At 37.1% G+C, this 288,358-nt stretch overlaps 1 protein-coding gene across 1 annotated transcript; it reads right to left on the reverse strand.

Annotated features, from left to right (window-relative positions):
• Nucleotides 1–37,802: 37,802 nt before the first annotated feature.
• adgrb2 (adhesion G protein-coupled receptor B2) lies at nt 37,803–170,944 on the reverse strand (the record flags this gene model as incomplete). Its single annotated transcript, XM_079442574.1, has 31 exons — nt 37,803–40,487; nt 43,330–43,383; nt 53,635–53,748; nt 56,669–56,704; nt 60,157–60,902; nt 62,068–62,082; nt 62,263–62,302; nt 65,022–65,114; nt 68,653–68,824; nt 71,863–71,961; nt 76,411–76,496; nt 79,334–79,400; nt 80,899–80,968; nt 84,549–84,699; nt 86,944–87,046; nt 88,597–88,700; nt 103,909–104,038; nt 125,193–125,236; nt 127,832–127,934; nt 130,303–130,378; nt 136,368–136,514; nt 136,657–136,765; nt 143,311–143,379; nt 144,241–144,435; nt 146,464–146,570; nt 148,999–149,100; nt 150,604–150,768; nt 151,405–151,569; nt 157,323–157,487; nt 165,626–165,811; nt 170,785–170,944. Coding segments are annotated over 31 exons (4,050 nt in total), but the record flags the coding sequence as incomplete, so codon positions are not given.
• Between the last annotated feature and the right edge of the window lie 117,414 nt (nt 170,945–288,358).

The raw sequence follows: 288,358 nt of genomic DNA on the forward strand, positions 1-288,358 counted from the left end.
AATGAATGGATAAACAAACAAGCATTTGATAATTAGGTTACATGATTATTTTTGGTATAAAATGAATAGTGCCCAAAAGTTGTTGTCATTTAGTGAATTTAAGCCAAAATATATCACTCAGATGAATATTTTGTGCACAGGTGGTTGGTGGAATCAGTCTAAAAATTTACAAGCATTTGATTTAGCATTTTGTAAAAGTGACTTTTGCAGATCGAACCAAAATCAATGCATGCTATGTCAGGTGCAGTACATTTCTTTGAAGGACTACAAAGAACAGCCTGTATTCGCAAACTTTGCACAAGATTTATTCTTGTGATGTCCAGTGCTTCTATTTTAAATTCATATAAGCTAAGAATATGTGGAAGACTCAGTTGATGCAGGACTTATATGTAGGTAGTTCAGTCGCTGCTAAAGCATCAGGGTCGTGATACTGTTTACTGCATTCGGACATGTATGACTAACTGCATTTTTGACGTTCTTTACAAAATTCTACAGTGGCATAGCATTTTCAGAAACCATTTATTAGTTAAATAAAACCTTTATAGAAAATAAACAAATAACACAAAATATTCTCTCCTTCCAGCACTAGTAGCTCTAGTCTGGACTGGTAATGAGTCCATTCTATTTGATGTTATTAGCTAGGAGACATCTGGCACTGAAAGATTAAGTCTCAACAAAGAAAATGCACCTGCCTTCCATGCTTCTAAAAATGTTGCCCACCTTTTCTTAAGGTCAGATACAGATGCAGATGATACATCTGCTTTGGTTCACACTGAATTAAAAAAAAACCTCTGTGCTGGACAGTGTTATATATCTTCCATCTGAGCTGCATGTGAGGTGTCTCTTACCACACACCAACTACGCTTCCAAGCTAAACATTAAAACTTGGCTGAAGTGGGCTTCTGATGTGGCTCTTTAATTAGCTTGAGGCAGCTTGAGCTCTAAATCATCTTAAAAAGCAAAACTGCACTTGAAAGGATTGCTTTGATGCACCTGAAATACATACTGATGCTTTTGGCTGCCCATGTAATTGAGTTTGTAGGGCTGAAGTTATTTGAATGCAATATATACAGTACAAACATGCCAAGGGCTATGCGATATGTAGGCAGCTCATAAACAAATACCTGCATACACACAGAGACATGCTGACAACACAAATTTGATCAAAAGAAAAACAGTACAACTGAACAATTAAAAAAATACATATATATGAAATCAAAAAGACAGCGTTTTCTTCTCACTAGAGTCATACATCCCTGTCCACTGGTCTATAAAACATGCACTTAGTGTCAAGCCAAATCAATAAGAGCATGCCTCAGTGAGTCCAGTATAAATATCCCTTGCCTATGTCCTCTGCCCTGTTCATTCTGCTCTTATCCCATTACAGTGGCCTGGGCCTGGCGGAGGTGAGCCTTGTGAGAGGATGGTTTTGATTAACACTCAGAATGGAAGACCTGATGAAAGGTGACTTTTGCCAGACCGGTGAGCCTTGGGCCCTGAGGGATGTAATTTTTGATAAATATTTAAATCTAAACGGACGGAAGAAATGTACCCTTTGCTTTTATCATTTTGTCAGGCAGAGCTTCTTGTGTTCTGTTTTAGCTCTGGTTTCGGGGTCTCTCTGGAATAACAGTGGTTGACCTGAAGTGCTTTAGCTCAGTTCACCAATAAATCAAGTAAAGTGAAAGCACTGAAGCGCTCAAGGCTCCTTGTTTTTATGGTATACGTGCCAAAGAATGGACCCAGGCAAGCTCATGCTTGACAAAGGAATGGTTCAGCCTAAAATTTTAATTATGTCATTAAATGTCCTTATGTAGTTTCAGAAAGTTACGAATGAAATGGTCACTTTACCCAAGCAATTACAATGAATGGGAAAGGGAAATAACTGAGGCTTTTATTAAGCTTCAAAAAGCACTCAATCATACCATAAGAGTAAAAAAGTGGTCCATATGACTCATCTGGTTTTTGAAGAATTGCAAGCTTTGGATGACAAACAGGCAGAAATTCAAATGGTCATTCAAAGAAAACGTAGCTTTTTAGTCAATCATTGATCCAGTTCACAAAATGAATGATTCGCTCACAATTTAGACTTATCTGACTGCCAAGTTCAACTCAATAATCCATAACAGTAAATGACCCCCCCCCCCCCCCCCCCCCCGCACCCACCCACCCACATTAAGCTATTGACATCAAAAGACTTTAAATACAGTAAATGGGTCATATTGACCCTTTTTATGACACTTTTATAGTGCTTTTGTGTCTTTTTTGAAGCCTGAAACCTCCATTCACCATTCATTGTATGAAATTGACAAGACAAAAGCAATTTTTCAACGCTTTCACTATTTCTTACATCCTTCCCTGTTCTTTCTTGCATTCTACTATTGTGAAAAATGTTTGGAACTTTCTTATTGCCAGCACTTCTCGTGTTATAGCTGCCAAGATGAATCGCTGGCTGTATTTGGATAAAATAAAAGTGTCTGCTAAATGAATACATGTAAATATACAAAACTAGACATTTCTCTTTTGGATTCCACAAAAGAAAAGAAGAACTTTTGAATGACACACGGGTAAAAATAATAATAACAATAAATAACCCTTTTTGGGTTAACTTTAAAATCAAATTGGAACTGCTCACAATAAATTGCGAATGATTAGATTAGAAGTTTATAGACTAAACAATGATTTTATCTGTCTCAAATAGGGATGGTTTGACAAAAAAACAAAAAAAGTATTAGAGCCTAGAAATCATACTTGTGTATAAAGGAAGTAAAACTTTGCAGCTGGAGGGAAAGCGACAGAGAGACAGCGAGAGCAAGAGACAGTCAATGAGAGAAAGAAAGAGGAGCCTTGGGTGATGAGGGCTGATGGGGCAACATGAATGCTCACATCCTCTCCGCATTAGTGTCTGCAGTGGGACTGTGCCAAGCGGCAGATGTGGAAAGATCAGTGTGCTGGGAAATTATGCAAATGAAAAGGTGAAGGCTATAACTCACTAATTGATTTAATGCTAAATTATGAGCGGGAATACATGATTGGACTTTGATAAAGCACAACGCATTCAAAGGTTTTAGTTGAGCGTGTCTTTCTCTGAATTCTTAAAACCCATTGCGCTTACATCACCCCTCACGTCACTGACACCCACTCTCTTTCCTTTGTTTTACTGTGTGCATTAGTTGACACCTAAATGATTGCTGCAGTGTTAGGGACAATGTAATACTTAACATTAAATGAGATGTTGCAGACTAGATTAATGCTAGTCATTTTCCTTTATTGCATAAACAATAGTACATCTGAAGGAAATCTGATTGCAGGTGGATCTGGGACCTGTATAAGATGCAATGATGCCCTAGTTCCAAAGCAGACACACCCCACACACCTGTCAGCTATTGATCAAAGCTCAATATAATCACTCTGACTAATATGCATACGCTATTGCTGCATTTCCAAAGAATAGGCTGTTGAGTCCCACCCTGAAGAAAAAAACAATAGCTAGCCCCTGCTGGTTAATATACATAACCACACTATTCTGCTGCCAAACAGCCTTCTTCTTTTTTTTTTTTGGCAATTTAAAAGCAGCTTTGTAGTTTGTGTATGTTTTATTTATTTATTCTTTTATTAGTATTATTGAAAAAAAAGATTATGCAGGAAATGTATGTGATATATGGCATCCAGTAAAAATAAATAAATAAATTACTAAAAATAAAAACTAACTCATAATTATGAGATATTAAGTTGTAATTGTGAGTTGAATTATGAGAAATAAAGCCACATTTGTGATATAAGTAGTTGTAATTGCAAGATATAGTCACAATTGTGCAATATAATGTCAATTGTAAGATATAAAGTTTAATTTATGAGACGTTATAATTGTCATAATTATAAGATAGGGATATATGAAGTCATAATTATGAGATATTGGCCCGGTTTCACAGACAGGGTTTAGACTAAGCCAGGCTTAGGCCATTGTTCAATTAGGAAATTTAAGTAATTTTTATTAACATGCCTTAAACATTACTGGTGTGCATCTCGAGACAAAACAAAAGCACTGATATATTTTAAGATCAGTCAGTGCAAGTTTCTTTCATTTAAAACAGCTCAGACTTACACTTTAGTCCAGGACTATAGGTTTTAGCCTTGTCTGTGCAAGCGGGGGCTATAAGTCACAATGTGAGATATAAAGTCACAGTTATGACATATAAAGTTGCAATTATTAGATATTAAGTCAAACTGTGAGACAGTCAGCTGTGAAATATGGTTGTGATTATGAGATACAATGTTGCTGTCATAATTATGACATAAAGTCACTTAATGACAAAGTTGCAATTGTGAGATATGAAATCATAATTTTGAGATATTGTTACATTGTGAGACATAACATTTGCTATTGCCATCAATAAAAGTGACAATCATGAGATATAGTCACTAATGTGAAAATAGTTTTTTATATATAAAATGTATAATTTTATATATTTATGACATGATATATAGTGTTGCAATTGTGAGATAAATAGTCATAATTATGAGACATTAAGTCAAAATTGCAATTATAATAAATAATGCTGCATTTGTGAGATAAATAATAAGGTATAGTCACAATTGTGATATTTTTTTATAGATTTGCAATAGCGAGATATAGTCATGATTATGAGAAGTCACACTGTGAGATGTAGTCATAGTTATGACAAAGTTGCAATTATGAGATATAAAGTTGCAACTGACATAAATAGTCATAATTATGAGACACATTGTGACATATAAAGTTGAAATTATGATATATGATGTTGTAACAGTTGTACACAGTCATAATTATTATGAGATATGAAATAATAAAAAATTGTAATTGTGAAGATTCATATTGATTTTTATTTATTTAATTTTTTTACTCTGAGGAAGAAACAGGCTTCCATATTAATATGAATAATATCATAGTAGTTTTGAGACATGAATCACAATGCTAATGGTAACAGTTTTTACAGACCTTCTTGGAACAGCACATATTAAGAGAAAGAATCAAAAACAGGAAGAGAGAGCATATGTGTTCCAGATGCTGTTAGTTTGACTGATCATTCTTATCACAAGAAGAATTTAAACACAAGACACTGTCCTCCGCCGAGCTGCTTCACACCACGCTGCCCGCCTCAGACACTCATGAAAATATGCTCCGTCCGTCTGTGAGATTCAACCCCTGATTTATGAGGCTGTTGTTCTGTTCATTTTTACGGTGCACCATCAGTTCCAGCGCGAGCGGATTTGTGCACTTTATCTCTAGATCGAATCTGGCTGCGCACAGGATCAAGGTATTATTGATTGTCTCCCAGCCATTGATCCTATTGAGTGGATAGTTAAGCAGTCGTCCCCTGTGTTGCTTTCGAGATGAACATGAATACTAGCTTTATTGGGGAGAGTGGGTGGTCCGCTGTCAAGGGCACCGGCTGAGACTTGCACATTGTAGGAGGTTTAGAAACAACTGTCTTCCCTGAATAAGAAGGAGTTTCTTTAGCTTCACAACATCCACTCACCAAAAATACAGGGAAATATTATATAAGGCAGCTTCCAATGCATTTTCATACACAAACACCCATGTATTCCATCCTTGACCGCACATATGTAGTAGTCAGTGGTTTTTCTGCAGCTGCTCTCATTTGTAGCCTCGCCGCTCTGTGGAGGCTTGATCACATTTGACTTTGTGCTGTTGTATGTGCTCAGCAGGGGGACCTTATTATCTCTGTAACACATTGCTCTATTTTCGTGATCGTGCCTTAAGATCCTCTCTCTTTCTTTATCCCTCTCTCACTCTCCCTGTCTCTCTTGTATCGGAGGGGGTGTGGGTACAGGAATAGGATTGCAAGCGCTCAGAGGGCCTCTGAAGACTTTATGTCCTCTGATCTCAGCATGTATTCCAAGCAAGCTAAAGAAGCATAGAGAAAGCAAGTGTGTGGGTTTAGACGAGGGGAGGGAGGATACGGCAAGCATGAGTGTGTAAACAAACATACGCTTTAACCCTCAGCCAAATGCGCGGGGAGACTTAGCTAGAAATGAGAGATCCACACGGCGACAAGGCCATTCTCAAGAGGTTGCATGCAGATGTGGTTGTCCATAGACACTGGAGATTATCTAAGTGATGTGGATTTCAGTGTTAAAAGTGAAAGAGTTTCTTTGCCAGTTGTGACAAAAGAAAAATAATGACTGTTTAAAAAAAGTTTGTAACTGTAAATGTCTGATATTGCTCAACTAGCATCTAGTCGTGTCTCAAACTCACACACTTAAGGCTGCCCAAACAAAAAAGTTTTCAGACTGTTTACGATAAGCATTTTTAGCATTTTTTTAATAACTACCAAATTACCGATATTGAATGCAAATGATGTCTTTTATGGTTAAAATTAAAGAAAGTAACACACAAATAAATATATACACTGATTGGAAGAGATTATATAACAGAATGATTTGTCTCACCACATTTAAGAGCTCCAAAATTACATTAATTATTTATATATATATATATATATATATATATAATTTATATATATATATATATAATTTATATAATTTTATATAAAATCTAACATAAGCAAAAACAACTTGAATTTTATTTTGTGTTTATCGGACCACAAAACCAGTCGCTGGGGTATATTTGTAGCAATAGCCAAAAATACATTGTATGGGCAAAAATTATAAATTTTTATTTTATTCCAAAAATGATTAGGATATTAAGTAAAGATCATGTTCCATGAAGGTATTTTGTAAATTTCGTACCGCAAATATATCACAATTTAATTTTTGATTAGTAATATGCATTGCTAAGAACTTCATTTGCACAACTTTAAAGGCGATTTTCTCAATATTTCGATTTTTTTGCACCCTCAGATTCCAGATTTTCAAATAGTTGTATCTCGGCCAAATATTGTCATATCCTAACAAACCATACATCAATGGAAAGCTTATTTATTCAACTTTCAGATGATGTATAAATCTAAATTTCGAAAAATTGACACTTAAGACTGGTTTTGTGGTCCAGGGTCACATTTATGCATCCCTCCAGTTCTTGGATTACAATATTCAGCATTTAAATCTAAATATAAAGCTTTAATCACAAAGCTACAAAATAAATTTATAAAGAGCCTTTGTCATTAGGTACTACACTCAATATGAAAAAAAAAACACTTTTTTTAGAATTGTTTTCGTCTTAATGAGCCCTCAAGAGCAGGGAAAAAAACACTTGCACTTAAATAAATTTAGACAACAGACTTTCTAGTCTAAAACTTTGTAATCAAATCGCCAGACCCATTGAACCATGTTAACCTTCATAAATAGCTAATGTGACTATTTTTTTTAATTTATTCATAGAAAGCAAAGGCTTTATTGTTACTGTTTGTCAGCAGGGAATTTTAAAATTATATATTCTTTAGTCCTAGTCAATTTTCCTGGGTTCCTGGGATTTCTTGATGGCTCCAATGGCCAAGTGGCCAATTAATAATGATCATTTTAACAGCTTTTAGCTTTTTAATAGGTTTGAAATGTGTTGTTTATTAAAGACCAAATTTGGCTAATCCTAACTCCTTTCTCACTGTTCATTTTCAAGGAGCCATTGGGGATGTGCACATTTTGTGCTGTGTGCGCTATGCAATTAATTTATGATTCTAACTTCATATATGTAGTTAACACTGCTTTTAAAATGAGCCAATTATCTGAGTTTCATGAAGATTCAATTCAAAGCAGGTTAAAGTCACATCTTCTGCATACAGTGTCTTGGCTACTGTAGCACTGTAACATGTGCCACGCACAGTGAAGGATCAGAGATATGGGAACTTCTGAAACTGCAGCCTTGAATCTCAGTGCAGCTGTTTGCAGCCTAGATCTGCCTCTCTGGATTAGTGAGGCAACTGAGATGCCTCCTTTCAATTTTTCATGATGTTTACACAGCTCAGTGTTCTTCAGGGAAAGATCAAGGCAATGTTTCCTGTCGTAGGATAGAAATATTTAGCACCTCATTTTTTGTCTTCCGAAGGATCGAAAAAGAGGACAACTCCAAGAAATACATTATTTTTAAAAGCTCTACTTAGATATAGCTGATTCAGCTGTTAAGTTAACCGTAGCCAGTTACCTACTGTAAGTTACCATCTGCCTTGTTAGTGCACTTCTATAAAGTGAATATCACTTTATTCATTGCTCTGCATAATTTAGAGAAAATATGCATAGCTTTAAAGCTGAAGTGTGATTTTTTTTTTTTCCATACTAAAATACTTTTCCTCTTATCCCAGCTGGATGTCCAATGCGTAGGGAGAGACTAGAGCTGGTTGTAACATATCAGTTTAACCACTTAGAAATTAGCTACAAGAATGAAATCACGTCATACTGTACATTAGCACAAATTTAAAGGGATAGTTCACCCCCCCCCCCCACAAAAAAATCTGTCATTAATTACTCACCCCCATGTCGTTCCTAACCTGTAAGATTTTTGTTCATCTTCGAAACACAAATTAAGATATTTCTGATGAAATCTGAGAGCTTTCTGACCCTGCATAGACAGCAATGCAACTGACATGTTCAAGGCCCACAAAGGTAATAACGACATCCTTAAAATAGTTTGGAATGACATGAGGGTGAGTCATTAATGAGATAATTTTCATTTTTGGGTGAACTATCCCTTTAAAGGATTTACAAGTCAAAAACTATTTTGAAGTAAAATCAACATTTCACTTCTAAGATACAATTTGATTTGAATATTTCAGTAGATGTTAAATACAGATGTCATATCATAAAATAAGCAGATACTCTTGTTTAACTTAAAACTTTCACTAAAATGTAAAAAAGACATTTGACACAATTGTCAGAGTAACTAACATGCCCACACTTTTAATTGATTGCCAATGTTTTGAATATTTGTTCGTTTCTTGCTTGTTCAGAACAAAATAAAATGAATAAAAAAAACGCATGCACAAAATGCCATCCATTCAGCATGCTAACAACAGCTCTATGTGCTTAATTTTAATGTAGCAAATAAATGTGGGAAAATTAAATAAAAGTTTGAGTTAAATAGTGTAAAATGCATGTATTTACTGACTGCAAAACACAAAATGTTACAAACATTCAAGCCTGCCCTTTAAGTTAGCAAAAAGTTAAGGGCTAAGTAGGGCTAGCTGCAGTCCACAACATCCAGGGGGCGTGGTTGGATCCACATCTAGGGGGTGGAGATTGGTAGGTTTAGGGGTGGAGACGGGTAGGTTTAGGTATATGTAAAGTGGGAGGAGTTGGAACTGGATCCAACCACGCCCTCTGGATCTTGTAGGCTGCAGCGAGACACTTCTCAAAAGTTTCCCCTAAAAGTACTGACCAGTCAAAACCAATGACACCATCTCAACCAAACATGTGCTTTTAGGGCGGGGCTACCAGTTTGTCTGACCAATGGACAAGAGGGGAAGTCATTATATTCTGTTTGGTTCTGCTGCTGTTACACACTTCATCTTTAACTTCCAAAGTTAACAAAAGTCCAATCCTCTAAGGTCTTTTCAAGTTCAAGTTCAAGTTTATTTGTATAGCGCTTACAGGAAAGCGTATCAGAGCGTACAGGAAATTAAGTTTCCACAATACATTTATATATTGCAGAACCTTAATATATATAACTTATGGCAAATTTGGTAATTCTGTATGTTGTCTGAGCGTTGGCACCCTCTGAGGTCCTCTGAGGGGTTGGCATCATCTTTTCTCAGGTGTTCGGTCATCTCAGTTTCATTACAACTTCTGATACAATACCAAAAATCTCCTTAGCATCTGGTTCATGTCTCACTAAAATCCCAACATAAAAGGCTGAGCTGCTGTACTATGTCTGGACTTTGGATGGCCTCTCTTCTCAGTTCTGTAGTGAATAATGATCTATCTATTGCAAATGGTGTTAAAATGCCCCACCATTAGCAGACTTGTCTTTTGTAGAATAATGTTAAACTGCGGGAGGTGACCCATTGCATTATCATTCACCCGACTGACTACTTTCCCCTATAGCATATACTTTTTGGCTGTCTCTTTCTTTCTGTTGCCATTTTTTTCCTTCCTCTACACTTCTTCCTTATCAGCCAGTGTTTAAGATGATAATTGACATTCTCAGACAAGATCAGCAGCGGAAGAAGGAAATAGGGCCATTTAGACCGCATTCTATTCAAAAAACGCCTGTTGTTCCTCCAGTAATTACACTGCGGTTGAAAAGATCACCATTGCTCATTGAATTCATATCAGATTAAATTGAAGTGGCAGCTGAACTGTCCATGCTATTCATCTTCAGTGAAACTCTCCTAATTTAGTTATTCTCTCGGTCAAGCTTGCTTTCGTTCTCTGTATGCCCTAATCTTTGACCTTTTACGCATTCCCTCTGCTTTTATCGTTTTCCCCTCTCTATACCCCATTCTCTGTCTTTTTGTTTTCAGATGGTCCACTTTGGTGCATAATTTTCATCATCTAATCATGTCTTCCTTTCCTTTCATCTTTTTAGTGGCGTACATAGTGCTTTATGTGCTCAGACTGCATGATTGTGATGTTTCATAGCAAACCATCCAACAAAGAGAGATCTGTAATGAGTGTTTTCTCAGGTCGCAGTTCTCCCATACACCACTTGGAGGCAACATTTACATGGTGGAGTACGTGCGTTTACCCAATGAACGACTGGAGCAGTGCCACACTACACATCCAGCCACCCCTAAATCAGGCCAGATGAAAACAGATGCTGGATGGAAATGTCACAAGTGTATCTCAAACTGCCAGAGCATTAAACTCCTTACCCAGAGTGCCCTGCTCCCCTGAGGCCTATACTGAACTCCATTGATTAAAAACAGTAGCAGGTTATGAGACATAAGAGAGAGAGAGAGAGAGAGAACAAGTCAAAGTAAGCAAACAAGATCTCTTTAACTCACCTTGCTGTCAGAGGAATGAGACAGAAAGGAGGGGGAGGACATACTTCTGGAAAAAAAGAAGAAAAGAAAATACTAAGAAGAAAATACATTATTTAGTCTGTTACCAGGCCCTGGTGCTAAAATTGAATGACATGAGCAAAAAAAAAATCCATATATATATATATATATATATATATATATATATATATATATATTATGTATATATATGTATGTATGTATATATATTTATATATATTAGGTAGGTTTGATAATTCTAAATAAAAACGAGAAGTGTGGTTTGCACAGGGAAAGAAACCGAGAAAAAGAGGACTGAAATAACCTGATTTTCATTATCCTACGCTGAGATTTGTGATGGAACATTTGAGAACGCACATGATTTAACAGGAAGCCTGGTGTCTGAAACCATCATAAATCTTGATGTGTTTTCCTCTGCCATCAAATTCTTCCTTACACCCACTCGCACAAAGCAGCGGCTCTGATCTTCAGACCTCTGGCTCCTCTTAGTAATTGAAGCTTCTCCTAAGCAAAAAGCATCGAAAGATGTTTTGATATGCACTCCTTTATAATAACTCTCTTGAAACTGTAATTCAGCGTAAATGCTTCTGCAAGGCAGTGGCGTAGGTTTCATTTGAACATCAAACACCCTAAAGAGCATATATAGATCTTAGTCAAGGCAGACATATTGCATTTTATACTAATGAAATCTATGCTGTGAGGAATTGGCTACAGGTTTTAAGATGGTATGTACTGTATAAGAGTAATATATCACATCATTTTCAATCCCTTTTTAATATTCAAATGCTGTACAAATATTTATGCCAACTTTAAACACCTATTAATTCTCATTAAACAACGTTTTAGAATATTTAATCAAGGCAATCAAATATTTAAGAAAATATCACACATATATATTCGAACAAACAGCACAATTTTATACTACAGTTCAATAATCATTAGATTAACATTTGGTAACTTTAGACATAATATTGACAATTACCTGATCTTGCTATTTTAACAGTGTAAATATAATCCATAGCTATTTGCACTTAGTGTAAATAGTATCTATCGCTAAGAAAATATGCTATTTGCACTTAGTGTAAATAGAATCTAATTATTATTTACACTTAGTACAAATAGCCGCTGCCTTTTTAAAATAATGTATAAGTTAATTGTTCAAAGCAATCACTTTAGCAAAGTTTGTACTATTTTCTGCTTACTTTGAAAAATAAAATTTCAGAGGTTGAATGTGATCAACCCTGAATGTTGTAACCTGTAGGAAGTGTCACAATATTTCCTTATTAATGTGCAAATTGAGACTGAAATTTAGCATAGTAGGTTTTACTATTCCTGCAACATTTTTATAGGTGAATAATTAGATATCATATAAGCTGTATTGTTGGTTTTCAGTGTGAGTATCATGTTATAAAAGTGCACTGATAAACATTTAACCCTGTTCTGGAGGTAAAGTGATGACCAGAGCTGTCAGTGTTCTGTCTTGTCATTCTGTGGCTCTGTGACAGGGTGTCATGCAGAGCAGATGTGGGTGAGCTGCTGCAGGTAGAGCTGACTTTAGCACAAGCACAGCAGGGCCCCGTGGGCAAGGCTAGCGGTGAATGGACAGGAAAGAATACAGCCTCAGGGAGGGTGTCTGCTGATGGGCGTTCTTCATTGTCTGAGTATAGCTCTGTCACCGCGCTATGGTCTGAGTGTGTGGCATTATAGAGTTACCTGAATGCTGGTACTGCAGTGCAGCAATAGTGCCTATTTATCTGTACTGTTTGCTTACTAAGTTTTTTAACAACTGTAAAAAATATTTTTATTTGATAAACTCCCTCAAGAGAATGCTGACTAATAATAGTAGACGGAATATAAAGAGGATTACAGAAATTACTGTACTGTGGCACAATAATGGTACTGTAGTATACTTTATTAAACGGGTAGTTTATATTTAATAAGGTGACATGCTATACTCCATCTAAAACTACTTGAATTAATATACATGGCATTTTTATGGCATCCTATTAATTCAGTCTACTGCCTATGAACTTGTTCTGTATCTGTATACTGTACTTGTTTATGAAACAAAAATATAAAAATACAGACGCGGATATGAGTCAAGTCAATATTATTTGCATAGCGCTTTTAACAATGCAAATTGTGTCAAAAAGCAGCTTTACATCAGCTTCATATAAAGCTGGGTGGCTTTAGATCAGCTTTACAGTATTTAGACGGGGAAATAGTGTCACTTTCCTCTGGCCAGACAGAGTGTCACGCTGCTCTGGAAACACGGAGCATGGAACGAGGAGATGAGGAAACACGGCGAGTTCACAATTAACGTCTTTAATATCCAACAAGATTACAAGGAGTACAGGCAGGCAAGACATTCAAGGACTGACAAAACACTGACTGAAAGGACTGGGGCTTTTAAAGACAGGATAACGAGGGAACTAAGGAGACACACCTGGGATCAAATTAAGCAATCAACATGAGGGAGAAACTGGGTCACAGAACACACGGGGAGCATAACACACACAAAACAGTCTACAATCCTGACACAGAGAGGGTTTATTATTACTATTATTATTATTATTATTGAAAGATGTCTCTTATGCTCACCAAGCCTGCATTTGATATAAGCATTTCTTGTTAATATCAATGTTTTTTAAACCTAGAATTCAGGAGAATAACATTTATTTGAATGAGAAAACTTTTGTAACATCATAACTTTTAAATTAAATATTATTTTTCTTTGAACAGTATATATAGGGTATATGGTAAAAATGTTATTTACAACGAAATACACGTTATTGTCAGATTATCATAATACAAAACAAACAAAATCAGGACACCGAATGCTTGAAACTCACAAAAACAAATGTGAAATAATTCACAATTGGGCACAAATAATCGGAGATGACAGCTCTTGGCATTGCTTTGTCTTTTTCTTGGTCCTTTTCTTTATTTTCTCCCGTTCTTTCTCAGAACTAATGCCTCATCTTCGTCAGCTGTCATACATTGTCATACTCACATTTCTCTCTGTTTCCATGTCTTTCTCTCTTTTCCCCATCAACATTATTGGATCACTGGCTCTCAGCCACAGTATTAAGTCATAGAGCCCTCCAGCATTGGAATACACTGTTTGTCTGCTTGACACTCTATACCAGGCTTTTGCAGCTGTTGAAGTACTCAGTGTTGAGGGTCTTATTACCCGGGATGTACATTACCCATGCAGACTGTTAAAAGTTTACAATCTACACAATGAACAGATAATAACCCGTTGAACAAATACGTAGAGATACAATTCCATATAAAGATAAGACCCAAAATCCAGGTCACCCACTAATCCCCTCTCACCTCTGTGACCGGTGAGCTTAAAGCGATGACATACTAATAAATCACCCGGCAGCAAGCGTTGTTAATGTTGGGAGCAATTATCCCAGGCATATGTAAACCATCAGCACCGTGATAAATTAGATGCTGTGAATAGGTGTCCAAGAATGGCACCGTCACCACGAGCTTCACCGCCCTTCAGCGCAAAACACCAGCACCGATACAGAGTACAACAAGCTTCTGTCACTCGCCGTCAACTGGCTACTTATGGGCGAGGAGGGAATGGGGTAATTGGGTAAGAGATAGAGAGAAAGGGACTGGTGGGATAATGAGCACAGGGTGTGGGATATAAATAAGCCTAATTTTATTTCAGTTTATTTTTGACTGTTTTACGTCGTGCGACTTGATTCCTGGCTCTGCCGAGATGTCTGCATAGTGACTTATATCCCATCTGGAGGAGGAAAACAGAGTCGGATCCAGGGTTCTGGAGAAATAGAAGAATGACAGATAGAGAAAGAGTTGGCAGTCGGGACACAACACCCCATCCACCACAGCTATCAAGGTTTATTCTCTGGCCATTCCAAATCGGACGGATTGTTCCAAATGTGGATTAAGCCACGGACACAATGTGCCCGCTGTGTCCCGCTCAGAAGAAAGTAGATGGTAATAAAAGTTTGTTTAAACGTAGCAGCCAATCTCACACCACTAGTACAGCTGGTGAAGGACACGCTCTAGTGCTCCTTAATGTTGTACGGCAGCCGTGGCTGCAAGTATAGCTGTGGCACATTGATGCAAGAGAGCATCACTTACTCCAATAGGAAAATCCAGCCAGTGTCACTAGAAGTAAAGAATGCAATAGATCTCAGCAAAACAAATCTAGAAAATTTATCAGAGGGATGGGAGTGAGCTACTTGTGATTCTGTTGTTGCACTCGTGAAGTAATATCAATAGTCAGCCATGAAGAAAATGAATAAAGTAGGAAGGGACGTTAAAACTATGACTATCCTAGGAATTGTCCATCACCACCCATTAGCTTCAGGAGATGGATGTCACCAAAGTAAGAAGCAGATATGACGGAGAGGCTGATTTCATTTGGTCTACTGCTAACCATGAGTGATGACAACTGCAAGCACATTGGCATTCCTGGTGAAGAGGTCTGACTGATGACCCACACAGAGACACAGAGAGATTTGTTAACACCAAACAGTATTCTACTAAAGGTAATTATAAGACCCAGTGTTCCTAGAAAGAATTACTGCTTTCAAAATGCTATGAAAAAAATATGTATTATCACTTAAAGATGCACAAAAAGTCATAGTGCCACGTGTTATGCACCATTTATACTTTTGAGTCTAGTTGAACTATGTGGTTCATATCAGTGATTGCCAACATGCATGTTTCAGAGGATTAAATTAAATTGACATTACATTACTGACTTAAAAACATGCGTTTAATCTTGTATAACTCCTTTTAAAAAGTTGAAAACTGCTTAACTATTTGAACTATTTTGGTGAGTTAAAGTAATTTAAAAACATAGTTTTCATGACTTAATGATCATAACATTTATTTAGCTCAGAGGTTGAAAATCTTGTCCACCTGGACTTTTTACACATTATCTCTCTAAGAAGACGTTTATCAATGACATTGTAATATTTATTTGCTTGCTTTTTTTGTAATTTTTCTGATTGTTAGAGAAATGGTGTGCCTCCTAAATAGGGTCTAGCAATTCCAATGAAAATTCCAACGGCATTCAAATTCCATCGAAAACTCCAGAACTTTCTGGAGCTCTTGAGCCTTGCACAGTATACTGTAGTTTTATGATTGATGCCAAGTGATTAAAACGTAAGATACAGCCCAGTACCTGCTTAACATCTCCTGAGCTTTAATCAGTTTTTAATCAGGCACTTGTTTTAGCGAGATGCAAAAAGTTATTCACACAGCAGGATTAAAGACAGCAATTCATTTTCCATAATTGTGATAATAACTCTCTTTCACAGCAGCTTACACACCAGTATCACTGAAGTAGATGATTCAGCCCTCGAAATAGACCAAGTGCTTTTCATTTAAAGCTGAAAAGGATCAGAAATGGACCACCCGATTGACATGATACCCCTGTCTGTTTGTGTATGGAGTGTGTGTATGTGTTCTGTATCCTTGTGACTGCTGAAGTGGAACGGTAGTGAATAAGAAAAGAGAAAGGTCACTCCCAGCCTCTCTGTAGAGAGCCTCTAACTCTCACTCTCTGAACGACTGTGAGTGATGTCTTCGCCCCGGCCCAGTGACCATGCTCAAAAAACAGGAACATACTCACACATTCAAAGGCACACTCATGTGAAATTTATATTCTTAGTCTGTGGTGATTACAGACTGGATATAAAAGTTGGTCCATGTCAATGTTTATATTAGGGATTGGCGTGAGTATTTAAGTACTCAAACATGACAGGAACGATTGATCATGAAAACGATGATTGTGTGATCTGATAGTACAGTTAGAAAGATTGTATGATCTGATAGTACAGACAAAAATTATAATGTTGCCATTATGATCATAGCCCAACCCCCTCAGTTATTCAATTAATCGATTTACTGAGCTTTCCAGTACTCGAAAGGAAAAATGGCAAAAATACCCATCCCTAGTTTATGATTGACAGATTAGGAGCAGACACCAGCCATTATCCCATACTGTCCCTCACAAACAAAACAGCAAAATACATCTGCAGACAATAGAGGAAATATGTAGTATCAAACATTCAGACATAAATTGCAATCTTCTTCACCATTATTGTCATTATCTAGATGTAGTAGACAGTCTTAAGTGATTCACAGGCTGTAATTATGTTTAACATGATTATGTTGGTCACAATCATAAGCAAGAGTAAGAATTTAAGATTGTGTGTGTTTTGGTATTTGACTCAAATTATTATGAAGGGCAGTTAATTGATTTCAGTTAAACAATTCAACTATGCTGATTAATTATTAAAATAAAGTAATATCAGTATTTCCTCATCTATCCAGCCGTGTGAGTCAACGTGAGACAACATAAGGCATTTTATTAATTCATATATATATACATGGATGAGTAAAATGCCTCATGTTGGCTTGCGAGTCTTGTGAAACTCCACGGAGAGATATGATGATTTATATGAGCAGCGGAAAATTTTCCAGTTTTCCGTTTCTCTTTCCGCACTGACAAGCTTCTGTCAGTTTTTGTATGAGAATTCTCTTGACATTGTGCTGATGCTTACATCACCACTATAGCAACACATACACTGGATACTGACTACACTGTCAACACAAACTGATCCAACTTCAGTTGTAAAATGACATTATGGACAATCAGTCCTAAAAATCAATCTGATTGAAAGATTGATATTATATTATTAAAAGACAAGTAAAAAATTTAGTTGTTAACTAAAATAACAAAGTAAAACTATAAATGTACACTACCATACAAACATAAACTATACTGAATTAGAAAAATATTTTCAGTCAGTGCAGAATGGTCCAATGTAATATAGCCTGATGACCTCACTTCATTCTCTTAAGACAAAAACAGTCATTTAGACAGGAAGGGGGCATTTGATTGACATGTAAAACAATCAAACACAGTTTGAATTGTATATTCATACATCTGAATTTGTAAAGAGCATCATAATAACTAAAAAGTAGTTACAGCAAAAAGAAAAAATGCTGTAACCTGCTGTGTGAATTATTTTAAGTATAGTACAAATGAAAATGAGTGTCATTTAGTTGATTCAAGTAGCCTCAAACCAAACTCTTGAATATATTTCAAAGATTCAATGCCAAACAGATGATTTTTGGCAAATCTAGCAGACCATCTTAGTGGATTCCCTTGAGATGGCAGGGTGATCCTACAATTTAATGCAAAAATAGCTTTATTGTTTTATAAGTTAAAACAGTTCTCTGCATTCTACATGAATTTTACACAAGTTTGAATATGAATTTGAACTGATGGTAATCTTTTGATTATGGTGGCATGTCTTGTCACAATATGTGGTGGTATTAAGGAATGAAAAACGAAATAAAATAAATCATCATTTAAAAAATACGAATAGAATAAGAGCTATTTATGCACCATTAAACTAGTACAATTTTGGTCTGCTAAAGCAAATGGTGCATTGTAATTTCCCATTGGTTCAGTGCAAGCAAGAAATGAGCATCCCAATAAAATGTAGCACAAGGTGATCATCTGTTTGTAGATCCTTATATCCACAGAACTCATAATAATGTGCAGATCTCATCAAGCATGTCCAGACAATCATATATGATAAAGCATAAAGGCGTCTCATTTCGTAATTAAAAGGGCATTTTCTTTATCTCCACGACTTCTAGGATGAAAAGAAGCACTCTAGTCTCAATCAGGGGAATGGCACTTGATGAGCAGAGATACTTGGTCTACGGATGAAACCGTGAAGCCGCATTAGATAGGCCATGTTCATTATCATTAGAGTCTTGCACCGCTGTGGTCTGTTTTGCTCCAGTTCCCCCTGTCCGCAAAAGCAATTCGCTCCCCATATCTGAGCCATATTAGAACAAAAGAGGCAATCAGGATAGAGGAGAAGAAAAGCCCAATGTTCTCCTGGCTAATTAAAGTAAAGGAAGACAAGATGAAGGGCAGTGCCCCCGGCATCCCTGTGCAAACTGAAGGACCCTTAAAGGCTGCTCTTTTATGTGTCTGGAAATTGGGCGCCACTTTTTTTCAATGACAAATCTCCAAAGAGAAAGAAAGAGAGTGGATTAGAGAGACAGAGGAGGTTTCCATGTCTTTTGATAGCGATACAGGATACCTTCTACATCTATACATTATAGAAGCATGAAAACAATTACAAGAGTGATATTACCTTCTGAAAGGAACCTGACTTCAAACCAACTGACTGTGTAAATGTTTTGAATGGAAATTGTATGCAATATAATTATAAGGGGGCTTTAATGGCAGAACTTTTGGTGCAAAACCAAGTCTGTTCATTTGATCGGTGTGAAAGAGATTTTCTGAATTAAGTAGTGCACCAGTGAATTGCTTAATACGGTCTAGGGCATGGTTCATGTGAATAATTGTTATTGGAATCTGCGTTTCTCAGAAATTCACAATGTGACTCATGTTGATGAGAATATACTGCAAAAAAAAGTCATGTTTCAAGTAAAAATATTTAAATATCCTTGAATTATTATTATTTATACATTTATTTTGTACAACCCGAATTCCGGAAATGTTGGAACATTTTTTAAATTGGAATAAAATGAAAACTAAAAGACTTTCTAATCACATGAGCCAATATTTGGTTACACTTTATTTCGATAGTCCACTTTAGACATGCTACTAACTATAAGTAACTTTGTAACTACATGTCAACTACATATCAACTAATTCTCATTAATTTGCAACTACATGTCTACTAACTCTCAGAGTAGACTGTTAGGGTAGGTTTAGGGTTAGTAGAAGAAGTTGACATATACTTGCAGAGTTTCTGATAGTTAGTATATTGTATGTTGTGGACCCATAAAAATAAAGTGTTAGAAGATATTAAACAGACAGTCTACTAATACTCTAATGACTGCTAGTTGACATGTAGGTGCAAAGTTACTTACTGTTAGTAGAATGTCTAAAGTGGACTATCGAAATAAAGTGTTACCCAATATTTTATTCACAGTCGAATATGGATAACCTAACAAATGTTTAAACTGAAAATTTTTAAAATTTTATGCACAAAATAAATTTGATGCCTACTACAGGTCTCAAATAAGTTGGGACGGCGGCATGTTTACCATGGTGTAGCATCTCCTCTTCTTTTCAAAACCGTTTGAAGACATCTGGGCATCGAGGTTGAGTTTTGGTGTTGGAATTTGGTCCCATTCTTGCCTGATATAGGTTTCCAGCTGCTGAAGAGTTTGTGGTCATCTTTGACATATTTTTCATTTAATGATGTGATTTCCAACAAGAATGTCAAATTTGGACTCGTCTGACCATAGAACACTTTTGCACTTTGAAACAGTCCATTTTAAATGAGCCTTGGCCCACAGGACACGACGGGGCTTCTGGACCATGTTCACATATGGCTTCCTTTTTGCATGATAGAGTTTTAGTTGGCATCTGCAGATGGCACTGCAGATTGTGTTTACCGACAGTGGTTTCTGGAAGTATTCCTGGGCCCATTTAGTAATGTCAATGACAGAATCATCCCGATGAGTGATGCAGTGTCATCTGAGGGCCTGAAGACCACGGGCATCCAACAAAGGTCTTCGGCCTTGTCCCTTACGCACAGAGATTTCTCCAGTTCCTCTGAATCTTTTGATTAGGTTATGCACTGTAGATGATGGGATTTGCAAAGCCTTTGCAATTTGACATTGAGGAATGTTGTTTTTAAAGTATTCCACAATCTTTTTACGCACTCTTTCACAGATTGGAGAGACTCTGCCCATCTTTAATTCTGAGAGACTTTGACTCTCTAAGACATCCCTTTTATAGCTAATCATGTTACAGACCTGATGTCAATTAACTTAATTAGTTGCTAAATGTTCTCCCAGCTGAATCTTTTCAAAATGTCTTGTTTTTTCAACCCATTGTTGTCCCTGTGCCAACTTTTTTGAGACTTGTAGCAGGCATCAAATTTGAAAGGAGCTCATTTAGTAGATACAAGTCTAAAATTTCTCCATTTAAACATTTATGTTCTCTATATTCTATTGTGAATAAAATATTGGCTCATGTGATTTGAAAGTCTTTTAGTTTTCATTTTATTCAAATAATAATAATAATAAAAAAAAAACTTCTGGAATTTCCGGAATTCAGGTTGTAGTTATAAGAATAAATTTATCTAAAATGTATTTTTGTTTATGACAAGCAATAGGGTAATAAGTATAATTATTTTATATGATTTAACCATAAATAAAACAAATTTAGTGAGGTTTTATTCTTAATATAACAACAAAAATGGACAATTAAGTAACAAATATGATCCCATATGGATACTGTCTTGTCAAAACATTACATATGATTAATATACATAATTTAAATTAAGATTGAAAATGTACTTGCTATATAAAGAGAAAATATAATAAGATATACAAAATATAATGTACAAATCATGAAAGAACTTCTATGGTTTTGTCTACATGTTTGCATAACAATGCACGTTCATGTTCAATCCTGCAACTGTAAGCATGCATGCAGATATTTCTGAAGATGTTCTGACATTTCCATGTATTCAATTGTTTATTTATGGAAATGCTGAATTACTACATTTTATGTTACTGTAGGGAGCCAGTTCTGTTTTCCATGGCAACTGGCAGAGCCCACGATATCACTGATATTATCTGCTCTTACACAGTCACAGAGATGCAGCTAAAGAGATTTGGATGTGTCGCCTTGTTCCCCTGGTAAAGGAGCCTATAATGCTAGGCTGCAGAACTGTACTTGGCACACCATCTTAAAAAGAATCACCACATTTCATCAGATTTAAATTATTTATTTACTACAGAAGGCACATTTTCATAGAGAAGCACAAAGGGCATACTGTAATTGATGCATATAGGAATAAAAAAAAATGGAGAGAATAATAAAGTGAGGGAATTATAGGCATTAAATGCAAACAGAACCATGATGATTTAGCGACTGCCATTAAGGTGTCTTCAAAATTTGACCATCATTCACTCACCCTCTTGTCGTTTCAAACCTGTAAGATTTCCATCCTTCTTTTTACACTTTAAAAGAATGTCTGATGGGCTGTCAATTCAAAAGACAAGAGGGTAAGTAAATGAGATTTCATTTTCAGGTAAACTATTTCATTCCCTTTAAGAAGAAGGTTTGGATTTCAGGATTGAGTCTAATGGAGGGGTGGGGAATATTGATCCTGGAGGGCCGGTGTCCCTGCAGAGTTTAGCTCCAACCCTTATCAAACACACCTGAACCAGCTAATCAAGGTCTTCAGGATGGAGTTAGGTATTTTTTTGCCAGGCTTTTTCAGGGTTCGAGCTAAACTCTGCAGGAGAGTGGCCCTCCAGGATCAACATTCCCCACCCCTGGTCTAATGTAACAAAAACAGTGCAGTTGCTAGTTATGAACAGTAGATGACACAGAGTTATGACTTTTTGACATTCCTCAATAGATATGAAAGGCTCTCATCTCTAAAAGTGGAATAATTCATAAGTATTAATGCTGGCGTGTGTGGGGAAGAAGTCTGACCCTATGGAATAAGTGGTGGCAGATAATAAGTGATAGAATAAAAGTGCAGCAGAATAATGAAGACATAACAAACAGAAAGAAAAAGGAACTAAAATAGAATGAGCAGTGTTCAAATTATAGTGTAAAAATATATGAGGCCAAGGAAAAGTTTACAAAGCAAAAGGTCAAGTTTTTAGTTTTCCAATAAACATATCAAAACATAAATTTACCTGAGGCAAAATAAAACCTTTTTCCGAGAATAAATCTTGAATTAAGTTAATTTTTCTTACCACACTGGCAAATATTAGAAAACTCACTAAATACTCACTAAATTATGTTTCAGGATTTATTTATTTATTGACTTTATTTTCAAAATATTTTGACCTCATAATTTCGAATTTATTCTCAAAACATTTTGACTTTATTCTTGTAATTTTGACATTATTCTCATAAATTTGCCCTTATTCTAGAACTATTTTGGCTTTATTCTCGTAATTTAGATGTTATTCTTTAAATATTTTGACTTTGTTATTTAGATTTTTCTCTCAAATGATTACAACTTTAATCCCATAATCTTAGATTTTTTTATTTTTATTTTTTTACGTGGCACTAAAACACTGTCATACACATTTGCTTTCTTGTTGTCCTTTTTTAACATTCATAGTGTGTGCATCTTTTTTTCAACTTTTTTTTACTAATTTGGAGTTCCTATCACAACCTAGTTGCATGAACGTATCATCAGACTGTACTGTATATATGGTACTGGTACTGTATACATTTTGTATTTAATGCCAGTTATGATTAATGCATTTTACAAGCTGAAGAGTTAAAAAAAATAAAAACAGGGAGGTTCTTGAGATAAAGTGAGTAGTATTCAGAGGGTCTTGTGATCACAACATGGCAGCCCCCATGAGTCAACTCACTCCATGTAAAATAAATCAGCATTTATTTGACAGCTGATATGACTGCTCTGTTGAAAAAACAAAACAACAAAAAAACAGCATATGCTGGTTAGGTATGTTTTGAAACATGACAGCTGGTTTGAGCAGGTTTAAGCTGGTCGTAAGCAACTAGCTCCTGCTCAGGACTAGCTGAGCTCATAACCAGCTCATGGCCAACTATGGACCAGCCTAAACCTGCTCAAACCAGCTGCCATGCTTAAAACATACCTAACCAGCATATGCTGTTTTTTTCAACAGCGTGGACAAAAACACAAGACAAAATAACAGATTTTTTTATGGAAAAAGAAGAGTATAATGCGAAGTAAGGACAACTGTGCAGCCTGAACCAGTCAGAGAAATTAACAGTATGGAAAGAGATGTGGTGACAAAGATGGAGGGAAGAGCGAAGAGGAAAGCAGAGGGCATAACCAGCAGGAGAGAGCAGGAGAAAAGGGCAAAAGCAAAGGATAGATGGGGGTGGATTGTGTGCAAAAGTGTGATGCTGAGTTTGGCTGTCTTACAGACCCTCTCCATAATTCATCTGAGTTCTCTTCCTGGCTGAGCCTACAGGCTGTCTGCCACTCAACCCAGAGCCTCTTTTAATTAATGCGAGGTGGGGACTCAGAAATCCTAAAAACCCTCAGTTTCTCCTGGATAAGCCTTTAAGGGCTCTGTCTTTTGTCAGCTATTTTCCTAAGACAGACTGTTTTAATGTGTGTATGAGTAATAATGATGATCTGTGTGTGCCACATGCAATTCCCAGAGTGTGCATTCTGTGTTCATGCAAGCATACTTTATAAATGTCCATTCTTTTCTTATGAGCAATTAAGTACAATTAAATGTCCATTTAAAGGCTCTATTAAATTCAAATTTGAGTTTTGTGGCTTTTAGTTCATGTCTATTAACTTTGAGGTCATCTACAGTACCATTCAAAAGTTCAGTGTTAGTAAGATTTTTGTTCAGCAAGGATGCATTAAATTGATGGACAGTGGCAGTAAAGACATTTATAATGTTACGAAAGATATGCATCATGGTTTTTACCAAAATGTTACTGTTTTCATCATGGATAATCATAAGAAATGTTTGTTGAGCACCAAATCAACATATTAAAATGATTTGTACAGGGTCATGTGACACTGAAGACTGGAGTACTAATGGCTACTGAAAATTCAGCTTTGCCATCACGGGAATATATTATATTTCAAAACAGATTAAAATTGAAAACAGTAATATTAAACTGCAATAATATTTCAAAAAGTACTGTTTTACTGAAATTTTGCTCAGATAAATGCATTTAAAATGTATTCAAATTAAAATATTGATGACTCATCCTGCGCTACACAGATCTTTCTCCAATCGAATGCTCTCCAGAACAAGAATGCCCTGTCCCCAGATACCACCTGCAGCTGACTAACATCATGGTATCTTCATCAGGGTCAACTCAAGATTGAATCACACTGAATCATAAATCACTTTAAAATCAAATCATGCACACAAGACTCAAAATCGATTCATGAGATCGGTTGAGCCTCCTGCTTCTAATAGGTGGGTGGTTATTCTCCTGGGTAGCTTGCTGAAATATAACGATGGATTCAGAGCTCTGGTCCATTTGACTTGATTGTGTCCAATCAAAGAATCTGGCTGCGGGGATGTGTGATTGGAGCGAATCAGTCAGTCATTAGCCAGGCAGTCAGCTCAAATGCCTCCTTTCCCATGGGATCCCCACATCGGCCGTTCTGAGAGGGAGAAAGCATGGGAAAGAAGGAGAGCAGAAAACAACAGCCCTGTTCAATCACAGCGTTTATCAGATATCTATTTACCTTCTATGTCTCTTCTTTTTTACTCTTTCACACTGAAACATGTATCCATATCTGGGTGCTTTTGCATATTTCTTCTCTTCTCTTCTCTTCTCTTCTCTTCTCTTCTCTTCTCTTCTCTTCTCTTCTCTTCTCTTCTCTTCTCTTCTCTTCATGATGTATGGCCACTGTCAGAGACAGAATCAATGGGATGGTGGTTGTTTTAATTTAGCAGAGCGCTGAGAGGATACTGATACTGGCAGTCAGAGAAGAGGAATGGCAGTGGCCTTTCACCATCTGTTTTTACTTTCCCTCCCTGTTTCACACATTGATCAACATCCAGCACTCACAGCGCCTGCTTAACCCGCTTGGTGTAGGTGGCTATGCACAAACTACCGCCATCTTTGGCACTGGTGCTAATTGACACTGTTAATCTGTATATTTAAATATAAGGCTTCAAGGTAAGGCTTGATACAGACACACTTTTAGCTTGACACTGTCTCGCATCGAACGTATCATCATCATTTTCATCATCTTGATTAATGTTATTAATTTCTCTCTATACTGTTTGACTGCGGGACGCCTGTCTGGAAATTCATCCACTGGAAATAGTAATGAGAGACAACAGCAGGAATAAAGAGGGACAGAGTCATCAGCAGTAACAGATTTTACAGCTATAAATTTAGACTGCAGTCATAAATTATCATTCTGACCATCAAAGCTATTGAGCTCCCTCAATAGGCAGCATTTTAATGCATCATAGCAGTGCTCCTGACAATGATGTAGCCAACTTAATTATGCTGCCTACTTTTAGGCTAATTCTAAGGCAGCACTGCATTCTTCATGAAGAAGGCTATTCCACAATGAATTATGACAAGTGCCTTGAAAAAATTAATTAATGATGGTAAACAGCGCAAGAGGAATGTGGACTATAAATGCAATTATTATTATTATAACAATACAGTATATATATATAAATAATGTATTAACAAAAGAATAATTAATAACTGAATAAAATCGTGTTTATAAAACATGACTTATTTATAAAATCCTATTAAGTATTTTATATAAAATGTAAAACCTATCAAATTAAATAATAAAATATAATAAAATAATTACTAATAATTAAGAAATGTACCCAAAATTTTACTATATAAATATATGTAAATATATAATACTGGCCAAATTCTCTCTTATTAAATATATAACAGATTAAATAATAATAATTTTAAAAAAGTAGTAATTAGAATGTTTTACCCAAAATCTGTTAAGTGTATGTGCATGTTTATGAGAGTATTACATTGTTTATTTCCTGTGGCCTGTATTGAAATTAACAGATTTTGAAATTGTCTAGATTCGTCTGCATAGATTTGCTGCCTAGAGTTTTTCAAATCAATCACTTAGGCAGTATCCTAGATGACATGGATCTTTATATGTAGACAGTAGAGAAGCAGCTCACTAGCTCTTGAAACAGTGTTTAAATGCTGTTCAAATAGTTGACAGGGGGCCTTGTGATGTAAATCTGTTGACGGCACACCGTGCAAGGAAGAGAGCCACGAGGAAACAGGAATGGTTAATGGAAGCACACATGGAGACTCCCTGTGGTCCTGGAGAGCATTTGCTATATAGCCCACAAGCAAGAGACAAATAAAAAGTGTTAAGCATTCTCCCAGCACATGGTTCCTAAAAATGACATGAACCAAAAAGCAGAAAAGAGGAACAAAGAACCTGAGATGGAGAGTGATAAAAGGAAAGGTGAGGTGCGTATGGGAGTTTTAAGCATGTTTTATACAGCGTGCGACTGCCGAGAGTGTAGGAAAGGGATCTCTCCTGGGCTCTTTAATGATAATAGGACCATCTTCAACCTGCCACATTTCCTCTTCTCACATACTTTTTCATTGACTCATACATTCAGCCTCTCTCTCTCACTCTTTTCTCTTTCTCTCTAATAGGCCAATCTGTCCTTCTCCTGCTCGGCCGCCCGGACTGCTCTTTAAGTCGCAAGTAGTTTTGATGAGACAGGCCACTGACCCTGAACAGATCTGAGATGCACTCTAGTTCATTGGTCATTTCCCAGCCCATTCTGGGAAAAGGTGACAGGGGCCAGTCTGTCTGCTTCATGACCAATGCGGGACAATACACAACCCTCACCTTATAACTATGGACTTCAATCTGTAGCTAATGGTGAGGCAAAGGTTAATTGATCCACAGCTGGGATTACAGCTCCGTCAGCAGAGGAGAACTGTGCCAATAAATGATCCTAAGCAAGCCATTTGTCATCATTTATAAAAGGTCAAAATGTTCCTCCTTCCTCTCAGGGTGGATAACTAAATAAAATAGCTTTTTCTTTTTCAAATAAGTTATGTGTTTTAAGTTAAAATCCTTTCAGTAGACCTTGACCTCTTGGCTCATTGATCAGTATGCAGGTGTGATTGTGCCGCAATCAACATTTCTTGAGAAATGTATTAAAGGCAATGGCTCATAGGGGGAGCTGTGTGATATGATACTGACCGTATGTTGATTTATTCTGTCACAGAGAAAGCATTGAAGACGGACAGGGAGGGGAGCGGAGAGGGATAGTCTGACATTTCAAGTTCAATGGCCGCTACAGGCAAAAAATGTCATAATACTCAGCCTACGGTATCTGTCAAAGTCAAGAAGAGTTTTCCGAAAGGTGGAGAAAGTTACGCTATAATCTGTTCATTAGCTCAACACCCTCTTTCCATATTGTTCCTAACACTATTTTGTGATCTCACATATAACCACCAATGGGTTCAATTGGCCATCTTACATAAATATACACAAACACATTTCAATACAATATCAAAATCTTTGCTGCCAGTTGCGAAAGTAACGCCCAAGACACACTGCAGATGATGACACCTATTGACTCCTATGCTACGATGCACGTTAAAGAATAAAACGTCATCAGCATGCGCTAGTGGTAAACAAAAATAATCACACTTTAGCAGTTGTGGTTTTTATGTGTGCTGAAAAAAAGTGGAAGCGGTGAAAGAGGAAGTGACAAGAGCTTGAGGTAAGCAGTTTTATGTTTTAGCGCCATGTCTCGTTGATTTCATGTTGCATTTTTATTGGCTGTTCAGTAAATATGGGTTGTAGCAGCAAACACACTGTGCAATAATAATGCAGAATTTCTGACACTCTCAGAAAATTATCGTAGGTTATCTTTGGTTGCAAGACTGTGACGACAGCCGTCTTTGAACTTTTCTCACTGTACGACATAGGATCACCGATTAGGAGCCACGTTCACAGAAAATTGTTCCATGATGCCAATATTTTGTCTGGGACAGCCGAAAATCTGTCTTGGGCTTTACAGAGAAACATGTTTCATTCACTACTACATACTACACATTTCAATTGATTCCTGACTAATAAATGCTTTGGAGGCTAAGCCAAACATTTTGAAAAAAAAACAAAACAAAACAAAAAGCAAGCAGATATTGAGTTTTGGGTTATATCATATATGGCAGTGGTTCCCAAAACTGTCCTGGAGGACCCCCTGCCCTACACATTTTGTATGTCTCCCTAATCAGACACACCCAATTTAGTTCATGCAGTCTCTACTAACGAGTGGAATCAGGCGTATTAGATAAGGGAGACATACAAAAGTTGCAGGGCAGGGGGGCCTCAAGGACAGGTTTGAGAACCACTGATGTATGGTATATAACTCTGCTGCTGTTAAAGGGTTACTCCACCCCAAAATGAAAATTTTGACCTAATCACTTACCCCCATGTCGTTCCAAACCCGTAAAAGCTTTGTTCGTCTTTGGAACACAATTTAAGATATTTTAAAGTAAAAACAGAAAATCTCATTCAAAAGAAAAGTGTCCATCAACAGTCATGGGCGGGGCCTGTAAAGTGTGACATCCCATTTTACGGATTGTTCACTGCTTTATGGGGATTAAAAAAACATATTTATGTTCAAAGAACATATTTTAGAGCAATTTTGCACAATTGTTGCCCTTTGCACAATATTTACAATATTTAAAAATGAGGAGAATGAATGACTGAATGGATAAACAAACAAATAAATAAATAAGGTATACAACGTGTATGATGTTATTCCTGAATGCAGTATTTACAATATTCAAAAATACAGGAGAGGACTTCAGAGTGGTGTAAATTTCAGAGTGTTGTTACAGCAGACGTTAGTGTTCCATCTTAGAGACAAAGCCAGTTGGGAGATAGTGAGAGAGAGAGAGGAGACGGGGTGTTAAAGATGGAAAGGACAGCCAAAGGGTTTATCACACCATCCTTACCCGTGTCTGCGCCAAGAGGCATATGAAAAGAGAAAGAACGACTAAAGGAGGAAGAAAAGCTAAAGGGGAAGGTTAAGACAGCCCAGGCAACGACACCTTCTATTCTTAGATGATAGTTTCACATTAATACTGAATTTAATTAAATTCAAAACACTTGTAATATACTAAAGGGGAGATGTGCAGGTTGCAGCTATTTTTTTTCTAACCTGCATTCTCCTTTCTGGTATCTTTAGCTTTTTTATTTGTGCAATGGTTACTTTGAGCAACGTTAATATCACAGTCTTCTGAAGCATGAAAAATTTGAAGCTGCACTCAAAGGACCCTTTGAAATGGCATCATTTTAGGTGAAGGAAATGGTTATAGCCTGAGGCATGCACTTTACAAGAGTATTCATTGTTAGCCTCCTGTGAATGGGAATCCACTACAGCTTTACAGTGCACTTGATCACTACATTGCTGGCTTCTAAGAACGATTTTATGAAAGTACACATATGAAAAAGCCTGGTGATCATAATAATTACTCACAACCAAATGTCAATAACTGTCATCCTGCCATTTTCAAGACTGAGTTACAGAGTGAAATTATGTGCAAGAAGAGGATCTCTAATGGATTTCTTGAAGGAGCATACATAGTTTAAAGAACTGCACTTTTCCTGGTAAAAAGGGAAGTAAAAAAACTCAGGTTTAAAAATGAAGTACATGAGAGTGGTGTTCACATATAATCACTTATGACTTGTTCTCAAACCCTAACCTGACACTACATGCATGAAATAAACACTTTCTAAATCTAGCTGATTCATGGTGATCATTAGCTTACTGTTCTGGTTCAAATTTAATATGCAAATAAATAATCCAAAAAAGGAAAATATAAAGAGTACTTGTTGCTGTTCTTCACACAGTGGTGACATACCTTTATTGCAGGCTATATGCTTCACACAAGGTTAAAAAGTACAGTATATGGGCTATATGTCTTTAAGCACATGCCTGTTGTTTGTTTTTACAAATCTGATTTATGGGATAACCTGTGATGCTCATGTCTAAGCTAAAGCTTTTTGTTAACCATAAATCTTGTTAGCCTTTGTTCTCATCATGTCGTCATCATCATCATCATCACAGTGCCAGGCAGAGAGGCTCTTATAGTACTAATTTAAATGACACCATCCACATTGAATCCATTGAACTGAGCATTGAAAACACACTGCTTAAGAAACTTTTTCCCACCCTCAAATATTACTTAAAATATTTGTCTTTGTCTCCTTTTTAAAAATGTGAATGATTGGAGCTTGTCTAATCGCAACTGATAAAAGTGACACATAATGGCTGAAAACGGCTACATTTCTCTGGTTTGCAGTACAAACAAACAGACAAACAAATACAAGCCCCCCACACACAAAAAAATACTCTTATCACTTACTTACCCTTGTGCGTCCCAAATGTATATGACTTTCTTTCTTTACTTTAGCAAAACAATCCATCTCTGTGAGTCCATATACAGTAAAGCAGGTGGATGGGTCTCTCAAAGTTGACACTTCAAAAACGACGGTAGCCTAAATCCGGGCTCACACTACAGGAGATTTAAAATCTGGTTGCAGCACACACATAAGGAGAATCTTTGCAGATTATCTTCCCCAAATCTAGTAGCTAACTAGATTTTTACACTCTAGCAGCTTTTTTTTTTTGTACATTCAAAACTGAGGCGATTTCACCCCAGCGCTTCTCTTTCTCCTTACGGTTGTGATACGTTTTTGACACATTATACAGACAGTGTTATACGAAACTTCAAGAAGCAGTTTCCTCTGCCTCCACTATCCAACGGAGCCGTACAGAAGCTTTGTGGTCGCGCATTAGCTATTGTGAAAGTACTGACTTAATAATATAGCTGTCATCATCCCGATTGAAATCCTAAAGATATGATCGTGACGGCCCCGATTTGTGTGCGAGCAAAACGGGAGGTGTAAGATTTGATCTGTAAATGACTCATATTACCAGATAATCTGCGCCGAACAGCAGAACCGATCGAGGTGCTCGAAAAGATTTTCGCTCCAATTCTCGGGAGGGGAAAATCGGGGCTAAATCGGGCTAAAAATCCTGTAGTGTGAGCCAGGCTTAAATGAACATGATGGTACTCCGTATTACTTCAATTGATGAATCATTGTCTTCTGAAGCGAAACAACAGTCGTGTAAAAGAAATTTTTTTATATTTTCGCTTTTAACTATGAACTAGGCCTATCGCTTCCAGACAACTGTCAGCATGTTGTGAACCTTGATAAAAGCGTGTGAGAAATGTGTAAAGCAGCTTAGGTTGCAGTATTGACAATTGGGCTACTTTTATACTGCTATCGCAGGTTGTTTTGTCAGTCAAGTGAAACACGATTTTGATAGCCATTTTCCCCCGCAATGTGAATGGGCTAATTTTGAGTAGCAATTGGGCAGGTTTTGTGCAGACCTGGCAACCCAGTTGAGTGGAAGCACAGAGAACTGTCACTTTTCACGTGGGTTTCAAAACTTGATCACGCTTATCATTCCTAATTTTTCATTTGTTTTCGAGCATCTGCTAAACTGTTATGACTTACAATTCATACAAGGCCAGCTGTTCATTGTAACAATAATTCCTCGAAAATAGAGATTCCATCTTGTGAATGCGCTTTCGAATTCCATTATATGGCTTTGGAAACCATTTCAGAATTTCAGGACTCGTTATGTCCACATTAGTTTTCATTTTCAGCATGGGTAAAGGGGGAAAAGTCACACCAACAACTGCTGCCGTGAGACAGCACAAATGCAGAAAAGCAAAGCTACAGAGGTTTTATTAGGATCTCACACTCCGCAGCTTAACCTTGACTTTCGGCAGGAAGCAAGCCAGCCGCCGTGTTTCAATAAATCAAAACCACAGGGCTTGAATTTGTGCTTATAAATTAGGTTTAATAAAGCAAAGCTTCACTGCTGTTTTTTTTCAGCTGATGAGAGAATCAGCTGTGCCATCAACCACGGCTGCCCTTCTGAATAACATTAACGTTCCACAGGAATGGTTTTGTGAGGAAGATGACACTAGAGCAGCGAGACCACCGATGTGACACTGTGATAAAAGGGCCGAGAGAACAGACACCGTGCCGTTATGAGTCTGAAATACCATGACATTCTACAGCGGGACACAATTGAAGAAGCCGCAAGAGAGTAATTGATCCAATTACTGAGGTAATCCTTGGGTAGCTATATATCTGCATAGGAGATACAAAAGGTTACAACAGTGGAAATGATAGCGTGATTATGACAAAGATGCACATCATGTGTCTCTCACGAGTAGCCAAGCCTAAAAACAGTTCTTTGCGTTCAACCATAAGCCATGTTTGCGCATTTTCTGTGTGCTTAGGTTCCATCGCTAGATATCTGTGGATGCCCTGTTGGTTCTTCTGCCACCACTAGCTCCTGTCAGGGGAGTTGCTTGCTTGGCATCCAAAGATAGCTCTGAATGGGCCAAGCCCTCGGGCTCTCAGTCCCTGTCTGACTGCCTGAAAGTCACTGTGAATTATGTATCATATTTCTGAGATTTGCCCTTCTCCTCTATGCAAAAATAACAGTGGAGAGTGCTTAGAGGCAGACCTACACAATGTTCAGTGAAAATTAGAGACAGAAAGAAAGAGCGTTTGAAGACAAGAAAAAATGATGAGCAGAAGCAAAGTAGCCGAAGTCTGTGCATGTGCATATATATGGTCACAAGGACACAAGATCATGTTTTCCAAAGATAATGTGGTGGATTTTTAAAACGAGGATGCCAATGGCCCTATAATAATAATTTTGTGAAAGACTCTTATGCTCACCAAGGCTGCTTTTATTTGATTAAAAAAAAATGTGAAAACATTATTACAATTTAAATGAACAGTTGTTTGTTTTAATTAGTTTTAAAATATAATTTATTCCTGCAATGGCAAAGCTACATTTTCAGCAATCATTACTCCAGTCTTCAGTGTCACAATGTCTTTCAGAGATCACTCTAATGGGCTAATTCTAATGAGGTCAAATATTTATTATCTTGCTGCATAATATTTTTGCTGAAACGCAATACATATTTTTCAGTATTCTTTGATGTATAGGAAGTTGAAAAGAACAGCATTTATTTTAAATATATACGTTTTTTTGTAACAATTTTAAGGTCTGAACTATTACTTATGATCAATTGAATACATCCTTGCAGAATAAAGGTATTCATTTCTTTAAATAAATATAGATCTCAGCGACGCCAGTCATTTAAATGGTAATGTATTTTTCGCCTTTGCGACCACTAGTCAACAAATGCTCAGCAAACATGACAGAGCACATAAGGGTAACAGACACGGTGGTACTGTTTAATTTAAGAGATCTGAGTTGTTGCAAAAAGCATTTGTTTGTTCCAAAATTGTTCGCTGAGGCACTGCCTCCCTTGCCTCCTCAGACAAAACACTCCTGAGTACTGAGTCTATTGTACTTTTATTTTGGGCAAATCAATTTTCTTACATTTTTTCCTCACGGTAATTTACTTTTACAAATGTAGCACACAAAATAGAGGGGCATTTTTTTTAGAAAAAGCTGAAAGCTTTTACTTTGTCTCTCTTGTATTAAAGCTGAGCTGTAAAAAAAGAAAGAAAAAAATTCTGTAAGAAGAGTAGGAGATAAAAACCTGGACTTATTTAAGAAGACAGCTAATTTGTTTTGGGTTCTTAAAGTCATGGTTGGGTCACTTAGGCAAGCATGGAATCCAGACAGCATCATTAAAAAAATCATGTTTTTTGTTGCAGAAAAGAAATGCACATTCATTGTCTAACTCAAAAACATTCCTCTAAAATGGACTACTAGAACAATGAGTACCACAGGCTTTGAATATCTTTACCACAAAACAACTGCCATGATTATGCTTCGAAAACATTGTTAATTGCAAAGCAGTGTGTGAAGGGATTCAATGAGAGCTCCCTTGAATACTTAAATCCATTAAAATTCCTGCTCAAAGGGAAATGTATGGATCCAGCAGAGCATACATACCATTACTATCCTCTGATGAGTATACACACATTCATGCCTGCATAATAAAAAGCTATTTCCCTGCCGACAGCATGTGAGCATACTAGTATGGATGTGTTTTTGTCTTGCCGTCGGGATGGGTGAAGTATGTGCCATTCCCTGAGGCCGAACGGTCCTGAAAGCATATTCTTTCATCCAGGGCCATCCTTCAGGCATACAGAAGAGGAAAATCATCTAGTTAATGCCAGGATGAAGTCCTTCCGCACATGAAACATGCATTTTCTACATGTTTGGGGGATGCCTTGCATCCCAGCTACTTCAAAATACAGAGGAGAGATTCTGCTTCTGAGGGTTGAAAGAAAATTTAGCAATCCTGTAGGGAGCACATTATGTTATTTATACATACTGTATAGAAGATCGGGTTAGTTGTCACATTTTTACTCCAGTTTTTATTTATTTATTTAAAAAAAAAAGCACAGCACTTAAATTGTGGCTTCAAACAAGTAAAAATTTCACCATTGCCAAAAGAAAATCAAATAAAAAAAAAAGTCCCAATAGTGAGACTTGTTGTCACAATAGAAACTGCCATTAGTAAGGTTCATCATCCCACTTATTTACACACACACACACTCACACACTCAAAGTCAGACCAGTCAGAATCAAGTATTGATGGGATGTAATAAATTTGTAATAAACATGTAACAAAACAGATAATTATAGACTTTTAAACAAATAACGAATGAAACAGAAAAAAGGCAACATACAAAAATACCAAACATTTTTTCGGGGCAACAAATATTGTAACTTGTGCCAATTTATCCTAAGAACATAATACAAACTTTAATTTATATTCTACCTTCATTATTCACTATCTGACTCAAAACCTTATATGAGCATCAATAATTCCCTTTGTTGTTTTCTTCAGTTATAAGTTGCTTTGGATAAAAGCGTCTACTAAATAAATAAATGTAGTGTATATGTAAAATTCATTTTGATGAAAAGGGATAAAAACATGCAACTCAACTCTGGATACAGCTAAATGAAGAAAAAAATAAAATAAAAAATCAATGCTGTCTATGAAGGTACTCACAAATAAATGGTGGCCATGGAGAAAAGTTTGCTGTCTGACTTTAAAATTAACTCTGACTCAAAAACCATACTGAATACATAACATGATCCTTCCAGTGTCATGTTGTCTAAAGAAAATAGTGCCAGGTGAGGTAATGCCTCAATTTGCCTCATTTGATAGAGGTCAAACCACTAAATAACAAAAAAGAGCAAAATGGCTCTCGAGGTCTGATTTCGGTTAAATTAGATGTGAAAAACTGACACTGAGCGAAAAACTACACCTTAAGGAATAACAAGCTAACAGGAGATTGCTCTCGAAGCTTCATTTGGAGAGGCCATGGCTGCTATTAGCAGGCAGCTGTGCGGGAGGCCGGATAGAACATCTCATTACATGAACACGAATCTTCCGCTGCTGAAGAGAGCAACCTTTCCACTTGTCCCACTCCCACATAGTCGTGGAGAGGCCCCGAAGGCCACGTTCAAAGCCATCGCATTAGATCACTCGCAGGCATAGCACATCGGATTGATAGCACAGAGGCTTGATATGCTTCAAGTGGCTGCCCATTGGACAGTAAGCCAATTGCATCTACGGTGAGGCAATCAGCCAAAGCAGCCCTCAGCGCAGAAATGATGCACAAGCTCTTGCAGTTCAGCTGTAGAGACAAGGGGATCAAGCCAGCAATCTTTGTGCTTTCCAAAGGGCCTCTGAATATTTACATGTGTGCACAACAGAGAATTTGCAGTCATTCTCTTCTTCCAGAAACAATCAGGGACAAATATGGTCTGATGACAAGCATCAAAATGGTCTGATGAGCACTTATCAGAAGACAGACCGTTTGAAATGGACCACTGGCTAACTGCCATTGTTCTGGAACAGAGCTCTGATCACTGGGCTAAATCGTGGCGACCCCAAGGAAGATTTATTCTGTCGGTATCGCCAAAGCTTAGATTGTTTCTTTTCTCTAAGTTATTTTCAGTCTAATAAATTGATTGCAAAACCACAGCATCAAGCTTTATGATTACAGCCTCCTTTCACAATAACTTGTGATTAAAACCAGTATGAATTTTAATAATGAGACAAGTCTGTTTGGTGTCGTACCCATGGGTATACAGAGCACACAGTAGACACCTGCATATTTAGTTTCAAAGAAAGAACCTTCTAATTATACAGACCTTCATTAACACAGAAATCTTGGTACAACCAATCATACCTGAACAACATCGTCCTGAGGTGACAATAGACGTTTCAAAACTTTGTAAAAATAATACAAAAAAAAAATATTTAGAGGATGAAAAAAACTAAATTTTTCAGACACACTCTAAATAAAATAAAGGTTCCTACCCTAGTAAAAGTAACATTTTAAAAATACATTTATTTCATACTAAGTATAGTTCAAATCTATTACTGACATATTGCTCAAGACGTATCAAAATTTTAATCAAACTATATTTGGCATACCACTTATGCACAATGCACATTTCTTAATATTAAGCCTAAAATGTGTTTTAATGTCTCTGTTGATGAGGATTTTATAATCTTTGAATAATATCAGTCTTTAAATGCAGGATATTTAAAGTTTCCTGGAAGTACTGTATACTTGCAATAGTTCCACATTAGCACAGTCAAATCTTTAGTTGGACTTCAGCAGTACTTCTGAATAATTAAAGTGTTTAGCAGACTTTTAAGTATACCAGTTTAATACCCAGAAATACCCAGAATTTCAGGGTATTTAAGTACATAAATATGTAAATGTATTTGTAGTATTCTATGTGCATTTCAAATACATTGTTTTTCACTAGGGTAGAGTGACTTATTGCAGTGATTTGGTTCTCCAAATAATCTTTCAGTGAACAGTTCCTAACAGAACCATTATTTTCTTAGTGAGAAAAATATTCAATTAATTAGAAGAACCTTTGTCCACTGTAAAGAAGCTTTTGTGCAATGGAAAGGTTCTAGGAATGTTAAAGGTTCTTCGTAGAATCACAGATGCAAATGAAGAACTTTTATTTTTATGAGTGAAGAGAAATCAACGTTAAGATGGCATAATATGAATTCTGAAGAAAACCAAATGTCACAATCCACGCCATGTTTGATAGCAACGTGCAGTTTAGGGATAAGCTGTAGATTTCAAAACAACTTTAATTTGCAGCAGATAAATATGGATAATGTATAACAAAGTTAAAGATTAATAGTGCAAACAACAGTGGATTACAAAGTAAAAAAAAAAAAAATGTGATCATCCCCATTCTCCCCTAATTGAGTTTTACCAGTGGGATTGGGAAACCTATACCAGGAAAAACCCTACGAGGGCATTTATCAGTTTGAAAATTTATTTTCATATAAAAAGACACTCTATGAAAACAGTAAAGGACTACTTTGTACAATCTTATGTATAAAAAACTTGAACGGTGCAAGGAGGATTCTCTGTGATAGCCATCTTCTTTAGCCAATGGGATTGTGTGTGCTGGCAGGGGGGAGGATCCAAAAGTTTCAAACATGTCAAGCCATGAAGAAAACATCCTGCAGATCAGGAAGTCCAAGCAAACATATTCAATCTTCAATACATCCACACTCAGCTGTTCATTTTCCTACGTGACGATCATCCTCCTCACAATGCACATATTCAAAATACATATCTCATAAATTTTATGTGACTGTAAGGCCATTCTCAACATTTTTTTTTTCCTTTTTTAAAGAGCAATACATAAATCTGTTCAAAACATAGTTAGTTTAGTGGGATTCTGGAGTGTAATTCTCCAGCTTCAATAAGTAGGACTCTGTAAACATCTATGAAAAACCCAACACTCATATACAGAGACGGAAACAGAGAGGAATGACAAAATGTTGAAACGGTCGATGACTGCATCAGACAAAAGAGCAACAAAAACAAAACAGGCACTGTAAACGAAGCAGGGTTTGCATACAGCTGCATGGTTGCGAACTCTACAACTAAAATAGTCGAATCACCTTTGTGGTTTATCATACTGATCATTTAAGATAAGGATAGAATTCCCTCATTTCCTTTTACCAAATCCTTTATCTAAAGTCCAAACATTCCAAATTTTTAAACTTCATATCATAAACATTTAGTTCCAGTCCTCAAATTTGATTGGACGGTGTTCCAAGAGTGCTATACAGTCCAGCTGGCTTTGCACTTTTCCAGTTTTCGTATCTTGGCCTTCTTTAGGAATTAATTTCATTAGTGGAACAAAAAAGGGAATATTTAGTCAGAAAGAAAACTCCTTGTTTAGCGAACCGTTAAAAGCAACATCACAAACACGCTACAGTACTGAATATCAGCCGAACAGCACTCTTGATTATGCAATATTGCTTTTCCCAAATATGAGAGTATTCAGTTTTTCTTGACTGCGGATGAGAAGGGAGACGAAAAATTTGTTTTAATTGCTATGGTGGTTTGGAGATATTTCATGGGGACGAGGCAGTCCATGTTCCCCATTAGTGCAGATTACTTGCAAGGGTTGAAATGGCATGCTCTAGTCTTGCCATCTGTGCCTATATGATATGCTGACTTCAGGGATCTTTGAGCAGATGAAATTTGCGCCAAGTAAGAAAATGTCAGGACAAATCGTTATTCCCCCAAGATAATTACCACACCTCTCTCTTCCTCGTTCGCCCTCTCGTTCTCGAATTCCGTGTCTCCATGTGGAGTTACATCAGCCAACACAACTAATGAATGGGTTATGAAGAGAAGCGGGTTAGCAAAGATGACCTCTGCAGTCTGCTTAGAATTAAGCCAACTGTCAAATTCCACAGACTAAGAGCAGAAATAAATCTGAATCAATTCAGGATGACTGGTGGAGTCACTGGTTTTCAAATGAAAACATCGCAAAGAACTACTTTTTGCAAGAGCAGAAATGTAGCACTATATTAAGATGGAGAATAAATGTGGAAACTTAGCACCACCTTTGTGTTGGTTCAAAATGGAAACGTTCTCAGCTGGAAGTGCGTCTCTTACTGGATAAGCCCATTCTGGAACACCAAAGCTTCTTATGACTGGAATGTTGATTCTTTTGGTTGTTTTGTGTAAGATGGAGCAAAGATACTTCACTGGTGTGAACGAATGCAAATTTGACAATAAATCGCACATACTGTATTGCACAATTTTTTTTCTGTCAAGCATTTTGAAAAACTTAAAACAACCACACAGCGGTATCACCTACTTCCGCCCATAAAATGATACCTGAAGTTTAGGTAGATAAAAAACATTTCGAAAATAAAATAAAAAGAAGGACAAGCATTCTAAATAAAATCATAGAAAAAAATCATGTAAGTACAGTACACCTGATGCAGAGGAAAAAAAGTAGAGGATGGCACATATTAATGAATACTTTCGAAACTTCCCCTCCCTCTTCCCCGAAAAACAAAGCAAGGAAAAGGGAAACGGAACTTGAATCATCCAAGGAATGAAAAGACAGAAAGGAGGAAAAAAACCCTAAGGGGTTATTAAACTGTGTGCGAATCATCAGTACTGACTTTTTTCGTTCCTCTATAAAAAGAAGGGTGCAGAAATATTATTTTTTTTAATTCCCAAATCATCAAACAAGAGAAAGAGAATCCTTTCTGGAGTAAAATCAAGACATTTCAGAAACAGTTTGTTAAAATGTTTTACCATACTCTCCAGGCCCCACTCTTTCATTTAATGTCTCTGTGTGAAAATATAGAATAGAGCTCTCTTCATCTCTAGTCTGTCCTCACACCTGTAAACAAGTACAGAATCCTTTAGAACACGTCTTGCTGAAGATCACTGACAGCGTGAGTACGTAAGAGGGTTTAGTTGTCTCTCAGTTTGTTGTAGGTGTGTGTTCTCTTCACACTTCAGTCTGGAAGTCTCCTTCGGATGTGTCAGGTGTGTTGGCGGAGGATGTGTCCCAGGGTTTACTGCGTAACTCCAGTCTGTCCTTATGTTCGCTGGAGCCACACATCTGCTCAGGGGTCATGGTCTTAAAGCTGTCCCAGGATCGTTGGTCATCTGTGGTGGACTTGTCCTGAATATGCACATACACAGAAGAAAATTCAAATTCTAATTAAAATCGGAGCACAAACACTGATTACCTCCTTTAACCTCTCTGACAAAAAGTGTCCCTGCTGAAAAAACAGGTTAAGCTGGTCATCCAGCCTGGTCTTAGCAAGCTGGTTTTAGAGTTTTTAGCTGGTCAGGCTAGTCTTAGCTGGATCAAACAGATAAAAACCAGCTTGGCCAGGCTGGGAGACCACACTGTAAAAAATCAAAAGTTGAGAAAACTTAAAAGTTTAAGGCAACCAGCTTCAGGAGATTTTTGAGTTTTCTCAACCTTTTGTTGCATAAACAAACAAAAGGGGAAGTCGTGGCCTAATGGTTAGAGAGTCGGACTCGTAATCGAAAGGTTGCGGGTTCGAGTCCCCGGCCGGCAGGGATTGTAGGTGGGGGGAGTGAATGTACAGCGCTCTCTCCACCCTCAATACCACGACTGAGGTGCCCTTGAGCAAGGCACCGAACCCCCAATTGCTCCCCGGGCGCCGCAGCATGGCTGCCCACTGCTCCGGGTGTGTGTTCACGGTGTGTGTGTGTGTGCATTTGTTCACTACTCACTGCTGTGTGTGTGCACTTGGATGGGTTAAACGCAGAGCACCAATTTCGAGTATGGGTCACCATACTTGACAATACGTCACGACTTTCACTTTCACTTTCACTTTCACTTTCATAAACTGAATACAAACCGTTGAGATAACTCAAAAATCTCCTGAAGCTGGTTGCCATAAACTTTTAAGTTTTCTTTCTCAACTTTTTTTTTTTTTTTTTTACAGTGCAGCTAAAACCAGCTACTTCCAGCTTAAACCAGCCAACCAGCTTAGCTTGTTTGTTTGTTTGTTTTTTCCCAGTAGGGATAGTAAGTCTGATTTCTAAAACTTTGTTCCAAGGACCCAAATATGTATTATCTTATTACATTTTTAAAAATGTATTAATTTTTTATTACAGTGGTGGTGGTAAGTTATATAGACTATAATATACACTCAAATTAATGTTATATTTTTATTAATGTTATATTTAATATGAATAATATTAAGTATTTAATATAAACTAATACTTGTATTCAGCAAGGATGCATTAAATTAATTAACAGTTACAGTAAAGACTTACAATGCTATATAATTTTTCTATTTCAAATAAATGATGTTCCTTTGAACTTTCTATTTATCAAATAATCCTTAAATAAATAAATTAATTAAGCAGCACAATTGTTTTCAACATTGGTAATATTAATAAATATTTCTTGAGCAGAATTTTAGAATGATTATAAGGATCATGTGACACTGAAGATACATCTTTACCATCAAAGGAATATATTAAAATGCTAAATATTTCACAATATTACTGTTTTACTCTATTTTTGATAAAATATTATGGATATAAAACATGAACAATTAAAAAAAAAACTATTTATAATAAAATATACTATACACTTATTCACACTACATACATATTTGGGGTTAGCCACCACTATAATAACAAAAACAATACGTTTATTTGAATTTTACAGTGGTATAACAACATCACTCTTATCTACAGTATTCTGGCAGAAACCATCACTACCATGGTCATTTTTAGACATGCGAAGAGCATCATAAGACTGAAAAACAACTTTTTATCTCATCTGGAACGGAACTAATGGAAATGTGCTCGGGCATTTGTAATTCACATTTAATGTGCCTGAATGCACGTTTCAACAGCAGCATAAAGACTAAATGGCCTTCTAGTCTTGCTACATTATGACTTGTCTATACAACATATGGAGCGACTCGCTCGTATGCATTAGTGGTGGTCTGTGCTGCGTTTTATGCCCGGCTATTCCAGGTGTTCATTACTTCAGATGGCCAGAACACATACACTCTCCATCCCATTGAGGCTAATGGTGTATCCTACAGCTATACGGCCTCTTAATGGTAGGTAAATTACACTATACAGTAGGGACAGATTAATCTAACCACACAGAGACTGGGCAAAATGAGGTTGGGATTGTAGGAATATCAAAAATTTGGTCAGCCAGGCCACTCGAAGGGGACACTGTTGAGACCAGTTCCCCTCCTCTCAAATCTATTCCCAGCTTCCCCGAAAATGAAATGTATGAACCTGCATATTCCAAAACGTTTGAGGCAATCAATTACAGGGTTGCTGTCGGCTCCCCCTCAGCTCAAACGGCCGTTGATTGCATGTGTGACGGATCGGAGAGATTGGAAAACACCACGTAAATGACTCGTCTGAGAATAAGTTTTCCTGCCATCCTATTGTTCGTGAGAGTTTGTAAAGAGGAAGGCTTAAACTTGAGCTTTGTGGGTGGGTTTGCCGGCTACCATGGAAATGGAAATATGAACACACACACACAAACACACATATACACACTAAACACATGCACATTACGACAATATTTCGAGTAGAGAGAAAACTGGACATCTTTTCTTTTGGCTCTCATTCACAACTTAAAAAAAAAAAAATCTTTAGTTTGTCGGCTCATGTAAGCAAGTTTACTTCCACAAGGGGGCGATAGCAGCCTGATTATAATTCCCCCAATGTAACAGGCTGACAGTTGGCAAAATGGATACAAAAAGCATAATCTGGCAGCCAATTTGCATGCTAAACGCTGAAGAAGGAACATTTTGTCGAGCAGAAGTGTTGTTAATGCCGAAGAGGAGCCCAACTTTATTCCTCAGAGAATGCTAACGCGATTGTGCTGCTCTTGCGTATTTCCTTTCCCCTCCATCTCTCTTCCTCCCGATCGCTTCGCTCCCAACAACCCTCCTTCACTTCCTCTAGCTTTCTCCATCTCTCCTTGTCAGGCCTTTTCTACTTACACTCGAAGAATTCTTTTCACCTCCGGCAGACGAAATGCTCCATCGCTTTTCCCTCTGTTGCAATAAAAATGAGGATGGGAGGAAAGAAAAATAAAGGAAGAGAGACACAGAGAGAGAGAGAGAGACAGGCAGAGCGAGAGAGAGAGAGAGAAAGAGACAAAAGGAGGGGGATCACAGTCAATGAATATGTCTGGGGGGAAGCGATGTTTGTTTGAATTTTTGTTACCTTGATGGAGGAGTCTATGGATTCAATTTTGGAGGCAAGGGCACTCCCTTCCTCCATATTTCTTTCGCACAAAGACAGACAGAGACAACTTAAACGGCTACAGCATTATGTTCAAGAGAGGCGACTGCTAACTTCAGCATATATGAACCACATCGTGCATGTCTCTATTGAAACACTTTAGTAGAGGAAGAGGAAACTTAGCACTGCATACTAAAGAGAAGGCAATTATGTGATGATTTGAAGGAAAAATGAACATGGAGACATAAACTCTGTTTTAAAACCTGCTGTCTGCCATCTAAGGCAGCATGCTAACTGAAACAGAACCTTGTGGTGAGTGGGGCGGGCCGAGAGCCGTGGGAACGGAGTGAGGCCGGTGGAGTTAATGATAATGAGCGACACCTGCGACACTCACCGGTCTCGAGTCCCACGGAGGAGCTCCGGAAGGATAAAAGGAGGAGTGACGACAGTGGAAGACGAGAGAGGACCAGGCCTGGATATTATTTTATGTTTTGTGTGCGGCAGTCGTCCGTGAGGGGCTGCCGCTGTACGTCTACATTTGTTTATTTTTGTTATTAAATCGTTAAATGTTTGCCGGTTCCCGCCTCCTTCTTCCCGACCTACGAACTACGTTACATTGGTGCCGAAACCCGGGAGGAAGGAGGGACACGCTGTCAGAGAGCCCGATCGCTGCTGAGGGGGATCGCGGTGCTGAGGAGATCGGGCAGCAGGGAGTAGCGGGGACGGCCGCTGGCTGCCCGAGGCGACGGTGGTGCTGGAGCGATGGAACATCAGGTGGGACGGAAGGCTCGCTGCCGTTCTCCTGGGTCGAGGAGGGGGGCTGTCGTCCGAGAGGAAGCGGAGGAGTCGGCGCCATTCGCCGAGTGGCCGTAGCCTGCTGCCATCCGCCATGATGGGGAGGAGCAGGGAATGGGGGACTCGCTGCCGGCTGCCCTCGACCGGAGGAGCCATCACCGTCCGCCAGGAGGTGGAGCGTCGAGCCGTCCACCAAAGAGGTCCAGTACCATCGCATGGCACCGCGAGTGAGAGCCTCTCAGCTGGTTGAGGACCAACCAGCAGTGTGTCCAGGAACCGGACCGAATTTTTTTTTTTTCCTCTCTCCCCTCTCTCGTCTCTGTCACTCCTCATCCTTCCGTCTCCTTTTCTCTCGCCTCGTCTGTCCGTACCCCCAGGTACGCCGCGGCCGCCCTGACGGGTCCCCCCAGGAAGGAGAGGGGGGGGGGGGGGAGTAGAGCGCAGTCTCGAGGGTACCCCCCGGCCTGCGAGGGGCGATGGGGGTATGTGGTGAGTGGGGCGGGGCCGAGAGCCGTGGGAACGGAGCGAGGCCGGTGGAGTTAATGATAATGAGCGACACCTGCGACACTCACCGGTCTCGAGTCCCACGGAGGAGCTCCGGAAGGATAAAAGGAGGAGTGACGACAGTGGAAGACGAGAGAGGACCAGGCCTGGATATTATTTTATGTTTTGTGTGCGGCAGTCGTCCGTGAGGGGCTGCCGCTGTACGTCTACATTTGTTTATTTTTGTTATTAAATCGTTAAATGTTTGCCGGTTCCCGCCTCCTTCTTTCCGACCTACGAACTACGTTACAAACCTTATTAGTGATCTTTGAACTGCTGTATACAGTAGGCCTATAACTCTATATGCGGTTACTTAGCATGTTGCTAATAAATAGCTAATCTGAAATAGATTGAACATTTCAATATCAAATTAAGTATATTTTATTTTATTTTTTTCTATTAACTCCATCCCCAACTTTACATTAATTTTTTCTTTAGCATTTTAGCATGTTGCTAAGCTAACACCGCAATAAAATAGCTAATTTAAACCAGATTGGACTACTTTTTGGTTAATAGTTTTCAGTATTGGATTTATTCTGTATTTTTCTTGACTCATCTGCAATTTTGGATACATTTTGGTATTTTAACATGTTGCTAAGCTAACAATTGAATAATAGCTAATTTGAAGATCCAACTATTTTTAGTCAATGCCCTTCAGTACTGAAAGTAGTTATAAACTACCCTGATAACACACGTACATCTCAGAGACGTATATTTGACGTCAGCATTTACATATTTTTTTAGAGTGTTTGCTCATCTGCAATATATCTATAGGATGTTTCCAATCAGATGTCAAATAGACATCTATTAGATGTCTTTAAGATGTTTATAATTTAGAATGTATGCAAAACTGACACCTTACAGACATCTTTCAGATGCTTGTACACAACAGATGCTTTCCTGATCGAGTGATCTTTAACAGACATTTTGCAAACGAGTGCTATCTATATTTCTTAATCTCATCCATTATTTTTAATTTTTTTAACATGTTGCTATGATAACAACAAAATAGCTAAATAAATAAATGAAACTTTTTTTGGGGGGGGGGGGGGGGGCAATAGTTTTTAGGGTCACACTTTATATTAGGTGGCCTTAACTACTATGTACTTAAATGAAAAAATATGTACAATGTACTTACTGTGGTCATATAGTATTGCAACACACTTTTGCTGCCATTGAGGTGAGATATGGGTAAGGTTAGGGACAGGTTTGGTGGTATGGGTAGGTTTAAGGGTGGGTTAAGTTGTAAGGGATGGATCAACAGTGTAATTATAAATGTAATTACAGAAGTTAATTACAGATGTAAATACATATAGGTATTTTTTTAATATAAGTACAATGTAAGAACATATACGTACTCAATAAGTGCATTGTATCAAATGATTAATTTATATGTAAGTACATAGTAGATAAGGCCACCTAATTTAAAGTGGGACCGTTTTTAGTAATGAATAAAAATTTTCTTGATTATACTTGCTATTTTGGATACATTTTACCACGTTGCTAAACTAACACAGTAAATAACAAATTTGAACTAGACTGAATGATTTCTGATCAAGATCGTTTAGTACTGAATAAAGTATTTGGCTAATCTGTATTCTCTCATCTTTGTCCATCTTGAGGCTGGAATATACTACACGACTTTTGCCAAAATATTTGCTTCAAATTTCAGTATGGAGTCAGAACCAGTCTGCAGATTTGGGTAGAGCACATTTAAAAAAAAAATCTCGTCCCATATGATGGGCATATACTCCAGATTTTACTTCATGAACTGGAGGTCATTTAATTGACCTCCATTAAGTGAAGTGAAGTGACATTCAGCCAAGTATGGTGACCCATACTCGGAATTCGTGCTCTGCATTTAACCCATCCAACGTGCACACACACAGCAGTGAACACACACAGACACCGTGAACACACACCCGGAGCAGTGGGCAGCCATTTATGCTGCGGCGCCCGGGGAGCAGTTGGGGGTTCGGTGCCTTGCTCAAGGGCACCTCAGTCGTGGTATTGAGGGTGGAGAGAGCGCTGGACATTCACTCCCCCCACCTACAATTCCTGCTGGCCGGAGACTTGAACCCGCAACCTTTGGATTACAAGTCCGACTCTCTAACCATTAGGCCACGACTTCCCAATTCCCTAATTGGAGGTCATTTAGTGTATGATGCCCTGTCTTTTTCAAACTTTTTGCAAAGTTTAAGATGACTGCTGTTTTAAAATCTGTCATTCATTTCAGCCATAAGATAAAGTTCACCACGCTTACAATTATGAGATTGATTCCTTGCTTTGCAAAATATATGTATCATGCTACCTCCGAAATTATCCAAAATGAGAAATATTGGGAGGCAGGATAATGTAGCTGCCTACCATTTGATTTAGCTTTCACATCAGGAGTGCACCTATAAGCCCTTGGAATGCTGTCTTAGTAGGCAACTCACTACATTTTTGAAAAGAGCTATTCTGTCTTTATTCATTTTGTAGCTAGTCCCTATAGAGGATTCTTATAGATTTAACAATCGATGTTACTCCCTCACCCTCCTTTCCCTTCCCTTCCTCTCTTTTCTGAAAGTAGTGTAGGGCAGGAATGACATCAGCAAGAACACATACAGTCTGCATGACCCTAGACCACTGATGTATAGGAATGATGTGAAAGGTATAGGAAAGTGAAAGTATTATTCAAATCACTCCTTTTTTTTTACCCAAGAAAGATACACCAATTTATGTTTTTACAGAGTTAAACAACTGTATAAACCTCTTCTACACAAAGACACTCTTTGGATTCAAGAAGTAGTAATAGGTGTGCGCAGAAGGCAAGGAAGTTACAGCAACACAGCAGTGACCACAACCTACAGCCTGTGTCCACTACACAAATGAGAACGCACAGGTCAGAGAAGTCGTCAGCTGTTGCACAATGAAAATAAAGGAAAGATGTGAAAGGAGCAGTGTCAGCAGCAGGGGAGAGCAAGTTTAGTTACTGTGGGAGTTCTGTACTGGTCAAGAAGTTTCTATGGAGACTATAGGGTGGAAAGGCCAAAAAGAAACACTCTCTGTGACTTTATGGCTCAAACACACTGCTCTCTGGATGAGATTTTTTTTTTTCGGTTACCTTTTCTCTGTTTGTTGCCCTTGGGTCTGCTGACTGCCTGGCTACAGTCAAACTATGACAGAAAACATGTAGTTTCAAACCAAGGAAAGACAAAGACAGGCAGCAGTGCATTATGAAAAAAGCAACAATACACAAAATAAGCAATACATGAAAATCCATAACAAAAAGATAAAAATGTATAGTGGATCGAGTAAAACAATGTGGGTATGCAACAGAACGAGAAGCAGGATAGAACGACAAGGCCTTTGTCAGAGATGAGTGTCTGGGGCGAATTCACTAAACAATTTTTGGTTTGCCATTTTGGAAGTGGTAATTCATCAAAAGATAATCAAACGATAGAGAAGAGCATTTTAACTGGCTATATATCTAATTTTACCATTTTAAAGCCAGTTCAGGCATCTGGATCGGAGCAATGTATGTATAGTCTAGTTAAAGTATGCCAGATTGCAGTAGTCTACCGCACCTTTCAAAATATACAATAGTTTCTCTCTGCGTTGAACACCACATTTTTTTATACCTGATTTGCATAATTCCTTTAGTGAACGTGCTGAAACAACACAGGCAGCATTGTGCAATGTTAGTGAATTCTCCCCTCTACATTGATACACAAAAAATATATTTAGTGAGCTTTGGGGTCTCCAACCCAGAATAAAAGGCCAGAATTATGGGATAATGCCAGATTAGGCTGTTTGTTTTAGTGGAATGTGTATCTTAATTCCTGGAGCATTAAATATAATCGGATAACCACAATAAATGTTGATATATACGGTCACCTTCCTTGCATACATGATCTCTGAGTTCCCTCCATTATAAAGTCATACATTATGTATAAAGGATAATGTGCTAAAAGCCTTATCTGGTCTCTCTGCTATGACAGCCATTGCTGAGTTATACTGCATTATGTCAGCTCTGCTAATAGTCTGTAATCTATTCTACTCAGTTCAATGTTAGAAAAAACACAAAAGGGCAAAATAGACACAAAACTGTCACAAAAATGAATATTATCCCTTCTATGCCATGATCCAGATATGAGCTGCGCTACAATACAGCGGGAAGAGAGTCCTACATGGCGAAATCTGCAGACATGACATATCTCACTAATTACGTCTTAATTGGCACACACTGCAAATTAGCATTTTGCTGTGTGTGTATGAGTGTGTAAGAGTCCCATCCCAGCTTTAAGCCCCTTCATTAAGCTGTTTGATGGTGCATCTGCTTCAAGTTCGGTCAACACAATACTCCGTAAAGAAAATATCATTTCGGGGCTAATTTTGTGTGGACAAAAGGCAAATACAAGATGGCAAAAAAATCAATTATTCAATTAATACCCGAGAGGGATAAAGCACTGCTCCGGGTGTGTGTTCACGGTGTGTGTGTGTGTGCATTTGTTCACTTCTCACTGCTGTGTGTGTGCACTTGGATGGGTTAAACGCAGAGCACCAATTTCGAGTATGGGTCACCATACTTGACAATACGTCATGACTTTTACTTAAATGAGGAAATTATAACGAGAAAATCGACAACGGTGAAAACATACTCGTCCTCACTGTAGCAAACTGTTTCAAACACCTGAACTTAACATTTGGGCTCAGATACCAATAATTAAAGACAACTGCAGGGAAACCGTTTCAACGAGGCATAACCAAACACGCTAAGAATAGGTAAACACTCACAGATGCACACTAATGCGTGCTTATAATCACACACACTGTGTGAGTACTGATAAATGTTCAGAGCGTAACCTTTAAAGCATGACAATTACAATTTTAGATTCATGAGACCACTCTATGACTGATACTATATATTATCAGTGCTATAGGGTTTTGAAAATCTTAATGAGCCATTTATACTAGAAAGCAGTTTGAATAGTACTAGTTGATAGGGGTCACAGAATGTAATCATGCTTTGGATTATACTTTCTAATTGCAGATGATGGCCTTTAACACCTAGATGTAATTTAAGAAGGTGACTCGTCACATATTTTAGATGCAATCATATTTTTTAATAAATAAGCCAGCAACGTTGTCCAGATTACAGACAAGTTAGCCATAATGTATTTTACCAGAAGACTTTAGTATATTCTTGTCTCTGCACTCTGCAAAAATATTTCCTTTTAAAAACCTGTGGTTGTAATTCTTTCCGGGAGTGTAACATAATAAAAAGCACCCTAATGTACAGATCTGAAAAAATAAATAAATAAATAAATCAAATGTGGTGGCTAATAGTTTTACATACAAAATCACACTCTCACACACACACACACACATATATTTTTCATTTTAATATTTTTTTTGTGAAATTAAATGCATTTGTAATTAAACTGTGATTTATATGGCAATTTATATTTTTACCTTTAAAAATTCCATAAATTTTTACCCTTAATCCTCCTCCTTTCATAGAAGTTCACAACTGTATCACCCATCATAAGAAAAAAAAAATGCATAGAAATGTAGTGCATGATTTAAAGCATCAGCCATGTCCATAGCATACATTATGTGGGTTATGTGCCATAGTTTAATACTTTAGGTTAGGGGATTGTTCAAATCTTACATTATTGCTGTGCATGTATTTATTATGTTTACTCTTTCGTGAAACAGTCAGTGGGTGTAAGAGCAGAAGTTTTCAGCTAATACATATTTCAAGAGCCAGACTGTTGCCTTCCTCTGCTCTCAAGTTCCCCGTTGTGTTCATTTGTAGGATCCTCATTAGCATGAATAGATTGAACACAGGGTACCAGTCCTTCATCCATTTGAGACCATATGGGGTGCCTCCGCTACAGCTATCAGCCCAGCCAGCATCGTCACTTGGAGGTTAACTGCCTTTCAAACTGCATCAAGCTCCATTCGCGCTAACACAAGCAATTTAACGGACTGCAAGTGACTAAGGCGCCTCCACTGTCCCCATAGAAAAAAAGATGAAGAAGCGAACCCGTGGTACAAACGAGAGATCGAAGTCAGTGTATGTAGGAGGGAAATAGAGAGAGAAAGACGATTAGAAGAAATGGACAGTGTCTGGAAAGGGGCATTTGGATGTGTTAGAGACCCCACTAAGCTCACTTTCCTCACCAGCTGTTAGAATGATCCAATGGGATAGAAGGAAAGTCTAGAATAAGACAGGAGGGGAAAAATGGCTTAGATTTTTCCCGAATGTGCACTCATCTCTTTAACAGCCCACACACACACCAAACACGCTTCTCATATCATCAGTATCACCTTGGTGCTGGAGGAGTATGTGCTTACTTACCGTACACCAATCGCGTTATTCGCTCTTTAATGCAGATTTGTGGCCAAATTAAATTGTATTTATGGTCCTTTAAAACACATTTTGATGAATTTAACTGAAAGTTTTTGTGGTTTATAAGGGTTTATATGTACGGTTTGGTTCTAAATAAAAACTTAAAGGGTTTAAAACAGCACTAGCACAAGGTCAACGCAAGGCTGTGTGATTTACAACAGTACACAGTACATCACAACACTGCAGGGAATATTCCACACTGACTTAACACAATCTAATGTGAAAAAAAACACCCAACATTTAGTCCTCTACACCTCTTAGCCTTCACAAAGTGAGGGTTTACACTGCACCAATGATAGCCTTCATAAATCAGGGCCATACCACACGGGGTTGGGAATACTGGGTCTGGTTGACATGCTTACGTTGGCTCTCTTTGTAAACGAAGCTCATTCTCCGTGTTAAAGGCTCAGATTGTCGTGGTGGAGGTGGAGGAGGAACCTGTGAAGTCAGCCGGATTGTTAAAGGGGTTTAAAGACCAGTAGCAGTGCACTTTTTTAGCACAGATTTGCTGTTATGACGTTATAGTTTTTGAGGTAGATGTGGTTTCATGAGGTAGACTAGTTTTAGGGAAAGATATGTAATGTGTAAAGTGCATTTATGTTTTTTTAGATTAAATTTATCATCATGCATTTGAAAACCTTGATAATCTTTATGAATGAATTATGAAAAATAAGTGGAAAATCACTGTCACGTTGGTCCTGACCTAAAGACGAAATCCAAATAATTGATTGTCTTAGGCACTGAGAGTTATTATAATAATTACAAATGTGCAATTTCAATTTTTTTTCAAACTCTCCTGCACACCATTATTGCTGTAATTACAGCATTGCCAACATAATCAAACCCGTGGAATGAAATCAAAAGAATTTTATGCTGCAGTTGCTTTCCCATTGGTAATCGAAAAGCAAATGCTAAAAGCATCATGACTCATCAATACCAGAAGAACTCTGTAGTGTCAAAACATTTGAAAAGCATTTAGAAAGCATTTGATCCTCTGTAATGTGAGAACATGAACCTCTAATCTAATGCTTGTCTGAAGTTATCAGTAGTGGTGTGTCCAGACTTTTTTGACTGGTGTAGTCCATGTAGGGTACAGACTCATTGTCAAGAAGAATGCTACATATATCTTCACTGATAATTTAAGAGATTGCTAGAATTTTGGGTGACCAATCAAATCACTCCAGTGGCCACCCCAGGACACGCCTCTGGTGAAAAATAATGCAGCGCAAGGATCTAATGGGCTGAAATAGGCTGTAAGTGAGGCTGCAGACAGCATGATCCAAATGAAAAATGAGTGAGCATGTGGCAAATGCCACCAAAGTATACACTTGTCGCAAATTACGGCCAGGTAATTTTCCACCGGGCATTTGTTTTTAAATCTTAATGACAAAAGCCTCTGGAAACTGGTGCGTGGATATTTGCAATGCTCCTTCCGCTAATAGAACATTAAAGATTCAGCAGTCAGCTAATGCAAAGATGAACAGTCAGCTCTTTCCAGGGGAAGCAGATAGGAGACAGCGCTGCAGAGGGCAGGTGTACTTTGAGAAGCTTAATGGCAGGAGACTAAATATGATCCAACTATTAATACTGTATTAATTAGCTTACAAAACACAAGGCTTGGAGAAATGGAAAGTAGTGCATATGCTGATAAAGATGAGCTTTTCAAACACCAGGTGCATTTCAAACTTTTTTTTTTTCTTTTTTTAAATTCAAGTATCACAATACAAACTGTTCACTCCCCATTCTTTCTGTTTTTTTTTACTTTTAAAGGGATAGTTCACCCAAAAATGAAAGTTCTGTTATAATTTATTCACCCTCATATCGCTCCAAACATATATGCTTTTCTGTCTTCTGTGAAACATAAAATATATTTCTAAAAAAAAATGTTCTTGTCCATACATTAAAGTCCTACAGGTTTAAAACAACATGAGAGTAAAGAAATGATGACAGAATTTAATTTTTCATTTATCAGATAGCATATCCATTTGAATCACATTTAATATCAAAACATTTATGAATATTAATCCCTGTAATTTTAAAGCAGGTTAAAAGGAATTAAAGACATTAATACACCATTAAAACAAGTTATTTAATTAATAACAAACTATTTACGTAACTATCATTAGTAATTCATGTATACGAAAACAATTTAGAGCTCCAGTTACTATTGCTTTAAAACTCCTGCAGCTTTGCACGTGTGGTAATACATCAGCGAGTTTGTGATGCAAATACGCAGGATTTTTAGAAAACACATGGCGAGATTATTTCATGACCGTGTCAGGGATGGGTATCAGTGTGCGGTCGCAGGTTAGAGGGGTCTTACCTTGAAAGAGGACATGGCAGGGTCCCTGTTATACCTGTCTATGGTGTGGAACTTGGTGGAGTGGTTGAGTTCATGGTAGAGCTCTGAGTGTCTTTTGCGAGTGTGCATCACTTTCTGTAAGGAAGGGGAAAAACAAACAAACAAAAAACAAAAAGAAACAAAAGCAAAAATAAGAAAGGACAGGCCAGGGAGGAGCTGGGTCAACGGCTACTGGTGTTAAACCGCAAAACTAGGGTCGATATGAACACGCATCCTTTTGAAGGGTGGTGTTCTGATTGAGTAGTAAAATGGATCGGTTCTGATGGGTATTAAACAATGTTAAAGCTCTCTGGTCAGTATCATTTCTTACTGACAGACACTTCCACCAATTCCCTGACTTAACTGGAGGTGGTTGGAAGCTGGCTGGGCTGCTTTGTGGTCACAGCTGGTGTTCACGCAGAGCTGACATAGAGCTCCATCCTGCGAATGTAAGCTTCCATGTACTAGGATTTATTTCTGAGAAATAATGGAAATTTGGGTTTATTTTGCTTTCTATTTGTGGTTACTGCATAAAACAATTCTCATTTATTTTAGGGCTACCAAAGTTAAATATATTGATTTAGAAAATGTTTACATTTTATGGCATTTAAGGTAGCACAATTACCCGTTTAACTTCATTCTGCTCAGAGTGAATTCTACTGAAATATGAGTGCCAGAACACATAAACACACAAGAATCCAGCCAGAAAACAAGTGCTACAAATGCCAAACCAGCAAACAGATCAGTTTAACCAGGCTGGGAGACTGACTAACTGCTTTTTTCTCACCAGAGCAAGACCTATTTTAGTCGAATATTGTTTTGTTTTTGTATTTAATGAATTAAAACGAAATGCACTACATTATTATGTATTTACAGGGATATTTCAGCTAATTAACTTTTCGAAATGAATCCTTGTAAAAACACAAATGGTTATCTAAATCATTTAAAATTATTTTAGTCTACTGTCAAGCTCAATTTTTTATCAGGTCAGGAGTGAGAAGATCTCATGCAGCACTGACTAGGATGGAAAAGTTATGAAGCTCTAAAAGCATCTGAATGCGTTAGTAACAAGACATACCTCTGTTTGTGAAGAAGCCTCCATACTGGAGAGCAAATATCCAGTCATAACTTAACTTAAGCTTTCAAATATAATTGAAGAACAGCTGTTTAAAAGCACACAAGTGTGTTCAGGAGAAAATGGATTGGGATGTTTTAGACTGGAGATTTGCTGGATCCTGCCAGTTGATCATTCCATGGAGGTGCCCTCCAGGCTGCCTCAGTCATACACGTGCAGTCTCTACTTGTCTCAATATGCCGTCTATCTCTTTCACACACAATAATGCCACTCACTCAACACTTACAGAGCTCTACACTGGTTCAGTGTTTCTGCAGCCTTGATCCTTCTGTATTCAAAAACATATCCTGCTTGTATATGATGTCATTACACAGCACACTTTGTGAAGACATATCAAAGATGTCATCTTGAAATAGGGTGACCAGATTTCTGAAATGCTAAATGCAGAACAGTTTCTGAATTTAATGAGCATAGCTATTGCTACGCAATGTTTAAACTGTATTTGAACTGAAGGAATGCTGTAAATTAAAGTTATTCATCAACTTTGCACCTACACTCTTAAAAATAAAGGTGCCTAAAAGGTTCTTCATAAAAATGCCATAGACGAACCATTTTTGGTTCCACAAAGAACCATTCAGTCAAAGGATCTTTAAAGAACCATCCCTTTCTTACCTTTTTCATGATCTGAAGAACCTTTTTTCACCACAAAGAATATTTTGTGAAACGGAAAGGTTCTTCAGATGTTAAAGGTTCCTTATGGAAACATTTAGACAAAAAAAGGTTCTTCTATGGCATCGTGAAGCACCTTTCATTTGTATGTGTTGAGTGTGTTAACTGCCAAGACTGTTTAAATTAACTTTAAATCCACTGTCAAACTAATGATGTCCACACTAAACATCATGTAAATGTTAATACTTTTGACAAAATCAGAGAAATTTACAAATAATCATCCTGTTCAAAAGTTTACATCCCCAACACTTAATGCATTGTGTTGCCTTCTTGAGAATCGGTGAATGTTTTCATCTTTTATAATACAGTAGTTGTGTATTAGTCCATCAGTTGTTCTTGGTGTGAAAAGATCTCAAAATAATACATTCACTGTTGGAAAGGGTTCAGATATTCAGAAAATTCTACAAAACCAAAGAATGTACAGAAGTTGGGGGACTTTTCTACAGAACAGTGGCCGGTTTAACTGTTTAGAACAGGAGTGTCCAATCCTGCTCCTGGAGGACCAAGGTCCTGCAGAGTTTAGCTGCAAACCAATTAAACACACCTGAACCAGCTATTTCAGGTCTTACTAGACAGACATACTCAAAACTTCCAGGCAGATGTTTTGAGACAAGCTGTAGCTAAACTCTGCAAGACATTGGACCTCCTGAATTAAGTGGACACCCATGGTTAAGGACAAACCGCTGACTCGGCTATTGATATTCTAGGTAGGTTGATCTTCTACAGCTCATTCAGGACAGTACAAAATATATAACATAGCATTGTTTTAGCCCCTTCTATTTTGTTAAAATCATTAACCTCTTTAAAATTCCACCAGGGGAATGTAAACTTATGAGCAGAACTGTATGTACACACACACACACACACACTTACACACACACTTATACACACTCAATTAAGTTAATGTATAATTTATATTAAACATTATATTAAACAAGCATAGTTTATTTTATTATATATACTTCAAAGTGCAATATGTGGTCACCCTATTTTGAAGCGATGCTGAAAAAGCCTAAGAAATCAAGGCATGTGAAACACTAAGCAGTTCTGCCATGGATAGGACTGTTGCTAATACTAAATGCATGATGGGGAAACAAGCACCAGAGCAGCAACTATCATTGGCTCCTGTAAGAGTCCATTGAAAAAAATACTAGATAATGTTGGACAGAAGCACAAACACCAGTCTGAGGACAGATGGGGACGGGGTCTTACCTCAAAGTCCAGCTCAGAGTACCGTACTCTTTTCCTCTGGGGGAAGGGGGAGGGGGAGAGAAGACACCATCAATCACAACTGCACATCTTTCAGCACCTGAGTAAACTGGCGCCCATGACGCAATTGCCTCATGCAGGTGCAGTGAGCATATAACACCCCTCAGCTGACTGAACTGCTTTTCCAGTGGGTGTTTTATGTTGGATTGAAACCAAACTTCACCGTGAAAACAGGAAAGCTGTATTTGCCTTCAACAACAAGTGGGTGTTTGGCAGGTGTCTTACAGCATAAGAGAAGCGCACGACAATGTCCATGTTAAATTACAATGTAACGTGTACTTCTCAAAACATACCTGAAACTGGTTTCATCTAATACAGTATATTTAATGACATAATTTTAGGATATTTAACTGGCATCTTCATGTGGGTCACTGAAAATGTCAAACAGGTCAGATTGGACCACTGGTTGGATAGGCCTCGGATAGGATTTTCCTCCATAAAACAGCATAAGTGCTTTTGATTAAAACAAATACTCTGTCTGCATTATAATGTAAACAGCAGAAGCTGTGGTATGTTTAGAAAATGGCATAATATTTTATAAATGTCTCAGTCTCTAAACATCTCTAATCTTCTGTAAACCAAAACCTCTTGCTCAGTAAGAACTTGCTTAGTTCTAACAAAATATGTTTGTACTTCTGCACTTTGCATAGTAATGTACAGGGTCTCAAATTAACTTAATGCTCCACTTGGTGAGTCAGCTGAGAAGACCAAACGGCAATAAAATTATAATTGTTATAGGCCCATGAATCTGTATTTTCATAACTTTTTATTAAAGAACAACTTCACAGATTTTCAACCAGCTTTGTATTGTTACAGTGTTGGTAGTATATGTAAATAACCAATGTGTACTCTTTCTCCATGTTACCTGCACCTAGTTTCTTTGCCCCATTAAAAGGTAACAAAATAAACCTGATTGAAAATCCTTTATGAACATACAGTATATTTTTTTATTGGAAAATGGGATTACTTAGCTACCTTTTCTGAGCACATTAATGACATAACATTGCAGGTCATTATGTCATTCATAGCAACACAGAGGATGAGCCAATCTGTGTCTCTCAGTGACATGACAACTGTCACAAAAATGTGAAGAGCTATTGGCTAATACGAATAATAGGACACACATAATGTTGCCACATGGAGTTCTGTAGAACATATATAAACTTCAAAAGTCTGAGGACATTTAAATCATAACAAAAGTTTTCATTAGTAGAGTATTTGCATGTATGACTAAATGTCCCAGCAAGGATAAGACTAATGTTCTGAAACTAAGTTTCCTGGCAATGACATTTGACACTTATGAGTATTAATTTTGGACTCTAGCACTGTAGTTTTGTATTGTAGTTAGTGTCCATTAAGTGTTATATATGCACCTCCGAAGGGTTTCCTATGCTGTAAATCAACAGAATATGTTCATTTCCTGTTGTAATTGAATCCTAAAATTCCATGTAAGAGAGAGTCTATAATAAAAAGAGTTTGAGTTCTTTGGAACACTCTCACAAATACAGTTAACCAATAATGTCAGTACACATTGTGGCAATTTGTCACAAGCTCAGACTCACAGAACACAAACCAGTCAAGACCTGAGCCTATGCTACTATGCCACTCACAAAGGGAGGATGAGTCACAATGTGTACTTTGTTTAAAGTGTGAGAAGTTATTTCAGGTGTCACTGGGTGAGTGAGGTGAAAGGAAGCCAAAACACTACAGACCCCACCAGTGTTCAAGCCCAATGATATATTTGTACTTAGGTACCTTTCCTTGAGTGGTCCAACCTTATGACATCAAACTTGAGTCAGTGAGTTCTTTAGAAGAAAGTGAAGATAAAAAACTGGTAAAATGCTGCCTTTTCTGCTTGATGACTGATATGAAAGTAATACACAAAATGGGGTATACTCTTAACAACTTGCGGCTGCATTTATAGGCACTTATGAGTAAGTTTGTGAGACACAGAGAGATGGAGAATGAATGAGAAACATTTAGTGTATTTTATAATCAGGCGGTTAGCTGTCAAAGCATTAATTAGATTTTTTAAAGTCAACATGAAATTAATATTTTGCTTCCATAATATGATTCATTTCAGAGTGAATGAGGTATTCAAGGATGAAAAAACATGACCAAACAAATATTTTTCTTGAATTAAGGGAAATACAAGATGATCAATTAGCATTTGGTCCTAAACTAACTAGGCCTTATATACAAAAGATTCATGTATGGAAGATTTTAACCTGCTTTACTTATACCCCTTTTGCTGTATTATTATTATTAGTATATTATTGCTACAATTATTATAGTAAAATAATTGCTAAAAAACATTAAATCACAAACCACTGTTTGAAACAGAAGAAAAGAGGTTTTATATTAGTTTGACCTCCTGAGGCCATGCTTAAGCACCTCTATTCATTTGCAGTTTCATACCCTATTTTGGTTGGTAAGAAGAGGTGAAAAAATAAAAATAAAAACTACACATTTTATGTTGACTTTAAATTTGACAACTGACTTTAGTTAGAAATTCATGCCCCAGCCCCAAGAACTATGTGTAGGAGACAGAGTGGGAAGGTTTTGTGTCCGTTAATGAAGGAGTGCAGGCTCTCTCAGCCACTTCCTCTGGCTGTTTCTCTCTCACCATCTGCTGTTTCTCCTTGTGGGGCTGTAGTGTAATTTTAGAGAGCGACTGCACACACATATACACATAACGATGCAGTCACTAAGTTGTGTAACATCATGTTGACAGGGGACTCTGGGTATAGAAGGCACACCTGAATGCATTCCTGTGATAGACTGATGAGAGAGTTGAGTCAGTATTTATGGTGTCTCAGGGACCACAGATGATGTAGCGTCATCCAGCCCCAAAACGAAAGGAGACATGACTAATAAGATAATTCAGCCTCTGTATTTCTTTCTTGTAACAACACCTTTACAGTATTCACCCTTATGTTATTCCAAACCAGTTCTTCTGCTGAACACAAAAGATGTTATTTTGGAAAGCAAATGTGACTTTCAAAAAACCCTCAAAATATCCTCTTTTGTGTTTCACAGAGGAAAGTCATACATGTTGGGATGTCATGTGAATGAAGACAATTTTCATTTTGAGAGAACTAGTGAGAAATTGTCTGTTGCTAGGTTAGGAATGTACTGTTTGTGTATTTGGGTTGGTGTGTTGCGCAATCACTGCATTCATGCTTGGTTTTGTCTTGGTGATGTTTTTGTGCAGATCTAACTGACATTTTCCTGCCATAATGATTCTCTGTGCTATGTGGTCTCCCGTTCCCTTTTTCCTGGAAAGAAAGCTAGGACATTACAGCACTATTGTGCTCCTAGATTTACGCCAAAACTGCAAACTGCAGGTGGGTTCCAAAATACCGAGGGACATTCAGCAGTGATGCTTCTAGATTGTGAAAGAATGAACCCCTTCTTTAACCCTTACTTACTTCCAAAGATCCAGCCGAGAGGCTGGTGTTGGTGCTGCCCAGGTTGCGGGGAAGGGTTCTGGTGCGCTCCACTGTTCCCGAGGTGAGGATCTGCCGGACAGAAGGACGATTCTGCTTGACCTGCAGGGTGTGGGTGTTGGTGTGGGAATGCGTGTGTCCGGTGTGGGCCGGCAACTGTTTTAGCGTGCCGTAGGAGCGGTTTAGATTCATGCTGATGTGGTCCACAGCTGCAAAGTCTGCAGGGTATGCCTCACTTTCTGCTGGATGCAGAGTCATGGGTGAAGGGGGTGGAGGAAAGGGAGGGTCGTCTACTGTAATGTTCAGGGGCTTCCCCTCATCCTGGGTTGGAGGAGGGGGCTTGAGACTGACTGTCCGACGTGGCAACACCATGTAGTCCCCTTCCCCACCTCCACCACCAGCTGAATCCTGGGTGGAAGAAGGGTTTGGTCGCGCCCAACCCAGCCCGCTCTCGGTGCACAGGTAGATGGGTCCAGATCGTTGATGCTGACCTTGTTGCTCCACATTAACCTCCTTCTTTAGTGGCTGCTCGCTTAGCTCATTCAGTGGACCCAAAGGAGGTACCTGCACCAGGAGATTAGGGGGTGGGATGTTCCCAGGGAGGCTGCTGAAATTAACGCCTTCCTGATGAGCTGCCAACTTGGGGTCGTCCTCATCGTCCAGGGAGATGCGGGATAGAGTGCCAGTTATGGTAGCAGGGTTACAGGTGTTTACTTCCTTAAAAATGACTGAGGTAGAAAGGGGAAAGGAAGAGAGAAAGAGAACAGATAGACAGAAGTTGGAAGGAAGAAAGAGACAGAAACAGAGGTCGAGTGCACATGATCACACAGATGGACAGAGCGGCAAAGAACAGAGAGATAAATTGATCATAACAAAGTTGTATGCCAAAACAATACATGCCACAAAAGGAAAAAGGTGGGATGGAAGATGGTTACAAAGCAGTTCCCAAAGATACAGAGCCCAGATGTTTTGGAGAGAGGTTGAAGCAGTGACAGAGTAAAAATATTGATTTTGAGTGGGTGCAGAGAGAATGGGATCAGTGGAGGGAATGATGGGAAAAGAGACAAAAGAAAATGAGCTCAGTTACAGCGCGTGGAAATGGAGTGTGTCAGTGCAGAGGTCAAAAGAGCAGGTAAAGGTAAAGCAGTGAGGGCAGGAAAGGACAAATATTTTCAGGCAGGTGAATAATTATCCAGGAGTCTCAGCATGCAGAAGTTGGATGGTTGCAAAGGTGCTGCCCCAGAGGTGTTACAGTAGGAGTTCACTTGAATTAGGTAGGGTTAGGAAGGAAAGCCATGCACAATTCAGCTCCTCTAAGAGAAAAACCATCAGCCGCAATTGCCTACCGATTTTATACATTATTAATAAGGTCACATTTAACAGCCAACATAACTCAGTCCAAAAGGTGAAAGAAAAGAAATGAATACAAAACAAGTGCATATATTAATTTTTTTTTGTGTCTATTCTTATAATGTTCAGCTTACAGACCAAGATAAGTTTGGACTTTAATAAATGTTTATGAGGTGAAACTAGTAACATGATCAAGATAGTTTAGTGTTAAAACTAAACCTGACAATTATGGTTCTTGGAACTTAACATTCCAAGATAAAATTAAATGGATAATGTAGGGTCAGAAAGCTCTCGGCTTTCACCAAAATACCTTTATTTGTGTTCCAAAGATGAACAAAGGTCTTATGGGTTTGGAACGATATGAGGGTGAGTAATTAATGACAGAATTTAAATTTTTGGGTGAACTATCCTAGATAAGGATGACAATCAAAAATCAGGCATGCACATTTATATGGCAGTCTATGCAAAACAACAAAATACTATAGTCTAACTAACACAAATGACATACAAACAGGAATGTTCTAACTTAAGAGTGAGACTTACATGGGTGTCCTCTTTCTGCAAGTGAGGGGGAGACAATGATGTGCAGGGTTAACTTTACATGGACAATTTTTACCAAACAAACTGCATTAGAATCAGGGCAAAGTGAAAAAATGGTGAAGAAAGTGCAAGAATGAGAAAGCAAAGAGGTAGGACAGCAGTAGTGAAAGGAAAAATGGAGGTCCAAGAAGTACTTACCTGTTTGACACGCCAAGTCCACATCTTTCTCAAAGTCCGTCTGTGTAAGTGAATGAAGGACAGAGAAGAGATTACTTCAGTTTGTTACAAATGGCATGCTGTCCACAAGTGAACTAAACATATAGAGGCCAATTCTTCATCATTTACATTTGGGTCATACAATTTATGTATGATGAAGGGTGGAGCTAATCTGTTACAGGCAGTATGTGGTGGTTAAAAAGTCCATCAAAAATAAACAAATTGTTCATTTTAGCAATCAAAACGCTGTGTTTCGACAAAGTACTAGTCTAATGCAACACATCTGCAACACCTTAACAGTAAATAGCAGATCCCTTAGCACCAGCACTAATTAAAATGAACCAAAGTGAACATAAATTAGCATACCGCAGTCTGACACAGCTGGGCTTGACTTTCCAAACAAACAAAGCTGATATTATTTTCATGAAAAAAGGGGAGGACTCTTAAAAAAAGATACAGTACAATGGACACAAACTGACTGAGTCCCTCAGGGTAAACCGGAAATGTCCGTCCCAGAGCAGCTCTTTTTAACTCCAGGCCCTCATTGGAATGCAGCATTGGCTATTGCTGCCAAAAGAATTGACTCCCGAAAGAAGTTCAAAACAAAGCTCTAGTCATTGCATTACTCTATGGAACAATTTTAGCATGCCCTAGCGAGAACAACCTGTATGTATGTGTATACCTGCGTGTTGAAGTTAAAAGGAAAAGGCATGAGACAAGAAAATAGATCTGTGACTATGCAAAACTTTTACTGCACAGCCATGGATTCTAAGCAGTTACTTTGCACTAAATAACTTGCTGACAGCTAACAACTTGTCTAATTAGCTGGCTAAAATGCTCACGCTAGGCTGTCAGCTACACTCTAAAATTGACAGCACTAACTCTAAAGCAAACACGTGCAATCAAGCACATTTCAGAGACGTACGGTCATGTGATTGGGCTCCAAGACAAGGCTCTGACTCTGGTGAAGAACATGGGCATGGTTGTGGTTAAGCGTATGCAAGTGGTTGTGGTTCAGGGTGTGGGTGTGGTTCTTGTCGAGTGTGTGGTTGAGAGTATGGACATGGTTGTGGTTGAGGCTGTGGGCATGGTTGTGATTGAGAAGGCAGGTGTGGTTTAGAGTCTGAGTGTGGTTCTGTTGGAGAATGTGGGTGTGGTTATGGCTATGCCTATGACTGTGATTGGTCAAGGCTAGAGGAGGGTGGGTAGGGCAGGTTTGGTGGCAGCCTTGGCAGCACCCAGGTGAATATCGGAGTGAACCGCACTGCTCCTGACTGTAAAGGCTCGGCCGGTGCGGGCCCCTCTGCCGGCAAAGAGGCAGAATGGAGAGAAAGGTAGGGAGAGAGAAAAAATGAGGGGTGAGTTGACGAGAGGAAGCTGAAAGGTGGAGCAGACCTGCAGGGGCGGTGATCCCTCTCATTTAAACCGATCCACACACACACACACACTTGGAGAGTTCCTGCTGTAGTTACCATGGTTACAAGCAAGTCTAGTCTTTGACATGAGCAAATCACTGCAAGGCACTGGCTACAGGGCTTAAAAACTATCTGGAAATACCCCATAAGGTTATAAGTGCTAAGTATGTTACTGACATTCTTGATTGCTTTCTTGTATTTGATATAATTACTGGTAATTTTATTCTAAACTAGTTGACCATTCAAAAAGCTGGGACACACCAAGCCGACTTCAAAGAACTAGCAGTGACGAAAGTCAGCATTGTTGGGCCAAAAAGCTGCGCTCAAACACACCGCACAGACTACAGCCGACGGGAAACTAACACGTGCGTTCTGCACATGCGTGAGCGGAATTAACTGTCTATATCAGCAGCTATCAATAATATACAGTGCAACCGATGGCCAACCGTCGACTTGGAGAGTCCCGGCCAAAAACATTTCAGTATGTGCAATGCTTTTCAAAAAGCTTAAAAAAGCACCAATTATGCCCCTTTTTACAACATGTAATACAAGTTTCAGGTGTCCCCAGAATGTGTCTGTGAAGTTTTAGCTCAAAATACCCCACAAATCATTAATTACATCATTTCTGAAAATGCCTATTTTGAGTTGAAGCAGAAACACGCTGCTTTCATGCTTGTATTTTTAAATGCAAATGAGCTGCTGCTCCCTGCTCCCTTTTCCAGAATAAGGCTGTGCCTTTACACCTCGTTTCTCAGATATTCTGCTAAAAACATCTGTTTGGTTGTTATTATCATGTCTTTTGCGCTGAAATCATGTGTTTTAAAGCCATATCAGTTTAAACTTCTGATATAGTTTTTTTTTCTGAGCGCACACATCCGAAAGCGACTGTCACACGGCATATGAGTACTAAACTAAGTTCTCTTTCATGTCTTATTGCGCTTAAACTGTCAAATACACACAAGTTTATGTTAAAAAAAAACACATAAGTTACAAAAACACAGTAGGTTATGTCATTGAAGAAAAACAGCTGGGAAAGAAATCACATGTTTATATTAGATCTGTATATTGAGTGACAGTAGCATAATATACAGTATTTATACTGCTGTCTACGCTGTTAATATGACCAAAACAATAAAATCACTCACTGCTCTGAACTCAACAGTTGTGGGCGTCAACAGTTGTGGGTGGGGCTTGTAAAATGTTTTTTAAAATTTACAAACCAAATTCGATTTGAAACACAGTCACCCAGTAGCCCATGATGTTTGAAAGAGAAGTCGACCCTCTGAGAGTCCCATGTGAGATGAGATGGAATGGAATGCTATTCACCATGATCTGCACCTGGCCGTTCTTGCAGGAGTCCGGAGAGTTTTCACTGTCATCTTTGCAACCACCCATCCTGCAGCGCACTGCGTCCTGTACCTGCGGGTTGGAAGACATAGGATACAACCAGGGTGACCCACAGAGATCTTAAATTAAATCTAAAACCATGGAATAGTAATATAAAACAAGAAAGCAACCAAACAAATACGAAAACATCAATATTTCAAACTTTTCTAGGGCTGTTAATACAGCAGCAGAATATGGTTGTCAGTCCTGTTTGTGTTCAAACACAATTCCAGCATGAAAGACAGCATCAACCATATTCTATAATAAAAGTGACCCTTTAAAATTTCAGGAGGCACAACTGAATTTTAAAAGTAAATCCGGTTAGTATGCGCTACATGAATGGAACCAGAGTTGACAGTTGTCCGTCAAGTTTGTGCTTTGCTGGTGTCAATCACTAATGTCAGGGTTGTAAGCCTCTCTCGGTTTCTGAAAAAGGGCAGAAAATTAAGTATTGTGTGGTCGAAGAGCAAGACAAAAGAGGGTTCCGGCAGAGGGAATACAATGAAAAGAAAACAGGAATGGTGTCAACACAGATCCAGAACAGAATGTTTGCAGACTAAAACATTTTAAAATAAGTATTAAATCCTTAAAATATTTTTACTATCTGTCATTTTGGTTCTAGGCATTCAGTAAGTTAGAAGAATATTTTTGATCATTATACTCAATTACTGTATAATATGTAGACTGTTAGTAATTCTTAAGATTGTTACATCATTATTAGGAAAGAAAATAATAATAGGAGGGGTGAATATCTTCTTACCATCCTTTGTTGATACTAACATGAATCTAATGATCATAGCAAATATCCTAAAGACATTAGCAGCTTCTATATACTCAGGAGAATCTATCGGTTTTATCTAGTTATTTTAGTAATCTACAGAGGGCGTCTGTATGTGATTTCTCATAAAAATGTGATATTAGTTTATATTCCTGAGTGAAAAAACATTGAAGTGAGCCTGTTTGCATCTCTGCAGGAGGAGTTTACATAACTGCAGATGCACAGGCTCTACAACAATAGGGAGGAAGACACTCCCTTTAATAAAAAAAAAAAAGACAACGTGATAGGCTGTTTCCCCTGACGACAGTGTAGCCTTAGCAACGGGATGCCACTTATTTGCATACAGATTTATGACCAAAACGCCTACGGAATGACCAATTGAAAGCACAGTGTTTCTTAACTATGAAGATCAGAGCTTTTATTGCCAACAAAGAACATAACAGTTAGACTGTCTGGATGAACAGCAAAGGCCCCTCTCAGGTGATTCAATCACTTGAGGACACAGCTAAATACAGGTGTAAAAAGACATCTTAGAAATTGCTCAAACTCTGTATTGACAGAATGAAAATGGTAAATTTAGGGGTACAACAGCTTGTCGCTGGGGAAGTCTGTGATACGCAAAGACATTTATCATATAATGAGATTTCTATTTCAAATAAATGCTGTTTGAACGTTCTATTTATCAAACCTGAAAAAAAAGATCTGCAGTCTCCACAAAAAAAAAAAAAACTACTTTCAACACTTAAATTAATAAGAAATATTTCTTTATTGCACCAAATTAGAATATTAGAATGATTTCTGAAGGATCACTGAAGACTGGAGTAATGGCTGCTGGAAATTTAGCCTAAATTAAATTAAATAGAATTTTAAAATATATTAAATTAGAAAACTATAGTTATTTAAAATATTAGCAATATTTCACAGTATCCCTGTTTTTAATGTATTTTGCTTGATCTCAGACATGATCTAGAAAAAATCCCATCACAAGTGTTCACTGGAGGCACATTTGAGACACGTTAATTCTACAACATGTTGTACATATCCCAAGTGCTTGATCTGCCGCGACCTTTATGGTTTGCAAAGGTTACACACTGAACAAATGACACTTTAATCTACTTGCGTCCTCCGAATAGCATCAATCATATTCTGTTGAAACACTTTATTTATTGACTGCACATTCTCTGCACTGTTTAGTAAATCTCTTCTCTTTCTATTCAACTGAGCATGAGTTATCATGATGCAACATTATTCACTGGCCTAGACCAGAATCTGCAATCAGTCTGCTCCCCTCCCCTCCCCTCAACTAAAATTACGATGTGCAGAAATGCTGGGCTGTTTCGCAAGACAGAGCAGTAGACGCTCTCATTCTCAGAGCTTGTTTATGAATGACTGTCTGCCGAGTCAAAGCTGTAGACGTATAAAAATGACACCCGACGGCATGCCTTCTAGACTCTCTCTGTCTTCATAAATGCATAAGAACAAACTATTCCCACAAACATCCTCCACTCGTTTGCCTGTGCTAATCATGAATGCTGCCTTTCTATTGTTGGCTCTTCCATTTCAAAGCGTACTTTGCACATCAAACTGCATATAGCGCAATGTTCCAGCGCACAAAATACACTCCACTCTCTTGTTTTGCTAAAGCTATTAGGGATTACATCAAAGCCTTGCCAGGGATTTTTATATATTTACTAAAATAATACCAGGATTTATTTTACTCTAATCCTTCGGTTTTGCGATATTGATTTAACATATATGGCTTAGCGATTTAGAACAGATTTTTTCTCTCCCTCCTTAAACTCCAGAAGCATATTGAAAGTCAGCCAAGATTCAGTACATGCTGGAGAGTTGAAACTGTCACATTTTGGCTACAGACCCACTACAATGTGACTATAGCTTGTTCCATCAGTTGATTTATTTATGGCCCGTCAGACCAACCCATTATTACGTGAAAGCAATGCATGCTATTTCAAAAAAATGATTGCGTCAGCGGTCTAAGCCAAGTTTTATTCCTAAGTGGGCCTTAAACTAATGGACTCAAATAAAATTCCTCGTCCAATCTCCATTTAAATACACCTCTGACTGTCCTCTAAGACTGGCAATATAACAGTGAAACTTTTATTTCTTATATTGTTATGGCCAATCACAAGCATATAACATTGTGATGACGACTGAGGTTATCTACGCCAAGGTTTTCAAACTCTTTGATTTCAGAAGCCAGGGATCTCTAAATATGTAAGCATAAAAGTAGTATACGTAACTTTTTAATGACTATGTTTATATGTTTAAATACACATCATATATACAGAAAAAAAAAATGTACGTACTATTATTTTTGTTAAAATAATAATAAAAATATATGATTTGCATCGTTGAAAAGCAGAATATCAAAATCAGTTAATATCAGAAAATTAGAATAATAGTATATTAAATTAATATTCTAAGGTAAAGTTAACATTTTGAAAACCTCCCAAAACAAATATTTATATATATAAATATTTGATGCTATTATATATAATTAGTAATATTTGAGACAATATTTCCTGCCAATATGTTACAAGGTTATTCATTCAAAATTAAACAAAACATAAGAAAAATAAATAAATAAATACAATTCCACACCTGTATTGATCTGTAGAAGCTGGTAGCGGACTACTTTTTCCTTGACTTTGACTAATTAATAAAATAAATATTTTGACTAATTAATAACTTTATCCTTTATAATTGTGACTTAGAATTTCTACACAGATAACTGGATCATTGCCGGATGCATCATAGATGTTGCCCACTGACCTCTCGGCGCATGGCACAGTGCACGGTGATGATGACGAATCCCTGGACTGAGTCAAAGACAGCGAAGAGCACCTGGAAGAGGGTTGATCGGCGGTCTGTGATGGCTAGCACAGCTGACATCCACGTGAGTGCCAACAGGGGGAGAACCACACAAGAGCTCCATAACGACGCCCTGTGCAGAGAGAACACGGAGCAAAATGCAGTTCATCCTCCATGCAGCAAGGTGGCAAAATCACTGCACCTGGAATCATTAGCCATCAGATATTATCAAGATTAGAGTTGAGCTATGGGGTGTTGATGAGGTTTAGAGACCAGCTCTGCATCACAGGCATTTAACTGAGTGTCAATACAGCGCAAATGTATACTTTAATGAGTCATTAAAGTCGCAATAATTAGAAACCTGATATCACAGACCTAGTGATTGCTACATTTTATATATGCAACATACAGGGTATTGTATAATTGTATAATTTAGAATCCCTTGCAAAAAAAAAAAAAAAAAAAAAAAAAAAATGCAGCTACCAAAGTTTTCTGTCATATACAGCAGATTTCCTATTTACAGATAAAAAAAAAAAAAAAAAAAAAAAATTATATATATATATATATATATATATATATATTAGATAGAAATTTCAAAAGAACTTTTGAAAAATTAAATGCATCCCATAAATTTATAAAATCATAATAATATTATGATTATGATATCAATAATATAAAATTCAGCAATTTATGTATTTTGTCCCTTTATTGTTGTTTTATATTTTATTCATAGTATGTTAAATTAATATACAAAGTTAAAATTTCAACACTTATAAACAAAACATTTACAAAATATTTAGCATTCATATTTCGCCATCATATGTAGCAGATTTTCAAATTTGAATATTTTGTGTTTATTTTTATTTCAGATAGAAAGTTCAAAATAACTTGATGAACTAAATGCATCTTAAAAATGAATAAGATCATGATATCAATAAAATCAAATTCAGTAATTCATGTATTTTTTCAATTTGCTGTTGTATGAAATTCTATTCATAGTATATTAAATTACATATAATATTAAAGTTAACAGGTTAACACTTTTTGAAAACATTTTTAAAATTTTTTGCATTTAAATTTCCTCCATATGTATCAGATTTCCAAGTTTCATTTTCTGTTTATTTAATTTTTATAATTAGTTGATTTTATTTAGCAGGAAACAATTTTTACAATGGATAATTTTATAAATAATATAATATAATACTTTAAAAATATAATAATAATATTTTTTTTTTTTCAGTGAACATATACATAGTCAATCCAGTTAGGACACACTCTCAGATTGTTTGCAAAACAGGCAAATAATTGTTGTTCATAATGCTGAGCGCTCATGCTAACATGCCCTGATGAATTTCCAACATGTTGCTAATCCTACCGGAGTGTTTTGGTTCTGCATCATGCAGAGCCTATTTAGATAAATATCAGGTGTCAGTAAGGACAGTAAGGTCACCACAGCTGGCCATCAATTTAACATCTTCACGCTGCACTGACTCAGTCTCCTGCATATGACTGCGATGGGACGGACATTAGCAATGAGACAGAGAAAGAGAACTCAGTATGAGTTCTCATGCTCATATAAGAACAATGCAGAAAAAGGAAGACAAGATTGAGTTGGTAAATGTGAAACAGCATGACTCAAATTCAGTGTCCTCCCCTAACTAACTGTGTAGAAAGAGTGTGGGGTTGATATGGAGAAGGAACGCCGACATCGAAGAAAATGAGGTAATTGGTGGAATCATGTGAACATGGCCCTCCAAACTTCCTTTAGGAAGTCCTCTTCATTAATTTCTATGAATGGAAGTTGTATTATGGCACCACACACACATGCCCCATATTTATACTCGGATAGCGGAGACAGAAAAAGCAGACAGCAAGGACAAATGAGGAACAAAAAAATGACAAAGAGAAAGAGGAACAGAGAAGCGATATCATTCATTTCATTATCATTTCAATAACATGACTACCTCCAGCAAACAGCAGAGATGAGTCCAATTTATCTAAAGCCAAAAGAATCAGAGGTGGCCCTTGATCCACACTCTGGTTCTTTACCTCTTCAAAGAGCACAATCCTCCATGTTTGTGTGTACGTGTATGTATTTGTGTTTTTGAAATGACTGTCAATTTAATGAATTTGTATTAATGATATATAAAAATACAATTAATATTTAAGAACTTGACATGTTTTTCCATTTTTCATGGTTTTTCCAATCCTTACCTCTATGTTTTTGCAAAAAGCAAAAAACAAAAATCCTGTCATGTTTTTGTCTAATAAGTATTTTAAAATCCTTGAAATAAGATAAACAACAAGATATTAAGACTTTTAGCAAGTGTATTTTGTCTTACTGCAGTGGCAGGTTTTAACATTTAACAGAAGAATTGTAAAATAATTTTGGCAAATTGTAAAATAATTAAAGAATTGTAAAATAATTTTGTGTCAAAAAAACAAAGAAAAAACACTTGTACCAAAGACACATTTTCTAGAAACAAGTCTTAATATCTTATATAATTATACAAAAATACTTTAAGAATTTTATAAGTGCAAAGATGTACACTGGCATATGAGCACAAAAAAATAAAAAGGCACCGAATAAATGCCTCCTAAGGGCTGGTTCACACAGAGCAGGTTTTTCCATTCCACTGGGAAACTTCTTCATTTTATTTTTTTCTATGTAAACACATGCTAGACAGCCATCTTTGATCACTGCGTTTGTGTATGACACAGTGTCCTAAAAATGCTCAAATTTTAAAAAATGCATCTCGAGACGTCTCTGTTTTCCCCCCTTCCACCGCCCACGTCTTGCATTTTTCAAAGCAAAACCTTGTTCTGTGTGAATGGCCCCTAAGTCTGTCTTGGACACTTTTATAACTCGACTACAAACCATATTGCACTGAATTGTGGTTTCCGTATGCTTATATTTGACAAATAAACGATATATCGATTTCCATTTTTGCAATGTCTGTTCAATGATTTGCAATACTGTAATGCCTTAAACGATCTTCTGTGAGGGCATTTTTCAGCAAAGATTTAATAAAATGTAGTGCGCAGACAGGCTCTTTGAAGAGTTTCTGTTTCTTACTGTCAGTGTTGGGCTCTAGAGATAGAAAGAGAGAGAAAAGAAAGAAATGGAGAGAGAAAGAAAGAGACAAAGAGAGAATATGGAATGAGACTAACATGGCACTGCTGGCGGTAGAGCTGGACAGGGCGGTACTGGAGATCACGCCGCACTTGGAGCATTTCAGGAGCAGCCTGCTACGCGCTTCCAACGGCGGACTTCAGGACACACACACACACACACACACACACACACACACATATTCATACGGGAAAGAAATGGACGTGACACAGAAGCAGGGAGGTAGGAGGAATATATTTTAAAAAACAAACTCATAAATATCCATACACAAACACACATTCATGCCAATACACACAAACAGCACAAATGTAAAAGGTTTGAATGTAGAATGTAGGGGAATTGCAAATGGAATAATGACGACAAAACACATACATAAGGAAAGGGAACACAAAACAGAGAGGAAAAAGAAAGAGAAAGAGAAAATTAAAGTAATGCCAAGAAATCAGCATCAAGCAATGAACAACAGCAACGGCAGAGTGAGATCTGTAATGAATGTCACAGCGTGAAAGTAGCTTGCGTGTGTGTGAGCGAGAGAAAGAGAGAGACGATGATGGCAGGAAAATGAGAAAATTGAGAGAAACACTGTAAAATGCGATCACAGATCATTAACAATCAGCAGATGAGGCAGATGGGAGCTGCAAAGACTAACCTACTTCAGCTGCTCACTGAAGTGTGTGTGTGTGTGTGTGTATTAGAGGAGTATTTGTGTGTGAAAACAGGAGAAAGGCTGCTGTGGAGAGAAGAATAGTCTATCGCTGTTGACACACACACACACACACCTGATACCACTCATAACCCCCTGATTTGTGTCAGCATTGTTAGAAAGCTGATCAGCATGTCCAGGATGGTCTCCCTCAGTTCATTAACCAGGAAGTTCAGTTTTTAATGAACCCTGTTACAATCCCCCTCAGCTTTATAAATAAGGGTCTGCTATGTAAAAGTGGCACTAAAAATGTAAAGGACATTGAATACTTTTCCAATCAGGAAAAATGGATTATGTATGTGTGAATATGTGAATACAAATGTATTTTGTCTTGTGCCATTGGGAGATTTTTCCACTTGGTTTTAGTGAAAAAATAAAGTGAGATCTATGCTTAATCCAACTAAAATGGAAAAAGACAAATTATACCTATATTCATTATACATTCTTAGAAAATCTTGATGTATCAGGAAATTATTATGCAGTTTTACATCCTGGGTAAACTATTCTTGTTTTAAGGACAAGACTAATACTTCACATTGACTACAAAATAGGGGGGGGGGGGGGCATTATGGTTTCCACAATTTTTTTTAGCAGCTATCTATAGTTACCTGCATAATCTATAATAATAGACACAGCCAATTTTATTAATTGAGAAATTAATTTTGTAAGGAATAATTCTCAATGTTGTTGTAGTTGTCAGTCGTGTGTGTCATGTGTTCCTGCCTCTTGTGTCCATATTTGGTTTGTTTCCTGTCCTCTTCTAGTGTGATCATTAGTTAATCCTTGTCCAGCTGTGTTTGTCTCGTTATCTATGATTTACCTGTGTATTTATAGTCCTGTCTGTTCAGTTTCATTTCGTCTGGTCTACTCGTTACTCGCCGGTGTTCCAGTCTGTGTCAGCCTTGCCATGCCTTGTCCTGCCTTGCCATGCCTTGATGTCATCATAAAGCCTATATTTTGAAGTTACATCCTCGTCTGCGTGTTCCTGTGTCCCCCTCGTGTGTGCACGTGACAGTAGTCATATGCACGTTCCATACAGTTTGTCTGAGTTGTGCATTGATTTGTGCGGTGAGCTTTAATGCGGGTGGTTCTGATATATCACAGCCACTTCTCAAACCTCAGATGACTTTTATGATGCACAATTAATTTAAACACAGTCAGTTATGTCTTAAGATTGATTTTATGGATTAAGACATTTTACTTAATGCTGTCGAGTGTAACAAATCTGCTTTAAAATTAAATGAATTGATAATTAAATACTCTTGACATTTTCACATAATTGTGAAAAAACAAACAAAATGGTTACCCATTTTATTTATCTTTTAGATCTTTTGTCATTTTGTTCATAGGCAGTTTCCTTGATTTTAATTATAGGACATCATTACATTGCTGTCTTGCTGCCAGCCAATATTTCAATGAACATGACAACAGAAAGTAATTTGAGACAACTTAATCCAGATATTTTAATCTAATTCTCTAACTTGTTTGAAGAACCAAATTATCCTGAGATCAATTATCAGGATTAAAAGATATGACATCTGTCAAATCATCTCAGATGTATTAAGCAAGGTACAAAGAACAGACCCCAGCACAACTGTTTTCAAAATTAATAAGAAATAAGAAATTAAGACATAAGTCTATTTTGGCTAAATGGAATTCATTTGTTTAGTGTTTTATTGGTTTACTGAACAGACATCCTACACTTGACTCAAACTCGGCAGTTAATTCAACTCTTTTGACTGTATAGAGCTCCAAAATCATAAAAAAATACACAAAACTACTGTACATACAGCTACTTTAACCCATTTGGTTTGAATTTAGTGTGTGTTCTGAGATGCTGATTGAAAGTGTAAAGGAAACAAAAGACAGCCTCATGTCACAGACTTGGAGAAAGTGCTCTGAACATCAGAAATATGGAAATGAGGGGCACTCAGGATCAGCATTGAAGAGCAGCAGCTTGTTGCAACAGTGGACTTGTGTTTCATTTACACACACAGCCTTACAACACAGAAAGCATGATGCTAAATTTAGTTTAGTATTTAATTTACTAAAAATGACTGTTTAGGAATATGTCCACCACAATACTACTACTACTACTAATAATAAAGGATTGTGAAGAAAATATGACTAAGGTTTCTTAAAATATGATTAAGGTTTCTTGCTAAGGTTTATGAGAGGTTTTAATGCATTGCAATGCAGTTGCTTACTGGAACACTTCCAATTATCCGATACTGCGGTCTCTAGATATGACTCGGGTCCCTCCTTGAGGTCTATTTTATTGCCTCCAGGTGTAGTCAGGTTGCTTAAAAAAGTAAAAGCACCCCTTCTCAAATAATCAGATATTTTGAGGTAACATTCATGCACAAAGCATAAAGAGTTAAGCTGTAAAATGTAATATTTGGGATTGCACTCTTAAAAATAAAGATGCTTCAATAAAGATGCCATAGAAGAACCTTTCTGTCTAAATGGTTCCATAAAGAACCTTTCTGTTTCACGAAAGATTCTTTGTGGTGACAGAAGGCTCTTCAGATTATTAAAAAGGTAAGAAAGAGATGGTTCTTTAAAGAACCTTTGACTGAATGGTTCTTTGTGGAACCTAAAATGGTGTGAAGAACCTTTAAAGCACCTTTATTTTTAAGAGTGTAAGGACTGACAGCAAACCCCTAAAACCTAAATATGAGCAATGAACAGTGATGTTGGCTGAACTAAAAAAAAAAAATGATTGCAACAGCATATGCACTGTATGTGAAAGACAGCATGAGAGAGTGTGTGAATATGAAAATAAGTCCAATTGAATTTAAACTCTAGGACATTTTTATATCAAAGACGTTGAAAAATCCATAGTTAACCATTGCAGCTCCCAATATGCATTGATCTCCCTTGTACATAAACATTACATGAAAAGAAAAGTGGAGAAACGACAAATCAATTAGGGCAAAATTGCAGAACGTACTCTTGGCTGGAGGGATTACAAATATCCAGTCATTGGATTAGCTCAGATCTCTGATTAGCTCCTCATTCAATTAGTAAGACATACAGTTTCCTGCCAAGACGTCGGTATGGTGGTCCACCAAAGCAATGCCACATATCTAAATGACATTTACACAGCATACACTCAATGCGGAGAGGCTATTGGTAGCTATTAGATGCACTAATTCAGTTGCACTGCGAGCATTAAGGCTGTTCTCATGCCTTCATTACAGAACTAGTGAAAACATGTTCATGCATGACAATGAGCTTGACAGCAGTTGAACCGTGAGCTCATTTTAAACAATGTAGTGCACTTATCTTCGCTTAAAAATGGGGGTTTCTGATGCAGCGTTAGTTTAATTAAAGACGAAGGGCTGTGAGAATGCTCTTGAAGTTTCTAGGTAGTGGATTCATGGAGCGGAATGGGAATATTCAATCTCTCAGTGCGATTTAGCCTCTCGTTTGAGGTGAGGGATGTGGCGGTCCACTCATTAACACAAGTGTTTAATGGATCACTCTGCTTTGTGTCCAATCAAACAAAGGCAAAACAGAACAAGCGTTTTAAAAGCACAAGGGCTCCTTGATCCTGTCAGTATATGCAGTTGCATGAACAATGAATATACACTTAGCTAATGACAGAGCTATCAGAGGACTAGCCTGAGGTTAGCAGGCCAGCAAATCAATACAAGTCCATTAATGAAGCTGCCATATCTTGGCTTTCAGTCTGATGTTTTTTCAACTTTTAGTGTGTGTGTGTGTGCGTGTGTGAGAGAGAGAGCATGGGCAATTTATTTTGCCCATACAAATACTTGACAGGATATTTTAAAACCTTCAACAGGCCAGTTGTAAATGAATGACTTTCTGACCAGAAATAGATGGGTATCAAATAGCCATCACTTTGACCTTCACTTACCCTGCTCTCTGCTTTTTGGACTTGTCTGAGATGCCATCTCTAGACATGAGCTTGTTGAAGACCACTATCCCAATCAGCATGTTCACCTGCGGGAAAGAGATAGAGGGTGTGTTATTTGTTTTGTTAGAAGGGTTTTTTATGTTAGATTATGCTGGTTATTTCAAGTCAAGATCTTATTTAGACTGTAACATGGAACCATCATAATTCTTGTGGTGAGAGCAGTGTTGTTTGTTAGTAACAGGGTTATTCTCCAATTAAGAACTGAATCAAGGATGCCTTACAATTCAACTCTCTAATTCAATTTGAATTTAAGTAGCAACCAAATGCAGAATTGCAATTCCAATCTGAATGTCATGAAATATAATTGAAATTCATATAGCTGTACTTTTATCTAGAAAATAAAAGTTTGTCAAGTTTGAAAGTCTGGGAAAAAAAAGTTTAAAAAGCCTCAAATTTTAAAGGTTTATAGACTCATAGATGATATATAGACAGATACAACAGATCAACAGAACGGTGGCTAGATATAATAAATAAAATGATAGACAAAATGCTAGAATGAGAGAGAATGATAGAAAGATAGAATGATAGATAGAACGGTAGAACAATAGATAGATAGATAGATAGATAGATAGATAGATAGATAGATAGACAGACAGACAGACAGACAGACAGACAGACAGACAGACAGACAGACAGATAGATAGATAGATAGATAGATAGATAGATAGATAGATAGATAGATAGATAGATAGATAGATAGATAGATAGATAGATAGATAGATAGATAGATAGGCAAATAGAATGATAGAACAAGGGATAGAATGATAGAGAGCTAGAACACTACAATGATAAAACAGAGAATGACAGAACAATAGACAGACAGACAGACAGACAGATAGATGATAGATAGATAGATAGATAGATAGATAGATAGATAGATAGATAGATAGATAGATAGATAGATAGATAGATGTAAGACAGAATGTAATGTAATTACACTCAGGGTAGCGTGACAAAGCAGTGTTGCATGGTGACGTTTAACCCTGGAGCATTTACAGCAGTGGCTCTCTAACAACCTGTGACAGGTGTTGTAGATTTAAGCCTGGAACCAAATAAGCAGGTGGGATCATGAAGGAACAGTAATGCCCTCATGTCTCTCACCCACTCTCTCTCAGCAGATTGTTGTCCAGTCCGCTTCAGCCAGCTGCCCACTGGACACACAGAGCACTGAAGAGGAGCTTAGACAAAGGCCATGGAAAGACACCCCCCCCCCCCCCACACACACGTTACTGAATTTTTGGTACACAAAGGATTTGAGCCAAGCCTATACTGTACCTCTTGTATTACAACAGCAGGGCATATGGTTGTAGGTCACAAGACAGTCTCTTCCTGTTAAGGGACATCTGACTGCTCTGCACCAACGCATGGACTGTGACTATGGCAGCTGCATTCAACTTTGTTAAAGTAGGGGTCAGCAGTCTATATATATATATATATATATATAGATGGATGGTGTTGAATTTAATAATAATGTGTTTAGTACCATGTTGTTATGATGCTTACATTGCTAAGCTTTAAATGTTTCTTAAGCTAATATTACATTAATATTGTAATTTAACATTTTATTTTACTCTAAAATAAAGTTTAGTTCATTAACATTATTACATGCATGTATCATGGACATGTTAATTTACAAATATTTATATCCTAAATCTAAAATAATATATCCATACTCTATCCTACTCAAATGTATAGGGTCAGTAAGATTTTATTTTTGTTTTTGAAAGAAGTCTCTTATGCTCAGCAAGGCTGCATTTATTTGATCAAAAATACAATAAACAGTACTATGATTAAATAGTATTACAATTTAAAATATCTGTTTTCTATTTGTATATTTTAAAATGTAATTTTTAATTTTAGCAGCCATTACTTCATTATTCAGTGTCATATTATCATTCAGATATCATTCTAATATTTCGTGCTCAAGAAACATTTCCAATTATTACCCATCTATATCTTACTGACCCCAAACTTTTGAATGATAGTGTATTTTGTCCATAATACATTCATTTTAATTTGTGTCAATGATTAAAGATGTTAAATATGTATTAATATATGTTGAATAAAATTAATAGACACTGTAAAAGTATTATTCATTATTTGTTCATGTTAGATATTGCATCAACTAATGTTTTACCCAAGCGTTACACACACACACACACACACACACACAAAAAAATAGTTTGAGATGAAACAATAATTGGCTGGACCCACAACAGATCCCCTGTTGACAAGTCCTGCACTAAATTAACACTAAGCCTGTTCAGTCTACTCCGAGAGCATATCCAACCTATCAAGTCTAACGCGTTTACGAGTGCCGTTCGTATTCTCATCATGCGAGGTGCTTGCTTAGACAATAGGTCTACATTTTACTATTTGCTCGAGGCAAGATTAATTATTTTTCCATTAATTAGATTAGCCTCTCCAAGGAGGGAGCCAGCATCTCCAGATGCCCAAATCTCATTTGCAGTTGTTTGTTTGAGTGGGCCGCTTCACGACACCACCAAGAAACAAACAACGCAAATCACATCTGACCATGAAAAAAAATGCAAACACCTAACAGAAAACACACAGCACCTGAGACCGGGGCTGTGGACGATATACACACACACACACACACACACACACACACACAATTTGGTTGCTTTGGGTTAATAAGCTCATCAGGTTCACTCATGCATTTTAACATGATATACACTGATGAAAAATACACACATTTGAAATGAGGCAGGCCTCAACTCTAATCTCATTAGTGATTTTCTCTTCGCCTGCTGGCTTGATATATTTAAAATGCATATTAAAGTGGGTGGAGCTCATGTTGGTTAAATCTAGCCAATGAAAATGCAGAAAGTCTGAAACCTACCAGTACAATGACAGCAGCGGGACCGACAAAAGCATAGAGCAGCCCTCCTTCCAGAGACAACCAACAACTGGAATTGAGAGAAAGAAAGAGATGCAAATTACAAGAGAGAGTTGAGACATTGTTGGCTTCAGAAAAAAAGGTATTTTTGCAGTATTCATTAACCTTTAATCATTTTTTTCCCACACAAATAAATATTAAGTAAAAAAAAAAAAAATAATAATTCTGCTTGGACTCTAACCAAATTTATTCCCTAAATTAAGAGACTGAAGCAGATATCTCAACCGCAACCTCTGCATCTTACTACTTGGTTACTGGAAATATCATATTGTTAAAGTGCTTTCATTGCAGAGACCAAATAAAGGTATTGCCTGTTAAAGTTCTACACCAACATGCAGCTTTACAAAAGCTGGAAGGTCATACTTTATAGATGAGCATTATTAATCATGATTTTAATGGAGCTAATGTTCTGGTCAAGTGCAATCAAACATATTTCAATTTAGTTTGTATTCTGAAGTCCGCTGAAATGTCCGCTGTGAAAAGATCATAGACGTATGCACTCAATCATGCATTCGCATGTGGAAGACTGTAGAGAAGAGTGCCTGTGAAGTAAGCAGGCTGTTACTGAGCCCGGCGGTGAGGTTATCTGAGGCTGCTGACTTCTTGGCAGTCTTTCCAAAATGTGTCCTTTGTTTGAGGTGAATCCATGTGTCAGACGTATCCAATTAAAGCGCTCAAAGGCCACCATTGTTTTCAACTTTTGTCTCAGATTAGTCAGGGAGCTCCCTGGTTGAAATCAATAGCTTAGCAGTGCAGTAAAGACAGAAACCATTATAATCAGAGCAGCAGAAAATGGTCACCACTTTGTGGGAATCCATAGGAATAGAGGAAGGACAGGACTCTCTGACTCAAGATTCATTCTGAAAAATGTATTTCAAAGTAAAAGGTCAATCTCAATTTTAAAGAAAAACAGAGTTCACACCACAGCTATAACAATAAAGGCACAGAGAAACGATATCGTTGGAATCACTTCCAGAACGATTTTTTCCAGCTGATGAAGGATAAAATCATTGACACCCAATCAGAATCAATCCTACTGTCATGAGCTCGAGAATTTAAAGTGGCAGACGAGTGTGCGCATAGAATACACAGACTATATCGTTCCCTGGTGTGGTCGCTAATATTGTTGTCTTTATAGTTATTGTTCTTGGTGTGAACGGGGCTTTAGAATTGTAAAACTCTATATACCGGAATGAAATGTGCCATATAGAGTGCAATAAATGTCAAATGTGTATTTTCCAAATTCACGTCAAATATTTTTTAGGTTGGTAGTTTGTACTAAATGTTTATGTTTTGAATGCCACTATTATTTACGTTTGTTTTATACTGATATATATAAAATTGTATGTGTTTGTATTAGATGTACTGTAGGTACTTCTGTATTAATTTTAATATCCAAAGATCACTGAGACTTGATTTACTGTAACCATTGAAATAGCACCAGAACAATGTTTTAATGTAAGGTAAATGCTTTTCTTGTGAGACTGTGCTGCATCAGTGATACTTACTAACTTGGCGTGCCGTAACCTCTGGCCCGAGTAAAACCCACAGATACAGCGACCACAAGGGCTGGAAGACCTGCAAGATAAAGCATTAAATAAAAATAAAACTCAGCCCACTGAAATCCAAAAGTTTGTTTAATTGCTTAACTCATTATTTTAAATGCAAAATGTGGTGGCAAAATTAATTATTTACTGATAAAGAAATTGAGTTGAAAAACTTTTTTTTTGACAATTTAAATATTGACATGCAGTGAAAGCCAAGAGATGTTATACATCTAGTCTGCATGAGAAAACTGCCTAACCACATATAATAACAGAGGACAAGCACTGCTAGAAGGAAAATTATGAACAGAAAAAGCGACCTAGAATTTTTCATTTTTTCAGAACCATTAATGGCAAATGGCCAGAGGCTGGAGGGGAAGTTAGCTGAAGTAATCTCCTCTCACATTGGTGACTTTCTGTAGCTTGTGCCCTTTTCATGGACAAATGCACATGGCATACAGGTACACCATTCCCCCCTGTGCGCAGTGCCCTCCCAGACCCCAGACACGCTACTTTAGCAGAGAGCAATCCCCATGGGTCTCTGTGTATGTATCTTTTTTCATGAGGCCGAAGTGTAGCAGTGTAAGCATTCCCGTCTGTGTTCTGTAAAAGTGCTCCACAGGGCAAGTACACAGAGCACGCACTGTGACTCTCTTATAGAAATACTGTGAATGCTAGCTGGAACCAAAAAGCTTTTATGACGTACAGTATAATGTCATTAAATGCACATTACTGTGTTTTGCTTCAGGTGTTAACTTTCAAATGCATATATTTAAAATGTTTCAGTTCAGAAATCCAAGGGCACAACGTTTGAAATAACATGTTCAGTATAGAAATTTAATTTTAATTTTCATAAATTTAATTAATTTTCATTTAATCAGTTCATAAAATGGCATAATGTGTAAAATTAGCACGTTCACTATAAAAATGTATATGCATACATTTATTTGAAACTGCCCAATAATTATAATTAATAATTTATTTATTTGAAGAAATTAATACACTTTTTCAGCCAGAAAAAATACAAATAAAAAAAAAAATCAGGTCTGAAACAAACAAACAAACAAAACAGGGGGTTGGGGGGTTCAGAAAAAAGTCAGAGCTTCCCATTTTATAAATAAGATGTACAAAAATATCATAAAATTAACTTAAAAAAAGCATGCAATTGCAAATATTAACTTGTCTTGGAATAGTAAATATGTATATTTGTTATTTTTATTTAAAAATAAAAATTAATTAATTAATAAAATCCCAAAAGCTTCAAAAACAACAACAAGAATGAATGAATGAAAGAAAGAAAGAAAGAAAGAAAGAAAGAAAGAAAATGCAATATTTATATTTATAATAATATAATAATTAGATATAATATTATATAATTATATAACATTTTTTATTCATTTTTTTATATTTGTGGTTTCATTGTGAAGAAACTATATCATATAAATGTTCATGCATTTATCAGGTTATGAAAATGCAATATGAATGAATGATGCATTTATATAGTGCTTTATTATGTATTGCTGTACACCCAAAGCGCTTTACAATCATGGGGGGGTATCTCCTCAACCACCACCAGTGTGTAGCATCCACCTGGATGATGCGACGGCAGCCACAGGACAACGGCGCCAGTGCATTCAACACACAATATTTATATTTATAATTTATTTAGTTATTTTTATAATTGTATAATTGTATATAATTGCATTTTACTATTTAGTATATAGTAGTAAACATTATCATAGCTAAAGTTTCCCATCTCGAGACTGAAGAAAGTTTACTTATTGTTCCTTGATTACACTGACGTGTACAGTGACCTTTATTTTGTAGAATCCCATCCTCTCTCTCCTCCCGGTGTGTGTGAGGGCTTCCTAGCCTCTCCTGCTGGTGTCATCCCTATTGTGTTTGCCATCACAGTCAGGGAGGCCAGCTTTACTCATGTGCTAATTAGACCTATCCATTCTTCTCACTCTATGTCTGTGTGCCACGTCCACACATAATGAGCTCTCCTCTGAAATATTCATGTAATTAACAATGCTCTGATTAACTCTGGAAATTAAAGGCAATTAGAAAAACTCCGGTTTATAGAACAGGACTGAAAGACATGGGAAGGGAGGAGATGAGCGGGATCCAAATGCAGCTCTGAAGGAAGCAGCACACAATGAAGAAACATAAGTTTGCTCTGGATTCAAGCTGTGATTGTTTAATACTGTAACCTGTGGGGGGTCAAAGGTTGGATAGCTTGAATAGTCAGCTGGCTTCTCCTGGTCGATTCCATAACCATACTACACTATCTGGGCAAAATAATGTTTCTTCACGGATGGCTGTTCAAAACTAGCTGTATATTGTACTCATTTCTTTTTCAAGCAGCATAAAAGAACAACACTGAGAAACAAACAGATATCTTATTAATATAACATCTTTATACACATATAATACTATCTTGCAGTAGACAGGGTATAATGTAGGCCAAAAAAAAAATAAAATAAAAAATCTGTCACTGGTGAAACACATGCGCACACACACGCACACACACACACACGTTCCACTGATTTGATTGATTGATTGATTCATTCATTTTGCTGTAAATTCTAACAAAGAGTCCACTCACATGAAATTTTGGGATTTGGGTTAGGTAAATAAATAAATAAATAAATTGGGCAGGCAGAGGTAATATGCAGTGCTTGATGAAAACAGGAATATTTATATATATTAAAGATTAAAAATGAAAATGCAATAATTCTATTTTATTTGTTAGGAAACTGTAATATTCAATGTTCATGAATATTATATAATCCATTTTTCTCAATCAATCAATCAATCAATCAATCAATCAATCAATCAATCAATCAATCAATCAATCAATCAATCAATCTTGAAATTTATAAAATAAAAAATGTTTTACATTTTAATTAATTAATTAATTTATTGCATATTCATATTTTACTTTCTTTCCTTATTATTTATGTATTTATTTCCATATATTAGGCTTTTAGCTTCATGGATAAGACAGCCAGACTCAAAACAATAGGCAGAAGAAATAACACAAGCTGGATTCAAATTTAGGTTGCCCATGCAATCACTTCCATCTGACCTTGTACACAACCAGCCAGAGCACATCTATGCCAATATCCGCATTCCACATATTGAGCAACATGATTAATACTTTTAGGACATCCTAGTTAGAAATCCATCTACTCTCACTTCCCTGTGGGCGGCAATGCTATTCAACAATATCTGCAAAGGGCATCTATGAATTAATGGAAGTGATAGTGGATCAATAAGTTACAAAACAAGTACGTGTGTGCTACAGCGAGTGCTTGAATATCCTTTCAGGTCCCACCTGTGTTAAGATGATGACACACAATGCATTTCTTATCAACGATCAGACATCTACGTCTTATAATACAGAAGTAACATTGAGCTCCTGTGGCATGCTTATGGTGTTTTATTGGGCTCCACTGAAGCAAACTGACATTGCAGACAATCTGATGTGACTGAACTGATAAGAGCTGGCATGTTATACTCCTATGGATGAAAAACTGAAGCTGAAGCACTACAATAACATCGCTTTTGACCTTCAGTGTTAGTTTCTGGTGTGTGTGCGGGTGTCCTACCCCAGCCCAGGCACAGGAAACGCTTGCGAATGAGGCGGGACCTCATCTTGCCAATCACAGCCAGGTAGGACTGCCATGCCTCTGTCAGTACCCAGCAGAAAGAGGCCAGAAAGAAGAAGTGCAAAAAGGCAGCAGTCACAGTGCACAGTCCCTGCAGACAAAAGAAGGAATAAAGAAATAGGGAGTAAGAAAGGATGAAAAAGAGAGAAGGGTCTGGCTGCAGAGTTGCACTTGCGCTCTCAGACACTTGCACGCTCAGACACTTGCACTTGTCACTTGCAGTCTTTTTAATTTTTTTATTTGTTCTATTTATTGATTTTTTGTTTTTGTTTGAATCTCTCAACATTTTACAACAGTATCCAGGTGGTGAAGACAAGAAAAAAGAAACTAAATTACAATGTCACTTGCAATCGCCTCTATCTGTGACGTCACTGTGACGTCTACGGGAGGAAAACGCTTAGCGAGAAACTTTGCGCATTGCGTTCATATTCTGCTGTTCTGAAGCCACGGATGTGCGGGTCTTTTCTTTTTCTCCTACAGATGACTTGCAGGAACCTGTTCGTTATTGTATTCAATTAGTTTTAATCGTTTAAGCACCACAGCGTCTTTGTCTCCATTGGCAACGCAAGTGACGTCACAGATAGAGGTGATTGCAATTGACATTGTAATTTAGTTTCTTTTTTCTTGTCGTCCCCACCTGGATACTGTTGTAAAATGTTGAGAGATTCAAACAAAAAATAATCAATAAATAGAAGTAAAGTGACATACGGCCAAGTATGGTGATCCATACTCAGAATTCGTGCTCTGCATTTAACCCATCCAACGTGCACACACACAGCAGTGAACATACACACACCGTGAACACACACCCGGAGCAGTGGGCAGCCATTTATGCTGCGGCGCCCGGGGAGCAGTTGGGGGTTTGTTGCCTTGCTCAAGGGCACCTCAGTCATAGTATTGAGGGAGGAGAGAGCGCTGGACATTTACTCCCCCCACCTACAATCCCTGCCGGCCCGAGACTCGAACCCGCAACCTTTGGATTACGAGTCCGACTCTCTAACCATTAGGCCACAACTTCCTGAATAAAAAAATAAAAAAGACTGCAAGTGACGTCACCCGTGGAAGTGCAAGTGCAAGTCTGCAGCCAGACCCTATTGGAAAAAAGATGCAAGAGAAGAAAGCACAGGAAACAAGAAGAGGTGCAAATGGTTCTTAGCTGTTTGTGATCGAAGCCCAGAGGGGGAGAGAGATTAAGTGATTGAGAAGGAGAAGTGGGAACGAGCCGCGGACAATAATGAAAGTCCATTTTGAGAGAAACTGACTCGGTTCCACTGTGGTGTGAAAATGAGCTCTAATGACGCATCCTGTCTAGGCCTTTTTCCGTAGACACTACTTAAAAAGTGAAAATGGGTTGGTTACAGGTTGAATAGTTTCTAAGGAAATATGGCAGGCTGGAATTAAAGAAAAGTATGATTTAAGTAAGCGGCAAACGCAAATGAGAAACAGTAAGAGAGAAATGAGGTGCATATTCTAATGCTAAACACTGGCCCGCTCAGCAAATGACCCAGGAAATGAGAAGGATTTCACACCATTCATAGTTTCCAAAATTAGGCTTATCTGTACTTTCTTAAACTAATGCCGAATATGAGAATTTAGTGAAATATTAAGTCTGGTTCGAGGGTAAAGGGTCCTCCGAGCAGTTTTCTTTGTAGCTCTGAGCGACAGGCTGAGTTTGAATGGCAGCTCTTATTTCTCAGGTGCCTCTGTAGTCTATCGTGCGCTCTCTCAGTGTGACTGTCACGGCTGACACAAAGCTGACCCTCCAGCGCCTTCCATGCGTCTGTCTGCTACACAAATCTCAAATTCTATCGTGGCCACTTACATAATGTCATGACAGGCTGGAGAGAGAACAAACACCGGTTACCTGTACCACAGACAGACTACTATCTTTAGGGAGTTTGGGATCCAAGGTTAAGTGCCATTCAGAACTCAATTTTAAATTGAATGTATTTTCCAAACTCCCTGTTTCCCACTTATGAAGTCGTGATTACGAGCACGTTGGATCCTTTTCTGTTAAAAATAACAGTGAACACTGGTTTGCGAATGTTGACGCTCAGCCTAAATAATTTTATCCGGAGCGCGCCCTCCCCAAATGCTCTCATTGGTTGAGACGTGTGATGACGCCCATTCCAAGCCAGTACTGATCCCATCCAACATCCCACCCTTCCTGTGACCCATGGTTTGTCTGTATGTGAATACAGAGCCAGTGAGCATTGGGCTTTCATAATAATAATGGTTTTGTGGTCCAGGGTCAAACATGAAGGCGGCAAGATGGGAACCTAAAGGTTGTACTTTCTCAGCTCTTTCTCTCATACACATGTGCACGCATACTCACCTTACTGAGAGTTTGGGACTGTCCCACCAGTATCAGCACATTGGAGGCCAGTATGGATAGGCAGAAGTTCACCAATATGATGGACCTCTCTGAACGAATATACCTAAGAACCAAAGAAAAACAGGAAAATCACATGCTGACAACTTTAACAGCAACTTTGTGTTGCTATTATGCCAGGTTTATGACATAAAATGTGTGGAATCCATTTATCAAAATCCATTTATCATTTTTTTTCACTTCACTGAACACTGACAACTAGAGCAGCATCCCAGATGACCTACAGATGAACTCCAAAACAGCTTCTTACACACAATCACCGGTGAGCAAAATGTCCTCATCCGCTATTTGAGCTCTGGCCAGATTTGCTCAAGAGGACAATGACAGTGTCCCCTGGATCAATGGTCTGAGTGATAGGGGAGGCCTGTGATAAGCTCTCTGATGGGATGGCAGATGCACTAATCTTGGACAGAGGAAATACTTTCCCACCTGCTACTCTGGAATTATGGGATGGGGTAAATATAGTTTGGATCCAAAGTATCATTTAAACCAAATCTAACAACGTTAAAAATGAATGAATAATGAATGAATTTCATTGCATTATGCAGCAGAATATAATATAATATAATTATTTATTTAACTGTCCCATAATTAGCTACAAAGCTAAATATAATATAATATAATATAATATAATATAATATAATATAATATAATATAATATAATATAATATAATTTACAAACAAACTCTTTAACCAAAACATTTCACACAGAAACATTTTTTTGGCTTCCTCTTTTTTCTTTTTCTTTGGAAATATATTATTTTATTCAGCAAAGACGCATTACATTGATCAATGGTGACAGTAAAGACTGTAGTACTGTCATAAAATAATAATAATAATAATAATAATAATAATAATAATGTTCTTTTCATAAAAATATCCTGTAAAAAAATATCCATGTTTCCACAAATCTATTAAGCACCACAACTGTTTTCAACTGATAATAACAAATAATGTTTCTTGAGCACTAAATCAGCATTTTAAAATGATTTCTGAAAGATCATGTGACACATATTTTATATTATTTATATAATATATAGACAGTGTAGTGAAAAAATGTCTAGCATCATTTGGGAAAATTCAGAGTCACACTTCTGAGGAGATAAATACTTGACTAAGCACTTGACTTTGTGTCGTCTTTTTTCTGGACACGGTGTTAGCTGATCATGTGACTGTCCTGAGCCATCTGCCACACTGAGCTGTTAGCAACCATGCTAGCCTTCACTAGCACTCTCCACATAATCCTGTCCTGCCACAGGCGGCTCCCGACATCCCTCATTTGTTCCCAATTATTGCTAATTGCAGTTTTGGCCCACTCTAGATCTATTCCATGCCAGCTGCTCTATCCCAGCCCGGGCAACCTCACGTGGGAAGCTACAGTCTGAATAATTAATCTTTTAGGGTGTAAGTGTACCTGTGAGTGTACCAGAGCACTGGGAAGGGGAATAGAGCAAAAGGGGAATAGAGCAAAAATAGCACAGCAATTTCCTATTATCAGCAGAGGACAGAAGAACCTGGAAGCTACATTCAAAAATGCTCTTTGGTCTGTTTTGTGTTGCTGGCTGTGGGTCAGTGAAGGGTTTTTGTTGAACTCACCTCCAAAAGGCAGCGTAGATGAGCAGCAGAATTAGTAGAGCCGTACAGGATATGCCACAGCCCACCATGAGGGGCACAGACGGCATACTGGAGGGCCCCATACCCTGGAAATAGATCAATGGAGAGAAGGAAGATTGAGAGATGTTTATGGTAAATGTATGAGATAAGATACAGTTAGTCGGTCATTAATGCAAAATAAACCTGGAGGGTAACAGTAGGGTCTTGATTTAGCCTCAAGGAGTTTATTTTGTGATAATGACCATGTATCAATATGTTAACCTGCTATTTACATGACCAACTACCAAATGAATAAATACATAAAAATAAAATATTGGAACTGGTACAGTTTCACAACAAATAGTTTGCTTAGAAACAACATTCAACTATACATAATATACAATGTGGAAATGTTATGCTCCACTTCACTTGATTAAAGATGCTAAACGAGACGAGCTTTACACGTGATTTTATATTTACACATGATACAGCATGAGTTTCAGTACTATTATTTTGGATATAAGTGTGACATTGCAAAAGAGTAAATATTATAACATACACTACTATTAATATATACACTATTGTTTGAAAGTTCAAAAGCAAGACAATTAATGCTTTTATTCAGCAAGGATGCACTTAATTGTTCAACAGTGTCAGCAGACACAAAAGATTTAGATGCTGATAGCAGAGTTCAGATATTAGATGCTGAGCATTGTTAATTAAATAATCTTAATTTAAAAAAAAAAAAAAAGTTTCCAAAAACATTAAGCAGCACAATAGTTTTCAACACTGATGATAAGAAGAAATGTTTTTTGAGCACCAAATAAGCATATTACAAAGATTTCTAAAGGACCATATGACACTGAAGACTGAAAATTAAGCTTTGCTATCACAAAACAAAACAAAATTATTTAAAATAGCAATATTTCACATTATTACTGTTTTTTTTCCTTATTAAAAAACAGCCTGTGTAATCAGAAGACGTTTTTCAAAAAAATAAAAAGATAAAAATTACAGCAAAAAGCTACTGACCCAAAACTTTTAAATACTAGTGTGTATGTGTGTGTATGTAGAAATGTGTGTCAAACCTGCTGAGAGAGAAATAAGACACTGTAAACACTTTCTGCTGCAGGTTGGGTGAAGGATATAAAGTGCGGGGGGGAAATACAGAGGGGCAGTAGGGAGAGGATTACATTCTGTTCGGGTTAAAGCTAAAGGCCAAGGTCAAAGGCCACCCCATCTACTTTTATACTTCTGGGTTCATTTTCTCTGCTTCCCATCTGGTCAAAGCTGGATTCTCTAAAGTGGGCATTCTATCCCCAACAGCCCTTTAACACTTGCGACCCCTTTGTCCCATCTTATTAAGCATCTCTGCCGAAAGAAGGGTTACTATGGGTGAACACATGCCTCATGTTTCTGGATTAACCCTCCTACTCAGCCCTACCACCAAGAATTGTGGGTAGATCTGTGTAACCTGAGATAAATGTTCAGGTCAGGGTTCAATTTAATGTCATGCACAAGTGCAACATGCAAATGAAAAGAAGTCTAAAATACACAAAACAAAACAAAATAAAGTAAAATATCAATGTCATTCAGCTTTCTCTCCAGTCTGTAAGGAATGACAGTGTTAAATGTGGTGCTGTAATCAATAAAGAACAAGAACATTTTTACTTTAGTGCCTTCCTGTTGAGTCAGTGCAGCATGAAGATCCCTTTTCACTGGACGTGTTACATTGTTATGTGAACTACAGGGGGTCTAATCACTCAGACTGCATCGTGTTAATGCGCCCCATCGCCAGCTCTTCACAGCACATCATTATGGTGGAACAGTCTGTAATCATTATACAGGTCACAGTATTTTTCTTTGAAACCAGAAAATGATCAGAATCATAGAGGTGTAAGAAATCCCTACTGCTTTCATTTGTCTGTCTTTGTGACTATGCCACAAACTGTAGTACACAAAGACTAGGAACATTTTGTTAATTTTTTTTTTGTTACTACTCCTGAAGGTCATACCTAAGCCAAAAAGTAAATCCACATTTCTTTTTTGAATTTTATGTGCTGCTTTTAGGAGATAATAATAATTCAGTGGAAATCTGTAGAGCTTTTTACCATCTGCTGGTTGGCATGATTAAAGTCTTCTGCATTCAGGGACACAGCATCAGGGTAGGTACTTTCATAGCTCTTAATATTAGTTCACAAAATGTGTTTTCTTGATCCGAATGAGCAGAACATTTATTTAACAGTGAGATATTCCAAGTTAGGACAACAAATCACTTCAGAATGCGACACTGGGAATTTAGAGTTAAACATACTTTTTATTTTAATTTTTTTTATTATTTTCTGTTGTGTGGAAATTCGCAAAGCTTTAGCAGGTACAGATTCTATGTAGGCCTACCTGTAAATTTTAAAAGGCTATTGGTGACTAATGTTCATCCCTGGGTCAATTCAGAAAAAATAAAAATAAATAAATAAATACATTTCAATAATAATTAAAAAAAAGAGTTCTGAGGGGAAAAAAAGCTTATAACTCATAACTGTGAGATATAAAATCACAATTATGAGAAAAGTTTTAATATTTTAATTCCATGGTGGAAATAAGCTTCCAAACTGAGCAGCTATTCAATAAAGCAGCTTTTTAAATGCTTCTTCAAGGTGATTAAGATAAAAACAAATAGAGAAAATAGTATCTTAATTGAATCACTAACAAGTGTAGTTCACTGACTCGGAGCAGTCCCACACCAATTCATCTACTCCTGCATCCAGAGTTCCTGTGGATACATTCGTCCTCTTCATGTTCTTGGAATAGGAAGCACAGGCAGATGATCTGTCTGGCAGTCAGCTGTGGTGGCAGTAATCAAGAGCATTCTTACAGGGCGGGGGGCATGCTGGTAATATTTCTGAAGAACTGTCTGCAGGTTTGCATGATTAAAGTCTCCTGCAATCAGGGATGCAGCATCAGGGTGGGTACGTTTATTGCTGTTAAAGGGACAGTTCACTAAAAAAAATAACATTCTGTCATCATTTGCTGATGCCGTTCCAAACCTATATGACTGACTATCTTTCTGTAGAACATAAAAGAAGATATTTTGAGAAAATGTCTCAGTGTGTCAGTGGTAACCAAAACTGAATGGTTACCAACATCTGTCAATGATGACAGAAGAGTGAACTTACTGATCTGTTTGGAGCAGACTATAGATTGCATACACGATATCAAATGAAAATCCTGTAGAAATGCTGTTATTTAACAGTGAGATTATGCCAACTTTCACTCCGTGTGATCTGTCAAGCTGCACAGCTTCAGTTGTATTAAGGGTCAGCTAGGGCTTGTAGAGACAGAATCTAGAGGCTTAACCTCTCTGTCAGTTTGTTCATCTCATTCTTCACAGACTTCATGCTGAACAGAAGGACTCTCACAAATGGAGTCAAGAATAGGCCATCACAATAATTCATTCAAACTATACAGTATAAATCCTATACATACAGTGGGGTTCAAAAGTCTGAAATCACTACTTAAAAGTCTTAATAGTTTAATGGAAATAAAAAAATAATAAAAAATAAATGAATACATATATTTTAAGTAAACAAATGCATTTAAAAACAACAAAAACATTTAAAATAAAAATGTATCCAACTTTAAAGGGACAGTTCTCCCAAAAATAAAGCTTTGAAGAGCCAGGACATTTTTTTATATAACTGTATTCGTCTGAAAAAAGAAAGTGTTATACACCTATAGAACAACATGAGGGTGAGTAAATCATGGGGTAATTTTCAGTTTTGAGTAAACTATCCCTTTAACCGGATACACATAGTAGGCTGACAGAAAACTCTGTGTACAATGTAATAAATCTCAACTGCTTGATTACAGAATCTAGACTATATTATAGTCAATTGATATTTATTTTAAAAAAATGTACATATAGCATGACCTATTTTACTTGTGTATATACACTTTACTCATGTAAAGCAATATGTACTACATTATATATCAAATCTCTTCTGCATGTTCATTTACATTGCCACAAAAATGTATATCACACAGCTCTATATATGTAAACTTTAAATATATAGAGCTATGTGATAAAAAAAATTGTGGCAATGCAAACAAAGTTGGATGTCCAACTTCATCCGCATATATACAGTATATACAGTATATATATATATATATATATATATATATATATATATATATATATAGTACACCGACATAAATATGTATGTACTATACAGCAAACCTCAACTGCTTGATTGCTTGTATCATCATAAAATGTAAACTATATTATCCATCCATCTGTAATCTGCTAAATGCAACGATAAGGCATAGGGATCTTAAGATATTATAAAACATTATCATCTTGATTTTCTATAAAGCTGATTTGAAACAATGTGTATTGTGAAAAAGTTATTAATCACCAGCTTTACAAATATTTTGTGTGGAAAGTTTAATTTAAAACGTTATTTGTTTCTGAAGAGCATCTTGTGTTTCTATGCACTATAAGCATCTGACAAATCACCTCAAATCATATGCTCAGTGTCATACATTTGCTTTTTAGATTAGTGACCAAAAATTTAACACCATAGATATTCAGACCCCACTGTTTACGGTTCAATAGCCACTATATAGTCAAATGCAATCATAAATATTGGTGAAATGACCAGCGTGGGTCGACATGCAACAATCTATTTCTCTCCAGTGCCGTGACACCAAAAGCCTATCTTTATGTAGCCTTATCATTAAAAACACAAATCTTTTGATTTTCAGTCAGGCCTTACTAGAATCAGCTCTTCTCTGTGACTAAAACACTTGACATCATGGATTTAAAAAGCCATGGCGGAGACTCAAATAATTAACATTGAATGTTCTTTAGGAGAGCCTGTGAAATGGCCACAGGTTTGCGTTTATAAAGCTTGCAGCTGTTTAGAACAAGCTGTGAATTGGCTTGAATATGAAGTCCTCATTCATGCACTTACAGCTCAATTGGCCTCCTGGTGTGGACCGGTCAGGCTTCCACACAAAGCATTTATGACTAAACAGCCTTTGTGAACAAAGATCCCTAAAGCTTGTGTGTGGGCTGTGGCGTTGGCCTTCCAACAGAGCATACTGTGTGTATCTATGTGTGCACATCTGTTCTCTGTAAACCTGTGAGAGTGTTTGTGGGCGAAGGAAAGGTAGGCAAGAGAAAAAGAGGCGATAAAACAGCTTAGAGAGTGGGAGAGAGCTCAGAGCGGGTGGAGGTATAACAGTGTTTTGATTGAAACTTGCAGGTGCAGGTGTAACAGGTGGCATTGGGAGAGGTGCTGCCAACCTTCACTCTCATCTTTTGCTTAGTCTATTGTCCCTGGCATATTAATTGCCAACATTATGCCTCTGCCGGCTTCGGTTTGGCAATTTCATCCATTTTAGTATGCCAGCAGCCTGAAAAATTACTATAGACGTTGTCTTTCTCACAGAAATGCCATTGGCAAAGTAGATGGGAGGATTGCTCCTAATGTGAAACTGAAAACACTGAAGCACTAGGGGTGTATTTACAGAATATCAGCCTCTGTGAGAATACAGCACAACAGCTGGGTGTTGAGAGCAAAAATCAAATTCAATTACTCTACAGAGAAGGCTGAAATTTTTTTTGGTAAGTGGTAAATACCACTCAAGTTTGGGGTTTTTAAGATTCTTTTTTTTTTTTGTGATCAAAATACAGGGGAATTATCCTTTTCCAGTCTTCAGTGTCACATGGCCCTGCTGAAATCATTCTAATATGCTGATTTGATGCTCAGAAATGCTGTTAATATATTTGCAAAATCTGTGATAAGTTATTATAATTCTTTGATGAATAGAAAGTTCAAAAGAACAATTTATTCTTTGAAGCATCATAAAGGTCTTTACTATCACTTTTGATCAATTTTATTTTTGCTAAATATATATGTTTTATAAATAAAACAAATATAAAATAAATACAATAAAGCATAAATCTTACCAACCCCAATATTGTATGTGAATTGCTATGCATCAGTGTGATTGCAGCTTATTAAAAATCATGTTTAATATCCAAACGCCCAGTAAAAATTAACTCGCTACACTCTCAAACTGTTCATATATATAAAAATATTCATATATTTTGCAATAAATTTCAAATATCTAACTTTTATACTCAAAATCAATATTTTCACATTGTAGCATTGCTTTTCAAGCGATTATGTCATTTCCAAGGATACATGGAATGCACAGTTCATTGCCTCCAGAGTCAATTTTCACATTTTGATTTTTATACGTCACATCAAAGTTTGTATTGCTGTGATTCATCTCAGAACTGGCTGGTTTTGTTCATGGCTCTGAACTCTTTATTGAAGAAAAATGATTTAGAAAAATACTTTGGTAGCCAAGGCTGCTGAAATTGTATGAGGTAACTGTAGCGCTCCATAAAAATGAGTGAAACAGAAAGAGAGAGAAAGAAGTATGCTTTCTTTGGCAACTTTAGCAGAGGCCTAATTTCCGATTCACCACCACATCTCCAACAGATGTGTGAACGCTACACAACATAAGGTGACTACAGCATAAAAACAACCAAACCTAATGAATAGAAAAGAAGAGTCTCGTGTACAAAAGAGATACAGAGAAAAATAGTAACTTTTTTTAAACACTGAAGAAGAAGAAGAAAAAAACAAACAAAACAAAAAACATCTGTATTATTGCTCTATACTGGATTACTAAGGATGAGAAGCTGCCCCTAGTATACTGACTCATGCAACAGCGAGTCAGTATACAATGAGTCAATCTACACTACATTTATAATGTTAAATATATAATTTGATTTAAAATAAATGCTGTTCTTTTTAACTTTCTATTCAAAGAATCCTGAAAAAAATCCCACACACATCTAAGCCACATACACATCTTTTTTAGGGATGCACCGAAATGAAAGTTTTTGGCCTTTTTGGCCACCTTTCTTCTCATCGAAGACATGCGAAGCACTGTCGGTACTTATATAGCCTAATGATTTTTGTGTGTTTCTCTGACACTTTTAAATGTTTCCACACTGCCAACATGTTTGCTGCATTAGTGTGTGCCTCTATTTGATTGTGTCACCTCATTGTCCGCTTTTCGCTTATTCCAAAAATAATTTTGGTTTCCAAACATTCAGTACATCCCTAAACTGGTCCTACTTGTCTCTCAAATGCTCACTTTCAATCTGACTCCATCATTCTGGTGATATGGGGTGAGATTTAATCACAAATGTCGCCCATTGAGGGGTTATATGATCATCTGCCATGTCCACAGAGGACCTGCTGAGGTGGAACCTGTTCCCATTCATGGGCCTCCAGCCCTAAGCGGCCATACCATAAGACTTGTCCTAAAAAAGCATATGCCACAGCTCCCATTGGCTCTGAGAGTCATAGACGGCACGCACATTACATAGGGAATTACAGGCCGTCTATCCCAGCGCACCCTAGGGCAGAGTGAAGCTCCTCAGCAAATAGGAGTCATGTCTATTTTCAGCCAAGGCACTTTAACCTACTTCTCCAGCCTCACGCACTGCACAGCCACCATTTATCCCTGATCTCTACTCTTCCCGTTCCTTCTCGCTCCGCAATAACTCATTATGACAATAAAACACGCACTTAGCGGAACCAGGGAGCGAGGACGAGGGAAAACAAGAAAAACCTAATACGAACTTAGTCAGACTTGGCATTAATCAAACAGTTGAAACTCTCCAAGGCGTATTGTTCCCTCATCTAAAGCCTTCGAGACAAAACCTCGATCCACTATTTGGATGCGTGCCGCAACACTCCACCTGATTCGTCCAGTACATATCCACGTCAGGAGAGACCGAGTGCCATTTTAGCACATGCTAACGCTATCCTTCAAGTTCCCTGGACACTTGTTATCTTTGAAGTTGGGAGAGAATTGCAGAGTGGCGGGACTGTTTGTCAGGGAGTCTAAAGCCCAAAACAGGGCGCTGATCAATCATCAGCCTCCAAACCTACAAGGAGCTTCCCAAACCAGGATGACCCAAGAGCTTGCTTGGGTGTCGCTAAGCGGTTAGCACTGCATTATAAGAAGATTTGCTGTAGAATAAAGTGGTTTACACCGTGTAATTGGGAATTAAATGAACATGCAAGAAGGGACAGTTCTCCTAACAAAAATGAGCTGGGATGTGTATCACTCAAGAGAGCAGATATGCTTATTACTGTGTGAGAAATCATATCACCTCAGCAGGGACTTACACTAGGCTGTGTGCTAATGAGAAACATGGCTAGCGTTTTAGCAATTGTGCCGGTGTCACAGCGGAGACTGAGCATTTCACTGCGAGAGACTGCGCATTTATTGGTATTTACCTCTTTGGTGCTGTTGGCAAAACTCCTCATGTTTTAGTTCATTCATCTCTTTGGACTCTAATGGTTAAAAATCTGGGCTGGTAATCAAAAGGTTGAGGGTTCAAATCTTGTAGTAATTAATTAGTGGTCATATTCATTAATATATTGTACAAGATGAACCAGCATTATACTAATGTAACACATAGAACTGAATTTGAATTTCCTAAAGGAACTACCAATTCTGGCAGCAGAAGACAGTGCAAGTGTTTTAGTTCTGCATAAAAAATTAAGCATATAAAAACATTTTTTGTTAATGGAAAAATATATTAAATAAAATATAATACTAGATGGAAAATTTTAAATAAATGAAAATTAGAAATATTGCCTTGGCATCTACCTGAAATAGGTTTAAGTTGAAGCACTACATTTATTAAGTGTAAATAATTAAAAACTAAAAGTTAAATAAAAATAAATTTAAATTGCTAAACATTAAGCTAAAATGAAAACTAACCTGGAATATATAAAAGTTATTTGAAAATATTAATAAAAAATAAGTATATTAAAAATACTAAAAGAACACTGCTTCTTCGCAGAAGTTGACCAGTTACTATTTATTATGCAAATAATTGCAGGATAGAAGACCAATTCAAATTCAAAATGCAAATACAATGACGATACAAATTTGAACGGTGAACATTCTAATAATGCACATCAAAGGGAATTTTTCACATATTAATTTTATATTTCATAAAGTTCATAAAAACCCAAAATAACTACAGCACACCTAAGGCTTAAGTTGTCTACAAAAGATAGTTGGAACAGAGTCTGCATGTTAAACGGTTTGAGCTGAATTAATTGCATAAAATTTCAGGAAAAAAGTTCATGTTTGAGGAACATCAATACAGTTCTGCCATGCAAACACTGTAAAAACTGTTTCAACTGACTGTGCTGTTTCAGTGACATTAGCTGACCTTTAGAGCTATTTTACATTTTTTAAGAACCGCACACCTTATTTTTGCAATTCAAATAGCTCTGCATGCCTTCTTTGACAATACGTGCAAAAGAACAAAACATAGATTGTTTGAGATACACAAGACCCTATGAAAATCATGCATCTACCACCCCTGAACAGCCTTACAAATCACAGTCTCTTAAAGTAACACCACGTGGAACGGATAACCTGCAGACATAATGTTTATCTCGACAATATATGTATTTATCTGTGCTTCTGTTTGAATGTATACAGGGGTAAGAAGATTGTTCAACAAACCTGAGGCAGATTGCAATGCTATAGAGATTCCCTGATACCGGGATAAAGACCTCCGTCCTTCATCCAACCAGACAGCAAGAATCTTAGTATTCAGGGCAGGTAGGTCTACTTGGTCAAAATGGGCGCATGTGTGTGTCTGTGTTAAAGTGGGTAATAACACCGGATCTTAGCGTGCTCTGTCATGTGTGTCTTTGTCTGCGCTTGAGTGCCTCTAGTTTAATCCTGTGTTACGATGAATCAGCTGCATGGGAAAACTGACAGGCGACTAATTGTTATGGCCTAAAGAAGCCACTATCTTCTCTGTGCCAACAACTCCCATCATCCATCACTGAGTAACTGATCAGCACAGAGTTATTATGCATACTATGAGGCTAGCATGATAACCATAGGAAGCCTTTGAGCTCATAGTCACTGCATATAAGAAAAGAAGCACTAGCATAAATAAATGCTCTGGTTTAAATAAAACGGACCTCTAACCTTGGTAAATAGTAGCGTTTTGCTCTTTGGGAAATACTGCAGGGGATAAACAGGATCAGTGGGTGATAGCAGCTATAATAAAGATGGCCTGTAATGACAGAAGCTTATGCCAATTTCCACCCTCCCTCTCCTCTCGATTAAACATGAAGGCTAATCCATCTGTGTATCTCTGTCTTATTTGCTGTTAAACATTTTATCTTTCCCTCTTCCTCCGTATAGTCTTGAGGACAGGGGCTAGAACAGTCACAGCATCTTAATTATGTCTCACGATGTCTCACGATGTCACGATGTTATGTCTCACGCAAGACCAAAAAGTACCTTGATACCACTCATTTTGTTTGGATGGATCAGGATTGCTATGTTTAAACATGTTTTGACTGTTTACACACACACACACACACACACACACACACACAAAATAATGACAACAACAACAATAATGATAATAACAATAATAATAATAATATACTGTAATTTTTGTTTATTCCTGACAGTTTATACAAACGCTAACAACATCAACAACAATAATTATAATACATTACAAAATGTTATTATTATAATATTAACATTATTATTATTACTATTAATGGGTTTCTGTTGATTGGAATGTTCTTTAGTTGTATTTATTCTTCATCATCATCATCATCATCAACAATGACAACAACATCAATAATAATAATAGTATTTATTATTATTATCATCTTACAAAAATTGTTCACACTTTATTTTAAGGTCCAATTCTCGCTATTAACAAATCATTAACAATGGCTTTTGCCTCAATAAACTCAAAATTTGCTGCTTATTAATAGTTAGTATGGTGGTTGTTAAGTTTAGGTATTGGGCAGGGTTAGGGGCGTACAATAGTGTCATACACAATATGTGCTTTATAAATACTAATAAACAGCTAATATGTTAATAATAGGCATGCTAATAAGCAACTAGTTAATAGTAAGAATTGGTCCCTATACTAAAGTGTTACCCAAAAATGATATTCAGTACTATTTTTGACTTTCACACATCATTTCAGTGTTCACAGGAAACTGAAGGAAGACCTTGTTCTGCCAAAACTCTCATCTGAATTAAAATTAAGTCTTTGTTAAATAACAATATAAGATGGCATTTTTAAAGCAAGTTTATGCTATTGTATCATGTCAAAAAGTATGACACTTTAGTAGGATTTTCGCAAGTAGGATTTTCGCTCTCGGTTCCTCTTCCTGCTACTGTGTACGGTATACCATGCAACACGATCAGGGGCTAAAGTGTAGCAGCACCACACACACACACACACTATCTATGCTCTATTTCCTGACTGTGACACTCATTCACAAGTCACTCACACTACAGTCTCTCAAAAAAATGCCAAAACATCCCTTTAACAAGTTCCTAAGACAGTATAATTGAAATGCAGTTTCCATCACGTCTGACTCTCCTCTAGTTCTCAACTACAAAGCCCAAGAGCAGACTTGATCTGGACTACTGAGAAGGAACCAGAGCCTTGGGAGGCCAGAGAGCTCAGAACAAAACAAGATGAATGTGTTCAGACCACTGGATATCTGTCAGAGCAGCTGTTGTACTTCACAGGGCCCTATTCAGGACTTTTCCATCTGAGGTTTACAGATTCAAAATAGGAAGGAAACAAATTAGCTCTGTTCCGAAAGTGAGCTGTTTTGATGTCTACATAGGCAGAATCCTCCCTTTTAACCAAAAGAGAACCTCAAATATGACTGATTTGAAACATTTTACATCAGTATGGTCACTCAAAGTGCACACAAGTAGCTCTCCTTACTTGAAGTGCAAAAGATACTTGATTAACCGTAGAATTTGTGGTTGGCATGTTGTTAATGACAATGCGGTAAAGCAAAACAAGCACACATACATACAGGACCTAAATTACATTTTCTATTAACACCTTTTAGAACTGAATAAAAACATTTCCCTCAAAGTATCTGCAAGGCATTCTGGCATTGTGTGAAACAAAGATGTTTTTGCCAAATAGAGGTGTCTTAGAAGCAATCAAAGTTTTAAAAACTAAATGTTTATACTTTTGCATTTATAGGGCCTAAAAATGCCACCTAGATAGACAGCACGCTAGATTTTGGAACACAGCAACAATGTCTGGTTTAAGGATGTTTTTTACAGTGTTAAGCTGCTGGAGAACATTTCAATCTCTGATGGAGATGTGATGACCCATGCTGAGCCAGGCTAATGGGTGGAGACTGTTTGCTAATAGTGTTGTTTACTCTGCACTTCCAAATGTCACCAGGCACTCCTGCAAAAGGCAATAGCAAGGCGTTGACGTCATAATGAGGGACAAAAATTGATAAATGTCGATTAGGAAGCATTGACCTACAGCTTTAGGTCTGGGTGACAGATATGAGCCGTCAATTATAATTTTATTTCTGCTTGTCACTCTTCTATTCTCTGAGGAAGCAACGTATTCAGAAATGGCACAGCATATTTTAAGAACAAAGACTGGCAAAATGTATGACATGCATTTTAGAAAACTTTACTACAGAAAAATATTATTAAATGAATAAGCATAAGAGAGAGAGAGCGCATATATATATACAACACATAGATGTTTTACGAGCTAAGAAGTTGAGCACTTTTAGAGTTTCATCCCTCTATCTGACGTGAGCATAAGTATTGAACAGTTGCCTCACAGGTCTTTCTAAGTGATCAGCTGTGTCCTGTTGCATTAATTCTTCAGATATTAAAAGCAGGGAATGTGTTGTATCAGTTATGACAGTTGTGGTGCTAAATGTTTTTTGTGAAAACTTAGATTTTTTCAGGACTCTAATGAACAAAGTAAATGTATTTACTGTCACTTTTGATCAACAGTGTTTTATATCTTCATGTCATCAAAATAATACCTTTTATTTATAAAGTGCTTTTCTCCTACCCAAAGCACTAGACACACTTTAGTCTTCCATTACTATATTCTATTAGTAAACATAACTTTTGACTTTAAAATGTTCTGTCCTCCACTTTTCCCTCTTTTTATTTTAGTATTCCTTTTAGCTATGCAGTTTTTAGAACTGGCATTGCATCCACCTTGCCTCCCTGTACCCAAAGCTCAATGCCCCTGCCTGTGCAGTACTGTGCCTGATGGGCAGCACTGCTCTCTCTCTCTCTGCATGTGTGTGTCTGCCTGGCACGCTGTCTTTAGCCGGTGTCAGTGGTGATGGGAACCAGCAGCATGTGGTCCAGCTCCTGTGTGACTGTGACTGGCCTGTGGCTCTACTCTCTCCGCCCCACATTGCTCATTCCTCGGGGCTATTCTCCATCTCCCAGCATCCCCTTCACCTGCCATGCATATCAATCACTGTAATGGGGGTGCTTTCAGACGAAAAAACACTCGGCTAAACTAAACTGGGTCAGTATCCTTTCATTGGTGACGCAGTTGAGGGGAGGGGCGGAAGGAAACGGGAAAACAGTCGAGAGAGACAGAGAGATAAATATGTAGATGGAGACATGGACAGATATATATATATATATATATATATATATATATATATATATATATATATATATATATATATATATATATACAGTAGAGAGAGAGAGAGAGAGAGAGAGAGAGAGAGAGAGAGAAAGAGAGATGTACAGGACACATAGTCCTAGAACAGTGAGGTCTGAGCAGCTGCTGGGCCTCTCACTTCCATTAAGTGAAAAGAGGGCAGAGGGTCAATATAACAAGCGGCAGCACGAGTCATTAACCTGGATAGCTAAAAGCCACATCACAGATACAACGCTTAAATATCTAGTCCTCTCAGAGTTGACACATATCTACTCAGAACAGACTCCAAACATTAGTTTGTACTAAAATAAATAAGATGAACATAATAAACAGAAGCTAAAGAGACTAAGCTGTTTACTACTATTCATGTTTAGGAACATGTCAACGCAATTTAATTTTAATTTTTTGCTATTGGCGGCAGAATAAAAAAAAAATCTAATGGGCACAAAAAAATCGCCAGCCATGAAATTATATTTTAGACCGTTTTGGCCATTTTGAAAAAGGCATTATTAACTATATAGTGTTCAGCTTTACAGAAAATTATTGGATGTACAGTATGTAAAGAAGGTCATCGTGTCACTCAAAGCGAGATATGCGTATATGACTCAAAAACACACAAAAAAATTATACTTGACAAAAAGTTGTGAAATTGTGATTTTTGTTCTGCACATTAACATGTCAAGGGTGTAATCTAAGGAATTTTCTACATTTGTCATCAAGGCTGCATTTATTTGATGAAAAATACAGTGGAAACAGCAATAACGAAGTATGAAAATATAAAATAACTCTTTTGTATTTTAATACATTAATAAAACATAATTTATTCCTGTGAAGGAAAACCTGAATTTTCAGCATCATTGCTCCAGTCTAGTGTCACATGATCCTCCAGAAATCATTATAATCTGATTTAGAGCTCAAGTAACATTTCTTATTCTTTTTACCAGTGTTGAAAACCGTTATATACTTACTTACTTACTTAGTAAGTAATATTGTCACTTTTGAGCAATTTAATTTATCCTTGATGAATATATATATATATATATATATATATATATATATATATATATATATATATATACATACTTATATTATATATAAGTATATATACATATATATACTTATATTATATTATACTTTTTAAACAGTAGCTTTTTTTTTTTAGTTTTTATTTTATCACCATTTCCCACACCTACCTTGACGCCTCACACTTTAATAACCACTGCTTTATTAAGATTAATATTCATAAACAAAGAAAAACAATAACATTGCTGTGCATCAGTGCTTTTAAACTATACCTGGGAGAAATCCCAAGCTAGACAAACCCTGACGCATAATGCATACCATGATATATTAAACACCTGGTCCACCATCTGCTTCCCTCCGATACCCTCACACTATGGAGGCAAGTTCACATCGAATGTATAAGCAACAGCGCAGACGGTCACAATGTTATGCCCCCACCTTTAAGAAATCTTTACAACAAAATAATTACCCAAGAACACACATAGTTTCTGATCTTTCTTTAGCTGCAGCATCTAGCATATGTGGAACAGACGGGCTACTGACCTTCTAGAGAGCAACCAAACACTTCAAACAATGTGCGACAACAATATTCTCGTTGTATGGCAGCATATGATATGCATAAGACAAATTTCACAGAGGTCTCAGTCGGCTAGACCCCATCCCGAGCAGATGCTGAGGGGTGAAGTGTGGTGTGTAAAGGTAAATATAGCACTCACCGGTTCTTTAGCTTTCTGCGCTAACACTGCAAAGGTGGACAGCTTGCTGCACAGACATTTGGTGTGGGAGACTGCCGGCGATGGGAATGTTTGGCAGCTCTCTGCGTCCCAGTTTTCTTCACCAGGCTCTCTGTTGATAGGGTATAACGACAACACACACAAACACACACAGAAAAAAAGAATGAATTAATTGGGTCATTCCATGAGAGAGAACAGGAGAAACCATAGTGAGTTGTATGGTGCCATGAGAACAAGTCAATGACAACCCCACTCCAAAAGCTCTCAGCCACAACGGCCCTCAAGTCCACTGGCCTTGCTTTTATAATGGGCCGTCCTCTCTATTCATGTAGTCTTTCTGCAAACATCTGCTTGTCATAAACACTTTCAAGGTTTCATGGCTGTCATATGTGCCTTCCATCATCCTCTTACTGAAAGTGTTCTCAATATGTCCTCAAAATGTCTAAAAGAAGCACTCCAATTCCCATTGCTTACATTTTACACGTTATTTCTGCCTGTATCTGAACTGTAATTATAATCATGTGATTGTTAAATCCTTATTTCATTTATCCATTAACAAGTCATCTTTAGTATGCCTATATTTACACTACCATTCAAAAGTTTGGGGTCAATAAGTTATTACTTTTATTAAAGAAGGACACTCAAGGCAAGAGTGACGGTAAATACATTTATAATGTTATAAAATATTCCTATTTCAAATAAATGCTGTTCTATTCATCAGAGAATCCTAAATAAAATGTACCAAAGCTATTAAGCAGCAAATCAGCAAATTTGAATGATTTCTGAAGAATCATCTGACACTGAAGAATGGAGTAATGGCTGCAAAAATTCTACTTTTCCAGTACTAAATCAAACTACATTTCAAAATATATTACAATAGAAAACAGCTATTTAAAACTGTAATAATATTTTACAATGCTTTTACTGTATTTCTCTTAAAATAAATGTTTTCTTCTTTCAAAAACATTTAATAATTTTACCCACCCCAAACATTTAAACAGTAGTGTATATATGCACATATTTATGTCATCTGTTTCAAATGCTTTATTTATTTATTGATTTTGTACGTACAAGCTGTGTGACCAAGCAACATGACCATGTGAACTTAACATACTCCAGCATACGCACATCTCAAGTTCAGAGAATAAATAATGGGAATGGAGGAGGGGGAGTTTTAAAACATTTGATAAATGTAAACTGTAAAGCTTCATGTTGATCCTCAGATTAAACTCACTGCTGAGGCCAGATGGTCGGAGTAAGAGGAACTTCTAATTATGAATTCAGCAAATAGTGTATAACAAAAAGCACTACTGATTAATTATGAGTAACATTCTGTTTCCACGGCTGACAATTCAAGTTCAAAGACTAGTCAAGTCAGATAAAGCTGTACATAACTGGTCAAGTGTTGGGTAATTTTTCCAGCACTAAGGGTAGTGCTGTGCTCAAAAAATGGTCCATGAATCATTACCATTGTGCCCTTGAGCAAGACACCTACTGTACTTAAGTCAACATAAAATCAAAATTCTGAAATTTCTTGTGAGCAATTCATCACTTTATGTTATTCCACAGGAGAAAACACTTTAGCAAATGCCAATTCGTCACGCTGACTTTACAAAGTTACAATGAACGAATCTTTCAAATGAACAATGAATTCAAGTACAATCTGCACTAATTTGTAGAAGGTTACGTAAGGATAAATGAGTGGGACTTACATACCATTTGTCTTTGTCTTTAGTATTCCTTTTACTCACTTACACACTTTACTGCACTGCACAGCACACGGACACTTTATCACTGACATACACTTTACTTTTTATAGAATCTATATAGAATCATATTCTATTTTTTATTCCTCATATCTATTTTTATTCTCATATCTATTTGTTATTTTATTTTATTGCTAGTTTATTTCTGTATATATGTTTACTGTACTTTTTCTATTTGTATTTTTGTAACTTGAGGTTTTTCTTAATTTTGTTGGACAATTTGTTGGACAGTCGTACAATACATTTCACTACATGTCGTACTACGTATGTATATGTATGTGACAAATAAAATTTGAATTTGAATTTGAATTTTGAATAAGTGAATTTCATCTACTTCCAAGCAATGATTTGTACTGTAAGCAGTAATAGCCTTTTCAGTTCACTGAGGTCTCTCTTTTGTATTTGACCCCTTTGAAGACTTTCAAATTCTGACTATAGTATATCCAAATAGCCTTACTGAATCTAAATGAGCTTGGCTAGGACAATACCATTATATATCAATACACACTGATGTTGCCAACACATCTGAAAGATACTTGAGGACACAGAGTGAGTGTCTGGAGGAAAGGTGCACAATCCAAATGGTCCTAAAAATTAGATGGGCTTTATATTAAGAGTACAGTTTAAAGCAACCTGTCAGATGTGTGTACAATTTGAGACCAGTTTTCTTCAGCGCATAATTTACATTTTTATGGTTGTATCCTTATTTGTAAATTCACACGAGTAATTCTATTTTGCACAAAGGGTCTGTTAAACTTCACGGACTTCAATGAATGAGCGCAGATTTGCATTTGCACATTAAACAGACAGAGCACAGTAGAATGGATAGCGCAATAATTCTGACTGAAATATATATTTTACTAACATATTTTGTATCCAATAGTGGAAGTATTTAAAATCTCTATAAACTACAGTACAACGAGCCAGCTGCAGCAGTATAGACTTTTTGAAGTTAAAGACAAAGCCATAGTTTCTTTGGCTGCAGAATGTGATGCATTGAAAGTAAAGTTTTCACCCAAAGTAAAGAAAAAAAGAAGCTATTTGTTTTTTTCTCCCCGCTGTATGAAAACATACCAAACCAAGGGTATGTATCGAAACAGTCATTTTTATGTACCATTACATTACTAGTAAACATAGAGGAGGTGGAACATTATTAAAATGCATGTATTTTTATCCTGGTACTTTTATTTTATGAAGTAAAAGAAGCAGGTATTTTAAATGAATATCTTAAATTCTGAGTTTATGAGTCTGTAAAGTCTACTCAAGTGGCCAAAAATAGATATAAAACCCAACGTCAACTTATAATTACAAGAATAAATAAATTAGGACAGGAATTCCCAAGATTAATTAAAAAAAGGTCTGTATAAATAAATAGTTCTTTCCTGTAATTACTCATGACTTTATTCATTACTATTTTATGTTCCCTGAAGGTCAAAACTGTTTAATCAAACATTTTAGGACAAATTCACTAAATAGTTGGATCACTTCTGTGTGCAATATTTCTGTTTAAAACTCTGCATCTTATTTACTACCAATCCAGATTTCAATGTCATTTTTTTCAATGCAAATTTTCTATGCAAATTAGGCTTGATTTAGATTGAGCTATATTCACTTTTAATTTGCCTGGCACAATTAACACTATGCTATTCCCGCTTGTAGAATTTTGCTTAAAAGAGGCGTTTGTGTACATTTTCTAGCCGTCATGCCAGCAGTGATTCATCAAATGATGATCAAATGATGGAGAGGCATGTTATAATCAGGCATTTATCCAGGCTTGTGATTTAGATGGCAGTTTCAATATTTTAAAGTGTCAATTCTGGCTTCTAGATCACAGTGCAGTGATGATGGACAGGTCTAGTAAATTATGCCAGATTGCAGTAGTCTGCTGCATGCTTCACAATCTAGTCTCACAACTGCATGGCGGGAATTGCACCATGCAAATTTCATTGGGCTTAGACTAATCAATAAGAAAACAATGTTTTAAGTGTGAGCAATGCATGCCTAAAATCTCAATGAAACCTATGCAAACCCAGTACAAGAGCACATCTGTATTGCCTACATTTTCCTCTCTCTCTCTCTCTCTCTCTCTCTCTCTCTCTTTCTCTCTCATAAACATGCATCATTCTTTTCTTCAAGACATATGCTCCCACAGCTAGTGCTCAATAAATAAAAACCTACCTAATGCAATGTAAGTGCAATCTTTCTCTAGCCTTGATCTGCAGATTGACACTTCAGAGGGAACTGATCTGAGGCGACTCCCAGTCAAAGTCTCTCTGACGCCAACAGAAACAAAGATGAGCCGACAGACATGTGAATGGAATTATGGGTATTTCTAGTTAGGCTAGGATCAAGCACAGAGCATCAGGTGCAAACCTCCTGGGGATATTAATCAACAGCAGGTGAACAGGAGCAGGTGAGATAAGAGATACGGGGCTTTGTGAAAGATCATCCAAAACATTGTTTGGCAGGCAAGACAGATACTTTGCTTAGATCAGAAAGCATCCAATTACTGAGCTCTCAGAATGAGACAGGTACGCTGTCCGGACAACATCATTTACCACCCTTCGGGACATTATCTTTTATACAAGATTATACCTGCTGGAAAGATGCTGTTTTGAATGTTGGTTGCCAGTATGGAATAATGGCACTTTAGTATCCACATTAGGCTTTCTAATTTAATTTGAAGTACTAGGCCTATGTAAATACCATACTATATAAATATGTTAACCAATTCAGTACCATGGGGAACTATTTATGTAAATTACTGATAGTTTTTGCCTTAATCCACACAAAATGTCATACAGTATCAACAAATCCACACAAATGTCATACAGTATCAACAAATATCAATATCAGTATATATATATATATATATATATATATATATATATATATATATATATATATATATATATATATATGTCATGAATCTGGTCTATGAACTTCCATTAACTCACAACCAGAGGTCACTCGCTCACCACATGGACTCTTGCACCACACTAACTGTTGCACGCTACCTCAGACTACAATTCCCATCATCCATTGCACTGACGACACACAGCTGATTGCACTGATCAGTACTAACTACATAAACCATGGACTTCCTCTTCCTCTCTGCCGAGTATTGTATTGCGTTTATCACTCCCCTAGTGTTAGCTGCCTTACCGAGCCATTCTGTGTTTTTCTGTTTAGTTCCAGTATTGTTCTGCATTTATAACTCTCCTAGTTTTAGCTGAGATACGAAACCCTCTTTGTTGTCATAGTCTTGCCTTGTGTGTTTTTCTAGTGTTTTGATTCTTGCCCGTGTTTCCTGGATTTACCCTTTGCCTTGCCGTTTGGACTCTGTTTGCATCTCTCTTGGACTACTGCTCGTATACCTGGATTATCTCTCTGCCTTGCCCTGTTGGATATTGTTCGCCAATCATCGACTCTCGCTAGCCCTAGGATTGCTCTGTGTCTTGCCCGTACCATACTTGTTTGCCATTGTTTGACCCTGCCTGTGTATTGATTATGTTTATAAATAAAAGCTTGCACTTGGATCCGCACGTCTCACGTCTTGTTCACCCCGTTACAATATATATATATTTGGAAAGACTTTAAAAGTACAGTCATATTAGAAAACTTTGTGTGAAATTTTGTAGGCAAAAAGCAGCTTTCTGTTGGTCAACATGGCAAATTCGCAAAAGCAACTTGAACCTGATGCAAAATCTGTGTGGGGAACTTTTTCGTCCTCACAAGAAATTCCAGATTGCATGGATTCCTATTAAAATGACTTAATAAATTCACCAAACAGTGGTAAATGTGACAGCACCTTAAGGTTTGTGTCTGCACATACTGTATATTTTAAAAAATACAAATAAACAGCACTGAGAATTATACAGTAAAAAGTTGGACTTTCCTTAGTCAACCTTATATCAACACCATGGGGCTTTAGACTCTGAGATCATCAATGAACCACGACTTCACCAAAAAGATCATGCCGGTACCTTGAACCAAATTTCAGCAGGGCTAATTCCAGAAAATAAATAAATAAATAATAATAAAAAATGCTATAAAAATTTCAAAAATCCAACACAGTTCTATTCACAATTAAATACCCACTCAAGTGTAACCTCCATAACCATTCCTATGCTTCAAATAGCATCGAAAAAAAACATGGGCACCCTGTGTACACACCCACCCTCTTTACAATATCAGCCAGCATGGTAAACAAACTCTGTGAACCTTTTCATTTCTCCCTATGGCTTGATGTTTTTCTCTCAGTAGCTTAGGCATTTTCCCTCTTACGCTGCCACTCTGCCGTACACACAAAAGCAAATATACATGCTGAAAGCAAGGGCAAAGAGGGTAACATATGGAGAATGAAATGCCACAGCAGTCATTTTTCACCCTTTGGTATGTGAGTGCGGCTCCATTATTTAATTAGCACATGCTGTGATAGGTTTAATGAACCAGCAGTGCGCTCCCTTCCTCATCAATGGCCCGGCCCATGTTTGTGTTTAGGTCTCTGATTAAATGACCAGATCTTCTGTGACGGTAGACTGGGGGGATCAGATTACAGAACAGACCAAATTGACTTTGTCCCCTTTTGTTTTTAATATCCACAACAAAATGAGCTGCCTCAAACCACAGGATGAAAACATGAGATAAATGCTGGTAAAAGAGATCAAGCTGTGGTGGATTACAGCAGCTGTCGTCTTGACAAAGGGTGGAAGTTAAGTTGGACTCGCGTCTACCGTGAAGGCTGAAAATACGCCTTAAACAAACAAATTAAACATGGATTCTGACAGCTAATCCATGTGAGGAACACTTTTATTTCGGGAAGGCAATTAATTCTAATCTGGTTATAGGCACCTGCGTTATGAGCTAAATATGCCCTATATGATTACAGTGAAAGGGTGTTCAGAGAAGAATTACGGGAGTGTTCAAAATTAATGCAGAGTATAAAATGCTGAAAACAGGGGGGAAAAAAAACAGTGAGAAAGAAAAATGAGAACGTGATCTGAAAGGGAGGAAGCGAGAGAGAAAAAGACTGATAATTAGCTCTGGTAGTATAAAGGAAAGGAAATATTACATGACAAGCGGAATACACTCAATCTGGCATATCCTTTTCACTATACAACAGAAGAATTTTCTGGAACTTAGTACAAGCAAGACCATTCATAACCAATGTTAGTGATATATTTAGGGAAGTTTTGAGAAATTTAGGAAAGAAAAGGAGCTGGTTTGGGGAGCAAGTGTAGTTCAGTCTGATATTCTGGAAAAACAAATGCATGATTTTGAGTGTTATATGGCTTTTATCTGACAGTTCAATAAACAAGAATTTATTACTGAGAAACTTGCACTTCAGACACAATATTGCCAGATCATATTTTTGCACTGCATATGAAAATAGTTACAAAGCCACAACAGCACCAAGCAACACACAGTGGTTATGTTTCATTTCTGAATGCATAGGCATTTTTTGAATGAACTGTTTGATTGAATGATTCAATGACTCACTCATTAAGACAGTTACGTGTGCCGTTCCTGAATGAATCAGCATGTTTGAACGAAATGTCTGAATAGACTAATCCATGACTCACTAAATATCAATTTATGAATGAATCAGCGGTTTTTAACAAAACTGATGAATGATTCAATCTTATAAGCCACTTGTCGCCACCTACTGGCGTAATAATGTAACATTCAGAAATTAGAAACATCTAAATCTAATTAAAAAAAATCTCCACCACTAATAAACACACTGACAGTCTGTCTGGAATACACAACAAAGAGTTCAGCAAAAATACTAATGAATTTCTATTTTTATTTTTTGCACAGTAAGCTTATAATATGTAATTTTGGAGACTTTTGTTGAAGTCCTCTGCTTCTAAGAATTTCCTCCTGAGACTACCAAAGTCTGCAAATAAAAAAGTCAGAGATTTCTCATTCAATTCTTCCAAGATCAAAGCATCTGGACAACGCTATCCACATTGATTTAATAGCCCTATACTTGTACTGCATGTCAAACAAATTCTAATTTGCCCAAAGGATTTTAGGAGAAACATCTGAGACAACATTGAAACTTACACATACCTGCAAAACTAAAACTATCTCTGAGCAATCTTTATTTTTTTTTTCCATCTGGGCATGTTGCCTCAGATCTGAACTACCGCAGAAACTGAAGCATTGAAAGTAAAGTTTTCACCCAAGTATGAATGATTATGTCCTTGTCCTCAGAAGTAGAAACACACACAATGCTTTTGATTCAGTAATGCAATCATTTCGGAATGCATTGAAAGTGCTTGTCATTGGCCTTTCACCTTTGCTTTCCTGACCATAATTGTTAAGCTTCTTTAAAGAGATCAGCCTTCCTCCCGGTGCTCTGATGGGAATGATTCCAGGCAGGTTAGCAACGCGTGCGACTAGCGGCCCTGTGCAACCGGTGTCAGAGCTTCATGAAACAATATCCAAAATGAAATTCTCTGAAGTAATGATCACAGAAGAGTGTTAAGAACATTATTCCTTCATGACCTGAACAAGTATTAGGCGGAGAACTAAAATTAGCCCACAACATCAAACAAATGAAGATGTAGCCTGTTAAACCAGCGCAAGAACTTCACAGTCAACTAAAGCAAGCCACAGAAATCTCAGCAGATCTTACTTCATTGATGTTTTCATCTTTTTTACAAGCCACAGTTTTCATGTGAAGAGTTGTCAAGAGAGAAATCTTGACAATCAGATTTAAGTAAACTGTCAAAGATGTTCTTTATATTTGACATACTAATGTGTTCATTAATATAACACTCACAGGGAGGATGGGAACATGTGATTTACATGATTAAAAACAGACGATGGATGATTGACTTTTACATCATTCAATCCAAAAAAAGCTTTGATATACAAACCATCCCTTCTATTGGACATGGTCATCTCACTACACTACTTTTTAACTGTTGTCATTAGTAAAAAAGCATTAAATATGTATGTACTCACCGCAGTGGTGTAGTCTAACTTCACACAGATGCTATATGTAAGCAGACAGACGCTTTGCTGAGACTCAATCTGCTGGTGTTTCGATTGACACACTAACACTGTCCCCTGCCCTGGGAGCCACTCCCCCAACAAACACACACACACACACATACACAGACTTAACTTCTGCCACACACACTAAACCACCAGAGGAGGTAAGGGGTTATTTCCGCATCAGGTGTTTTGAATCTAAATATAGAATGTTGAATCTTTAGTGACAGACGAACTCAAATATACTTACTCATTGAAGAACAGCATGGAAAGTGTGCACAATGTGTGTGTAATGACATGAGCAGGAAGAAGATTACGTCGGGAGGAACAAATATGAAGAGAGAGAGTGGCCCGATGTAGAGATGTAGGTCTGGCCATGGTAAGACAGATAATGGTGCATGAAGCAGCTCTCGCGGCGAGATGGATTCCACATTATCCCAGTTCAGCTCATTTTAACCATAAGATGCTTATGGCTTACTGTCTCGCTTTATTACAGGAAGGGAGGGACGGATGTAACCAGGGGTCGCACAGGTTGAGATATCACAGTGAGGGGGAAGAACCACATCCACCCTGATATTTCGCTAAGATAAAAATCCCTATAAGCCAAATGGTTCCAGGAATCACTATTAAGTTGCTGTGATTATTTTCTCCCGTGGTGTCATAAAAAACAGAAGCTGTTCAAGCAGCTCATCCACAGTCCATTGAGTTGGAAAAAGTCTGAGTCACGGTCTCGTTAGAGAGAGAGAGAGAGCTCCATGCTTATTTTCAGATAATGAGCGGGTGCACATAGAGTTCAGGAGTCTGTAAACCAGACTCTTGCCCTGAATCATGCCAAAAACATCCCACAATGCCTTCATCCTGCAGTAAACATACACAGTACAGAGGCTTTAAAGTGACCTGAAACAGATCTGGGATACAGTTGTAATGGGTTCTCTGCCATCTGAACAGAAAAATATCTGAATTCTGTGCATGATACACATTTGTATTATATATTTATGCATGGAATGCTTGTAAACATATACATATATATATATATATATATATATATATATATACATATATATATATATATATATATATATATATATATATATAATTATATTGAAAATACATATTGATAAGGAACTGTTTAATACAACATAAATATGTATTATATTATTATTAATATTTCTATCATAACTCTCTGAGGGTTTGGCATGGTAATGTACATGACAATGTTAATGTGTTTGGTCTTGGCGGAATAGTTGTTACACTTACACAGTTCCGAGACTTGCTACTGCCAATACATCCACAACATGCTGCTATGAGCATGTAAGAAATACTGCTGCTGCACAAATAACATATATTAAATAACCTACATATATAGCATACACAAATCACTCTGTAGCAGATCTATAGAGGCGGAGCTGGGAAAGGTGGAGGGTTTCTGAAGCTGGGGAAGGTGGAGGGTTTCATTGGCAGCTGATACAAAAACCAAACAGCTGCGCCATGTGATGACATCATTATGTCAGATTGAGTTAGACCTGGACTGTGCCATCTAGAGTTTCATGAAAGAACTTTGGATATATCCTTCCACTCAACAGGAAAATACACTGAATTGGCAGCCTATTTGTCGTTAACAATAGCTTCTAAATTGTTATATTTCTATAATTACTATAATCTATCTCCATTTAAGTTATTGATAATGGCACCATCGTATCATATCTTACATCATGTCTTATAACTTAAGATATCATCAGTGTACCATAATATTGTAATAGTAGTTTGAACCATTATACATCTTGGTAGATGCTTTACTACAAAAAAACAATAAATAAATAAAAATAATAATTTTAGACTATTACAATGTAACTTCAGTTAATTTCATTTAATTTGAAAGTCATATAGAGCCAGACTCAGTCTTAATGGTCACAATGAAGTTTTAAATCATTCCACATTCCTGTTATTCCAAACAATTTGAATATTCATGGTCAAGTTCCTGATCATTTAACATTGAGATGCTTATGCATTTGCACAAATCTGACATCAACTTTTAATGATCAATCCACTGAAATTGACAAATAAACAGCATGAATTTATCATGCTTATTTTTTATTTATTTCCATTATGATGCCTCTAATTTATTTTAACTGTAGGGTTCACAGCCTTTGCTGCTAAATTTTAATTCATATTAATGACTATCAACTAGATGTCAATGGTTTTATTTATTTCAAACATTTTACATTAAAGGATAATAATGAACAGTAATACAGTTTTAGTTTCAGCATCCCACAGGGTGTTTGTTTCATTTTAAAGCTATTAATTAAGGTTTTATTTTTTATTATAGTTTCAAAGAGATCATATCTATATGTAAAGTCACTGGACTGGGTTATACAGTTTATTTATTCATGCATTTCATTTTATGGAGTTTACATTATAATTTACAGCTTGCAAAGACTGTGAATCCCAGAGTGTGCATTCATTTCATTTCAGAAGTATTAATAAGGGCTTATTGATTGATTGATTGTGAATACACCTGCTGGGAACAATAGAATACATTTAAATATGTGTTAACAAATTAGAGAACGCAATGTAAACAAATATAAATAAATCACTTATTTTACAAACAAATATCCATCCATTTTGCATCGGGGGATAATGGCATAATATCATTCTACAAAAATGTGCTTTTAGGTTGAAATAAACAGCATATTTTGTTGAAAAGATACATTTTGTTGAACTAAACACAAGATCCACTAAGTTCTGTCAGATTGAAGTAAAAAAGGGCCCTGCGTGTGTGTGGCTAGTAGCTGCATGCATTCACACAGCAGTGGAGTGTGGTGGTTTAAGGGTGATGGATGGCAGTGGTGCGGATTAGAAGATGGATTAAAGCATCCATCCCATACCACTCAGAAAAAGGTTGTTGGGATCAACATCCTGTTATTTACCCTGTCACTCCACTCCCTCTGGCATGAACCCTGCCCCAATGAGCAGCATGGGATTCTAGGTCAAAAAGAGAGAGCTTCTAGTGGCAAGGTCGAATTCCCAGGCTCAGCCTCCAAAATCGGGAAAAATGGAATGCTTACTGTGTAATAAATGTGCATGTTACCATACAGGATTACTAAAGCCTGTAGTAAACCAGGGGTTCCAGTAGCTGTGAATGTGTTAATACTCTGTCGCTCCAACAAGGGAAACTGACTGCAGAGGTAATGTTAGGAAACACCAAAGAAGTATGAAGATCTGCACTGTACTGGCCAAAGAAATTAAGCCAGTATCTTAAATTATAAGTCACAAGTCTAAGTTTGGAAGTTAAGTTTCTCATGATCAAAAAAAAAAAAATTATAAATTATTTTAAAGGCTGATCTAAAGGCTTATTCCTATATATATATATATATATATATATATATATATATATATATATATATATATATATATATATATATATACATACATACATACATAGATTATATTATTAGATATAATATTATTATTATTATTATTGTTGAAATGATAGCTAAGCAGCCATAACAAGTCTTTCTGGTGAATCTGATTCACTATAGGCAATCCAGAACTCCATACTGGGCACCAGTATCCAAAACATAACATTATGGTACTTCACATTATGTTGCTTCATAGTTTTGGTGAGTTTACTATTATTCCAAAATGTGTATGATAGAGTATATGTGTCCTAGTGTTGACCATAAGTAAATAATCTAACAACAACCTCACAAGTATCTCATGACCCACATTGTTCTCAGCACACTTGCTTTAGTAAACAATGCATGTACTGACAGGTGATACCATGGGGTATTTGATGCACGGCTGAATGCAAATCTCCGTGTATATGGGCCATTATGATGGACTCAATTTATTTGTGTGCATTTGCTAACTCTAGACTTCACTGCAGAACATTTCTCATTAAAACAGATGTAGGCATTTAGAAGACAGATGGCACGGACATATGGGCATTTAAAACATTGAACTGTAAACACGAAGCCACGGCCAGCATAATGTCCTGCAGTTGCCTGAGCAGAGAGAAACATTTTAAAATAAACAGGTGTAGTGGGCCATTGGGTTGGTGTGGGGTTTTCATGCCAACTCCCAGCGTATTCCTTTAATTTGGCTACGTACTTGCACACACTGACACATACTCACAGATTAAAACAGACACAATGAGTTGATGCGGGGCATGTGCTAACACACACACTCAGTGGGGAGTGAAGCGGATGTTTGTGGAGATGAATCCTGCAAAAAAAATATATATATATGATTTTTCAACTCAAACTGTGCTAATGTCTCAAGAAGAATCCTTAGATGAACAAATAATTACCTCCCTGTCTTATCATCTGTGGGCTGTGATTTCTTCTTTATTAATTTTTTCTTGTGTACAGGCTTTTTTCCCTATTTGGAAGTCATCCAAATAAAGCATAAGCCTACAGCTAATATTGAATGGACGTAAAAAGTTCTATAGTATCAGCTAATATGATAAGAGAATGACCTTGCACTAGTCTACTAGGCTATTAGCATCAAGTCTAGTCCACTTTGCAGGTCATTGTAGCCAAGTATGGCCCACTTCTGACATGGAAGGTGTCATCTTACTGCCAAAAAGTCAACAAACTGCAATACACTTCTTTTATGCGAAAAGTTTTTTTAATGTGAAAAGTTCTTTAATGTGTTTTATTTTTTTACAGTGTGAGAGCTGGCAGTCAGAATTCCCAGAATAATCCAAAAGTAAGATTTCATGTCACCAGGGTTTGCTGTATGATGAGGTTATCAAAGCTATGGGGGAAGTTACAGTGCATTTGGTTATTTTACGTTTACTTATTTAAATTTGGATTCAATTCAAATGCTAATTAGTGCTTAAAGACCCTAAATCTCTCTCTGTGTGAATCCATCTCATTGACTTGACCTGTTTCAGCACCACGGACAGTGACATGCAGTGCTGCAGGGAAATGTGTCTGTGACTGTGTAATGTACTGATTCAAGGCTTAGAATGATGACTGTGGAAATGTGCTTCAGTTTAATGCAACTCCTACGCTGCAAATTAACTGAAATAACCCTGAACGATGGTGATATGTCTTGTCTCTTCTGCTTGCAAATGAGGAAACAGAAGGGCAAAGGGGAAGTTCTATATGAGCAATCTATAATGAGCCTCATTTGGATTAAAGCTGTGTGATTACTAAGATGGGAGAAAAAAATTTAAATAAATAAATATGCATATCACACTGAAATACAAGCATATACACTACTGTGAAATAGTTGACATACTTTTTTTCTGTTTTTGAACATAGAAGTCTCTTACAAAAGTCTCTCATGATGAGTAAGTCTGCATTTATTTGATCAAAAAGTCAGTAAAAACAGAAATACAGTGAAAAATTACAACAGTTTAAAATAACAATCTTTTTTTTTTTTTTTCTTTACGTAATTTGTTCCTTTGATGGCACAGCTGAATTTCCAGCAGCCATTATAACCTTCAGTGTCACATAAATGCTGATTTGGTATTAATCTCTCTGTCTCAAAAAATAAAAATAAAACAAAATCTCACCCCCAAACTTTTGAACAATAATTTTGTCACTGGTTCAACCAGTGGTGTGACTTTGGGGGCGATGCTGTCTGTTTCTCTGACTAATGAAAAAGAGTCAAGAAGACTGGTTTAAAAAGCAACAATATTTTTTTTTTTGCAATTTTGCATAACTGCACACATAAGCTGTAAGCTAAAACCTAGTGTCCTTAGAATACTAACATTATGAATAAAAAGGACAAGATTTTAGCATAGCTTCTGATTTTTTCTGGTCTCTTTCCACATCAGCCTCAGGGATTCAGAGTTCCACACTTTACAAAATGACAGAAGGAAGCCAAGGGATGTGAATAACTGGAGTAAACAAAAGTGCCTTTGTAGGACATATTCTCCTTGCTGCTCTCTGCATGGAGCTGTTTCCAGTTTACCAGTTTACAAACAGATTAAAGAAGCAGACCCTCGTCCCTCAGGAGCCCCTTTAAGCCTTGCAGACCCTATACCTCTGCTACTACCCACATCCTATAGCCTGAGAAGAGGAAAGAGACAGAAAAGAGTGGCTAAGAGTGGAGGAATACTAAAAGAGAACAGAGCGTGCTACACACAAACACGTACAGAACTGTGGTCTTTTCTCTCATTACCCTGGCGTTAACTAGGCGATAAGAAACCACATGAGAGCACAGTTTTTTTCCTCCATGGAAGCAACGACACAATTGTCTCTTAGACGTCTGTCTAGAATCTGTAATTTCCTTCTACTTATGCTTGTTTAGTCCCATAATGCCCCTCTGCAGCCTCAGCAGCACAACCAATTCAAACACAAACAAAAAAAAGAGGGAGAAAAAAAGATTATTACTGTACCTTCCAAGTTTTTCACAACCAAAAAGACAGAAACTTAGTAATTCCCACACACTATAAGAAACTGAGAGGAAGATGTTAAGTTCTATGACACAATAGCTTCGCCAGCTGCTGGTGTTGATGAATGAATGAATGTCGGCCATCAGAGATGTGTCTTCACAGACATTGTGCTGCAGTCTCCATCGATCTCGCTCTGTCTCCTGCTCTCATTTCCTGTGGATTAGAATTTCCCTCTTCACTGTTTCACACAAAGACTGTATCACAGCCCCCCTCGCTGTATAGTAGAGGGGTCTGGGAGCGATTGTAATGGGGAATATTTCTAACACTCAAAATGTTTTCAGTCACACTTAAGTTAGAATGATGACACTTACTCAGCAAATCTGAGTCAGCCGGTAAAGATCAGTGAAGTTCTGTCTCTGCTTGAGAAAGAAAGAAAAATGTGGGAACGGCTCACTTCTTGAGATTTTTTTTTGTTTATCCAAAAACCTTGCATATATTGGATCACTAATATTTTTCTTATGCTGCTTTAAGTTAACATGAATGGCAGATGTTAACACTGTTGATTAAAGAAGATAATTGATTGAAAAGAAATCTGTTTTTTTTTTTTTTTTAGCAGGGATGCAATAAACTGCCAGAAAGGAGGACAAAGACTTTTACCAAAAAAATAAAAATACACTATTCTAAAAGTATATTTCAAATCTTTTCTTGTTAACTACCTACCATGTTAAAATGTTATTTTGAACCATAATAATGTTACATAATATAACTTTTTAATTAAATACTGTAAATAGCCTGGGTAAGCATAAGGCATTTCTTAAAAAAAATAAATAAAAAAATACATTTATTATAAATTTGTGTTTTGGTGTACAAATTCTTACAAACAAATGCATGTTTCAGCCAGTTTTTAGACGTCATAATTTATTTTATCCATTTTACAAATATAAAAAAAAAAAGTTTATCTGGGGGTTGAAAGTTTCATTTTCTGAAAGTTAATAAATATTAAAGAAAGAAAGAAAGAAAGAAAGCAAGAAAGAAAGAAAGAAAGAAAGAAAGAAAGAATACATGCTCTGTTTTGTACTCTATTTGTGGAAAGTACTAGTGTTTTCTATTATTTTACTATTCTTCTTGTTTTATTTTAATTATTATTAAAAAATAATAACTTCTAACACTAACATCTAAAACTAGCTCTATTCAAAATGCTCTATTTACTTTTTATTATTTAAAAAAAATGATATATATATATATATATATATATATATATATATATATACACACATATACATATACATATACATATACATATATATATATATATATATATATATACACACACACATTGCCAAAAGTATTGGGTCACCCCCTTCTAATGAACATGTTTGACTACTTTAGTAATTTCTATGCGTACAAATCTTAATGTTTAAGCATATAATGATATTCTAGGGAATTGTGTGCTTCGAATTTTATAGCAACAGTTTGGACAGAACCCTTTTCTATTCTAACATGACAGTGCCTCTGTGTATAAGGCAAGGTTCAGATGGAAATACAATTTTTAAATACGTGAATTATGTTTCTGTTCTAAAAAGGGGGTGTCCCAACACTTTTGTCCTTATAGTGTCTATACAAGTCACTGGTGTTTGGTAATATATATATATATATATATATATATATAAACATCCTATGTGTACTGTGTTAGGCTAACCGAGACTTGTCACATCACTGATATGTTGCTCTTTTTTTTTTGTCTTGTCCTAATTTGTAAGTTGTTTTGCATAAAAGCATCTGCTAAATATTACATGTAAATGTAATGTAAACTACTCTGATATTAGACATTTAGGACAGAAGTGTGTGTGTGTATGTGTGTGTGTGTGTGTGTGTGTGTGTGTGTGTGTGTGTGTGTGTGTGTGTGTGTGTGTGTGCGTGTGTGTGTGTGTGTGTTTGGGGACACATGCTCCTCATCTCATGTGAAGTGCTAAAAGCTCTGTCCTTTTCATGGGGAGCTACCAAAGGCTTCCTACAGTACTGAAAAGGGCACCATAACCTGCTGGCAATTAACAAGCACCACAGCTGATAAAGAGAGAGACAGAGACAGAAAGAGGGACTGGAAGAAAGACAGAGAGAGAAAGAACAACAAAGAGTAACAGCAATAGAGAAGGAGAGAGAACCAGGTTGATTCAACAGATGAAACAGGACAGGGAACAGGCGAATAAAGGCAAAATCGCCCCAGAGTGAAGAAGAGAACTTCAAGGCCATGGGGAAGAGAAATGGAGGAAAGGAGAGCCAAGGGAGGGAGATCAGGGGGAGGTAAGACAGCTGGAAGGAAAGGTGGCATTAAGATGAAAGAAAGCATGCTGAGACCAGTTGCACTCCAAACGAAGGTCAGGAAGCAAAACACAGCGATGCACGGAGAGGAGAGAAAGAGTAAGAGGGGTAATTAACAGATTGGCAATTACTTTAGCAAATTGTGTGAATATGTGTTTGACTTTGTTAACATATTTTATTACACATCTCTCTGGAATCTCTGGATTCTGATTGGTCAATAGTAACATTCTGCCATCAAATATCTTGTGGAGTGGCCTGTAATCTGTACATTTGACCGTTGTCAATGGCAACTTAATTCCTACACTGTGTTAGTTTGATGTCTCTCATGGCTATTATCAAATAATCCTGAAAAAAGTATCATCTTTTCCACAAAAATATTAAGCAGCACATTTCTTTTCAACATTCATATCCAAGAAGGAATGTTTCTTCAGCACCAAATCAACATATTAATAATGATTTCTGAAGGATCATGTGACACTGAAGACTGGAGTAATGGCTGCTGAAAATTCAGAAGTAATTCAGAAAATTCAGAAAGTAAATGACTTTTAAAAATGTTTAAATATAAAACAGCTATTTTAAATTGTAATAGTACTTCACAATATTTGTAATCAAATAAATACATCTTCAACAAGCACAAGTCTTGAAATCTTTCCAACCCTAAATATATCTATGCTCTGAAAAACCCCATATAATCTGCTCCCACTTTCTTATAACTGCTTAGAGGTGTCAGTCAACCAGACAGAGCTAATAAATGACAAACCATGTTTGCCCCACTAGGCAAATGAGCAAAGACCATTTCTGAACAACATCAATACCCATAAGCCCATGTAACATCAACACTCTCTGTTCACAAACATCAGCAGCACATGTCCTAACGGCATGCAATTTGATCCTCCACATGCAAACAAATTCCACACAGCTTCACTCAAAATAAATGAACTGGTAACAAATATAGTGCGGACTGATTCTGATAGGCCCCTGCATCCCTTCACACATGCCACAGCTGCATGACCGCACTTCTGTGGAAGCATTACTCAGCCACTGTGCACACATTCATATAGTACATCCATTACGTTATCATAATCAAAAGCAATTTGTTGCTTAGCGCCATGCTTTTTTTTTTTTTTTTTTGCCAGCCGTGATTAAAATGGCCCCATGGATGTTTAGATTTGGTTGGAGGGATTAAATGTGATTTAATGTGATTGTACAAGAGTAAAGCCCAGGCAGTTGTGAGCTTTGGAAGAAAGAAAATAAAACATTAAAAATGAAACTCTGGTAAGGTCATTCTGTACATAAAAGATCATTTATGATTATAAGCCATGCACAGTGCAAAGTTCATGCAGGCTTTTTCCCCCTCTCTGTAAGTTCTCCAAGCTCTCAGAGTTGTTTTTGAAGACTTTGCCCTCAAAAAAACTTTTGTGAATGAATAAATGTAATAATAAAAATGCAGAGTCACCAGGAAATGTCCAAAGTAAGATTTTACTTTTAAACTTTTTTAAAGTTTTACAAATATCTGGAATCACTCACTGGGCATATCTTTTATCCTCATGATGTTTGGGGTCTCAGAGACCCCAGGACCATTTTTTACAGCTTAACAAATATACTTAAAATTGTCAAATTCTTTCAGGATGATACTTTTTGACTTTTCATAATCTTACACAAACTGTTTTTTTTTTTACATACATATTAAGACACACACACACACACACACACCTGATACCACAGGTTTTTAATGCATGTCTACTTTATGGTAAAACAGATGGCAGTACCATTACATAGCCTAATTGTGCCAAAGAAACTTAAAAAAAAAAAAAAAAGGTAAAATCATTTTGAAATTGCTATTATTTTTGCTCATATCTCCATTGTCTGGGACCCCAAACATAAAACCCATAGAGTCAATTTCAACAGAACACGAAGGGTAAAGTACATGTAAAGACATGCAAATATTAAGAACAATTCTCTGCTGACACACTTCAGCTAATCGTGGAAATTGAACCTGTGTCAGAGAGTAATGGTTGCTTTGAAATATGAATTCACGGAAAAAAAGCAGACTGCACAATTTTCACTTGATTATGCACAGGCAAAGTGCAATAACTACAGTGAGCTGGAAGAAATTAGAAATCATTCTATTGTGGTACAGGAGACAAAAATAAAAGAGAAGGCGAGAGAAAGATGATCGTAATCTTGAAAAAGTCTGATGCTGGGAATTGTGTAAATGAACAGATAATTGCATAAGGAAAAAAGCAGCGCCAACACAAACAGATCTATACTGAAAGACAAAAAAACACCCCTATGAAGTCCAAAGCCTGTAATTTTCTCTTCTATACAGTACAGTATCAATCTCCCCCTTCAAGCGTCTGATAATGAATAAAGGGCAATGAATCCACCGGATAGGCTTTAGGAGTGATTTCGCCATGTTTGGGTTTATAATAACGATAAAAATCTCTATATCTCGCCGCTTTTTAATCACACTAGCGCATTCATCTCGGAATGATTTGGAATGTAATTTGGTGGGAGAGGTAATCAGGTTTTGCGTTAATTGACTTTGCGGCCTGCAGATAGAAGGGTTTTTCTGCTTCAGTAATTACCGCCCGCCATTCTCCTGTCTAGTCAGGTCTGCCTGTTGCTGTGCCGACCACCTCCCGGTGCGTATTAATGATGCGTGAGGTGTGCTGTGCCAGTGGGGAGTTACACAAAAGGAAATACTGGCGCAGCCAAGCACACAAGACACATGAGATTCTAGCGTTTCCACAGGTGTTTCACACACAGCTGCCATCAAAATCATAAAGTCTGCAGCGGAGACAGCTTCATTGATGACAAAACGCAACGATTTAGCTTCGTTTAGCTGTGTCGCTCACTCTCAAGGTGTCTAGTTGGTGACCAAAGTTGCCGAAGGTCAAACTTCACCAGCAGTCTCTTTCACTCATTGTCAATGAATGACTGTAACTCGCTGTCAGTGTGAATGTATCTTCAGTGGCGACGTGTGTCTCTCTGCCTCGCGTCTCTTTGTCCTTTTCTCTCTCACCTTATTTGTGATGCTTCAAAAACTCTTTTGTATCGCTCCTCCCTGATATAAACAGACTCGGAGCGCAGATGTTTTCCCGACGCAAATACAAACAGAGCGTGAACTAGAATACATGCGGCACTCTCAAAGCTCCTAAATAAACAGGCACAAAGACGCAACCAAAGCATATCAACAGACAGGATTACGTCATCAAGATGCAGTCAAAATAAGAAAAGAAAAAAAAACACTTTTGTTTGACACATTTGACATGTTCTTGTACATCTAGGCTGAGGGATGCTTATTATGAGCTCTGCCAGTAGGGGGAGTAGTTTTGAGAACCTGAAAGCATAATTAACTGTAGACTGTGTTCACTTCATAGGGAACTACTACAGAGACAGGACACAGCGTGTAATTTCATAACCAGAGATCCCTCAGGAAAAGCAACATTGTTTAGATTTTTGAAGACAATGAGGTAATAAAGCTCCTGCTGTGACGGCTGACAGGTTTTTGGATGGGATCGATTCACAAGACAATCAGATCATGAGATTGAAGGCATTGTGTTTTGAAAACTGGGAATTGGGTGTCAAATTCTCACTTTAACGCATGAGGTGAGAAGAATGATGCAAATTTCAGCTCACTAATTCAATTAATGTAGTGTCAAAGACTTCATCACAGAGACTTCTGATTATTAATGAGTCTGCAAATACAAACACTGATGTCAAAATGCTCTCAACTGGGTTGAATAAATATACAATGAGATCTGAAATATGTAATGTGTGTGCGTGTGTGTGTGTGTGTCGGGTGCAGATTTGTGACTTACGGGTTTCCGTAGTCCCAGACAACACACTGAGGATCCGATGTGCCCTGAGAGGAAAAAGAAAAAAGTAAAAGTTAGGAACGACTCCAAAAAAGACAAAACGATTAGTGTCGCATCGCAGAACAGTAGAAAGGAATAATATACTGTATGCATTTGTGTCTGTATGAAGGGAGATGAAGTGCGGGAGAACATATGTGAATTTCATCGATTTATTTAACAACATAATCAAACCAGGTGGCATCTGCAAACACACAACGCTGGCCATTTATTTGAAACATATGTATTTATAACTTTTTGTGAAATGTTTAGCTTTGGAAAAGTGTGTACCATATTTATGTGATTTGGTTTATTGATGTGTTAACTACTATACATCTATTTATATGTTTTAAGCAAATATATATATATATTTTTTTTGGGGGGGGGGGGTGGTTAAGTGTGTGCTAAATTATACATTTTTATTACAATTATTCTTAAATTATTAAACAATAAACAAAAATAGTATTTTTAAGTATTAATAAAAATAAAAAGTTTTGGGTTAGGATTGAAAATAAATGTTTCATGAAGGCTGATACACAAATATAAACAGTTATTTTAAATTGTAATAATATATATATACATACACACACACATATATACATACATACATACATAGGAAGTAAACCTTTCTCTTGAGCCCAGAGTGTAGACTAGATGAATCATAAAAAAAAAGACGACTTATTCTTGATTCATTGATTTGTGAGAGTCTGCCATGATGTCCTCACTTTATGCCCAGTGTGAGGCTCTAATCAGGGTTCAGTGGTGCATGGCTGAATAAACAGCTCATTATTGATTCATCAGCGAATCAACTGCTATAATTGACTAATCTGTTTCAGCTCAAGTTATGCCTATTATGTCTTTTCAGGAGGAGGAATCCCACATGGGATCTTATGACCTGAACAATGATCACCTCTGACCTTCAGGGGGTACAACAGACTCCCAATAGGGCTTCCAGAATCAGAGGGCAATTATATCTTGTTATATGGTCTCAGTGAGGTTGTATACTTCCAATGAAGATGGATTCAGCATGATACAGACGCTATACAGGATTTTAAAACATTTCATTGCCCCCAAGTGGTTAAACAACGCCACATACTGGATTGGATCAAATGATTGAATCACATTTTGACAGTTGGCACAAAGTAATAAGTGTTTGAATGACAGATGGTGACACAGTCCACTCCAGTGGCTTTCAGGACAGAATAGCAGTCTGATCAGTCCAGAAACACTCAACGCAGATGTTCGATAATTGTGATATGTTTGCTAAGGCCAGTTTTAAGTGTCCAGTATGGACTCATGCCATTTGATTGGCTCAAATGTACTTATCAGCACCACAGACAGATGGCATTGGTACTCTCATTTATAATGAGAACAAATGACTGGAGCCATTTTGTCATCGCAGGTGGTAAACAAAACCAACAAAACATGCACTTGAATACATCATTTCAATTTGAAACTGACAGCCGGACGCGTTTGGACATCAGTGATCAATAACTGGTGTAGATGCCAGTAAGCCCGTGTTAAGACTGATGAATGGGGAGGATCGCCGGCCAGTGACACAGCTGGAGTGCACCACCTCCATTTCCCAGCAGCCTCTGGGGGTCAGGATGGCTCAGAGCAGCTGTCCACACAGAGAGGACAAGTGCCAACACACAGTCTCAGATCCCCCCTTCCCTGTCCCAAACATCTGCGGCCGAGGCTCTGCTGGACAATCTGGACACTGACCCCTTCCAAGGTCTTTCGTACGCAGATGGGTCTCACCCAGGACCACGGCTTAGCAGGGCACGACCTCGGTACGAGAGGGGGCGTGCGCATAGAAAACATTCATGAGTTACGTCCACTCCCACATTCCGAAAACTCACACCTCTATGAAGGAGATAGCAGGTAAAGGTTGCCATGACGACTAGGGGACTATCACAATGGCAGTGTTCTCTGCGCTGCTGATATCTGCAGTGATGCACAATCCAATCTGCAGGTTTCTCTTTTTGCATAAATCCTCGCGGGTGTATTTTTATTACATTTTTTCCCACATAAAATATTGAGAGCCTTTATGTGCAGTATTTTATGTCCTGCGTATTTAGGGATTGTTAAAGATTTTCTATTCATAACAGAGGATTATTAATAGAGGGTAATAGAGGGACTGTATTTCGTGCCTGATTATGGTGTTCAAACAGACTTACTGTACTAGAAATCTGTACTCATTGCATCTGAGGAATTTGTCAACATGAGTGAATGTGCTTCGGTTATAGATCATAACTACAGTTACAATCAAAAGGGGAAATATATAAGAAGAATATACTGTATAAGAATATATATAAAGCACCAAATCAGCATCTTAAAATAATTTCCGAAGGAACATGTGACACTGAAGTCTGGAGTAATGGCTGCTTAAAATTCAGCTTTGTCAATTTCAGGAATAAATTACATTTTAAAACTTTATTAAAATAGAGAACCCTTATTTATTAGCATTGTATTCATATTTCACAGTATTACTCTCTTTACTGCATTTTGATTACATAAACGCAGCTTTGCTGAGCAGAAAAAAACTTTCAACAACAACAGTATAAAGTATAATTGTATAAAGTAAGAAAGTATAAAGTACTTACATTGAGCAAAGGGGCGAGTTCCACTGATACCAAGGGCTCGGTGGGCTTGGGTAAAGGACGTACCGTCACAGTCAGAATCTTCGAGCTGATCACGAATGGATCTCTGTGAGGAAGGAACATAGAGCGAGTTAGATCCAAAACTGACTACATTTCACATCTACCAATAGTATCAAGGCTGGGCAACATTCAGAATTTAAGAACTGGCTCCCTTCAAGATTGAATTGGCCACAGCGCACAGAATGTTCAATTGGAATTTGAATTGAAACAAAATTCAAACTGCTATTCAAATAAATTCAACACAGTCACAGAACATAGAACATTTATTAGTCGACAAATTATGTGACAAAAATTCCATTTTGAATTTATTATAATTCTGCATATTAATTCCCAGACACTTTTCTCAACTGATTTGACATTAGTTCAATATTGACAATATTCAAGCAATATTGTTTTTTTTATTAAATTTGTTGTTGATTTATTAAATAAAACAGTGTAAACAAACAAAAACAAATACACAAATCAATTAAATACAAAACTCTATTGGTGGCATTTCAAATATTGGTTAGAATAATAATGTACACTTACAGCAGTTAATTTCTTTTAATTTCATAATTGTACTTTCTTAAATTCGGAATACAGTTCCACACACTGTATGCCACCTTAATTCAAATTTGAATTATGAATGGCATACAACCTTGGCAGGTAATCCATGACAGAGCATGATACAATGGCTGAGTGCCACTGTGTGTGTGTGTGTGTGTGTGTGTGTGTGTTTTAAATCCATTGGCAGAGCTATTTTGGACCGTCCTGTGCTAAGTAAATCCATCTATTTTTGGTGTATGTGTGTGTGTGTGTGTGTGTGTGTGTGTGTGCGTGCGTGTGTGAGTGTGTTACAGAAAGAGATAAAACTTGTGGGAGTTGGGTCACAGGGAGTTACATTCTGTCACAAACAAATCGGGCAGGTTAGCACCCCCTGGGGCAGCGAGAGCAAGGATGTGTGCTCTGCGCAGAAAATTAATGAGACACAACGCAAAAGCAGACCAAAAACAAACAAATAGCCTTGATCCTATACATATTCAACAAGCTCCGTCACAATCAACCACACTGAGGAGCAATGACCTGGATACCGGCGCCTCTAACACGGCTCACAATAGAAAGAGACAGAAGCAAACACAAGCAGCGGCTGTCGGCACGCTCTTGTGTTCCTTGTCAGGGTTGAGGGCTCTGACATGCTCAGAGAGCTTGGACAGTGAACTACAGACCTCAGCAGGGCTTGAGCAGGAGAAGAGACCTCTCTACATGCCCCCCAGTGTCAGCTGCACGAATCAGCCTAATTACGCTTATCTCCTCTCTCTCAATACAGACAGGCTCTCAGTAGTAGCTACACTGAGGGCAAAGGCAACACAGTTACACGGAATATCTAAAAATGTAGCCTCGCGCTTGCCCTAACTGTGCACGGCGTGATTATGTTCCATAAGTGCTCTGTATGTCCACACTCAAAGCGCAAATGATGTGTGACATTATGAATATGAACAAAATGTATGTAAAAACTGTCCTTGTAAAACCTGAGCTACTATATGAGACTACTGAAGTATTTTGATATAATTTTCAAATGAAATATAGAACAAGAATAAAAAAATGTATTAATAAAATTATGTTTTTATTTTGGTGCATCAAAAAATATTTTTTTGTAATTTTGTTTATAACTTGTCACAACAGAAAAAAAATCATATGCACACAGAAAAATAGAACAAAAAATGCATTACATAATAAATAAATATAAGTTAAGTTAAAAGTAAGTACATAGGACAAAAATGAATTATAAAAAAAAAAATATATATATATATAAAAATACAAATTCTGTTTGTGCCTTTTTTACCTTTTAGTGTCCCCCAGTGTCAATCTCCGTTAGAACAGCTGAGTCAGTTTTATAAGGCTTAGGCTGTATAACATGGCTAATTTGAGGTTTTAAGAGCCACATCCCTGGGCACAACATCAGAATATCCATGGCATGCATCATGGGATTAACAGTTGGAGCAGGAATACGAGGTATTCTAGGAATAGATACCACTGTATGTCCATTTTAGACTTCTGTTGTAAAACTAGGGCAGAAGACGATGTGGCAGCACAATGAGCCTACAAAGGGTGGCAAACTTTACCGGATTACCACAGTTAATCCTGTATAAAGTAGTATGAACTGCTGACTTCCCATCAGAATATAAAGGGTATGATCAAGACCTCCAAATAAGCATCTTAGTCATATAAGCTCATTTCTATACAGATAAAAACAGGCTTAATGGATGTTCCACTTTCATTCTTTGGATCGGTTTCAATTTTGATAATTGTCCATTGTCTCTGCCAGCTGGTGTCAATCATATGGAGATAAACAGAATGAGTGTCCTTGAAACTGCTTTTAAAAAATGTATAAAAACACACGAACACATCCGTTCACACTCATAGACTGGACTTACTTTGGTGGGGGCATTATGAGGCCGAGGGTGCGGTACAGGATGGCTCCGATGACAAAATACGGTGTGTCGTCTGATTCTACGGGACAGAAAGGGTTAAAGTGTCAACATAATACTTGAAACGTTCTGAATTTCCCAGATCAAAACTCCAAATGAATCGAACCTCAAAACGAAGAAAAAATCTTTCAAAAGGATGAAAAAATCTTAAAACAACTGATATTTCATTTTTTTTTTCTTTCTTTTTTAAGAACTATGATCAAGGAATAATATACTTTACTTATATTTTGAATACAAGGGAGTGTATTAATTTCAATGACTGATTGAATTAATTAATTAATAAAAAGTAAGTAAAATAAGTTAAATTAAATTAAGCTTCAGTAAAACTTAAGGAATTATTAATTAAAATTTACAAAAATAACTCAGAAATAAAAAAAAAACAATTATACGTGCAAATTGCATTTTCAAATAAGTTTAAGTATTTCATTTATTATCTATATTTTATTTTATTTTAACTTTTGTATTTTTAAATAAATTAATACATAAGACAAACAATGAACATCACATCATTGATCTATACGCTTAAAATCAAATATGAAGGGAAAACACATCACATCACATGATCATAATATGCAGCTTCAAAAACAAAGCAGAATATGACATGTAAAAGTCAAAATACAGTATATAACGTTTATAACTTTTAATTTAAGTTTAAGTGTTTACTGTAATCTAATACACACTCTCTCTCTCTCACAAACACACACACACACACACACATTTTGTACATTAATGCATAAGACATAAAAAAAAGAACTGAGCATCATGACACTGATCCACATACTCATATTCAAATACGAAGGAAAAACACACATCTCAACAATCTTATGATCATAATATGCAGCTCCAGTTGAAGGAACCTAAAACACAAAGCACAATATAAAGGAAGGGTATTTAAGAAAACTCTTAGAGAGAGTCAGTACAAAGCCTGACATTTAAAAGACAAAGAAAGGAGGGGATTCATAGAGATATGACCACCGATTGTGTTCCCGGGCCATCTGTCCACTCCTCCCCACTGGCTCCATAGCCCTGTTTCAGCAGCATACATCTCCGTGCTTTTCATATCATTTGTTTTGTTCTCTCCTCTGCACGGGTGCCTTGCCTCCACATGAAGCTCATCATCTGTTCTTTTCTGAGACACTATTTATCAAGAACCTCTTTCTTCTCTATCCCTCCTCTCTCTCATCCAATTCTTCTTCTCCTCGAAACACTGTGGGCCTCCAGAGAGACTCGTCCCTGAGTAAATGCCATCATATTTCACTTATGAAGGACATGTTTCGGACACAAAGTGAAAGTGACACAGTAATTGGTGATGTAACGGGCCTAAAGTCCACATTTCATTGCTCTGTTGTTCTCATGTGGCACTGGAAGTCCTCACAGCTATTCAAAGTTCATACAGAGATGGAAAATGAGGCACCCTGTTCTAAGGCACTTCAGAGGCTCTGATTTTACTGCAAATTTCATGAAGAGAAACTCGGCCAAGCATGGCTGAATCACTGTTGCAATTTCCACTGACATTATGAAATTTTAGGTTTAATAATTTAGCTTGAATAGAGCTTGTTAAAATCAATGAACACAATATGCATACTCTCTGATGCAAAATACTACATTTGTAACAAAGTACGAGTGAATAACGTAATCCATTAGAATATATTTGTACCTCTCCAAAGTTGTCTATGTTTTAGAAGCTTAGAATGTTTATTAAATATGTGTTTATACACACAACCCGAATTCTTTTTTTTTATTATTTGAATAAAATGAAAACTACTTTACGACATTACTAAATGGGCCCAGGAATACTTCCAGAAACCACTTTTGGTAAACACAATCTGCATCTGCAGATGCCAACTAAAGCTCTATTATGCAAAAAGGAAGCCATATGTGAACATGGTCCAGAAGCGCCGTCGTGTCCTGTGGGCCAAGGCTCATATAAAATGGACTGTTTCAAAGTGCAAAAGTGTTCTATGGTCAGACGAGTCCGAATTTCTTGTTGGAAATCACAGACGCCATGTCCTCCGGGCTAAAGAGCAGGGAGACCTTCCAGTGTGTTATCTGCGTTCAGTTCAAAAGCCAGCATCTCTGATGGTATGGGGGTGCATAAGTGCATACGGTATGGGCAGCTTGCATGTTTTGGAAGGCACTATGAATACTGAAAGGTATATAAAGGTTTTAGAGCAACATATACTCCCCTCCAGACAACGTGTATTTCAGCAGGGCAATGCAAAACCACATAGTGCACCTATTACAACAGCATGGCTTCGTAGTAGAAGAGTCCGGGTGCTGAACTGGCCTGCCTGCAGTCCAGATCAGAGAACATTTGGCCCATCATTAAATGAAAAATACGTAAAAGATGACCACAAACTCTTCAGCAGCTGGAAACCTATATCAGGCAATCAAGAAACTCCAGTAACTCATAACCTCGATGCCCAGACATCTTCAAACTGTTTTGAAAAGAAGAGGAAATGCTACACCATGGTAAACATGCCCCGTCCCAACTATTTTGAGACCTGTAGCAGGTATCAAATTTGAAATGAGCTCATGTTGTGCATAAAATTGTAAAATTTCTCAGTTTAAACATTTATGTTATCTATGTTCTATTGTGAATAAAATATTTGCTCCTGTGATTTGAAAGTCTTTTAGTTTTCATTTTATTCAAATTTAAAAAACGTCCCAACATTCGAGCTGTATATATAAATAAATATATTTATATCTAAAACATAGACAACTTTGGCCTGACTTCTATATATATATATATATATATATATATAAAATCTAATTATGTATTCATATTTTATCTATTTTATTAGTTTTACTCATTTAAAAAATTCAACATATTTTATGTTGTTATCTTATGTTATAGTTTGCTGACAAGGCAGTTATAGTTTCTTTTTGCTTTGTTTATTTTTTTAATAATACCAGCACAACATTAATAGTGGGCAGAAACTATGCTAGCTACCATAGACACATATAATACATACACAGTATTGAAAAAAAAAAAAAATAATATTATTACTTGATGATATTTTAATAATTTTTTTTTGTCTTTAGCACAGTGAAGGAAGAAAACAAACCAAACATTGTGTTGTTGAAAGATCCCCTCAGACAGACACATTACGTTTAATGTGGACCATCAGGCACTAAAAATAACTAAAATCAGACAGTTTCACGGCTAATTCAATGCCCAAAATCTCAAAAGACCAACAAAACAGACTCTTTTAGCTCAGTTTGCTGTCAAAGGAGTAATAAAGGGAGGTGTGTACCGTCCCTTCACTGAGAACATGGATGTCACAGGACTAATGCCATGACTCATCCAGCAATGCTGCAGTTCTCATCAGACTCAGCAAATCAAATGTCAATCAGCTCCACAGCGATTCTGACTGCATGTTAAACTATGAGTTAATGGATGACAATCACACAACAAGCCATGTTGGTCTGGTCTGAATGGAGCCTGACTTCTATCTTCCCTCTATTCTCTGAACTATCACTTCAACAATGCTATTTTGAGAAAGGGCCCTGATGAACCTTTCCTTCTTTCAATAGAAAACTGTTCCAGACAAAGCTCTGCCCAGGGAGCCATCTTATCTCCGATGGCAGTGGGCAGAATGGGGAGTGTGTCGAGACAGGTAGTGTTTGTTATTTCCTGCTGGGCGGTCCTCCACGAGCAGGCAGGTCTGTAATGGTTTAGCCTGGAGTTGTTGAGACACTCGACGAGACGCTAGCAATAATGGTAATTTCTTTGATGTCCGTTTGTTTCTTTCTCATTTCATTCAGCACTCTCTTCAGCGTTCAAACCAGCTCTTCCCTGCCCACATCCTGTGTTTTCATTCTCTACGGCAGAATATCTATCGTTTCCCCCCTATCTTTAGAAGTCTGAGGACTGAGTGCCTGTCATGCTGGCAGATCACTATGATTTCATTGGCCCATTTATTCTTCCTATTCTCTCAGCCGTGTTCTTTGTCACTTCCCAAACCACTGACTGATTGAATTCAGTTATTCTCTGCAGTCACGACTGTACATACCCACAGCTTAATGCTGCTCAGTATTGTATACACAGAGTTTGGTTATTTATCTGAGAATGGGAGTTAATCTGACCAGAAGACACAGAAAACAACAATTAACGGCCATTTTGGTAGCTAATTTCATTGTAGGAAATGGGCATATAATTACAGCTCCTATCTACTTGAATGAGGAACAATGTTTGAATAGCAAATGGCAAATCAGCAATAAAATCTAAAGACAATGGAGCTATAGAATTTGCTCAAATCATGCTAACAAAAGGATGGTCTTACTGTATAAAGAAATACAGAAACAAAATATGAGATGGGAGAATAAATTAGTTTAATTTCAATATTAGTTTTGTGTTCGCTTGCAAAAACTTGGCTTTTGTATTTTCTTGCAAAATTTTTGAGCGTGATTGCAAAAGTGATATTGGTAATAATACGAGGTAAAGAGGAGGAAAGCATTTATTTTAGTCCCATTCCTTAACTTCAAGTGAATTCAGGTACAATTTTGACTCAAAATTTGCAGCCAGGTCCGTTCTGATAGAAAATAAAATGCTTAATGCTATTTAGCGAGCTAACAATAATAAATAGCCATATTATTATGTATAGTCTAGATCACAAAATAAATTAACAGAAAGTTTTGTGTATAAATTTGTATAAGTTTCTTATGTAAAACACAACATAAGATATTTTGAAGAACCAAACAGTTTTTGGTCCCAATTGACTTCCATAGTAGGGAAAGAAATACCATGGAAGTCAACGGGGACCATCAACTGTTTGACTACCAGCATTCTTCTAAACATCTTTTGTGTTCTACATAAGAAAGAAACTCTGTAACACTTTATTTTAGGGTCTCTTCACTACTTGCTTATTAGCATGCATATTACTAGAATATTTGCCATTTATTAGTGCAAATTAAGCACATATTAATGCCTTATTCTACATCCCTAATCTTACCCAAAACCTAAACTTAACACCTTACTAACTATTAATAAGCAGCAAATTAGGAATTTATTGAGGGAAAAGTCATAATTAATAGAGAATAAGTGCTCCCTATTTTAAAGTGTTATCAGAAACTCATGCAGGTTTGAAACAACATGAGGGTGAATAAATGACAACATTTCTATCCCTTTAAGATTCTCGATTTTTAAAAGAAATGTTTCCATTTCCAATATCTTTTGTTGTTGACGTTAAAGTTTCTCAAATTAAATCTCCTAGCACAAGTTGTGTCTGTCATACTGTAGAAGATTTACACAGATGGACAGGCTGTGTGACTGTGACATTCTTTTATCCTCCAAACAAAACTATACAAGGCAAAATAAAATATAATCCAGACTACATAAATATGGGTGCGATCAATAAGAAAATAGTCTGTGCTAACCATAATGGATTGTGTGCAGTGAATAGTTGGCTGCCAAGAGCATGGAATCATCAAAACTCAATTTAACAATTCAAACAATTTTGAAACTGTATTTGGTCACTGCTAGACATCCAATGTAATGTCTGTTGAGCATCACTGATTTAGGTGACTCATTCCCGCATTTAAATGAGGCTGCAATGCTCAGAACTTGGCAGTGTGTACATGTTCTAGGAGGGATGGGGGAAAAAAAACAGGAGAAAGATGTTTAAAACCCTTAAATGTGACAGAGAAGAGAGTCATATAACATGCTAGGACACAAGAGCTGTACACATGAACCCTGACGGGACACTCAGAGCCACTGCTGATACCAAAGGATCTCATTAATTACAATGATGGAGCAGCACGCAGAGATGCAATGCAACTCACATTCGGCTACCACAAAAAACAACATTATAATTGAAAACACAACCCAAACAATACTGCATATTTACACATTGTACATATCACATTTAGGCATAACTAACCCTCTTTGCCTCTTTCTCGTTAAAACAGTAAGACAGTGGCAAGATTAGAAAATGTTTCAAGTTGAAATCAAACCTGCAAGATCACTATCGCTCAACATGCACTAACCCAACACATTCTATATCACTTACCATCAGAGGACAGGGTGAAGACTTCTTTGGGGATGAAGAGTTTGTCGTCTGCAGAACGTGCCCAGTCTTTCATTCCTCTCCTCCCCTTCATGGGGAAGTTGATGTCACTGGAAACGGCCGAAACTGGTTCTCGCTGAATGGTGATTACTGACAGAACCAGAGAAAGACAGATTAACAGGCTTGAAAGTTCAAATATTAAACGCTTCATGGAAGTACATTTAAGAGATCTGCACTGCAGGCCAACATGACCTTTATTTGTGGCACTTTAGTGGATGCCATGGAAACTTACTGAGGTTGTTGGTGACGACCAGAAAGCTCTGGAACGGCTTTTGAGCCTCCCCAATTAGATGAATGAAGTCTTCCACAACTCGCATCAGTAACACAGAACCCGGAGAGACCTAGAAGGAAGTTACACAATCACAAAAATACACATACAAAAAGAAGAAAAGAGGTTTAGTTCAATTTTGTGCATGATCTCTGAAACAAAAACTATCTTTCAAAAGTTTGAGGTGAATAATGCTTTTATTCATCAAGGATGCATTAAATTGATCAAAAGCGGCAGTGAATACATTTATAATGTTACAAAAAAATGCTTTTAAACTCTATTCATTAAAGCATTCTGGGAAAAAAACAAAAACAAAAAAACCCACAATAACAAATGTATCACTGTTTCAACCAAAATTAGCAGCACAACTGTTTTCAACACTGATCATAAGAAATGTTTTCTTGTTTTCTGAGCACAAAATCAGCACATTAAGAATGCTTTAAAGATTCAAGAGAGAGAGAGAGAGAGAAAGAGAGAAGATTGGATGGATGGATGGATCGATAGATAGATAGGCCCCAAACTTTTGAATGGTAGTGTACATAATAGCGCTCATAATTAACAGACAAACACCATTAAATGTCCATAAACTTTATTGAAAAGAAAAACCTAAAGTTTGGCTAATAACTGTCAACAGTAAAAAGCTGTTTGTTACGGAAAAAAATAATAAATTCTGCCTTCAAATATTTTCATTTTCAGTGCAAGTTTTACAGCCAAATCGTGATAGTTTATGATGCAGCCGTGAAACGAACGACGATGGAAAATAAGCATCCACGTGTGAGATGAGGCACAGTATATACCGACATCCCTCTGCTCTCCACTCTGTCATGTTTATAAATCTGCAGTAGAATTTAATTCACTAGTCCTTTGTTCCAGAAAACAGCTTGCCACTTTCACAGTGAAGTTCATCTGTACACGGAGTCCATTTCTCAATCTAATTGGAATTTTACTCTTCCTTCCCATGTATGGAAAAAAAAAAAGAAAAAAAAAAAGAAGCCATTTGTGATTGGCTGAGGAATGTGGTGTTGCTCCATGCCATCGGCAACTCCATGTATAGTATTTATACACTTCTGGTTTGCATTAGCTTTGAATTCATCCCAAATGAAATGTATTGTATATGTGGCAGATGGTAATTTTATATGCATTCAGACAAAGACAAAGCAGATTGGTGCTCGTTGTTGGTGTTTGAAATTAATTGGAGGGGAACTGACATCATTCTTCCCAAACAGACTCCTGGTATCTTTCACAAAACAACCTAATTTCCTTAGTCTGAGGAAAATATGCTGGTTGACTGAAAATCTTTATCTTGGAGGTTGAGTTTGGTTGTCTCTTATCATTCTGAATGGTAAATTGTGACTTCTGTGAAATATATGTATACATATTTTTCAGGACAATGAAAATTAAATTATAATTGATTGTTTACCCTGACAGCCAATCACGGCCGTAGCCAGCTATGAGGTCACCGAGGTCCGGACCTCGGTCATTTTTTATATTCAAAAATAAAATGTCAAGCTCTCTGAATGATTATTTAGCCGTTTAAACCACCTCATATCACATGAGTGTTTGCAATTCATGTTGCTGCGAGAAGCTAGCGCAGTGAACGGGGCTTGAGAGCGCGTTGAGTGAGAGCGCGGGTGCAGTCTCCGTTTGTTGCCAGATCCACCTATTATACGTGTTTTGTGACTCGTTTTTCCAATTTATTGTGACACTTTGGGACGTCTATAAAGTGGAAAGTTGAACGTTAGTGTTAGTGATATATTCTTATTTACAAAACACAAGCTTTGAACTTATTTCGGATATCTTTTTCTTTCTTTTTGTAATTGCTTGTTTTTCGTAGCAATATCTGGCAACATTGTACATTCATAAAAAAAGCTTATAGACAATCTGTAATTTAATTGCTGACAGGAAGACACCACAATCGGTAAGACAAACGCAGTGATCATCGTTAATATCTGAAAGAAATGTATAACACTATCAAAAACAATAGCATAATACAAATCTGTTTGTAACAGAATGAAATAGGCTACTATGCCAAATAACGTTAACGTTACTGGCCAGCAGACGTCTCATGCTCTTTAGTTAACCTTAAGTCATCAAAAAACATTAATTAAAGCAGTGTTTCTCAACTGGTGGGTCGCAAAAACGTTTTGAGTGGGTCGCGGAGTGTGCAGTCAAAGAAACAACAAACGTAATTCTGTTTTTTCTGACGCTAGACTATTATTTTGAAAGACGTGCTTGAAAGCGGTTGACTCTTCTAAAAGTAGGCCTACCTGAGAAAAACGCTTTTTCCTCATTCAGTATCTACGGTCAAATGAGATGTTGTCAAGTTTTATGTCGGTGTCATTATTCTAACGTTATTTTTATAACTTGTTATAAAATAAAAATTCCCTCACCTAAAAAAAAAAAAAAAAAAAGAACTTTCCAGTCCTGTCAGTCATACTGTGCTGGTTGCGCGCACTCTTCCATTACACGCGCAAATTTACCATGGTAACAGACCTTAACCCTCAAAATGCCACTTTTTTTTCACTGTGTTTTTTTGTAATGTATTTCTAAATGACTGTGGTCTCATCACATACCAACTTATTAACAAAAACTGTTTTGGAACTGCTACCTTACCTTTACCTGTTACCTTATACCTCATTCTCATCAGTATGTGCATTTTCTTATATACAGTGTGTATGTGTGTACATTTATATACATATATATATATATATATATATATATATATATGCAAAAGCCTCTAAGTGCCATCTGAAAATTTCTTCTAGAATGGACATTTTTATCAAGCTCGTATATTTAAGTTCAGTAATTTCACTTAAATGTCAATTAATAGGTCATTTTAATTGTAATTTAAGTGAAATTACTGAACTTAAATATACGAGCTTGATAAAAATGATCATTCTAGAAGAAATTTTCAGACGGCATATATATATATATATATATGTCAATTTCCAAAAAAAAAGGGTCGCAGCTTAATGTCCATGGTAAAATGTGGGTTCAATGGCCTAACCAGTTGACAACCACTGCATTAGAGCACAGACAAAGTTATTATTACTTATCCATATAGCAATGTTTATTATGGAAATCTATTCAGTATTGTTACATAACCCATTGTGATGCAATAAAGAAGGTCTAATTTAACAATGTTTATCCTCCAAAACAGACAGAACAGAGAGAGTGTAGAATGGCAAAAAGGTTCCGGCAAAATACATTAGATGTATTTCTTAAAAAAAAGCCTAAATTGAAAGACACACACACACACACACACACACACAAACACGCGCACACACACACAGAGAAACACTATAGCAAATAGCCTGTAAATAGTTTGTAACATGTAAAACATTATATTGAATAAAAAATATTTCACAATCATCTACATGTCTGTCTATTTTGAAGTTTAGGCTATATGTAGTACATTTGTGGGTGTTATTATAGCACAATTCTTAACACCTTACTTCGGACCTCACTAATTTTCAAACCCTGGTTACGGCCTTGCAGCCAATCTTCTACATTAGTACAGTGTTAGAGACAACAGTCTCTACATGGTACTACCATATGCAAAAACAAAACAAAAACATGGTGGTATTGTGTAAAACAACATGTTAATACCACAATATTCTTAAGTATAAACTACCATAGTTTTGAAAGATTTTATATTCATATTTATATTCATAGAATCCCTTGACATTATTAAAGCTTTGCACAAATAAACATGCTTTTATCATATTACATGTACAAACAAACATGGTAGAACAATGAAACCCTGCCCAAACTACATGGTATGTCATGGAAATGTACCAAGCAATGTACCACGGTCCTCTTGAATGATTGACATATTCATTTACCATTATTTAGTAAAGATACAATGGTTGTATTATCATGTGTACTTTGTGACTCTCTTGAAACTGAACTGTTTTATGCTTGGGTTTATATTTATTCATATGCAAAATCAAGATTTCTCTGCTATTAATAGCTCTTGTAATTTGTCCACTTTGTAAGTGTACAGATGGTGTGGCAAAGCTCTGTAACTGAAGGGCATCAAGGCTAAGACTATAGCAAACACATGAACAAACATACACTGTACATTCAGTAACAGACAGACAGTATTAACAGTGAGAGGCTGTGATGTGTGAACCTGAAGAAGTATCATGTTTATGTAAAAAGGATGCTACTGTTTTCAGAACCTCACTGTAACTGAAAATTTCAATTAAAATTGGCACTAAAAATATATGTATATAGGCTTAGTTCACAAACAGAAATTGTGAACATCATATTTTCTCTTTAACTAGGCAAATGATCCAGTTTTAGAGTCAAACTGAAATCAGCACTATCCCTGTTTACTTTCCTGCATGCTCCTGCTCTTACTGTGATTGATTAATCAGTGCAAGTTATTTGAAAGAGATAACATTTTTTAAAGTTTAATCAAAAAGTTATAACTTGAGTTTCAGCTGTCACAGTCTATTGGATAATATTATCAAGTGCTAAATGCAGTAACTTGCACTCATATGCAGTCCCCATTTTTCACTTTCCAATCAGTTCCAGATATACAGTATACTGCTGAAAAGTTTGGTGTCAGTAAAAAAAAAAAATGTTCAGCAAGGATGCAATGTACTAATAAAATACATATTTAAAAAAATATCTTAAAAATTGTACCCCAAAGTTTTGAAGGGTAGTGTATATAAACAAATCAAAATTAAGTTCTGCCCTAATATCCTTTTTCATTGTCACATAAGTCACATTTTAGTAAAATATATATATAAAAAAAGCATTTCATATAATTTCCAAACTTTCACCACCCTTTAATCCACTATCTCCGTCTGTAATTGTTGTATAAATGGCTTACTTGTAGTTTTACACTGGGAAAAGTATTTTAAGATAACAAATGAAACACTTCCCCTTAATTCTAGCAGACAGAACGAGCATTGAGGGGACATGGTGAACCCTCCAGCAGGCTCACAGGAGAAGATGATTATTTACAGAACAGGGAGAGCAGGAGGTGTGTCAAAGATTTGCCTGCTCAACTGTGCTTTAACACCAAAATCTGGCTCAGTCACGCTGAGCTAAGCACCTGGCGCCTGCATACGTACACAAACATAAACGTTCACTGGAGTCACAAGCATGTGCTGCACAGACTTTGCACCGTATGTGACTATTCGTCACCATTACCGCCACATATCTCAAGTCTATAATTTAAAAAAGAACTTCACTTGCACATGTACAGTATGAATGAACCTTAATACGTTTGGACAGGAAGCGACATCAGCGACTACAGTGCACTATAATGGCTGCACAGTGCATTATGGGAGCAGAAGGCATCAGGCATTCGATTTTGGCATAGAAATGGCACAGTGGTATGCACAATATTATATTTCGAAAATTAATACATGCATATTTTGGATGGTTAGCAGGACTATAATTACTATGCATTTGTTAAGATTTTTGTAGGTTTTTGAAAGAAGTCTCCTATGCTCAGTTATAGTGAGAAACATTTTTTTTTTTCAATTTAAAATGTAATTTATTCCTGTAATGCATTGCTGAATTTTCAGCAGCCATTACTCCACTTTTCAGTGCCACATGATCCTTCAGAAATCATTCCAATATGCTAATTTGGTGCTCAAGAAATATTTTAATGCTGAAAACAATTGTGCTGCTTTCTCTCTCTTTTTGGAAACTGTGATACATTTTTTTTTATAATATTCTTTGATGAATAGAAAGTTCATTAAGTCTTTTTCATCTTATCAGAAAAATAATAGCATAATAATATATCGGTAACACTTTAGTATAGGGACCAGTTCTCACTATTAACTAGTTGCTTATTAGCATGCCTATTAATAACATATTGACTGTTTATTAGTACTTATAAAGCACATATTCTGCATGGCCATATTCATGACCTTTAATCCTACACTTAACAACTACCTTAATAACTATTAATAAGCAGCAAATTAGGAGTTTATTGAGGCAAAGTCATAGTTATCAGTTTGTTAATAGCAAGGATTGACCTTTAAAATAAAGTGTGGACAAAATCTCCTTAACAGGAGCTATTTTTTTGCTATTTCACCCATACAAATTGAAACAAGAATGGATGTATTTGGAAACCCTGACAGGATGCGCACTAGAACTCTGGACTGTAAAGCGTAACCATGCCATAATGTGTCAGTAATTTTGACATTACCAGAAAACGTGTGGGTCAGAATATGATCTCCTGCAGTTAGTTCAGGCCTCAGGGCATGAGTGGGTCTTCACCAGAAAAAAATAAGGCTTCATGGATGGTTGAGCTGAGGAAAGTTTATTACCATGCAGAAGTGTCCTGGCTTGACATCGAAGTCACCATGGACCTCACTGCAGAGCATCTAAAGTCAAATAGTGTCTAATGGAGCGGTGTAATGCAAAGAGGCAGCTTTAACAGCACATCCCTTTCCCAACACACTTCACAGTCAGCTTCTATTACATCCAAAGCCAGTCTGATTACATCTGTTGTTAATCTGTGAGATCAGACCTGGCTTTGATGACACAGCTCTGTCTGAGGGGAAATTAAAATGGCACAGATATGAATAGTTGTGCTCTTTGGTCGGATATTTGCAGGTGTCTTGCGAGAGGCGAGGAAGGATATTTTACCTGGTGAGCGTCTTCCCACTTCTCAAGGTTTTCAATGTCCAACATTAAGCTGACAATCTGGAAGAATTTCTGAAAAAAACAAAAAACAAAAAAATAAAAACAGTAAAGACAAAACGATGGAAACTGTGTGACGGAAGAATAAAAAATAACTTTAATAAAAGTAAAATGCTTTCAGAGAAACTTCTACTTTTAATTTAAATCTCTTATTAACGTTTTTCTAATTATTATTTTTTTAAATATATATATGCAATTTTTTTAATGTAAAAATATCACTTAAATCTAATTCAAAGAGAAATTCAAGATTTGAAAACAAATATTAATATATGCATGCTTCTTGAGTAAATGCATCTTAATTCATAGCATTTATATATTCTTTACTGGAAGAAATTAAAAATATAATTATGTAGTTAACACGTCAAGCATTGCTCTAAACCTTATATCACTGTAAAACATAATTGATTTATTTAGTACTTTATCTTAATAGATAGATATAAAAAGGTATAAATTGTCTAAAAAACTAACACAAATTTTAAACAAGATACTTTTACAAAAATGTGTAAGATGTTTTCAGAGAAATGTTAGATATATTTTATTCTAATTTATTTTTAAATACATTTCATTTTCATACCCAAATAGCATTTTTTTCTTGTTTTAAGTATGACATGTTGAACAATATATGTAATTATGAAACAATGACATGCCAAGCACTGAATCTGTGTAATATACATACCATTGTATAGCCTCAGATTATGTCTGCATGCTGTATATGTACTTTTTCTATTTATGTCAGCTACAGAAAAGCTCTTAAAAATCTGTTCAAACAGTTGAAAACATTCAAAGAAATATTGCCCAGTCACAGTTTTTGTCATCTACCCATTTATTACTTGTACCTTTACACACACCCACAGGCAAACACACACACACACACACCTGCACGTCGTCAGGAGCTGGGATGTAGGTTGCTCGCTTGAAGGTGTCCGTCACATTTCGGAGAATCTCCACGGAGAATAAGAGGTCGCCGCTATAATAATTCTTACGGGACATTAACTCCAGGAGACTCCTCACGATCTGAGACATGCCCTCCCCTGCCAGGGTCCTCTGACCCTTCGCAAGATGTTCTCGCAACTACAGGAGAAGAAAAAAAATATAAATAAACCTCAATAATAACCACAGAAGCATAAAGTTGCACCCTGGGTTTATAAATAAAACAAGAGATACCAAATTAAATCAGCAGACCTGGAATTTTTATGTATTTTGTCCACCGATTTGAAAGGATAAATCTGTGGAATGTTGTTAATTTAAAAATGGTAATAAATGCTAAACTATTTGAAGCTGAAAGAATAATTAATAAGCTCAAATATATGAAGAAAAGTGCACCCGTACGAGCCTAAACCACAAACGCTCTAGCATACTTTCATTTAATTCATTTAAAACCAACTTAATAAATAAACTAACTTGAAAAAGAGAATAAATAAACACCCTGAAATGTAGATGCAGATTTAAAGGTAAGCCAGAGTGCAGAAGAACACGCTGGCTTTGAAGCTGAAACAACATTGATTTGGTTCTGAAGCAAAGCGAAAGCAGTTTGAAGGTATCGACAGCTGCTTTAATCTACTTCCCATCTATAGTCGACCAAGCTATGAGCATAACAAAGTGAAAACAACTTCTCCCTTAGTGAATTAACTAGCAGAGGTCTTGTTTGCGGTCGAACGTCAGTAGACGAAGTGTTGACTGTCTAATGACAGTACTGTGAGTGCAGGAGGTGGCAGACAATGGCAATCAAAGCATTGTCTGATTATAATGAAGGGTTAGCGGACAGGTTTAGAGCACAATCAACCCTGTTGCATCACGCCTCGGTCGAGACCGAATTAAAACCCACTCGGCATTATGAACTCAAAGTGAAAGGTCGTGGCTGAGAAATTAGAAAGAGCACATGAAGGCAGGCTGTTGAATCTGTTAAGAAGTAATCAATCATTATCAAAACACAGCAAGCAATAGAAAGTACAGTATATACTCAATATGTGATGTGACATACGGCCAAGTATGGTGACCCATACTCGGAATTCGTGCTCTGCATCTATCCCATCCAAAGTGCACACACACAGCAGTGAACACACACACAGCAGTGAACACACACACACCGTGAACACACACCCGGAGCAGTGGGCAGCCATGTATGCTGCGGCGCCCGGCTTCCGACTTCCCCATATGAAAGCTGTGAGACTGGTGTTGTTGCTTTTCAAGCTTTTAGGAATTCATGGTATAGGGACTATTTCAAAGGAAGCTTCTCCAAGTAGTGGTTTTTATCTTCTTTGTGTGTATTATAATGAGTAGGGATCCGACAATGGAATTGACTCTTTTTAGTGTTTTGCTGAGTGGTCATTGCCGTTATCATCATGTGTGGAAAGTAACAGCAGCAATGTTCTCTCCAGCACACACAGCCCTTTAAATACACTCCAATCCATCGCTTTTCTGTGGCTTGGTAACCGCTCTAGTGAAACCTATGGAAGTTATCAAATAAAATGTCACAAGTTCAGCTGAACAACTGAATTAGTCCCTATGTATGATTACTATGTATGAGACTTTGTATTATATAAAAAAATATTATTATTATTATTATTATTATTACAGCAAAGTTGTATTATTATTAGTACTATTACTACTACTAGCAGTAGCAGCATTGTTAGTATTATTAATAAAATAATTAATTATGTATGTAATTAAATTAAGTATAATAACTGCATTATTATTATTATTATTATTATTAGCAGTAGTAGCAGTATGGTAATAATAATAATAATAATAAACAGTGTATTTTAATTAATCTAACAAATAACACCAAAACATCATTATTGATGTACATATTATTATTATTATTATTATTAATGCTATTTAAGACTAAAGCTTATGATTTTTAAAGCCTAAAATAAAACTTGATAAAAAAAATAATAATTCAAAATTATTTCTGAAAACGTGTTATTATCTTATAACATGCATGAAAAGACTCTAATACGGAACAGATTTCTAAATAAATCACACAAACTATTTATCAAAACTAATTTGATTGATTGCTAAATAATGTGCATAAATTAATATTCCAAGTTTTCCCCATTTTGTGACATCATAGCACATCATCCACATCCATGTACTCACAGATAAATGTAAATATCTATATTCGAGTGAGACACATCGGGCGAAGCTCGGAGGACCCCAGTAAGCAACTCCATTAGCGTCCAGCAAACAAAGACGACTAGCAGATCCTACAAGGAGAGTGAAGAAAAAAAACAGATTGTTATCACCGTTGGGCAAAAGCAATAATAACACATCAAGGTTTGACAGACACATACTGTGATGTTCACACGCTTCATATAAAAGACTTCACTGGGATGCGGCACACGATAATGTCTGGGATAATGTCTGTTCTGAGTATTGCTTTGAGTCATTTTACACTGCTGTAATCTCAGTTTTGCTTAAAGATTTCTACCACTTGCATCATTCAGATCAAGGCCAATAAGACTCGACCGTGGCCTCACCCCTCTGGTACCCTCGCTGGGATAAAAATGGCCCTGAAAATCACACAGGGAACGCAGGCAGACCTGGAAACATAGCCCGGAAAAGTCAAACGAATCGTTCTCTGCAGGAATAGTTTTTTTTTCTTTTGGGGGTTAGCGTGCATGACAGTCCATGCTGGCCAGGATGTGGAGTTGATATAGATTACAGCTCGCCGTTGACCTCATTCAACACTCTGCTCTGCGCTCCCACTTCAAAGACATCATTTATTAGGTCTTTCTGTTTTTATAAGGTAAAAATCACTGAGCGCCTTGGGTGTCTTTCTTCACTAGTATCTGAAAATTATTGCACGCTGTACTCAGAGGGCATAAATAACTCCAAAATACTCTCCCACTGCACTGGGAAGGGTTAGAAACTCTCGAGCCAATTTGAAGAGTGCAGAACGCTCAATATATAACATTCACAAAACATGAATGTCATCATGTACAAAACGACAACATGTCAGTGTGTGATATTAAATCCACAGCCTCGCAAAGAAAGAAATGTGTTTTTTGTTGGATCCAATGTAAGCTCTGCGGCAACGTCTGACATTCAATCTGCCAAAATCTGACTTGATATCACTGTTATATTAACTTTCTGTGGTGGCACATATTGGGCTGTAAACATCCTCATTAAGTTCTCTCTCATAGACCACTAATTCATCTCAATGGGCTTAAGAACTGAATGCTGATTAACTGTGTGGAAACCAACTTATTTTGAGCCTGTTGTGCGATGTTGGTTTTGGAAGCTGGGCGATTGCACCGTTGATGGAGTTTTATAATGTGGTTTAACCGATCATAAAATCTTTTAATAAAGCTGCGTGTCACAGTGAGAGAAGAAACAAATGTATCAGAGATTGCATTAGATATGGCGTCTTTGGCTATGGCTAAAACAACATTAGATTGTAGTTTTAGAGTTTTATGTGATGTAGGCGGTGACATACACTCTGAAGCTAATCAAGTTCAGATCGTTAACTTTTCTTGAGCGGATTTAATTTACTAGTAATTTGTCACTTAGCTGACATTTTTATCCAGGGGAATGTACAATAAACTTTTTAGAGGAATGGTCGTCCTTGAGGGCTGGGGTTCAGCTAAAGTGCGCAATGGTCATGAATTAGTCATGCAAAATAGAGACTAAACCAGCTATTGCTAGTTCAAGAGGAAGATTATTAGTAAATACGGATCAACCAAAAATAAAAATAACCCCATGATTTACTCACCCTCAAGCCATCCTAGGTATATATGACTTTCTTCTTTCAGACTAAGAAGAATTCCAGAGTTATATTAAAAAATGTCCTGGCTCTTCTGAGCTTTATAATGGAAGTGAATAGTGGTCAAGATTTTTAAGCCCCAAAAAAGTGCATCCGTCCATCATAAAAAGTGCTCCACACAGATCTGGGAGGTTAATAAAGGCCTTCTGAACTGAATCGATGTATTTGTGTAAGAAAAATATCCATATTTAAAACTTCATAAACCATAATATCTACAAAAAAGGGATTTGTAAAGAAAAAGTCTGAGGATTTCGATAAACCAAGAGGAGACTGGTTTTACTTTGCTGTAAACAAAACTTGGTTCTTGTGAGTCTAGCATATTCTCGACAGAGCTAACACTACGCCTACGTCTGACGTAATCTGCTGGAACGCCACTCTCTCATGAATGCACGTACAGTATAAAAGTTAGTGGAAGCTAGATATTACAGTTTATTTTTCTGCCATTATAAGGAGACAACTCCGATTGCATTCGTCTTAAAGAAGAAAGTCATATACACCTAGGATGGCATGAGGGTGAGTAAATCATGGGGTAATTTAAATTTTGGGGTGAACTATCCCTTTAAATTAATCAAATAAATTGGCAATAAATTGCCATTAACAGTGAATGATGACACAAATGACTCAAATTGTCATTATCTGTGGGTTTTATTTAGTTGTTTTTAACAATAACAGCCACAGAAACTGTGAATTGTCATTTAGATCTTCCTCAAAATATTAAACATTTTGTTCAATGGAAGGAAAAGTCATGGGTTGGAATAACATGAAGGTAAGTCGTCATCGGGTAAACTATCATTTTAATATTTCTTATTTCTAAATTGCCTCCAACAGACCTTAAGTGGTTAATAGAGAGAATGTGTGCAATGACGTACCAGTGGCATTAGATGGACACTTGTTGTATACGGTCTCTCCAGCTGAGGCTCTCTTCCATGTCATGGCTAATTGGTACTCATCTTTACATATTTCATGAGGTGCTGCACACAGTATGAACCAAAAGTAAGAGTTTAACCACTGATAAAAAAAAAAAAAAAAAATAGAATACATGCACAAAACAGCATTAAATATAAAGCCTATTGATGATTGACTGATTGCTCTCACACATAGATAGACAGGTAGGTAGACAGGTAGGTAGGTAGGTAGGTAGATGGATAGATGGATAGATGGATAGATAGATAGATAGATAGATAGATAGATAGATAGATAGATAGATAGATAGATAGATAGATAGATAGATAGATAGATAGATAGATAGATAGATAGATAGATAGATAGATAGATAGATAGGCAGGCTTCTGTATCTCTGGCCCCTGGGAGGCTATCGACTCGAAGTCAGTGGTGGCTGAAAGGGCCCAGCGAGGTCTACCTTCATACTGAGTCTTGAATCGCTAGGCCTCTGCGTTCCCGGTCGGGCACAGGTTAAAATTCTACCCCCCTCCTCGCCGGTGGCCTTCTATCAGATAGATAGATCAATAGATTGATAGATCAATCAATCAATCAACCAACCAATCAATCTTCAGTATTTGTGCCATTTTGTCAGTAAATAATCTGACAAAAGGACAAAAAAATTGACTAAAAAGTCTCATTTAGTTATGTTGAATTAAGTTTCTTTATCTTACCCATTGGCAAATAGATTTTGCATGTTTTAAATCTAAATTTAGTTAGGTTTGTGTCTCTAGATATTTCACTGAAACAAGGACAAAAAATACTGATTAAGAAAATGAGTGTTTGCAGTGCACAAAGCAAACTCTGTGAAGATCAGCAACTACAACAACACACATCTCTCTCCAACTTTTATTCAAAAGCTTCTTCAGAACAGAGAACAACCCAGGGGTGAGATACAGAAGGGGACTGGTTTGAAAGCTGAGAGAGATGGAGAACAGAACCCTACCTTTTTCATCTAAACATAATAAACCCCGACAAAGCTATCGGACAGATTTTTGTCTTCAAGTTTTTGGTGCCATCAAGGCCCTGTGCCCAATATAAGCTCTGCGGCAATGTCTGACATTTATTTAATCTATAGCCTCCCAAAGCTGCAGTCAACAGCATGCTTATTAAAATCTGCTGTTTGCTGTGCTGCTTGACATGCCGACAAATCACACATAGCAGCACTTTGAACAATTCCCTTCTGTCAAGAATGACCCGTCTCAATTGAAAGAGAGAAGAAATGAAAACAAAGGAGAAGAGAGAATGTTAAATGTGGAAAAAGAAAGACAAAATGAGTGAGAGACTAATTGAAAGAAAAGGGAAAAACTGCACTTTTTACAAATAGGGTACAAATTAGGGTCTGAAAGTCTTATTTTTTTTAAAACATCAGTGAAAGCTTCATTGACTATCAACCTCAGAAGAGCATAGGCCATAGACCCCCGCGCATGTTTGAGGCATAGAGATAATTGGCTTTAAGAGCCAATGGCTTTGTAAAAGAAATCAGAGTTGAAAAAAACAGAAAGGAAGAAAAAATGTTGATCGTGAACATGTACCTGGGCACTTCTTGTCATTACACGAGCGCACTTCCTCTCCAGAGCCATCACAAGGGTAACCCTGGATTCCTGTGCCTTCACACATACGGAACCTCCGCTGCCAACCTGAGTCACAGGTCTTGGAGCACAAGCTCCAGTGATTCCAAGCTCCCCAGTTCCCACCACCTGCACAAGAACAAGAAAACAAGGAACAAGATATAATTACAATCATCGGCCATCTACATGATGCAGTTTTAATACTCCTGACTAGAACACAGTAAAAACAAATGTCAAATGACCCAGAGCTGTTAGACTCGGTATCAGCACCTTTGGAAACAAGGTTATTAATCATTAACTAAAACTAAAATTAAAAACCTTATATAAATATAAAAATAATACCTAACTCACAATACCAACAAATACTATAATAATACATCAGTGATTCTAAAATAACACTATTTATAACACTGTTCAGCCAATCAGATTTGAGGACCGGAACTATCTGTTGCATAAAACATGAAAAAGCACTTAAAAGTGACAACCGTATTTAGCTGCAGTGTGAATGTGGTCATAAAGCACCTGCATGAAGCTAATTTGCACTTATTAATTATTATCAGGGGTGCTAACTGACATATGCTGACACAGCAGCATATCTGTGGAACAAGTTGAGTGGTGCAGACCGCTAAATCTCTGTGGTTTGGTACCATAGACAATTCAGAGTGTTCGCTGCAATTAATTAGACCATGACAGCAAACAAATTGCAGCTGTGCACATAAACTACCTGTCAATTTAAGACTGTAAGCCCACTAGAGAGAAACTTACCCCCACAAGACGGGTTGGTGCACTCACGAGTTTCCGCATGTGGCCCCTTACACTCCGCCCAGCCATGAACCGACACGCTGCAACGCCGCTGCCTCTGCTGAGTGCCGGAGCCACAGGAAACAGAGCACTGAGACCAGGCCGCCCAGTCCAACCACTGCCCCTCCACTGCAAACACAACCACAGGGAGACGCAGAGAGAGAGAGAGATCCAGAGGTGAGAACAACATAAGACAGTACGGAAGTGGAGGAAGGACAGGAAGGAGAAGGACATAGAAGTGAGGGACAGACACAAACAGGAAACAGGCAGTCGGAGGTACAGACAGAGAGACGGGGAGCAAGGATCTGTGTTTGTCTATAGCATGTTTGTAAATTCTTACTTACCCTGATACAAACCTGTGAGATCCCCTCAACAAACTGAATTATTATGATACTGATTAGTGATGAACCAGTGTAAGTATTCAGCATTTTTATAAACTATACCATCAGGTTAAATAAACAATTGAAAGCTTATTTAATTTCATTTTTTTTTCTTTCTGGTTTCTTTTCATTTAAATGCACTAAAACTGAACACTAAAACTTTATATAAAACTACATAGAGATATTAACAAAAAAAACAAAAAAACTAATATAAATGACAAACACAACAAAATTAGTAAACCCTTAACTGAAACAAAATGAATACAGAATAGACAGACAGACAGACAGACAGACAGACAGATAGACAGATAGATAGATAGATAGATAGATAGATAGATAGATAGATAGATAGATAGATAGATAGATAGATAGATAGATAGATAGATAGATAGATAGACAGTGTATTCTAAAATAGTATTCTAAAATCCTCATAACACATTCTTCAAAAAAAGGTCCCATTTAACACAGATGGAAAAAAATTGCATCATAAACTTCATATTTAAACCCTACTTAAATAATTTACTTTTTAATTCTATATTGAAAAATGTTCTTTTAGGATCACCTCTTCATCACCGAACATTAAATTACAATGCATTCTATTAGAATAAACCTTGACCTGCACATTAAAGGTGCTTCAGGTAACACATTCATTTCATGAAAATTGTAGTCTAATGGATTTCAGAGAAGACTAATGCAAAGAAAAGACTAATTTTGTTTAATTAATTAAAGAGAGATGGACTACTGAGACAAACCTAAAAGCACAGGAAGTTAAATAAAGGCTTGATAACATTAGCGCTAAAATTTATGAGAAACCTCACTTTGATGATAACAATTTTAGTTAGACTTGCATACTGCAGATGTTTCAGCCTTTAATTCCTCACTGGAAAAAAATGAGCAAGAATTAATTAAAGCTAGGAAAAACATCTACTGATTACTATTCATTGTGTTTCTATGCATAAAATACAGCAAGGACATTATATAGCTTACATTAATCTTATACAGTAGAATAACTGTGGATGTCAATAGAGCGTATGCAAACACAGCAGTACAGGTTCTGCCTGTGGCCATATCGCCCTTCTCTCTGACCGTCAACTACAACAAGAAAAACAATATGAGATCGTTTGCATAATGGATGAAAAAGGGATCAATGTGCAGTAAATATTTCTTGCTTGATTAATGGGATTCATGTTTTCTGGTGAAGTTCAATGTGAATAAATAATACGCAGCGAGCATGTCGCTTATGAAGCCCATGTCGCTAATCCAAAGCCCATTGCTTATGACTCATTTTGTTAAAGCATTTATACATTTCTGCAGTGTTTATGGAGAAAGAAAGAAGAAACTCTTTTAAATGTTTCACGTCTCGTATCCCAAGATCCTTTGCAAAATATTAGAAGGCCTACATGCCTCGATGGACACATATTCAGCATCTTCGAAAGTAAGAATTATGCTTAAACTTCATCCATCAAATGACGCCATTAATCTTACGGCTTTATGTTTATATAATGAATGCTTTCTAGTATGCACTATCTGTTTCACAGTAGGGGAGATGTTACGTCTTTTGACTTTCTGCAGCAATTTCAGGATCTGTGCATATTAACCTCTAATATCACTTTTATCTTATTTAAATGGGGGGGGGGGGGTATATATTCATATTTCATCCAAGCGTATCTCGTAATGATTGATGGTATAAACTGAAATCAAATTATCTCTCAATCTAATGGATTCCAAGGAAGACAGAGCACACGATGAACAAAAACGCCTATGTCACCTTTGCTCTGTCAAAGCAGATGTTCGTCAAACTGAGAAAAATGTACCGTGTAACATTACTTCAAGGTAACCACAAGACCAAAAATTGTACAAACCGGAGCAGTGTAATACAAATAGACAGATGAGTAACATATATATACATATATATATATATATATATATATATATATATATATATATATATATATATATATATACACATACACACACACTACACACGCATACTGTAAATGCACAACAGCATAAATGCATGTTACTATAAAGAAGGAAAAAACTAAATGGTTCAATATTTTTATAAAAAATACAATTAAATTAAATAAAATACATCTTTATATATTGTCAGAACGACATATCACTAAATCAGATGCAGCTGCATTCTTTGTCGGAGATCATGGAGGATTTGTGTCTCAAAGCAAGAACATGATAAATAATAACATATTCTAAAGCCTCACAAACTCAATAAACATGGATAAATGTGCCCTGTCTGTCTGTGCCTCCATGGGAGCATTGGACTCATCATCACTCATAAAATCAGCAGCCAATGAGGAGAGAGATCCCTATATTGTGGTTGCCAGGAGAGACAGCAGCTGCAGCTGAAACCCAACAAACACAGCTGAGCATTTATGGCATCTCACTTTACTTCACAACAACATGAAGGGAAAGGCAGAGAGAAATCAACTGTATAATTAAGGTAATAACACTGACTTCAGCACATCAAATGGATATTTTGAGTATCCCTCACTTGTAATTCATATACATACACACAAACAAACAGATACATCTCAGTGTTCTGGGTTGTTGCCTTGTTCCTTTACTTTATGTGATTTGATTTCTTATGGCTTAGAATTTTTCTTAAATCTATTTTAGCTGAATTACATAAACTGATGAGCTTATATGCAATAAATTTATTAGCTAATTCTGACATGTTCAGCAAGTTGCATTTTAACCTGAGTTTGATGAATTTGTAGACAAGCTGCTGATGCCGTGGACTGTAATAAACTGCTTGTGCATTTGTCCATTAAAGCAAAAAATCATTTTTTTAAGGAACAGCAAATGTTTTAATAAACCTTTTTACATCTATTTTTTTTATTTATTTTTTTGAGGTGACGACATGAAAAATTAACAGTATTTGAAAGAATTTGCTTGTCTGTAACTGAGAACATGACTTTGATTCTGCATTGTGCCTCACAGTGTTTCTAGCTGCATTTGACCTAATTTATTTTTCTTTCTTTCTTTCTTTCTTTCTTTTTTGGAAATAAATAAATAAAAAATGTATATACGATTGTTGGGAAAAATTGCTCAAGAAACATTTTATATTATCATCACTATTGAACTGAATAGTTTTTGCTGCTTAATATTTTTGTGAATATCTTGACTACTATGATTCACAACTCTAGGTAAGAATTAAAGAAACAACACTTTTATTCAGCAAGGACACATTAACAGGACAGTAAAGATATTACAAATGACTAACTATTAAAAACTTTTACAAAATATTTCGATTTCAAATAAATGTTGTTTACTGTCATGGTTTCCACAAAAAATATTTTAGCAGCAAAAACTCTTTTCAACATTAATAAAAATAACACTGACACAGTGACATTGAAGACTGCTAGTAATGTCTGCTGAAAATTCAGCTTTACCATCACTGGAACAAATTACCTTTTTAAAATATTCTCATTTAAAATGATAATAATATTTCATAATATTACTGTTTTCTTAATCAGTTATATACAGCCTTGGTGAGCATAAGAGACTTAATTCAGACCAGTAGAGAATATATAAGACGTGTGTGTTTATTTATACTACTACAACAACAACAACAACAACAATAATAATAATAATAATAATAATAATAATAATACTAATAACAAATTCAATGCAAAATATTTTGGAAGACTGAATAATATATTGAGATTTTGAAAACATTTCTAAATTTGATCTATGTTATACTTAGAGCTCTCTTTCTATTTTTTCAGGACAAACTGCCATATAAATAAGTCTAAAACCTCATTCCTCTAACAAGCCAATAGAGTGCACTCTGAAAAAAACATCCTATAAGCAAATATTTACTTTATTCTTTAATGAAACATCATTTTTATGAGGACAATCAGCATATGCTACTTCAAACTTAGACTATCCACTTACAAAACTACTGTACAATATATTGTACAGTTCCATCTCTTCTCAAACAAGAAAAAAACAATAATAGGAGTAACTTACAATAATGATTCGATGACTAGGCTGGAGATGAAATTGCTCACATTTTGATTACAGAGATGAAAACCATCACTGTAATCATATTCTCAAATAGAGCTGAAGAAATATGGGAGTAAACACAATGTCTCCATTTAGATTCACACAGCTAACCATCCTTTACTGTGAACCGGGAGAAGGTATATTACGTTGAGTCCAGTGTTAAATTATATTAGCAGATTACACGTCAGTAGCCACTCATGAATGCAATTTGAATATGAGGCGGATGAGATGTTTTTACACATGAGCACCTCTCGGTAGGTGAGGACAGGTGGAAGATCTGCTCTCTGACAGGTTGTAATCACTGTCAGTCAAAAAGGCGTTCGGCCGGACTGGCCCAGCTGTTCATTTGTGCCTCCTCAAATAAAAGACAATCACAGTGATTGGCTGTCACCCTTAACCCTTCAATTGTCTGCCTAATGGAGGTCTTCAACTCCAGGCAGGAGCAACTGTTCAAATTGAAAATGAATTGAAATGTAACAGACAAATGATTTATTGCTCATCTCAGTGGGGTAATAACTAATTTTGGAGATGGATCCTGTTGGTTGTGACCGAAGCGGCGCTGTAGAAGAAACAACAAACCCTAGCATGTGTGGACACGTGTGATTGGTTCATCTGTGATTCCGATTAGCTTAACTCGAGCCGAGCCCCATTTGAGTATCACTTCAGCTAAAAAAAAATAAAAAAATAAAACTTCAGACTGGCATAATGAATGAATGAAATCCAGAGGAAACTATGAGGCATGGCTGCAGAAAGAGAACGCAGACAACACAGCGCTCAAGCGCAGCTTTCAGACTGAGACTGAACAGGAGGGGTAAGAGAGAGACTGACGTGAAACAAGCAGAGTGGGGTGAAGCTGGAGGCAGTGAGGACGGCACACAGGAAGCAAAGGGAAAGGTCAGGAAGAAGAAGACATGTGAAAAGAGAGACAAGGCAGGAGACGACATACAACATGAAAAAAGGGTAAAGAATAAGGAAGTTAGAAGAGTCCAGAAGACAGAGCACACTGGGGCTCATTCACCAACTGTGCAGATACATATAAATATACGCACAAAATAATTCAAGTTTACTCAAACCACATATACTTAATTATTATTATTATTATATTAATATAATACAATATACTATAATATAATACACTATAATATAATATTATTCAACAATAAATCATTAAATGGCTCCAGTAATTACTTCTTGTTCATTCTAGTTTGCTGTAAGATTGTGCAAACCAAAAAAATTATATTATTCAGGAAGGGCATTTGGCGTAAAATTCATTGTGCGAACACTCAATACATTATACAATACTAACAAAAAACAAAATGCATAAAATTTGATCTAAGATCTATTCTGCACACTTATGCAATTATTAGTGCATGAGACTCACTGTGATAAAAGTGTAAAGGCAGAACATACTGTGGGATTGAGTAAGAGAAAAGAGAGAGAATACTGGCAGATGAGGAAGTGGAGATTAGTACTAACCGGGGCACACAGCTATATTGCAGAGTTTGGTTTGCACCTCGGGCCCTCCACAGCCCTTGCTTCCATGCTGGGGGAGCACACAGATCCTGCTCCGGGTCCGAGTGCCACGGCCACACGTGACTGAGCACAGGCTCCACGAAGACCACTCCTCCCACAGACCATGCACTGCAAACACCAACAAAACCACCAATGGGGATGAGGGAAGATGAATGGAGGTGGGCCGAAGGGTCTTTCAGTAGCCAGAAACAGCACATGGGGACACACAGAGGCAAAACCCTGCCCATATGAAGGATAAAACCAGGAATGTCACCAACAGACTGGGCTTTAACCGTCAAACACCAGAGTGGATGATGCCTTCAGATCAAGAATCGAGGGCAGAGAAGGAAATGAAAATGAAACAGCATGTATAACATGAATGAGACGTCACTTATCCTGAAAGAAGGAGCACCAAAGTGCAAAAGATCAAGGTATGGGTAGAGCAAAACTAGATGAAATGCACCGTTTGATCGTGAAACGTGTCCAATTGATTGTGTTCCTGCCGAGAGGATTTCAATGAGGTTGTGTCCCTGAAGGATTCTTTGACTATCTATAAAAGTGATATTCGTTCCGTTTCGTTTTATGTTGAGTGACTTCCAAAATAAGTATTCCCTAGATGTATTCTTAAACTCTTTTTAATAGAAGTCATATGGAGATCTTGAATTTTCAGGCATGACTCTAGTAACCGTTCCAATTCCGGCTGTGTTCCAAAACCTAGTGAGCTGCTTACATAGGCAGCTGCCTTTGAAGACAACATTCTGAAACTGAACCTCATAAGTAATTATTTTGGAATATTAAAAATGTGGGCTATACAAAAAGGGACTCAATTGTTTTCGACAAACATTTGAAGCATTTTTTTTTACTGATAAATTTTAATTAATTTTAAGTATATACTTTTTCAAATTCATATAACATATATGAAATAACCCCCATGTAGCATACATGAATCACCCCATAGCAGATCTATTCAGGTGGAGCTGGGGAAGTTGGAGAGTTTCTGAAGCGTGCTGCAACTACTACAGCAGGCACCAGCCAAGTATTTGAATGTTAAGCAGCAAACACTTTGGCTGCTGACACAAAAAGAACCAATCAGCTGCACAATGCGGTAATGATGTCATTATGTCAGATTTAGTTTGACCTACCGGACTGCGCCATCTAGCATTTCATGACAGAACTTTGGCAGCGCACATAAACAGTCTAAAATCACTCAAAATTTACAAAATATCAACAGATTTCCACAGTTAATTAATTTTGAAGTATATGCAGTACTTATTTACTCAGTATCTACTCTAATAGTTTTGCTTCACAATTTTTGTACAGACGATGTGAGAATCCAAATAAAATCAGATTACAAACATTACGATTTTTGTTTTTATTTTAAGTATAGATATACAATATATTTCACAATTATTTCAATACAGAAGATGTGAGAATAAACATACTGTAAATATAGCCACAAAAATTTGTGTTGGTGTGAAATGGTCAGTTTAATATTATTCAAATGTTATAAATGGGCTAGTCCCAATGCATTCGGTGTTTACCACTGCAAAGGAACGTAATGCTATAATTAAGAAACATATAAAACAGTCTTTGCGTTGGAAGCAAGCACTTATCTTAAATTTCAAGTTTTGGAACAGAACATACAGTATGACCGTGGGCTTGATGAGATGTTATGGTTGAAGGTGTGAATGACCTCTGACAAACCACTGCAGTGCGACAACAGTTAAACCAACCACAAAACCACTCAAATGAGCCTAAGTGACTCTCTTCCCCTTATGTTTCCTCTACACTGACCAACTGTAGGGCTCTTCGGAAGCGGAAGAGCAGAGATTTTCTGAGTTGCCAAAGAGAGAGGAAATGCTCGATGTGTGGAGTGACAGTAAAAACAGAAGGCAGACTTTAATATAAGGCAATATATATATGGAGAACTGAAAAGGAGAAGGATGGAAGGGTGGGAGAGATTGAAAAGAGTGATTCAGGTGAGGACAGAAAGAAAAACGGATCCTGACAGGGGATGGAAGGCAAGAGAATTGGCCAGGATTTGGAGAAAGGGGCAAAAGAAAGAGTAAGTAAAAGAGACAGAGAAGGAGATTTTGGAGAGGGCTTTTGGAAAGAGAGAGAGAGAGAGATTGTAAGGCCTCCTCAGTGTAGAGCAGGGATGTACTGTGAATTATGCATGCTGATAAATAATTGATAGCGCTCTGTAGTGCAAAGCTCAAAGGAGCCATGGCTCAGCTGCACATAAAGCATGAAGACTAAAAAAAAGAGCTTGCATGAAATGAATGAGAAAAAGAAAGAGAAAGATAGAGGGGCTGGACAGGTAGAAAAATAAAGGTACTTTTGCTCAAACAACTTTCAGAGTTGACTTTCAGAGTCACTTTCTGCCCTCTTTAGCAATCAAATTAGACACCCAGTAAAAAACACATTTATACATTGAGGCCTCTAATTATCTTCTGCAACGAAGGCAAAATTCACGTTCTACTGACCTGAAAATAGGTTACAGGTGCAGGATTGAATAGGTTTGTGGACAATGATACTGTAAAAGCAAATAACCATCTAATTATGCATAGTAATTAATTAGGATTAATTTTAATAAATAATATAATTAAATTAATACCCAAACTTTTAATCAAATTTGGTGAAAATAAAATAAATAAATAAAATGTATTCAATGTGGAAATCTTAAAATGCTTAATTTAATTTTTATTTTTTAAGTATATACTTAGTAGTCAAACGGCCTCAATTCACAACTGTTTTCAAGACAGATGATCTGGGAGAAATTACATGCCAATTTAATAAGCATAATCATACAGCACACAAATTTGTGGTCAGTAATCAGTTTACAAAGATTTATAACTATTTTACCTATACAGTTCCATATATACCTAAAATTAATTTTTAAAAATGGCATATGCTAAGCATGTATCTGGATGCAGTGTAAATTAAATTAAATTAAATTAAATTAAAAAATATATAAAAATATTTTAACATGTATATCTAATTACAGAAGCAAAAGCAGTTGAGAACCACTGATTTATAATCTTTCACGTTTCAAGGATCTTGAAAAAAAAAGTTTCAAGTTACAGTCACAAGAACAATGTTCTGTGACTCCACTGACTTCAAATTTGGTGCAATGCATCTTTGAAATAAATAAGGCAAAAAGGATTTAAAATAATAATAATACATGAAGCCATATATAGTTTCAGGAGACTTTGAAAAGTGAAAATTTTTGGAGAAATAATTAAATTAACTTCAAAGTCCTCCATGGCTAGCGAGTCACCGGCAGTCTATTCTTGCCTGGACTTCCAAACACTCCTTCATTGGTTGTTTTACCCTGATGACGCAGTTGATTTGCGAGCTGTAAAGGGTGAAACGTGAGGCTAGGATAACAGCACTGATTTTGTGTGGCATGGGGAGAGGTTGAATACTGGGCTGATGTGCCCGCAGTGCTCATTGCCTTTCTATAGACCACATTACGTACTGCCGTATCCATCAAATCACTGTCTGTGCTGCCTCACACAGAGACCCAGAGCCCGTCTATCCGCTCCCCACAGGGGGTGCCGATTCCTCCTATGGTGGAGGAAGCGAGAGAGAAATGTAAAAATAGGTACACACTGACCACCAGACCACAGTCAGGAAAAAAGCTGCAAAAAAAGCAGTACGGTTTGATGATGAAAGGTAGAGAAGCAGACTAGAATGAGAGAAATAAATAAACAGGCACAGAAAGAGATGTGGTTGTGAACCAGGCATGCGGGGCAGACAACAATCCTCAAACCAATAGATCAATGTCCCCTCAGGGCATTTTTAGAACACCAGCAAACTCTGTTCTGTGGCTCCGCAGGCTGCAGGCATTGTTCAGTGTTGTTTACATGTCGTAAATATTATTTATATCAGTTAAGACCAAAAGCGACTGCAGTTATAACTGATTCAGTTACCCTTTAAAAAGCTGTGATGAATGAGCTATCCTTGAATCCCCGTAGTCTGATGCGTCACTAGATTTAAAGGGCAAAAACAAATGCATAGCACCACCTGTTGGTTAATAGATGCAATAGCCCCTTTTGCCCTAAGATTCATTGAATACAGTGGTTTCAATTGGTTTTTCTTCAGGACCCAAGTTTGATATTGCACATCACATGTGTTGAGTCAATAAACGAAATGAGCACAAAAACATGTTATTAAAATCATATATTATAATATATTCATATTTACATGAACTGCATAGGCCAAACAATATGCAAAATAATAATAAATATACAAATATATAAAAATACATACACACATACAGATATATTATTAGTATAATTATAATTATTATTATTTTTATTACTATTATTTAATTTTCAACCTCAAGTCATCCAACCTGTCCATGTTGGCTTCTGCCTAATTTGGCTGCTTCTACTAAGTGACAGATGAATTTATGGCAAAAAGCTGTAGAGTTTGATTGGATGCCCAGCCTTTGACGTCAACAACAAAAGCATTTTCTCTTCCTTTTTAGAAGTTGATAAGCCTATTTATTTTACCACACTAAATATACTCTATTATAATATATTACATTGTTGGATTTTGCCCTATTATAAGAGACATGCCAGTTGTTAACTAGAAATTTAACATCTACATAATGACAAATAGTAATTAAAGCTGAATAAATGTATGCAAAAAAAAAAAAAAAGTTTTAAAAACTTTAAAAAGTTCAAATGTAAGGCCATTCAATTACCAGTAGAAAAAGATGATTACTGGGTATACTGTCAAGCACCAAAGCCTCATCAGAATTAACAATAAGGTAATTGTTGAATTTGAACTAGAGCCGTGTTTCCATATGAGCAACCACATCACCTATAATCCTGCACAAACAGCATTAATGTGCTGCTTTATTTATTTGGGCATTCCATTAAATTTCACAAAGGACTCACAGCTTTAAAAACATTACCAGGCTCTGAAGACACCACAAAATGTTTGACAGCCAAAACAACAATCAAAAGTGGCGGTAAAAAAATAAAAATACATCCACCAGAAGTTTACTTAAACATGGCTTTCTCATTTGACTCTAGGTCTCATGAGCCATTTTACCTGTCTGAGATAATTGCATCAGATTTCATTTATCAATAGAGCCGTAAGCTTTGAATAGTGTTCCTTCATTAAAGTTGAGCAGATTGAGTTTGGCCTAGCACTGCTCTGCTCTGCTGCCCAGACACAATGATATGATATTAAATTTGACTGAAAAGCCTAAATATAGACTGCTTACTGGCAGCTTCCATTATGATTACTTACCTCACAGAGTCTGAAAACATGTTGGGCTATACAAAAGGTCAACAGCGTTCCATTAAATGTTTTTTTTTTTCTCCAAAAGTATCTCAACTGACCTCTGTTTGCCTTATTTTTCTCTTTTGAGTTGTGTGGATACATGAAACAATGCATTACCAAGAAATACTGTCATGAAAAACAAACCTGTCTAAAAGCTTACATGGCAAAACCTACCATACCATTCCTGAGAAAGCAACAGAGAACAAACTTCATGAATTTGCAGAGTTAATTCTGATGGAAACAGCTATCGATGGCTTGTGTCGACAAATTAGACTGAGCTCTAGATTGGGATTAGCTAATGAGCAAACAGGGAGCAATTTAAGACTGCAGCCAGAATTGCTGTTATTTTAAAAGTACCTGTTTTATTTGAAGGCTGTGCTTGATCAATTTTGAATAACAACCCTCCTCCAAACTAAATAAACCTGGCCATAATTGCTTTCACAAATCAATTAAGTTCCGTTTGAACAAAAGCCAAAATAAGGACCAAGGGACTTCCATTGATCGTTAAAGTATGTTGAAGCTACGCTAGCTCAGGCTAATCTCAAAGACATTCGGTTCCTTTTTGCCAGTGCGCATCCCTGTTAAACACTTCCTGCGGAGTGAAAGTAATCTATGAACACATGCACGCACACACATGCTGCGCTGCTTCGGTTCACATTGTCTTTCTCTGCCAATTTTTGTCTCCCTTTAGTAAACATTGTCTGCCTGCTTATGTTGTCAGCATAAATAGTATAAAATGCTAAAACTGTAAGAAAAAAAAAAAAAAAAAAAAAAAACTCAACAGCGAGCATCTTACGTTCTTATTCCTGACTATCTTGTTTACTTTTTTTATTGACACAAAGTTCTCTATAATCAGATTTTCTGAACTAAGCATCAAAAATATATGCATTCCAAAAGTTTCCATGTCTAATCTTAATGTCACTCATATCTGAGCTTCATCGATCGCTGTTTAGAATCAATCCTCAGCAAGCAGATATTTCCAGGAGAAATCTTTCGTTTTGATTCTCTTCAGTCTTGCTCGCTCAGCTGAGATCATCTGCTGCTGTCCTTAAATCACATCCTAAAGCGCTGATCTGCACTCTTGAAGAGACTGAAAAACGCCCAGTGCTGAACATGGCAACTATCTCATCAAAGCCCAGACGCTGTATATCAGAACTTAGGCTGAATGCGCAAGTGAGAGGTAAATTGAGTTATCCTGTTTTACATAAATATAGAATTAACACACAGAAGGACTTACACAGCTGATGATATGCAACAAAGGGCAATCTGTATATGCCTCGTAAGCATTAAGATTTGCATCTACTACTCAGCGTTTAAAACAATGCAGGAACATCATTCAAAAAGCCTCTGGTGAAATAATTTGGGCTGATAGGGGTCTTAACTATAGACATATATTAAATCATCTCCATCCATCTCCAAAATAATAAAAATGCAGAAAAAAAAGAAGAGGAATGATCAGGTTTATGGATTGGGAAACGTTTCAAGCCATAAGGTATAACATGTTGCGCTATGTATCTAATAAAGTTGAATTGTGATACATTTACGAGTCTATGACATGTACACCACTGTTCAAAAGTTTGGGTTTAGTACGATTTTTATGCTTTTGAAAGTCTCACCAAGGTTGCATATATTTAAGCATTAATAAATAAACAACTAATTGTGAGATATTATTATAATTTAAAATAATAATGTTCTATTTTAATATATTTTAAAATGTAATTTATTTGTGTGATGTAAAAGCTGAATTTTCAGCAGCCATTACTCCAGTCTTCAGTGTCACTCTCAGAAATCATTCTTTGAATCATATTGATTTGGTACTCAAGAAACATTTATTTTTATTATCAATTCTGAAAACAGTTTTGCTGATTAATATTTTTGTGGCAACCATGCTACTAAAAATGCTTTTTTGATTAATAGAACAAATGAAAAACAACAACAACAAAAACCTTTGAACAGCAGTGTACATTGAGCAAATTAATTAATGCAAAGTAGGAGATATCCTAAATCAGCTAACTGAATAGATAATGTGCACACTAAATTGTATTGTCAGCATTCACTGCTTACAGCTAACAACAATTGCAACGGTTATTTAATTAAAACATCCAGACATTCCCACTCGTACAGACAGCATTGATCTGTCTTTTACTCATGAGGTCAGTGTCTTTTTTTGTTCCTGAATGAATCAGTGTTATTGAACAAATCGATTGAATGAACAATTCAATGACTCACTCACAAGGACAGTCACTTGTCGTCACCTACTGGCGTATCGATGTAACCTGCAAGAAGAGTCCCTAAAACCCCCACCTCTAACACACAGACTAACAGACAGTCCTTCTGGAACGAACACATACAAGCTTAGTGATACAAACAGTGAAAAGTCCCTGTTGTATAATGTGGATTGTAGCACCTCTTGAATGCTGAACTGACCAATCAGCATCCAGGACTGCAAATGTCCATTCAACGGTGTGTTTTAACATGCCAATACTGATTTTGGTGAAAACCAATGTGTAGACGTGCAAAAAATAAAACAAAATAAAATAAATAAGAGTGAGATTAATCTCACCTGAATCACATAATCTTGATGCACACAAATATTCAAGTGTACATACTAAAGTACATGGACAAAAAAGACTGAACAGCTTGATTCATATCAGTGCGGTACAAAGAGTGTCAACAGTGCCCATTGTACACAGTTCCACAATAAATACTCAACAGAAATGCAGTGTGTGTGATGCACATGTACTTCAAGCATGCAGTGGAGGGAGTAAATGTGTGTGCCATGCAAAATAAATTATATTAACCAAATCATCTAATAGCTGCAGATTCTTCTCATGCACTGGCCAATGTTTACTTACAAAGCTAAAGCAAACATTCAATTAATGTTTAATGATATTTGACCTGCTCGTGCAGTGTGTGAGAAAGTGTGAATGTGTAGATGGTCATCCAAAAGCACGGAGGTACTCTACCTGCTTGATGCTGCGGCTCACCTGGGCAGGTGGCAGTGTTGTTGCAGAGTCGGGTTTCCCTCAGCGGGCCGCTGCAGAGGGTCCCGTACGGAGAGGATACACATGAGCGAGAACGAACCTGCCAACCCTGCCCACATGTCAGTGAACACACGCTCCACTGAGACCACTCCTCTGCTGCTGGGTCACCTACAAAACACAAGACGGAGAGAAAATAAAAATCTTTAAATTCTTGACCCAGACTCAAACCATGGACTTCAACATAAGTCATGAAGGGATTTGAAACACTACCACCGTCAATAAATTCCTGTGAATAAACCACAACAGCTCTTCCAGGAATGTTTTCTTTTTTTTTTAGGTATTCACGAAAAGCTCCAACAATCCATTCCATGTCTTCAGCAATTTAAAAGGTGTTGCAAGGTCAGCGGCAGCCAGAGCCACCCCATCAACTTGGGCTGAATGTGATGGGTGGGAATGCGGCACACCAAGTTCCCTAGTCGTTCTGTCATTTTTGAAAGCCGTGTCCTTGGATAGAGGCAACATCATGAAGTGAATGGGCAAATCAAATTAATTGCACATCTTGTAATCGCATTACATCTTCATTAGCATGTGGTGAGTCAGAGCTTAGTCTTATTTGCGGAGCAGATGAGTGGAGAATAGAAGGTAGGGGGCTGATGGGGACAGGGATGCCAACGGTAACAGAGTTTATGCACATAAGTTTTAGATCACGGAGATGGCGGCTGAAGAGGGGAAAATGTGGAATGCCAATTACGTCAACATGAAAACATTCAGGTATTATTAATATTTTTTAGTTGTTAAAACAATTGTAGGTAACACTTCAGTATAGGGAACCATTCTGACTAGTAACAAGTTGCTTATTAGCATGCATATTACTAGTATAGCCTATTGGTTGTTTATTAGTACTTATAAAACATTTTCTGCATGACCATATTCTACACCCCTAATCCTACCCAATACCTAAACTTAATGACCTTATTAACTATTAATAAGCAGTAATTAGCAGTGTATTGAGGCAAAAGTCATAGTTAATAGTTAGTTAATAGAGAACTGGACTTTAAAATAAAGTGTGACCAAAATTTTAAACCAAAATTTAACCTAATGAATAAAGTGTTGTGTATTATTTATATATAATATGGATATTTATATGTTTTATTTCAATATGTCAAATGTGTGTGTGTGTGTCACGATTCGGGATGGGTACCGAAACTCGGTATTAAATCGGTCTCGGGGCTAAATTATGAAAGACCGGAGTATCGATAAGATCTGACGTTATCGGTACTTCTGTCGGTATTGGAGAAATTAAGAAAACACACATACATTTATTGTTGGTATCTCTCTCTCTCTCTATATATATATATATATATATATATATATATATAATGTCGCCAGCTGTTTATGTGCAATAATATTCAAACATTTGTCTATGATGCATTTTTGCTATGCGCAATTCAGAAGCCAGATCGCGCTCACGCGGAGGAGCTTCAGCACACGCAACATGAAAGTCCTGTTTAATTATGATAGAAGAGAGAACCAACTATTCAAACATCTGCTCACACTTTAGGCCTGTGGCTGTTATATTAAGCTAAGTATTTTTTTTTTTTTCGATTTTGGCTTCCAAGGATTATAGCCGTATTTCTTCTAGCACAACTCCCTTCCCTTCATAGCGGCGCGGATTCGTTCCTCCGAACCAAAACTTAACATCTGAATCATCTCAATCAGTGATTGTTATAAAATGCCGTCTTTACTGTTGCTACATTGCAGGACATATTTGATAGTAAAACGTTGAAAGTGCAATCTGCTGTTCCCCAAGCTGAAATGTGTGTGCGCGCGTGTGCCTGCGCGGCGGCGTGCTCCAAAACGGACAAGCAAAGTACGCTTCGGGCGCGTCGAAATAACACACACAAATATGCCAAAAAATGCGTTGCGTGTCAGTATATTGTCTTAAAGTGTCAGACTGGAGCTTGAGCCATCAATGTTAATCAAAGAACAAAATGCAAAGAGAAAATCACCCACAGCTCTTAATCTGAACAACGTTATAGCTTTAATAAGCATGAATCTATCAGTACATACAGTGAAAACTATGCAGTGCTCATTTACATTTGATTACTTTTGTAACTATTACTTACCTGAACATTAATATTAGTAGACCTTCATGGAAAAATGAAAGCACTGTTTATTTCATTTAGTTTGTGTGTTTGTTTTATTGTATTTGTCAGTTTGTTTTACTTTGTTTCTTTGTTCATGTTGTTACTGTATCTTATCTTATGTATATAAAACACTAAAAATACCTGCACACTTGTGCATTTACAAATTGATGAAGTGCAGGCATTTTTATTGTTTTATATACATAAGATAAGATACTGTAAGAATATGAACAAAGAAACAAAGTAAAACAAAAAGTACCGATAAGAATACCGTTAAAGTACCGGATCGATAAGCAGTATCGGTAAGAGTAGTAATACCGTTAAAACCTTAACGATACCCATCCCTAGTCACGAATCTGGTCTGTGGAGTTCTGTTTACTCCCCACCAGAGGTCACTCCTCCATCACACTGACTCTTGCACCACACTACTGTTGCACTTCACCCACAAACTACAATTCCCATCATCCATTGCACTGATGACACATATACAGCTGATTGCACTAATCACGCTCACACCTGTGAACTATCACACAATCACACACCCTACTTAAACCATGGACTTCCTCCTCCTCTCTGCCGAGTATTGTTTAGCGTATATCATAGCGATAGCTACTCTACGGAGCCCTTTCAGTTATCATAGCCTTGCGTGTTTTCCTTGTTTTTTTTATCTGCCCGTGTTTCCTGGATTAACCCTTTACCTTACCGTTCTGACTCTGTTTGCACCTCGTTTGAATTATTGCTTGTGTACCTGGATTATCTCTCTGCCTTGCCCTATTGGATATTGTGTCTTGCCCGTGCCATATCTGTTTGCCTGTGTATTGATTATGTTTATAAATAAAAGTTTGCACATGGATCCGCACGTCTCACGTCTTGTTCGCCCCGTTACAGAGTGTGTGTGTGTGTGTGTGTGTGTGTGTGGCGCATGCGTTTTTGTGAGAAATGAGGACATAAATTTGTATAATGACATGGGTATGACATAGGTATTACAAGGAGAAGGTGACTTATGAGGACATTGCCCCATGTCCCCACTTTTCAAAATGTTTATAAATCATACAGAGTGAGTTTGTTTTTTTTCTTTTTCTTTTTTTTCCTGTGAGGGCTAAGTTTAGGTGTGGGGCAATAGCACTTATGGTTTGTACAGTATAAAAACCATTACGCATATGGGATGTCCCCACTTTTCACAAAAACAAACGTGTGCGTGTAATTTATTCCTTCAATGTCATCTGGTCTTTCAGGAATCATTCTAATATGCTGATTTGATGCTCAAAACAGTTTTGATACTTGATATTTTTAAAATTAATACTTTTATTCAACAAGGACACCGTAACTTGATCAAGTAACACTAAACATGTTTGTCATGTTACAAAACATTCATATTCATAAAAAAAAAATGCTGGAAGCAAAATTATTGGAACAGATAGAATTAACATAGATTAAACTGAAAAGACTTAATATTTAGTTGCAAATCCTTTGCTTTCAATAACTGCATCAAGCCTGTGACCCATTGACATCACCAAACTTTTGCATTCTTCTTTTGTGATGCTTTTCCAGGCTTTCAGCGCAGCCTCTTTCAGTTGCTGTTTGTTTTTTTTCTTGGGGGGGGGGGGGGGGGGGGGGGGGTCACCCCCTTCAGTCTCCTCTTTAGCAGGTAAAAGGCATGCTCTATAGGGTTTAAGTCTGGAGATTGACTTGGCCAGTCTAAAACCTTCCACTTCTTGCCCCTGATGAACTCCTTTGTTGTTTTGGCAATGTGTTTTGGGTCATTATCTTGCTGCATGATGAAGGATCTCCTAATAAGTTTGGTCATATCTTTCTTTAAATTGGCAGACAAAATGTTTCTGTAGACTTCTGAGTTCATTTTGCTGCTGCCATCATGTGTTACATCATCAATGAAGATTAATGAACCCGTCCCAGAAGAAGCCATGCAAGCCCAAGCCATTACCTCCATTGTGTTTCACAGATGAGCTTGTATGTTTGGGATAATGAGCAGATCCATTCTTTCTCCAAACTTTAGCCTTTTTGTCACTTTGGTAAAGGTTAATCTTTGTCTTATCAGTCCATAAAACTTTGTCCCAGAATTTTTGAGACTCATCTCTGCACTTTTTGGCAAATTCCAGCCTGGCCTTCATATTCTTCTTGCTAATGAGTGGTTTGCATCTTCTGGTGTAGCCTCTGTACTTGTGATCATGAAGTCTTCTGCAAACAGCAGATTGTGATACCTTCATTCCTGCCCTCTGGAGGTTGTTGCTGATCTCACTTACTGTTGTTTTAGGGTCTTTCCTGACAGCTCTCACAATGTTTCTGTCATCAACTGCAATTGTTTTCCTTGGTCTACTTGTTCGATGTCTGTTACTTAGTACACCAGTCGCTTCTTTCTTCTTCAGGACATTCCAAATGGTTGAAATGGCTATGGCCAGTGTGTGTGCAATGGCTCACAACTGCTTGTTTTTCACCCATAGACAGCTCTCTGGTTTTCATGTTGGTTACACCTCTTAACTATAAATGCAGTTTGAACAGGCAAAACCCAAATCTGAAACTGAGCATACACATTCAGTGCTAATTATTGTTTGAATAATCATTGTGATAGGACACACCTGGGCAACAAAATACACCTGTCAGTCACATGTTCCAATAGTTTTGCTCACATGAAAAATGGGTGGGTTCAAACAAAAGGTGATATCTTCTAAGTTGTGTGTCAGATCCAGATGTAAATACCTGGAAATAAAAGCCGGCATGTAAATCTCTTGTCTGATATTCATCTTTTGATGTCAAACCCAAATGTTTTCAGTCTACAGCAAAAATAAAGGAATTGGCCTCACTGTCCGAATACTTTTGGAGGGGAGTGTATATATACACACACACACATACACATTTTTATGGTTTGATATAGATCCTGTAGGAGTTGCAATTTTCAGACACCTTTTTCTCTTGAAAACATCAAAGCGCTGTCCACGGTTCTGAAATGCACTCAGCTTAATCAAGAAAGATGGGACTCACCTGTCTGGGCCTGAAACACACCCGGCTGGTCAGCTGATCGTGGCCTTTGTGTCTTCACCTTCTGCTCATCATCATCAGGTTCTAGACAGACACATGACAAAACAATTATATTAAAGAAATAGGACAAGATAGACCATGTATGAGATATAGAAGTTGTATTATTTCATGAAGTGGTGCCAATAAGAATATGATACAGAACACTAATATATTTTATGTATTCATATATTTAATAACAAATTTAAAAAATCCAATAGAAACCATATAGGGTCACAAATATGCATGTCTGTTTTTTCCATGAGCCTGCAGCCTCATGCCTACGGTCGAATCACAGCCATGCAATATACAGCCATATCGATATTGCGTTTATACAACAGTTCGAGGGGACGAGAGTGTAAATAAATTAGAAGCAACAACAAAGTGTCTTTAAAAGCCCTCTTTTGTGCAGAACTACTTCCTTCCGCCACAGATTTAAATCTAAAGTTGACAGTTTAACAACAGTGCCCAAGCCTCCGTTACTAATTCCAAAACGTCACTTTAGAACTAGTAACGAAGGAACGTTCAGTTGCATCATTGAAAACTTATTGTATTACTGTAGTAAAAGCTTGTACTATGTAGAGTGAAGTATTATGAGAGAGGGATGGACTGAGCGACTGTGATTACCTGCATTTGATACAGCATCTCCTACACACAATAAAACATAAGTCTGAATGTCCACTGAGGAAAGCGTTATCTTTTTTGTATTGTCAATAGCCTTTCATCCGTTAAGCCTGATTTGTGATGATAGCACTGCTCATTTGTAAAAGTAGTAAAAAAAAATTTCAAAGTAAAAGTCTTTACTGCAGCAGTGTCTCTTGTCGCCATTTAATGGCGGAACAATGAAATTAAAATCACCATCATGAACGCACGCCATGCCTCGGTACTAAACACTATTATTAAATACTATTATTATTTATATAAAATATTATTTATTGAATAATTATATTTATCATAAAAGTTGCTAGACAGCGCTATATACAGCATTGAATAAACAAGATAATATTTTGCAAAAACTACTTGTTCTGGAACAAATAATAGTTTAATGAGACCAAAGACTGGCCATTAAATTTACCCAACACAAATTATATCTCATGTTTAACCACTATAGAGACATCAGAGCCAGCGTTACATTCCAGAAGATCTGGCCGCGGCCAGGCACTCTCTGCAGGTGTAATGAACTCTGAACGGCCGCTGAACCTATGGATCTCCCGTCTCCGAAAACGTCGAAGCAAATTTTGAAATAGAACTTATCTTTATTAACAAACAGCATATTTGAAGTCCAAACAAGCACATTCTCGCCTAAAAAAAACTCTTAAAACTGCATTCCTTGACATAAAATTTTTAATTACACAAATATTTAAAAATGCTCCTTGGTGGCTTCATTCATTCTGATGTCAAATTAACGGTCACCTGAGGGTGCTCTATGGCCATTGTCATGTCTTATCTGTGAGCAAAAACGCTGCTCGGGAGAGTTTCAAGATACTACAAACAATAAATACATACAATTTTGAACGTGATAATGTGAGTTTATTTTTGTTGACAGTATTTTAATAGTATAGTAAAAAAGTAAAAGCCCACACATACTATTAGCACTGTTTTACATTTACACAATAATGCAATACATTTTTCCACCAAGCTTCGCCTTGTCCTTGAATGAAATGTAAATCTCACCATTGTTTGAGGAACATTTTAAGTGTTCTGCTACAAACCTCATCTTGTAGCAGCCCCTGAGTAAACCTACATAAGCCAACAGAGACCTGTCACCAAAATGTTTTCTATATCTGGCCTAGCCCTCAGGAAAATCCCTCATAATATGAACACACACTCATGAGAGCATATATTTCAACTCTTCCTCGCTCAGATGAGGCTACCTGCCCCCAAAAAAGTGAAGTTTAGTAGAAAATGGCTAATTCCCTGTCTACTTTGCTGAATGCAAGTCTTTAAATGAGCACGTTCAGAGTGTAGTGTCATGAGTGCCTGCACAAACCAAATGAATCAAAGGGATTAAGTATTTTTGACACCTCAACCTAAAAATATAGTGTTTCTGGTTAATTCAAATTAGTTGCACCCACAATTTATTTATTGATAAGATTTTTTGTTTATTTATTAAAAAATGTTGAAAGAACAAATTGAAAAGTATGGGGAAAAATAATTGTGACTTTAATATCTCACAATTTAGACTTTTTTTCTTGCGATTCTGATTTTTACATTTCAGACGTATTTCTCGCAATTGAGAATTGAGGCAAACTTAGAATTGTAAGAAATAAACTCTGAATTATATCTCACAATTGAAATCTGTCAAATCTGAGAAGAAAAGTCTAAATTGTGAGATATAAACTCACAATGTGAGAAAAAAATACAATTGTGAGATAAAGCAACAATTACTTTTTTTTTATTATTATTTTGTGGTGGAAACAAAAAAAAATACAAATAAATAACAGAATTGCAACTCAGAATTCTAAGAAAGAAATGTCAGAATTGCAAGATATACATTTGGAATTGCAAGATGTAAACTCAGAATTGCAAAAATAAATATGAAAAAAAATATATATATAAAAAAAAAAATAATAATAATAAATTGGATTTTAAGAGTATTTTGGATTTTTTTATTTTTTAAAAAGATGTAAACAGAATTGCAAAAATAAATATGAAAAAATATAAAAAAATAATAATAATAAATTGGATTTTAAGAGTATTTTGGATTTTTTTTTTTTTTTTTAGAAATGCAAGTTATCATCTCACAATTATGAGTTTACATGTAAATTAAATCTAAAGTTGCTTTTTTATTTATTTATTTTTTTGTTTTGTTTTTATCTTAACTAGAGGTGGAAACCAGGGGCGTTTCCTCCGAGGAGGCAAGGGAGGCAGTGTCTCCTCTCCTCAAAATTGGATGAGAAAATAACAGATTTTACAAAAAAAAAAAAAAAAAAAGCGAAAATATGACTAAATATTACATTAAACGTCTAAGGCACGGTTTCACAGACAGGGTTTAGGACTAAACCAGGATTAGGCCATAGTTCAATTAGGACATTTAAGTCATTTTTATTCATGTACTTAGAAAAAAAAAACATTACTGGTGTGCATCTTGAGAAAAAACAAAGGCACTGTTCTATTTTAAGATCAGTCAGTGCATGTTTCTTTCAGTTGAAACAGCTCAGATTTACATTTTAGTCTAGGATTAGCCTTAAACCTGGTCTGTGAAATGTGATTAGTTTGTGCGATAAATCCCGCCTCTTGTTTTTGTGCGAGCTCTCGGCATGAATGAAGGAAATAATGACGTTATTGACTAATTATAAAGTAAGTAAACAACTCTCCCGCTTAGCTTAGATATCACTGCTTTGTGTAATGTCAAATTGAAACATGAAATGGCTTGAAAACATGATTGTGTCAGTTTTTAGTGAGCATTCAGCTTGATGAAATGAAAGATGTATCTTTGTGGCTGTGAGTCGTGACAATGTTTGCGACAGGGCTTTTATGACAATGACCCGAAAATAAGTTGACTATTAAAAAAACAGCTGAGCATCAGATAACAAATAAAAAACGGAGTGTCTATTTACAAGTGCATATAACACGACTTGTTGGCCACGGCTACTTACGCTAACTCTGCCCGCCTATGTGTGATTACAAAACATTACTAAAGACATTCGTCAATTAACAGCTCCAGTGGCGCAAATGGTAGAGTACATGGTGGTGTAGTCCTTTGTGACTCAGTCGACCTTGGTTCGAATTTGTGTTTTGCCAAACTTTTTTTTCTACCTTTTCAAATCAGATTTCACGTCGGAAAGGCATGTATTTTAAGTAATAATCTAAAAGATGAACTTAAAGTATCGGGTAGGGTTAGGGTAGGTGTAGGGAGGGATTTATTGTCCCAATAAGGTGACATCCATATATCAATTTGAATTAAAATTATAATTTTCACTCAATATGTTATTACTGCATACTGTTTTATAATGTTTTACAATACGGAGGTGCAGATAATTGCATTAAGTAGTATAAATACCAGAAAATCCAGCTGTAAACAGAATCTATAGCTATTTGCACAGTGTAAGCACATTAAGTGTAACGGGGACATGAATATATATATATATATATATATATATATACACACATATACATATATTATTATATATAATTTTGGACAAATTCCTCTTTCTTTGTCAAACTAACACTAAAAGCAGCTTAAAACTTTTTACTACCTTTCTATTATGATTTTTTCATACTTTTCAACCTCCTTATAGGTCACTGTTTTCTCCTTGTCGCACACCCAGACTTTTACATTTCAACAATGAAAACACAGTTTAAAAATATGACTTATCTGGTAACTATTAATGTACCTGAATTAAGAACTAGTAAAATAATTAAAATACATTATAGTATTTAATGTGAGACCACTATCAATATTACTTTTCATACAAAATATAGCTGTTGCACAGTATTGCCATGGAGGGAATTAAAATGTTCATCAACAACAAATGGAAGAAAAATCAATGTAAATATTGCTTGATCAGTTAATATTTTTATTCTATGTAATTTTCAAACATGCTGTACCTTCAAGGGTGTTTTTAAAAAGCTAAAAATTTTAAGTTAAATAAGAGTATTTTGCATACATGAAATGCTAAGTACTAATTCAAAGCAAATCTTCAATTTTTTCACAAAAAAATACAGAAATGTCATTTCCACCACACTGTCCTCTGTGGTGGAAATGACATATATGCTTACAAAGTACAATTGATATGTTTAATGACTTGAATTGAGTTTAATGAGTGTGATGAGTTTAAGACTTTTTCTAATAAATATCTCTGTTTTTTCTCTACATTCACGTTAATTCATTGTCATTTCCACAACACCATGTCATTTCCACCACCACCATGTCATTTCCATCACCACACACATTTTTTAAAAATATTTAAAAAGCTCTCACCACACATTAAAAATGTATCCACAATTTATGAGATCATGCTCTACTTAATATAAAAATTCAAGTTATTTAAGTTATATTTATTTTCTAATAAGCTCTTACCAAAACCAAAATTAAATTTCAGAGTGTGACGGGTTTACAGTTCAGCATTTGGTCCTTAGGGCAGTTAATTTATCTCATTGACAAATTTATAATTATTGTACATTGTGGAAAAACTGGTAAAACTAGTTACAAAAATGATCTTAGACAATTCTTGAGTGACATAAGTTATTCTATTTTGAAATGACAGCTGTATATTGAGATGTGGTGGAAATGACATTTGTTCATTGCAGGTCGGTAAAAAATGTAAAATATTAACAATTTCTCTTGCAATCTAAGTTTTTCCTTTTACAGACCTTAAAACTAGACAAATTATTTAAACTTATGAGACTGTGTTACGTGACTTTTGAAAAAGTTTTTTTTATTCAACTTCACAAGGCTAAAAGTGCCCCTAGTTGAAGAAACGCCTGTATGTATGTATAGCCTATATAAACTTATAACTGCCTCATTTTAAAACACCACCGCAAGCCACTGGTGGAAAGAGGCTTTCATGTGCACAGAAAAAGTTTGCACAGAGAGAGAGAGAGAGCGAGTGAGAGAGAGAGAGAGAGAGAGAGGGAGGAAAAAAAAAAACAACAACAGGTGAGTACACATACATTTGTTCAAACTAATGTTAAGGAATCAGTGTTAAATTGAGGGAGGGCATGTCCAAATTAATTAGCATACAACATATTCAAACCATCTCCATACAAGGGCCTCTACACAACCTCTACTGAATGGCTATTTTCTAAAAATATGTCTACAATAACAGATTTATAGCAGATTTTTTTTTGGTGTGTGTGTGTGTTGTTTTTTTTCTCTCTCTCTTAAATGTTTACACTTTTAACATTGACTTTGTTTGTCTCTAATGTATAAAGTGCCCAGTACACTCATTCAGCATGCAGCACTCTCTATTCTGGAGCTGATTGGTCGACTTGACCTTTTGCTCTAAGTGTGTGAAAAGATGAGTTGTGTGGGTTGCTAATAAATTCCACCGGCATATAAAGGAAAAGAGGATTTCCATAAGATGTAGCAGGAAGAACCGAAGGAAGAAAACACTAGAAAACAAGTGGATTCTCTGAGGCTCTTTCTAAATTACCATGAGCATTTATGGATGCTTAGAATAATTCACTATCATGAAGCACATCCTCAACATGAACTAAAAAAAATAAATACATTTTTGGGGGCATGATTTATACTTCAGCGAGTTCCTAAAACCCAATGCTAAATTCATCTTAGTCAAGAGATGGAGAATGAAGCACCCTACAGACGGCGCGTGTTTACATTTCCATTATTTTGCTGCGAAAAGTAGTTCACAGGTCAGTGCAGATGGGATTTTAAATGCAGATACTATTGTAAAGATACAAATGCATTTGAATAATGTAGGACACACAACATTTGACCTGCATTTAAAACTAAATGCTCCAAAAATAGATTATGAACGTACTAAATGTACTGCTGTTAATATACAGTGCCCTCCATAAGTACTGGAACAGTAAAGACAAAATTGCTCTGTTGGCTGTGGAGTCAAGACATTTGCAAATATGATTAAAAGATGAATATGAGACAAAACTATAATGTCACATTTTATTATTAGCCGTTTCATCACATACATGTTTTATCAAATAAAAAGAAGAGCACTTTTAGAGTTCAGCCCACTTATTGATGTGAGCATAAGTATTGGGACAGTTCAACATGAGGCAGATATAAAATATTAAAAGCTATTATTTAGTTGCAAATCCCTTGCGCACAATCACAGCAGTGAGTCTGTGACCCATAGACATCACCAGACTCTTGGTCTCATCCTTTGAAATACTTTTCCCAGTCTTTAATGCAGCCAATTCCAATTGTTGCTTGTTTTGGGGAGTTTCTGCCTTTACTCTCCTCTTCAGCTGGTGAAATTCATGTTCAATCAGATTTAAATCTGGAGATTGACTTGAGCAATCTAAGACTTCCCATTTCTTTGCCCTTATAAATTCCTTGACTGAACTGGCAGGGTGTTTTGGGTCATTGTCCTGATGCAATACGAAGCACTTCCCAATGAATCTGGTGGCATTTTTTTTTAAATATTGGTAGGCAAGATGGTTTTGTACCCTTCCAAATTCATTCTGCTACTGTCATCATACATTAAGTCATCAGTAAAGTAGAGAGGGCCTGTTCCAGAGGCAGCCATGCATGCCCATGCCATGACACCACCTCCACCATGCTTTACAGATGAGGCTGTATGCTTGGGATCATTTGCAGTTCCCTTTTTTCTCCACACTTTTGCTTTCCCATCACTTAGATAAAGGTTCATCTTTGTCTCATCGGTCCATAAACACGGTTCCAAAACTATTCTGGCTCACCTTTGTGCTTTTTTGCAAACTCTAATCTTGCCTTTCTATTTTTGGTGCTGGTCAGAGGTTTGCATCTCGCTGTGTAGCATCTGTAATTCTGTGTCAAAGTCTCCTGGGGACAGTAGGTTGTCAGAGCATCACTCCAGCTTTCTGGAAGTTGTTGCTGTTTTACAGACATGTCTTTTAGGGTTAATTTGCACAGCTTTTATGATTTGTCTGTCATCAACTACTGTTGTTTTCTCAGCCGATCAGGTCGTTGTTGGTTGCTGGTGGTTTCCAAACTCTTGATCTCTCCATGCCTTTTATTTTTGCTATAGCTCTAATTGACTTCCTCTTTTCTTTTAGCATCCAAATTGCTTACTTTTCTCTCAGCTCCCTCATCTTCATCCTGGTTTGGGTGTGTCATCATCGAATGCAAGATTCATAATACAGAAGTAATGGATATAACTGATACAACACATTCCCTGCTTTTAATATCTGAAGAATTAATGCAACAGGACACAGCTGATCACTTAGAAAGACCTGTGAGGCAACTGTTCCAATACTTATGCTCACATCAGATAGAGGGATGAAACTCTAAAAGTGCTCAACTTCTTAGCTGGTAAAACATTTATGTGTTGAATCACCCAATAATAAAATGTGACATTCTGTAGTTTTGTCTTATATTAATCTTTTAATCATATTTGTAAATGTCTTGACTCCACAGTCAACAGAGCAATTTTGTCTTTACGGTTCCAATACTTTTGGAGGGCACTGTATATATAGACACTCCAAAAACATTGTGAAACACAACACAGACATCAATTTAAATGTGTATGGCTGTAGCAATGGTGCTTTAAGAGAGATGAAAGACAACGTTAGCTAAAGCACAGCATGCTAATTAAAACAATAAAAATAAAACAATAACTATAGCCTACATTTGCATTCGCTTATATTAGAATTTATTTAAATATATTTATTAAATAATAAAAAAATTGTGTTGTCAAACAATTAATCACGATTAATCACATCCAAAATAAAAGTTTGTGTTTAAATATGTGTGTGTGTTGTGTATATTTAATATGTATATATAAATGCACACACATACATATACATATACATACACACATATACATATGTATATATACACATATACACACACACACACACACACACACACACATATATATATATATATTATAAAATAAAAATATATACTATAAACATTTCTGTGGTAGATGCTGCACACTAATCTAAAGATAGAAACTAAAGATTATAAGATGGTTTGAGAAGAAGAAAACAAAGACAAAAGAAACAGTGAGAAAGAAAATCATACAGTACAGCATAAGAATGGGAGACAGGTATTTATTAGCAAAGAGAGCTGCATCATATACATTGGAGCACATGGGATGGACGGTTACTCTAGAGACTTCCCCCTGTTGGCTCTGTCAAACAGACCTGATTACCAGCGCTTCCTGCAGAGCCTGTGTTAATACGCTTATGATAGCTCAGACGCGCACGCAGATGATCACACTAATTTACTCTGTCACGGAAAAGACAATAGTTGTGTCAAGAAAGGTGGGGGTTTGTTTCTGCTTGCTATTTGTATCTCACTCCTACGCTGCGCCTCTCCTCTGCGTCTGTTGTTCTATGCCGGGTCTATGCCACTGTCTCCATTCGGCAAAGAGAACGGTTTGGTAAGACAGAGATAGAATAAACATCATATCAGACACAAATTCTGGGTTGAAGTATACCCCATGATCTCTCATGTCTTTGATTCAAGCACATTTCTCTATAACATTTCTCAATTTCCTCACAATAACATCTCTATTAACCACCACCCTACTCTTTCTTGCCGCATTTCACAGAGTGTCCAGCCTGCATCCAATAACATCCACATGTTGAGAAAGAAACAGCCCACGCTTCATTAGTCTTCATCTTGACCGTGCTTCAGAGTAAAGTGAGTCATCATTCAGTGCCTTTCACGATTTAAAGCAATAGTAGTGGTTTTTATCATTTACTCAATCATACAGAATGTTGTTCCAAACCTGTATGACTTTCTTATGTGCACCATGACAGGGAATGTGAACTGATGCTTTTAAGCTGTAAAAGAACACAAAAGATACATAAAAGCATCATCAAAGTAGTCCACATGACTTGTATACTAAGCACTGTGTGAGGGAAAGAGCAAAATGTAACTCATTTAAATCACACTACAGTTCAAAAGTTTCTTATGCTCACCAAGGCTGCATTTATTTGATCAAAATACAGTTAAAACAGTAATAATTTTAAAAAAGTCATTGCATTTTAAAAAATAACTTTTCAGTTTTATTATATTTTTACAATATAAATTATTCAAGTGATGGCAATGCCAAATTATCAGCAGCCTTTACTCCAGACTTCTGTGCCACACGATCCTTCAGAAAGCATTCTAATATGCTAACGTTTCTTTTACTAATGCATCCTTGAATAAAAATAAATAATAATTTAAAAAATCCTTTAAACACATATTAAATGCCTTTTCTTTTACAGTAGAGGCACTGACGAGATGCTCAATCTATATATGTAACAGTACAAACCTCAGTTTCTTCTCCAAGTAGATATTTTATTCTCAAGCTGAAACTCAGTCATGTGGTAAAGCAGGATTCTCTAGAGATGGCTGCAGCAGTGGGGTGTGAAACCTGCCTAAGAGTCCAGCACACTAAACAGATGTTCATCATCCTGGGACGTCTTCTGTACATTTCCCCTTGAGAGCCGACTGTACTTATTTCCACCATCCGGTGTGTGTGTGTGTGTGTGTGTGTGTGTGTGTATGTGTGTGTACGCACACACACACATGTATTTGACGCTAGCACTTTAAGTACTAAATGAGAGGTTGAATTATGTTTCCGCCACTCTCACAGCTTGTTCTTGGAAGCCGGAAATGAATTTAACCGGTTAGCTCAAATTGAAGCCATTTAATTAAACGGCCTGGCGGTGTGTCTGTATTACTCACTTGGGTTCAACTAAAGCGCAGTGTGCTGAACATCCACATGCATCCATCCGAAACAATCAATACTGAGCTTGGGTGTTTAAAGACGCTACACTGCATTCATCAGTTAAGGCAACATTAGACATGGGTCACAATGACTTGTTGGTTAGCAATGTCGACCAGTTTTTCATATTATATTAAAATCTTGGTCTTATTTTTACAATATAGCTGATACATTTTGAATGTCTAATAATAAAATTCTATATTACTTTGACTAAATACAGTCAAAAGAAATAATTTCAACCTGAAAACCATTAAATGATACAAGTGAATTCAGGCAGCAGAAAATTATAATATACAGTGTAAAAATGGATATCAGGTTTAAGATTTGTGAAATATTACATTTATTATCTGTTTTAACTATTAAGTTTGTGATATATGCATATATTAAGAAATATATATATATATTAAATAATTTATCTTACATATAAATGTAAATATATATGCATTGTTTATTGTATTTAGAAGTGGTGGGTTAGTTAGCAGGCAAACTATATAAAGATTCAATAAACAGTTCCAATACAAATAAAAATCTGACTTGTTTTATGTCAGGCTTTACAGGGTTAAGAGATGTCTGATGTCAAAAATAGTTGTACGAATTTTATAATAAATAAATATATAAATAAATACACAGGACCACATTGTTCTGTTTCTAATAACACAAAAATGTGTCCTATTCAAAAACATCAAAAGAAACCCATTTTCTGATTTTGAAAGCACGTACTTCTGCACATCCCTATTTTAGTGCACAAAAGAGTCCGTTTGTGTATTTTGGTAATGCTTTGTGAAAAGTACATCTCGAAGTAAACTAAAACACTTAGCTTTGAAACAAACCGCAGCGAGGCACCATACCAGCCAGCTCGACATAAAACAGATGTAGCAGAAGAAAAATCGGCAGCAGCATCAGCAAGAGAATCTATCAGCACGGCACGGCAGCGATGCATCTCCAGCAGACGCCTGACACCCCTCAGCCTGCTTTTCCACAGCAACATCAACAACTTTAAAACCCCAACAATTCACTCCACATCCTTCCTCTCCAGCTCTCCCACGCTCCGCAGAGTTCTGTGAGTGGTAAATACGACCTGTCCATCAGCCTCCAGTAGGGGTGGACAGTTATTATAACAAGCATCTATCCATTCTCAACTGTCATGAAGATACAAATAGAAAGTAAATAATACAAAAGCGTTAGTTCAGCACACTGTGCTGGGCCTCCCCCATAAAACAATTATGACCGGAACTCAGAGCGGTGCAATGAGATTTAGACTTAGACAGGCGGTAGAAACAAGCATAAAGAATCAATAGAGATATTAAAAAAAAGAGAAAAAAGTAAACCTTTAGATAACTGACCTTTCTCACATTCCCTGGAGCTTTCAATAGTATATAAAACGAATAATTCACCCAGAAATGCATTTCTGAAATTCTTGACATTTGCACTTCCTCAGCTCATGCATCAGAGTTCATAAGAGAAGTACAAGCACAAACTGTTCTTTTGAGTCAGATTTGTTCAACAGGTCTAAATGATTCATTCAAAAATCTGACTGGTTTGCTTCTTGGTTAATCAGCTGAATCACATAATGATTCAGTTATAGCAGTTAATAATTTATCGGAAGGAAAGATAATTAAAAATAACAATGTAAATTCAGGGCTGTTTCTCACACAAAGCTATTGAGAGAACTTTAAACTGAGGGTCATATGAACCACTTTTGTGATTCTTTTATGGTGTTTCTGTGTCCTTTTTGAAGTTAGATAGCTTCATTGCAAATGCATGAAAATGCGACCAGAACATTCTTCAAAATATCTTTAATGTTAAACAGAAGAAAGCAAGCCATACAGGTTTGGAACGACATTGACAGAATTTTCCTTTCTTTTTTCTTTTTCATTCTATTAATGTTTGGTAGAGGTCTTTGGTTGGTTTTTGACTGTCAACGTGATACAATCTAAATGTTTCTATGTGCTTTCATGTATGCATTATTGTGTTTTCATTTTAATGTGGGTGATTGCTTTTGCTCCACTTAGTCTCTGAATCTCTGAATCTGTGATTACTAAGTGTGTGTGTGTTCACATATCCTTAATGTGGTGATTCCATCTGACTCAGTGAGCCACACAAAGGAAGTGATTTATGCGTTTTTATGCCCACATCTCTCTCCTCTGACTGTCCGTGTTTTATGCACACGTCCCCAAACCCTGAGTGTGTACACGATTGCATGTGCGCACAGGGCTATTTATGACTACACACCACAGCGTGTGTGACCTACTCGGCACAATTATAGGTGTGTGTTTATTTATGTATGCATCTCCGTGTCAACATAAATTGATGTGGTCAGGGCCAAGTCTGCAATGTGACTTCAGGAATTGCTATTGTAAAAAAAAATCTATGTGTATGTGCTGTATATGCATTAAGGAGGCCTATAATGGGCAGGTGACAGGGAAAAATATTAACAGTGATCTGATTTTAAATTCCTGGCATATGCTGATAAATTCATGGCTAAATTTGGGGAAATAAGCATGCAATTAAAAATGCATTTTGAAAAATATCCATATTGGAGAATGAAAAATCTACATTTTATTCCACTCCACGTTTTCAAGACCTCTAACACGATTCAAATACTGATAAAATATCTACTATAAAATAGGCTATCAGAAAAAATGGTATTATACTCTAAATGTTGCTTGCAAAAATGTCATTTAAATCAGATCAAACAGCTGTTCTGAACGGCTTTCAATAGACAAGATGCTGTTTGGATTTCAGGTATAAAATGCAAGTATTGAGCTAGCTATGCTAACCTGTAATAATCACAGCTCTACACTGCCACTACAATTACATATCCATGGGACACTTGGGGTTAGTGACTCAAGTAAAACTCTCTCTTTCTATTTTCCCAGCAGGCCTTCTCCTTTACTTCACTTCCTTCCTTATCTGAGACTGCAGTAACACGCTGGGACTCTACCTTCCAGGCTGATGCAGGGTAAAGTCAGGTATGAAGGTAAGAAATATCCGTAGGGCCTTTTAGTAAACATACCTTAATAAGAGCCAAATGATTCGGATGGTAATTTACAGTATGTACAGATACAGAGAAAGAGAGAGTGGAGAGAAACAAGAGTATACTTTATAGAGTATACTCTATAGAGTAAAACCTTTTATTCCGACAAAGACCTGAAGCTAAGAAAGAGGATTTGGTGGATTGCCAGTTTGAGCCAAAGTCGTTCTTTGTTGTTTGCAAGGCCAGGATTTAGACAAAAAGATGAGAGAGGAAGCGTGGGAGAAAGAGAAACGAGCCGCAAAACATGTAAGGAGAAAATCGGAGAAGTAAAAACAAAAAGATGCGTAAGGCATGATCACAGCTGTGTTGGGGAAACAAGGATTTCATCCACACCGAGAGCCAGGCATTGTGGGAGACCCACAGAGAGACAAATCCAAATGTGTCAGAGCGTGTAGGTGTGCATGTGTGCGTGAGATGGATTACGTGGTTGTGATGTGATGCTAACGGTGGGAAACCATGTGGAGGTGTGTGTTCGCATCCCAGTCGATTCCTTCAACGGGAGTGGATGTAAGATAAGAACTTACAAGCATATGCACATTCACTGCGGTGTGTGGTGTGAGTGTGCATACATTTTTTATTCAGGTGTTTCATTCTGTCACCAGCAAATGCAATAATCATATTCTTGCTCTCTTTCTACTCAAATCTTCTTGCCTCCCCTGAAATATAAAATAGCTCAAGCTGTTGAGATTTGAAGAAAGAAAAAGTACAGAAGAGTCATGCATCGAACTTTCTTTCAGGAATATGTTGAGTTAACCATGATTTTGCCACAACAAGTCCCACAGTTAAATTATGTACTATTTTGTATATATATATATATATATATATATATACACACACACACACACACACACACACACACACACACACATATACACACACATATATATATATACACATATATAAAGTTATGATGTAACAGAAGTAGCGATATAAATTTCAGAAAGTAGATCTGAATGTGAGTTTAAGGTTGAATTTAAGGAATGTTTAAGTGGACTAAATGATTGGAGAAGTCTGGCATACTTCACTAAATGAAGTCTGTTGTTTTTACTCTAAGATTTAGTTATGACATTTTATGACTAAAAAAATTAACATGCATGGATTAATTATTCACACTAAGATCAATAACATGCATTTAGAACGTAGACGGTGTAAATTTTTATTTCATGCCCACATTAAAAAAATAAATTACTAAAAACGAAATCAATCATCTCCTCCTTGAACTGCCACCTTAACGTGGTGGAGGGGTTTGAGTACCCGAATGAACCTAGGAGCTATGTTGTCCGGGGTTATATGCCCCTGGTAGGGTCTCCCAAGGCAAACAGGTCCTAGGCGACGGGTCAGACTAAGAGCGGTTCAAAAACCCCCTTATGATGGACAACATTCAGAGGACCGTGACGTCGCCCGGTATGGCGCAGCCGGGGCCCCACCCTGGAGCCAGGCCCGGGGTTGGGGCTCGTATGCGAGCGCCTGGTGGCCGGGCCTCCCCCCATGGGGTCCGGCCGGGCTCAGCCCGAAGGAGCGACGTGGGGCCGCCTTCCCGTGGGCTCACCACCTACAGGAGGGACCGTAAGGGGCCGGTGCAAAGAGGATCGGGCAGCAGTCGAAGGCGGGGGCCTCGACGACCCGATCCCTGGACACAGAAGCTAGCTCTAGGGACGTGGAATGTCACCTCGCTGGCGGGGAAGGAGCCTGAGATTGTGCGTGAGGTTGAGAGGTTCCGACTAGAGATAGTCGGGATCACCTCTACGCACGGCTTGGGCTCTGGAACCACACTCCTCGAGAGAGGATGGACTCTTCACCACTCTGGAGTTGCCCATGGTGAGAGGCGGCGGGCTGGTGTGGGTTTGCTTATAGCCCCCCAGCTCAGCCGCCATGTGTTGGAGTTCACCCCGGTGAACGAGAGGGTCGTTTCCCTGCGCCTACGGGTAGGGGATAGGTCTCTCACTGTCGTTTGTGCCTACGGGCCGAACGGCAGTGCAGAGTACCCGGCCTTCTTGGGGTCTCTGGGAGGGGTGCTGGAAAGTGCTCCAACCAGGGACTCCGTCGTTCTACTGGGGGACTTCAATGCCCACGTGGGTAGCGACAGTGACACCTGGAGGGGCGTGATTGGGAGGAACGGCCCCCCTGATCTGAACCCGAGTGGTGTTCAGTTATTGGACTTCTGTGCTAGTTACAGTTTGTCCATAACGAACACCATGTTCAAGCATAAGGGTGTCCACCAGTGCACGTGGCACCAGGACACCCTAGGCCGTAGGTCGATGATCGACTTTGTGGTCGTTTCATCTGACCTGCGGCCGTATGTCTTGGACACTCGGGTAAAGAGAGGGGCGGAGCTGTCAACTGATCACCACCTGGTGGTGAGTTGGATCCGATGGCGGGGGAGGAAGCTGGACAGACTTGGCAGACCCAAGCGTACTGTGAGGGTCTGCTGGGAACGTTTGGCCGAGTCTCCTGTCAGAGAGATCTTCAACTCCCACCTCCGGCAGAGCTTCGACCGGATCCCGAGGGAGGCTGGAGATATTGAGTCCGAGTGGACCATGTTCTCCACCTCCATTGTCGAAGCGGCCGCTCGGAGCTGTGGTCGTAAGGTCTCCGGTGCCTGTCGAGGCGGCAATCCCCGAACCAGGTGGTGGACACCGGAAGTAAGGGATGCCGTCAAGCTGAAGAAGGAGTCCTATCGGGCCTGGCTGGCTTGTGGGACTCCTGAGGCAGCTGACGGGTACCGACAGGCCAAGCGAACTGCAGCCCGGGTGGTTGTGGGGGCAAAAACTCGGGCCTGGGAGGAGTTCGGTGAGGCCATGGAGAAGGACTATCGGCTGGCCTCGAAGAGATTCTGGCAAACCGTCCGGCGCCTCAGGAGAGGGAAGCAGTGCCCTACCAACGCTGTTTACAGTAGAGGTGGGGAGCTGCTGACCTCGACTGGGGATATCGTTGGACGGTGGAAGGAATACTTTGAGGATCTCCTCAATCCCGCCGTCACGTCTTCCATTGAGGAAGCAGAGGCTGAGGGCTCGGAGGTGGACTCGTCCATCACCCAAGCTGAAGTCACCGAGGTAGTCAAGAAACTCCTCGGTGGCAGGGCACCGGGGGTGGATGAGATCCGCCCTGAGTACCTCAAGTCTCTGGATGTTGTGGGGCTGTCTTGGCTGACACGCCTCTGCAGCATCGCGTGGCGGTCGGGGACAGTGCCTCTGGGGTGGCAGACCGGGGTGGTGGTCCCTCTTTTTAAGAAGGGGGACCGGAGGGTGTGTTCCAACTACAGGGGGATCACACTTCTCAGCCTCCCTGGGAAAGTCTATGCCAGGGTACTGGAGAGGAGAATACGGCCGATAGTAGAACCTCGGATTCAGGAGGAACAGTGTGGTTTTCGTCCGGGCCGTGGAACACTGGACCAGCTCTATACCCTCTACAGGGTGCTGGAGGGTTCATGGGAGTTTGCCCAACCAGTCCACATGTGTTTTGTGGATTTGGAGAAGGCATTCGACTGTGTCCCTCGCGGCGGCCTGTGGAGGGTGCTCCGGGAGTATGGGGTCCGGGGTCCTTTACTAAGGGCTGTCCGGTCCCTGTATGACCGAAGCAGGAGCTTGGTTCGCATTGCCGGCAGTAAGTCAGACTTGTTCCCGGTGCATGTTGGACTCCGGCAGGGCTGCCCTTTGTCGCCGGTTCTGTTCATAAGTTTTATGGACAGAATTTCTAGGCGCAGCCAGGGGCCGGAGGGTGTCAGGTTTGGTGACCACACGATTTCGTCTCTGCTTTTTGCAGATGACGTTGTCGTGTTGGCTTCATCAAGCCAGGACCTTCAGCAGGCACTGGGACGGTTTGCAGCCGAGTGTGAAGCGGCTGGGATGAGAATCAGCACCTCCAAATCCGAGGCCATGGTCCTCAGTCGGAAAAGGGTGGTTTGCCCACTTCAGGTTGGTGGAGAGTTCTTGCCTCAAGTGGAGGAGTTTAAGTATCTTGGGGTTTTGTTCACGAGTGAGGGAAGGATGGAACGGGAGATTGACAGACGGATCGGTGCATCTTCTGCAGTAATGCGGTCGATGTACCGGTCTGTCGTGGTGAAGAAAGAGCTGAGCCGCAAGGCGAAGCTCTCGATTTACCGGTCAATCTACGTTCCTACTCTCACCTATGGTCATGAGCTTTGGGTCATGACCGAAAGGACAAGATCCCGGATACAGGCGGCTGAAATGAGCTTTCTCCGCAGGGTGGCTGGGCGATCCCTTAGAGATAGGGTGAGAAGCTCGGTCACTCGGGAGGAGCTCAGAGTAGAGCCGCTGCTCCTTCACATTGAGAGGGGTCAGCTGAGGTGGCTCGGGCATCTGTTCCGGATGCCTCCTGGACGCCTTCCCGGGAAGGTGTTCCGGGCACGTCCCACTGGGAGGAGACCCCGGGGAAGACCTAGGACACGCTGGAGAGACTATGTCTCCCGGTTGGCCTGGGAACGCCTCGGTGTCCCCCCGGAAGAGCTGGAGGAAGTGTCTAGGGAGAGAGAAGTCTGGGCATCCCTGCTTAGACTGCTGCCCCCGCGACCCGGCCCCGGATAAGCGGAAGAAGATGGATGGATGGATGGAAATCAATCATGCTACTAGTTAAATCTAGGCATCACAACAGAATAATGCACAGTATGAAAATGGATCTGCATTTTGAGATGTGCTATTACACTCCTAAAAATATTGGTTCCAAAAAGAGGGATTTCACAGTGATTCCACAAAAGAACCAGTTTGGGTTCCCAAAAGAACCTTTTTGTTAAAAGTTCTTAAATGAACCATTTGTTCTTACTGTGAAGAATATGCAAAGAACCAATATAAAGAACATTTATTGGTTAGAGTTAGGGTTAGGAGGGTTCCTGGAGGGCCACAGCCCTGCACAGTATATATATAACCCTAATTAAATACTGGGTCAGATGTGTTTAATTAGGGTTATATCTATACTAATCTAATCATTTAGGCTTATTTGAAAACTACATGGTATGTGTGTTGGAGCAGGGTTGGAACTAAACTCTGCAGGGCTGCAGCTCTCCAGGAACTGAGTTTGACACCCATGGGATAGGCCTATAAATCTTAAACTAGTTGTTTTTAATTAAAGGAATCAGTTATTTAGAATAATAAGACATTTGGGCTGTTACCAGGCAAAAACACAGAAGCTTCATCTTAAGTGGCATTTAGATGTATTTACACACTGTTTAATGCAGGACATGAATGCATTTAACCTGCAGTAACAAATGCAGAAATAATGTTTTGATATATAAGACATAAAATGTTGAATACTCATTTAAAATTATATATACAAAAAAATCAAAATATACTTTAAATGTGAAATTAAAACCGCCAGTAGGTGTCACCAAGTCACTGTTAATAAATGAGTAATTGCAACTGAACCAAATCATTTAAATGGTTGATTCATTCAGGAACGAAACACTGTTATGTTGCTCAGAGACACAAAACAGTGCAGTGGCTGAGTTTTGGATTAATTTAGTTGTCGAAAAACAGCAAATACAGGCAATATGGTTTCTAAAAGGCAAATCTCTTAATTAACTCCTTGTTTATTGAACTGTTGTAAAAACAAACGGCACTCTTCGTGTGATATTGATTTACTATATGAAATGATATAAATATACATTTTCTGCCCATATATCTTCAATTTTGTGATCATTTTAAATGCATTTTAACAGACTGAATCACGCAGTGAAAGAACACACTCTAAATGCACGCACGCACTAGTCTAATCTAGACTTTACGGCACTCTGTAGGACTGTTTTGTTTGTTTTTTGGCTAAATACTGATAATGTCAAATCGCACATTGTTAAAACAACAATTACGATATTATCGCAGACGATATCGCACACCCTGCACCACTGTCTTTTTGGCTAATTTGTGCTAACCTTGTTTGCCAAACTGCCAAAGCTTCATTTTAACCACCAATGCAATGATGCAAGTATTTAGCTTACCTATACATGCTTGCGAAGGGGTGATGTCGAGATTTTACATGCTGCTAGTCTGGTCTCCCTAGGCAAACACAGCTTAGACTGAATAATAGAGCATAAATATGGCCAGGGGTTCACTTCATTTCCTTCGAGTTCAACTTCTGCCGAATACGACGGGGCTTGGTTTTCAGCTGGGTCTGCATCATTAACGCCTGTCTTGTCCGTCTGCATCTTTCTTGTGATTTTAGCGCCAGTTTGTTCTCCTGTCCATTATTTACTGCAGTAGTTTCCAGGGCTTTTTATTTTTTTTTTACTCATTAATTAATGCGTTTTAAAATGTAGCGAAGTATAATACTTCAAGCAAAATGTACTTAAGTAAAAGTTAAATTACAGATTTAAAAATTACTTTAAAAAGTAGAAGTACACAAAAAAGCTACTCAATTACAGTAACGCGAGTAAATGTAATTCGTTACTTTCCACTTCTGCACACCCGATGCGCTATTTTCATTCAAATCAAAGCGTAAATATACATAGAAGACGCATCCACGCGGCTCACACAGAAGAGCGTACACAGTTTCCGTCCAACGGTTAATCTCCAAAATGGCGCCAGGGTGATGCAGAGGAGACGAATTTGAATGAAGTAGTTTTTTTTTTTGCTTTTGCGCACAAAATGTATTCTCGTAGCTTTGTAAAATGACGGTTGAACCCCTGATGTCACATGGAATATTTTACCGATCTCCTTGCTATGTTTCTGGACCTTGATCGTGTAAGGTTCCTTGCTGTCTATGAAGGGTCTGAGAGCTCTCAGATTCCATCAAAAATATCTTAATTTGTTTTCCGAAGATGAACGGAGGTCTTACGGGTTTGGAACAACATGAGGGTGAGTAATTAATGACAGAATTTTCCGTTTTGGGTGAACAATCCCTTTAATTTTAAGTCTAAACCTAAAATGTCAATGTTGTGCCAGTAACAACAACATTGTTGGTCCCAGTTGGACCAGTGTAACAAACCTGTGTAACCCTGACTGAACCAGTGTGAAAATTCATGTTGTTTTAAGATCTTCTCTATTTTTTTTTCCATTATCCTGAAAGTTCACTCTTTCAACAATTCCTCCAACATCTCCACTCCATATTTAGGTTTACAGAGAACATGTTCAATCCCTTCTATATGGACAGCATGTCAACCCTGTCAACCCTTACCACATGCTCTCATATAGATTACATGAACGCCATTCCATGAATAAAGCATATTCACCAGAGAGGGAACTGTCGAAGAGTCTTTGAGTTGAACACATGCAGGAATTGCATGACTGCTCAATTTTATTTCTCATCCAGGTAGTTGATCTAGTTGAAGGGTCAACATTTATCTATGCAAAGAAACAAAAGTAGCAATATCTACACTGCCAAATTAAAATGGAAAAACAGTCAATCAATGATATTCTATGTCGCGGATAGACCTGCCTGGGCTGAAGCTGAACATCGCATGAACACTGGTAAAATGAAGCGATTCACTAGTGGGATAATTAACTTGCCAAAACATATATATTAATCAGATTTATATACAACATAAAAACAATATTAAACTTACAACTGCACAAAAATTTCACAAAGTTGCAGGCTAGACAGAATGTGTAAGTGATGTTGTCAATATGTTTATTCTGTAACAATGTGTTAAAACACAATAAATAAAGAATAAAAAAAGTTTCAATTCCATAGACTAAACTTAGATGCACTTTTAGTCAGTGAAAAATGTCAGGGTTTCAACACTCCACCTAAACTCAATCAATCTCAGACATCTAACATCTATATTATCGACTGGTTAAATCATTGCGTTCAACCACAAATCCAAGTCCCTGTTAGACGTATGCTGAAGCAATACTTAAGGAGGGTCACATTCAGACAAATGTGGGTCCTTCAAACACTGGCAAGTCCTCTTTTTCCTCTAATTGAGGGGATTTACAGGTAGCAGTCATTTACGTAGAGTGCACTGTGAGGCATGTGGAAAGATTTGAAGTTCACTAGGAAAATATTATCATATGAATGACTTCCTCATTCAACAGCACTTCAAAATAGTGAACAGAAATACATAAATCTCTAGGGCAATGCAGAAGATTTGAACAGAACAAAGTCTAGCGACTATATGAAAGAAATGAGAAAGAATATATAATGCTTGAATGAATTGTATGCATCATGCTACAGGTTACGAGGATGTAGGCCTTTTGTTTACTCATTTCAGTCAAATGAAGCACGGCAAACCCTTCAATGCGGTTATATTGTTGTCTTTCTAAAATAAAGCAGTGTGCGCATGGTTGTAAACACGTATGATCAATATTAACTGCTCCCGTTGGACTTGACAGTGCATCAGAAATAATACACTACATCACAAAAGGACTGGACTGTTGAACTGTTTGACGACTTAGTCTTTGATAGGCTTTCTACACACACACACACACACACACACACACACAGAACTGAGCTCTCTGGTGAAGAAAATGGCCTTTTAGTTTGCCGATCTGCCTCTTTCCACATTACTCTACCTCCCCCCCTTTCGTATTTTTCAATTCTCTCCTATTTTGACTTCCAGTTTTCACCTCCAAAGGCTGTCCACTGCCAGTCTAAAGACTACTCTGGCAGTACTTCCAGTAACACAGATGAGTAATTTATTTCCTTGTGCCCTAAATAGTTTCCAACATTTAATTACATGAATAAAAGTTTTAATTACTGTATTAGCTGAAGTTAGAGATTGCAGGTGGATTTATTTCTACTTTGTTTCTGAAAATGAAGGAATGGTAATATTAAGGTAATATTACTAAAATTAATGATAACAAATTGCTAATAACAATTAATAAATGAATGATGCATAAGCATATGCATGAGGTCAAATTCACCTCTCGGTCAAAATTGCCATTTAAGTGAGTTATTAATGTAAACCATCTGTTTGCCTAAACACATTAGACCTGTCACCATCTATCAAACAATGAATGTTAAAATTAATCAAACAATAATACTGTCATAAAGACAACACTTGCTCTTCTTTATTTATTTGCAATTATTAATTACTGTTTACTTTTACAATTATTTAAAAAATGATTAATTGGCTACTTAAAGGCTACATTCCTTTGGTTTGATTACTTAATATTTATATTCACATTTAAATTTATTGTTAGTTAGTTTTTGCTGTGGTATCAAAACAAGTATTGAACCAATCTAGTGAATATTTCACATTTAAAACCTTTCAGTCAGAGTCCATTTACGGTGCAGACCACTTTTCTTTTCTGAGAGAAACACCGCAACAAAAGCAACCACACTTGCTGTGATTTTACAAACTATCCATGTCTCCAGCCACTCAGGTCACTTTTTGTCTTCCAGACAGGCTGCGGTAAAGCTGTTTGGATCCTCTCAGCCAAGGTTTGATTAGTGTGTGTAGGTCTGAATACATCTTGCTAAGGAAAGTATCTGTCCTTCCTTGGGGCACATACACATACACTTTGAAAATCATATTTCCCATGTTACAAAAACAGCATTCTTCCATCTTAGAAACATTGCCAAGCTTCGAAACATGCTACCTGTTTCTGATGCAGAAAAGCTAGTTCATGCATTCATGACCTCTAGACTGGACTATTGTAATGCACTGCTAGCTGGTTGTCCTGCATCTTCAATAAACAAGCTACATATAGTCCAAAATGCAGCGGCTAGAGTTCTTACCAGGTCAAGAAAATATGATCATATTACCCCAATTTTACAGTCTCTGCACTGGCTACCTATTCAGTTCCGTATCATTTACAAAATATTATTACTTGCCTATAAGGCCCTAAATGGTTTAGCTCCTGCGTACCTAACTCGTCTTCTACCACGCTACAATCCAACCCGCTCATTAAGGTCGCAAAACTCTGGATTTTGGTAGTACCTAGGATAGCAAAGTCCACTAAAGGAGGTAGCGTTTTTTCACATTTGGCTCCCAAACTCTGGAATAGCCTTCCTGATAACGTTCGGGGTTCAGATACACTCTCTCTGTTTAAATCTAGATTAAAGACACATCTCTTTAGCCAAGCATTCACATAATGCATCTTATAATCTTGTACTGCAGTTATATCTGATCAAATGTACATTATTATTATTCTTTAGCTTGGGTTGAACAAATAATTTTTGCTTAGATGGAACAGCAGCTACGCTAATTATGTCTCTATTTGTTTCTCTGTTTCTGTCACGGGATTAACATCCCATGGTAACCAGGAATTACAGAAGCTTCAGTCTGGATCCAACCCTTAAATGATCTGAGATGACCGAACACCTGAGAAAAGATGATGCCAACCCCTCAGAGGACCTCAGAGGATTCCAATGCTCAGACAACATACCGAATTACCAAATTTTGCCATAAGTTAAATATATTAAGGTTCTGTAATATATAAATATATTGTGGAAACTTAATTTTCTGTAGAGCTGCTTTGCAACGATTTGTATCGTAAAAAGCGCTATACAAATAAACTTGAACTTGAACACTGCCCATCAGATTTAAGGGGGTCATGAACTGAAAAAAAAAACTAAATTCCATTGATTGTTTGACATAAGAGGTCATTGTACTATAAAATAAATATCCTGCAAGTTCCAGAACTCAAAACGCTGTTGTTAGTCTAAAAACAGCTTATACTGAAGGCAGTCTGCCGCAATGACAGAATGTTCTACTCTATGATGTAATAGTGTGGATAAACACCATCCCCACATAAGATGATCAACGTCTGCTTCTACATCGCTGCCTGTTTAGCCCGGCCCACCGATTCACGCATGTAGTGTTTATGAGAGAGGCGAATGTGCAGGTCTATGCAGAAACCAAGCAATAAAAATGTCTCTGAATACAACAAGATGCTGTGTAGTGCCAAGTTGTGGAAAAACTAGGCATTATTGAAGAGATGACTGTGATGGTAACCCTGGACATATAAGCAGTCTCTGTAAAATACATATTGGCCTTTTTCTAAAATATGCTGCTCGCCATTTCAACAAAAACATCCTAGAATTAAAAAAAAAAAATTATATATATATATATATATATATATATATATATATATATATATATATATATATATATATATATATATATATTTTTTTTTTTTTTTTTTTTTTTTGTGTCTACATGATAGGAAGTAACCTAAAAAATTGGCTGCTGACAACAAATACAAAAAGGAGCATCAACCACAAACAAAATAATTATTATTACATACAAACAATTATTTCTCCCTTTCCTGTTTAGTATATGCAGAGAACTATAAATAAGTTATTAAAAAAGGTATGTATTTGAGCAGTGCTTGAAGTGGGCCGGTACACACCGGTACGCAGTACCGGCACTTCTATATTTTAGCCTTTAGAGTACCTGCACTTTTTTGTGCGTACCGACACTTCTGACATGTTGACTCAGAGTAAAATCATCAGGGTCTGGGTGATTAGGCTATATGATCCCATATATGATTAGAAATTATATAGAAACTATGTAAATCACACTACCCAGTTGGGATCACCTCTCATCTCGACCAATCACGTGAATGAACGCAAGCATAGTTGGTCTACTTCATTGTGTGGTGCGTGAGAGCATGTCAGGGGAGGTGCGGAGGAGTAGAATAATAATTAATTATTGATTACTAATTTGAATCAGCACTTTATATGGAAAATCATATCTTAAAATGAAAAGAAGCAGGCTTTTGCAATCACATCATTTTAAACCATAAACTCCTGGAAAGTCCAAGGATCCAGTGAAAGAATTCAAACAGTAAGCTCAAAACAGCGCAAATGCAGAGAAAACACGGCCAATTTCATCAGCGATTACGGAGAGACTTGCCTTCAGTAGAATTATTCTTTTCAGCGTGTATTTGGCTTAAAAGCAAGAGTGTTTTATAATGAATGTTGATTATGCGGTGGTCAGAGATTTAGCGATTCTGAATGGATCCGTTAATTAAAGGCAGGTGATTTAGTGGTCTTTGTCGTCTCCCTGTGGTCCTGTTTGGTTTCCCAGCTTGACTTGTGCTAATTTGTATTGAAAACTTTTATTTAATTATTGATTGATATATTGTGGCACTATACATACATTGTGAATTATTAAAAAGTACTGAAATAAATAAATAAATCAATAAAATAAGGGGGGGGTGAGTACCGGCACTTTTTTTTCCAACTTCAAGCAGTGTATCTCAGTAAAATGAACTTTTTTTTGTTTTATTCTATAAACTACTGATAACATTCCTTCTAAATTTCATCTAGAAAACCTTACTAACCAGTTTTAAGTAATTCAGCAGGTCAGCTCAAGGGAGGTCTGGATAATTTCCATCTGAGAAATTGAACTGTTCACTCTACTAACAGGGCATGTGGCATAACCAGAGGAGATCACATGAGACACTGTCATGGAAACCATGGAATGCCACCACCTGGATAAGAACTTCATGTGCCAGGTTTGGAAATTCACAGCCTTTGTAAAGATAAAAGCTAGAGTAAGACAAACAGGCTGCATTCACAGTCAAGAGTTACAGCTGTATTTACTAACAGGTGACTCAAAGAGTTGTGTTAATACAACAGCCAACAGGAGCAACTAAAATGTTTTATATATGTATCAATAAACAATATCAGGGCCCTTCAATATTCTTGTGAGGGCTGCAAATAACAGCAGTAACTGTAGGAACAGTGATGGCAGTAACTATAACACCAGAAAGTTATCACAGTTGACAGAAAAGTATAATTTCACTATCCATACTATCATTCAAAATTAATTTTTTAGATGAAGTCTTGCTGCATTTATTTGATTAAACTACCGTAAAAACTGTAATATTGTGAAATTATACTACAGTTTAAAACAGTTTCTGTTTTAATATATTTTAAAATGTAATTTATTTCTCTGATGAATTTGAGTGTCACACGATCCTTCAGAAATCATTCTAATATGCTGATTTGGTGCTCAAGAAACATTGTCACATTGGATTTTAATGTACAATTTGAAATTTAATGCATGCTGGATACATTTGAACAGCAGTGTAACGTCTATAAATATTAATGATTTGTCATTAGACCAGCTGTAAGACAGCATATACGTATTGTATCATTATGTCTAACATGTGTTAGCAGCACTCTCTCTCTCTCTCTCACACACACACACAGTAACTGAACTGAGTGTGAACAGAACTGTAGCACACAATAACAAAATTATCTACCGTATTCTGTTGTGTGAACAAAGAGAAAATGTGTTAAAGACAAACGTGAGGACAAAATCCTACAGTTAATGTTTACTAACTGCATCAAATGTGCAAAAAGGAGAAGCCAAGTTTGTGACTCCAAAAATGTGTGTATGTATAAATAACTGTGGAGGCTGTGCGTTTGTGATTATTTTACATTCTAGGGACATTCTACATCATACTCATGCAACAGGAAGCTGATATCTAAACATCAGAAGCACTCATATACAGTCAATGAATAAAGAATCAGACAAATGCACAGATGTGCATCGGTTTTAAGGGGAGGTCATTCAGAGGTCACAGTAAAATGCAAAGTACTCATTCAGATATTTTATTCAGTTCAAATCTGCATATAAGGAAGTTCAAATAGCACGGTCGCATCAACAAATAAGTTTTTATATCATTTTTGCATTTGTTAACACTATCGGGTAGGTTTAGGGTTTGGTTTGGTGTAGGGCATATTTCCAACACGACAGAGCATTAATTTTTAGCGACAGTCCCCGGATATTTGAATTTTGAACCGCCATAATACGTACCTGAAGCAACGTAATAAAAACACCGCAATACGTATCTATATCAACATAATAAAAACGTGCCAGGGTTTACTTACTCCACTCAGTGGAAAATTACCTTTGAAACTGGCGAAACGTGCAGTAAGGTATGTAAAAACGGTCTAGCTAAAAAGTGCCCCTAGGTATATTTATGCCATGAGACCAGGTTGATATATGCACAACATTCAAGTGTGCAATATTCCCTTCCCTTTGGAGTGCTCTACCAAGAAAAAACGGCAATAAACAGCACATTTGAAACCTGTGTTTATGTCCAGGACTGGAGAGAAGAGAAATGAAACACTGACCATAAGAGCGGACAGTCTCCTCAGAGATGCTGCTTCTGCAAATGTCTTATTTTCTGCTGCCAAAATGCTGTATTTATCAACCTATCATCAGTAGCAAACATAACCCTGCCTCTATCTTTCTCTCTTACCTTTTCTAGAATTCAGCCAACAATTCCCATCAACCTGACAGGAACAGTTTGGACATCACTGAGGAACATGTAGTCAAGGCAGTGGTGAGTCACTGGGCAGGATTGTGAAAGTCTGGTCTCGTCACACAAGATTTAATAAATGTAAAATTATTCCAGGGAAACCAACACCAAAATGGACAACAGGATATTTTTTATTTAGTTTTTTTTTTTTTTTTACTTCAGTCTTCAGTGTCACATTATCTTTGAGAAATCATTGTAATATACTGATTTGGTGCTTAAGAAAAAAAAAATACCAATTTTGAAAACAGCTGTGTTAATGTTCGGAATTCAGAGAAGAACTGAACTGTTTTCAAATAGACACATTTGTGACATTGTAAATGTCTTTACTGTCAGTTCTAATCAATTCAGTGCATCATTGGTGAATAATTAATAGTATTATTCATTCAAAAAACTGACCACAGTCTTTTAAACAAGAGTGTAATAAATTAAACTGAACTCATAATATAAACCATTTCTCAGGATGCCACAAACCAAATTCTGTTTTGTTTGAATGATAGTTTACTTTATTAAACCTCATTTTGGTCCAAACCTGTATGACTTTTTTCTTTTGTGGAACATACATGATATTTGGAGAATGTAGTCTGGTTTCTAATGATTAATGATTTCTGAATGTAGAATTTAGATAATGTAGTTTTATCCTTATAATGGAAGTAAATGGGGTCCAAAAGAAAACAAAAGAGAGAGCGAGAGAGAGAGAGCACGCGCGCGAGAGAGAGACTACTTTAGTATGCCATAAATACCACTTTCACAAACCCAGCTTGACTTGCCAGTGATAAAACACCCCACCTCACATATTGAACATTTGTAACCGCCAACAAATAGAGATTTGGTTTTCTTTTTTCACCTACTGATACATAGCAACTAACAAGACATCCCAGTCAATGCATGTCCTTCTATAAATCTAATCTGTTTATATGCGTGGTAGGAATCTTCAATGCCAGTATCAAAACAGACGATATAATCAATAAGATTTCATATCAAGCAGCATATCTCCAATGCGTGATTCACAGAGCTGTGCGATACGTCATGAAAAAATGCTCAAAACACAGAGTCAAATTGGCAGGATGTAACGGTATGAAATATGGCCTGACAAGCATTCTGGGAAATAGAGGGTGCTCGGTCTGGTTAGAAGTGTGGGGACGACTCTGAGACAGCTGAAGTCAGAAGATGTCACCGAGTGGCAGACATGTCCAGTCTGCTGCTGGCTAAGGCCATCCATTCCATCCTCTGCCAGAAATCCTGATTGTCATATTAGACCAATCATTCTGGCTCTGATGTTCCATCAGCTCTGGTCGACTGAAGACAAATCGTCGAGGCAGTCGGTGAAGCCCTGACCTGCCATAAAACATCCGTTCGTTCAATACAAGCAGACAGCAAGATGCTATCTTGGAGTGAACTCAAGGACTGACGTTGGAACCTTGGAAAAAAGTTGCAACGAAACAAATATGTAGAGACAAACTGGGCAAAAGAGAAGAGGATGGTGGAAAGAGAAGTTGGAAAAAATGTGAATTATGATATCCAAATTACATATTGCATAACATTATGGAAGCAAAAAATGGTTCGGCATTCAGTACAATATCTTTTTGAAAGAAATTAATAGTCTTAATCCATGAAAGGATGCATTAAATGATCAAAAGTGACAGTAAAGACTTTCAAATTATAAAAAAAAATAAAAAAAATATTTTTTCCCCCTTTCTATTCAAAGAAGAATAGTCGTTTCCTCACTAATATTAAACAACAAAACTGTTTTCAACATTGATTAAAAAAAAAATTAAATAAAAAGAATTCTTGAGCAGGAAATAAGCATATTAGAATGATTTCTGAAGGATCATATGACAATTAAGACTGGAGTAATTCCTGCAAAAAATTCAGTTTTGCCATCACAGGAATAAATTACATTTTAAAATATATTAAAATATAAAAGGGTTATTTTAAGTTGTAATACTATTTCACAATTAGACTTTACAGTATGCAGAATAAATGCAGCCTTAGGCATGGGAGACATGGGAAATGTTAGTGACCCCAATATCATTACAATATTTATGTATATATATATATAAATATACATACAAATTATTTATTTTAAATATATAACAAAATTGGCCAATTTTGAGACACTTATTTATTTTTGAAATAAATGATACGCAAGTAGCTTGTTCCTTGGCAAATTAGTTTCCCAACACTGGTGGAGGGAACATTTTTTACACCTAAATATAGAGTATAAATATTCAGCATTACTCTGAAAATGAGACTGAAGACAGAGTGGTGAGGAAGAAAGGCAAATGAGATGGATGGGATAGCAATGCTATAGATTGAGTTTCTGCATATGCTAAAGCACTCTAAATCTTTCAGGTTAGAGTTATATGGATGAGGTGTGTATTTTGCATGATGCAGTGCTGTTTACGGGCCGGATGATTTGTAGCTTATTGCTTGGACTGTTTTTCCAGTGTGTGCAAGAATGATAGCATAGCCGCTTCACAAGATCACACACATTCAAAACCGTGCCCTAGATTCAGTGACAGTCTCCATGGCCACTGGTACTTCCTACTTGGCGCAAACCGTACCTGGGCATTGTACCTGACAGGTGTAAAAATAACATGCGGTCTGACGCTCACTGTGAGGGATCGATACTCTTAGCTCAATCGCTCTCTATCCCCTTTTCCCAAACCTCTCCTACGCCAATGTCCACTGAGATCCACGCAGGAGACATACAAAGGAACAATCTCCCCACGTCTCTGCAAACATGCCAGCACCTGGCGGCTTTATAGCGACATGATAGCAACAGGGAACATTTCAAACTCCACACACAATAAATCTTTAAACACAAACGCCCGTATGGCTTCTGAATCCTTGAGCTCCTGCAGAGAAATGAGATAAACAAACTATAAGCGCTGCCGTTCCAACAAAACTCTCCTGAAAACACCAACTTTAATTAAAACGTTCCTTTTCCTGAGCAATCAGCCTCTTCTGTGCTACAAGTTTATTTCAAAGGACATACGATATGCATTAAGGGATAAATACTTGCTGATATTTTATTGTAATTAAAAAAAATAAAAATAAATCACAATTAAATGCTGAGCATGGATCAGTCTTCAGGGCATAATTGTTTCTTCCAATTAATATATATATATATTTTTTTTTATTTTTTTTTTTTATATCCTTGAGTTTATCTTGTACTAATTTTTAGCAAAGTTCTCTAGATTCCTCAGTGTCTCTTCATTTCTCTGTTTCTAAAATACCTACTATGCTCAAAAAAACAAAACAAAAAAAAAAACCTTCCACACACAGAAATGCTTTATGATGATTGACAAGACATAGTGATTACTTTCCCAACCCGTCCCTTCATTAATCCATATTTTGAGTTTCTCCATATGTATACATTTATTCATGTAACAACAAAAAAAATTATTTGTCGGTATTTTTTGTCAATTCAAGAACCATATACTGTAACCATATATTGTAATTTAGTTATTTGTAATTATTTTAGTATATTTAGTATATTATTTATTTGTCTCAATTAAAATAAAAATATTCCTTTCAAAGAATATACCATTTTCTTCTGTTTTTGAAATAATAAACTGCAATATGTTCTATGAAAATTATATTGGTTTATAAAGTACTTTTGTTTTCATGCAAATTTATCTTGATTAAAGAAATGCTTACCTATTTTTATTTAACATTAGAGTATACAAGTAGTTGTATTTATTTAAAGTCTCTTATGCTAACCAAAGCTGCATTTGTATGATTAAAATTACAGTAAAAATAGAAACATTGTAAAATATTAATACAATTCAAAATAAATATTTTCAATTGCTCCAGTCTAAAATGTCCTTCAGATCCTTCACAAAAGCTGTTTGCACCGTGCTCTTCTGTCGCTTGATCTTTCGTTTAGGTGTGCTAATCCATTAAATCACTTATTATACAAAACCATGATCTGCACTCACATGAAACAGTCTTATCTTTTCGTTTTATTCTACATTTATCAGATCCTTCAGAAATCCTTTTAATATGCCAATTTTCTGCTTAGGAAACATTTCCTAATATTATAAAGTTTAAAACCATTTGAGCAGCTTAATATTTCTGAAACCATGATACTTTTTTTCAGGATGAATGTATTGTCCTTTATCCTTGTTGAATAAAACCTTACTGATACCAAATGTTTGAACAGTAGTGTAACTACATTACTATATATCAACTATATTAACTTTCTTAAAAATGTGATGCAGCATGAGTGTAAGGTAGATGGACTAGTTAGTCTGGTTGATGGATAATTGTCTTGAGGTGGATTCATGAGGCAGATTCAGAAAGTACAGGGATAGTTCAAACAAGATAGTCTTGAATAGCCTGACAAACGAATTAGCACCTTTCAAGAGGAAAGGCAATTGTAAAGGACGCTGCGAGTGTGTTGCCTAGACACACAACCGTACGAGTAGCTCACTCATGTCCCTCATCTTCTGCCTCTTTAATCTGTTTAAAAGAAGCCAGCCACTTTGAGCCTCTGTCTCCATAAAACTTGCATCATCATTTGATATTCATCCCAGCAATCTTCAAAAACACATTAGCCTCGGCTGAAGGCAGGGCCCGCTTATATCACCCTTCTCTCAAGACGTTTCTCTAAGAAACAGAATCCTTTCCAACATTCCACTTTTTATCTCTCTCTCTTCTTTTCTTTTAGCAGTTTTCTCTGTTTTACCATTACTAGCGTTAGATTTTGTCCCTTAGAATATTTCTCATGTTTGTGAAGAGAGCGTATCTATTAATAAAATAACGCTACTGAGTTGGTCTTGACCTCACCAGTCATTTTATGCATTTTAGACGACAACCCTGCTTTATTTGCCTCCTAACGTCAGAGATGCACAAAGCTATAAGCAAGCGCAAACGCATCAATCTTTGCAATTTCAATGGGCTACCTAGTGCAGGTTACATCAAAACAAGGTCAAATGGATTCCAAGATGATGAGCTTGTTTCCAGGGCTCTCTGGGAAATAGGCTCCCTTTAACTTGTCCTTGCTTGCTTTCCCACATATCGGAGGCTATAAATTTGAGGCAGTTTATGGTGGCTCTGAATAGCTGTTGAAGCGCAGTTTGCCTTCTTCAGGTGTCTAGACACTGGAAGGGAAAAAAAAGTAAATGGCAGGAAGACAAAGAGCTAGAGAAAACCGCAGTGCAGGTTGTCACTCAAAAACTACATGCAATTTTTCATATCTTAGAATGAAAATGTCAATCCTTTCCATTTAAATAACATCTGTCATTTATGTAATTTAACTGTTTTCTCTCTTGTTATGTTCTGGTGAAAATGTAAGGTACTGCAGAGCTGCATAGTGAGCCTCAATTTTGTGGGCAGGCGAAGCTGATAATGCAGAAAAACTGTAAACTGCATTTTTGAATACCTCAAATGACAAGTATTTCAATACACAGTATGTCCGATCACCCTACAGCTGACTTGTAGGAAACACACCTAAGTTTCACCCCTCAAAACGTTCATTTTTGCATTCAAAATTTCACCACCACACATCAAAACTGTTCGCAAAGCGCATACAAAGCGGATTCGCCCTTCAACAAGCAGCGATGAATTCTGACAGCAAATTCGTTGTGTTAAAGGTGAGAAACAACTCGACAAGACAAGACATTTTTTATCTATATTTTAAAGAGCTTTTTCAGCATGGGGCACAAGCGTTCCTGCATGTATGATTTCAGAGGCGATCGATGAGCTTTGCAATTCTCTCTGTTGTACTCCACTGGCACATAGGGTTGATTTGGCTTGCTGTGATCCAATGACATGGGATCTAATCTACTCATCTGCACTCTCCACCTGAGCTAAGGACATCCTGCAGAGCTGGAGAGTGAAAAGAACAGTGGAGACAAAGAGAATCAAAGAGCTGTGTCTTGACCACACTGACATTACAGTATGTAAAGCAGAGGAAGCCACAGGAACCCTGGACATGGATAGGCATGTGTACTCAAACGCTTGGAATAAGATATGAAATCAAATGCCCAAAACAATCAAGGATGGATGGGTGGATGGACAGACAGACAGACAAATATTTTTGTACAATCCTGCTTAACATGTTGTCTTAAAAACATAGCAATGAAACAACCAAAGAAGACCATCTGAAACATATGTACATAGATCAAACATTAAACAAATTAGTACTCGAGCCCATCTCTTGTACATGGACAGAAAGTAAATTATAATCAGAAAGTAAAAGTTAATATATTTTCAGGCTTGAGGCTTCTGACGTATTTATCTGGCTGCTAGATAAAAAAATTGAAATGCAGTGGTGTAAGCAGCCCTCGAAAGATCCATTAATTATGCAAATGTATGTAATTGTGTGGGAAAATGTGAGCAATCAGAGTATCTGTCCAGATGAGGAGTGTAAATGTTTTTCTCCACTTTCATTCTGTACCTCTCATCTTTTTAGTTGCTCACTTGTTTGTACTCGAGGAACAAGGTAGTAGAGAGCAACTTAATGGCTTTAATGAAAAGCTGGGTAAATTTAGTCAGGCAGCCTGGGTCTTTGTCTAGGAGGTTCTAAATCAGTCAACGAGGCCTCACGGGTTGGCAACGTCCAAACTACTCCTGACACTGCTGCCAGTGTGTCTATAATACAGTTAAATGGTCCTACTTATCGCCGGTGAGAAATACACAAGGAGAGTGTGCTCTGGCTCCATTTGTCAGGTGAATTCCACTTCCTCTGTGGACAGCAGGCTCTAAAGGCATTAAACACTGCCATGTCCACACAGCTTTACTGCTGAGGAATGGTAACCACTCAAATATTCATTACTGTTGTGATAGATTAAAAACTGCCTCTTCAACTTTTCTCCCAGTGTGATGGTGTCTGGTAATACTGCCTTCCAGCTTTTTAAACTGCTTCATTAGGCCTTAATGTAATAGTTAACCTAAAAATTTAAATTCTCTTATCATTTACAAACCCTCACGTCATTCCAAACTTTCTGTGGAATCATTTGTGAAGAATAAGTCTATATAAGTCTCCAGTCTTCATTTATTGTAATTGCAAGGAAGAGAGTGACATGCACATTCATTCAAATATCTACTTTCAGGTTCAGGTTTGGAACAACATGAGCTTAAATAAATTATTGATTTCATCACTGAACTAAATGTTCCGCTCTATCTAGTGTACAAGTCTTGAGCCAGACTGAATGTAGACAAGTACAGTATGAGTGTCAGATAGGACATCTTTGCTTCTTAAAATAGCAGTTCAACACACAATTTAAATTATGTAATCAATTACTCACCCTCATGTCATTCCAAACTTTCTGTAGAATAATTTTTGAAGAATAAGTCCATAAGTCAACAACATTTATGATTCTTTTGTGTCCTTTTTGAAGCTTGAAAGTTCTGGGCTTCATTCATTGATTCAAAAGATTCAAATATTCAAATGATGGGTAACACTAACAGTATAGAAAACCAATTCTCACTATTAACTAGTTGCTTATTAGCATGCATATTATTAGCATTATAGCTGTTGATTAGTACTTAAAACACATTAATGCCGTACTCTGCATGACCATATTCTATAGTCTTAATGCTACCCAATACCTAATCTTAAAAACTACTTTATTAATTATTAATTAGAAGTTATTAAGAGTTTACTAAGGCAAAAGTCATAGTTAATAGTTATTTTATGGATATTAAAATAAAGTGTGACCAAATGATGTACTCACAAGAAAATCAGTCATACAGGTTTTGAACAACATGAGTAAATAATAAAATTTTTATACTAAAATCATAAAATTACATAACAGTGTGCACTTCCAAGAAAATAACATTCTCTTCTGCCATTAAATATAATGTTATTCCTGTCATCGTTCTTGTGTAACGCTTGAGTGATCGTTTTTGACAGCTGTTTGATGGAATGTCAAAAGAAGACGTGACAACTGGAAAGAGATGCTCTGTATTTGAACATCTTGCTCAGGAAGGCCATACGTCAAGTGGACCTGATGACAAATGTGGTGTGATGGGGCTTGTTTCCAATGCTCCAGAATGCACTTCAACAGCAGAAATACAGTCGTGAGTTGTTGGTAGGCCAGATCATTCAATCTCTGGAGAGTGCTTCTTTTTTATACATTAAACTATTTCTCTGCTGGTAATCACTTGTGTACGGTTAAGCTAATTTTAACTGACGTGTGGCGAGAGTGTGTGTTCGCTGAAGATGTCATACAGTCACTATGATGAATCATCTGAATCAAATGAGGAACTAAAACAATCACAAGCCTCTACAGAGCAAGAGCCGGTCGCTTGTACAATAATTACTGAGTTATTTGAATTTAATTGTTAACGATTTGACAATACTGGACCGTTACGATATTCGAAGCTCATCTCAGAGTTGTTCTCATAGCAACAGTTCTGTAAGCTCAAAAAAGCAGGTTTATTTACCTGGACTATATTGCACCGGAGGTGATACTGAAAGTCTGTCTCATTCCATTCTTATATGAACTCATTGTGGAAAAAAAAAAAAAATTATTCTTTGCATGCCAATAATACAAAAGAACTCTTCCTCTATCCCATATTGTGCTGAGAACAGACAAACATGTTCATCACCTGCACGAAAAAAGGAAAGAAAACCCAATCTGTTATTCCTTCATTAGTTTGTCTGTTGGTGTAGCTTCATGTATTGCCTCCAGGTAGCAGTAGAAAAATGTCTTAATAGACTGATGCTAATTTATAGGAAATTACATTTTAAAATATATTAAAACATAAAAATGCAGTATTATTCCACAATATTTATTTAATTTAACATATTTACTGTATTCTTGATTAAATAAATGCAGCCTTGGTAAGTAATCTAATTGGAAATCATCATCAAGAATGTATGTCAAGACAAACCAAGAAAAAGCTCTACTAAGAAAATGTCAGTACTTTCAATCCTGATGTTATTATTAATCATTATATAATTTAATAATGAGATTAATAGTTGTGTAGAAGAGGAACTATTTGTCCTTGACCCCATTAAAAAAAAAGAAAGTCTGCAGATGTCTTAAAAATAAATTTTCTTTATTGGCATCAATGGTTCCACAAAGAACCTTTACCATCCATGGAAGCTTTTCATTCCACAAAAGGTTATTTACAATGGAAAAAGGTTCTTTCAAGGTTTCTTCACACTAAGATAAAAATGGTTATTTTAAGAACTATTCACTGAAAGGTTCTTCTGGGAACCAAAACTGGTTCTTCTATGGCATCGCTGTGAAAACCCCCTTTTGGAACCTTTATTACACTCCAATAAGAGTGTAAAGCAATGCATTATACATCGGAATTTATTACAATGTCAAAACAATTGTAATAAATCGCCAGATCATTGTGCACCCACATATGACTCTGGTCTTTTTCCAGAAGCCAGCTTGCACTGCTACTGATCTTTTGCAAAGCTCTCTATTTCAGCAAGGGGACACGTAGACTGCGGTGCTCAGACGTCAAGCGCTCTGATGCAGTGTGTCTAGCTGTTAAGCACAGGGCTCTGCTGAGATGCTGCTGATGCCCTGCTCAGTATTCTGGATGCTGCCAGTAGGCTGGAGCCGGCTGGGTCCTAGAGACCTGGCTGAGAGCTGCAGGCTCTGGCTCTGGGCCTTTGGCTTGGGCCTCTATGGGTGCTAGCGTAGCCCGGCTAAACGAGGCCCAGCGCTCCTCATTACCACCCCAGTTCACCCGCACAGCATGTACAAAACAGACTGAGCCTCATTCACACAAGCCTGCCGTGTCTGGCTGGACATTGGGTTCCCATGACAGTTACGAGCTCCAGTTGTCGTTAGTGGAGGTGTCGTGGGCTAATGAGCCATGCAAAGAGAGTGAGTAGGGTCTAGATGTGGGGTGGGGTGGAGTGTTTTGGTGAGTCAGTGAGATGAGTAAAGGTTAGTGGGAAGGACAGAGGAGGCCATGCCGGGTTAAAACTCCTTCTCAAAGTTGGAAAGAGAAGATAAGAGCAGAGCTTTACTCAGTCCCTTGTTGCAGCTACTGACTATCAGTGTACAGAGGAAAAATAGGAAAACTGAAATGCATATTTTTTTTCTTAGAAAAATTGTTGAGCCAAAATCATTTACTCACTATCTTACTGGAATAAAAAGCGCAGAATATTAATGCTGTTATTAGCGATACAATGGAAATTAATACAAGTCTCCTTAAGACATTTATAATTTGATGTGAGGAATACATTTAAGTATTTGTGTCATTTCTGTTATTTGCATATGTTGCAATCAATTACAGGACACTCTAACCAAATGAATTTTATAATTAATCTTATAATCAATCCTTCTGTAACAGGATTTTTCTGGCTTTAAACTTACAAGACCTGGAATACAGAGCACAATAGTATTATGATTTACATGAAGTGTAAAAGCTTAAGAGTTCTAAGCCACCATTTACTCTCAGTGTGTGTAAAAGCATGCTGTGAGAAATGTTTCATGAGCACCAAATCAGCATAACAGAATGATTTCTGAAAGACACAAAAGACTAGTGTAATGGCTACAGGGGGTGGAAGTAATAATTACATTTTAAAATACTGTATATTTAATTTTATTAAAAAAATATATATATATTAGATACCCCCCTCAAAAATATGAGAAGAAAATACTGATCCCATTGCATTGTGGGAAGAAACAGATCTATTGAACAATATAGAACATTTCTTGTAAGCTTTTCTTTCTATAATAAGAACTGCTCATCCTAAGACCATTTAACATATTACAATCATTTAATGCCTTTGACAATCTTTATACATTCTGTTGTGGAAAGATACCACAGGTTAATGAACTGTCCATATGCTTTGAAAGACTAATCCTATAGCTGCTAAATGAGCAGATGATTCATTTGAAAGGTGTTTTAATACAGTCGCTATCAGTATTATTACAAGCTACTCCTGAGCCTCTGGGCCAAACAAATCCATTTCACTATGTCTCTGTGTATCTATGCATGCGCATTTACTTACGAGGGACCATTATGGCACTTCATCTGTGTCTCCTCTGATGTCTATAGGATCTTGAATCCGGTCAGTCTCTCACGTCCCTGCAGCAGTGCAGCCTGTTCTGCACAGGGTTATTCACTGAGCTCATCACAGGGGACATGCTGACGATGCGGACCTGTCCAATCAATGAGGCCTTTAGGCAGTTCACCCCTATCTCACTTTTGGCTCTCTTCACTGAACACACGATAATAAGCACTGACCCATCAAGCTTGCTACTAAGGATGAACAAAACTACAATTTTTCAAACTCTAATAACACTTTTAAATGTAATCTTTGCCCAACTTCAAAATTTATATAAACTTACTGTACTTTACAATTTTATGATGCCTAAATTCACTTGTAACATTTAAAACAATATATTTTAGTTTTTAAATATTTATTTAAAATAAATGTTGTTGTTGGTATTAAATAAATATATTAAGTAAATATCACTGTTGTAATTTCTGTGCATGCCAAACTGTCTAACAGCTCAAGCACAGAACAATGTCACCACAACAATTAAAATACTGCTGCTAAGAACGCATGACAGAACACTAGATAGACAGATATATAAAATGATAGATAGAAGGATAGATAGAATGAGAGAATGATAGAAGGATATATAGAATGAGAGAATGATAGAACGATATATAGAATGAGAGAATGATAGAACGATAGATAGAAGGATAGATAGAACGATAGATAGAACGATAGATAGAATGATAGATAGAACGATAGATAGAATGATAGAAGGATAGATAGAATGATAGAAGGATAGATAGAATGAGAGAATGATAGAAGGATATATAGAATGAGAGAATGATAGAACGATAGATAGAAGGATAGATAGAACGATAGATAGAAGGATAGATAGAACGATAGATAGAAGGATAGATAGAATGATAGAAGGATAGATAGAATGATAGAAGGATAGATAGAATGATAGAAGGATAGATAGAATGATAGAAGGATAGAGAGAATGAGAGAACGATAGAGAGAATGAGAGAACGATAGATGATAGATAGATAGATAGATAGATAGATAGATAGATAGATAGATAGATAGATAGATAGATAGATAGATAGATAGATAGATAGATAGATCGACCGACAGACCCATCGTGACCCATCCCTACTCACGCTCTGGCTATGTTATTTTCTGATGATGTTCTGGACTGACAGATGCTCCTGCAGCTCTCATCTAGTAATGATGTTTGCTGTGGGAGCTTCCAGGGTGCTTTAGGGGTAATTGGAAGGGATGAGGTGGGCCGTTAATGGCTGTTTGACAGAACTACACACCAATTACAAGATGAATGGGTGACACATGAGACACAGGCCCTTCTCACAGGAGCTGCATGTGGAAGGCCAAGTACAGCTCTCTTTCGTGAGTATAGCTGGCCATCAGTTAGAGACTCATCCATCAGTAGCAAAGGGGTTAATTGAATCCACAGCCCACAGAACAAGGACGACCAATTAATCATTTAGGCGTATGCAACCACGATTCCATGAATGTACGTGAGCGTGTCGAACATGAATTCATATACCGGTGCACGGCAGAACCTTTGTTCTTCTTCAAGACTATGGCTTCCTGCAAGTGAAAGAGATTCAGATATTCCACATTTACGAGCCCAGTACATCGACACCTTCCTTGGCCAACTTCGTCCATGAATTCTTTACTATCACATAAAATGTTCAAATTGAAAAGCTATACAGGAGGTCTTTGATCCCTGAGGCAGGTTTCAGGAAAACAGAAAGAAAAACAGCTTCTCTTCTGTGCCAAGCCCACAAATCCCTGTCTGAGTAACCGGTGGAGTGTGACAGCGCTCTTATAATTGCTGAAATGCCGATAAATCCTTACATTGCTTTATTTCCAGAGGGAATTAAACTGGATACCGTCCTGTCTGTCCGACGGAGAAAGAGCAACGCTTTCTTATTTCAACGCACCTCACAAACTTTTACCGCTTGCTCTCTCTCACACAACACCCCTAGGGCAGAGGAATAACATGCGCTGTTAGATACCGTCTCCAACCTCCTCTCAGCAACTTCATGCATTCTCTCCAGAGGAGATGAAAAGATTTCATTTCCTTGCGCACTGTTCTTCAGATCACTAAATTAACCCTAGCTCCGCTCATCCATATGGCTTCTCTATGAGTTCTTCTGCCTCCTGCAGTGTCTTTCCTTCCTTTTGTTACTCATCTTTTGGAGTGTTTGCAGTGTCATGATCTCCTTTTGACTCTTACATTAGAAAATAAAACCCTTTGAATTTGTTTTGCGGTCTTGTTTTCATCAAGGTCTCCAGAGCCTGCATCGTAATTATATCCTTCAAACATCCATGTTCTCTCAAACTGAAGAGCATTAATTAAAGCACAGCAGTTCCTTCTTATTTAGGAACTATTGGGAAAAAAATAGATGCCTAGTTACATATAAAACCTTTTGCTATTGATTTACTTATTTAATAACAGTATCTATTGTGGTATTCTATGAGTATTCTAGTAATTTATTAGCATTCAAAGAAATAAGAGCTACTGATACATTAGCATTTTAAAAGAAACGTGAACACACAAAAAAAATGTCATTACATAAAACTCGATTTACTTCCACGGAACACAAAAATAAATTTTGAAGGCCCGTCGAAGGCTTGTTATTTTTTATGTATTTACAATTAATGGGCATTGATGCTTCATAAAGGACACAACACCACCATGAAGGTGGTCCATATTTTTTCATACACTATATTCCAAATGTTCTGAAGTCATGCAATGGTATTGCGTAAGAAATAAACTTATTTTTCAGGCCTTACTCACAAGAAATCTTGACATTCACCCTAGAGTCCATGAGAGTAGTGATGTCCAATCAAGAATAGATGTGCTCCGAGTTTATTATTTATTATTGTTATTTGAAATTAATCAGTTCATCTGCTTCATTAATAGGTCATATTATTATTTACTTGTTTATTTTTCATAATGGGATTACAGGAATCAGATTAAGTTCACAAAATCAACTCACTGACCCACTGTTCTGGTCACGTCGATTAACATCTGACTGGTGGGGATGACAATCAATTAAATATAACCTATAATGTACAACTCATACAGACCGCAACTCATGGTCTTTTTATAGTGCGTTTACCTGCTTTTTGAAGTTTGAAAGCTTTATTCTCAATTTTTGTAATTCCATTAAAAAAAATTAAATAAAACATGAAAAACAGTCAAAAACTTTCCACAGTAGATAAAGTTACAACGTTGAACAACTTTAGGGTGAGTAAATGATGACAGACTTTTCATTTTCGGATTTTCACTACTCGCTAACTTCGGGTTTTCACTAAGCGCTGTTAATTTTTCACAGATAGTGAGGCTTGTGAATGCACACACATCCTCTCTTCCCCTCTCTGACTATCATGCTTTCTGACCCTCGTCAGCAGGAGTGCCGTCACTGTGGCAGAGCACCCAGTGCACTAATCTTTGCTGGAAATGCGATTGCGACTCAGCCAATCTATCCTTGGATCTGGGCCAGTGCTCCACTCTCTCTTAAAGCCATCCCCCCTCCATGAGCAGGTGGCACATGGTACCTTCAGAATATTCCGGTCACGTTCCTTCTTCCTGCCTGAAGACAGAGTATTTGGGCAGATGATACACTTTCAGTCTCTCCCTTTCTCTCTCTCTGTGCATTGTTCTCCTGACATGTGAGAAATAAAAAAATAAGAATGCATTTAACAATGCATTTTTCATGTATGTGTATATAAGTATATTTGTGTATATTTAAAGGACAAGTCTGTTTAGACAAAATCTCTCTCTCTCTCTCTCTCTCTATATATATATATATATATATACATACATACATACATACAGGTATATCATAATTGATACATCAGGCATTTATGACTGATTGATACTAAATATGGAACTAAGGAAGAAATATGTATATACAGTATATATATATATATATATATATATATACACATATACACTGCCCTCCAAAAGTTTGGAAACGCCCTAGAAAAGTGGGGTTTTGGACAATATTGGCATGAATATCAGCTACAATTGAAATTAAAAATTACAATTGATTGAAAATGCCTTAAAATCTATTGTCTTGGTACAGTGAAGGTATAGTACCCAAACCCTTATCTTTTACACAAAAGATGATGTTCTAAAGACTGTTTTAACTGTTTCTGTCCAAATGATAAAAGTCAGTGTGGCCCAAAACAACCCCGAACCCATTGTTCCACAAAAGAAAGTCATGCAGGTTTGAAACAACATGCAAATGAGTAAACGATGACAGCATTTTCAATTTGGGTGAATTATCCCTTTAAGAAATCCACTTTGGATTCTCAGTCACTGGCTCATTTCACTATACTTTTAAAAAAAGTGCTATAGGGAATCTTCTCTGCCTGTTGCCATGAAACATTACAATGCTGCCGCCTCCTCCTCCTCCTCCTCCTCCTCCTGCCAAGCACACCCTCAGTTAGTAGAAATATTATCCATTTTTTACTCATTCTTGGATTTAGTAAGGTTACAGCCTAAAGCACTCATCTATCTAGGTTATATGTTTTGTTGCGTTCTGTGCTTTGTTTTGCACTGTTTATTGTAACTGCTCTGTATCTGAGTTTCTACGTAGTTGAGTTTCGTTTTGATGTCACTGCTGTTTCACACCTGAATTTTCCCCTGAGGGTTCAGCAAAGAGTTCAGTTTTCTAACAATCTATCTATATATTTATCTAAAAATGCACTGAGCCAGTCAGAGATGGAAAATTACATGGAAATGCATATACACACAAGCACAATAAATGCTTTTGCACACATACCTAAAACATATGAAATCCTTGCCAAAATAATTACCTCATGTTCACCCACACGAACATATCCCTACTTGCTTCTCTTCCAAGAGAGATGTGAACCGCGGGGAGATCAAGTACAAACATCAAAAAGCAAGCACTTAAAACAGAGTCTGTTATAACTCTGTCCAGTGCCTTCAGACACAAAACATGTTCATCTCTTAAATCCTCGGCCTCAATTACTTGACCTGCAAAACAAAAACAGCTTTTCAGATTCAAAATAACCCAGAACAAAGTGACAAACAATCATTTATTTGTCTAAGGGTATACACAATTAAAAGGGTCATTTCTCAAGACTTCAAAGGCAACAGATACTTGCAAAACAGACATAACGTCTGAAGTGAATTTGCTACAAACATGCAGAACAAAGCTGTCAGTGCAATCATATATTGAAATGCTGTGATTCTTTTCTCACAAAATTCTATATGAATACATTTTATATACAAACTAATGCTTCTTTTATTATTGTTGAGTAGAGTCATTATTTTTATTTTCTTTGCACACACAAAAAAGCATTTTTGAAGCTTCATAAAATTAAGGTTGAACCAATGATGTCACATGGATTATTTTAACAATGTCCTTACCACCTTTCTGGGCCTTGAATGTGGTAGTTGCATTGCTGTCTATGCAGGGTCAGAAAGCTCTCAGGTTTCATCAAAAATCTATTAATTTGTGTTTCGAAGATGAACGAAGGTCTTATGGGTTTGGAACGACATAAGAGTGATTAATTAATGACATAATTTTCATTTTGGGTTGAAGTATCCCTTTTTAGGGTCCCTAATTAAAGAGATACAGAAACAGATGAAAGGCAAAGTGAGTAAATATGTGTGATGGTTGAGGCAGAGGTTTAGACTTCAGGCTGAATAATGCTGGCATCACACTGCCTCTAAGTGCCAACATGTGCCCAACCATCATCTATTCATACATACTCTGTACACATTCACATCACATCATTCACTGAACAGGCACAGATGAATGACGGCCGTGGCATGTGTCGTCTGCCCGTGTCAAGTGGTGTGGTGTAATCGTTCTGTCCTGCCCGCTGTGGTGCCAGAACTGACACGTATCCACTAGGAGATACACTCTACCACTAGCAAAATCCACAGACTCTGGTTTACAGTTTGTAATCACTTGCATAGGACTGTGCAATCTGACAATTAAATTATGTCTCCACTATAAAGAAATAAACCATCCTGTTTTGATATAGCATAACACACTGAAATAGCTGCATATTTGCAATTGTTGGAAAAAGTGTTGGAAACTACACTGAAAGAAGTGTATAAGTTTTTATTCTACTACCTAATTGAAAAAGCTAAATAAAAGGGTTGGATTGGGCTGTCAGTTAATAAATATATATTAATCACTGTGTCTAATTATTTTTAAATGCTAGAACAATTTATTTGTGCGCTGCTTGCCTTGGTGAATTTTGGCAGGACAAGTTTTCTTTTTATTATTGTTTTGGTTTATACAACATTTTTTTCTGCTTCAATCAGATTAATGTGTGTGCAAATGCAAATTAGTGTAAATGCAAATGAACACATTAAATTGGAAACACCAATTTAAAACACTTGAGTGCAAAATAATAAATAAAAAAAATAATAATAATTGTGCTAAGAAAATCAGCTGGGAAAGAAAAAAAATCTAAATAAATAAATACACTATATACTATATTTTATATATCTTCATTATATATTTTATTTTAGAATTGTATTTATTGTATTTGAATGGTATTTAATTGTATATTGTTTATTTATTTTGGAGAAAAACTGAAAAAGTACTTTTGACAATTGTAATTAAAATAAAATAAAATAAAACAAATGGTAAAATTAATATTTATGTTCAAATTTATGAAAAAAAAGTTTTTCACTTAGCTTAAAAGCATCTGCTAAATAAATGAATGTAAATATAAATGAATAACCACACAGCTACACATAAACACATGCCAGTGATGGAAATGTTGCATAAAACAAGCAGAACTGTGAAACAGACCTCAAAACAAGCACCAAAACAGTTGTGAGCTCAGCGTTTGAAGATATTTCTGCCTTTGTCATTACTTCACAGTAAATTAGCTAAACCCTGGGAACAGAGGCCAAATCCACCTCCATCTTCATTTTTTTTCCTGTAGCCGTAACATGATTTTTTTTTAATAGCAAGACTGTGCTGCTCTCTGCGCTGTCTGCGAAGACGCTGTCTTTTTTCTTTCCCTTCACCCTGCGGGGGTGGAAAAGCTTAGGGAGCCTATTTTCTTGTTTTGTTTAGTTTTTTCTCCTGGCCATGCTGTCGCCTCATCCTGCTTGCGCATTAGAAATCACTCTATTAAAGAGGCCTCTTATGGGACTTCAGACGACAAGAATTCCAGGTATACTTCTCCGGTGATGCTGACCCCAACTCCAATTTATATTACTAAATTAAATTAAGAGATGATGCCTGGTGCGCGAGTGCCGGGGGCAGTGGAGATGGTAAGGCCGCCTACAGTCTCACAGAGGGGATTACTATACTTAATGTTTTATAAAAGGGGTTAATGGAGTGAACCTGTAGAGCGAATTATCATGATCTCTCCTGTAGAGCGTATGCAGATTCAGTGGGTTGTAAAGTTGACAGTGGTCTTAAAAACTTCTCCGTATTCTCTGGATTTGTGATTCAACCTCAAAAGTCTTCTGAATAAAATAAAATAATAAAAAATGTTACTTGAAATAAAACATATATATATCTTGATGATACTAAAATAACATTGGCTGAGTGTGATTATACAACCTAAGAGCATAACCCTGACAAACAATGTAAAAGAAAACAGTTCTTCTTTTTCTTGTTTTCTCTCTCTATTATTTTCCATAGCACCTGTTCATTATATTAAAAGCTTCTGCTATGTAGCTCTTAGCTCTTGTTCAGTACCGAGGACATAGATGAGTCTTTCAGAGAGAGGGAGAAATTATTTTTCTCTGATGTCTCTAAGAACGATAATGTACCTCAGCTCCAGCACTGCCATTAAATAAAATAAGGGCCATTAAAAAAACAAAAAGTTGTCCTACTTTCATAGAGCCTCCACATTTATGAATATTTTAATGGCTATTAAAACATTTTAATGTCTATTAATTACTTTATTATATGCATGGGGTGATGTGGTCATTACTAGCAGCTTTATTTTTCATAGAAAAAAAAAGTGATGCTATTCCATGAAAATAGTTTGTGCAATGCATTTACTGAATAAAATACATTTTATTTAAGAGATAAAGAAAATACATGGTCTTATAACCTTCCACTGAAAATAATATTTTTCAGACACAAGAAACGCACAGAATTTTAAATTAAAAGTGTTTATGTGACATACTGTACAGTATCTGCAAGGCTACAGTGTGTGCAAGCACATATTAGCACAGCGTTGAGAGGAAGGGTGTTGCACATTTGATATTATGATAAATAGCCCTGTCCGTCAAGAGTAGCAGTAGCTAGCAAACAAATTGGAGGGAAATTTCCACTTAACGTCAGCGCAGATGAACATAAATGAGGCCCATGGACATGGGCCCCTGGACACCCGCCTCTGAAGGACGTGGGCCGCTCAGGCCCTGCCAGGGTGTTCCTGTGAAAGACAGTCCAGATATAGGTGGTCCAGGAGTCTGGCAGCTAAGAGAATGCTGGCACAATTCAGCCAAAGAGGGGAAAACAAAATGGAGTGTGCGTGGGCTGAGGGTTGAGGAGGAGTGTTGACAGAACATGGATATGTGTGTGGGAGTGTATGTCAGAGAGGATGGTTGAACAGAAGATGAAGCGACCGGCCATCACATCAATCGTAACCTGTTTGCATGCTAACCTGACCCTAAAATTAGTTCTGCAGTCTGTCAATCCATTTGTCATTTTGTTGCTAAATCACCCGAGATTGATGTTACCTCATTGGCTCTAGCTCTGTTCCAAAACCTCCATCAGCAGCATTTTAAGGCACTCCCGACGTGAAATCTAATCCAAAAGGTAGGCAACTTAATTATGGTGTCTGCTAAGATATCTTGTTTTAGCCCAGCCCTAGGCAGCATCAAAAGTATCTTTTGAGAAGGCAATTTCAGAATGCAGTAGGAGTGAAAAAATATACATGATGCCAGACGAGGAGAGAACAGTTTTGGTTATGAAGCTACTTCATTAAAATACCTAATTAAAAATCAGTTACATTTAATTTAATTCAAATATTCAAGTTATCCAGTAGTGAATACTAACAATATTGTTATGTTTTAACCTAATATTTTTATGCTCTGTGTTGCTAGTCTAAGAACAGATTAATGCCAAACTCTATGGAAATCAATATTGAGTTCGATCTTCTATGGCTAAGCCCATTTCAAGGAAATTCAGTTTACTCAGCGGCCAAATTTGCCATTTTGGGCAGTGCATTTTCATTAAAACTGCGCTTATTGAAATTGAAAATTGAAAATATGCCCAGTGGAAACATAAATTTTGCAAAATCTCCCATATATCGTAAAAAAAGTTCTTACTCTCGAATGAGGTGGTTTTTCAGGCAATTCGGAAAAAAGAAATATTTTGCAAAACTGCAATGGAAACAATTTCTTTTCACATTTACGGGTCATCTGGCATACATAAAATTCACATGATCATTCTTTAATGTACTATTACCTTCAAAAAAACACCTCATACATGGCTGCTCTCAAGTAAAAGAGACTTTTCTTTGCCCTTGATGCTTGGATAACCCAATCTTTACACTGCACATGTCTGCGGGGCATTATGGCTTTGACGCAGCCACTCTGTGATAGATGCGATATACATAAATCTACCAACATCCATTGCCATGACTCATTGCAAGAGGAAAAAAATAATGTTTTTGTCGCAGAGCATCGGTTAATGGAAACACCGTCATTTCACAAGTTTTTTTTAATCGACATTTCTAAAATACTGCAAAAGTTTTGCACAAATCTGTAACGAAAACACAGCTACTGACTGTTTCAGTGGGAACTAATTGGCAATTGGGTCTTTTGTTTAGAAGGCAACCAAATCACACCAAGGACTAACGATAAAGATACAGTTTTAAAAATCATTCTAAAGTCCACACCACAAATATAATAATTACAGCATTAAGGAATTATATCATTGGAATCATTTTCAAAATTTTTGTTTTTTTACATCTGATGAACAATAAAAATATTGACAGCCAATCAGAATTTATCCTGCTTTTTAAGAGCTCAAGCATTTAAAGTGGCAGACAACTCAACAGCAGCTCACTCACTATAGTTGGAACATCACTGTACATTGATATTGACACTAATGTATTGTTATTGTTATTTTATTGTTATTCTTGGAGTAAACAGGTCTTTATTTTGCCATACTGCATGTGCAGTAAAACAAGTGCACTGGCTTGGCTTATACAGTACTTATCCATAGAAAGTGCCATCTTGGATGCAAGATAGGTTTTAGAATAATCTTCCTGTATCAAAAACATATTTCATCTGTTTAATTTTAATCTGATTTGTTGTCAGTGAATACTAATACCGTTAACATATTCTTGCTGAAAACTAAAAGCTGTTTGAATAAGAATAATAATAATAACTGAAAAGGAAATAGGTAACGATAAACCACCCACCTTTTCAAGCAAAATCAATCACCTAGCATTGTTTCTCTGTGTCTATGACTGTCAGCATGACTTCATGCATCTGAAACCTTTTTAAAGTGCTGTAGTGGTGAAAAACAGACTGCAATGTGTTAGCAACATGTCTCCAGGTGTAATGAGGGTGTTGAGGATCTCGCTGTGAGCATCAGAATAACATCAGATAAACAGCTCCTGTCACTCAGGCACCTGACAAATGACTCTACGCTCCGCTGGAACACTGATAGCTTTTACACAGCCTCAGTAAATCGGCACTGGTGTCAGACATCAAGATGGAAGTACGTCATTGGCTGAAGGATGTGGGGGTGTTGTTGCAAATCTAAATTTGGAAGCTATATAGAAATAATGATGTGTCAAAGTGGCCCGTGATTAGCATACATTGAGCGGTGATGCACATGTGAGCAATAGTTCTGAAAGTAAAAAGTCATAAAAATCTAATAAATAAATAAAAATAAAACAATAAAGAGCATAATTGTGTAGTTAATATATATAATATAATATAATATAATATAATATAATATAATATAATAGTAGGATGTGTGTCATATCCGCCTCGTGCATCAGGTTTTTTAAAAAAAATCTTTTAATCTTTTAAATATTTAAATTATATAGCTTTTAATTATACTATTATGTTGAATGGCTATATAGGACACTAATTTCCAATTATTTTAGGTTTGAAAAAAATAAAGAAGGAAAAAATAAATAAACTACATACTTTTTTAGCTCTGAATTGGACTCGTAATCGAAAGGTTGCGGGTTCGAGTCCCCGGCCGGCAGGGATTGTAGATGGGGGGAGTGAATGTCCAGCGCTCTCTCCACCCTCAATACCACGAATGAGGTGCCCTTGAGCAAGGCACCGAACCCCCAACTGCTCCCCGGGCGCCGCAGCATAAATGGCTGCCCACTGCTCCGGGTGTGTGTTCACGGTGTGTGTGTGTGTGTGTGTGTGTGCATTTGTTCACTACTCACTGCTGTGTGTGTGCACTTGGATGGGTTAAACGCAGAGCACCAATTTCGAGTATGGGTCACCATACTTGACAATACGTCACGACTTGACTTCGACTTGATATATATATATACAAATAAATACATACAAATATACAACATAATGCAATATAACAATATAATAGTATATAAAATATACAAATCAAAAACAGAAATATAATTCAACATGATTGTAGAAATAGATTTCTAAACAAAAATACATCCTAGATGCATTTTAGATTTTTTTTTTACCTGGACATAAACGCCAAAATATTTAAAGAAAAGGCCTGTATGAGTCATTGAAACTGTGCCCTATTTTGAGGTAGAGAAGAATCTGAAATGTTTTATGTCTCTCTCATCAGACACACACAAATACTGTAAACCATTCTTTAAAAAAATTGTCCACCCACCAGTTCAGCAACTAAACTATCATAGAGTATCACACAGAGACATAAAACTGTGATTCCTTTCTCAACATGGAAACAGATGACACACAAACAGAGAATGGTTGGTCTAACTGTAGAAAACTGGGACTATCATTGTGCAAGACGAAACCATGCCCGCGCTCTGTTTTCTCTGCTTCATTCTCCCTTTCCTCTTCTACCTCTCACATCTGTCTCCCATGGCACTCACAGACATATTCCTGCTCAGGGACACTGTCTAAAGGTCCCAGAGGACTACAGCACTCCCTGAGAGTTGTCCCTGTCCCCCTTGTCACCAATTTATGTCTGCGGGCTGACACTGGCGTGCATTGGGAGCAGGCCTAAGTCCCCCCAAGCACCATGCCTCAGTCTCATTTAGGATTTCACATTTCTCTGTGGTTACAGCATTGAGTGAACAAAATGACCTAGACAAAGACACGCCAACAAAGGCAAAAAAGAGACAGAGCGAAAAGGAACCCTGCTATACTGTCTTAATATCCAGCAAAAAGAAAACTTGCCAACCCTTCGGTTAATCTGAAATTTGTCAGTTCAGATGTGGTGATCAGTCTCCCAGTTTTAAAAAGGCACATGGTGTCAGTCAGAACTATATAAACAATCTTCTCGTACCATACGCGTACCATAAAAGTGGTGTGTACATTATATTTCAAGTCATACAATAGCTTTGAGTAAAGAAAAGATTGTAATAGTGTTAAATCTTCTAGAATAGTTCTCCTTGTTCATGACAGAAAAGCAGCGATGTCCAATTTGACAACTTATTCTTTTGAGCCATAAATTGGCCGATCTGGTTTGAAATGATTCAATCAAATGGGAATGGTTCGTTTAACTCACTATGTTTCATTCTGAGGGCTGTGCCCTCTGATGGTTGCATATGTCATTGAGGTTATCTCATTTTAGAAAAGTAACCATTGTAAAATCGATTGTTATTCATTGTCAGGTGCAAATTACTGTTTTTTTCCCTTCTTTGGAATGCATTTTTTTTTCTGATATGAGGCAGTCTCAATTATGTATGCAGCTGACAAGACAGTGCCTTCAAAATCAGACAAAGAGACTGACTCAATCTGGATGCAGTGGTTAACAGCTCACTGGAAGATTTTCCATTTTTAGTCATTTGCATCTGTTTCTTGTACAGTTAGTTAGTGTTATCATACAACTACAGAATTCCTGGAATATAACACATAGGGCATATGGACCAAATGTATGCCATTTGCATCCCATTTGAAGCTTGAAAGCTTTCACTTTCTATGTTGCACAGAAAGAAAATCAAGTAAAAGAAGCAGATGTAGATCCATTAAAATGTAAATAACATGTATAGGTGGAGGAGACTGTATGGCACATAACTGTGACTCTATGAATTCACCGGGGATCAAGATTGACGCAAACCCCAAGTCAGTATGTCTTCTCTATTCATCTGTCACCCTCTCTACCATTAACACCAATTTCCAGTATGATGCATTTCATCCTACGCATCATATCCTACACAACATCCTCCAGGCAGTTAGCTGAATTTACTCAATTGTCCACTCTCCCATATGCATTGTGGGTACCTTCGGTGTAACATGAGGAATTGGCAAGATTGAAAGTTTGGGGAAAATGGAGATCTCTGGGGCTTTTGGTAGCATGATGTCATCATACATCTTCTTGCTTATAATTTCCCACACCTGCATCATTACAATCCAAATGGCGGTGTAGTAAAGGAGAGAAGCAAGATGAGATGTTCAAGGGGATGCAAGGGCTTTGGAAAATATAAGTATGTCACCTCGGCCATACTTATACCTTGCTCTCCTCTTTCTCCTCAACTTGTCTGAAAGTCAAGAATCAGCACACCCTTATTCAGGGAGTAAAGAGAGGGATTATCTGGGGCTTTGGTGCACCATTGCCTCTCTTTCTAGGATGTTGTACCATCCTAACTCTATTTTTCAACTCCTATGGGCAGGGATGTGGTTTCGGGTTTTCCGAAGTTGACAGAAACATGCAGGATTGGCCTAGCCATTCTAATGAAGCCATCTCCCATTTGTCTTTCCAGACATGTAGTGCAGCTGCCATGTGGGATGTGATCAATTCTTTTATCATTCCCTCAAGAAGGCCTTTAGATAGACAGCATGAGGCTATAAGTATTGATTAAGCCACAGGGTAGACACTCAGACACATAGTAACAAGCTGAAGGTTGCTGAATTCCGAACTCTCAACCGTAACGAGACATTGTTAGGGACAACCCATTTTATATCAGTAACTGTGCTGGTACCAACCTACCCACTATAATCCAGAGGGATCCAATTTGTATCCCTCCGAGAGTTTCAACATGCCAATTTCACTTGGTTTAGTATGATTTTTATAGATTGAGAACCTCAATTTGGCTATCTCACAGAATTTCATTCTTCTCCAACTCTAACTAGAGCGAAAGCTACACAGAGGGTCGTTGTAAAGTAGAAGATGACTGTGCCACTCAATATGGTCTTAGAACATTGCTTTTCTAAAACAGTTTACTAGCGGCTGCAGTGTCTGCACTGTAAATAGCCAGACTATCTATCTATCTATCTATCTATCTATCTATCTATCTATCTATCTATCTATACACACACTTTATATGTGTGAGTGAAGTGAAGTGAATATATAATATATAAATTACATATACACAAACATACTGTACACCTGTATATGGGTGTTTCTTGAACTTTAGGCGATTTTAGACTCCATGAGCTTTTTAAACAGATTTCAACATTTATTTTTTTTCTAAATTAAAACATTTTACCAACTGTTTTTTAATAATTTAACGGGTGAAATACAGTAGATATTTTTATAAATAATTATTTAAGAATTGACTTTATCAAAGAATCAAGAGTACCAATTAAAATAATGCTTGAGATCGTAAAGATTGAGATCAGATTTTCCTTTCCCCTAATAAATATTAAAGTCATTTCCATCAGTGCCATTTCTTTCACATAATACTATCAAACACAGTACATAATTTGAGATGTGGTGCATTTTTTTGACTTTCAGAAATAATAATAAGAATGAAATGAATTAATCTGATACTTTTGGACAATTTTGGGTAGTAGACAAATTAAATAAATAAGTTAAATTTTGAAAAGCATGTTTTTAGATACAGGATCACAAGTGTCTATAGCCAAAACACCTACATACAAATATAGGCACTTTTGACATGCACTTCAACTGAAGTCAAAACGAATGCCCCCTGACATTGAAGGCCCCTGCAATTGTCCCGAATGACAAAAGCACATTAAAGTGAAGACAAGTAATCCTACTCCTTGGCTACTACTGCATCAATATAGCTAAGGCTATTAACTAATGTCGTAAGGAGTCCTACTGAGCACGCACCTCACTGCCTGAATGAGTAAGTTACTTGAAAACTCCCAACTTTAACACTTATTACAAGGACTGTCCCTCTAGAGCAACCTGAGGTTGAGAGGCTCGCTCAAGGACACAAAAGTGATGGTTCATGACTCGCTTCTTATAGTTTTAGTGTGATAGTCCAAATCCTGGTGACAATGTAGCCACCACTTCTCCAAACAACGTAGATCATTTACCTGTGCTCAGTGTAAAGTGGACATTTTGCCTTGAGTGATTGAAAACACTGCACCCTGAAGTCCTTCACCACAGTCCATGTGTAGTGATGGCCAGCTGCCAGAGGTGGACTCCAACCTTGAGCTTTCTAAGCCTGTATGCATCTGAACTCAGAGGAGAGTGGATTGTAGCTAGAAAGCGAGCCGCTAAAAATTAAGGCAGCACATAAAAGACCTCAGTGCTTTGCCACCAGCCAAAGAGACGGTGAGATGGAACTGATGGACTCGGAATACTAATCCCGTTACCACAGCAATCAAAAGGGACCTGTCTCTCTCCATTTCGCTCTCTTCGCCTCACTCCGCATCTTTCTCTCGCTCTCTCCTCCTTGCCTTCCCCTATTCATCTGCTCCATTATAAACAGTCACTTGACATTGACCCATGGAATAACAATCACCCAAGGCTGATCTTGAGGACATGACAATCAAGAAACAGATGAACACGTGCCACACTACTAAGAGTACCTTTTTGAAGATGAACAAAGAGATTGCTAGCATGCATGAAAGTCATGTTTCTGACAGAACAAACAGTACTTTTGAGGGTTAAACTGGCTAAAGGGTGCTTTACCTGGTGGGCCAGATGACTTGTAGGTCTGGGTTTAGGACTTGTAGGTCCAGTCATAAGTGACATAGAACAGCACTGCTCTTTAGTTCAGACCAGACCACAATCTCTCTTTTTTTTTTTGCAGGTTTCTAAACTTTCCATGCTTCTTCACTTTCTGTCTGCCCAAGAGTCTCCTGACTTGCTAGAAGATAAAACAATGTGGACAGCTAGATGTTATATTAATAGTGTCATACAAGTGGGCTGAATTTTGTAAAGTCACAAAATAAATGGAATAAGCCAAAACAGAACACAAAAGCAAAACAATGCAAAACAAAATAGAGCAAAGTAAAACAAAGCTCAAAATGCTGTCTTAGTATGGGAGCTTTGATATTTAAAAAAAAAAAATCTAACTGACCCTTCGCAGGGAGTTTGATTGACCGGCGATCTGACCAATCATAATGCTGAATTTTCCATTTGCATTTGACAAACAAACCAGAAAGGACAGTAGATTAACATCAGTGGACTTGAACTTGAAAAATGGTGTGCACTGATGTTTTTCTTTGGTTGAAACAAGATACCTTCTGATGTTCACTAATGTTTATTGCATGCTATAACTAGTAAAGAGGAAGTGATGATCACGTCACGTGCCACGTAAACAGCATTCATCACACAAAGAGCCACAAAATGGTATTTATTGTTAAAAGCAGAGACTTTGTAGCAAGAGTAACGAAGGGGGGCGAGTCTTTACAAAGGGTCAATTGTATGAACTTGCAGATAAAGAGTGTGATTTGGCTATCTAGCATCACCAAACAGAATTACAAAAATAATAGCTGTTTTCAAATCCCACCATTAAATATAATTATCGGAGTTCCCATTTGAGTTCCAAAATACCATGTGTCATGGTGCCAATGTTAGAGACACAAAATCAGTTATGGCCTGTGTTGTATCCCAATCCCATCCCCACACCTTTTTCTCTCCCCAACAATTCCTTGTCCCCTCTCTACCGTTAATAAATTAATTTTAATGTATTACATCTAGCGCTTTAACAACTGACCACATGGAAGAAAAAAAAAAACAGTCACCTTAGATTCTGGTGCTTCCTGTAGTGGTCAATAAAGTAGTGTGCCCACTTCCCCTCATCCTTACCAGATCTCATTGCTATCCTCTTCCCTCTCTGTTCCCATTAATTCACACACACACATCCTCATGGGTGTATTTGAATCATGAGCTCCGGGACTGGTGTCCCCTGACAGATTACAGTTCGGTACTGTGGATGAGATAAATGATAACTTCCCTATCGCAGAGAAAAGTAAATTAAAGTCAGCTGCACCGCTCGCCCTCCCCATACACACTCAGGGCAAACTTATTCATTCACTAACTCCTGACGAAGGACACCCAGACAAACGCACACAACGGGAGGAAAAAAAAAATCATTGTTTTATGCACCTGGTGAAACTCTCTATATACATGCACACAAGGATTTAAACACACCTGGATGTTATCTAAATCAGCCATGCGGTAGAGAGGATTAGCTAGGGAATATTCTTGCTATCTCATTTCCAGGTGCAATGACCACAGGAGTCAAAGAGTATTTTAATACAAGTAAGAAGGGTAACGATAAAGGGGGTGATAATAATGTTAACACAGCATAATGAACACAAAGCCATCAGTGCCCATTTACAAAAGCAGGAAAAGCTTTAGACAGCAAGCAAACATGCTTCATTATCGACTTTGTTTGTCTGCTATATTCAAGTAATGGGTCAATGACGTGACGCCTAAATTTTCTGTCCGATTACATTTCCTTGGTTAAAAAAATGGGTTTAAATGCATTAAACAGATGCTAAATATATGAAGGGCCTCTCCCATGTATGAACTTTACATTTTCAAAAAAATATTAGTTATTTGTAATTTTTCTGTAATTCAAAGTGTCAAAATATGGTGGTGCGACCATCTGGCCATAACTTTTTTTTTGTAAACATCTTTGAAATTACCCTAAATTTATTCAGATTAATTTTCTGCACTATTTGGCATAATTTACCAAGTGTTTTGTAATAAAATTGCAAAGCATTTGTATTTATATTTACGTTATAATAGACAAACAAACTTTGTCTGATGATTTCCATTTTATGAAATATCATGTGGTGCAACCATCAAGAAACTACCATTTTGGGACTTTTATATTGAAATCCATTCAAAGATAAGACTTTGCATCATATACCAATTTGCCAAGGACCCATGGAAGCATCAGGCAGGTTTGTAAGTCTCTTTCAAATTTGGAAAAAAAATATTTTTAACAGCTAGTATGTAGCTACCATATTTGGATCATGTGGTATGACCTCAAAAAAAAAAAAAGAATAATAAGTTTTTTCTGCATGCTATAACTTTTCAAGTCAGATTTTTCTGCAATTATTTATTTTCATTATAAATTGCATAGTGACCTTTTGTGGGAAGCTAGCTTGTTTTGTTTAGGTGACCAATTCTGTGCTTGTACATTTTGATTGAATTTCAAAATATCATGTGGTGCAACCAAACATCATGCGGTGTGACCACTGCAGAGTGTTTTTTCATTATAGATATAACATTGTCCCACATTGGCAGTTTTTTTTTTTTTTTTTTTGCTTTTATATTCAATTGATGTTTATATAGATAAAATACTTTATTTTAGTATAATTTGGAATATATTTTTATGCAGTTTGGTTCATTTCAGACTGTTTGTTTAATCTTTGTACAATATGAGAAATAATGCAAAAATAATAATAATTCAGAGCATGTAATTTTAGTTTGGTGATTATGCATTCATTAGTAATGTATTATTTATTTATTAATAACTATTTGAATCTATTCTACCATATTATACTGCCAAGCAAAGTACAATAAACACTCACCATAGGCGAGAGAAAGCATAAGGAGACGTTCGCTCTCTTATAGCTTTCGCAGTCTTTGATGACAAACAGTGATCGGTCTAGCTGCGCTGCTTCAAGTCGAACACATCTAAGCAGTCTTCAGGGGAAGTATTAATTTGGCACGCTATGTTGCCAAGTCCACAGTTTGCGGTCTTACATATCATGCAGAATTGACGCCTACATGTAAATGATATCCTTTGTTGTATTTTCCCGTGAAAATAACGGAGTTCCTTCGAAATTTTTCAGCTTTTAAGAACTGCCGGGTTTTCCGGTAGTGGGCGGGACTAATGCGCAAACGGCAATCTCATTGGCTGGCGCTCACCTATTATCCTCCCTGTTTTGATTTCAGCGATCAGTTCGAGCTAACGCAGACAACCTGGGGGCTGTTCCATAAACCAAGATTAGAGTATAAGCCAGGCTTATTTCGGTTAGTCAGGCTTAATTTTGGTACATTCGGTTTCATAAATCAAACTTAAAGTTCAAACTCAGTTACCCCGGCAACTTATGCTGGCAAACTAACCTGGTCCGTAGCAGGCTAACTGTCAGGCTAAGCTGAGCTCCTCTAACTCTGACCAATAGGAACGCATCCATATTACCACTGACTCTCTCACATACAGTCAGTTTAATTTATTATCGGTCCAAAAATACAAGTATACAGAAAATACACCTCAAATAATCAAATAAATAAAAAATAGGCTACAACCAACTGTATTTAATGTATTGTGCCCAAAATGTAGGCGAATGACATTTTAACATAGTTAAATCAGAAGTTGATCAGAAGTTTCTAGCCATGCAGCCTTTCTCTGAATTTATGACAGCTGTACCTTTTATGGTTATTAGAACATTAAAACATTACAATCTAAAATGTCTCTTTAAAGCATTAAAGCATAAAAACACAATCAAAAGTTAAAATCACTGAATTAAAAATGGTAATTTATAATAGAAATCAGAGTACATTTTAACTGATAAGAGGAACACACATTTAACTCATTTGAGCTAGTGATTAACAGTTGCTGCTATCATAAAAATACACTTATATGTAGGAATTAAAAATTCTATGCGTCACATTTAATGTCCAACAACAAATATTTTAGCAGAATGTATATTTTATTCAGAATTCTTGCGCTAGTATTCTATTCTGCTCTGTCTGTGTAGCGCGCATGCGCCGCAGCGCTCGTTCTCTCGCGTAAGCCCCGCCCACTCCTGACAGCTAAATGGATATATTTGCATGGCTTTCTGACATTTACAGATGTAAAAAATATACATGTGACGTATCAGTTATGCACTGAGGAAAACACAATGTTTCAAATGCGTTAAACAGCACAAATATTCGCTGTTTGCTATGGTGGATCGATTTGATCCATGATCGACATTAAGGGCTGCTTCAGAATAAGCGTGTACGTCACATTATCCTGACTCACTGAACCTGGATAGCATTAGTCAGATTGCGTGAACTTGAATTGTCGTTTATGGAACCGCTTTAGTCCCGATTGATTTGTTAGGTTATTTCAAGTCAGGTTTTGGACTTTAATCCCCGCTTTTCTTAGCGTCTTTTATGGAACAGCCCCCTGATTAATATTCACGAACCCAGCAGCTCAGTAATCCTTAGTGCGTTTTATATTGTTCTTATTAATAGTAGAAGTCGTAGTAGTTTTATCTTATAAGTATTATTTGTATTATTATTTTGTTTTTCCCCCTTTTTATAGTATATCAGATAATTAATATTAGTCTGGTGAGTAAACTAAAAAAAATAAAAAAATAAATACAAGCCAATGGAGATTCTATTGCCAAGGTGTCTATACAGGGTTGATAATATTTACAATAATCAATTTAATTTGATAGGTGTCTCTCACATTGTCCCACAGAAACATTAAAATAGTGTAGATTAGTGTACAATGTTGTATAATAATAATTGATTCTATTTAGTGACCATTTCATTCATTTAACACATTTAATATTGGGGGCATCCAAGTTATTTGACATATTTGAACATAAAAAAAAGTAACAATGGTTACTTTCCCTGGTAATTAGTTTCTTTTATAATGATCTAACTCAGTTACTGTTTGTGAGAAGTAACTAGTAATATAACGAATTACTCTTTTAAAGTAACGTGCCCAACACTGCATACTATACAATGATTTATTACTTGTCTTTGTTGAATAATACAGAATATAAAAAGCTTTAAAAAAATAATTGTATATTAAATCGCAATCGCAATATTGGTAAAAAAAATGCAATTAGATTTTCCAAATTCGCTCAGCCCTAGCATGAAATAAACATGAATGAACATCAGAAGGTATCTTGTTTCAACCGTGTAAAGATGTCAATATGCACCATTTTTGAAGTTCAAGTCCACCGACGTTAATTTACTCTCCTGTCTGGTTTGTTTTCGGCATTATAATATGTCAGACTGCCTGTTAATCAAACTCACAGTGAAAGGATCGATTGAACAGCCAATATTAGGCAAAGTACAGACATAACTGGGGTTAAAGAAATGCTTGCAGTTAATGCCACGTACTGCACTTTTCACACGTCTCTTTAAATAGATATTTAATGATATAAGGTATTTTTGTCATTTGGAGCGACCACTCATCATGTGGTGCAACCAATAATAGCAATAACTGTATTAAAATAAAAAATCTAATTTATGTGGTTGAAATATGAATCACTGCTACAGTATGCTTACGTGAATGGTATTTTTAAAACATTTTTAGCAGTTTTATGCAGTTTGCAGGAAAAATAAGTCTCTTAACTACATTTAAGAAAGCAACTCTGAAATTATAGAACAAAAATAACAGATAATTATTTACAAAAACTCAAATTAAATGCAAATACTTTGTTTCTAAACAGTTTAATTATTGAGAACATTTTAAGAAAATGTTAAGCATGTTAAGAAAATTATTTAATTTTAATATAAATTATGGTCGAACCACATGACATTTTTTAAGGCTACGGCCAATTCATCTAGATGAAAAAACACTAAAATCACTTAGTTTTCAATTTTAATATGAATTTATGTGTACACAACATTCTTAATGTTTGAAAAATTACAGTAAATATAGTTATTTTTTGTATTTTAAAATTGGCCTGTCGAAAATCCTTATATGTCAATGACCCTAATATATTACATGAAAATAAATATAAATATTTTATTAATGCTAAAAATAAATAAATGTGTCAAAACTATTGCTGGAGAGGAAGCTTTAATTAAGACAAGACTCGGCTGGATTCAGTAATTAATGTTTAAAGATGTGGATCTCAATCTCCACAGTTTCACACTGTCAAACACTGGAGAAGCTGTCAAAAGAGTGATGCAAGCAGTTGTTTTTGTGTCTCTATGTTGTGACTGGCAGATTTGACTTGACATGCTCAAGCCAAACATTCATTTAAATCACTATGAACCACATGACAATACTTGTCCTCCCTGTATATGGAAAACAAATGTGTTTTTTTACAGAAAAAGGTCATTTTCAAGTGTTAAGTGTCAAGTGTTGATTAGAGTTGCTCTAAGGGTGGCCCTCCATCTGTTGTGTGCTCTGCCACACCTCGCCCCAGGTGGAGAGTGACATCTCTTTGTGACCCATATAATTGGCTCTTTACCACCTTGATCATATCTCTTGAGAAAAAGAGAGAGACAGAGGGAGGATGAGAGAGGGGGGTCTCGGGGAGAGCAAGACAAGAAACATCTGTTGTGCTCCTCTGCTTCTCATGCAAAATCACATGCAACTAAAAGAGCCAGCTAACAAGGAGAGGCTATCAGACACAACACTGAATTCACTGTGGAGTGTCGGATAGAAGACACATGCATTACTGTTTATAACTTTTGACCAGTAGGTGGCAGTGTGTGTCAAACCAATGCTTCATGTATGGGGTCCTCAAATTTGTAAATGCCTAACAGTATCAAAAAGCATTGAATAACTTTTAACAAGCATGGTTTCAATACGATCTGCTCCAAATTTGGGGATTAAACCAATTAAATCTGTTGGAGGCGTTTTGCAAAATTCAAAATAGCAAGTAATGTAGTCAGACAGAAATTGAACCCCCAGGTCAACTAAATTTCATTTAAAGGCAATGCAGTTCAAAAGTTCTTAGCTAAAAAGTGCAAGAAATGTGAAACTGTAGGTGGTGCTAGAGGGCATGAGACACTGGCGCCAACTACACTGGGGATATTGAGAGTAATCCTAATCACGTTGCCAAATATCACACCTTTTGGCATACGGTTCTAGGGGTTGCAAGAGACTCCCAGCCAGAAGAATAATAACCTTCTCTGCTTAGGCTTGGCCCCCTATTATATAAATGCAAAAAAAAAAAAAAAAAAAAAAAAGAAAGAAACATTTGGAAAAAGTGGACGGACGTTGTATCTAAAAACAGCCCAGCTGGATTATCAATACTACAGACCTCATGGCTGAATTCTTTGTCAGGTTTTAAGAGCACAGAGATCCACTCTCAGCTCCCACAGGGCTCGGCTCAGGACAGGGCTCTAATTAACAGCGGTGCTGCTTCACACAGGAAAAAGTGGGGGCGCACAAGAGACCATTTACAGTCCCTCGAGCTGAACCCGATTTCACACATTAATGAGCATTGTGACTGATTCGGGCTGCAGCAGTAATTGGTGCCCAATGGGAAGTTGTGCATGCAGGTGCTTCTGCTTTGGCGGTACACATCACTAGCATATAAGTAAGCTAGTCATTGTCAACCATTGAGACACATCGATATTAGTCAATATTATTTTGAAGAGTATTTTTAATAGTACATTTTGTAATAGTATTTTGCAGTCTCTTTTATGAAAATTGTCTTTTACAACTACCCAGACTGGTTCTCGCTGCTCAAAGGCGGCGGCATATGTCCGTTTGGTCTGAATCTGAGAGCGTTTGCGACTGCAGCCTGTTCTAAAAAGCTCAGTGTGAAACCCAAACAAATCCTGGTCCAAACAAGTCCTGCTGCCAAAGATGGTGGGTATGGTGTTCTGATTCCGAGTATGGAGTGTTGTACAGCGACAGCTTGAGGTGTGTGGGTCTTCTACTTCCCAAACCCAAGCTTGTTGAACAAGCATGACCGGGAATGAGAGCCTCATACATAAAGTAGATTTCTTGGTGTACCACAAGAGCCAAAGACAAAGTCTAATTTCCTTCTCAGAGGTACAAAAACATCTTAATTTTAGGAAATGCTGCAAAAAATGTAGTTTTTTTTTTTTTAAACCGCTGATTTCCAAAGGCAGTGGTGGGCATGATTAAATGTTATGATTAAATTAATAGCGGTAATACACCAGCTGAAGTATGATTTCTGCCTCAGAGACAGAGAACATTTACAGCTAGACATATTATATTAGTACTATTGTACGCTGCTGCTTGCACCTCTAATTTTAAAGACACTGGAAGGATAGAGAATGACAGTCGAAGAGCTCTTGGTATAGCAAAAAAGTCCATGTATGGAGAAGCGTAGAAGAAAAGGACCACAAAGAAAGCTATAACACCCCCCTTGTGAGTCAGACCTCTGGGAGTACACCAAAGGCTCTCTGAAAATAATCATACAATAAGACCAGGACCCAACAGGGCTTCGTCAACCTCTCTCCCTCCTTTTTTCTGTCTTTCTTCCTCTGTGACTCTGCCCAAAATCTTCAAAGTGAATAGGAGAGAACAACCGCAATGAACAGAACCGCATTCCCTCTGAATTTCAGAGAGGCTGCTTTCACACACCTGGCTGTGTTTTCAAAATATGTGCATGCATGTGGGTGTAGCGTAGGCATACTGCATTGGTTATCGCACTGTGTGAGCCGCAACAGAGCGCGGTGACTTTAATGATTAACGACGGTTCTCCGTTGGGCCCCTGCACACCGCCCAAACCTCTGTCATGCTACCAAAAATAGACAAAGTGCAGCGACACTTTTAATGACAACCTCTTCTGATCGATGCTCCTCTCATGCATGGAAGCAACACAAAGACAAGTCTTTCAACCAGACAGCCTCACCGCATGGGAAGGAGGTTTTCAAGGGGCCCGCTTTTGAAGATTTGAACAGGCTTTTTTCCTCCTACTGTGCATGGAAACAGTGATGGGCAGGCACTCAGACGGACCTAGGGCTGGATGGAGAGAGCGTGAAGGAGCAAGAGCTGTCATGTTTCTTTTATGGCGCTGCGCTTGTGTTTTTCTCTGAAGTATTTCTGAGGAGGCACTGGAAGTTTGAAAGTCCTCTTGTAGCCAGAAATGCATTGAAGTGAACGATTCACAATGAGATATAATGGATTTGAGAAAGTATGGTACAAAACAGCATAGACCAATGGATTTCCCAAAAAAAATCAACCCGAGAAGATCCGATAGCATTTAATTGGCTTTCTCAGGCCATGCAAGTCAATAATTGATCTGCAAGTTCCATTTGAGTTGGAACTGATGTGCTAATCTTTGTTGCAGTTGTTGATTGACAACAGATTGACCAGAATACATCAGAAGTGCACCTTGTACAGTACCTTAAATTGACAAAGGCCTGTTGGGAGTTTGAACCGGTCTCATTATAGAAATAGAGATATTTAGACTTAGAAAAAAATGTGAAGGAATATTCTGGTTTCAGTAGCAAAACTAAATCGGCACAATGTTGATAACCACAAATGTTAATTTAAGGTTGTCCTGGAAAAAAAAAAAACTGTTACGGCAGGCAGGAATGTCAAAATACTCACTGTTTCCAAATTTAGCCACAGATTCAAACAATATGAGTGAGTGTTACCATGATTTAGATGCAAAATCACTTACTGATCTTTTCTGTGCATCTTTGTTTAAATAGCACTGAAATGTCTCAAATCCTAAAATGATGAAGTTTCAACAAAACAATTGAAGTGCTTTTATAAAATTCACATTTCTGCTTTCAAATCATTCCAAATTTTTCCCGTTTACTTTCATTGTAAGTGCGTCACCATAACATTAAAAAAAAGAAAGAAAAACAGAAAGTAAGCTTTACTGAACTTGGAATATTCCTTTTATGTGGTAGAGGTAGATAATACAAGGTGCATGGAAAGGCAAAAACCAAATCAGGTATAAATTTGAATTTTGAACCAAATTAACCAAGCAATTAAAGCTTCTTCAAACATCACTATTCCTGAAAACCAGCTCTGAGAGAGTGGGAAACAAATCCAAAGAAAATAACAAAAACAAGTCAGTGTTCTCTAGGGATTTTCCATTTTCCAAGACAACCTGCAGCTCTTTGTGCTTGGAAGAACTTATTTTCCTGGATGAAGGGGCTGTTGCTTTCAAGCTATTTTGTATGGATGTAGGGTATTTAACTATGACATATTAAGTCTACACAATGAAGTGGAATTATACTCCTGTCTATCAGCACACCATCAATGAGGCCAAGAAATGGAGATGGATAAAATGAGCATGATCCTAGACTATTAACGCTGAAGATCTACCATCTCTGAACAAACGCCGACTGTTTGATGTAAGAATTAGCACAATAAGCTGAAAGATGAAGATATCTGGATGTAGGTCATGTAACCAAGGAAAGTGTCTTACAGGGAGTACTGTTTTACACACGCGACACATTTTCACATTTATAGTTGATTCGTCTCTTACAGAAATAAGAGTGGTAATTATACAAGTGTTAATAATAAAATTGGACTATAATAGGCAGTTTCAGCATGATACAAAACCCTTAAAGCTGAACCCCCAAAGAGTTTTCCCCCTAAATGCATGTTATTGAAAATGTTTTATATTATTAATAATAATAATAATAATAATAAAATAAATAAAGTTTTGGCCAATGAATTACCATGAGATTTCCATAACCAATCCAGGTATGTTCAATTCTAGAAAAAACAAACAACAAAAAAAAAACATTTTATCTTAGAATGATGAATTCATCTAAAACAGACCAAAAAATAAATAAATAAATATTATGTATATATATATATATATATATATATATATATATATATATATATATATATATATATATATATATATATATATATATATATGAATGAACGAACGAACGAACGAATGATGCATTTATATAGCGCTTTGTTTATTGCTGTACACCCAAAGCGCTTTACAATCATGAGGGGGGGTCTCTCCTCAACCACCACCAGTGTGCAGCATCCACTTGGATGATGCAACGGCAGCCACACTACAACGGCGCCAGTGCGCTCACCACACACCAGCTACAGGTGGAGAGGAGAGAGAGTCATAGAGCCAATCAAGTGTATGGGGATTATTAGGAGGCCATGATAGACAAGGGCCAGAAGAGGGAATTTGGCCAGGACACCGGGGTTACACCTCTACTCTTTACGAGAAGTGCCATGGGATTTTTAATGACCACAGAGAGTCAGGACCTCGGTTTAACATCTCAACCGAAAGATGGTGCTTTTTGACAGTATAGTGTCCCCGTCACTATACCAGGGCGTTCGGACCCACACAGATATGTGTATATATATATATATATATATGTGTGTATGTATGTATGTATGTGTGTGTGTGTGTGTATATATATATATATATATATATATATATATATATATATATATATATATATATATATATATATATATAATTTATATATATATAATAACAAATAAAAGAAAAGTATGACTTGCAAGCTAGATTTATTCTACAGAAAAAAAACGAATATTTATTAAATATTTTAAAAAATGAATTAGACATGGAATTTCTTTTTCTTTTTTTTTATTGAATGTGTAGAGAGGATTTGAAAAGGAATGTCTGTCTAATCAAGCCCTAAAGTTTCTGTAGTTGATTCTGATAAGATGGCAAAAAGAGAAAAAATATGTCTAAAAAATATCTACATTCCCTCTCAGCGAAACACTACTTCTTTCAAATGAAAGCATTTTGAAAATCTCCTGACAACACTAGCCAATTGATGCTGGTTTATCCTTAATCCAGTTAAGTAAATCATATCTAACTTCTGTGCAAGACACTCAGTGTCAAACGATTACAGAGTATGTATAAATTCTATAATAATAACCATGGGTTCTGAAAAAGTGTTGTATTTGCAGCTTTTCCATGACCTAGATGACCTTGAAAAACCTTTTTAAAAAGTGAAAAAGAAAAGCAAGACAAACTAAGGATTAGAACACCTGGAGACAGCAGCAACGACCCTGATCTTAACCTACTGGCTCTCTTGGTCAAGGGGAACCATGTGTGGACAGAAGGCCAGTGGAAAGCCAGACTCGGATCATGGAGCGGTCCTGTTCCTCCGCCCCTGCAGTTCAGATCAGCAGCGGAACCAGAACTGAGAGGACTACTCCATCCATCATAATCACACTGCCACTGCTAACAAATCTCTAAAAACAACACTGCAGCCTCAGCTCCACATAATATACACATATACTGTTCACACATCTACACAAATACTACCTGTAGATAGGCTTTCAATAAGCACTCAAATGCTCTAAATAAATGCTATTGTTACAATATGGAATCCGCACTTGTTTTGAGCAGAAATGTTGCAGATTTCTCCAGATTTTAAATGTTTGATCATGTTAGGTTTAGTATATTTAAATGTTTATATTTTAATTATTTAATTAGTAAATATATTATATAAAAATACATTAAATAAATATTATGTTATTAAATACAAATCATTTTAAGAATACTTCAGTTACAAGGACATTTTACCAAATTTAAGTCCCATTCCATTACAACAAGCTCAGGAAATGCAAACAAAAAAATGTGCATATATTCCATGTGGGCCTAAAAATTGGAATGCACACACAAAATCAGCTGGCCTTCCCATAACGTTATGCAAATTTGTGTCCCAAGTAGAACAGTTTGTGAGTCTCTCTTGGCACAAGCATACTCAGAAGCACACTTATTATTCAGAAAAGAGTGAGTTATATTGATTCAAGGTCTCGAGTCCAAATAGAGAGACAGAAAGTGTGCAACTATGAGAGTGTGTGGGCACTGAAGTTAATAAAACCAGTCAGACTAGCATTCAGTCCATCTTCATTCTTTTAACAGCAGTTGTATTGCTAAAGTCACTAGCTACATGCATTTGTAGCAGAGAAAGTGCCAGTCGTAATGAAGCTATAACAGTACTGTGGGAAAATTAATTGTTGCGCAGGTGGTGAAGGCACCCTGCTATCTCTGACAAGAGCAGCTATTTGAATACTTTCAGAGATTTTTGTCAGCTGTTATTCGAAAACATTTACCCGCTGAACTATTTTGAGGCTGAATCTGTCTGAAAACTGAGAACAGGCCCACTTCCAGCTTTAAGCGGTAAGGTAGTCCTTTATAGCTCAATGGTCACATCAATTTTTCCATGAATTTCACAGACAAAAAGGTCCATGGTCAATTGTGTATTCATTTATGAAGAACAGCTTACAAAAACATAAAGCAGCTTCTGCCAGACAAAGTGACAAACGTGTATGACAAACACGAAATCTGTGTTGGGAAATCTTTTGTCTTTACATATAATTAAAAATGTTGTGGATTACTATTAAAACTACTGGAATTCCCCCACAAAAATGAGTCAAAAAGTGGTAAATGTGACGGCACCTCAACAGTAGAGGTGGATGATGGACAGTAGCCAGAGTGGGCCAAACTCACGATTAGGTGTGCCATGCCCACACTACTCAAATTCAAGTAGTGCTACAGTTAAGCTAAATATAGCTAATACTTGAAAAAAGGAGTTAATTACACAACACTGAAGCTACAGAACAACGACTCATTGGAAATGAATCATCCAGTTAAAACAATTCACTAAAATGACTCAAACTTCAGAAGACTAAATAAGGAGGACATATAGGAGAAAATGTTTGATTATTACCTCAACTGATTGTATTGTTGCATAGGTAAACAGACTGTGATACCCAAGTTGTCAAGTCAATTTTATTCACACGAACACATTGTTTCAAAGCAGGATTACAAAAAAAAAAAAAAATCACGATATTAGTGTTTATAATATCTTAATATATTCATACCTTACAGTTGCGTTTAGCAGATTACAGTTTACATTTGTAATACTGCAATATAAACAAATCACACATTTAAGATTTGCTTTAAAGTACATATTGCTTTACGTTAGTGTATACAGATAAAGTTGGATATATTGTGAAGAAGTCAACTATTTTGCTATATTGTTAATAGTATATTACTAGGCAAAGCTGTACTATTTGGGGGAATAGATACTATTACACTATTAAGCGTAGTAAGGATAGCAGCTATGCTAGTTAGGGCTGAAACAATGCATATACCACCAACTGAAAAATCAAATATTTGAAAAATAATCGTTCGTTGCAGACCCAATGCTAATCTTTTACTCCTGTCTGGAACCTACACGGACATCACAATTACCAAAGATGTATTTTAAGAATTCAGAGAAACGCACCCAGATGAATTCATAGTAATAGTATCTAATGATGTCTTTCATGCTTCATATAACCTCTGTTATATTTCACCTTGTATTCATTACCCTTTCCATATGTCAATTATGTAACAGACGGTGCGCTTGAATGCCAGCTGGGAAGAAAAAAAAATGCAGCGTAGTCAAAATTAAAAAAAAGTCTCAATATTCCCCTCGGACTAACATGAGATTTACAGCTCAAACAATTTTGAGAAACATCAGAAAATCAACACAAAGAGCCGCAGCTCAAACATTGACCCAAACTGGCTTCTCTGCATGTACTTCAGCAAACCAGTGGCAGTCTACTGTATTTTCTGATGATAAATAGCAGGGGTTTACAACCTTTACAGAACACAGGAACCACCAAACCAGTCACTCAGCCAAGACTTTTATAGCAAGAACCTTATAGCATATATAGTACACTTCCATAACAAGTCCGTATAAAATAAACTATTAAAAGCATTAACACACTACAATATGGAAGAAAATATATGTTACTAATTTAACAATTACCCATTTTATTTATTGGCATAACGAGGCTTGCATATTTAAGAATTATATACTAATGTTAGTGAAAGAACATTTCAAATAAGAAATAAATAAATTTTTGTGACATTTAAAGTCACATTTTTGTCATTAAAACTTTGATTGTGAGAGTAAAAAAAAAAAAAAAAAAAAAAAAAAAAAAAAAAAATCACAAATCTCAGAGTGAACTAAATTTGCAATTTATTATTGCTATTAGAAAACAGTTGAGACTTAAACTGACTATTGTAAAATATAAAGTTACATTGTGTGAAATAAAGACCCAATTGTGAGATATAAAGTCACATAGTGGGAAATAAAGTCACAATTCTGAGATATAAATTTATCACAAGTTCAAAATGGCAGGAAACTTAAAAGAACACTCCACTTTTTTTTGAAAATAGGCTCATTTTACAACAAATACAGTTGAGTTTTACCGTTTTTGAATCCATTCTCCGAGTCTGGCGGTAGCGCTTTTAGCTTAGCTTAGCATACATCATGGAATCGGATTAGACTATTAGCATCTCGCTCAAAAATGACCAAAGAGTTTCGATAATTTTCCTATTTAAAGCTCGACTCTTCTGTAGTTACATCGTGTACCAAGACTGACGGAAAATTAAAAGTTTTCAAAATTAAGCAATTTTCTCGGCTGATACAGCTAGGAACTATACTCATTCCGGTGTAATAATCAAGGAACTTTGCTGCCGTACCATGGGTGCAGCAGGCGCAATGATATTACGCAGCGCCTGAAAATAGTCCCCAGCTAGGTAACTAGTTATGATATAGCTGGGGACTACTTTCAGGAATAAGAGTATATTTCCTAACCATATCGCCCAAGAAAATCGCAACTTAATTTTCCATCAATCTTTGTACACAATGTAACTACAGAAGAGTCAAGTTTTAAATAGGAAAATTATCGAAACTCTTTGGTCATTTTTGAGGGAGTTGCTAACGGTCTAATCAGATTCAATAATCTATGCTAATCTAAGTTAAAAGTGCATCCACCAGACCCGGAGATCGGCTGAATTCAAAAACTGTAAAACTCAACTGTTTTAACTCTAGGGGAGTTGTAAAATGAGCCTATTTTCAAAACAAGTGGAGTGTTCCTTTCATATATCTTCTTCACAGACCCCCTAAAGTACCCCGTTGAAAACTCAGGACAAATAGAAAGCTATAAACTACAACCACTGAGAACAGCAAAGTTTATGAGCTGTCAGACGTTACGATCAACTTCAGCCTAGAAATGCCTCTGTATATGACAGTGTGTTTCTAATAATTCCAGCAATTTAGTCAAGTTAAATTTGACATTCAGTAAATATATGTGTGCAGTATATACACATACACACTAGAGATCTGAAAACATTTAACATTCACGGTTTATGTGGAACAGACAGGGACCTCCAGAAAAGCACAATGCACAAAGCGCTTTATGGAGAAAAAAAAAAAAAAAAACTTAATGGATGCAGTCAAAGAGTGATTATATCAACATTAACTCAAGCGCAATAGATAATGCAGCATGGCGATCTGGCTTCTTCTGCCTGCAAGCTGATGTTTCAGTCTACAGGAAACTAGATCAACATCACATACATGCAATCACACCAATTAGCCTCTATTAAACTGCAAAACTAGAATAAAAAAAAGAAGATATGCCGTAACAGCAAGTGGATTTTTTCCTCCTTTGCCAACCTAATCTCAAAACTGCGGCACACGGAGGAGCGAGAAGTTCCATGTTCACGTGGGCTTTGAGTGTAGGGATTGTCTCTGATCCAGAGATGAGCAAGAAATACCTAGGCCTGAAGACAATTAAATAATTAGCCCAATTAAGCCTTCAGATAACATGCCTGTAATTAAATCATTTGCACACCAAGGGATGGTGACAGTTCACAGAAACAAATTTTGTCTGTGGTGGGTACATCTTCCATCCAAACAAAAAGATTTAATTGCAGTTCAACATACGCAGATTAGGGTAGAAAATGTACCACCCGCAGATCTCTGATGAAGGCCCTGCAGAATGTGAAGACGAGTGTCTTTTACAAAATTGTACAAAAACAAGTGGATTTGAAACAGGTTAAAAAAAGATATTGTTTAAACAAGAGGCAAAATGTGTATACGTTTGGCTGAAATTTTCAGTTGCTATCAAGACAATTGGTACATTTCAGTATAAGGCGCACTTAGTTATTTGTGTTGTGACAACATTAGATGAGTATATTTAAAGACCCACTTCATGTAAAAATAAAAAGCTTTTATTAGGTACAGTATGAAGATATAATGGGAGCCCTGACCTCATGTGAGAATACATGATTGTTTTAATAATATTTTCAATGGTTTAATCAATACTTGTTTCCTGCTTTTTTCAGTATGTTAATCATATTTTTACAAAAAATCAACTCATTACTGTAAAACGTTAATAAGGAAAATCTTAAAGTGCATCTTTTTTATTTTCAAACCTAATCCACAGATCTCAGTAAATTTGCCCTTACCGTAAATATGAAAAAAGTGTGCAGAATCCTTGTGGCTCTAATTATCACATCCACCTTATTTTTACCATAAGAACAGGTTCTGTCATTTGTAACTTGAACATGCACAGCTTCCATTGTCATTCGTTTCTAGCTATTATTAGCTGTACAAAAGAGCTCATTATGCTGCTTGATATTGTGAGCTTGATTTTATTTTAATGTATTGTCATAATTATAAACACACTGATTTGTAACACAAATTAGTTTAATACACAATTTATTTCTCTAATTATTTACCTATAGGAGCTAATGAAGTCTCACACATTCACAGAAAATAACTAGCTTGCTTCTGCATTGCAAAATTAGGTGGATTATTACATTGCATAGTAGTTAATTTCCTGCATAATTTGTTATGATTTTGAATCATTTGCAATGACTGTGCAGGATGCTATATATCCTCTATTCCAGAGTGGCCTGATTACGAAAAAAAAAATAAAAAAATAAAATAAATCTCCCAATATACACCTAAAAATACTGTCAACATCTTTCCAGAGAAGAACTCTCCATGCTTGAAATTGGCTGGTGTCAGTGATGTCAGCTTTGAGAAGAAGGCCGTTTAATGTGCAGTCTTTGCGGGCACAAGAGAAGGCTGCATCTCTGTAACAGGCATATTGGCAGTGTCCTCCTGTCTGGCACAGCCAATCAGCATGCTGACTCAAGGGAGGATAAAACTCAGTGTGGCTTTAGCTGAGAGGCACTAGAGCGAGCCAGGAAAAGCCCAGCTAAAGCGTGCATGCGCATACACGTCCTCTCATTCTCACTTTCCTCTTCTAGTCGCTTCTTTTTCAGCGTCAATAACACACTTTCTGACTCTCTCCGTCTCTCAATCGGAAACACTAGTAGAATATTTCTAAAGTATATGTGACCTGCGATAATGAAGTCTATCAATGGCATTGATTGCAAATGGGTCTGATAACCTGTAACTTATATCAGGGAAGATTTAAAAAAAACAATAGTAGGGGCCAGAGGGGAAAATTGACCTGAATAATGGCAATATATAAATATATATTTAAAATTCATCAACAAGGCCCATGAACTGTTCTCTACCTCTATATCCTCTATATAGCAACAACACAAAACGACATCAGCAAAAGTGACAAGTGGCAGATTTGAGATATCTGGTCACCCTGCGTAATACATTGACAAGCAATAAATCTCTTCCATGCTACTCTTTAATTTCTCTCCAAACAATATTTCTCTCCTAAAAATATTTTGTAAAACACTTGATTTCTATTCCTGTCACAAAACTTTTGATACACATATACCCGGTACATGCCGCTGTTAAGTTGTGCTTTAAAAAGCAGCACAATAAACTCGTTAATATTGAATAATTTTAGACACAATATGTCTACTTTGTCCATTGCCAATGAATAATCCAAACAATGCCACAAAATCTTCCTTATCTGTTTCATTCCTGAATTAATCAGTGATGAACAAATCAGTTGAGTGATTCAATGACTACAATTACATGCGCACAAATAAAATGATTATTTCTAATAATCAGAGTACAGATTTAATCACATTATGATGTTCACAAATCAAGAGCAAAGCTTCACTCCCGTTTACATGCAATTTCCATTATTCACATTATTCGTTATTAATTGTAGTTAATAACCACCAGTATTCACATAACCCACTGCACAGCACAAATTATGGACTAGGAGTGTTACTGGCCACTGTTTTAATTTATTTATGTCTAATGCAAAACACTTTTGTATGGTTGTATTTTCATGCTTTTTCAGCGCCATAGAAATGTGATGGCAATGCCATTCAGCTGGGTTTATGTATGCATTGTGCTTTTTGTTTTTAAAATACGTGAATGCAAATTTGTTCACCGGTTCTTGTGTATCCAGCCTTGGAAAATATTTGTTGTGACATGCCTAAAAATGTCCCCAAGAATCAGCGGTTTGAACAAATTGTTACAGTGGTTCAATGACTTGTGTCTTTGAACAAATCAGTTGAACGAATGATTCTCTATTAAACATAATGTGCAGTATTCAGAACTACATACATACTAGCACGCTACTCTTACTATTTTTACTTAATTGTGGCAGAAATAGTAAGAAATTGTTTGCTAGAATGAATGTTCAGAAACCGTCAACTTGCTATATTTCTGAATGAAGCAGTGGTTCAGTGAATTAATGACTTATTTACTCCTGATTGAATCAGGGGTATTTAATTAATTAGTTTAGTAATTCAAAGAGTTGTTATAATACAGTTATTTGTTGCCATCTACTAGCTTAACAATATATCTTGCAGAAAGAGTCCCTGAAATCCTACTATACCGAGAATTGATTCAGTTCCAAATACTGCACTAAATACACGTGTTCAGAATTGTTGTTACCCTTGGTAAATATGATCAAAGAAGGCTGCGGAAATAAATCAGCATTGTTAATCCTTTTGATCTATTATTTTAAAAATTCACAAAAATCGAACCTTTCATTGGAGAATTAGAATTTAATATGGGAGGAAATATCATTATGAAATAAAAGTTTTTCTCTAATACACATTGGACACAATTAATGGTACCCTTTTATTCAATACTTTTTGAAACCTCCATTTGCCAAAATAGTATAGGAGTTTTCTCCTATAATGCCTGATGAGGTTAGAGAACACCTGACAAGAGATCAGAGAACATTCCTTCATCCAGAATCACTCCAGATCCTTTAGATTCCCAGCTCCATGACGGTGCTTCTCCTCTTCAGTTCACCCCACTCATTTTCTACAGGGTGCAAGTCAGGGAACTGAAATAGCAATAGCAGAAGCTTGGTTTTGTTCTCAATGACCCATTTTTGTGTTGTTTTTTTAGGTTTGTGTTTGGATTATTGTACGGTTAGAAGATCCAAACATGGCCCATTATAAGATTTCTAACAGAATCAGTCACTTATTGATTTTTTATCTGTTGGTATTTGATAGAATCCATGATGCCATGTGTCTAAACAAGATGTCCAGGACCTCCAGCAGAAATATAGGTCCACAACATCAAAGATACAGTAGTATATTTCATTGTGCACAGGGGGTACTTTTTATCCCTGTGTTCACCGTGAGTATTTGCTGCTAAAAAGCTAATTTTTATTTTTTAATCTGACCATAGAAGCCAGTCCCATTTGAAGTTCCAGTCGTGTCTGATAACTGAATATGCTGAAGATTGTTTTTTGGTGAAAGCATTTTCTTTTTTTTTTTCTTGAAGCCTTCCCAAACAACATGTGGTGAAGCAGGTTCGGTTTGGTTTTAAAGGTTATCTGAGCCTGAAACCTTTTTCTGAAATTCTCCAGCTGTGATCCTTGAGTTTGAGAGTCTTTGGCCACTCAAACTCTCCTCCTCACCGTACATTAGGACAATATAGACACATGTCCTCTTCCAGGCAGATTCATAACAGTTTCTGTTGATTGGAAATTCTTAATTATTGGCCTGAAGGTGGAAATGGGAATTTCCACACGTCTAGCTCTTTTCTTAAAGCCACTTTCTAATAGGTGAAGCTCAATTATCTTTTGGTGCACATCAGAAAAATATTTTTTGGTTTTTCTCATTGTGATGGATGATTAATTTGGAATTTGGCCTTTCTTTTGTTTTCCCTCCTATTTATATTTCTGTGAATCAGGAAGCCATATCTGGATAATTTCATGTTTATAATCACGCTGGTGTGATCACAATTGTGAATATGAATGGGAATTTATTTCAGATATATTTCACTCATAAGAATTTCTAGGAGTACCAGTAATTGTGTCCAACATGTATTTGAGGGAAAAAAACAAACAAAAACAACAACAACAAAAAAAAAACATTTATTTCACAATAATATTTCCCCGTTTTAAATTCTTACTCTCCAATGAAAGCTTAGATGTTTGTGATTTAAAAAAAACAGAAGATCAAAAGTATTAACAATGCACATTTATTTTCACAGCCTTCTTTGATCATTTTTACCAAGGGTACCAACAATTCTGACCACATGCGTATCAGAGCTCTTGAAACGCTGCTTAGCCAATCAGATTTGAGGACCAGACCAAACCTTGCATAATAAACACAAAATGTTCAGATTCTACTAATAGATTATTTATCACTAGAAACTTTTTGAGTCACACCCAGTTAGAGCACAGTGTAAAAGATAAAGTAGCACACATTTGGAGGTGTTGCCTCCCCAGTATCGGCAGGACCAAAAGGTGCAACCCAGGGGAGTCAGTGATTACTATTTTATCACAAACACTTATCCTGATCGGAGGCAGTTGCAAGCACTTTAAAGTTACTTTCCCTTTTGTAATTAGAGGCTAATAATTGAAATATAAAATGAGCTCTCCAAATCAAATCAAGCTGAAAGTGAAACACTTTGCTTGTGATCCAAAACGAGCCCATGGTTACCCAATTAAACAAAGTAGCTTGTAAAGCATCTTAATTGATTTTAATGGAGCAGGCTGTAAATGAAACCGCTAACAGCTGGTCAGAAATAAGCTTGGCTTACCTTGCCGGACATCCCTGGGTGCTATAGCGATGCCATTCTTTGAATGCAGCTGTGTGACGCAACAGTCATCGGGTGGGGATTGCAACACGCTCGCACTGGGGTCTAAAGAGTGGTTGTGGGGCGCAGTGGGCAGAAGGGAGACCGGAGGGGCCGTGTTGGGACAAACGCATCCCGTCTGGGTGATACTGCAGCTCTCGGTTTCCCAGCCTGAGCTGACGTGCAAGCACTCCTCGAACCATCGGCACAGGACTCCACACGTGAACTGACTTGAATTCTCATTATTAATGAGCAGAACCTCTACGAGCCGGAAGTCCAGAGTTTCCGCCGACAAGGGGGCTTGGCCCTCAGACGTCCCATCTCCATTGTCGCCTTCTTTGTTGGGATGAGTGGTCAGGCACAGCTGCACAAAGTTCTTATCGAACTGTAGGAAGGTGTGGGGTCCTGGGACCATGCAAAGCTCAACAGCTTCAAGATCCGAGGGGAAGGTGGGCTGGTCTGGGGGGCCACAGGTCTGGTTTGAGAGGTAGTGGTCCAGGGGCAGCACCAGCGGGGAAAAAGCTAAACAGGCGCCAGCATGGCGATTGAAGCGGAAATAGAGCGAGTACTTGGTGGGGTCAGGGTTCTCCACAGTCCAGGAGCATCCAGATGCCAGAGCCGACGGCCTGGGAAAGAGGTCCCTGAGCGAGAAGGAGCCGTATAAGACCCCAGCCACCAGAGAGGAGCAGGGGGCAGCCTGACCCAGCGGCTCCACGGCCCAGGCCAGTGCAAAAAGGGATGACAGCACAGACAGACAGAGATGACCAGCAGTGTTCATCCTATGTCATTTGTCCTGCGGGGGAAGAAAGAAATATAGATGAGTGATCCAAACACCATTTCAGTGAGGTCAAACAACTAATTAATTAATCTGTCAAATATGAATTTGCTCATTTTCTTTCTTCAAACAATATTTAAATGTCATGAAAAAAAATTACTTGTATATATACGGTATATATAACTTTTAATATCATTTCATCATATCGTCATATTTAATATCATTCCATGTTGCTTATACTGTAGGATTTTGTTTCAATTTGGGCTCATCCGGAACCTATATTTGACAAAGGACAGCAGCTATTTACACAAGGAACTTTTATGATGAGAGTACATAGTGGTAGACACTGTTTGCACCAATTATAAATAGCACTTAATTGCATCTTGTTTACACCAAGGGCAAATGGAATTAAATGCTATTCACACAAAGTATAAATAGGCTGAATGTGCTGTTTGTGCTAAAATTAGAATATTTGTGCAATGACAGGTGGTTTTAACAGTTTGTATTAAAAATGTTTAACCAAAATAAAATTTCTGCTGGGTTCTGTTTGATTGATAGCCATGCAAGTATACAGCTGAAGCCATACAGACTTCCACACACACATGTACTTCAACACAGGACTGGAAAGTTCTGTGCTGGATACCAAAGTTCATGTTTCAGCTTTTTAAACCTATGAATTTAGTCACAGATTGTCCCGCTTGTCAAAGAACACAAAGCAAAAACGTATGGTTTGCAGTGTTGTGGGCATTTTGTTCAAAATTATGTTGTAAGCACAAAATAGCAAGATACAAGTTATGTCCACACACACATATATATATATATATATATATATACATATATATATATACATATATATATATATATATATATATATATATATATATATATATACATATATATATATATACACATATATACATATATATATATACATATATACATATACATATATATATATACATATATATTTTTATATATATATATATATATATATATATATATATATATATATATATACCCATCTCAAAATCATAACCACACCTGCATATACAATCATACACTACACATATGAAATTATTCATTTTCTCCATCACTGATGATGATTCTCCAAGCACAGCATACACACATGACAAATCCATAATAAAATCCACTGCTGATCATTTAGTCATCACAGCCCTAAATACCAGGTTTATTATAGTTAACTAAAACAGAAACAAAAATGATAGTCATAAAAGACAAAAAAAAGGGTTAAATAATTGTTAACTGAAACAAACAAACAATATTCTTATTAACATTCTTCATATTCTAGTGCTGGGCAATGATTAATCGCGATTAATCACACCCAAAATAAAAGTTTCTTGTTTAAATAATATATGCGTGTATACTGTGTATATTTATTATGTATATATAAAAGACACATACATACAGTATATATTTTGAAAATATTTACATGTATTTACATGTATATATTTGTACTCATACAATTTATATTATATATAAATATATGTAATATATACATAACATATTTTTAAATATGTACATGCATATGTGTGTGTATTTGTATATAAACATAATAAATATACACAGTATACACACGTTATGTCCACAAAACAATTTATTTTGGAATTAATCATTAATCATTGCCCACCACTATAACAAAACAAAAACTATAAAAAAAATTACAAAAACAAAATTACTAAAACTTTAATCAAAATTTTAAATGAAAACAGAAAATATAAAAATAAACACTATAATAGTACCTCAATCATACTAAAATAACAATGCTAAATTTCATAATTTGATTTGTGTAAAACTCTGTTGGTAAAACAAAAGAGAAGGGAAGTTCTGAAGGAGAGATTGCAAGAAGGGCAACACAATGTTATTTGAATATTAGATTCATTAACAGATTTACATCACTAATCCTCTTTAATCTGTTCTGCGGGGGCACTGTGGAGTGTCAAAAACAAACAGCCAGAGAGAACGAGAATGACAACAGAAAACCCGATACAGGAGAAAACAGTGCGAGATGGAGAGGAATGTTCGTGTCACATATCGGGCCATTTAAGCTCTCTGACAGCATTAATGAAGCGGAAAGTTTTCCTGTAAATCAGCCCCTTCGGTCTTGATTCCCGCCTGCCAGAAACTCCTCACGCCAGCCTTTTTCCACAGCTGCATTTGCGAGGCCCAATTCAGCCTCTCTCCTGAGCCGCCGCTCACTTTTCATTCAGTCAGCCCGCCCCTCTGGCACCGGTCCCTTTGTCTTAATTACATGTGGTTAGTGGGTCACATTACTGGCAAACAGTCAGCTGCGGTGGGACGTCCTTCATTTGGAGGGCCTTCGGGTTTCCGTACACTAACACCTGGATCAATAGGTGGAAATCTCTGACTTTCCTCCTTTTTGCCTCTTTGTCATTCTGTCTCACCCTTTCTCTCCTCATTCCCACTCTCACTCAGAGCAAACTTGTAAATCATTTCAGGGCTGCGTGTTCTCTCTGTGAAGGTCACAATCCTATTCACAAAGACACAAAACGGACACGCATACTTTTCTCTGATGTCTGAAATCCCTGACGGATGTGCAGAGAAGACTGATGACTTTTCTGTGGAGGGTTTAGCCCTTCAACTAATCACCCACACTCTCACGCACACATGCATCCTTTAGTTTCCCACTGTGACACATTTATAGGTCTTTGAGTTTTTGATTAATAGGATGTGGCACATGACATGACACTTTTTTTCATCCTGTCTATTAAATTTATTTTAAAAAATACATAAAAATTCAGACATTCAGTGATTTGAACACACCACTTCTGTGATAAGCACATCTTTCTTTTCTATATTACAATTCATTTAGGTAGTTTTTTTGGAGCATAAATTCAAGCATTAGGAAGGGCGATTGATCAAAACTCTACTAATAAAAATATTTCAATGATTTAAGTTTGATTGGTGTGTGGCATTATATTTTCTAGAATTGTCATCTCAATTAAAAAATAATACAATTTTAAAAAATTTAAAATGATCTCTCTCTCTCTCTCTCTCTCTCTATATATATATATATATATATATATATACATAAATGTCTTTATTTTGAGAGATTCTTTCTGATAGTGATTTTGTTTCTGACAGAGTTACAGTGTTATGATGAGATTTTATGGGAGTTTTATGAGATTTTTTATTATTATTATATGACTGTACGTATTAGTGTTTGTGTGTATAGGAACCCAAAATTATAATTTATTTTCGTCTGTTATAATCATTTGTAAATGGTATATATTAAAAAAAATTTCTCAACTTGTTCATTATGACTAATGTTTCAATAAAAAATCTAATTAACCTAAAGTTGTTTGACAATCTTGTATTTATTTGACAAAAATATAAAAAAGTACCTTATTTCTTATTTAAGACTGACCACGTCTATGTCATGTGCAAATACACACACACACGTATATACGATAGATAGATATATATAGATAGATATAGGTAGATAGATAGATAGATAGATAGATAGATAGATAGATAGATAGATAGATAGATAGATAGATAGATAGATAGATAGATAGATAGATAGATAGATAGATAGATAGATAGATAGATAGATAGATAGATAGATAGATAGATAGATAGATAGATATACCGGTACCAAAAAAATCACCTGTGTCCTGTCTCAATGACTACCGTCCCATAGCACTGACTCCAATCATGATGAAGTGCTTTGAGAGGCTAGTCATGCACAACATCAAAACCAGCCTCCCCAACACACTCGACCCGCTCCAGTTTGCATACAGTCCAAACCGCTCTACGGACGATGCAATTTCCTCCACCCTCCACCTGGCTCTTACCCACCTAGAAAATAAAGACTCCTATGTTAGAATGCTGTTCATTGACTTCAGCTCGGCATTCAACACAATAATCCCACAACAGCTCATAAATAAACTAAACCTGCTGGGCCTTAACAATTCCCTGTGTAATTGGATCCTGGACTTTCTAACCGGAAGACCTCAGTCAGTCCGTGTCGGCCACAACACCTCGAGCTCTACCACACTGAGCACAGGTGCCCCACAAGGCTGTGTGCTTAGCCCGCTGCTCTTCACACTGCTGACCCACGACTGCACTGCCAAGTTCAGCTCCAACCACATCATCAAGTTTGCTGATGACACAACAGTGGTAGGTCTCATCACCAACAACGATGAAACGCACTACAGAGCGGAAGTGGCACAGCTGGCTGAATGGTGTGGCACTAACAATCTGTCCCTCAATGTGGAGAAGACAAAGGAGGTTGTGATGGACTTCAGGAGAAACTCTGTTGACCACCCCCCACTGACCATCGACAGCTCGACTGTGGAGAGAGTCAGCAGCACTAAATTCCTGGGGGTGCACATCACAGAGGATCTCACCTGGACCACCAACACCCACACTTTCTCCGCCGGCTGAAAAGAGCAAGTCTCCCTCCACCCATCCTCACCACATTCTACAGAGGCACCATTGAGAGTGTGCTGACCAGCTGCATCACTGTCTGGTACAGGAACTGCAGTGCTGCTGACCGCAAGAACCTCCAGCGGACAGTGAACACAGCTGCAAAGATCATCGGTGCCCCTCTCCCCTCCATCCTGGACATTTTCCTTACACGATGCCCCAGCAAAACCAACAGCATCGTGAAGGACTCCACCCATCCCTCCCACAGTCTCTTCCAGCTCCTACCATCAGGAAGACGGTAACGGAGCATCAGAGCCCGCTCCGCCAGACTGCTCAACAGCTTTTTCCCCAAGGCTGTGAGAGCCCTGAACTCAAATCACCCCGCCCCCCTCTGAAACCCCATGCAAACCCCTACCTCCTGAAACATGGACCACTACCCACCCCCCCTACATCCTGAAACATGGACCACTACCCCTCCGCCTACCCAAACCTTACCACACCAAAGAAAAAAACTGTATGGAACCTTTTTTTGTACAATTCGAAGTGTGCTACACACAGGTGAGTGGGCCTGTACAAACCACCTGTAATAACACACTCTCCTCTATGTGCACTAGACACTTTACACACACTGCTGCGTGTACACAATCCCACAAAAGACTCAGCAATATATGTATGTTTACATGCTCATGCACTACAAATCATCCTGCACTGTTCCCCAACCAGCTGCTTGACTCAAAATGTTTCTCTTTGCACATGTACAGTATGTGTGAAGCATTCGTATAGTTTGTATTTTTTATCCTTTATTCTTTTAGTTTGTATAGGGTAAATACTTATATACAGTATACTTATAGTTAAATCTGTCAGTAGGTTAGTTTTGTATAGGTTTATAGTATTTTTTACTTCATTGTTGTATGTCTGTATTTATGTAGCACCGTGGTCCTGCGAGGCACGACATTTCGTTCCACTGTATGTCCCCACATGTAGCGGAATGACAATAAAGCTCAACTTGACTTGATATAGACAGACAGACAGATAGACATATAGATAGATAGATAGATAGACATATATTTAACGTGCATTTGTCTAGTCACGCATCTATTGGGATGTTATGAATATTCCGATGCATTCCAAGAAGCCCATTAGCTCCGTGTATGAGGAGTGCTGGAATCAGTCACCAGCAGCGAAGCGAGTTAAATGGAGCTAAGAATTGGCTCTGGAGAGGGGACTTTAGACAAGGCAGATGAAAACACGAGAGTTTAAAGTGGATACATCTTTCATTCGATGAGAGGTTCCTGACTCAAGCTTATTATGAGATGGCTGGAATAAAGGGTTTATATGAACAAAATGGCACAAACAAACTATTCTACCAATAAATAAATAAATAGGCCGACTGCAGATGAATTGGCACAGAGAAGCGAGTTGCACTCCATTTCACAGGTGCTTATCGCTTCTCTCGTTCCTCATATTACTGAAAAATGCTTATCTGATCATGCGTTTGCTTATTTACTTATTGATTATGGGATTATGGTGATGAAGAACAGATTTTTTTTGTCACTGGCTATTTTAAACTGCAGGGTGCAGACAGTCCATATTTGAATATTTGTATACATGTGACACTAATCTGAGTCGTGTGAACAAATCCTTTTAAATCCGATTTGCTCTACTTTCATATGTGGTCCGAGATTGGATACATTTCTGATTTGAGTCTAAATAATCACACCAGAATTGTACCCCCTGTGGATTAATTCAATGCCAGCAGCGCCTGTTTTTAAAAAAAGAAATTGTAAAAATCGGAGGAAAACAGGGATGGCAAGATAACACTTTTAATTGATATTGGAGGAGATGCATCAGTTAGGCAAAACCCAAGGGAACATATCACAACCGAGCGGTGTTAGCACATTAGTCTTGCAATTTCCAGGGCCGGCGCTGATGCCGTAAAATGTGAGAACAATTCTAAGGGCCCAAAGGCCCAGCGATATTGATGTAGGATCTAACAATTAAATGTATATATTATATACATTGTGATAATCTAGTCACACTTTATTTTCAGGTCCTTAACTACGACTTTTGCCTCAATAAACTCTTAATTTGCTGTTTATTAATAATTAGTAAGGTACTTGTTAAGTTTAGGTATTGGGTAGTATTAGGGATGTAGAATATGGTCATGCAGAAAATGTGCTTTATAAGTACTAATAAACAGCCAATATGTTAATAATAGGCATGCTAATAAGCAACTAGTTAATAGTGAGAACTGGACCCTATACTAATGTGTTACTGATAATCTAAGTAAAATGTCAAGGAACTTCGGAACTGAGACTAATATAATTTGTTCAGCTCATTTTAAGGCAGTTGAGTGTTCACATTATTGATAGATGCAGGTCACTGAATGTGAACAGTCAAAGCAAAAAGAACATTAAAGCCTGTGATATCAACCATTTATCATACAATATTGTTACACTTGTGCATACACCTTCATACATTTCTGTGTACATTTTTTTTTTTTTACAAATTAATACTTCTTGTTTGAATAATTTCTTGCCAGTATTCATGTTCATTAAATACACCAGTAAGCAGCTGTCAGTAACAACAGAAGAGCAGCACAAAGAAATCAAACACTAAACCACCTCTGAGAAAAGAAGCTTGAAAGAAGGTGGGAAAGACACAGAAGGTCAGACAAACACAGAGTAAGGAGCATGTCTGGAAATAATAGGTTCTGAGATGAAACTGAAACAGTAATGAAAGACAGTGCAGACACGGGAATCTTTAGAGATGCAGGGATGGCTTTGATTTTTGTGAAGTATGGATTTTTTTTTTTTTCTGTTATAACGCTCTAATCTCAGTTTAAATAATACAAGATTTGGGTGGGACATATTTAAAGGCACATCCTATTTAAATAGCCAACATACTTTTGTTACATCACAGTCATGAATCATGATTTGTTACTTGCTGTTTGGTTGTAAGGGGCGGGGCATTCTCATTTGAGATACATTTTTATTAAACAGAAATCTATAGTGCAGATGGTTGGTCCTGGATATAAAGGCTTTTAAATGTGTGTATCTGCTAAAAGCCCATTTTTTAGGAGCACACTAGCATACAGATGAGCTCAAAGCTAACAGACATGAACTTAAAGAAAGAAAACTCAAATTTTTTAATATGCATTGAGTAAGCCTTTCATAGGTTGATTAGCAAGAGAAGTTGGTCCATTGAGCTGTGTTAGGTCAGTGCAGCACAAACTCTTTAATTCTGTGCTGATTTGTCCCACTTTTGGGCTATTTGGCTTCCCATATTGGCCTTTGTTTATTTGATCTGCTCATCCAGCCTAACATAGCAACAACCAATAGCATTACTTTGGGGTGGGGCTATCTGTTTTTCCAACCAATCATGGGTCATTCTGCGAAACCTGTTTGAAGAAGTTTTTAAAAAAATATTTGATTTGCTGATGTCATGTGATGCAGAAATAACACGCCTTTAACAGCATCTAATCTTGATCTCTTTCTCTTTGCTTATTCACATTTAAAAAGAATAGCCTACTAAATAAATGAAAGGAGAAGATAAGAATAATATGAAAACTCCAGAATGGCTTGCTGAATTATTTTTGTCAGCTACTCATCATGTGATATCACTGTCAAATGACTTCAAAGCTGCTCTTTACGCTGCTCTTTTGCAACTCAGTGTACTTTCATGTTTAGGTCAGGTTAGTCAGCTCATTAAGTCCAGATCCCCAGGGTACAAAATCATACACCGACACACAAAAACACGCACCCTCACAAACAATTACATAACTGTTAGACTGAACCAACCATGTGTCATTACAGATGAGAGCAGCATCTTGATATTTGTGAATCCATCTTCAGTGTACATGTCCAAGATCCATATGAACATTTGATTGATGGATACAAGGATTCCCAGCTAACCTTGGGGCCGTATATAGGACCGGAGGAGAGCCAGGCCGTTCAGCGGGTATCGGAGGCCCTGTAGTGGGTCCTAAAGCAAACTAATGTAATGCTATAATGACCTTTCAGATGCAGGAGTGCAGGCTGGATATGCAGTAAAAGCAAGGTTAGATTGAGGGCACATATGTTGCCTTTGGATGTGATGTCCAAAGGTCTAAGCAAGACTCCATATGAGGTTTGAAGGACAAAATATGTACTTGGGTATAGTGGACTTAGCAGAGGTGAAGAGAAAATACCAGATGTTCTGGTGATTTTTTTATTCCCATCAGGAAAAGGATGATACGTGTTGGAGAGTGTGGATCATTTTTCTTCAGCACCATTACTTGTTCAGCCATATCATGTACCAAATGGTTAAAATGGTTCAGATTCCTCTTTAAATAACTGCATTGATCGGTTGTTCTAGATTTCTACTTTTGGACTCAAAAGTCCTAAATGTGAAGATTTCACATTTCACACACTAAGCTATGGCTTCATCAATAGACTGCAATTGATTCTATAATTAACAGCCAACTATTCTGCATTCACTCTACAGTAAATCAATGGAAAGCACACTGGAAAACAGTATTATCACTCCTATTCTCAATGGCAGGCCTATTTTATAATTCACAATCATGCCAATTGTGCATTTGTTAGATGTTTTCTCCAAAGTTACTCTGCATTGAAGGCACAGGCCTATTTTTATATTTCATTTAATTTTCTTTCATTTCATACATTTTTGGGGAACCAATGAACTTGGTTTAAGCTTTACTGTTTGAGCTACAAGAAAGCATCCCCATGTTATAACATATAACTGGATGGATTTCAGAATAGAAATCTGAATATATTTTAACTAATATCTTTTGTGTTTGCCATACAAATGTAAACATAGATTCCTACTCTCTTATTTGAGCTACCATGTTTGGCGTACTGGTCTAATGAGGTAGTGAAGTGAAGTGAAGTGACATACTGCCAAGTATGGTGACCCATACTCGGAATTCGTACTCTGCATTTAACCCATCCAAAGTGCACACACACACACCGTGAACACACACCCGGAGCAGTGGGCAGCCATTTATGCTGCGGCGCCCGGGGAGCAGTTGGGGGTTTGGTGCCTTGCTCAAGGGCACCTCAGTCGTGGTATTGAGGGTGGAGAGAGCGCTGGACATTCTCTCCCCCCACCTACAATCCCTGCCGGCCCGAGACTCGAACCCGCAACCTTTGGATTACGAGTCCGACTCTCTAACCATTAGGCCACGACTTCCCTACTGGCAGTTTCAGATTTACTCACCAATGTAAATAATAATGTTAATAAATAAATAAATAAACTGGTAAAACAGCATCTTTGGGCAGAATAAACTACAGTGCAAACCAGAGTTCATGTTAATATTCATAAGAATGGCTCTGTGAGACTAAATGCCTTGTAAATTAGTATTAAAGGCAGGGTAAGCGATCTTTCAAAAACGTTTTAGATAAACCGAGTCGGAGCCGAGTGCCAAAACAAACTTGTAGCCAATCAGAAGTAATGGGCGTGTCTACTCGTGATATGGAGGAGAGAGCTTTCAGTGAACAGCCGAGCCGAGCGATAGAAAGATAGAGATGGCAGATACAAAACAAAAGAGGAAAACGTCTGCAGAACGATAAGGCAAGAAGTAGGACCCGTGTAAATATCGGATCAGCTTTCCAGCGCTTGAGAGAACTCAAGGAGGGGAATGCCTGCGATCAGACGCCGAGGTTGCTTTGTTTCTTCTCGATAGGTGAGTAACACTGTGTCTACACCGGACACGCCACAACGCAACAGCTAAAGCCTGCCTACACTGGACGCGTGTATTTCAGGCGAGAATGCAGTTGTTTAAAACTCAAATCTGCAGTTTATTTGAAAATGTGCTTCACCGATTTCGGAGACGTGAGCTCCACGCAATCACCGGGCGCTCAGTGCTCATGTATCCCGAAGAGAGGAGCATAACCTCGGCTATTCCTTCTGACATTTGCCGCTGGCTCTGATGTCTCTGTAGTGGTTAAACATAAGATATAATTCCTTTTGGGTAAATCTAACAGGCAATCTTTGGTCTTTATTGTCTTATTATCCATATCCATATTATCTTCTGGTCTTTTAATATGTTAAAATGAAAATGAACACAGGCTATGTTTGATATAATATTTTGTTTCATTGTAATCTATGTGCGTTCCCTGAACTACATTTCTGCGGCTATTAATATGTTTGAATGAAAATGAATAGAGGCAGTGGTATTTGATATATTTTGTCTGTAAATACAATGGAGGAAGATTGCAGCAGCCAAGGCGAGATGACTGACGTTATCAAGTACGCTGCTCTTTGCAGAATTACTGGACTCGTGTCGTTCCATCTGCAAATAGTCACCAGTCATATAGTCATCTTCTCGGTAGTTTAGACCGCGATGGAAACGCACCTAGAGGAAACGCACCTACACCTACAGGTCTGGAGGAAAAAAGTTCCTGGGACATATTGTTCCAGGCAATTTCGGTGGAAAAGTGGCTCATGTTTCACAGAACTAATCGTTGCCTGGGTTGCGTAGGCTACGTATATGTGAGGCAAATCTATCAAAATAGGGGTGAGACCCTTTTGGGCTAAGGGCGTGTTTGTTTTGGTGATTTCAAATATCAAAATTGGCTTCCAGAAATCGCTTACCCTGCCTTTAAGTTTTGTAAAATCAACCTTCCAGTTCACAGTATGCTATACCACAGACTGACCCCAACATGTTCACGTTATTAGCCAAAAGTATAAACCAAAATGATACCACAACCCACAGAGTCATGCTCAAGTCTTTCCCAGCACTTATTCCCTTGGTCAAAGTAATCATAACTAATGCACTCTAAATGTGTCAAGGAGTTAAAGTTAGAGATTAAAGGTCAAAAACATCAGCTAGGGGTTCCGTCTTCGCCTTAAGAACAGTTTTGGGTCAGTGTCGACCTGCTGGCCTAGTACAACCCTGACCCATTTCTACAGCCCTAAGCGTAAAAGCCCTTGGCTTTGAGACACGGTGCAGAAAAACTGAGTGTTCTGCTTCACTAACCAGGACACCTAGTGAGAGATCTGACCCTCGTTTCTGTTTCTGATTCATCAGGTTCTATCTACACACCTCGGGGATGGGATTACGAATGAGAGATACCAACTTTCTCTCAGGCCACGATGCCCCAAAACTCCAAAGTAGTAGATAGCTCTGGGTTTTCAGGGTTACAGCACTGAATAGATTTTTCTTTATTCTCCCATTGCATGACCAAAGTCAGTATCATTGCATTGCTGATGCAGTGACAAGATAAAATAAAAAAAAGTATTTTTTTTTCTGAGACTGTAGCAACAATATAGATATTCAATCATATTTTTCATGCTTTTACTGATCGTCCAAGCAATTCAAACTCAGTTATAACAGTCTATCTATCTATCTATCTATCTATCTATCTATCTATCTATCTATCTATCTATCTATCTGTCTGTCTGTCATTGATATTCATGACAATTATAAATGCTTACATATACATTTATAAAAATGCTAAACAATAATTAATATTGTGAATATTTCATAACTATAATATATATTTAATCATATTTGTTACATTTTATTTATGATAGATAGATGATAGATAGATAGATAGATAGATAGATAGATAGATAGATAGATAGATAGATAGATAGATAGATAGATAGATAGATAGATAGATAGATAGATAGATAGATAGATAGATAGATAGATAGATATAGATTTTAAATTAACTCCAACACTACACTACATAATCACAATGCTGTTGTTCAATTATCTATTAATACTTCTAAAGTGCACTGGATAATCGGGAAAGCCTGCACCCCCTGTTGTGACTCTAGGATAAGCCCTCAGTGTCCTTAAATCCTAGATACACCTCTGCTCTTCAGTACATGTACATGAGCTCTCTGTTGCAGACCCCATAGGATAGAAGCTCAGCGGCTCCTCTCTCGTCAACAACAAGGTCATGCAGACCACATGCTGGAAGATTAAATTACATTTTCTGTGGAGTGGATGCAACACCCTGCCCATTTTAACCAGACCCCCAAGGCCTCTCACAGAGTGTTCCGTGGTCAGGGGCTGGCTAACATCGAACCTCTCTTTCATTGGCATGCTTACACTCCCCATTAGACCTGCCCTGCTTTAGCCATTGATTTATTCATCCACACTGCAGGGGGCTAATAAGCAGCAAAAGCAGAAAGAACAGGGTTCAATTTTCCAGGGACAAAGGAGATATTGAGGCAATTACAACGCTAGGAAAGACAGGGTATGCATTAAACCTTGAAGGTCACCAATTGCCGCTTAAATGACAGGAGAGAAAAATACGACACTTCAGTGGAATTATCATGTAAATGTTACATCATACAAAAAATGGCATGTGGGTGATGCATTATCTTGCTGCACTGTGTGACATCTTCCAATATGAATATCCACGTTGAGCTGAATTGATTGAGACTGGCTGATAACCGATCGATGGCCTGCAAGCCGGCAGGAAGTGTGATAAATGTGAGGAGGTCAGCAATCGGCACGATAAGCTTCCTGTGATCTTTCTAATGAATGCCAGCAGATAAACGTTAACAGGGACACTAAATGAGATCTTAGAAGTTAATGTCATAAATCAAAATTCTTAAAAAGTTTGTAATATATTTTTGAACTTATTATGAATTATTATCATTTTATATATGTTTTTTTTCTTTCATACAAACCTTCTTACATTTGTATTTTGAGTGTGATTCACTGGTCAAAAAAAGAGAAAACAAAATAAAGTTTAAGATGAATTAGACTAATACCATTATTGAATTAGGTTATTACAAAAAAAAAAAAAAACACTAACTTTAGACTAGGGCCAAATCTCAGTGTGTATAACCCACAAACCATCAATTCTCGATGGTTGAAAAATCTGCTGTCCTACTTTTTTACTTCAAATATCTTTTTCTCTTGTAAATGTTATATTACAGAAGTAAAACATTCACACTGACACTGTTTTTCCACTCTTTGCAATACTACATACTTGAGAAAAATAACAAATCTCAAGCAAAGGTCTTCAAATAAAACGCAAACTTTCCAGACAGCATTTACAGTAATAAGTGAGGAAAAGGAGAAAAAGTAAATAAATAAAATAAAATAAAAAGGGAGTAAGAGGGGAAAATATAAAAATTAGACATGAGAGAAGAGGTAACCATGGCAACATCACTGAGAGTTTTATTTTACTGTAGTTGAGTTTGGGGGCTGAGGGCTTTTGAGGGCTTTCTGCAGTTGTTTTTGTCCAACAGGCTTCTCAGGAGACCCTTAAAGAGCATTCCTGAATACAGAACAAATGTGCTACACAGAGCCACAGCTACCAGATTCAATGAGAAACTACTCACACATGACTTTATAAAGGATATATGTGACCGATAAAAATAAGTTGCAAAGAAACATGACAATGATCTGAGTAATGCTGGGTTGCTCCAACTATGTGTGGTTAGCTTCACTTTTGTCCAGCAAGATTGCTCATAGAAGCATCTGTGATATGAATGTACACGAACAATAATCCATACAAGGATGTATATTATGATGAGAAAAAGAACTGAGATACATATCAGTGTATGATTATATCACCACCGCCTTAAGATAAAATATCAAGCTAGGCCTTTTATTCCTATTATGGCCTTGGCTGTGGGTGTACGTGTCTATGGCCACTGTGAAGTATGTAATAAAAGGAACACTTCCTTGCCTATGGGGCATCGTGACAAATTCATAAGCTTTGAGAGGGATGTTTATTTAAGGTAGGGGAGAACAAACCAGAGACATTTTGTGTGTGATTTCTCGGCAAGACAGCGGGAGTTCAAACAGCAGTCACAGCAAGCTGACAGCCCCCCCTCGCCAACCCTCAACCCTGTAATAATTTATTGATTTGTGGTGTCCTGTTTGGGCAGTAGGACACTGGAAAGACTTTGTTTTTTCTGGAACGCCATAAAACAACACATGGACAAGCATTAGAATGAGATTAGGGCCAGGTTCACATGGCAGCAAAACACAGTTGTCAATCCTGTATTTGAGTTCTCAATACGGTTGTGTTCACACACAGTACGGTTATTTTTAGAACTCACAACCACATTTTTGAAAACCCGCACTGTTTGAACACAACCGGTCTTCACAAATACTGTAGCTATCCGTCACGTCATGAAGTGTGTGAGAGCCTCTGCTGCACAAACGCATGTCTATCTTGTGTTGAAGGTTTACTATGTGTGGTTTCGGTAACTTACAGAGACAGATATGAACTGTGTGTCATCTGTAGGTTTCAGATCAAGAGCAGCTCCCGTTAGCTTTGTGTTCTACACACAACTCAAATGCTCTGCTCTCCACCCAAATTCAAATGCTCTGCTCTCCACCCAAATATAAAAGCTGCTGTCGGTTAATGAAGATTTGCTGGGTGAACTCGCAGCTACATTGGACTCTTGTTATGTCAAAAGTATATACTGTAAAAAGTGATTCTGTCTTAACTTAAAAAATTTAGGAAACCCGTTGCCTTAAATAAGTAAATAATAATTGAAAAGTTAATTGACAATTGACAATTCACTTAACTTATATTTTTTTATTATTAATTGCAACAGGTTTCCTAAATTTTTAAAGTTAAGTCAAACTTATCACTTTTTACAGTGATAAGAAGCTTATTTATGAAATATTGTGTGTCATCAAGAAGCACGCAGACTCAACCAGAGTAAAACAAGCAGTTTCATAGAAGTAAAATATTTCATTGTGTTTGGGGCCAATATCTGCACTCCTTGAATGCCGAATTTGGGGGCTGTAGCTAACTGCTGTAATCACTGCAAAAAAAAGAAAAAAAGTTGTTTCATAAAATAATTTGTTACCCCGCTGACTTAAAATTTTTAGTTTAGTCAACTAAAATATTCCAGTTGTCCCTTAAATTAACATTGAGTATCTTAAAATTAAGATCAATTACTATCGATCTAGTTTAGACGTTTCGTAAAATAGAAGACAGACAGACATCAGTACAAAATATTAATGCAGTAAATTGTTGCTTGGCAACCATAAACATCTAAACTGCACTTTGCATTTCAAGGCTTAATAGACAGCTCTTCCTCATCTCTCTCGACATATCCCACTCTGTATTTTTGCATTACTTCATTTCTTTCTTACATCACTCTCACAAGTGAATAATGTAAAGCAGTCCTGCTTAGTGATAGCTTCACAAAAACATCTACCACAGCATATGTGCTTCATACATTTCTAATGTCACATGGTATGTACCATCACTCCACCCAGCCTTAATGCATACACCACAACAGACCATTATCTGGGTAGGAACATATTCTGGCACACACAAAAGCCTACATTTGAAGTTACACACTCAGACACATGCAGAAAGGATTTGGCACATCAATAATTCAAATGGATCCTGAAACAGGCCGTTTGAGCTCCTCTAATCTGCCGACTGTGAGGCTGTTCCCTCTTGTCGTCTCCGCTCTCATCAGCCAGACTCTGCCATAATGCTACCATTAACCAAGTGACACCTGCAACGTCTGAGACTTATATCAAAAGCACTATTCAGACAGGATTACTTTTCCAAATCACGACAGAGTTCAAATTAACACAGGACGTTTCATGTGATCATTCGAACAGAATTGGGATCTCTGTAGTTATTAACAAAATTGGAGCATCTATTGTCACTGTGATGTACATGATGAAACACACTGAAATAAAACTTAAAGAGTTTAGATAAGGATTATATTTGACCCTCCCAATACACACTGCATAAAATAAAATAATCACAAAACATGTCTGTGAGACATTCCTCTGTCCTTCAAGGTAAACTTGTTCTGTCCAGACAAGAACTCACAAGTGATTGGAAGTTGGTAAGTATCGGTATATACTTTCAATTTTGTGGATAATTAAAAAAATATTTCAAAAAATGTGACACTTTATGAGACTCTTCATCCATCTGTCTCCATCCGCGGTAGGTCATACCTGTGCGCCTGACCCTACATGAACCTTGTGTCAGTGTCCGTGTGCCAACCCCATGCCCCCAAACCTTTTTTTCACACTGGCGAGGGCTGAAATGTCACCATCTGTTAGCTCCAAACGTGCACTGAGACAAAGTTCCCTCTTAGCAGAGGCCTAATGGAGCAGCTGGAGAGCGAAAAAAGAAGAGGTCTCCATCTCCCCTCAGCAAAGTGTGAATATTTATTAGTAGGAGTCTCTCCTCTGCACCCATGTTCGCTCGCTGCGTTTGTTAGCAGCCCTGTTATACATCCCCTCTGCTGGTCTCTGCAGCGATGAGCTTCTCTTTAAACTCTCGGAGGTGGCCCGAACTTCAGCTCCAACACAAGCTCTACAATGACCCAATTAATCTCAGCTACACAACAGGACTCATCAGATGCATTTTCCATGGCCAACAACATATTCCTGATACATGGCATAAATACTACATTAAACGAACGTTCCCTGCATGACTGGAAAAGAATTTTATGACAGACAGCTTGCTTACTTCAAATAATTGATGTTTAGTATGTAATTACATTTTAGCAGGGACATGTAGTCAATATAAGCTGTGAATACCCAAGGCATTTGAGAGAATGAGTTCAGTGACTGGAAAAATTAATAAAACTATAAATTCCCTTGTGATCTGAGGTGTAACATAAGGGTCAAATAATACAATTCTGAATATATGCATGCAACTGTTTGTAAACTATTTATTTGCCAAACGATGGTAATTTTCTGCAAATGTGTGCTGGTTATGATAGGATTCAGCGAGCTGATTCAGCTTTGGTGCATGTGCTCTATTACTATGAATCGTTATTGTTGTTTCGTTTGTTGGCATTTATGTGATTTCATGAGTACCAAAATCTGTCCGCAATTGATCGTCCAGACAGAAAAATGTGCTAGATTTTGGTAACCAAAAATAACATTGCATTTGATCCAAAACTACACTACACTTCTTGTTACACTGACTTCCATTCATAGCATGCAAAACACAAGTAGTTTTGCATTTTACTAAAGTTCAAATTTGGTGAACATTGGCCTGTGAATTTGTATCACATGAAACCATGCAACCAATTGAGGACTGATCTGTCAGGGCATGACCTCATAGCTGAATTGACCCTTTGCCGGGAGTTTGACTGACAGGCGATTTGACCAATCATATTGCTGAATCTGCCATTTTGCCCGTCAAAGCTAGACAGGAGAGTAAAGTAAAGTAATGTCGATGGAAGAAAAATTTTATTTATTGACGTCTTTTCACGATTGAAAGGAGATACCTTCTGATGTTCATTCATGTTTATTTCATGCTATAACTAGTAACAAGAAAGAGATCTGTTCACGTGCCGCTTGAACTGAGGCACTACAGCGATCTCTCGCAACACATTAAAGAGCCACAAACTACTGTAGTAGCTATTCTTCGAATTTATTAAAAAGGACAAAATTTGAAAGCTGAGACTGTGTTTCATACCTAAAGTAACCTGCTCTGTCTTGTCTGTCGGCACGCTGTCATTGTCCTCTTTGCTCCGCAATGTATTTTTCACCACATGAGAACGTTGTGTGGCATGAGAGCGCCATGGCTTGTTGAACGTTGTAACAGTAACTAACTTGTTCCATCTGTTTTTCCTATGCTTGACAGATTCTGGAAAGGCACTGCCACCTACTGGTTATTCCTGACAACTGTCCTACTTTTAAATCAACACCAGCCATGGTGTTTCTTATGTTTCACCTCTAATAAATGAATACATTAGATAGCACAAGAAGTCACCGCTTGCTACTGCATTTTAGCACTGAATGAATTGCGTCCTGCAAAACAATCTAGCAGACATTTTTCCTTGATATAAATTCCAAAAGGATTCTTTAGCATCAAATTGTGTTGAGTTTGTGCAAGGTCTTGGAGAGACACTATCAAGCTAGTCAAACACCATCGAGATGAAGCACCCTTACAGTACAATTTTTAATGCGTCTGCAACTACTCATTGTGACAGGCCTGGTGAAAACATCTTCATTTGAGACTCGGCATCGTCACAAGCTCCATCTCAGGCCATTGAGAGAAACAAAAAGAGGCTTCGCAATCACACGGAGCAGTGTGCAGCGTGTCGACAGCTTTAGATTAAAGCTAAATCTATTTCGACGAGGGAGTGCCATAAACATATCCCCGCCGTACGGACGGGCCATGCGGCCAGCCTGAGAATTTAGGCTCTCTACGTGCTGCAATCTCATTTGCAAGCCAGAGTGGAGACTGCGTCAATCCTTTCATGGGCAAGAGCATCTAACAGGACACTGATCAAATGAGTGTGCATGAAGAGGATGTCACAAGGGATGTAATCTTTAAGAACAGGGCCGAAAAAACACTAAATTAGAAAAAGGGCAGGCCAGGTTAAGTCAGAGCAGTTTTCCAAGTCCAACTTTTGGAGCAGGATAAAACACACATTTCTTCAATGCAGAATATTCATGAGAAAAACAAGAACAGAATGAGAAAGAATGGAGGCCCGTGAGGGATTTTCTGTGGAGGCTGATATGTAAATCGATTTTTAAATATTTTTTTTGTAAAGAAATTAATGTTTTATTCAGCAAGAATGCAATAAATTGATCAACATTCTATTTTAAATAAATGCAGTTCTTTTGAATATTCAATTAATCAAAAACCCTTAATAATTTCCACAAAATTATTAAGCAGCACAGCTATTTTCGACACTGGTAATAATAATAAATATTTCTTGAACACCAAATCAGCGTATTAGATTTCTGAAAGATCATCTGACACTGAATACTGGAGTAATGGCTGCTGAAAATTCAGCTTTCCAATAACAGGAATAAATTACATTTTTAAAACATTAAAATAGAAACTGCTATTTTTAAATTGTAATAATATTTCACATTATTACTTTTTTTCTGACATCAAATGACATTACATTACATGTGTATTTGTTCATTTATTAAGTAAACTGATTAAATCATTTTTTTTTACATTCATGCTAAACACATTTTAGAGGAGGTTCTGATGAACCACTGGCATAAAAGTAGTCCGCAATGTGAGCTAGCTGTATAGTGCAGTAGGATTGTGACTAGGAGCATATTTTAAATTACAAGTAGTGGTGCTTTGATGGTCTGTCAGATGTGCAAAACCTTCCAGATGGAGATGAGATGCACCAATTCTACATGTCTATGGAGGGATGCCGTGTGCTGCCTCACAAGTGTCATTACATTGTGATTGGCATGATCGCACAAATGGAAGCATTCCAGTCAGAGTCCAGGGGGAGAGAAGAAAAGAGAGAGAGCTTCTTTCCTTAACACTCAATCACCAAAACCACCCTCCAACTCGCTCTCAGTCAATTAGAGATAAACAAAATAAGTCCAAGTGACAACACACCGAGAGAGATAGAGAGAGAGAGGTTGCTTACATTAGGACTAAATTAAAAATCCAAATTAGAGTAGCAAGTGGAGACAGTGCTTCATTTGGCAAGATGGAATAAAGTGTATGCAAGAGAAAGAGAGAGAGAGAGAGAGATAGAGAAGAAATAAAGATTAAAGGGGTCGAGGAGGAGTAGAAGAAATTAAATAAAACCCCTTAGAGGGGACTTCACTGCGATGTTATTGGTTTTTCCTCAGCTTTTTCTGTTGTAACACAAAAGAAAAAAGACAAAAAGAAAAACTAATGACACAGACTGTTACCCTTAGTCCACTCAGCCTCAAATGCAATTAGCTGTTATACAAAACCCGCCCACCCTCAGTTACTGTTGCCATGACCAACAAATAATGCAGCTCTCACACTACACATCATGAAAATTACATCGCAGAGCAAAGAGGAAACTGAAAACACACCAACAGAGAAGACAGAGCAGGTTACTTCTGATATGAAACAAAGTTTCAGGACCATCAAATTTTAAATTGAGTCATTTTTAAATTAATTCAAACAATAAATACCATTTTGTGGCTCTTCAATGTGTCGTGACATCACTGTATTGCCAAACACATGAACTGATCGTCTTTTCATATTTACTTAAAGCACAGAATAAACATGAATAAACATCAGAAAGCGCTTTATTTCAACTGCGGAACACACCATTTTTCAAGTTTAAGTTTGACTACTCTCCTGTCTGATTTGTGGTTAAGGCTGGAAGGGATACAGCTGTGACTACTGGGCTAGCGTATTTACATATTTCCAAGCCAACAATATAACATGAAACCTTTAAAAAGTACATAGCACCATAGTTTCATCACTTTAGAGTGTCGCAGTGACACACTGAAAACAGATGAGCGCACGTGTACATATAAAGCTCCCAATCGGGGTGAAGTTCACAGGATTTTGTCCACAGAATGATAAGAGCTCACATTTTAACATATTATTTTATTATTTAACACTCAATATTTAACTTAAGCGCTGCAAGCCATGCATACAGCGCCGGACATGACAGATTTTCTGGTACGCAAAACAAGTATTTAAAGGAATACCTTAGCTTATTGCCATTACTGTGGCAGCCAACAACAGCACAGCTTAACCCTCCGCACATTTTTATATTTAGTTATACTGAAAAAGTTTCAGTTCAGTCGATCTTTTTTTACCCCGTTTTAACATGTATTTCTATGGAGACAGGCCGTAGCAGTAGGGCAAGATGGCAGATAGCAGCGGCGGCACAAAATATCCACATTCTGATTGGTCAGATAGGCAGTTGAGTATCAGTTGCACTGGGAGCGGAACTCGGACATCTTTAGGTTTCAGCGTCATAGAGACACTTTAGAAGTTCTGAAGCTCGCATCGATTTTATGGGGTTAATGCTTCAAAAATGGAAAAACAATGTGCATGGGGTACTTGTAACACTGATTCCAGGTATCCTGAGAGGATAGGCAATATAATTTATTTTATTCTATTTCCTAAACCCAAACAAAACAGAGCAAAATGTCCCTAAGCATTCAACCCCAATCCCAATTGTTGTCATACTCTCAAAGTTACAATTTTCATCAGCAGAATGTTAATGTCATCTTGCATTTCAGCAAGGTATCTCTGGCTAAAACTAGCTAACGTTAAAGTTGGTGAGTCCATGCTAATGTGCAAACCTAAATAGTTCATATTAAATTGGTTAAATGTAAATTAATACAATCTTACCCTGCAGTGTTGATTCAGGATTTTTTTAATCTGCAATCATGACGACCGTAATATGAAACTTCTCCCGTTTGTACTGTGATCTGTCAATCCTCGCTTCCAAATTAATACCCACAATATTTATTTAAAAATCTTTTACATATCCCTCCATGACATATTTAAGTACCACTTGAATGGTGGTGTCCAAAATGTATCAAAAAGATATAGGGACAAGGTTTTCACACTGACAGCTGTCATTGTAAGACAGTTAGCACTCCGTTTGTTTGTCCGAGTTCGCAACAGTATCTAAGGGTGGCGGGGCTTACCGATAGGTCAATTATATGACAGAAGAATTGTGATAGCAAACTTCAGACTTAATATGCAGATACTGTATGCTCCACATGTATGCTTCACCCTAAAATGAAATAAAGTCTAACAAAATTTTCAAGCGCACACACACACATTCATACATTTGACGAAGTTGTAAGCTAAATATTGTGCATATTTAATTAATTTGTTGACAAAGGAGGACCAACATTCATTCACTGTTGAATTCCAGTTTAACTTCCTTTTGTTCCTGCTGAATTCTTTATGGCTACATTCACACTGTTAGTATTTGGGATTGATAGTCACATTTACATAAAGTAGTTCACCCAAAAATTAAAATTCTGTCATTAATTGTTCACCCTTATGTCGTTCCAAACCCGTAAGACCTTCATTCATCTTCGGAACACAAATTAAGATATTTTTCTGACCCTCCATAGACACCAACGCAAGTACCACATTCAAAGCCCAAAAAGGTAGTAAGGACATCGATAAAACAGTCCATGTGACATCAGCAGTACAAACTTAATCTCATGAATCTAAAAAAATACTTTTTGTGCGCAAAGAAAACAAAAATTTCAAATTTATTCAACAATTTCTTCTCTTGCGTGTCAGTCTTCGACGCATCTTCACAAGAGCACCACAACACACGCATCTTACGGTTTAGAATGATTTGAGGGTAAGTAATTAATGACAATTTTCATATTTGGGTGAACTAACCGTTTAAAGCCTAAGTATATTTCATTCGTCATACGAACTACACAGAACCTCACATGCGCGTAAACAACAGAGGCTTAAAAACTGTATGAATGTGCTACTGCAGTCAAGCCCATATTCTATTCATGACTATCACCTCTAAGCATAGCAAAAGTGACTAAAGTAAACATTAAAGATGGTAGCGAGCAAAACTTTTAAGTCTTATCACATCTGACACAACAAAAGTTCAGTTGAGACAGGATATAATCTATCAAATCTTAATTACCCGATGGCAGCTTTAATACCTCGATAAAGAGCGAAGCATTTCGCACGCAAGCAACAAAATTGGAGCAGCTTTGGGGGAGGACAGTGACTGGATCAAAACCTACAGATGACACACAGCTCATATCTGCATCTTTGAAGGTTACCAAATCCACACATGATAAACTACAACATGCTTCATATGTCCAGTGCAGAGCGGTTCTATCACACTGTATGGCATAATGGCAACTAGGTCCAGTGTAGCTTCATTCACACAGCAGGGTTTCACCGAAAATACGGTTGTGAGTCCTGAAAATTTACAAGTAGGAGTTCAATTGCTACCATATTAATCACTCAAAAGCAGGACTGACAACTGTATTCTGCAGCTGTGTGAACATGGCCTATAAAAAGAACATGTTTATAAGGCTACTGTGCCTACATTCTTCATAAATGTGCCCTTCGTTTCCTGATATCTCAAAAAATGTGTATGCAGTTCTTTTTTTTCAGCTTATGACTCATTTGTACAGAGTAACAAGCATTGCACTCATTAAATATTTGCTTGCCTTTTCTCTCTTGAAATGTGTTATAGATCATTAGATGTGACATTATGGTGCCAAAGCCTGTTTGAAACTTAGGAGGTGCCTTCATACACAAATGCCTATTTAGTTATTCACTGACTGGGCAGCGAGGCAGCAAAGCAGCAAAGCAGCTGCCTTGGCTTTCGGACACAGTGACAGTATGAGTAAGAATGAAATTTCCCAGAATGCACTATATGCAGTAGCTGTCCCCCTTACTGCCACGTGTTTTTGATCTGCTGTAGGAGTAATTATTTATATTGCTTTGTTGGTTCATTCATTTCTTCCCTAAACAGCCAGCACCCCCCCCCTCTCTCTCTCTCTCTTTGTGTGCCAGTGTGCTGTGGTTCTGGGTGCTGCTGACGCTGCAGGTATGTGTTGTATATTTGATCTGCTGTAGGAAGAGAGGAGATCAGATCAATGGCTTATGCATCATCCAGACAACAGCTCAGCAGCATTCAAATGAGAAGACACACAGAGATAGTAAAGAGAGGGGGAAAAAAATGGAGATAGACACAGGAAGAAAGTAGGAGAATGTTTACAGGTTCTCCTAAAAGTTTGCAAACTTTATGTACCTGTTCCAAAGTCTAGCAAGATATGCTGTTAACCTTACTGAATCTTGCTGTAACTAAACTGCACAACTGACCGATCTATCAGTGGATCCAAAATCGCAAAATGTAAGTAGGTACTACATTTAAATTTTAACTATGCGACTGTTAAAAATCTATGTTCTATATAGTGTGAATATGAGTAGTGTAAATGAAATTTGGACATACTACATTCACCATGTTGTTACTGTCACGTGACCTACCTATACTCTCCTGTTACCTCATGGGATAGCAAAGTGTCCATCGCAAGCGCATTCTGGTACTTTTTGCCTACTGTTTTTTGAATACTATGAATTCTATGTACTTATTGTTTTTTAGCATACTATATAGTAGGGAAGTATTCAATTTTGGACACACGTGCATGTCTATAGAGTATGTTGTTAGTATTTTGCTATGCATAAAAGCACATTTTCAATTCTTCCGTATTAGAACAGTGCCCTTCATTTTACGTACATGGGAAACTAACAATTCATTTCTACATATATGTGCATTTACATTGTAACATTTAGATACAAGTTTAGCATGCACAGGATGATGAGTCTGTCAATGTCAAAGGGTAATAGAAACCTCTACTAATTCAGTTTCCATTGCACAAAATGTAAAATCATACAGAGTCCATCTTACTTATCTGAATTAAATAATGTCAAATTACTAAATGCAAATTACTAAATCAACGTTTTCCTTTTTTTTTGTGAAATAATTGAGTAAATGAGATTCATCTGAAAAGTAAATGTATTATTTGACTCATAGTCAGGCCTATGAATACATACTTATCCAGTTGGCATAATATTAATTAAAGATTTGTAATAATAGCAACACTCTGAATTCAATCTGAATTATTTTACTCAATTAGCCTAAAGGTTTTAATGAATAGCAAAGATGTTTGAAAGTACATCTAACTCATATAATTATTGGAAAATAAACGTGAATTATAAGCATTAAAATAAAATATAATAAACCCATCTTATAATATATATCTTATAAGTTATAACTCAAGGGTCTAATTTGAACTTTTAATTTTTTTTTCGCTTCAATAAAAACTATATTTGTTAACAAATAGAAAAACACTAATGTGTCCACAAACACATGAACAAATAGATACAAAAACCTTTCATATTCATCATAATACAAATTAAATGTATTAAATTAACCTAAAAACTGTTTAGAATCAGTAAATCTCATTAAGGTTGATATCCTGCATTTAGATGAAGCACTTTAAAGTCTTTCAGTATTTGACTGAACTTTTTTCTCTTTTTTAATATTTAATAAGTATACTAATTCAATAATCAATTTATTTTTAATCTTTGAGCACATCACTGATCACTGAGGTTGATGCAATGCATTATGGGATTGACTAGTCTGTGAAGGATACTGTAAAAGCAATGCTGGCTTTACATTTTGACCAAACTAAAGTATTTTAGAAGACAGCATACTGCTGTATACCTGTCTGGTGAAGCTGGTTGTCCAAGGCAGTCTTTGTTTACACCAGTTGAGATGCCTGGTGGAGACAGCAGCATTCCAAAGTATGGTGAAGTACTGTGAATTGTTTGAAGGTGAAAATGTGTAAACGCCCTGTGTATGTATGGGTAAAACACACATTTCTTACTGCTGTCAAGGGCTTGTGTGTCTGTAGCCTCCTTGATGGACCTACATTAATGTAGAGAGAGCAGATGCGGTGCCCTTTGCCCTTTCTATCTCCACTACACTGACATCCTGCAAGGCTTATCAAGAGCAAAGAGATGTTTCACTTCACAGGTCACCTCGCCAGGGCCGCAGGTCATCAAAGATGTCACGGTCAAGGAGGATATGCAAGACTTGTCAGTTCAAGCTTCACATCAAAAACATGGGCAGCGCTTGAGAGGCTGACCTGAGAGCAGAATAACTGATGTTAGATGATTCGAGAGCCTTTCCAAAAGTAACTACTGAAAAAGCATCATGAAATTCTCACCCATAAATCATGACAAGATAAATCAAGTGAGTGCTCAAAAATTTCACCCACCACGAGGCGGCTGCCATAAACAAAGATGATGCATAGAGCCTCAGGACAGTCTGGAGTTATGAACAATATCAGAGTAAAAATAACATTAAACACACTAGAAAAGATTGCACACTATTTTGCATCATTCAATACCATGCTATATTGATGGCCTAGCAGTTAAATTGAATGCTAAATTCTGGAGAAAGCCTTTTTTTTTTGGCTTTCCAATTCCTAACAGCAGTTGCTTGCACATTGTGCAAGATAAAGTGTATAAAAAATAAATAAAAATCCACCATCTTTGCTCACTTTTAATGCCAAACACCTGAGCTGTAAATGTCATACAACGAAAAAAAAAAGATTACTGAACTTGATAATAACTGCTAATATTGTTATAGCTGTTTCCCATAACTTCCTGTCCTCGTTCTACTGTTATTAAATAGCCGCTGTGCAAAAAGCTATTCAATCGCATTGTGATCTTTTTTTCTCTCCAATGTTTCTCCACAGTCTCAGATGTTTCCTGAATGTGTTAAAGGCAAATAAATGCCTGTCAAGACTCTTCTATCTTGTTCTGACAGCCTTACAATCCTTCTGCTGTCGCTCGTAGGTCTGGACACCATGAGCTTTTGATGCAAATTTTTTTCTTTCCTCTTAAAGCTTTGCATGCTATTGTGGACTGACAGATGTTTGCTTACTGAGACTGGCAGAAAAAAAAGTGGCTCCCAATATATTTTTGAGCAACCTTGCATGAATATGTGCGCATAAGAGAAAAAGAAAAAAAGTTCCCTAGTTAATTCATAAATAGTAGAAGGGGATGAAACATAACCCAATCTTGTATATACACAATGCAATCTGGTATAGCTCAGCCACATCAGATCAGCTGGAACCCTTCTAAACCACAATTACTCCTCGGACCTGACACTCCTTCTAACTGTAAAGAGACTCACAATCCAGACTCATGGATGTTGAAGCAGAAAAAAAAAATGGTTAAGTTCTGATTTATTCTTGACCCTTCATCTGCATTTAGGACAGTAAAGGGTGGAAGACACACTGTAACTAGCCAGAAAACTGCAGAGCTGTGCATGAAAAACTGAATCAGCTTGGACCCATGCTGAAACATCTCTGTGAACTCTCTATTATCAAAAAGATTTGTTTGACACTCACACCAGTTCATCACACCTGATTGGCCGACTTCCAGATCAGGAGGTTACTGCAGCTCTGACTGCTCACAGTAAGAACAAAACAGCAGGGTTTGACTGGAGAACATGCTCATCTTTCACAGGCTTCCTGTGCCTGTGACATCCATACCTCTTCTCAATGTGTCACCATGAGGTTGAATAACCTGAACGGCACCAAGGCCGGTACTCCAGGCTTAATTAGATCTCTTTGACAGGGATACAGCACTTGCTGAGTTGAGCACTTGTATCAAGATAAGCCAATTTTGAATTGGTTCATCAAATTAGACCCCAGAAAAATACTGAATAAAAGTTCCTGAACCTCAACAGGAAACGAAGACGCTTCAGATGAAGGTTGATGCAGATGTAGTGCATTTTAACATGTACAAAAAATACATGCTTTATTCCCTCATTTTCAGTTCCCAAAGGTGAGTGCTCAAAAACTTTGCAGATCACAAGTGCCTCACTACAATTTAGAGATATGAATAGTATCAGAGTGAGCAAAATTACACCCACCAAAAAAGCTTGCTTTGTAATATTCAGTCCCACTCAGTAGTTATCACATTTGTATGCTAATATCCGGAGATGTCTGTTAGCATTCCCTGAGCTACCACATCTCTTACCAAAGTTTTGTGATTTGAAATGTGCCACATCAAGTTAAAGGAATATTCCTGGTTCAGTAAATGGTCAACTTGGTCAACAGCATTTGTGGCATGATGATTTCCACAAGAATTTATTTAGACACTCCTTTTCTTTAAAAAAAGCAAAATTCTTGTTTACAATGCAATGGTCAATGCGTGAATGATAAAATACTGAACAGTTTACAGCTAAAATAATGCACAATAATCAAAAGAAGACATCATTTAAGTACTTTTATAAAAGCTTAAGCCTCAGATTTCTGCTTTAAAGTCTCATTGTAGCTTTAATTTTAAGAAAAGGAGGGAAAAGTCTACATTATTTGTGTGGTAATCAACATTATACCAAAAATGCTGTCAATTAAGCTTAACTTGTATTGAATCCAGAATATTCCTCTAAGAGTGACAGAAAAAAAATGAATACACAGATAATGCAGCAAAAACTGGCTTGTCGAATTATACCTCAGAAAAGTACTGAATAGAAGTCCCTGAACATCAACAGAAAACAGCAGCACTTTAGTTCAAGGTTGATGCAGAGGTTATGCATGTGAACGTACACAAAAAGCTTTATTCCTTCATTTTCAATTCCCAAAGGTGAAGCAAAGTCATTCCCAGTCAGAAATTATATTGAAACAGAACAGCTTATATTTTCAAGGTTGCCTGGGAGCCAATAGCTACAGTGATCCATCAACTTGAAAGACACACGGAGAGCTAGACAAAGAAAAAGAAAGGTGAAAGATAGATACGAAAAAGGAGGAGGAGAGCAGCTGGGCTGTGACAGGCACGCTGGTGACCTCTGGTTGAATTTACAGCAGCAATTCAATCCATAAGCGCACAATGATGTAGACAAGAGATAAAGCCTTTGAGGGGTGGTGTCCCACCATGTTGCAAGGTTTGTATCAATGTGGCCCTGTCCCTGGCTCATTCACACGTACAAAGAGCTCTTCAGACATAATGCTTGCCATTGATGTCCGAACCCCTTCACAGGTGGCTGGTTAATCTTGCAAGCACTGATAATTATATCTGCCCTGCATTTCATAACTCTCTTATGACAAAAGAGAGATTGGAGAACCAGACTCAGAACATATTCGGGCAATGAAAACAGTGGCCTCTGTGGGCAACAAATAAGTGAAAGGAAATGGGCGCCCATTCGCCGTGCCACCTGCAAGCATTTAAATTGGATATTACTGGAGGCGAGTGTTTCGTGTAGCCTTGTACTGAGAATGACAGGGACAGGCTCAGTTTTAATATGGCAGGCCCGGCTTACGTTCCAATAATGCAGCCTTTGCCTGCGGCCCATCTGTAAAACTCATGATCCTGAGATCCGGAAAGAGGAGCGTCTCACCTGAGAAGTGACAAAAACAATGGGGAAGGAGTTGTGCAACATCTCTGGCAGTTCTCTCTCTCTTCTAGAAGCCCCTGGGCATATAAACAGTGTGATAATTAGCAATGACATTAAGAACTTAATGCGCATTTGTGGAGATTAAATCAATTAATTTAAATACGAAAGTAATAGGTTCATTTCTTCCTGTGTGTGTGCATTTTTATGTCTTTGTAGTTCCCCTTACACATTCTGGTGATGTTAGGCGATGCAAGTGTGTAGTAAGCTAAACGTAGGGACTAAATTTAGCTAAATTTGACAAGTAAAGTAAGTCGTGACGTATTGTCAAGTATCGTGACCCATACTCGAAATTGGTGCTCTGCGTTTAACCCATCCAAGTACACACACACACACACGCATACGCACACGGAGCAGTGGGCAGCCATGCTGCGGCTGCCCGGGGAGCAGTTGGGGGTTCGGTGCCTTGCTCAAGGGCACCTCAGTCGTGGTATTGAGGGTGGAGAGAGCGCTGTACATTCACTCCCCCCACCTACAATCCTTGCCGGCCGGGGACTCGAACCCGCAACCTTTCGATTACGAGTCTGACTCTCTAACCATTAGGCCACGGCTTCCCCAAAAACTACTTTGTTCTTTTTAGGTCTAAAAACACAAGTTTCATTTGTTTCATCATTTACCTACCCTCATGTCATTTATATATGAGGGTAAGTAAATGATGACAGAACGAACAACTACATTCTTGCCTAAAACAGTTCTTAAAACTGCATTCCATGACACAAAGCAGTATTATTTATAAATTTATAGAGGATTTGGGTGCCCGGGATGACACTCGCTGTGAGAAATACTGCAAGCGGAATGATATAAAAGGGTGAAACGATTGGAGTTCTGTTTTCACTAGATTATCACACTCAGCCAATCAGATTTGAGGATGAGAAATAATTGTTAAATTAAAATTAGCAATGTTGCCTTGACTGAAGAAAGTTGAAGTATACTAACATTACTCGCTGAAATAACAGAAAAACTAAAACTGAAATGAAAAAATAAAAATATTTTACAAATTGAAAAAAATAATGAAAGCACATAAAAAAATGCTAAAACTTAAAACAACAATTAAAATGAAAACTGAGCATATAAAAATAAAAGCAAATGCAAAATACAAAATGTATACATAAATTTATATATTTAAATAAATAATACTACTTTAACATTGTTTACCCGTGCACATGTATGTGCTGGACAAAAAGCTTGAGCAAGATACATAAAAACATTATGAAATTGTCTTTTAAAATGTGAATCAACCAAGATAGCTACATAAGGAGGCTCATGCTTGGGTCAAACCGCCAACTGGACAGCAAGCATGTACACACTGAGAGCACAGTCACTGATTAGGAGCTGAAGAGTGAAAGTACAGGTGCAGGCGGAGAAAACTGGACACATACAGAGAAAATGTTTTTAATTCAAAGCCAAACAGCTGAAAACAGCTCAGCTTCCACTCTCTCTGTTTAGAAATTGACCCTCACGCTGAGGTGCTTACACACTCACTACCAGCAGCCTGAGAAAACCAATGAATACAGCCTCATACTGACCCACGGATACTAACAACAGGAATGATGGATAAATGCACGAAAAAGCAGAGAGACAAAGGAAATGGGCATACAAGCCATTATAACTGGGAAAAAAAATAAAATACGCCAGTCTTACTTTTTGGGCTATAAGCATTATATTTTAATAGCTCAATTTTGCTTTGCAGCAGAGCAACAAATAAATAAATAAAACATGACAGCTTTGAGAAAAAGAAGCCTGAAAGGAGAACAGATCGAACAAATGCAGCGGGATGGTGGCAATCCTTTGTTGCTTGCAGCTCTAAAATCTAGTGATTACTTCAATCATTTTGATAATTTAATAATAATAACAATAATAAATTAAAGAACATTTTTAAACCATGTGCTTAGATACTTAGATTGGCTATACAATATATGTTATGTATCAAAAAGGGTTCAAATATAAAGATCAAAACCAAAAAACATACATAAAATTCATTGCAGATTTCCATTGTCAATTTTACTGATTAGCTGCTGCAGCCCTAAAAGATTTTATATTGTAATTTGATTTTTGAAAAAGTTTAGCTTTATAGTGCTTATAATATTTATATTGTAGTTCACATTAACACATTCAGTTCATTTTCTAGCAAACATAACTGCTCATTTTTATTTTGTTAAAAAAAGATCCTAACAAGCAACTCAATTTCATCAGTAACTGTTATACAGAATATGATTTAGACTTAATTTGCTAAAGTCTGCCAACCACCTCTCTTAACTAAAACTGAAAAAAAACATAGAAATTTGATTATTTGAAATGCATTTTAAAAAGAAACAGCTATAGCTAATTTCCTTTTAATTTAACTTAAAAGTACTAAATTTGAATAATTAAATATAAAAAATAATAAAAATGACATCAAAATGACTAAAACTTTCAAATAAAAAAACAACTATTATTATATTTTATATTTAAACTATTTATTATATCAATAATACTAAAATAACACTGTATCCCTGCACATTAGGCATGGACACAGAGACACAAGCATAATTTAAAATTCGCAAAATACCTGGTAATATTCTCTCTCATGACCTATTATTTTGTTCTCTACACTCAACCGCAGGGACATAACTTTCCTCTCAATAACCTTTAAACAAACCGCTTCTAAAATGATAATGATTATGCAAAAATCATAGATTGTGCTTTCAAGAAATGTCATTAGGGGTTTGGGTGAAATTTCTTTTCTAAAAGCATAAGTCACCAAGCACACTAGACACTGCAGTGATTTTTTGGCAACAGCAATCTGAAACAGGGTCAAGGCTACATTTGTGAGCTCAGGAGATCTTAAAGTGGAACACAATGAAAATGCAATTAAACTCTTGTGTCATGACAAATATATACCTTCAATACCTGAAAAGGCACATGTTTCTTTAAAGACAGATCCACCTTCATCTTGACCTGGGCTTTGACCTGGAATGTATGGAGCATAAACTCTCGCTGACTCTGACAGTCAGTGGCCCACTACTGGGCTTGTGGGAGGTCAAGAGGTCAGAGCGAGGTGGACGTTCCCTCACAGATCAGTTCCAGCAGCTGCCTGGACTCACTGAGCAGGCGAACACTCTCTGTAATTGACTTCATTGCAGTCTTCTCCTGTCAAACAAATAGCCTGACCATTGCTACCCCAAAGAGCTCTTCCGTGTCATAATCAATGGTGCTAGCGTTGCATTAGTCCATCTCCTCTCCACTCTGCCTCTGCAGCAGGGTGTTTAACTGCAGAGTTCACTGACTGTCTCATGACACATGCACACACACACACACACACACACACACAAACACCACTGGGAGCTCTTTAGGAAGCTACAAAATCACTATAAACTCTGATTTGCAAGGAGCATAAAACTAAATCTGAGAAAAATCAATTAGATTGCAGCCACAAGCAAATGATTATTAATATTATTTTTGTTGTTGTTGTTAACAACTGTTTATTGAATTTTATTCGGGGAACAGTAGTACAAAACAAAAAGCTGCTGTACAAATTTAGAACCCACCCCACCCCCTGGGACCTGTACCATGAAGATGGATTAGCTGGCTAGCCAGGTAAATTTCAGTTTAGTTTGCACCAATCCTGGGTTTTAAGTACCATGAAAGTGGCTTTGGCTTTTAGCTGCATTCATTGCCATAGTAACTTACACTCCATGGCTAACCTGCTCCGGGGCAGGTTATGTTCGGAGTTAGAGATCTGAAACTGAAATTGAACCAATCAGATGAGAGCAAAGTGACTCCTGTCTGACCAAAAAAAGTAAAAAAAGTCACTCCCCCAGTTTCTCTTGCTCAAAATTAAAGGTCACTAGTGCTAAAAAAAAAAAAAAAAGTAAATAAATAGAGTTATTTAATATGATTTATATAATTATATGATTTATATTATTATTAATCCATTACACACAAGCAATTTTAGTTTAACAATTATTATAAATAATTTATTTTAAATGAATGTTAATATATAGAGAGCGTATGTAATATAAGTTGTAGAATCAAAAGATAACACTTTAAAAATGACTACGTGACCTTACATGTTCGAGTCTCTATCGCTGTATATTTCCAACTATATAAACTAACTTACCAAGTTTCACTTATGACTGCACTGATAAAGCAAGATCATTTCTTTTATTTGTCCTCTTTCATGAACAACTACTTTTTTTAATTGTAAATGCATTTAAATTCATCATATTCTTCAATCTCTTAACCTTTAGCAAAACATTTAGCCAAGGCTCGTGATTGGCTGTTCGCCAGTGATGTCACACATTCATGTGCATGTGCTTCACAAACTCAGGATCAAAGCCTGAGCTGACAAAGAAAGTTGATGATACGCATCATGGTACCAACAAAGCCGGATTGAAGTGGTTTGGTTTTGTCAACTCAAAACTATTCCTGTAACTCTGAATTTGTTCATCTACCATCATGGTATAGGCCCCTGGTAGACTTAAAAAAAATTTTAATTAATAAATAAATGAATAAAAATATAATAATAATAATAATAAAAACACAAGCAAATAATTATTTAAAAAAGGTAAAATCCTAGATTAGCACTAACCAAGACAACATTAAATCAAAATGAGCCTGTTGACTTAAATATTAAAAATAACTTGTCTTATTGTACACTATTTACACTTTATATACTTTAGTGAAATTAAAGTTATGATAAAATATTCATTAAAAACTAATATATATACACATATATATATATATATATATATATATATATACACACACACACACACACACATACATATATATATATATATACATATATATATATATATATATATATATATATATATATATATATATATATATATATATATGTTACATATTTAATTAACATTTATTTTATTTTATACATTTGAGTGAGGCAGAAAACCCTAACAACTCTATAAAAGGCCCCTGTGATCATCTGTGAAGCATTCAGCCGTTGAAGCCTACTTCAAATTCATATCATATCCAATCCAACAAATCTTGGACGAGCCCTCATGAATATGCACGCTCATTCTCTAATCCCCACCTTTCTCTCCTCTTTTATGAAAAAGGCCTGGAGAGCGCTGCGTGAATTAATTGCAGGGAAACTGGTGAAGACAAAATCAGATCCAATTAGAAGTGTGATGAAACACATGTGGCAAACGGACAGATATGTCCCGTCTGCCGAACAAAAACAACAACAGGTCCATAATTAAAATGGCAGGGCTTCAAACGCAAAGGCCCTCCCGATAGACGAGTGTGATCGTTCATTCTAATTGAAGAGTTACATGTCTCACCTCAGGTTAAGGACAATAGGAAGACTTGGACTTGCTACATACGGCTGGTTTAGTTCAGTGATAACCAAACTTTTTAAAACTTGCGTACCACCACAGCCCCGTCGAAAAGGATAAAGTACTTCTCCATCAATACCAAATCAAAAATATATCCCTTTTATCTCATTATATTAATGGATCATTAACCATTAGTATTGCAATTAATATCAATTGATAGCACGCACAAACACACACATTAGTTGATTTTCAAAACTAAACTAAACTAAATAATAAAATAAAATAAAACAAAACAAAAAAAAGTCAAGTATAAAGTGCCTATTGTGTTCAAAGTTAATTACAAAACTCCTATTGAAGTGGCATGGTTAGATTTAGGTTAGGTTTAAGTCTGGGTTAAGGTGTAGAGATAGGTTCAACTGTAACTACAGGAAGGTTTTATTAATAAAAGTGCAATGTAAAAACATGTAAAGAATACGTGCATTGTATCGAATTATTAATTTAAATGTAAGTATAGAACAGTTAAAGACACTTAATATAAAGTGGGTCTAAAAAGCCTTAATGTAAAATCAATTCACTACAAGTGTCTATATAAATTGCCAAACCTTGTTTTCCTCTAAATGAAAGCCATTAAATACCAAAAATGCTTTGTGAAACAGGTTTTCCATTGGTTTTTCATCCATAAGTTCTCTGAAGAACAGAGTGTAACACTGAGACAAGTCCAGTAACCGAAAAAGGGATGTGTTATTTGGGGTTTTCCAAGCTGGGAAAAAAAAATATGAGAAAATGTCACGTTAAGAAGAGGGAAAACAGACAATACTGGGTTAGAGGACATACCATTTGGCTCCCCTCAGATAAACATGCCTGTAAAGTGGCATGTGTGCAGGTTCCAGCTGATGCTGCCACCTCAGGCTCTTCAGCGTGTTTGTGTTGGTGCGGTTTACTCTACTGCATTCACACAAGCTTCCTTTCATCTATTGTGTTCTCTTGGAGTTTCACCACCATGTGGCAGAAATGGAGCACAATGCTCCCTCCAATCTTGTGTATAATATGGTCATTGCATTTCAATTTATTTATTTTATTTTATTTTTTTTCTGCACCGATGTAGCTGGAGAAATCCAAAACAACAATTAAAATAATGCTGCCTTATAGACCATTTCATTTCATAGGGTGTTTCCTCAAAAGTACTAAAAGAGTCATTAATGAAATCATTAAGACGCAAATAGAATCGTTCAGGGAATTGGAATCTGAATAATTTCACTCCTTACAATTTCCATCCCTAGTAATTTCATCCACTTTGACATTCACACGTCAGAATGTCATTCAGCCTTTTCATTGTACCTCCTCTTCTCTTTCTCTGTGATGAACTTCATGAAAACAAGGAGCACATTCATCTTCATCTCCATTATATTTTGGAATATGATTACTTCAGCCATTGAACCTAATCATGGTCTCCGTGCCCTCCATTTTTGAAGGTGCAAATAAGACCCAGCTATACTCGGCAATGTCTGACACGCAGTCTATGAAAGGTCTTTTAGTCTTAAAAAAAATTATATAGTACCCAGGTTTTTAACAGTTTCCCCTGGGTGACGTTATATCCTCTGGAGCTTAACTACAAGTATCTGAGGGATAGAGAGGATTATGGTTTTATTGTCAGTTATTTATATATTTAAGTTGCTCATAGCTTAATGGCCTACAGGGCTCAACAATATATACATTTTTTTTCTCTATAATAATAATAATCATCATCTAAAACACTTTATAATAATAATTGCATTAAAATGTTTAAGTATTTTTCTAGCTCTTTTTTTTTGTGCACTATAATATCTGGGAATTACAAAATCTATAAATGATGAAGTTACAATGCAGCAATGCCCTGACAGTCCAGCAACTGGCCTGAGACCAATGAGACAGTGTCTATTCATAACAAGACCTTGGCTATAATCATAAGCACCAGCTTTGTGTAAATATTCCCATCTGCATCAATATGACATAAACAGTGGATGTTTTTATGAAGAAAATTCAGAAGAAAAGTTTTGGCCCCAAAGTTCTATGCCCAAACTTTTCACCTCAGTCGCAGAGAGGAGCACATACAAAAGAAATTGCAAATTCATTTCGGATCAAGCCTTGCGATGTAAAGTATATGAATAACTCAAAGGTGAAGTCAATCTGACACCCAAGATCTGCTAGAGTCAGAGGCCACAAGAAAGGCAGAGGTTGACAAAGAAGCATTCCCTTGAGCAGGCAAGCATGTGCGAAATGCAGCATTTATTATTCATGTGGAGATTTCAGAAGATAAGGACAGAAGAGAGACAGGTGTGCTCAAGTCTTCTCCCACAGGACTTCAAAGGGTCCAGAAGATGAGAGCATGGAGAGGAGAAGAAATAAGTCCTACTTTAAAAACACAGAGCGACGGAGAATAACTAGATAAAAAAAACACTCAAGGTCAGAGAAACAAAGTACGAAAAAATAAGTTTAAAGGAATGTTGCTTAATCTGAATTTCTGACTCCCTCAACCCTGTGCCATCTCGAACCTTCCTCGCTTTCAAACAGCAGTCAGGCAGCTTATTAGATGAGAAGAAATGACCTCTGCTCATTTCTCCTCCTGTGGCGGCACTGACAGAAGATTGCAGAGAGCCAAATCAGTACCTTATCACATTTTTCCCTCTTCTTTTTTCTAAATGGCTCATCAAGCAAAAACACTTATCCTGGCAACTGCCTGCAGAGAGATGAGAAAGAGAAGGTCGTGCCCAGTTCTGCTCAGCATGCTTAAGAAGAACTGAAGCTCTATTAAGCCATGCTCCAATTCAGTCACTATGCAGTGCTCACAAAATTCAGCAGACACTGGACAAAAAAAAATGTGCACTGGACAAAATTTGTTCAATTGGAATGCACTGATTAAGATACATTAGACCAGGATTGCTGCTAATGAGGTCTAAAGTAATCTGTTAATCACTTTCATTTAATGAAGTTTTTTTTTTTTTTTTTTGCAGTTTGATCTTCTTTATATATGTTTATATACATTTTGAAAGCATATGGCTTGGAGACTTCATGACAATTCCTGCGTTTCAATATCATAGGTATATTCTGAATAGCCATGCTTCCAATAACTGATAATAGAAGACAATTTTATATTTTTAAAAGACTTTAATAGCCAAAAATGATATGCTACTTGTAGTTTATTTACAATCGATACTGCACCTTTAACAGTGTTTGTCATTGACTGATTTGAGGTAACGATTTGTAAGCTGTAAATGCCGCACTAAATCACAAACAAGTTCAACTTATACAAGTTACAACTGCATAAAATTGAAGGGAAAAATGTCACCCAGTGAAACACACACACACACACACACACAATCCTGTGTCATTTCTGGTGCCTGCTTCTCTCTCTCTCTCTGTCTGTCTGTGTGTGTTTGTGTGTGTGTGTGTGTGTGTGTGTGTGTGTGTGTGAGAGAGAGAGATATATGGCAGTTGCCAGCCCAATGTCGCAGTATACCTGTGGCGATGGCTACTCAGGTTTCAATCCACAGCCCAATTATTCACTCGCTCTTTGATTTATGAGGACTCAGCGCCAACCACGAGCTAATTTCCTTAAACACCATCGGCCCATCGCACCATGCTTCACACTGCAAAGTCACATCCTCCACAGCCACAGGAGTCTCAGCCACCCAAAGAACAGCAGATTTATGTTCACTAAACATGCAGCTCTCAACAGAAAAGAGTCACGTGTCCTAGCTGCTAGGCAAAATGAAACGTAGAGCATTTAACTCAATTCCTCGTCAGCTATACTCATCTTTGGACACGAATAGGATATAATTAGCAGAGATGTAAAAAGACACGTTTAATGTTAGTGCCAATTATGGAGGACAGAATGTTGTTAAAAAGACATGGAAATTCATAGATCTCACAGAAATTACTTATAGCCTTTCTATAGGAGATATAGTATGGCTGTCAATGTAATACAATATTTCCTTAATTTCCTGGTTTCCAGTGTTTATAAAGCATACTTTTCATTTTTAATCAAATTCTATATTTTTTTCTAATATTTCCACAGGCCATCCAGCGATTCATTACAGCCTTCTCAGGGTCCCCAGAATCCAGTTTGAAAACCCCATTTGATGTCACAATATCAACACAAGGAAAAAAAACATATAATATAATAATATATATATATATATATATATATATATATATATATATATATATATATATATATATATATATATATATATATATATATATATATATATATATATATATATCTCTGAATAAACACTTTATAATGCAAAATAATCATTTTGCATGTATTCATATTTGTATTAATTTAAACACATTTTGTATTATTTTTTTTCCCCAAGAGAAACCTACAAGTAGTACTAAAACACATTGCCAACGGTACAACAATATAGTCCAATACAGATAACAAAAACAAAGGTTCAAATTTGGTGTTGCACATGATACATACAAAGTTCTGGCATGAAACTCTAGATGGTGCAGTCTGATAGATCTAACTCAATATGACATCATTATCACACAGCACAGCTGACTGGTTCTCTCCTGTATCGGTAGCCAATGAGCTTTCTGCTCAACATTCAAATATTTGACAGTATTTTCTGTAGCAGTAGCAGCGCACTTCAGAAACCCTCCACCTTCCCCAGCTCCACATGTATAGAACTGCTACGGGGTGATCATGTATGCTATGAAGGTTATTTATGTTATATGTGCAGCAGCAGCAATATTCCTTACATGCTCAAAGCAGCATGTTGTGGATGTACTGGCAGTAGCAAATCTCGGTACTTGCTCTGCCGCAGCAACAGCAGCAGCATAGCAGATCTATTCCACCAAGAACAAATACATTAACATTGTCATGTATATTACCATGGAAATCACTCCTAGAGTTGTCACGACAGAAATATGATAACTACAGTAGGTGAACAGTCTTTCACATAGTAATTAACCTACAACATTGCACATTTTAGCAAGATTGGATTGATGAATTGTCCAAACAAAATCCAGGCCTTGAAGTATCCATTGTATGCCTCTAAATAACCATGTAACTTGTTGAGAGTGGATTCATACAAATTAAGATGCTTCACCCACAGTGCTTAAGTACACTGCGAGCTCATCATAAATTAATTATCCAATCATGAAGGTCTATGAGTGTAGGGTTTGGCTTTATCCTTTCAATGTCTATATCCCAAGGTCTCACCGATGCTACTCTGCATACTGAAATCATCTGCTTTGACCTCAACACGAAAAACCAGTCTCTATGAAGAGTGCCATGAGCATCACCTATAAAACTCACTCTCATACTTTTGCTATCCTCTGAACGATCAAAATTGTCACCTTCAAAATACCTCACTTTTAATAAGATGCTCGTTATGCCAAATAGCATGTTATTATTGTCTTCACTTGCATCCCCAAACGTTTCCACCTGCTTCACTCAACTGGGGCACAGTCATGCCACTTATGTATAATAAGAACAGATGTCATGCCCTATGCAGAAAATGAGAGAAAAAGCCTACTATATTGAGACAAATGTATAATTCTCTGCTATCTTGCCCATCTATGTAATGCTTTCAAAAACTTGAGGACTAAATGCTCACTAGGTTTTACATATCCATGAAGGATAAGTACACACAAGTAGAGTTTAAAAAGTACAATTAAAACAACATCAACAACAAAATGGTTTCCTAATTCATTGCTGTGACACTGCCATGAAAATGAAACCAAAAAGAAAAAAACAAATAGCACATGTGGATGCAGTGTGCAGATGTAAAACAGCTTGGTGAAACATTAAACAGAACTGCGACTGTCCCTGCTGTACGAACGCACACTGGGAGGCCGAATTAATGCAGGGCTGCAGCACCACTACAAAGGGAAGAGATTTGTCAATGTTGTATAATTTGCCTAATCTTGATATAAGAATGTGTTCTTCAATGCAAAGCATGGGCTTTAACTTTGTTAAAAAGCATTCGGCGGAGAGCTGAGGTTAATAGTAATGTCTCTAACTCGAGTCTCACTTGGACTGCATGCAGCTGTTTTTATGAATATTAATGAGACTGCTTTGATTGGCATGCACCATCTGTCCTGACAGCTGACTTTTAATGATATTGTAGCACAATGAATCAATTTGAGCATGTGAATCAACC

The sequence above is a fragment of the Barbus barbus genome (genome assembly GCF_936440315.1).
Source record: "Barbus barbus genome assembly, chromosome: 19".
NCBI lineage: Eukaryota > Metazoa > Chordata > Actinopteri > Cypriniformes > Cyprinidae > Barbus > Barbus barbus.